The 283748-nt window shown below is 44.1% G+C and overlaps 14 protein-coding genes across 22 annotated transcripts; 7 read left to right on the plus strand and 7 right to left on the minus strand.

Moving 5' to 3' along the window:
- Window positions 1–11235: 11235 nt before the first annotated feature.
- On the minus strand, window positions 11236–41717 carry Thsd1 (thrombospondin type 1 domain containing 1). 3 transcript variants are annotated; one of them, XM_057753191.1, is made up of 5 exons: window positions 41596–41717; window positions 31441–31586; window positions 27303–28259; window positions 18503–18661; window positions 11236–14242 (listed from the first exon to the last, which is right to left on the minus strand). In XM_057753191.1, exons 2-5 carry the CDS (start codon window positions 31496–31498, stop codon window positions 12867–12869), a joined length of 2550 nt encoding a protein of 849 aa, XP_057609174.1. In that variant the 5' UTR covers window positions 31499–31586; window positions 41596–41717; the 3' UTR covers window positions 11236–12866. The 3 variants fall into 3 exon arrangements, with proteins under 3 accessions (XP_057609174.1, XP_057609175.1, XP_057609176.1); XM_057753192.1 differs by lacking the exon at window positions 18503–18661; XM_057753193.1 differs by lacking the exons at window positions 31441–31586; window positions 41596–41717 and adding an exon at window positions 29398–29508.
- Window positions 41718–49261: 7544 nt separating this feature from the next.
- Vps36 (vacuolar protein sorting 36 homolog) lies at window positions 49262–74328 on the minus strand. The gene is made up of 14 exons (XM_057752564.1): window positions 74190–74328; window positions 69148–69216; window positions 65859–65929; window positions 63220–63334; window positions 61382–61471; window positions 59582–59668; window positions 57377–57409; window positions 57182–57259; window positions 56202–56336; window positions 53725–53790; window positions 51629–51693; window positions 50984–51068; window positions 50105–50181; window positions 49262–50018 (listed from the first exon to the last, which is right to left on the minus strand). Exons 1-14 carry the CDS (start codon window positions 74283–74285, stop codon window positions 49925–49927), a joined length of 1161 nt encoding a protein of 386 aa, XP_057608547.1. The 5' UTR covers window positions 74286–74328; the 3' UTR covers window positions 49262–49924.
- Window positions 74329–78926: 4598 nt separating this feature from the next.
- Ckap2 (cytoskeleton associated protein 2) lies at window positions 78927–97290 on the plus strand. 2 transcript variants are annotated; one of them, XM_057752708.1, is made up of 9 exons: window positions 78927–79247; window positions 86458–86539; window positions 87980–88052; window positions 88141–88934; window positions 89885–90092; window positions 90683–90853; window positions 92036–92105; window positions 95830–96079; window positions 96872–97290. In XM_057752708.1, exons 1-9 carry the CDS (start codon window positions 79139–79141, stop codon window positions 97122–97124), a joined length of 2010 nt encoding a protein of 669 aa, XP_057608691.1. In that variant the 5' UTR covers window positions 78927–79138; the 3' UTR covers window positions 97125–97290. The 2 variants fall into 2 exon arrangements, with proteins under 2 accessions (XP_057608691.1, XP_057608692.1); XM_057752709.1 differs by lacking the exon at window positions 78927–79247 and adding an exon at window positions 79435–79516.
- Window positions 97291–99751: 2461 nt separating this feature from the next.
- Window positions 99752–120890, plus strand: Nek3 (NIMA related kinase 3). 4 transcript variants are annotated; one of them, XM_057752662.1, is made up of 14 exons: window positions 99752–99850; window positions 101343–101513; window positions 104317–104410; window positions 104499–104596; window positions 105690–105773; window positions 108047–108114; window positions 108198–108284; window positions 110284–110338; window positions 115783–115983; window positions 116830–116902; window positions 117741–117890; window positions 118552–118686; window positions 119637–119760; window positions 120458–120890. In XM_057752662.1, the coding sequence occupies exons 2-14, from the start codon at window positions 101397–101399 to the stop codon at window positions 120630–120632; spliced, it is 1461 nt and encodes a 486-aa protein (XP_057608645.1). In that variant the 5' UTR covers window positions 99752–99850; window positions 101343–101396; the 3' UTR covers window positions 120633–120890. The 4 variants fall into 4 exon arrangements, with proteins under 4 accessions (XP_057608645.1, XP_057608646.1, XP_057608647.1 ...); XM_057752663.1 differs by lacking the exon at window positions 99752–99850 and having other exon boundaries at window positions 101117–101513; window positions 117747–117890; XM_057752664.1 differs by lacking the exons at window positions 99752–99850; window positions 118552–118686 and having other exon boundaries at window positions 101117–101513.
- Window positions 120891–122520: 1630 nt separating this feature from the next.
- On the minus strand, window positions 122521–132670 carry Alg11 (ALG11 alpha-1,2-mannosyltransferase). Of its 2 annotated transcripts, none has more exons than XM_057753185.1 (4): window positions 132612–132670; window positions 130820–131050; window positions 126708–127639; window positions 122521–124627 (listed from the first exon to the last, which is right to left on the minus strand). In XM_057753185.1, exons 1-4 carry the CDS (start codon window positions 132653–132655, stop codon window positions 124356–124358), a joined length of 1479 nt encoding a protein of 492 aa, XP_057609168.1. In that variant the 5' UTR covers window positions 132656–132670; the 3' UTR covers window positions 122521–124355. The 2 variants fall into 2 exon arrangements, with proteins under 2 accessions (XP_057609168.1, XP_057609169.1); XM_057753186.1 differs by lacking the exon at window positions 122521–124627 and adding an exon at window positions 126174–126236.
- A 617-nt stretch (window positions 132671–133287) lies between these two features.
- Window positions 133288–202455, plus strand: Atp7b (ATPase copper transporting beta). 2 transcript variants are annotated; one of them, XM_057752576.1, is made up of 21 exons: window positions 133288–133371; window positions 167901–169128; window positions 173177–173434; window positions 175078–175241; window positions 178531–178692; window positions 180710–180786; window positions 182235–182409; window positions 183695–183928; window positions 184576–184667; window positions 185603–185730; window positions 185818–185972; window positions 186368–186502; window positions 188882–189076; window positions 190437–190619; window positions 191807–191960; window positions 194861–195004; window positions 197479–197621; window positions 198196–198399; window positions 198480–198597; window positions 199797–199899; window positions 200525–202455. In XM_057752576.1, exons 1-21 carry the CDS (start codon window positions 133288–133290, stop codon window positions 200796–200798), a joined length of 4410 nt encoding a protein of 1469 aa, XP_057608559.1. In that variant the 3' UTR covers window positions 200799–202455. The 2 variants fall into 2 exon arrangements, with proteins under 2 accessions (XP_057608559.1, XP_057608558.1); XM_057752575.1 differs by lacking the exon at window positions 133288–133371 and adding an exon at window positions 149665–149948.
- A 7921-nt stretch (window positions 202456–210376) lies between these two features.
- On the minus strand, window positions 210377–211048 carry Ccdc70 (coiled-coil domain containing 70). The gene has a single exon (XM_057752148.1). The coding sequence runs from the start codon at window positions 211046–211048 to the stop codon at window positions 210377–210379; it is 672 nt and encodes a 223-aa protein (XP_057608131.1).
- Window positions 211049–218730: 7682 nt separating this feature from the next.
- Window positions 218731–227171, minus strand: LOC130863068 (putative protein FAM90A8). The gene is made up of 5 exons (XM_057752979.1): window positions 227090–227171; window positions 222507–222657; window positions 219883–220094; window positions 219608–219689; window positions 218731–218987 (listed from the first exon to the last, which is right to left on the minus strand). The coding sequence occupies exons 2-5, from the start codon at window positions 222507–222509 to the stop codon at window positions 218742–218744; spliced, it is 543 nt and encodes a 180-aa protein (XP_057608962.1). The 5' UTR covers window positions 222510–222657; window positions 227090–227171; the 3' UTR covers window positions 218731–218741.
- Window positions 227172–230154: 2983 nt separating this feature from the next.
- On the plus strand, window positions 230155–231940 carry LOC130862874 (ubiquitin carboxyl-terminal hydrolase 17-like protein E). The gene is made up of 2 exons (XM_057752707.1): window positions 230155–230222; window positions 230312–231940. The coding sequence occupies exons 1-2, from the start codon at window positions 230174–230176 to the stop codon at window positions 231529–231531; spliced, it is 1269 nt and encodes a 422-aa protein (XP_057608690.1). The 5' UTR covers window positions 230155–230173; the 3' UTR covers window positions 231532–231940.
- Window positions 231941–236381: 4441 nt separating this feature from the next.
- Window positions 236382–238410, minus strand: LOC130862525 (beta-defensin 13-like). Its single transcript, XM_057752135.1, has 2 exons — window positions 238353–238410; window positions 236382–236524 (listed from the first exon to the last, which is right to left on the minus strand). The coding sequence occupies exons 1-2, from the start codon at window positions 238408–238410 to the stop codon at window positions 236382–236384; spliced, it is 201 nt and encodes a 66-aa protein (XP_057608118.1).
- A 2158-nt stretch (window positions 238411–240568) lies between these two features.
- LOC130863244 (beta-defensin 12-like) lies at window positions 240569–242929 on the minus strand. Its single transcript, XM_057753165.1, has 3 exons — window positions 242860–242929; window positions 242465–242506; window positions 240569–240693 (listed from the first exon to the last, which is right to left on the minus strand). Exons 1-3 carry the CDS (start codon window positions 242927–242929, stop codon window positions 240569–240571), a joined length of 237 nt encoding a protein of 78 aa, XP_057609148.1.
- Window positions 242930–245356: 2427 nt separating this feature from the next.
- LOC130862639 (beta-defensin 15-like) lies at window positions 245357–248181 on the plus strand. Its single transcript, XM_057752349.1, has 2 exons — window positions 245357–245405; window positions 248018–248181. Exons 1-2 carry the CDS (start codon window positions 245357–245359, stop codon window positions 248179–248181), a joined length of 213 nt encoding a protein of 70 aa, XP_057608332.1.
- Window positions 248182–256249: 8068 nt separating this feature from the next.
- On the plus strand, window positions 256250–257720 carry LOC130862640 (sperm-associated antigen 11A). Its single transcript, XM_057752350.1, has 2 exons — window positions 256250–256304; window positions 257557–257720. Exons 1-2 carry the CDS (start codon window positions 256250–256252, stop codon window positions 257718–257720), a joined length of 219 nt encoding a protein of 72 aa, XP_057608333.1.
- Window positions 257721–280426: 22706 nt separating this feature from the next.
- LOC130862509 (beta-defensin 14-like) lies at window positions 280427–281329 on the plus strand. The gene is made up of 2 exons (XM_057752103.1): window positions 280427–280484; window positions 281184–281329. The coding sequence occupies exons 1-2, from the start codon at window positions 280427–280429 to the stop codon at window positions 281327–281329; spliced, it is 204 nt and encodes a 67-aa protein (XP_057608086.1).
- The last annotated feature ends 2419 nt before the right edge of the window (window positions 281330–283748 follow it).

The following is a 283748-nucleotide window of genomic DNA, read 5'->3' on the forward strand; positions in this document are numbered from 1 at the left end:
AGTTGTTAGTGCTGGCGGGAGCCAGGGAAGGCTATACACGGATCCTCTGCTGGTTTGCAAATTTACTAGAATACAAGGATATTTACAGTTAAAATTTTAATTTTAGCCAGGCAGTGGTGGTGCACGCCTTTAATCCCAGCATTCGAGGGGCAGATCTATGTGAGTTTGAGGCCAGAATGGTCCACACAGTGTGTTCCAGGGAAGCCAGGACTACACAGAGAAACTATCTCAAAAATAGAAAGAAAATTTTTTTTTTCATTTTAAGGCCTTGACTTAAAGTTTAAAACTTAAGCTATTTTTATTTTTAAACTTTTGACTCATTTTTAAACTCGGTGACTTCTCTGGGCCTAATGGATTGGAATAGACAGTCCACCAACTCGACTTGAGAACCACAGAATGGCCTCGTTACTCAGCGTTAGTCCTACTTTATTCCAACAAAGCAAAGAACCATGATGAGCAGTTGCCGGAAGGAGGACTCTTGGCAACCATCATGAAATTATTGTTGAGGTGAATCATCTCTACCGCTTACTTACCCACTGAAGAACTGTTTCCAACCAGGGAAGGGGGAGCCTCTTGGAAAGCTGTCAAGCTTTTCGAGAGGAAAAGTACTAAGCCAAAAAATATTTCCAGAAAAGAGATTTTTGTTTTGAGAAACATTAAAACATTTTTTAAAAAATGAGAACATGAAAATACAATCCTACCAAGAGTAGCAGAGTTCGTTAGGTGGGGACTGATGGAGGCGACAAAAGGAAGCCGGTATCTCCAGACACCGGAAGGTCGCAGCCTCTCCCGGAAGTGAGGCTGTGCAGGTGGTGTGGGCTCTCAGGCTTTTATGAGATGGAAGAGGGGGACCCTTGGGGATGGAAGCGTCCATCTGCTGGTCAGTCCCCCTGCAGTCTGGAAGTGTGTGGGCGCCAGCGGGGTTGGCGGTTGGCTTCCACAGGTGTTAGCAGCCAAGCCAGCTTTCCTGTCTGGAGCTTCTCAGCCCGGTCAAGAACCCTTCGGCATTCATCATTTTGTTTCGATTTTCCCCAAGGGTTATCAAAGTATTCTTATAATTACACAAATAAAATTGCTATTTGCCACCTAAATTTAACTTTGTAATTTAGATTTCATCTGTAATTTAAAATACATCTGCTTGTACTTGTGGTATTGTTGAAACTTAATGCCTCCGGAGGCCTGGCAAGTAGGGAGACTATCCCAGGAATGCTCTTGGCAGCGGTCATTTCCCTAGACTCCCTCCCCCACACCTACACACTCTTCTCCCCTGACTGTGTCTGACATTTCCAGCCTTTCTTCTTCCAACTGTTGTTTTTTTTTCTTCTTTTTTTCTTTTTCCTCCCTCTCCTAGTTTCCCAGTTGTTCCTTTTATCCCTGAGTCTAATTCAAGCAAGACTCCGAGCTGAAGGACACCGCCTCCCAGTTGGAGGGCTCCCTCCTTTTCTCTACTCCACACACTCGTCAAGATGCTCTTTGGAAGGGTTACCCTTTTCTCTCATTCCAGAGTTGAGCTAAGAAAGAGCTGCCTTCAACACAAGAACTAAGTGTATTCAGTTGGAAGTATTTGTGTTGTGTTTTGGTTTGGCTTGGTTTAGTTTGGTGTCAAAGCTCCCTGGACAGTTTCTACAATCATGTCTCTGTAGAGCAGAAGTCATCCAGAAAACTCTCTGGGATACCATTTAGAATGGCATGCTTCCATTTAATGGCTTAAATTTGGGGTGTACTCAGAGCCAGAAGGTCCACAAGAATGTGCGTTCTGCATCCCTTAGTATTCCTCTGGCCGCATTGTTACTGCAGACAGAAAACCGTACCCTGGCAGCGAGAGTGCTCAGCCAGTCCTTGGGACTGCGTGACCTGTTTTAGCTAGAGTTGCCCCTGGTTGTTTGACATTATCTATTTGCTATTTACTAGGTGATTCTTTTAAGTACAGTCCTAGATTCTACCATAGAGTGACTCTAATCCCTATTCGGATTAATGTAAATATCTGAAGGTTTATCCCTTTTGAGCACCAAAACAAAAACATTATTTAAATTGTTTTTTAATGGAATTGTCACTAATATATTCTGCCTTACATTAAAACAGTCTATACTTTAAGATTTCTGGATGAAACCTATTATAAAATGTGACCCCCCGGAGGGAAAGCTACAACAGCCTGATTCTGTCTCTTGTCTCAAGCTCACACTCGTTAGGAATCTCACGTTATGCTTTCCTGTTCCCTTTTCTTTCCTAGTGTCACAATACACACCCGCCACTGCTCATACGTCTGTCTGTCTATGCACTTCCTACCGTCTTCTTCTTTTTTTTTCTTCGGTTTTTCGAGACAGGGTTTCTCTGTAGCTTTGGTGCCTGTCCCGGAACTAGCTCTTGTAGACCAGGCTTGGCCTCGAACTCCCAGAGATCCGCCTGCCTCTGCCTCCCGAGTGCTGGGATTAAAGGCGTGCGCCACCACCGCGCGGCCCTACCGTCTTCTAATCTGATGTATCTTTGGAATGATATGTGGAACCATAGAACTACATACACCTTTAGACCTAGAGTGCAGTGTGTGATAACCATTCACATTAGCACATGGAAGCTTTCAGTGTGATCCAAAAGAAGCAATGGGAGTGAGAGAGAAAACAGTGTGACTCACTAGCCATGACTCTTTCAAGACCCTCTTCTGAGTAACTGCGTTACAATAATACAAGATTATGCCATGTTTTGAGAGGTACTTCTTGTCTGTTTGTCTGTCTGTCAATTGTCTATCTATCTATCTATCTATCTATCTATCTATCTATCTATCTATCTCTCTATCTATCTATCTATCATCATCTGTCTATCTGTGTTTGTCAAGTCGTTACTCAAAGAAAGATACAGAACACTCCCATTACCTATGGAAGTTCTCTTATGCCTTTCAAACCAATGCCCATCTGTCCCCACACACCTGGAAGCAGTACTCCTAATGTCTACCTCTAGCCATGTTTGCTTGTCCTTAGAACTGTTGGCTAATGAACTCATATGATATATAAGTGTAACACAATTTATGGACCCATTCTTCTGCTGGAGTTTGGGTTGCTTTTAGTGTGGGAACGGTTGTTGCCAGTTTCTTTCTTTATGCTATAACAAAACGCCTGACAAAAGCAAGTGAAGGAAGATTTGTTGTTCATTGCTTGAGAATGCAGTTCATGGTGGCGGGGGAAGCACTGGGCACATTGCGTTCACATCCAGGCAGCAGAGGAGATTAGCACCGGCATTCAGCTTGACTCCTCCATTTTAGTCAGTTGCAGCCCCCAGCTTGTGGGAAAGGGGCTGCCCACATTCAGGATGGGTTTCTGCTGCTCAGCTAAACCTTCTGGAAGCATCTTTATACACACCTAGAGGTATGTTTCTATATTAATTAAAAACAGAATATAGTTGATAGTGAAGATTCATCATCACAGGATATTACTAATGAAAACCCTTAGAAATTTTAAAGAACAAATAATTTTGTGAATGTGTGCTCTATTTCTCTTAGTTAAATACGTAAATAGTGTGGATTTTTTTATTGCCAGCTTCTATATGACTCTTACACAAAATTATTTCTTCAATTATATTTAGCGATTTTTAAGTATTAGAATTTGCCTATAATCAAAGCAAGTGAAATGTAGCTACTGCTTTAGAAAAGAACCCAATGGGTAGAGAAGAAAAGGCCCCAGAGGGGCAAAAGTATGATGCATGTAAGGACCCAAAAGAAGGCCGTGTGGTTAGGGTATGTTGTCTGAAGGACGAGCGGTAGATGACAATGTCTGGAGTCAGACTCGGAAGGACCTATTAGCACACACTCAGTGTGCCGGATTTCATCTTAACTACATTCAATGATGGTCCTGCACAACACTGGGTTGGGGAGGATGGACATGTAAACGGGAAGCAGAAAAGGTTCCTAAAGCAGAGCCTTGGAGAAACGGGCAGGTTAGACCTGAGGTGCAGGGATGAGGGCAGATACAAAGTATTTTGGGAATAGAACATGAGTTCCTCTTATCGACTGAAAGAAATTAGTTTCCAGTAAAAAACAAATTTAAAGGCTGGGCGGTGGTGACGCACGCCTTTAATCCCAGCACTCGGGAGGCAGAGGCAGGCGGATCTCTGTGAGTTTGAGGCCAGCCTGGTCTACAGAATGACTTCCAGGACAGGCTCCAAAGCTAGAATTAAAAGTCTGCAGTCAAAAAATTCAAAGAAAACACAATTATATACATAATCCAGATTCTCTGTGTATTTTTCATCTTTATGTGACTTAATATATATATTATTACTCTATTCCTTTTTAAGGGTTAGGATTTTTAAAGCATTATTTTAACCTATGACTGTTTTCTACATTTTCTTCTCTTTTTCCCAAGCCTATGCACATTTATCAAGCACACTGTGACCCATTCAGAGGTCTTTTATGTCCGAATCTGTCCTTATTGTATATCTGTATATTGTATATTCTGGCCAAGAGAATTTTTTAAAATGTTTAGGACCAGTGACCACGGTTTGGACTGCTGGCTCCACCCCATTTAGCTTTCCAATGTGCTGGGGCAGCAATGAACACATCATGTTAACTCCTCCAGTGCAGCCATCAGGTAGCATGCAGCCAGTTCACAAACATGTTTTTGTCTGCATGAGCAAAAGCTAAATGTGACAAGTAACTTGTAGCATGCTGCCCAAAAAACCCCATTCAAATGCCCTGTAGAAGGACTTCCCAAAAGAGCCATCTGTGCCACCAGCACGAACCAGGAAGTAATTTCTTAAAGGAGCTGTGCACCTGCTTGCCACCAGCAAACAGAGCCTACCTGAAAAACGTGGCTAGCAAGAAACTGTTTTTGAGTGCCTAGAATCCTCGTTTTTTTTTTTTGTTTGTTTTTTTTTTGTTGTTTTTTTTTTTAAGTTTTCCTAGGCCTTGTGTGGATGTACACGCCCTGTGTTGCACCATTTGTAAGACTTTTCTCTGTCTTGCATGGTCCCACTAGACCGGTTTCTCTCTGCCCTTCTATTCCCAAATAACCCCTCAGTGGCTTAATATCAGTTACAATTGTTTGGCCAATGGCTCAGGCTCCTTACTGGCTAGCTCTAACTATAAATTAACCCATTTCTACTAGTTTATATTTTACCGTGAGTCCCATGGCTTGTTACCTCACATCTTGCTTCCCCGGCAGCTACATGGTATTTCCTTGACTCCGCCTCCTCTCTCTCTCTCTCTCTCTCTCTCTCTCTCTCTCTCTCTCTCTCTCTCTCTCTCTCTCTCTTCTCTCTCTCTCTCTCTCTCTCTCTCTCTCTCTCTCTCTCTCTCCCCTCTCTCTCTCTCTCTCTCTTTCTTTCTCTCTCTCTCTCTGTTTAGATTTCCTGCTTGGCTTTACTCTGCTAAGCCATTGGCCGAAAGTACTTTATTCATCAACCAAGAAAAGCAACCCATACTTGGAAGATACAGAAGGACATCCCACATCAGGTCACATCTGCAGACAAGAAACCACGCCCTAAGGCCGGTACCTCAAGGCTATTGGCAGAATGAATTCCCACAATACAAAGGTTAATCCCTTTTGTGGTGTCTCAAAGCTCTGCTGTGTTCTTTTTTTTTTTTTTTTTTCCTCATTGACTTTTTTTTTTTTTGTTTTTCGAGACAGGGTTTCTCTGTGGTTTTGGAGCCTGTCCTGGAACTAGCTCTTGTAGACCAGGCTGGTCTCGAACTCACAGAGATCCACCTGCCTCTGCCTCCCGAGTGCTGGGATTAAAGGCGTGCGCCACCACCGCCCGGCTTCCTCATTGACTTTTACTGAGTGATTTAAAGACTCTACTTTATCTTCTGTCTCCAACTCACTGTTTTCCCTATGAGTCATCCTCCTGGTGAGGGTTTCCACTGAGGTTTTTATTTGACTCTTTTGAGTTTTCACTACTAGCACTATTTCAGTTTGGCTTTTCTTCATCGATTCTCTTTATTGGATGCATTTTTCACATCTTGGATTGACTTTCTTATTTCACAAAGCTCTTTCTGTTTCCCTTGAGTTGTTTGATCATAGTTATAACCACTCTCGAATTGTCTAGAAGATATGGATTGTTCTCCTTGGGTTCATTAGTGTTTGTGTGTGTTACTTTTGTCTTCATGCCTGAACTAGCTTGTTAGTTACATTTTTTTTCTCAAATCACCTTTCCTCTTTCAGTACTGTGTGTACAATGTTCAGGAAAAGATTAGGTTCTGTGAGAGATGAGACCTTGTTTTCTTTTGTGAAACTTCAACTGAGGGCTACAGGCTTTATCCTCAGTATTTTTAACTCCACTGACGTTTGCCTGCAGAGTATACCCTTGGCTGGTCCCCTTCTGTGTCTTCTGGTGTAGCTCTCAAAGTATCATGGCTTTATTAGAGTGCACTCAGGTCAACTAAGGCTCAGACAGCAGATCTTGGAGAGCTGAGTGTGAGGTCAGAACATCTGTTGGAAGTACATGGCTCTACATTGTCCTCAGGTAGTCTTGCTGTGGTCTGTGGGGGGTGGGCAGATAGAAAAATCTTTTAAAAAATATAATGGAGAGAGCAATTGATGAAGACATCCCGTATCAACCCCTAGTTTCTCCACGCACACATGCACACACACACACACAGACACACACATACACGCACACGCACACACACAGACACACACATACACGCACACACACAGACACACACATACATACACACACACATACACACACATATACACATACACATGCACACACACACACACACATTTTCAATATTCTCCTGCAAGCCATTTAATAATAAATGGCTCAAAAGAGCCAACATCTAATCTATATAGGACATTATTCTGATTTTACTGAATGAAAAGTTTCACTTGGGAAATGTTCCTTGGGAAAATGAGAGGGGTCAGCAGGGTCAGCCTCAAAGCATGCTGCAGCTTCTTGGAAGAGCTGTGGCTCTCACTCTGAGGGATGCGCTCTCCATGGTCATTTCCTTGTTTTTCTAATACACAAAGCCCATCTCCATCCAGTGGGCCTTAAAAATATTTTATACTTCCAGACCTTCCCCCCAAAACTGTACATTTATGCCATGGAATAGTAGAGTAACAAGATATTGATTGTCAAAATACCAGTAAAGATTAAATCATTGACTTTTAAAAAAGTATATTTATTTTACATCCTGGCTACAGTTTCCCCTCCCTCCTCTCCTCCTAGTTCCTCCCCTATCCACCCCTTCTCCATTTCTATTCAGAAAAGGGAGGCCTCCCATGGATATCAGCACAACATGTCATATCAATTTGCAGTAAGACTAGCACCTCCCCTTGTATTAAGGCTGGGCAAGGATACTCAGTATGAGGAGTAGGGTCCCGAAAGCCAGTAAAAGAGTCACAGACAGTCCCTGATCCCACTGTTAGGAGTCCCACGAGAGGACCAAGCTACACAACTATCACATGTATGCAGAGGGCCTAGGTCAGTCCTATGCAGGCTCCCTGGTAACCATTGGCCTTTTAAACCAGGAATATTTAATACGTTTTGGATGCCTGCTAGTGATTAACTTACTGTTTCCTCGATGAACTAAAAGAAAATAGCTGCAAGATGTTTTACATGTAACTGTGACCTTTGGAGCTAGACAGACTGGGCTTGGTTCCTGACTTTCCCTGATGAGCTGCAGCATTAAACAAACAAGTGACTTTACTTTCTTCATCTAGAAAATGAGCACTATAGCTCAGATTTGATATGAGAATTAAATTAATTGGATACATGTAAGAATTTGTGATAGCGTCAACACACAGTTGCCAGTCTGTCAGTGAAGGCTAATTATTTTAATTTAGTACAATCTTATGGTAGATCAGGATTGCTTAAGATTATGAAATTATTACCCTCTTTTCAGAGCCAGATATGCAAGGGAGTCATGTGTTGCATCATGAACCAATGTCAGAGAGATGGGAGAAGCCATGAGCTCACTCTTGCACGGTGATTGCTGGGTATTCTTGAGAATTCCTCACTCTGCATTTCTCACAGTTGTGCAAATTCCCTGAGGTGACACACCTATGCCTTGAAACTAGTCCATAAAGTCACACTATAAATGCTTCCTAGTTGTTGGGAGAAAAATGCCTAGCTGCATTTCTGGAAAACACTTCATAATAAGCTCTCTTCTCATCTGTCACAGGCTGTAGCAATAAACAAAGCCATTAAGATGCGGGCTGGTGGTGTAGCTCAGCTGGCAGTGTGCTTAACTATGTGCGAAGCCCTGGGCTCCATGTGGGGCACCACATTTACAGTGGGGTGGCACATGCCTGAAATCCCAGCATTCAGAAGGATGGGTAAAAGAATCAGAAATTCAAGATCACTCTTGGTTCCCATCTTAAAACACAGACACACAGACACACACACACACACACACAGACACACACGGACACCATTCTTAATTAAGATGAATTAGTAAAGAAACATTCTGGGTATGGAAAATAACTCAGCCAGTAAAGAACTTGCTGAACAACCATGAAGTCCTGAGTTCATTCCTAAGAACCCATATAAAAACCAGAATCAGAAGGGCTGAAGGGAAGGGGAGAGACAGGGAGAGGAGCAGAGAAAAATGTAGAGCTCAATAAAAATCAATTAAAAAAAAAACAGAATCAGATGTATGGATTTATAACCCCAGGGATAGAGTGGCAGAGACAGGGATTCCTGGGACTTCCTGACCAGCCAATCTAGCCTAGTTAGCAATCCCAGACAAGTGAGAAACCTTGTCTTAAAAATAAGGTGGAGAGTGATTGAGGAGAATCTCTCTCTCTCTCTCTCTCTCTCTCTCTCTCTCTCCCACACACACACACACACCCACTCACACTATACCCATCACTTCAATAATCTCATTGAAGTCAGCTTTCAAGACTAACTCCTACCTCTAAGCTACTGTGGCATCCAAAAATCCCTCCTTTGCTTCCTCTAAGCTTCAGGAGGATGGAAAGTCGTGTTAATGAGCGAAGAAAGAGAATGAAGTCTTACAGGAACTCTGGAAAGTTGGCTTGCATAGCCTCATCCTAAAGAGGATTCCAATCAACAATTTTGTTGTTGCTCAGAATAAATGTGTAGGCTGGAGAACGTTCTCAGGCTGTAAGTCAGCTTTTGTTTTTTCCTAACTGGGCGTGCTAAAGTGAAGCTAACCTTAAATGGTAGCCATTCTTTTTTATTTGTTGTTTTATGCAAGTCTTTGCTGAGCCTTTCTTACTAAATTCTTAGACGTTTATTCAAGATTGACATTTCCACCACTCTACCATCCAGCAACTCTGCTGGCACCGCACATTCCTGGCAGCTGGCCACGGCAGCAACGTTAAGATTACCTCCTCCCAGGAACTCATTAAAGCTGTGTTTGCTGGCGTCAGCTGGAGTCATTCCATGTTCATTTAACAGGTATTTATAGCACGAGCACCTACTCTGAGCACAGTGAAGAATCACAAAGACCCAAGGCATGATTTCCCATTTCTCATCTATTCAAAATCTTTTGAATTATTTATTTTATATGAATGAGTGTTTGCCTGCAGGTACATTAGGGCACTCCCTGCATGCTCGGTGTTTTCAGGGTAAGAAGAGGGTGTCTGGTAACCTGAAACTGGAGTTACAGATGGTTGTGAACTGGCCATGTGGGTACTGGGAACCGAATTCCAGTGTTACGCAGGTGCAGCAAGAACACAATTGCTGAGCCATCTCTCCAGCCCTTCATCCCCTGTTCTTCCAAACGGATTTAAATGTAGCAAGCCTGGGCATCAGTTTCCTTTCTGGTTGTGATGTTAAGAATTGGATCCAGGTTCTTGCACATGTTAGGCAAATGTTCTACCACGGAGTCAAATCTCCAGCTCTTCAGTTTTCTCTCTTGATTCTCTGGATAGACTAGTCCTAACATTTGCCAGAAGTAAAACATTTTTCCTTGTTACTTCTAACTAGAATCACAGCTCGTCTTCTTTCAATATTCTTGCTCTTGCCCATGGGCTTTGCTTTGTCTCATTCTGGTGGTAGTGGTTGTATGGAAAGAATCCAGGACCTCAAGCTACTAAGGAAACCGTCTCCCACTGAATTGTGCCTGTGGGACCTGCTCCGTGACAGAGCTCTGGCAAAGGGCTTTGGATTTGCTCACCAGTTGAAAACAAAACAGAAACTCATGTTAAACATTAGGTAACGATGTACAATTAAATAAAATTGAATGAAAAATGTATTCTAGGTGCTTATTCTAAGTACATAGGAATTAAAAATAATAAAATTGCACTTTATTCCCTCCTTGGGCTCCAAGTCTCCCAGGAAGGCAGACGTGGGCAAAGCAGTTGTCTCTGTTGGACAGTATGAGGGGAGACTTGAACGATCACCAGACGTACAGAGCAGAGAAAGGTTCTGTACATTAAGAACATCAGGTATAAAGCCTACAGAATGAAGAAGTATATTAACGGTGCACGAAGTGTGCAGAGTTGTTGTGCCAAGTGGCTATGCCTGGTCCTGGATGACCTGGGCTGAGAAGTTTACCTGAGCTCTGTAATTGGGAGTCCAAGAAAAGGGACTCCTTAGGGTGAGTGCAGTGATCAGATTTGCATTTTACAAAGAATATTCTGACTGCTGTGAATGGTATGAATTAGATGAGAGAGGTAGAACAAGGACATTTTAGAAATAATAAAAAGGATCATACTTGGTCAAAAACCTATGTAGGCAGGCCCTGGGCACTAGAGAATAACCTACTACCATTAATCTGCTAAGTGGACATAGTATCAGGCCAATTCCTGAAGCATAACTGTCAATGAGTTGGAAATCATGTGTTTGAGAACCATCTGTCTTGCAGATGATAGTTGAAGCTTGCCTGGAAGTGTCCTGAGATAAGAGACAAAAACTATAACAATACGGGTGGGTAACAAGACCTGTGCCGTGGCAACGCTAGCCGACATGCCAACACAATGGGGGAAATGCCACAAGGCCCCGGCCCTAGCTGAAGAGTCGTGGACAATTAATGGCTTCTGAGAGACAGAGAATTTTTCTCCAGGGACAAGGCCCCTAACAGGGCTCAGTTCAATCCCACGTGACTAGTCTCTCTCTCTCTCTCTCTCTCTCTCTCTCTCTCTCTCTCTCTCTCTCTTCTCTCTCACACACACACACACAGACAGACACAGTTATGACTTTGAGAGGGAGTAGTTAGAGAGGGGACAAGGGGGGTGGAAATAATATAAATATAATATTTGTGTAAAATTCTAAAATAAATTAAAAATTTTTAAATTTTAGAATAAAAAACTATATTTAAAAAGAACATTTATTCTCAGGTAAGTGAGCAGACACATCACAGACAGTTAGGACTGCTTGGGACACAGACAATAATATATAAAATGTGTAATGCTTATCAAGATTGCTGGAGTCACAATTGCTGGAGAGAATCTGAGACACAGAACTAGCAAAATGTTGTCTAAGCCTCACTAAGAGTTCAGAGGATGGTTGGAAACACACAAGTCAATAACACCAAAAAATAAAAATTAAAAAAATACTTCCATTTGTGGAGACCTCTATAAATGGAAATCTCATAATCTCTCCTGAACATATTTCCTTTCTATGATTTACAGCGTGACGTATTACAAAGAATCATTCTAATTCAACTACAAATGATTTTTAAGGCATTTCCCTAGCTGGCCATTTACCTTTCTCGAGCCCCTAATCTACAGCAGCCACGGGGGCTAGTACATGGAGACACCGTGGTTAGAAACAGAAAACCTTTCTACTGAAATCTACAACGCTGAAGACTGCATGAAACATCTTTTCTCTCGGAGGCCAGGGTTCACCGCTGGGGAGAGCCCCAGAAAACTAGGCCGATGGTAAACATTGCTGAACAGAAAGCCTTTCAGCCCACAGTGCTCCTCTTGAATCTCCATTTCTCCAAAGCTGTTTTGGTCTCAGTCTGATACCGCTGGACAATCCCCTGGGAGCTCTGGGACAAGCGAGTGAGCATGTGCCCTGTGTGTCAAAGGTTGGCACACAGACCTGCGAGCTTGGATCAAGAACAAAGCTCTGGTACGATAAATAAAGGCACCGGAGAGTACCCGGCCTGCCTCTTCCTTCATCCGTGCACAGCGGTTGTCAGACAGCCTGGACAGTCTACCCCGCCTGTTCCTGCAGAGCAGATAGTCATCACTAAAGCCGTCCCAAAGGAAGCACATTTTAATGTTCAATAAAAACGGCACAAGCGGCAGCTCAACAAAAATTAACGTTTGAAACTACCGTGTTTACATCCGCGACTTCCCCGTCTGAACCCTCACCAGCAGGCCGACATCCTGATACACGGAAAGAAGGAAAACAATCTAAAGGCAGGATGGGCGTGGCAGCACGAGGTCACTAAGAAAAAGAAGAAAAAGTGGCTATTTGAGCGGATCCTGAATAGTCATTAGGCCACTGGGCTGCAAGGATTTATGCCACTGGGTACCTTGGTGACAACCTTCAAAAGAAATAGCCCCATTTTTAGGCTCTTTGTTTAGTCCTTACTGCACAACAAAGCAAGATACAAGGTCGCGCCTATAATAGCTCTGCACACGGAGGCAAGCAGCCGATGGCTCCTCCCCTTTGGGAAAAGCTTCCAGATTCCAAAGTTGGAAACATCCAGTGTAGTATTCAAAATCATCATACATTTGCCTCACTTGAATTTTATTAGTAGTAATAAGCCGACAGAAAAGGGATAACAAAAAGAAACGCCCAGGATAAACATTCAGGATAAATAACTTTTCAGTGAGTGCGCTTTTCTCTCTCTCTCTCTCTCTCTCTCTCTCTCTCTCTCTCTCTCTCTCTCTCTCTCGCTCGCACGCACGCGCACACACGCACCCCTCTGGGTTTTGAACCAATTCCCACAGTTATACAATATAGTTAACAGAAGGTATGTGAGCAGCAGTGGGTGGGTCCTGCAGCTTCTCAGCCTAGATGACCAACTTCTCCACACTAAGTGTGGTTTCATCCTCTTCGTTGGAGCCGAAGTATCCCGGGAGGTCCAGCATTCTCTGCTCAGCCTCAGTGAGGCGGAAAGACGTGTTGTCGTAGAAAGCGAACTCTGGGTGGATGGGAAAGCTCTGACATTTATCTTTTCTGCAGTGAGAAGGGCTGAGCTGGCTGACTTTCTGGTAGCTATCTTTGGGGAAAATGGGTGAAGGCTGCTTCCGTGAAACACTCCTGTGACTGGGGGACGGTCCCCTGTGAGCTCGGTGAGGCTCAATTTTCTCAGCTCCCGCTACCAACCCTGCCTGGCGATCCCCCGAGTCCGGTTTCCTCCTGGGATGCCCCACAGTGTAGCATTTGGAGAGAGGGCCCAAGGGACTACTGGCCCGACCTGCCCCTTGGAAGTGCTCTGATCTCTCTGGAAGCAGGTGGGCACTTCGACTAGGAGGCCTGGACCTATCCTCTATCTGGTCCCAGGTCCGCATCCTGGAACTGTAGGCAGGGACCTGGCGAGGAGTCAGCGCAGACAAGCTCCTCTCCCGGAACGGGCGGGACTGCTTGGTTTCATGAAAACTAGCGGTCCTCCTGAAGAGGGAACTTCTGGAGTGGCACCTCTCAGATGAGCCCTCTCTCCCCACAGTTGACCTCATCTGCGACTTGCGGATCAGGGTCTGGCTGGGACTGACCGCACAGCTGGGCGGAGGCACGACGCCATCCAGCCTGGAGGGGGGCCTGTCCCCGGAGCCTGCCACAGGCTGGTCCAGAAATGGAGACTTGATTCTGAACTTGCTCGCTGCTGCTGCTTCTTCGGGGCATTCCAGGTCTAAGGGAGGACTGGCAGTGGCATCCACAACGGTGTCTGTCAGGGGACTCTGAGACACGTGGTACACTTTGGTGGTCTCTGTCAGCCCTTTCTTCTTCATCTCCTTCAACTGTTGCTGGGCCAGGCGGTAGCTGAACAGGGGCGGGATGATCTTCTGGGCGTTGGACTGGAAGCTCTCACTGCCGGAGGCCTCGTCGTCAGGAGCCGCTGGTGCGCTGCACCTGTAAGTCAAAGGGATGCCTGTGTCCCCAGGGCTTCCCCTGGGTCCATCACCTGCATCTGAGAAGCTTCCCCGAGGCTCGCTCAGCTCGCAGATGTTCTCCTCATCCGAGTTCTTCCGGAAACCAGGGGTATGGATGGAGTTGTGTCGGGCAGGGGTGCTGCATTTGGGGGCTCTGCCGAACCTCCTCCAGAGAGTGATAAGCACGGTGGCAATGATGATGAACAGGCATAGGGATATCCCTGTGACCGTCACGACGTTGTTGGACTTCACCGGACCCTGGGGTGGAACAGACGATGGGCCCGGCGGCCGGAATACTTGAAAAAGAAAAAAATAAGTACAAAGTTAAAACAAATGTATTGTCTTATGTTGATTTCTCTGCGTGATTTGGGGGCCACAGTGGTTGCCCCAGTTATCAGAGCAATTAAAGAGGAAAGGAAAGAACCAAGATTGGGGTTTCTGATGAGAGCTGAAGGTGGCCAGTAAAGAGAGAACCCTGCAAAAATGGGGAACCACAGAAGGGGCCCAGGAAGCCACAACCAGGAGACCTCTGTGCTCAGCATCTCCTGCTAAGACTCTCTCAACACACTTATGAAGATGGGACACGGGCACCTATAGTTAGTTAAACGTACCCGATAAATGCATGTGGGAAAGTCTATGTATAAAACTCGAAACCAAATATAAATAATTTAGATAACTGTACCTAAACGTTTACAATTAGCAAAACTCACTGAGGAAAGTCTGACTAGGAGCCATGTAGTTAATCCAGACCCCATCCCCTGTGTGGGAAGAAGCTGCCCACAATTCTGCTCTCAGCCGTCACTGCCCTTCCCTGACTTGTCTTCATACCCGATCTCTCGCCAATGTGTCTTGTGAAGATGCAGAACCCCCTAGAGTCTCCAACTGTACTGCAGTCGGACGCCTGGAGACCAGCCGCCCACCATTGCCACCTGAGCTCACTGTGCCCACTCCTACCCCTGCTTCAGTCACCACCCACTGTCTAAGTGCTTCCGGGCACCTGCCCCCTTTTCCCTGTGGTATCACTTGGCCTCACCACCTCCACTTGCTCCTGGTGTTTCCCTGTGCTTTCCTACTGTTCTCTAAGCACACCTGATTACAAACACCTCATACTCCTCCGTCTCCCTTCAGAGGGAGGCCCACTTGGGCCTCCTCATCTCACCTGAAGCCTGTCTCTCTCCCACAGAGCAATTTACCTCAACCCTCTCAGCTGGAAGCTGTCACATATATGCCTTGGTATTGTTTTTTAAATATTTATTTGAGTGTGTGAATGCACATGAGAGAGAGAGAGAGAGAGAGAGAGAGAGAGAGAGAGAGCCCCCTCATAGGCCAGAAGAGAGTTCAGATGCCCTGGATCTGGAGTTAGAGGAAACTGAACCTTAGTCCTCTGCAAGATCTGACTTTGAAAAACCCTTAACAGGTACTCGTTAGTACACCTTCCCTTTCCAGTTGTATCCACGTTGCAGTCAAAGATGCATCGACAGCACAGGTTCACACCTTTGAGGCCGTCAGGGAGCTCTATCTGCCCCTTCTCCTCCTAGCACACCAGCCTCTAACCCCAGCAAACGCCTCACGGATCTCAGGTCTCTGAGCTCGTTGCTGCTACACCTTCAGTCATCGCTCCTTCAATCAAGCCCCCTGCCCGCCAAGCTCCTCTGGGTGGTGCGTTCTCCATTCTTAGGCTCCAGCATCACCTGCTTCAAGAACTGAGCTGTCCCCAGCATGGATTTTCACCCCACATGCTTCCAGAGAAATCGTGGGCACTTCTATCATTTCAGGCTTTGTATTATATTCTATTTCTCTCTGAACCTTCCAGGCTTCTATATCATATTTCAAGACAAGGACATATCTTGTAAGTAAATTCAATATAGTCCCAATCCCAGTCCCAGTTCACTGTAACCTGCACATAGTTGGTATCCAATAAATAATTAATTAGTTTAATTAACCGATTCCATCCTTACTAAGAAGAATAATAGCAAGACAATCACTATCACATCAGACGGGATGAACCTACCACAACAATGGCCTCTGCCTGCTCTTTCGTTGAAGTGCTACATGGCTGCACTCAGGGGCACAGTTAGCCAGACAGAACCCTGGATCCCTGACTCAGTGAAAGCAGAGACTCGTTCCGTGATGTGTCACCTCTGTCACTGGCCATGACGGCCGATGAAGGTGTGTGGCTGCATTCCCATCACCAGTCACAAAGTGCTCTCTTTGCTACATGACTCTCTGACTCTGGCTGGCAGCTTCAAAAATAAACAAACAAACAAAAAACACACAGCTGGAAAAGAGTTTTTCTCAGCTGCTGGTCTGGCCCATCCTGCCTCATCTAATGCTTCCCGGATCTCCTGAAGTGAAGCAGATGCCCTGATGTTAAAGCAGATCTTCACATCTCCAAGGAGTGACAACGTACAAAATAGGAGGAAGCAAATACGTGGAAAGACAGTTTTATCCCGGGCGTCGGTGTACAGGAAGGGGTAACTTCATCACTTAGCTGTCTTGTTAGGAATGTGTGCTTTTCCAAACCCCACCCAATATCACAGAAGTTCGATGCCAGAACGTAAAATACAACCATGTTTCCTCAGAAAACAATGGCCAATTTCACTTACTGATGTCTCTTCCAGAAAGCTACACTGGCCTGAATATAAAGGCAAAGTATTTAAGATACGCAGCTTACTATGATTCCTATTCCCCTCGATCCCTCACTGTGTGACCCTGGGCAGGGCACCTCCATGTGCCCAGAGCCTTCCTCCAGAATGTGCAGGATAAAGTATATAGTCATCACTTAGTAACTTAGGATGGTCTCCTGAATGCTTGGGGATATCAGTCTCTGCAGGCGTCTATAAAATGGTGTCATAGTTGCATAGAATTCATATACATCCTCCTGCTTTTGAAGACATTTTTAGGTCCCCTACATTGCCCAGGATTGGACAACAGTTGTATAACTAGTTGTCACACTATAAACATACAGAATGATGACAAGAAAAATGGTTGGGCCTAGCAGGATGGCTCAGCAGGTAAGGGCACTGGCTGCAGACCCCAACAGTCAAGTCTGACTCCCAGAATGCATGGGATAGAAAGAGCACAGAATGCTGCAGATTATTTTATGACTTCTACACTAGCACGTGGCACATGCATGCACTCAAAGGTTCATGTGCTCATGCAAAATTTGCAATGTTAAAAAAGAAAAAAAAGTTTTTACATGTTCAGAACAGATGCAATGTCTTTTATAGCGTTCAGGACTTATTAAAGAAGATGATGTGACTGAGGGCAGAAAGAAAGGCCTAGGCTATGGTTGTAATAAGAAGACAAAATGGAGAAGAACATTCTTTAGATGCTAAAACGAAGGCCACAAGGCCTGGCACTGGCTGGAAAGACAAAGGAACAAAATGACCTTTTAAGGCTACAGATGGGGACACTGGGAGATGCTGCTGGGTGCCTATAGCCTTGGCTAAAATGTTCTCTAAGGTCCAAATAAAGGGAAGCATCTAACACATCTCAATCCCATAAGGCAGAGCTAAGGATGCCTTTGAATCTGGAAATGGAGAGTATAAGTAGGTGGGCCTTGACAGAGGAACTTTATCTAAAAGTCAGGACCTCAGCAAAAGCTGGCCAGCTAACCACGCTGCTTCTCAGGAGGTGACTGAAGTAAGAACATGACCTCTCCACTGCCATAACTGTAAGTGCTATTCCACCCACAGAGGAAGCAAACCTGGCTCAGGCAAGCGACCATCTCCACGAACCACTCACGACAAATATCCTGGAGTACCTATCAGGGTGGACCTCCATGATGCTCATAAAACGCAGACAGGTCCTGTTGCTGGGGATGGTGAGAAGAAATATCCCTGCCTCCTCCTCCCAGACAGAACCGGTAACAGATAAACTTAGACCACTGAGAAGGAAAGAAACAGGGCGCCCTGCTTCATTTTGACAACTGAGGGTCTACATACCCCCTCTGAACAACCTCTGAGATGATAGGCAGAAAATTAAGAAAAGATGTTTTTCTATGGGATTTTTTTGTTATGTTTCGTGTTTAGGTAGGCGAAGGTGGGGGGGGTAACAACTGGTTGGGCACATTGTTGTTATGCCTCTATCCTAGCGTTCCAGCTGCTGAGATGGGATAAAAATTCAAGATCTTTCTGAGCTACAGAGTGAGATCCTACCCAAAAAAAAAAAAAAAAATCTGGTGCCAGGAAGGTGGCTCAGTTAGTGAAGCATCCCTGCCAAGCTTGAGAGCCTGCGTGCCAACCTTGGCATCCACACAGGTAGGAAAGAACAAATTCCCGCATCATTTTCCAACTATTTCTGAATTGTTTAATAAAACCCTTAACACAGCTGAATTTTTAGACATACTCCCGTGTCTCCCAATAGTAAATCTTATCATCTCACTGGCAAGTTACAATGGCAACTACTTCAAGTCTTAGACACCAATAAGCGCAAAGCCAGAACAGTGGCAAGCAGAGAAGTAAGCGTCCACTGAGCACAGACTGGTAGTTCCCAGACAGGCCTAGTTGGCAGGGGCTCTGAGCAGTGACCCGAAAGGAAGCAGGAACACGTACCAGCACACTCCTCCAGGGAGCAGGAAGAGGTCTCCCAGGAGACTCCAGAGCAGCTGGGTCTGGAGGGGAAAGAAGCGAGACACGCGCGGCGCCGTTCTCGGACAGCCTCCCCGCACGTGTTGCTACAATGACTCCACGGCTGCCATGGTCCCCAAGACTCTGCAAGGATATAAGTCATGCTTTTAGTGCCAAGCATTTGAGAATCAGTGTTTTACTGCACCCGAACGAAGCGGCAAAACTCAAAGCTCTGGTCTTAAAAGGCTAGAAGTAAAAACATTCTCATAGATGTAAAAAAATCTGGAGGGTCAGTCTTCGTCTCAAAACAAAGAAGAGCTGTATCATGTATACAGCCTTCGCCGGTCTTAGCATTCCTACACCTCACCAGAGGGCTGAGGTCACAGGGTAACAGACCAGCCCGCAGTGAGAGGAGAGTCAGGCCCCCTCCGAGGAAAGAGGGGCAGCAATACTTGTTTGCCTGGGACAGAGTCCAGAACCCACCCACACCAGCTCATCAGACAAACACATCTAAGATGCAGAAATCGCTGAGGGGGTAGGATGAGAACACAGAGCCCCTGGGGACAAGATAAGAAGGGGAACTTGTGCCCACTTGTACCTCTTCCCACCAGAAGGACTGAGGTAAAGTGCAGGACTAGACACAGTGTGTGTCTGGAGGGACAAGGTCACAGTAAGAAAGACATCAAACCGTATGGATCCTTCCTTCCATCTCGTCTATAGAATATCCTCCACCACTGTGCACAGCAAACCGGTCATTCTGAGAGGATTCACTGAGGCTGGCTGTTGTGACAGACTTGGGGAAGAGCTGAAAATGTCTTGGGCCCCACTATTCGACGGTCTTCCACAACTACATGAGATCATAGAGCCTGCCTCCTCCCTGAGATTCAGACACATAGCACTTGCTTCAGATGAAATGTAACCACCACAAGACAGTAAATTAAGTACCAAGTAGTTTAATATTAGCAATGAGTCATACCTCCAGGCTAGAAAATCGCATACCAAGTCCCAAATACCAACAGTTTGGTGCCCGTGGAAGGCAAGAGCTAGAGGTGGAAGTTAAGATGAAAGCTGGTAAGATGGTTCGTAAGATAATAGTGCTTGGTACCAAGCCTGGAGATCTGAGTTCAATCCCTAGAATCTGCATACAAATCCTGCAGGATGATGGAAAGTGAGGGACGTATAGAAACATGAAGACAATCCCTTTGGCAGCACCATGTTTCCCCTAAACAGAGAGTAACACTGACACATATTGAAATCTTAGATACAGTAAGGGTTGCCAGAGCAACAGGAACAACTCAAACACGGCCCAATTCTTTACCACATTAACCCAAAACCCACAAAAATAGCCTATTGAAAGCAGAAGTATACCTATTTCTGGAAATAAATTACATTTGCCTCAGCATCTATAATTTCAAGCAATTCTGAGATGCATAGAAAAACAAGAAATAATAGTAATCAATAAAATCAGACTCTGAAATGACTTAGATAGTGGGTATATTGGAAATAAAATTCAAAATGCCCATGAGTAGTGTGTTGAATTAGAAATTAATGGAAAAGTCAAACAAGATACACACACATGAAAAGATACACCACTGCTGTAAGCTAAGGAGAATAACTAAAATGCAAGAACCACAAAAATACAGGGGCGAACTCCCAGCATATTCTACACACTTTAAGAAAATAATATGAGGGGCTGGAGAGATGGCTCAGTGGTTAAGAGCACCGCCTGCTCTTCCAAAGGTCATGAGTTCAATTCCCAGTCAACCACATGGTGGCTCACAACCATCTGTAATGAGATCTGTGCTCTCTTCTGACTTGCAGGCAGAGTACTGAGAATACTGTATACATAATAAATAAATAAATAAATAAATAAGAAAAGACTTTAAAAAAAAGAAAATAATATGAATATGGGTAACTAGAAAGAACTCAAATGGAAACATAAATACATCTCTGAGTAGAATGTGTACCCCAAAAAGCACGTGGTAGGAGTCTGACACACCCCAACCCCACCCGGTGCAGCAGTGTTGGGAGGTTCGACCTAATGGAAAATATTTAGGTCCTAAGGGCTCTGCCATCATAAGTGCCAATGCTCCCCACAAAAGCCATAAAGCATCTAACAAAAACCCAGCACCAAGGATAAGAATTGTTGATCAGGGAAGTCCAAGAGACTCTCAAAAGAATATGGGCTGTGGCTGTTGTCCTTGACTGTCTCCCAGAGGTTGAAGGCAGGTCCCTATTGCTGATGACACCATGAACTTCAGGCACAGAACCTGGAAAATTCGATCTGTATCCGAGTTTCTGCCTGCCTGAGGACTTGGTTGCAGAATATCAAAAAGTGCTATGCCAGTTTGTAAAGAGGGAGACAATCAGTCCCGCCCAGCTGTGACACCCATGACCACAACAATGGCCAGCATGTCAAGGGATCCCTAAGAGTGCAACGGTGGCTCTCTAGCTTGGCAGCAACCAACAGCCTGCTCATCAGACTGGAAATCAGACCTGGTACTTGGAGACCTATCCGACTAACCTGGGCTACATGGATCTTCGAGGAAACCTACTTCTGCCACTTTGCTAGACCAGAATAACTCCTAACTGCATTCTAGATACTTGTCTTTATAGCCACAGAGAAGTGTAGATCTCAACCCTCATCAAAAGGCTTGTTTTGTAGCAGTTATGAGACCATCATAGAAAACCACAACTGGTCACAGCGCAGAGAACACCTGACCATGGGGGGGCCTAGCTCCAGTAGATATGTCTACAACACAACTCCTGCAAATATAGTTCGGGAACACACGGAAGACGGGCAGAGAGATTTTAAAAGTCAGAGGACCAGGAGATCTGTGAGATTGTATGTTTTAGAAAAGACAGGGAAGCCGCCACCATGATATCACAGCAGCATGGCTTTCTAAACAAGACCTGAGTGATGGAGATTCTAACAGACATGCTAATAGAATAGAGGGAAATCTTCAGGGCTCCAGCCCTAGAAAAAGAACTACAGGCAACTAACACCTGCCAAGAGAAGAACGAGTCTTCCCCAGAGATAAGCCCCTCCAGTTACGCAACACCAACTGGTCAGCCCTGACATCATATACATATAAGCAATACTAAACAGATTCAACAGGTTGTACTTATATATTTATGTGTGTATATGCAGGTATGTGTGCATATTTAACAATAATAATCAAAGAAAAAGAGGCCATGAGTTTGAGACGGAGTAAAGGGGATGAAGGGGGTGCAGGGAGAGAAGGTAGGAAACGATGTAATTATACTTTAATTAAAATAACATTATTAAGAAAAAACCGTTTCTCAAAGTAGACTAGAGGTAAAGATATATTTACATATCATTATATATTATATAACATGCCTGTTATATTTTATATATTTTATATGAGAGAGAATATAAAATACAGAGATATATTTTTAAAAATATAAAATATAGCCAACCCTTAGGTGGGTGGAGTAAACAGAACAGAATGCTGGGAGAAAGAAGTCGAGTCAGGCAGTCGCCATGATTCTCCCACTCCAGACAGACGCAGGTTAAGATCTTTCCTGGTAAGCCAGCTTGTGGTGCTACACAGAATATTAGAAATGGGTTAGATCAATATGTAAGAGTTAGCCAATAAGAGGCTGGAACTAATGGGCCAGGCAGTGTTCAAAAAATATATATATAAAATATAAATAGAGAAAGATTTCTAGAACAACCACTAAAAATATTTTAAGGTATAAATCATAGACTCATAGGATTGTTAAAGTAAATCATAAAAATCTTCAATTAATCTGCAAAAAAGGAGAAAAACAAAACAAAGGTCTAATGGAAGATTTATAACCCCAGAAAAATAGACTTTAATCCAAACATGTAATAACAAAACTAAACATAAATTGTATAAACATACCAATTAAAAAACAAAGATTGTTAGATTGGATTAAAAATCTGACATGACCCATGTGTGTATGTATGTATGTATATAAATATGTGCACATATATGTGTGTGTGCTGTTTGAAATTAAGAACTTTATATACATACATATATATATATAAACACATAGATACGTATAATATACACATAAAACATGTATGGGTCAAAAGTAAAAGGACAGAAGAAAATATACTTTGTGAATATTGAAAGTACATGGAATGCCTATATTAACAAAAGGTAAAACTAGCTGCAGGCAGAGCTGGAGATGTTACCTGGCTTCAGAGGAACAACGTGGGACAAATGAGTCAATTACTCTTAACAGCCTTAGGGGCAATCCACCTATGCACGGAACCCCACAATACACACCAAACTGCCCCAGACAGCTTTCTTCCCACCTTCCAGTACTGAGATAGAACCCAGAGCCTCTGGCACACTAGACAACTGCTCCACCACTGAGCTGCGCCCTCCAGATAAAAATGCTGTTGATAAATTCAAACATCCTCTTCGAAGCAGATATGAAATCACTGCCACTCATAATAACTTGTTTCTTAGTGACAATCAATCCAAACCCCCTCTCTGTTTATAGGTATCCATCCAACACTGGTATCTATCGTAACTGGCAGCACATGTCACCCTCTGTATAATAATGTCTCTTCATCCCTCATGGGCAAAAACTCCTAACACAGCTACAGGTACACGGAGCACTACAAAAACACAAGGAAAACCGTAGGGCAGAGGTGTTCTCAGGGGAGCCAAGTGCTGCAATCTTTGGAGTGAGTCATGGAAGAAGAGTTTGTTAAGGTAATTAAGCCTCGGCGGGTTTTCACAAGCGTATGAGCATTTTAAATGAGCATCATGGACCAACATCAACCGAGATGTGGTAATGATATTCCATGCAGAGGTCCAACTGAACACAATATTGGTTCTGTGCCTCCTGGATCACACTGTAGTTCGTCCTGGGGAAGAACAATGAGCCGGTTTTGTCTGCAAAGCTCCAGAGCAGCTCAGTCACTGAGTCCCCCTGCGCCTGTGAAGCTCTGGGAATCTCCTAAAAGTCCCTCTGTGTTCACCTAATGCGGTTCATTTTCTCAAATTCTACTGGAAATTCTATTACTACAAGATCTCAATAGAAAGTTAAATCAAAATACAATTGATTTATCTTTTTCTTGTGTTTGTTTGTGTTTAATACCATGAAATGGAGAATTAAAAAAAATAATCCTCTTGTTTCTCTAAGCGTACCAATTAAAAGCCCAAGATAGTTAAAAAACACGACCCATTTATATTCTCTTTAAAAATGATTTTGACTTTCTGTAATACAAGTATAATTTCTTTAAATACATAAAACCATTTGTGAAATAAAACCAACAACTCCCTTAGTGAACCAGAAAAAGAAAATCAGTTTTGATTCAAAACAAAACAAAACAGAAAAACATGAATCTTAATGTAAAAACAAAACAAAAAAATTCATTTTAAAATGTGTTTGGGGGTTAGGAGATGGCTCACGGGGTAAAAACATTTGCTATAAAAGCAAGTGGGTCTGAATCCAAACCCCCAGGAACCTTGCAAACACCAGGCAAGACTATCTATGCCTATAGTTCTAACACAGGCATTGTTGGAAGCAGAAAAATCCCAGGAGCTCACTGGTCAGCCAGCCTACGTGAAACTGAGCTTCAGGGTCACTAAGAGACCCTAGTTCAAAACGGTCAGAAGAAGAAGGTGGAGTACAGTAGAGGAAGATGTTGGGAGGTGGCAGGGCCACTACTGCCCAGCTCCAAGCTGAAAGTTTGTTATTGTCTTAGACTAGAATTGACAGAGCACTGATAAAGTGACCTGCCAGGCTAGTCGGCTTAACCTTTGGTTTCATTTGTTTTGGGGTCCTGGGACCAAGCACTACCTACCACTGAGCGATAGCCCCAGTTCATAACCCACTCCGCTTTGCGCTCTGACTCTTCACTCAAACATCCTGGGCAAATTACTTCGCTTTTCTGCGCCTTCACTTCCTCACCTATGAAACTACAATATAATGAGCCTAAGTTACAGGGTTATAAGGCCTAAAACGGTGAAGAGCCACGAAAAGCACTTAGAACAGTACCAGGGTCACAGTAACCAAAGACCATAAGGAGTCCCTTTTTGCAACATGCAGAATGTACTGGATCCTTGGGTCCTAAGTCATATTTAGAAGAGGGGAGAGTCATAAACACATTATTCCATTTTTAAATAAAAGGACTAATAAGATTCATTAAGTCAGTGACTCAGAAGAGTTGCAGTGAAGAGGTTGGGAAAGGATAAGGGTAATGTAATGTTGTGTCCCTTTAAGAGACAAGCCACGCCCACTCCCTCCCTGTCCACTGAGGCAAGCTGATCTTCAGTTTTCCCTGAAGTCTGCCTCACTCCATTCTCCCCACTTCTCCCCTTCCTCCCCTCTGTCTCTCTCTCTGCTCTTCTCCCCCTCTCCCCTTCCCTTCCATAACCCACTAAATAAATCTCCAACCTCACTCTGCATGGTATGCCTATCCATGTCTCTGTCTCTTGCCGGCGTCATGGCTCCCTGCCTGGGACCAACTGCCTTCGAGACCTGCGGTGTGGTCTCCTGGCATGCCCATCTCTCCTCGTGGGACTGGCTACCCCATTGAGGTCTCTGACCCACCACACAGCTTGTGGCCTGCTGCAGCCACTGGGGGAACTACATCATCCCTGCCTGGGAGTGGCTGCTCTTGGACCCGCTGCCCGCAGCCTGCACTTCGGGGACCTGCAGTGTGGTCTCCTGGCCCGCTGCCTGCTGCGCTCCTCGGGAACCTTCAGCATTTTACTTAATCCATTACAATAGTAACATGAGGACCTCTCCCCAGCATCCATGTGAGGACCTGGGGGTCGTTTCTCAGGAGCCGCAAACATTGTTTTTCGTTTGAGACATGATTTCTCACCAGGTCCTATGGCCTCTCAGTTACGCTAGCCTGACTGGTCAGAAAGCCCCAGGGGTCCCTGTGTTCACGGGGCTGGAAGGTACTCTGCAGGGATACCAAAGGAGAAAGGTAAACAGGAAACAGCTACAAACTCTTTGATGACCCACCTGCTGGGTATGCCAGTGCAATACTGGCACAAAGCTTATGGGGGTAACCAATCAAAATTTTATTGATTTAAGGCTCACTCCACAAGATAAACCCATACCCTGTGTGGGTAACCAAGAACCTGAGACTAGATAGGCCAGGGACCTAGGGGAAACCAAACACTACTGCTCTGCTAAAGGGCTATCATAATAAAATGACTCCTAATGACATTCTGCCACATTCGTAGATCCGTGCCTTGCTCGGCCGTCATCAGAGAAGCTTCCTCCTGCAGTGGATGGGAACAAACACAGAGACCCACAGCCAGACAATATGCCGAGAACATACTGGAACACTTAGTGCTAACTTGGATGTCTCCATCACATTCCTCCCCTCAGGGCTCAGGGAACCATGCAGAACAGGAGGTGGAAAAATTGTTAAGGGCCGGAGGGGATGGAGGACACCAGGGAAACAAGGCCTTCTAAACACAGCGGGACTGGTTTACATATGAACTCACAGAGATTGAGGCAGCATACCCTGGTCTGCACAGATGAATCTGCACCACATAGTCCTAAAGCTGAGAGAAGTGGGCATACGCCCCCATCCCTAACCAGAAGCTATGCACAATTGATAACCACTTGCAATAGAAAAAAATGGTTTTCTTCAAGGGTGGGGAAACAGACCACTCTTAAGAGTGGGCCCCATGCCTAGAAGCAGATGGCCAACACAAAATGAACTCAACGGCATCTTTGGAGGGCCTCTGCCTCGTAATGCTAAGTCATTGCTTCTGGTTTTGTTTTTTATGGGACTCCTGTGTGTGCCACCTCGTGTGTGACTGAGTCTACATGTATTTCTTGTGCTTTTTCTTTGGCTCTTTTCTTTTTCGGTTTGTTTTTTCCTATTCCAATTTGGTTTTGTTTTATATTATCTCATTTTCATTTATTATTATTCCTTACATGCCTGTTTGTTTTCTAATGAGAGGCAGAAAGGGTGTGGATTGGATGGGAAGAAAGGTAGGGAGGAACTGGAGGAGCAGAGGGAGAGGAAACCATAATCAGGATATAGAATATGGAAAAATCTATATTCAATAAAAGAAACCACAGTATCACAGCCAAGGGTCAAGGGCCATCCTGAGAGAAGAGGTAAAAGAATTGTAGGACCCTGAAGTTGGGGAGGACAGGAGTAAAACTGGGTTTGGGGGATAGGACCTGACCTCAGCCCCTCAGCATCTGTGACTGCCTGAACAAGACCACCACGGAGTGGAGAGGAGCACCAGGGCCTCCATCTCTAGCCGAAGAGGTACTGATGCTGAATAGTTTTTGAGGGAAAGAGGAAACCTAAAGAGGTTCTGTGAATTGAACTGCCAGGACAGCCGTATGGTCCCCTGGCCCCCAACAAGTTCTGTCTCCCCAGAATCCACACCCACAGACTCACTTAGCTATGGGAAGAAAGTATTCAGAGAAAAACACTGCACCGCACCGAAATGCTCAGGCTCTCTCTTGCCGTCTCGCAGACAATGCAGACTAACAGCCACTGGCAGATTACATCCTACTGTCGTAGCCTAGAGACGACTTGGGGTTTACAGGAAGTGGAGTGTAGGTTTTATATGAATCCTATGAAATGCTGGTGTCTGGGGATCCCAAAACCAATCTCCCACAGAAACTGAAAGATGAATATGCTCTTAATTTTTCATGGAAAAATACTAATGCTAATTGGTATAGTCTGGAGAATGAATCATGAATACTACAGATCACCTAGACGCTATTAATCTTGATTACACAAATTTAAAATTTTAACTTTAAAATGCTGAAAAATCTTAATACCAACCTATATTTCTCTGAATTAGCATGCACTCCTTTGCAGAAAAATGGCTTTTCCTTGAAATTCCAAAATTAAAGCAGTACTTGTTCTTCCCCACATCAAACAAAGTGCAGTTAAACACTGTGCTCTTCTCTCCCAGGGACAGGCTGTTTTCAGCCAGCTGCGAAGTCCTCTCCCCTGGGTGTCTGGGGGCCTCTTTGTAAACAGCAAGCACTCCTTGGACAAAGACACAAGGAGGAGGCAGGACCGTCACCTCCACCACAGACTCACATGTGACTTCCGGTGCTATTGCCAATGTGTATCCGAATTTCTGGGCCAGGTCAATAGGTCCTACAGATGTGATGACTGAGTCTTGACCCCAAAGCTTCAGCGTCACAGTGACGTAGGCTTCCACCCCTACGGGTGCACAGCCAAATTCAACCCATTGAACTTGAGTGAGTTCTGTCCTTTTGGTGGCTCTGATTTCCAGTGGCTGCCCCGTTGTTCTTGCCTCAGAAAGACTGTCGGTAAAAACCACGTCCACCAGCATGTCAGGCTTGTTCCCTGGAAACAGGCAGAGTGGTTGAGTGGTAAAAAGGCCCACCTGGAAGGTGCCTTCTGCAGACATGGCTGTCCGATTCAAATCAATGTGAAAGATGGGCCATTCCACCTTCAGAAAGACACTTTTCTCCCAGCCGGGAACTTGCGTGCCATTGTCCGTCGCTTCCGGAGTCATTACAAACCAGTAGTCACCGGCCCCCTGGAAGAAGAAGCACTCGAACTGGAGAGTCCCCTGGGACTGGTTGGTCAGGAGGTACTTCGTGGTGAGAGTCTGATTGGTGTTGGCCTCCCACAGCATGACAGACACGTTCCTCAGTGTCCCATTAGCGTCACCGAGGGAGTGGAAATCCACAGATACCGTTCTGTCGCTCAGGGCCACGTGGACCGGCTCTCGCAAGAGGAGGTACTCGGCTTCTCCGAGGACTGGAAGACAATGGTCAGAACTGTATTTTAAAGGGTGCGCTTGAGTTGAACTACGGGTGACGCAATGAAGAGAAAGAGGAAGCAAGCCAAGGACATTACAGAACGACCCACAGGAACTAAGAGGCTAAGCACCCGGCTTTTTCCTAAGAGCTATGTGTTCTTTTATTGCCCTGACGTTGACAATGGTGGACAGTGATAACCATTCTCAATTCACAACATTCAACATCCAACTGCAGTGAATAACTGTGAAGGTAGAAGAATAATTGACAGGTCCCAGGCTCTGAACTCAGCCCCTCACGTTTCTTACTTTAATAATTTTCAGGTGTTCAGAGAAAGTTTGGTTTAAATGGCACAATACGGATTCCTGTAGATTATTTAAAATGTAAGATACTCACTTCTCTTCAAAGTTACTATTCAAGATAAGCATTTAGGAATTTTTACCAGGAAAAAAGAACCAGTGTTCTCCACTTGGGTGAGGAGGAGGGTTTCAGATGGATGAGAGATGTCATTTATTTATACTTTGCTGGTCACCCATAATCGTTTGAGCATTTCTGAAATAACTGGGCACATCCTTGGCAACTTTAATGCCATGACAGCAACTGCACTGCACCTACAGGGCAGACGCCTGCTAATCCCCCAAGCACCATTCAGTTATGACCAACCGCATCTTTGAAAGGGACCCAGCAGAGCAGCTGGAAGGGTACAAAGAATCCAGACACATAAGGATCTTTGTTTCTTTTCTGAACTGGACCCAGAGAAATATCAAAGCAGGCAGAATTTGGCAATGCAACAATCAGCTGGCCCGTGGCTGGGTAAGACATTATACTATAACGAAAGAACTGCTAGGACCCCTTTTTGGTTTGAAAAATGCTACATAATTTAAAAGTGTATTATTCTTACTGTATATATCCCATCCACACATCATATACATATCATGTACATGTCTAAAGGGGCTCACATTTTTGCTTATAATTAAACATCTTTAAACTCCCCTTATCTTGATTTAATCAGTAACTACTAGAATCAGGACATGATTATATCATCATACAGATCAGTCAGCACCTCATCTATTTCCTACCTGAGAGTAAATGAAGATAAAATAACACTTGGATAGATCTGAATACTTGATCATACTTACTGAGAAATCATAACGGGATGAAATTTGCTCTATTCTCTTTTTCCATTTAGGGAAAACGGAAGTTGACGAATATTCCCTTGCATCTGGAGACAATGTGAGCTGAGGAAGGTAGACACGAGTGGCAAAGAGACTCCCATACTGATCATAGGTCAAGGAATTAGGACTGAGACAAAAGTCATTTTAAAAAAGCTTTTGAAAAATTTTAAGTGTGTGTGTGTGTGTGGAGAGAGAGAGAGAGAGAGAGAGAGAGAGAGAGAGAGCGCAGCTGCCTACAGAGGCCACCAAGGTCATCTTAATCTAAATTTGAAAGGGTCAGATTTGCTCTCTACCACGTCTTAAGGACAGAGAGGCGCACACCACTTCACAGTGTCTGTCAGGACTTCTGCTGCTGTCATCAAACACCGTGACCAAAAGTAACTTGGGGAGCAATCAGTTTATTTCAGTTTGCAACTGAATAACTTACTCTGGTGTTTAAGTATTTGGGGAAAATAAGTATACAATAGTAAGGAAAGTTTGATTTAAATGGCATGATAACAAGTTGCTATAGATTATTTAAAGTGTAAGATACTTAGCTTTTCTTCAAAGTTATGATTGTCCAATATTCAAGAAAAGCACTTAAGAATTTTTACCGGTAGAACTAACTAGTGTTCTCCACTTGTGTGAGGAGGGAATTTTCAGGTGGACAAGAGATGCTATTTATCTACTCTTCATTGATCACTCGTAATAGCATGAACCTTTCTGAAATAACTAGGCATGCTACACTCTATCACTGAAGAAGGCAGGGCAGAAACTCAACACAGGAACCTGGAGGCAGGAGCTGGTGCAGAGGCCATGGGGGAGTGCTGCTTACTGGCTTATTCCTCAAGCCTTGCTCAGTCTGATTTCTTATAGAAGCCAGGCTCCTGGGTCCAGGGTTGGTACCACCCACAGTGGTCTGGGCCCTCTCACATCATTCATTAATCAAGAAAATGATCTGTAGACTTACCTGTAGGCCAGCTTTACGGAGGCATTTTCTCTATGGAGAACCTCTCTTTCCAAATGACGCTAGCTGTGTCACGCTGACACAGAACTAACCAACAACAACTAACAAGACTGGGCTTGTTTTGTTTTGCTTTGAGCTAGGATGTCATGTAGCAATCCTCCTGCCGTCTACCTCCCAAATACCAGGATTACAGGCATGCATCATGCCCAACAATCCAGAGCCTATTATAAAAGACAGAGATTGCCAATGAGGCTGACCAGATTCTGATTCAGTGGGAGCCAATCAATGAAAACAATATACATGCGCAGCTGGAACAGGAGAACAGGGTCCCAGAGGAAGGAGGAAACAGAAGGTATGTACGAAACAAAGGAGGAACTCACTACTGTACCCCAGAATTCCTATTCGTGTGGTTGAGAAGAAGCTCTCATTTTAAAAACTACAACCTGGTCTTACTGCATCCTAGTACTACCCTAGTGTTTTTTGTTTTGTTTTGTTTGTTTCTTCTGTTCTTTCATTTTCCCTTCCCCCATTTATTACAGAATTTAAAGTAACTAGAATATTTATGTAAGCGTGTTTACATACACATGTGTATAACCCATAGTAATAGATCTCATCTATATCCAGCAGATATGAAGGGGGAAAAAGAAGTATGAAGATATATTTTTTTGCCAGGCATGGTGGCGTACACTTTTCACCCAGGGATAGAGAAGCCTGTGCGGCACATGACAGGGCAGGCATGGCTGTGTGGTAAGCCCCATCTCTCGGGGAAGAGCAAAGGAGAGAGAGCTAACTATAACGTGCTTGTTTTCATTTAGTCAATAGTAGTGAGGATTTGTTTCATTTTCTTTCTTTTTTTTGAGTTAAAAATACGTTGAAATTGAAATTTGAATCAATCAGGCAAACCCCCGAAGTACAGTATTTCTTGAGAGGCCAGGGTGACAACGCCATGGCTTCAGGAGAATTCTGCTGGCACACTCGACCTCTTCCGCGCAGGGTTGCCAACATCAGTGCACTTGTTTCCCAGTGATGCCAAGGGCTTGGTGGATTCTCACCGTACTCACCATAGTCACACAGCACCACCAGCAAGAGATTTGAAAAGTCTTTCAACATTGGTTTCATTCTGATCGGTAAAATCCCAGGCCTTTAGTCTCCTCATGTCCTTTCTCACAGCAAAATTGTGGTTTGTTTTTTTTTTCCCCAAAAGCACCTGAAATTAGAAATTCAAAATTGGTGACTCCGTTTAATGTGATTCACAAAACCAGAAAAACCACAAATGGCATTTCTTCATAAAACCATGAAGTCGGGGACGGGCAGCTCACGACACCTGGCTAACTTCAGCTCCTCTGGCCTCTCAGGAAAACTGCACACATGTGGCGTACACCCAAGTAGATACACACAAAAAACAATCTTAAAAATAAATAATTATAAATATAATAAAATAATAAAAAGTAAGAATAAAAAATTTTAAATGGCAATGCCATTCTAAGAAGTCAAACTTTCTAGGAATTTTTAAAAGATAGAGAAGTCACTAGTTTTCCCTGGAGCAAAGGCCCATAATTACCTCGCCGTGAACATGCAGTCAGGCATGCTCCATGCCAAGATTACCCTAGAAAACACCCCCATCTTGCACCTTTCCAGCACGTCCTGAAGTGTAGAGAGTTATTTGCTTAATTTTAGGGAAGCTAACAGCTAATCTGAGTAACATACTTTCACACTGCCTGTAAGTCGGCATCTCACCTTGATAAATTTAGTAAAAGCCTCCAAGTTTACACTGAACGCTCTAGTATGGATACCCAAGTCCTCTTTACATGGCTCCTACAAATGGATTAACACTTGCTTGAAGACTGGAGTATTTATCTGTTTGCTTCGTTTCTTGAATCCTAGGAGCTGAGCCCAAATGATGAATCCTTTTAAAAAGATACTCAGTACCCTTGTCTGGCACTCGAGTCGGCTGCCTGGTCTGCTTCTCCCATCCATTTTGGTCTCTCCAGATGACTCTTAGACCTGCCATCTGCCAACCTGGGCCCCACCTCCCAGTCCACTCCATCCCCTTGGGACCCAGCCTCCTGCTGGGTTCTTTCTTTAGAACCTGCAGAACTACTCTCTACCAAGGACCCCACAATTGTCACGCTAGGTGGGGACCAAAATTGGTGCAATAGTAACCAAAGACTGGAACACGCAGCCAAAAAAAAAAGTGAGATTAGATATCTACAACAAGAAACACTTCAACTGTCAACATTCTGGATTCCTGGATTGAAGCACAAAACCAAACATAAACATCCAAGACAATTTGGCAACTCCAGAAGCCAGAAACCCAACTGTAATAGGCCCTGAGAAAAGAAATTCAGATGAGGAAGAAATGACCACAAAATAGTAATTATGGGTATGTTCAAGTGTCATGAAGAAGATCCGAGTAAATGAACACAATGGAGACACAGTCATTTGAGAAAATCAACAAGATTGACAATCCTTTAGCCAAATTAACCAAAAGATGGAGAAGAAGAGCTAAATCAATAAAATTAGAAATGAAAAGGAAGGCATTAAAGCAGAAACTAAAAAATTTAGAATCATAGTGACATATTTAAAATTTTTGTATTCTACCAAATTTAAAAACCTATAAGAAATGGATGAATTTCTTGAGGTATACAACCTATCAAAGTTACATCAAGATGACATAAAAAAATTAAACAGATCCATAATACCTAGACACATAAAAGCAGTAATTAGCCAGGTGGTGGTGGTGTGTGGCTTTAATCCCAGCACTTGGGAGGCACAGGCAGGTGGATCTTTGTGAGTTCAAGGCCAATCTGGTCTACAGAGCGAGTTCCAGGACAGGCTCCAAAAGCTACAGAGAAACCCTGTCTCAACACCAACACCAACACCACCAATACCACCACCACCAACAACAACAAAAAAAGCAGTAATTAAAAATCTCCCAATCAAAAAAAGCCCAAGGTGAGATGGATTTGTCACAGAATTCCATCAGAGCTTTGAAGAAGAATTATTCTGCAAGAAAGAAATTCAAGAAACATTTAAATTCTTTTTATGAAGCCACTATTACCCTGAGACCAAAATTATACAATTACTTCAAAAAATAAAAATTTTAGATCAATATTTTTTATAAAAATAGATGCAAAAGTTTGTAATAAAATATTTGCAAATCAAATTCAAGAACACATCAAAAAGATTATTCACAATGATTGAGTAGGCTTCATTCCAGAGATGCAGGAATGTTTAAACATATGTAAATCAATAGATGTGATCTACCACATAAACAGAAAGACAAAACTACACGACCATCTCATTTGATGTAGAAAAGGCCTCTGACAAACCCTACATCTCCTCACGATAAATGTTTTGGATAATCTAGGGATTCAAGAGACATACTGTACCATAATAAAAACAATATACCACAATCCCATCGCCAGAATCTAACTAAATAGAGAAAAAGACAAGGAACTTCCACAAAATCAGAAAAACAGACAAAAGCTGTCGACTTTCTCCATTCCCATTAAATACTGTACTTGAAATCTTAGCTAGAGCAAAAAGACAAGAGAAGGAGATCAAAAAAAAAAATACAAATAAGAAAGGAAGAACTCAAAAGTGTCCTTATTTGGCATGATGCTATAAGAAAAAAAAAACCTTAAAGATTCCATCCAAAAATTCCTACAGCTGATAAACACATTCAGCAAAATAATGGAACACTAAATTTATAAGCTATAAACACACGCATACATGATATGTATTATGTATTGTCTTAGGGGTTACTATCGCTGTCATGAAACACTTTGATCAAAAGCAAGCGGAGAGAAAAGGGTTTATTCAGCTCACACTTCCACATCATAGCTCATCATCAAAGGAAGTCAGGACAAGATCTGAGACAGGGCAGGAACCTAGAGGCAGGAGCTGATGCAGAGGCCATGGAGGGGTACTTCTTACTGCCTTGTTCCTTGTGGCTTGCTCAGACCCTTTCTTATAGAACCCAGGACCACCAGCCTAGGGATGATGAAACCCACAATGGACTGGGCCCTCTTCCAACAATCACTAAGAAAATGCCTTACAGCTGGACTTATGGAGGCATTTTTCTCATGTCCTTTCCTTCCACATAACTCTAGCTTGTGTATAGTACAAAACTAGCCAGAACACATATAACTATATATAATATATATATATATATATATATATATATATATATATATATATATATATACTGATAAAATATTTATACAAATTACAAACACACTGAGAAAGAAATCCAGGAAACAATACCTTTCACAATTGAACCCCTCCCCAAATAAAATATCTTGGGATAACTCTAACAAAGCAAGTGAAGGGCTTACATAATAAAAGTTCTAAGACACTTAAGAAATACATTGAGGACAATATCAGAAGATGAAAAGACCTCCCATGCTTATGGTCGTATCAATATAGTGAAAATGGCCACCCATCAAAAGCAACATACTGATTCAATGCAATCCTCATCAAAATTACGACATAATTCTTCACAAAAATAACCTTAAACATGGAAACACACACACACAAAACTGAATAAAACTCGAAATGGAGCAAGGACCTTAATATAAGACCAAATACTTGAATCTTACAGAAGCAAAAGTGGCGAACAGGCTTGAACTCATGGGCTATTTGAACTTGACTGCATAGGAATTACAACCAACATTTTTTTCTCTTATTAAGGCTTCTTTCATGTATTTTGATTGTGTTTTTACTCATCCAACTCCTCCATACCTATCTGCCCAACTATCTTTATATTCTTTTTCTTTTTCTCTTTCAAAAACAAACCAAAAGAGCCGGGCGGTGGTGGCGCACGCCTTTAATCCCAGCACTTGGGAGGCAGAGGCAGGCGGATCTCTGTGAGTTCGAGACCAGCCTGGTCTACAAGAGCTAGTTCCAGGACAGGCTCCAAAACCACAGAGAAACCCTGTCTCAAAAAACCAAAAAAAAAAAAACCAAAAAAAAACCAAACAAAAAAAAACAAACCCACAAAAACAAACAAAAAAACCAAATCAAACATACAAGAGACCAATAATATTAAAAATGCCAAAACAAAGCAAAAGTTCACAATAACCACTGAGTTTCTTTTGTGTTGATCAACAACATTTAACCCATTCCTGGCACTTGAGGTTTCATTTGGGAGCATAATATGTCTAGCTGTGGCACTGTCTCCCTTATTACTTGATGACTCCATTTAGATTTCTCTTATACGTGTATGTTTTGGGGGAGCTTCTGTGGTCTCAGGTTTCCATTTGGCTTTTCCCAAGGCCTTTACTCTTAGTTCTCTCTCCACATGTTCCTCCCACCCTCTCCGTATTTGATTCTCCTACTCTTGCTTCACCTTTATCTCTCCAAAAATCTCCTCTGCTTCCCCTTCTGGGGCGACCTTCTCTTCCCCCACTCTCTCTCACTAGGCACCTAAACTCTGTGGTTATTCAGATTGTAGTCCTCACTCCAAAGGCTCACAAGCTATCCTGTCCACATAAAAGAAAACATATGCCAGCCCACTTTTCATGGATGGGTTACCTCATTCAGGATAATTGTTTTCCTGAGGTCCCATCCATTTACCTGTGAATTTCATAATTACATATTTTAATGAATCAATAATATCCCACTGTTTGAATGTACCATATTTCCTTATCCAGTCACCAGTGGATGGAGATCTAGATTATTTCCATGTCTGGCTATTATGAACAGAGCAGCAGTTAAGATGGATGAGCAAGTGTCTCTGTGGTAAGGTATATATGCCCTGGATCTTGAGGGCGATTAATTCCCAGCTTCCTGAGGAGCCTGATGACTAAGGATGTGGAACTAGCTCTTGTAGACCAGGCTTGCCTCGAACTCACAGAGATCCGCCTGTCTCTGCCTCTTGAGTGCTGGGATTAAAGGCATGTGCCACCACCGCCCAGCTGTAGAACAGTTTTTAAAGTATTTCTTGGCCATTGTGTTTCATCTTTAGAGAAATCCGTGGTTGGTTCTGTACATCATTTTTCACTTAGTTGTTTTCTTGTTCAGTGCTGGGTTTTTTTTTTTTTAAAGTTCTTTATATATGCTAGATACTAACCCTGTAGAGATGTGTAATTGGTAAGGATCTTTTCTCATTCTGCAGGACACTGCTTTGCCCGAATGTTGGTGTCCTTTGCCATACTGAAGCCTTTCAGCTTCTGAGGTCCCATTTATTAATTTCTGGTCTTCATGCCTGTGTTATCAGTGTCCTCTTCAGATAATGCTGTTCTGCTCCAGTGAGTTCAAGCCCATTCCCCACTTTTTCTTCTGGTACATGGGCCTTTTGTTGAAGTCTTTGATCCATTTGAAGTTGAGTTGTGTGTAGAGTGATAGATATGGATTTATTTGCATTCTTTAATAAGCAACCATCCAGCTTGTCTAGCACCATTTGTTGAAAATGCTGTCTTTTTTCCAGTGTGTAATTTTGGTTTCTTTGTCAAAAGTCAGAAGACCAACAATTAATAATTGACTAAAACTCTGAACAGCAAAGGGCACTATCATTGGAGCTAAGCAGTGGACTGCAGAAAACCCTTACCAATTACACAAATTACAGATGGTTCATATCTAGACTATTCAAAGAACTCAAAAAACTGAACAGCAAGGAAACAACCCATTAAAAAATGAGTACAGAAACAGAAGGTTCTCTAAAGATGAAACACAAGTGGCTTGGAAATGCTTTTATCGTTAACCATCAAAAAATGCAAAAAAACTACTCTGAGATTTCATCTTATCTCAGTGAGACTGGCCAAGATTAATAAAACAAATGACAGAGCATGCTGGCCAGGATGCAGGGAAAGGGGAACACTCAGTCGCTGCTGATGAGAGTGCAAACTGGTACGTCACTGTGGAAATCAGTGTGGAGGTTCCTCAAAAAGCCGAAACGCTATCAACACAAGATCTAGCTATACTACTCCTGGGCATATACCCAAAGGACTTGTGCTGGCTAGTTTTATGTCAACTTGATACAAGCTAGGGCCTTTTGAAAAATCATATGAAACCTACTACTGTAGATGCTTCCGTATATATGTGGAAGGAATTTAAATATATATTTTTTCACATATATATTTTTTTTCACGCACACACACACATATGAAAGGAATTTAAAGGGAGTCACCATCTACTGGGGGGGGGGTACAATGCCCACCTAGATACCTTATGCCATTAAGTAAAATCCCCAACGTCAAGAATGTGTTGCATTTTACTGAGTTGTTGGCCAAAGGAGTTCCATGGAGTCTCGCAAACATCACAGGGTATTATCAAGGCTGTTAGTTGCTTTCCACAACCTGAAGGTAAGGCCCTATTGCCGGAAGACACAACTTACATATGTTGTTAAACATCTAGGATTCAAGCTGGTACTTAACTAAAAGTTCCACCTCTACTGTCTGGAGTTTATGGTGCTGGAAGGTACTATGAACATCCCTAGAGGAGACTCATCAATCATCAATATCTTCCAGCTATAAATCCTTCAACTTACAACTGTGACCTGCCTGCGAGAAATACTGGTGCAATACTGGCATAAACATGGGAGTAACAAACCTCTTTCTAACTAGACTTCTATGGCATGGAACCCATATGTGACACAGCTAAAGTGGCCAAGAACCTGAGACTAGACAGGTCATGAAACCTACAGAAGGGCCTGTCGCTCTGCTGAGGAACATAGCAATAAAATGACCCTATTGAAATAACATGACTTCCACTGATCCCACAGGTCAGTACCTTGCTCGTCCCTCATCAGAGAATTAACACAGAGACTCACAACTGAACAAAGAGTGAGAGACTTCAGAAGACTCAGTCCTATGTGGGAAGTCCTCATCAAACCCCTCCCCTCAAGGCTCAGGCATCTGTGGGGAAGAGGAGGCGGGAAGATTGTAAGAGCCTGAGGTGATGGATGACGCCAAGGAAACATAGTCTTGCAAACACAGCAGGGCTGACGCACACATGAACTCACAGAGACCGTGAAATCATCTGAAGGCCTGCACAAGTTCAAACCAGACAGAAGTGGGCTTGAAGTCCCACCCCTAACAATACCTGCTGAGAGCAGGGAGATCATTTCCTCCAATGGAATGTCACTGCGTATATCAACCACACTCTAGGGCTAGCCCCATGCTCGGGAGTAGCACAAAATGAACTCCATGGCTTTTGTATGCTTTTTATTTTTTTCTTGTCAATGATTTTTTGCTTGTTTATTTTTATTTTTTGGAGTTTTTGATTTGTTTGTTCAAGAGACAAAACGAGAGAACATGAAGTTGGTTGGAGAGGAAAGTTGGGAGGCTCCGAGAGAAGCTGAGGGAGGAGAAGAAATATGATTAAAATATATTGTATGAGGAAATTATCTTTTATGCACTGAGTAGGGAGAGACCTTGGAACACCTGGCCTTAACTGGGATGTTTCCACCAAATCCCTCCCCTTAGGGTTCAGAGAACTGAGGAAAGGGGGAAGAAAGACTGTAAAAGCCAGAAGGGGGACATCCAGGAATCGAGGCCTTCTGGGTACAACAGGTTGGTACCCATATGAACACAGACTGGAGCAGCATGCACAGGTCCTGCACAGGTCTGCATCAAATGGGGTCCTAGAGCTGAGAGAAACAGATACATACCCTCACCCCTAACCCAGAAATCATATCCAATTTGATAGCCACTTGCAAATGAAAAATTAATTTTCTCCAACGGTGTCTCACTGGGGATACAAACCACTTCTAAGGGCAGGCCCCATGCCCAGCAGTAGATGCCCAACACACATTGAACTCAACGGCATCTTCGGAGGTTCGTTGTTTCATAATGTTGTCAAGGCATTTTTTTTTTAACCTTACAGGTCCTTTGCACACATATTATGGCTTCTGCTTTTGGGTTTTGATGGGATTCCTGTGTGTGCCAACTTTTGTGTGTCTGAATCTAGATGTGTTTCTTGTGCTTTTTCTTTGGCTCTTTTTACATCTGGTTATTTGGTCACACTCTACTCTGATGTTCGTTTTTTATTTATCTTACTGTATTTTACTTTATTATTATTCCTCAGTTGTCTGTTGGTTTTTCAGATGAGAGACAGAAAGGGTGTGGATCTGGATGGAAGGAAAGGCGGAGAGGAACTGGGAGGAGTAGGGAGAGGGGAAACTGTAATCAGAATACATTGTATGAAAAAAATCCATCTTCACTAAAAGAAAATGTTTTTAATTTTTTAAAAAACTGAGAAAAAAACAATAGATATTCAGTATATTACAATTTAATGTGAACTCCGTGTGGCCCTGCTTTTCTTGTTTGGGTAGACGAAGGAGAAAACAGACAAATTAAAACTACCATCGCCTGTCAGTCTTCCAACACTCGTTACTGATACGCACCGGGAGATGGGTGAGTCATACAGCAGTCTTCACAGACCACCTAGGTGGGCAGGGGAGACCTTGCTGGACCGTGGTGCACACCGAATTATAGGAAGCAATACTTAACTTTGAGAGAAATCCTAGACTTTGGGCTGCTTAAAGGTAGTTTTTTTTCACACCAGAATCTAGCAAACTGTTGTATTAAACATAACCAACTATGTGCTTTCTTAATGCTTAGAGTCCTTGTTATTCACGGATCATCTTTTTCTGTGGCACTACAGACTGAAGCCGAGGCCTCATCCATGCTAGGAAAGCACTCTGACATTGAGGTACATCTCTATCTCACGTCATGTATAGATTTCCAACACATGCCGCACACCTTCTGGTAAGGGCAGAAATAAACAGAATTAAGCAGGCCGGCTGAAATAGGCCACCGTTCAGTGGGAAGGAAACTGGTGTGTCTCTATTAGCTTTTGTTCACTAAGAGCTGGTTGAACAAAGGAAACGCTGCACTTCCTGAAAGGGAAGCAGGGGCTCGCAGCTTAATTATGCAGATAATTGGGCTCCCTTCCCTTCTCAACAGACCGAAATGAAAATTCTGCCTTAGTGGGACTAGCTACACATCTGATCTAACCATTTCCTTGAATTTGGATGGGGGACATGGCTGAAGACTATAGATGGTGCAGTGAAAGACTCTAGCATCTATACTTACCTCAAAATCGGAGGCAGGAGGATGGCTTGAGCCTAGGAGTCTGAGACCAGCCTGGGCAACATAATAAGACCCCACCCAGCAGCAACCTCTGGAAAGATGAGGTCAGCTTTCTGGGATGGCTTGCTTCTCCGAGATAATATCCCTTTTCAAACTCCACTCGCAACTGATCCTGTGATCATATCTTCTGGCTTATGAAGATGATCGGTTAAACACAGACTTGGTTAAACACAAATCTGTATTTAGAGATGAACAGAGGTGGAATTATAGAAGAACCCAGTCTACCTGCACATCATATGATGCACTATGATTATAATCATAATATGCCTCTAATTTTGCGCGGGGGGGGGGGGCAGTTACCTGACTATTTACTTTCACCATGTCCCCAATTCTAGAATACTCGGTGTGAGAATCATTTTTAGAAAATAAAAAGTTGTGTACATCTTCAAGACATTTGAAAGACTTGTACATCACCTGGGTTTTTTTTTTTAGCTCAGTTAGGTAGCGTGCTTGTCTAGCATGTGTGAGGCCCTGGATTTGAACCTTCGGGGTTAAGAAGTAACACACAAAAGTTTACAGATAAATTGTAAGCTCTAGCTGAGGAGGTGGAAAAGAAGTAGGTGTGGGTAGTCTCAGCGACTAAGAGCTTCCCTTCCCCTTAAAGCCAAGTTTTTCCAGAAACCAGCTAAGTAAACGCTTCGTAGCCTCCAACAAAGGAAAATTAATTATTCTAACGTTCACGGGACATTATCAAAGAATAAAAGGAGAAGCAAAGTGATTTACAAGCAAGGCTTCTGTGTATTTCTAGGAATAAGGTTTGATAGGAGGAAATACCAAGGCTGCACTTGTGAACAAGCTTTCTCTTCCCGACGGCCGGGTGCTGCTTCCACGCGAAGCTGAGCTCTCCCATCTACTTACTTTCCTAAGGTGGCGGTAAAGTTCATGCGTGGAAACCCGGTCCAGTGGTGGTCAGTCAGCATAAAGCTTGTTACTGACGGCCGTTGCTGATTGTCAGAAAGATTTCTTTTCGGGAAGCTACAAATTTACGTCGCAACGCTGAGTTTCCAAAAGTCCCAAACCTGAACTCCACTTCTGAGCCTATGTGAGTCCCGTCACTCGGCCACGCCCGCTCCAGGTGCCCGCCCGGGTCGTGGGCCACCTGTGCTTCGGGGTCCTTACCTCTGGTCGGGTCTGGCTGGCACGGGGGAAACGAGTGGGGAGCCTCAGCGGGCACGGCGAGGCTGGCCGAGCATCCCGCGTCCCGCCGCTGCTCGCCCGCGTCCTGCTCCCTGCACCCTCCCGGACCCTCCCGGTCCGCCTGGGACCACGCCCCGAGGCGGGCTCTCGGAGGGCGGGGGTCAAGCGCAAGAGGTCCGCCCTGCCCCCACTTCTGGGCAGAGCATCTTCCTTTCCTGCCTGTCCCTAGCTTGCCCTCCAGCCACCAGGCAGGAAACTTGCAGGAAACCCTGGGTCCAGAGGCCCTGTGAGGAGGTGTGGTCGCCGCCCGTGCGCGGTCACCCAGCACAGACTTAACACCCATAGCCTGCCTCTCACTGCCTGCTTTAAGGGCAAGCCAGCAACATATATATTCTCATTCTCTCTCTCTCCTCTTCTCTCTTCTCTCTTCTCTTCTCTCTTCTCTTCTCTCTTCTCTCTTCTCTTCTCTTCTCTTCTCTTCTCTTCTCTTCTCTTCTCTTCTCTTCTCTCTCTCTCTCTCTCTCTCTCTCTCCCCCCCCCCGTGTCTCTCCCTCTGTCTCTGTCTCCCTCTTTGAACATGGGTGATCTGTAAATTTGCTTCCCCAAATATCACCGGAGTTTCAAAAAAAAACAACAAAAAAAAAAACCTTCAGGTAAAGTGCATCCCCTCTTTTCTTCCTCTGGAGCCAAACTTGGTATTAATTAAATTAAAAACAAACATTTAAAAAAGTCTATTCTGAAAATGTTATCTTTCTAAAAGAATTGGATAAGTTTCGCATGGTTTAACAGATATACTTGTCATTCAGTGACAGGCAGTGAGTTTCCTTTTACATAAAATGAACCACTTCCCAGACAGAATTCATGGTAATACAAGTAAGAGCAGAGCCTCATAGGGCCAGCGCCCAGCAAGAGGTATCAGGAAATCCCGGAGGAGTGCAGCATGTTAGGATGGAACTTTCAAAGGCATGCCATGTAGTCTCTGGTACCCTTGGTTTAGAAAAGCAAAAGCAAAGGTCCATGGAGGGCCTGTGATAACTCGGCAGATAGTCTTCCTGCCAAGCCTGCTGATCCCACCTTTTCTCTGCTATAAAAGGTATATAAAAGTTTTGTGGGGCTTGAGAGAAGTAAAAAGGCACCTTGTTATGTATTAACCTTTCCAAATACACTCTCGCAAAAAAAGAAAAAATTATCACCCTTTGGGTGTGACTTAGATCGTCCATGCATTTTACTGAAATGTTTTGCTACTTTTATATTAGTTATAGTTCATGACAAACTGACTGTCCTGCCTAGTTTTATGTCAATTTGATACAAGCTAGAGTCATCTGAGAGGGAACGCCGATTTTAAAAATGCCTTCATAAAATCAGCTGTAGGCAAGCCTGTAGTGCACTTTCTTAATTAATATTTGATGGAGGAGGGTCCAGCCTATGGTGGGCAGTGCCACCCCTGGTCTGGCGGTCCCGGGTTCTTTAAGAAAGCAGGTTGAGCAAGCCATGAGGAGCAAGCCAGTAAGCAGCATCCCTCCATGGCCTCTACATCAGCTCCTGCCTCCCGGTTCCTACCCTGACTTCCCTCAGTGACGGACTGTACTGAAAAAAGCCTTTTCTTCCCCATGTTGCTTTTGGTCACTGTGTTTTATCACAGCAATAGAAACCCCAACTAAGACATTGTATCACTGTCTTTATTAGACAAATAAGATAAAATCTGAAATAAAGGCAATATAAGAGGAAGGAAACTCTTCTTGAAGGACAATGGGATGATCTCTGGACTGAACTCAACCTGGCTTTTAACAAGCACTGACTTCTGGCTGGGAATGCAGCTTGGGGAAAGAGCCCTCAGCCCAGCACATGCAAGGCCCAGGGTGCTAACTCCAGCACACTGAACTCTTTCTGAGTCAGCAGCTCTTCTAGTGACCTTGCAACTGTAAAATGTATACACTTAGTAACCATCTGTATACAATGTTCTTATTTTAATAAGCAATGGTCTGGAAATCATAACTCAGTGATTCCACATCAGGACACAAAGAAGAACATAAATGACCCAATTTTCACACTCTAACAACAGCTTGTGAAAGCAAGATCTTACATGTGTGCAATCTGACTTTTCAGGAGTGCCTCCCACATTCTAAGACCTATGGCTCACAGCTTAGAATTCGAGTAAGACAGGCAGATTTCAGACAGGCTGAGCTGGTTGAGAAGTCTCCTGGAAGGAGGGGACTGTTAAGCCAAAAGGCATTTAGTGAAGCTAGCACTCAATTAGAAACATGCTGTGTATGTTGAACGATGTAGGACAGTAAGGATTTAAAGGAATTACTACATGCTGACTGTAGGCTGTGAGCGAGGGAAGTCCTGAGTGAGTGTGTGTTTTGGCATGGGCACAGCCTGTGGAGGACTCCAAAGCTGACTGGCCTGCCATAAACTGGCAAAGCTGTTGTCCATTATGAGTCAGGCTCAAGAGGAATGGCAAAGTTTTCCTTGGGAGCCTGAATGTGAGTATTTATGAATGGCCGGTTAGTGTGTGCAAAGACTACCAACTGCACTTTCCTCCTGACGTTTAAGGCCCGAGACTTCACCTGCAGAGATAAAACTAGAAACTGGCAAATCCTCCCCGTGTTAGTAAACATGCTGAGGTTCGTGGTATGGCCCATACAGGGGACTGTTATCCAGCAACAAAAAGAATATGGAATTGACTTGAGTTCTCCATGGACTGAGTGCAGGATGGTGATGTTGAGTAACAAGAACAAGACAAAAATCAAATCAAACTTATGATTCTGTTTATAGAAAACTTTACAAAATGCAGACTCTTGTAATAGTGACAGAAAGAGTCAATGGTTGGGGAGAAAATGGGATGAGGAGGGGAAGGGTGGCCACAAGGCAGAGAATAAAGTGGCACAAGAAAAATCTTTGGGAGCAACTACAATATGGCTTCCTAGTTGTATGCATGACTAGTTCAAAACAACAGATTTCATACTCTACACTGGGCAGCTTATTGAGTATCAGTTATGTCTCAAACTGTTAGGAAATCCAGTGACAATGGTACAAGCAGAACCAGACAATTCTTTGAGGAGTTACGCCAACAGGCACAACATGTCTAACCTCAGTCTATGCCACATGTGCCCTGGGAGAGCCATGAATTAGTCCTGCTACTCAACACTGTTGTTCTGAGACCAGTTGATGGAGATCTTGGGTCAGTGGCATGTTCTTTTTTCGTTGCTAGGTAATTGTATTTGTCAAACCACAGTTTGACTATTTGCCTGTAAATCAACAGATTAAAACCATAAACCTAATGAAAAAACAAACATGCTGAGGTTGAGGTTCTGGTAGTGGTTAGAGTGCCCCACCCGATCCAGCTTCACTCCACATGCTGTCTGTGTAGGTGTGCCCCTTCATTGTACACGTTATCTGTGTGTGTATGTCTGTCCTTTCTTCATTCCCTCCCTACCTGACCCTGGAGTCTTATACAAGCCACATAGGATGTGGCAACTGACGAACTCTGAACTTAAAGAAAGTCAGCATTTTCTTGTGGCCTCAAAGCAACAGTTAAAATTACAAGACAAAATATAATTAAATACATGAGGCAGACAGTAACTTTCACAGGTTTTAAAACAGAGCAATCTCAAAAACAAAAACAAACAAAAAAAAAACAGAGCAATCTCTACAGCAAACAGGTTTTTCTAGGGCAGGTGGGAGGGGGCAGGTGTGGGATGACTTAGGTTATTGTGGACGAGCAGAAGTCAGTAAGGAAAGGAAGTCTAGGCAGACCAAGGCACAGGCCAGCAACAAGGACCTCTTTGCGCTCAGCCCTGCCTCTTCCACTTACTGACAGTTTCTGTCTTTGGAGATTGGGTTGTCTTTATCCAAGTCTTGTACAAAGCCTCCGGAGCCTCCATCAAAACAGAGAACTTCAGAGACTAACCAAGAGCACTAACAACAGTGCATAATGTTTGGGGGTCAAAGCTACCTCACTGCCCAACAGCTTCAAAAAAGGAAACCCATTCTTGGCACCAGGGTTTTCATTTGTTGTTCTGTGGTGGTTGCCACATACCTGAATCATAGGACATAGAAATCAAGCTGGAACTCGGAAGCTCCATCTCTATTTCTGAAACACAGGAAGGGTGTATGCATGCTACCTGAGGAGAAAAGGAATCGCCAATCTTTCCCTCCTGTGAACCTTAAGAACTGTAACAATTATTGTCCTGGAAAGACATGTCCACTCTTACAATAGTGGCACAAATGTCACGGGAGTAACCAATCACTTTCTGATTAATTTTAAGGCCTGCTGTGTAAATTGAAATCCATATGTGGCCCTCTGATCAGGGCTGAGAACCTACCACTATTCCTGTACTGGAGGACATAGTATACTCCTAATGATTAGCACAGCTCTCAACCCTCATCAGAGAAGCTTCTTTTCAAAGTAGACAATTAAGAGACCCACAACTGTCAAGGCGCAGAGACTAAGAGAGCGTGGACTTCTCAGCCTAAACATGACATCTGGATCACACCTCCTCCCAAGACTGTGTGTGATCACAGCAGAAGGGCGGCTGGAAGACTGTAAGAGTCGGAGGCAGTGGATGACCAGAAGGACAGTGATCTCTGGACACAGCAGGGCAGTTAGTTGCACACAGGAGTCCATGTCAGTTGAGTCAGTATGCACCAGACCTCACAAGCTCAAGCCAACCCTCAGCAGGGAGGTGGGAGATGGATGTGAAATCCCGCCCCTGCTAGGAAGCTGTTGGCAACTTACAGCTGCTGGGAGGAGTCAGTTTTCCTTAAGGGCGAGGACCCTTACGGTCCATACACATCCAGGAGTATATGGGGAGCAGAAACTACTTCATGGGTTTTAAGAGAGAAGTATGAGTGGGCAGTGAAGGAGAGGAGCAGATGGATCTGGGAGTACAAATGGGTGATGAGGATCAAAATACATGGTATGGAGTTCTCATAAGGCTAAGAAAATTAGAACTACAGAAAGTTTAGACGGTTCCTTCAATCAGGAGTGATGGTTCACTCCTGCGATCCCTGCCTTCAGTGAGAGTTGTTTCCACTGCTGTTTTCCTAAGATGTTACTTTCTTCTCAGAGTTTCTTATGTAAAATCCCTATGTATTCTAGAAGTCTTTTTAACTAAACGGAATGAGAGTTTAAGTAAGGTGAAGTGAAGCCTAGTTATCAATAAGTGTGTGTGTGTTACATAGATGGATGGATGGATGGATGGATGGATGGATAGACAGATAGTTAGATATATAGTAGACACAATTTATTCAGTAAATACTTACTGAATGCTTACTGTGTGCCAAACCTTGTTCCAGACTCTGGGAAATAGATCCATGAACAAGCCAGAAAAATCTGTCTTTGTTAAGCTTGCACTCTAGGTCTATCCTAAAAGGAAGGATTTGTAACAAATTTACATAAATCCAACTATATCTCCTGGCAAGTACGGCAAAGCACACGTTCCAACAGTGTAAGTATTGTTAAAAGTCCCCGGTTGGCATGTGTATCATTGCAGACTGTGTTTACTGTACGCAGAATAGACCTATACCTCCATACATTCCCCCAGGGACTCACGATGCAGGACCACAGGAGGAACCTCCATCCGCCATTTAGAGACTTTTCAAGGGTTGTTTTGAGCATGCTTTATTTTTACCTCAGACAAAGTTTTAAAAAAAACCTAGCCTCCTGACAAGATGTGACTCCACTGTACCAAGATGGAGACGCAGAGGTTGTTGGGCAAAAGATAACCTTCTCAAACATGGGGTGTGTGAAACCGGTCAGCTTAGTCTAGTGACCAGGCACACATGGAAACCACCCACGTGAATGTACACAGCTGTCCTCAGTGAGATCTGAATCATAGCTCATGACTTGTTTCCCACTTTTTAAGATAACAAAATTACAAAACTTCAAAGACAACTCATAAGCAATGTTTTATAAGCTAGAAAAATTCTCATACTGGCTTAGTGTGACTAAAAATTTATCATTTTCATGTATTTTACAGAGAATTTTAAAAAGAACACCAAGTTAAGAAAATTAGTTTAAAGTTTCACAATAATTTGACTCTATCTACATCAACACCGATCATCTAAGCCTGGAAACAGCCTTTGATTACATAATGTAAATTATTTTTCTTTACAGTAACTAAACTATTCCAATATAAATTTACAAAGAGACTCATTCTCCCAAGAGCGACGTGAGAACAAAAATTACAGTGATGAGCACCAAAGCAGAGCATTTTTGCACCTAAGTTTGATTGGTTTGTATTTAAACATAGCCTGTAACAAAAGGACCAGAACAACACATTTGGCAAGAAAAACAGTCAAACAGATAAACCAAGGTCTGGAAACAGTGATTTAAAAAAAAAAAAAAATCAAATCTTTTTTTTTTAGTTAATGTGACTTTTTCAAAGTATATTTATGTCATTTTTCATCTTTTATTCACATTCTACAAATCAGATTGCTCCATTTTTGTTAACTGGGTGTCACACTGAATAAACAAATGTATTATGTGTTTGTTGTGATGAATCCAAACCATTAGAGCTGGATTTAGCAGCTCCTATAACCTAATAACCTTACAACCAACCCAAGTGGTAGGCCTGATGATCAGTAACCTGCTGACTTAAAGACCCTCAGTCAGATAAGGAGTGTGTGTGTGTGTGTGTGTGTGTGTAAGTAAGTCTGCCAGAGTCATGTGACAGACTATGTGAAGTGAGACATACTAACAGACACATGGTCTAAACAATCCCTAGACGATTTGGTAGCCAACACTGAATTAACCATAAAGTAAACCTGAGATAAACAATGAGGTGATTAGGGGAGATGTCACCATACTTAAAAACAAGTGACAGATTTGAAAAACAACACTAAAGGAGGCTGCCTTGGCCGCAGCGTTCTCATTAATACTGCAGGACAGAAGCAATGGGCAGTCACTTCCCAGGAAGGGATCAGGAGTGGGGTTCCCTGGTTTGCAGCTGAAGACACTGGCACTTCTCCACAGCCATGCAGTGGCCTCCACCGCATCCACAAGGTCCCTCAAGCGACTGTGTGTCTGGGCACCCTCCCTGTAGCTCCCGGGCGACACTGTCACTCCCCTTCCTCTTCCAGCTAAGCTCAAAAAGGACTGACTCCCTGAGTCTGAGGTAATGCCAACGTGCAATCCATATGAAGTCAGGCAACCTACTTAACTCCAGCAATCTAGAGATGATAACACCAGTTTTTGCTATCAAAAACTTTCCTTTCTCTCTGATGTTTCCTCCATACAACTTAAAATATGTAGGGCATGAAGAAGGGCAAATGGCTGGACTACGATAGATGTCTCTAGTCAAGTGTTGAGACTCCTTGTGAGGGGAAAGGAGATCTGCCAACCTTCCCATTTCCTGTTTCACATATGAAGAGCATTCAAGATCCTATGCAGTTAATGCCCTTCCAGAACTGTCCAACTCTCAGACTTGTAATTACAGCTCTGGGTGTGTCTATACAGCTCTTTAATTCAATTTCCAAATCCACATTTCTTAAACAAAATCATACTGCTGGAGTCTTTAAAAATGCCAGTCATGAAATTATCACTTAAAAACTACAAAGAATCTAACTGAGGAGTAAGTGCATAACAGTTTCTCTCTCTCTCTCTCTCTCTCTCTCCCTCCCTCCCTCCCTCCCTCCCTCCCTCTCTCTCTCTCCCCCCTCATTATTGGGGTGGTCGGTCTGAAATCAAAGGTCTCTGCATTCTACGCAAATGCTTGCCAGGTAAGCTAGACCCTAGCCCTCTCCTTTTTTAAAGGTGTTTTATCTGACCCGGGAGAGATACACCTAGGTCTGCTTCCCAAGCCCCGAGGAAGAGCCTGGTAGGCACTCTGCAATCTGACCTTTATTCCAGTGTTATTATTGGTTCTTGAACTACAGTGTAGCTATTGCTTCCTTCATGAATGCCCAAGATGGGCATGTCAGATGCAAAGAAAAACATTCACAATTTGGTGAAGTTTAGTCACAGAAAAATGATTACCTGATGGATCCAAACATGCAACTTTACTTCTCCCCCTGAGGATCTAAATTCAAGGATCAAATTAAAATCCACCATATTTCAAGTTAAATCCCAAGAGTTCTACACAAGTACAGCATGACTTTAAATGCATATCCATTCATTGTTCTGTCTTTTCCTATATGTAAATACACTTCTGAGACCATGATTTTAGGGAAAGAGTAAGAGTTTTATATTATACTGTGAAGTTCTAACAAATTCTTGGTTTATTTGTGTTCATCACTTAACTCAATGTAATATGACCTTGGCACGATGCCAAGTGTATTGACAAAAGGTCTATCAGATACAAAATTCTTAGTTCTGTGTCATAAATAAGTTTGGGTAAAACCGCAAGCCTTCCACGGAGTCATCTCGGCAAAGATGGCCCATCTTCTCGGCAAGAAGCAGCCTGGGAACAAAGAACAGAAATCCTACAATGATCTGCTCATCCAGAAACATACCACACACCACAGTGAGGGGCGAGGGCTTACATACCTTTCTTTAGCTAGGAGGACAGACATCCCCACAAGTTTGGCAAACTCTTCTGATGTTAAAGATCCTCTTTCTGAAACCTAGTGATAACACACAGCAGAAAACAAACAAGACAAAACAAAACACCAACAACCATAATTATTTCAATACACTTAAAGGAATACATACCAGTATAAGAAGGAAATGCTTTACTGGGTTTTCTCCTAAAATCTAAACAGTCACTATAAAACTAGACCTTCCTGTTTCTAAATTTATCTTTATGTGCGTGAGTGCTTTGCCTGTAGAGATGCCTGGTGCCCACAGGGATCAAGAGGGGTGGGATCTCCCAGAACTGGAGCTACAGATGATTGTGAATTACCACGAAGGTTCTAGGAACTGCTCCTAGGTTCTCTGCGAAAGCAAGTGTTCTGAACGGCTAGTCAGCCCTCTAGTCCAGCAGACCTGAATCTAGAGAGCTCAAGTCTAGGAAAGTTGATGGGCTCAGAACAGGCAGAGCACAGGCTACATACCAACATGAAGCTGTTCATGTAAGAAGGCAGTGTATGAAAGCCCAGAGCACAGCAAACCCTGTGTGTCACAGGCTCTGGTAAGGGGCCCACAGAGTTCTAATCAGGTCCAGTAAGGATGTGACTTGAAAACCTGTTCCTAACGCTGAGCTGTAGCGGGAAAGCAAGCACCTCATTAAGATGTCAAGGGAGACAAATACTTCAAAAACCTTTACTATGGATGTTGGTTGAATGAAAACATCATTGTCTACTACAAGCATTGATTTTGTGAATGACTTTCTAGTTAAATCCAACAGTGAATCCTGCTTCTTAAGTCGCTATGTATTTGGGTCTTTGTGGCAAGCTCTAAGGACTGACGGAAACGGGATTCACATACTGTCTCCAGGGCTGAGGCCACCATCTCCTCTTCCTTGTGGGTTTGAAGCTCAATTACCATGACACCACTGTCAAAAACCCGAAGCCTGGAAAGCACAGATGTGAGAACAGTGTGGGTATTTCTAAGATGTCCAACCACAAAGGAGAAGCAAGCCACAGTCTACTTTACTTAATGCCCAGGCCTGAGGACAATCACACAGTGTTTACGCCATAATAACTACATGTAATTATAACAGAATTAACTCAAGAATTAATAGACAATAAAACTATGGGCCACAATCTACATGATTAAGTTTTTTTTCCGGTTCAGGGTGCTTTTAGCCTAAGGATAAGGAGAATGCAGTTCCGAGTTGAACATGTGCACCGTGGGAGGTTCAGAGGTGAATTCTTCTGAGGTTTCCTCTGGGAAATCACAATTCTGAATATGATCTGTACCGGGACACACCCATTCCTGATAGGATGAAGGCCGGAGGGCAGAAGATGCTTGGGGGAGGGGGGAATGAGGAATTCAGGTCACACATGGCATAGCCTCAAGAGGGCATCATCTGGCTTGCCATGCACAGTAGCAGGCTTGGGTTGGCTTTCGGGTCTCCTCTAGGCAGAATCATAGCTCCAGTCAGCAAACTTCTTGTTGAGATTCCTTTACCTGACAGGCAATTTCAGCGCCTCCAGCATCTTGCATGCATTCACTAAATCTTCTGGTGAGAGCAACTAATGAGGAAAAAAAAAACCCAATTAACACTGCAAAACAATAGAATGGGTCTACAGAACTGTAATAACCATTAAAACAGAATAAGAAGTCAATGACATATGACCCAGAGAGCTCCGGACCCTACAGAGATCTGCATCCCTCTGTTTATTGCTGCTTTATTCACTAGAGCAAAGAACCGGACTCGACCTAGCTGTCCATCAACAGATGAATGTATAATGAAAATTTATATATATTGTATACACACATATATGAAATATTACTCAGCTCTAAAGAAAAATAAAGTCAAAAATTACAGAGAATGGATAATCTTAAAATGTATAATATTAATTGAAGTCATATATTCTCAAGAAAAAAAACTTCATGTTCTCTCTGACATGTGGAGGCTAGCCAATAATGTGTGAGTGAGTGTGTGTGTGTAAAGAAATGTACGCGTGGGCACAGAATGTGACAGAAAGAGAACAAAAAGGCTAAATACAAGAGGCTGAAGAACTGAATGTCGGGATGGACACAAGGTATGAAAGAGGATTTTCAAAAAAGCTATTTTCTTTTTCTTTTTTTCTTTTTTTGGTTTTTTGAGACAGGGTTTCTCTGCAGCTTTGTTGCCCATCCCAAAACTAGCTCTTGTAGACCAGGCTGGCCACGAACTCCCAGACTATTTTATTTTTCTAGCTATTATTCTGTCATAAAATTTTTGGTTTTGATGGTAGATAAGTATATAAAACATGATTCAGAAAGTGTAAATTTAATGTGACGCCTCATAGCTTCCATGCCATTTCTAACTATAAAGGCGTCTGTTGAGTTGTACAGACTTTGGGTCTGGTTAGTTTTGGTATGTGGCATTTTTATTTCCAAGTTGTTTTTTTTTTTTTTTTTTTGGTTTTTCGAGATAGGGTTTCCAAGTTTTTTTTAATAATAAAGTTTAAAAACTTTTATAAAGTAGAAGAAAATGCTATTCATCAAGTACTATCGGTCACTCAATTTCAAGGACAAAAGAATAAACAAAGAAGCCAAAGACAGCATTCGGCAGTTCTGCCCAATAGAAACGCAGTGCAGGTCACATGCATGACCTCACAACCTCCAGTACCCACAGAGAAAGAGAAAAGGGAAGGGGCTCGGAATGGGGCTGAGGAGTGGAGTTCTCGCCCATGTAGAAGGCCCTGGGCTCAAGCTCCAGCATTGTAATAAATAATAACAACAAAAACATTTTCTGAGATATTGACACGGATACTGACCTTTGTTTATCTTATACTTGTTTTATAAACTCAGACTGCTACATGTAGCTACTAGTGGCTTCCGTTCTGGATAGTGCAGCCTGAATAAATCTGCGCCGGTAGACACAAGCATAGCTCTGAGTCACGTGGGATGGCTCCAGAGCCAGCTGAGCCTAAGTACACTTGTCAATCCACCATCTCTAGGTGACCTCAGTCATCTAATCCACCCCTCAATTTCCTCATTCCCAAGTTACCTGAAGGTGAGGGCGGTAAAAGCAGGAGTGAGAGGCTAAGTGAGCTAACAGCTGGTGCTCGCCTCATCGATGACAGGCCGGGGCTGCACTCCGGGACTTGGTGAGCCATATGGAAGTGGCAGCTTACCCAAGCTGCACTGGACTGCGGGGGCACTAAGAGCACCAGGAAAGAGTCTCAGAGGCCACGCACCGGGTGTGACTGGGCATAGGGCCTAAAGAACAGCTCCTACTGATACGCAGCCAAAGGAGTGAGGAGAAGTTGTCTCTGCGCTATCTACCAAGAAATCTGAGTTCAGCTGAGCCTGCACGAGTTAAATACTGCAGAGGAAAACCTTCCACTCATGGCAGTACACAGACCTCAGCGCTGGCAGGCATCGCTCACTGCAAACCTTTACTTTTAAGATGACAAAACTGAGTTCCAAGGCAGTGAAGTGCGCCACTCAGTCACTCAGCAGCCGCTGGCAAAGCCAGCCCAGGCCCATCCCGTTCCTCTCATCACGCTGCGTCTGAAAACAGCTTTGAGGTTCACAGTCAATGTGAGGGGGCCATGGAAATGCGTTCTTACCTCCATCCCTCGAGCTCGGTTCACTAAACAGTACACCTCTGTGAGCGACATTATTCCCCCACGTTCCTGTTAAAATGGGAGAGAGAAAAAAACACAAGTATTTATCATTTCTTAACAGAAATCATAATCTGAGTGAAATCACAAATTACATTGCTTTTTCCTTAAAAGTTGTATTTACACACAAGAGAGCCTATTCACATCCTCCGCAATGCCTCGAATTCTACAAATGGACTTCAGCATCGTTTAGATGGAAAGAGGGCAGCTGCACCAAGCTTCCAAACTGTCCTTAGTCTCCTGACTGATTCAGACTGAGAAAGACTGAAGAACTCAGGGGCCATGTGTGACACAGCCACATCCGCAAGCCCCGGAAGCAAGAGGCCAGAGTACCGCTGGCCGCCTGCGTCACCACAGGGCAAGCTTCAACAGGTATCACCTTGGTTAATTCAGGAAGGTGGGATGAGGCAAAACCATGTAAGAGGGACCAGAGCCTTGATAAACTGTGGACATCGGTCCGGGATCAGACTCAGGAAACTGCTGCCACAAATAAGCCTGGAGCCGCTCCCCTTACCGGCAAGTGCACGGGAGCCACGGCAGAGCTCTGGAGACCTGCTCCGACTCTTCAGCAGCAGAGCTGAGGAGAAGGCTGAGGGCACTGGGGCCACGCGCCCTGGTGGCTTGAAGCCTCTTAGAGGAAGGCTCATTAAACCTTAACAAATTTTATGTTTATTTAATGTTTTAACTAATTTCTGTTAGTAAAGGAAGAAAGTATAGAAACAAGTGATACCATAATTTTGCAAGCCCTAATGAAATAACATAATAACATTATGAAGTAATGACCGTCAAGGGCTGCTAACTATGTATCTAGCTACGTATATGTGTGTGTAAACAGAGAGACAGACAGACAGATACTACATACCTACTGACAGAAATGTACAACATCCCCTATAAAATATTCTTGTTATAAAAAGTTGCTTTTTATAACAGTTGACAGAGAACGTGTAAAGTGAGAAACACGTTAATACCGCAGAGTCAGTCAAACTATACCCTGTAGGGTAAGCTACCAGTTTCTCCCCGGAGAAGTTGGAATTAAATAAAAACAAAACAAAACACAACTTGAGGTTGGGGCTGGAGTTGCAGCTTAGGCGGATATGCAAATTCCTATGTTTGCCCATCAGCACAAAAAACTAAAAACTAAACATATGAACACAGACCAGACATTTTTTTTTTTTTTTTTTTTGGTTTTTCGAGACAGGGTTTCTCTGTGGCTTTGGAGCCTGTCCTGGAACTAGCTCTTGTAGACCAGGTTGGTCTCGAACTCACAGAGAGTCACCTGCCTCTGCCTCCCAAGTGCTGGGATTAAAGGCGTGCACCACCACCGCCCGGCCACAGACCAGACATTTGACATTAAAGGTTTCTAGTGTTTTAGGTGAGACAGTGATACTGATACTGTAGCTGTGTTTAAATTAGTCTAGTATCATTATAGGTATTAGAATGTTCACATACAAGATGATCAGCTTTAAGATAATTTACTGATGAAGATAGGTGATGGACACACAATGATTTGCACTTAGTTTAGCATATATTTAAAACACAGCATTAAAAGTGCTCTATGAAAGTATACTACAAAACTATTGGCAGAACTATAAAGACTAGATATGGGGCCTTTAAAGCCAGCACTCAGGAAGCGGAGGCAGGTGGATCTCTCAAGGCCAACCTGGTCTGCACAGTGAGCTCTGTGACACTCAGGGCTGTGTAGAAAGATTCTATATAGAAACAAACAAACAAAACCCAAAACCCAAAGAAACAACAAAAAAACAAAACAATAAAACCTAAACAAGGCCGGTGGTGGTGGTGCATGCCTTTAATCCCAGCACTCGGGAGGCAGAGGCAGGCGGATCTCTGTGAGTTCGAGGCAACCTGGTCTACCTACAAGAGCTAGTTTCAGGACAGGAACCAAAAAAGCTACGGAGAAACCCTGTCTTGAAAATCAAAAAAAAAAAAAAAAAAAAAAAAAAAAAAAAAAAAAAAAAAACCCAAAACCAAAGACAAAAAACCTAAACATAGTCAGATATGGTGGTTCATGTCTATAATCCCAGCCCTTAGAGAGGCAGAGGTAGGAGAATGGTGAGTTCAAGGCCAGTCTGGGCTACAAAATGAGATCGTGTTTTAAAAACAAACAAAAATACAGACTAGAGAGAAATATGTTTATAGAAAGAAAGATCCTTTGAAATCAGGAAAAAGTCTCATCAAACAGACTTAATGAAGTACAAACATCTGAAATGGAAGTTAGCGTGGTTTTGAAGATTACAATTAAAGATAATTAATAAGTGTACTAAGCCAATTTAATATTCCTGGAAGAAAAAAAACCATGTCATTTAACGTCAACCACATGATGAAAACAGTTAGGCTCTTGAGACTTCTGATGACATGGAAATAATTTAGCAGTGTTTGGAAAGCAGGGGTTTGGATTTACCTACCTCTAACGGTGCCTGCAATATTCCAGCCAGCTGTTTGGCCAGCTGCATGTGGTACTGCGTGCCTGAGCCATAGGTCTCCCGGGTAACTGGGTTGGCTATTCCCATACTCAGCAAGTAGGACTTAAACCTGATGGTCTGTAAGAGGGTGGGAAAAGCATCAGCAGACTAGAAAACAGTTTCTCCGCACGACACTTGAAACTCGTCATCATAAACTCAAGGGCACAGTTATTTCTCTAGATAGCCACGCCTTCTACTGTGTTTCTATGCTGTGGACTTGAGGGCGGTGAGTGTCTTAGTTGTTCCTTAAACAAATCTAGTTATTCTCATCCTTCTACCCCGGGGCATGCTGCTCACTCTCAACGTTTTATGTGAAAGAAAGGCAGTACCTAAGCTATTTTTAATACCAACCAAAGACTACAACTAAGAACTCTCAAAGGATAAACGGATCTGACCAGATTGGCCAAACTTAACACGGCAGACAGCACAGATTTGTATGCAACAGCTACTCTGCGACTCTAGACATTTCAATAGCTTTATTTCCTACACCGTAAGAAAGAACACAGAATAATCTTGACCCTTGTAGAACTAGCGAAAAAGAATATGATCCAATTTCTCCTTAGCACTTCACACGCAAGCAATAAAAACGTCACACTAAGAAAGCAGGGCCAGTGAGATGGCTCAGTGCGCAACTACACTTGCCACCTGAACATCTGAACTCAGTGCCCAGGATCTGAATTCAACACATGTTAGAAGGGGAGAATCAATTCTTCTGAGTGATCCTCCATCCACCACCTGAATGCTGGAGCACAGCTCACCCCAATAAGAAAGTAAGTGTAATTAACAAAAAGTTTGGAAGGCAGCAAATGTGAGAAGCTACAGGCATAGCTCAGTAGGAGGAAGAGAGAACTGGTCAACCACAAGAACATCTCTGCTTTCTATCTGGCATCTGCCACTTCAAAGATAAAAGAAAGCATCCTTACCTCATCTTCTGTGACGTCACCTTGTTTCTCTTTAATCTTATTAGCGATTGATTTTGATAACTCCACCATTTCCTTAGCCTGAAACAGAAAGGACAAAGAAGCTACAGAGAAACCTTGTCTCGGATTAAAAAACAAAAAGGAAATATACTTTCAAGGCCATCATGGCTGAATCTGAGTGGAACACATGACACCTACCTTGATCATTAGCTTGCTAAGGTCTTCAAAGGCCTGAAATGAGAAATGAAGTTTGTATTGCAATCTTTTTAAAGAACTAAAATGTTTTAAAGCAACGATAAACAAAAAATTTTTTTTACAAATATCGATTTACTATTAATTGTATAAGCAACACGTCTACCTCATTTTAAAAGTCTACTTTAAGAAACTGCAAACTTCCTCAAACAAATTACAACCAAACTTTCCATAGATGATTATCTAGTGTTTTTGTTTAGTGTTTTTGAACACATACAAGAAAATCTCAGCCTGGGGCATGGCTCAGTAATAGAATGCTTTTCTGGCATTGGTGAGGTTCTAGGTTATATCATGGTTAATACACACACACACACACACACAGAGAAATCACTAATTTTTTTCTGATAGATCAACAAACAAAGATTGTAAAATGCCTTCCAGGTTAAAAATGACAATACCCAGCTGCAGGAATACCGTTTTTGGACATAATTAGAACTGGGCCATAGATCTGGAATATTAAGCCATGACACAGTTTTGTGTGCAGTACTGCACACAAAGCATCCAGTGCCTCTCAAACACACCGAGTAAAACCACTGCAACAAATGTCTACTTCGAGGGCTTCTTCAAACTCAATCAGATATATTTTTAATAAATTATTTCTCAACTAAGTGATGTGCATGGATATTTCCTTTCTTCCTTTTTTCTCTTTCTTTCTTTTTTTCTTTTCCTTTTTTGAGAGTCAGTTAAGCAAGAACTCCACGCACACAGCGGTCTGACATACACAACCGCGGGACAGTCTGAGGGAAGTGCCCCCACCTGAAAATCCTTTTTTTTTTTTTTTTAGCTCAAAGAATAGTGTAAGAATAACTGTGTAAGATCCTCATAGCCAGCTCACTAAGCTAACACTGAAAACAAAAGGAACGTGCACACACCTCACAGGAATTTCCTCAGATAAACAAAGGCTTAGACACTGGGTTCTTATCGGCAAGAGCCAGCAGATGCAGGAAGCCTTTGTGGGAGGCCCCGGGCACCGGCTATGAAACTGAGTCAATTCTAACATTTAAAGCACACACCAAAGCTAGAACAAAGGCACATCGTGTAAACTTAGATTTTTACACTTACTACACAAGCTGTTAATAAATTTATTTCACTTGTTGAAGTAAAAACGCTATGAGAAATCACTTTATTTTCATAGCAAAAAAAACCCCAAAAAACCCTGAAACATTGCGTTTACACAGAATATATCCTTTATCACGTGTAATCAGTAGAACAATAGAAATTCCACAGCGCTTTAAAAGAACTGGCTAAAAAATGTTTTAAGTAATTAAAACATTAATTACAAAACACAAGTAACAGTTTCTTAAAGTATGGGAAGGTATATAAAACAAAAATTATAGCAAGAAAGATGCACACGCCCATTCTATTATTAAGTCCTTGGCTTACAGAGCGTTCTATTGTTATCCATACCACAGCCAAACTTCATTGTAGTTCTGTTTTAAACCCAGACGCCGTGTGCTCGTCTGCAGGGACTGGTTATTCATCTCATTCACGATTCCCACACGTCTGAATTTTCTGTTCACTACTAGTGCTTCTTGCCTTTGCATATCCCACTCCTCTTGCTAACCTTTCCTTCCTGCTGACACTGCTAACACCACACATCCTTCTGGCCTTCCAGCCCATCTCCCCACTGCTAACAGGTCTTCCTAATCCCAACAAACATCAAGGGCCCTGTCATGAGTCCCTTCTAGAGACCGAGTTTTCTCGTCACCAGGCATGTCTCACATGCCAACAGTGCCAGTTTGCCTGCCTACCTAGGGGACCATGACAGTAGCCACAGCTTCTTACGCAGGTCCACATGTGGAGAACAAGAACTATTTCCTAAACAAGTCAGCCTCTGTAACACAACATAATGCCTGTGGAGAACTCTCTGAGGGTGAGAATCCATGGGAATAATTTATTTCCTGAAACAGCATAGTTTATTTCATAAATTAAAGAACTTTATTTTGAACATCACAGCCCCCTTCAGAAACAGGAATAGTAATAACAGAGAACAGGCCACTATTCCCGGCCCTCTCTGTACATGTGAGCATAAGAAAAAACTGGATAAAATGTGCCACGGTGAGGGAGGTCTGTCGTAGCAAACAGGAGACTATGGATTTCCAAATTCCAGAATGGAACTAGTCACAGTGTAGGAAGATGTTTAGGGATTACCTCAGAAATGTTTTTGTCGGTTTCTTTTCTTTTTTCTTCGAGTTTCCTTTCAATACCCACAATCCCTACAGCTCTTACTCTTCCTGGCTGGAAAAGAAAAAAGAAAAAACAAAAACCAAAAAACAATTAGATCATAAGATACACAAAACGGAAGGAAACAAAGCCCTTTGTAAGCCACACTGACTTTTCAAAGGTGGGAAAGATCCCACACAGAAAACAGCAAACAATCACATCCAGCTTCCTTTCCAAAGCATTTGTCTCCTTCTGTTCGTACATAATGACCTTCAACAGCAAAGGAAAAATAAATATATAACCAGCGGCATGCATGCGCTTCTCTGTATTTTAGGTATAATTAAACTTCTTATTCTTTTTTTATTCTTTGGCGATCTATCATATATTAGATATTAATAATCTATCAAATGTATAAAACTGTAGCTAAAATTCTTGTACTTGACAAGTTATTAACAAGCTATTTCCTCACATGTGAGTGCCTATCCACAGCTGGATGACTGATTCAGACTAATTCCCAGGAAAATTCAATTTTTTTTTTAAAAAAGCAGAACTCTATTGTTTTGTTTTTGACAAGTGATCACAGAGAGTTTGTTGTCATTGTCTTCTTCTTCCTCCTCCTCTCCTCCTCCCCCTTCTGTGTTTTGTTTTTTTTGAGACAGGATCTATCTTTCTTTCAACTGATAACTAATAGTGGTTTATTTTTACTAAAAGATACTATGTCTTTTAATAAGTTACTTAAAAAAAAACTTTCTTTGTATTTACTCAGTGTCTTTCACATCCTGCATCTTGATCCCATTCATTTCCTGTCCCTCTGCACCTGTCCTCTGCCCCTGCAACCTCCCCCAATAAAACAAAATTTAAAAAGGAAAAAAAAATCTCGTCATGGAAGCTGCAGTGTGACACAGTGAGCCACACAGTAAAGCCCTTTGTCCATATATCTTTACTTGCAAGTGGTCACTGGTCTGGTTCAAGGCCTCTGGTTTCTACTACACCATCAAAACTGGGCCCTCACTGAGATGCTTCTTGGATATCTTGTTGCCCTGTGTTGTGGAGATCCTGCAGCTTTGGGTCTGTAGGACAAGGCCCTTTACATGCTCCAGTAGATCACAGATGGGGTAGATGTTGGGGCAGGCCAAGCCATAAGCCTGGACCTGGGCAGCTGCAGGGTTGGTCAGTCCACCAGTTCTCCCCTGTCCCACCACCAGGGTGAGCTCTCCAGCACTGCCCCAGCTAATTCCCGCTGGCAGCAATGAGAGAGGAACCAGTTCTCCTGTTTTCACACCCTCAGGGTCTGCTCTCCCACACCTACACCATCAAGGTCAGCTCTACTGTGTTACCCCTGTGAGCCTCAGGTACAGGGGTCACTCTCCCCAGTGCTGCAGCTGATGAGGAGCAGGGACAGCTCTCCTGCTCTTATGACCCCAGGACCAGCTCCACTACTGAGTGAGACAGGGTCTTCCTAATGTAGCCCTGGCTATCCCAGAAACCACTATGTAGACCAAATTGGCCTTAAACTCACAGAGATCTTGCTGCTTCTACCTCCTAAATACTGAGATTAAAGGTGTGTACGACCGCATGCCCAGAGTCTTCCTAAAGAGTATGTAAGTACAGAAATGAAAACAGTGTATTGGCTGGGCCTTGTGCCTCACACCCAGTACTTGGGAGGCTCAGGCAGGAGGACCACTTCAAGAATGGGACCAGCAAGGCTACACAAAATTCTAGGTCACCCTGTCTTAAGAAGACAAACAGAAAAGAAGATATTGCACTTACAAATAGCTTTAACAATACCTGGGGTCCTTTATTTGTTTGCAATGACTGGGAAACTGGCACATTCTCCCACCTTCTCTGTGTCATTTCCTCTGATAAACGCCTATAAAACTGTAACATATATGCAAAGACTTGAGTCACTCAAATGGCAGCCATCACACACACTACTAAAACATCTGTTTAGTATAACATTCTGCTCAGTTGTCAGTAACAGGACTAGACCCCTCAGACAGCAAAGGAAGGCAACAGCTGTCTTATAGGATCAGCTTCAGAAAGCACAAAGAAATCAAAACATACACATAAGCGCACATGCGCGCGCGCGCGCACACACACACACACACACACACACGAGCTGGCCTTTACATACAATGGGGTGCTCTCCCCACAGACGAATGTCACTTCAGCAAACGCCCGCACTTTAGGCAATCCTACAGATGTGGAGCGCTGTCAGCCTATACTGAAACAAACAGTCCAGAAAAATTACATAACCATTTCTCCACAAAAAGAGCAGAGAATAATTTGTCTAGTTAAAATACAAGTTAAAAATTAGGGACAAGTCAAACGCAATAGTATACATCTATAATCCCAACAGAAGGATCAGTGCTAGGCCACCTGCAGCTATAGAACAAATTCAAGGTCACTGTGTCACATAATACTCTATCTCAAAAAAACAAAATAAAACAAAAGCTAAAACAAAATTAGAGACAAAATGTGGCTAGGCTCACAAATAATCCAACGTATTCCAACTCCAGTGAAAAAACCTTTGGCAAGTGTGGTGGTTTGAAAGAAAACGGACCCCAAAGGGAGTGACTCCAACAGGAGGTGTGGCCTTGTTGGAGTGGGTGTGGCCTTGTTGGAGGAAGCGTGTCACTGTGGGAGTGGGCTTTGAGATCTCCTAAGCTCAAGCTACTCCCAGGGTCTAAGACCATTTCCTGCTGCCTGCAAGATGTAGGATTCTCAGCTACTCCTCCAGCACCACGTCTGTCTGCACGTCACCATGCTCCCCGCCATGATGTATAATGCACTGAACCTCGGAAACTGTAAGCGAGCCCAGTCAAATGTCTTCCTTTATTAGAGTTGCCGTGGTCATGGTGTCTCTTCCCAGCGGTAGACACCCTAACTAGGACAGCAATTCACTTCGGTTGGCTTTGAAACAACTGTGTGAGAAGCACTCAGGGAGTGCCGCACAAGATAGCACAGGTGTCTTAAGAACAAGTGTCCAAGCCGGGCGGTGGTGGCACACGCCTTTAATCCCAGCACTCGGGAGGCAGAGGCAGGCGGATCTCTGTGAGTTCGAGGCCAGCCTGGTCTAGTTCCAGCTAGTTCCAGGACAGGAACCAAAAAGCTATGGAGAAACCCTGTCTCAAAAATGCAAAAAAAAAAAAAAAAAAAAAAAAAAAAGCCAAAAAACAAACCAAGTGTCCAGCGGCTTCCTCAGTCCTCTAACCATGACACTGGGCCATTGGACTCTAGTCAGAAAATTCTATGGAGCTAATGGGGATCAGCTGCCTGGTGCCGAGCTTTCAGAGAGCAGCTGAATCCCTTCCCACGCTGCGGTCTGTTGCCCCATTAACTACCCCCTAGCAGCTTCTCTAGCGGCTTCCAGCTTCAGATGCCATGCAACCACACCCCTGCTTTTCACTCGATAAGGCTCGGAACATAAAAAGGTTTTGCTTTGTTTTTTGTTTTTGTAAAACTGTGGTTTATAACCTTCAAGATACTGTCTTCTACTGCATTAACACAACACATACCTTTGATCATAATAACACACAGCACACTCCTTCAATCACAATACTGTCTTCTATCATACTAACACACAGCACACGTTCGAATCCAGCTGTACTCATAAGGGAGCTTACCTCGATCTGGCCATGCTCTTTGAAGGAGAGTTTGATGTAGGAGTTTTTACTGCTCTGGAATGGACCGGGCTCTTTGTTAGAAGGAGCCGGGTGCAGATGAACCACGATTTTGGCACTAATGAAACAGCAAATATGTTGATGAGTTTTTAAAATCACTAATTCTGTTTCTATAGCTTTTCATTTTCTTATTTACTTACTACTTATGTATTGTTTTGAGGCAGGATCTCACTGTGTAGCTCTGGCAAGCCTGGAATTTGCCATGTAATCCAGGCTGGCCTCCAACACAGAGAGATCCCCCAGCCTCTGCCTCCCACATGCTGAGACTGAAAGTGTGTGCCACTGCAACGAGCACTAGTTTTTAACATGTCGTGCATTTCCAATCACTCTGAAATTCATAGAGAAATAAGGAATTTCAAAAACACATTCTTTTCTAATTTATATTCAGAATCATTAAAACCTGCAAAAATAAAACTTGTAAGATATAAACTAAATGCCATTGGCTATATAGATAAAATAAATGCATGGCTTTAGAAATGAATTCAGAATAGTTTTGTAATGTTTTGAGTGGTTTATGCCTAGGCTTCCCACCCACAGAATCACCACCTGAGGTCACATGGGGCTATCACTTCTGCCAAAGCAGTCTACCTTACCTACCTAAAAACACGTGAAAAGTTACCTGTAAAATGGGCTGGCTGATATTTTAATAAAAACTCAGCCAAAACTAACGTCCTACAGTGTCGTTTGCTGGAAATGCCGCTCATGCAGCAGCATGATCTAGAAGACCTGACGATAAGGACAACTCTCAAACCCCGCTGACCTGGGGAGATCCGTGTGTGTCAGCAGCAGTATCTCGGTACCATTAAATGCATACAGACCTGCATCACCAGGGTCTAGCCTGGGGACTCCTCCTGATCCTCCTCCCACACACCCTGCCCAAACCCCATATCTAGACACTAGAGAATAGAAAGACAGGCAGTGCTCATGGATTGGTAGAATTAGCACTGTGAAAATGACTATCTTATTAAAAACTATTTATTGATTCAATGCAATCAAAATCCAAAACAGTATCTCATTCTGAACTGAAACAGAAAAAGGAAAAAAAAAACCTATCCTAAAAATCATATGGAACCACAAGGATCTCAGAGAGTCAAAAATACTGAGCAAAAACTATGGTTCTAGAGAGGTTACCATTTCAGAGTCATAGTAATAAAACACAGACGGACACGCAAACCAGCGCGACACAGCTGAAGACCCCAGGTATGAGCACATAAACTTCAGCAATTAATATATGACAAAAATGTAAAAACATCCACAAAAACATCGTCAATAAATGGTGCTGTGAAATATGGGTGCTGACATGCACGAGAATGAAATTAGACCCTTATCTATCACCTTGCATGAAAACTAACCCCAAATGGATCAAAGACCTAAACGTGAAACACTGATACATGGGCAGTGTCTTCTGTGATACAGGTGTTGGGAAGGACTTTCTGAAAAAACTCCATTTGCTCAGGAATCAAGGTCAAAAACTGACGACTAAAAAGTTTCTGCACAGTTAAAGAATCAACCAATCATGTGAAGGAGAAGTCGCAGACAGGGAGAGAATCTTCGTCAGCCATACACCTGATAGAGGATTACCGTCCACGATATAGAGAATCCAAACAACAAAGAATCAATGAAACGAAAACCAAATGACCCATTTAAAAAATATACTTGGGATCTGAACACAAAGAAGAAATATCTCAAAAAAATGTTCATTCTCCCTAGCAGTTAGGGAAGTACAATCAAAACAATTTCGAGATTCCATCTTACTCCAGTCAGAATGGCAAAGATGGCCATGTTCATTGCTGCTCTATTCACAACAGCAGGAATGGAAACAACCTACATGTCCTTCAACCAGCAAACAGATAATGAAAATGTGGCACACATGGGCTGGAGAGATGGTTCAGAGGTTAAGAGCACTGGCTGCTCTTCCAGAGGTCCTGAGTTCAATTGCCAGCAACCACATGGTGGCTCATAACCATTTATAGTGAGATCTGGCGCCCTCTTCTGGCCTGCATGGATAAGTGCAGACAGACACTGTATACAAGGAGAAAATGTGGTGCACATATACTATGGCATACTATTTAGCTATAAAGGTAAATGAAAACATGAACCTTGCAGGTAAGCGGACAGAACTAGAAAATATTGTACTGGTTGAGGTAACGCAAACTCAAAGACAAATGTTTCATGTTAGCTCTCATGTGAGGTCCTTAACTTCTTTAGGTTCTTCAGTGTGAGTAACCTCAGAAACAAAGAGAGTGAAAAAGACCGAAGTGGGGGAAGGAGCAATAGAGAAGATGCTTGAATAGCAGAGTACAGCAGATATGAAGGGGAAAATGAGATAAATGGGCACAGGGGCTTTAATTAGGGCGGTAGAAGGAGATAAGAACTTTTTTGTGAATAAAGGTTTTAGAGCTCACTCAGGGTAGTGGTGGTGCATGCCTTTAATTCTAAGCCCTTGGAGGCAGAGGCAGGGGATCTCTGTTGAGTTCGAGGCCAGAGCGGGTTCCAGAACAGCCGGGGCTACAGAGAGAAATCCTGTCTGGAAAACACAAAACAACAAACCAAAAAACAACAGAAAGATTGTTAGGCCTCACCTCTTCCCAATTCCGGCCGCCTGTTCCTCGATGAACACAACCTGGGACAGAGGAATGGCCATGCAGCACTCCTGGGAGGAAAGCAACAGGAGAGAGCTCTGTACGCGGTCAGAGGATCAGTCCAGCGGCACGGGAGCGCTGTTCCCCTGTATTCCTTAACCAAACTGCTCACTTTAGCCAGACCAGGAAGGCACATGCCTGGCAGGGGCTCTACCATAGCTACACTTCCAATCTCCTTAATAAACTTAAGGAAAATTGAAATAAAACTCTGTGCTGCCATTTGGTGCATGGGCAAGCATAAGGAGAGGTTTAAAGGCAAGCACAGGACTGGCAAGATGGCTCAGAGGGAAAAGGCGCCTTCCCAAAACCTAAACCTGAATTCCATCCCTGGGATCCCACCGGGTAAGGGAGAAGTCTGCAAGCTATCCGCTGCCCTCTGCATATGCACAGTGGTGTTCCCACACTCATGGACACACAGGATGGGATAATAAATCAAATTAAACCAGGAGGTGATACCTCTCTAATCTTGGTACTAGTGAATCCGAGACAGAAGGATAAGGAGTTCAAGACCAGCCTGAGCTATACAGTGAGACCCTGTCTCAAAAAATAAAAGTAAAATGGGGTTGCAGGGTTGGCTCAGCAGTTAAGAGCGTTTGCTGTTCTTGCAGAGGGGCAGAGTTCAGTTCCCAGCACCTATGTTGGTCACTCTAGTTCCAGGGACTATCCTCTGCCCCCACAGGCACCTGCATGCACACTCACATACATATGAGCGACACACGTGAGTAAGTAAACTAGTGATTATCTTTTTTCAAGCAAAATCAAACAGTTGTAACTACCGTTGTTTTTATAGTTGGTATGTTTTTTTCAAGTAAAATTTATGAAAAATTTTAAATATCTCTTTTTGTAAGCTATGAATGGCAGGATCCATATCCAATGACTACTAATTCACCATTTGTATTGTTCAAGTTTCAAATTAAAATGAATTTACATGAAAAAATTTTTGATGCAAAATTTTTATAAGAAATAAAAATAAAACAAATCAAAACAGTTCTAAAGAATGCATTTTATGTGGATGATTTTTATGCTTCTTTATAACTTCCCCAATTTACCTATGTAGATATGCACACATTAAAGAGGAAATACCAATGCAGCTTTGTTATTATTAAAAAAAAATATGGAAGGGTAAAAATGACCACTTGAGTCTAAAGTTCAATATTAGGCAAGGCAACACAGTAAAAGCTTGTGAAAAACATTAGCTAAATTTAATTTAAGTCATTATACATGAGTGGTATATAATATAATAGGTCAAAGGGTTTCAAAACAGGCTTCCTTTTTTATTAATGTGAAGTAATTGAACAATTTAACAGGCTTCACTCTCTTTTTTTTACAATTTATTTATCTTGCATGCATGTGTTGCATGTCCACAAGCAGGCATACACATGCATGCTGCAGCCCCAGGGTACACGTGTAGAAATCAAAAGTGCAAACATCGGTTCTCTTGGTCTACCATGCGCTGTCTAGGGCAAGCATCTTTACTGGCTGAGCCATCTCAATGGCCTCAGCAGGACACTTCTACATGTGCACATATCACCCACCAGTCACGCCCAGCTTCCCTGCAACGCTCTCTTCCCTTCCCTGTCTAAATGGCCTCTTTACATGCTGACCAAAGGGGGACACTAAAATTAGCTTTTCAACATTCAGGGCACCTCATCATCTTGTAAAGATTTCTCTTCCGCACATAATTTTAAAATAATTACACAATACTAACAGAATAATGAATGCAGCATCAAAGGAGGCAATACCAACCCTAAGAGGGGGATGGTTCTTAAAGAATTGCGATGGTTAGCACTCTTCCAAAGGATACAATTCAGTTTACAGTTCATCTTGGCATTAAAAGTTCATGGTGAGGGGTTGGAGAGATGGCTTAGAGGTTAAGAGCACTGGCTGCTCTTCCAGGAAACCCAGGGTCAATTCCTGGCACCCAGATGGCAGTTCGCAACCATCTGGAACTCCACTTCCAGGAGACAGGAGCCCCTTTCTGATCTCTGTGGGTACTGCACACATATAGTGCACAGACACATGCAGTCAAAACACACATGGCACATAAAATAAAAAATAAATCATTAAAAAAAAGTTCTTGGTAACTGGGAGTGTAGTGGAGAGGTGAAAACACAGGTGCAGTGCTCCTAGCTGGAAGTTTATCTGCAGCACCAACTTTAGTCACTACAGCTTCCCGGGGGATGCTGAGTATTAGGAAAATAAGGACATATAAATGTATAGGGGTGTGGGTGTGTATATATATATATACACAAAAACACAAATATATTTATAAACTATATTTACATATTTACACACATATATATTCTTATTTTCCTAATCAATCAACATCTAGCTGGGAAGTATATATGAATGTGAATATATATATTCTTTTATATAGAAAGGATAAGAATATCTATTATATATATATATAACTATATATATATAGAGAGAGAAAGAGACAGACAGACAGAGACAGAGAGACACTAGACAGTTTTTCCTGTTGACAACTGTACCTTTAAGATTAAAATTCTTGCTGGGCGATGGTGGCGCACGCCTTTAATCCCAGCACTCAGGAGGCAGAGGCAGGCGGATCTCTGTGAGTTCGAGACCAGCCTGGTCTACAGAGCTAGTTCCAGGACAGGCTCCAAAGCCACAGAGAAACCCTGTCTCGAAAAACCAAAAAAAAAAAGATTAAAATTCTTTGGAATAGAGATATCAGCTCACACATACACCTCACTCCATCTAGAAACTATAAAATCAGAGTGAGGAGTCTCTTCTTGAGCGATATAGGGCAAGGCCTTTCTCGAATTCCTACGGCAGAGCGCCCCTGCTTCCCCCATGTGGCACACCACTCCTGCTTCTGTCTTTTTAAGGATCCCTCAGAACGGATGAGAGAATGACTCCTCCCTTACACTGAGGCAGGCTGTAGGAGCAACTGACTGGTATTTGAAAGCCTAAGAACTAAGCGTCTCACCACTGGGGAAGCAGAGGCAGGTAGATCTCTTTGAGTCTGAGGCCAGGCGGGTCTACACAGCAAGTTCAAAGTCAGACGAGGTTAGAGAGTAAAACCTTGTCATCTTAAAACAAAACAAGAACAATCAAGAGAACACAAACAAAATCTAGAATGGGGGTAGCTGAGGGTGTAATTCAGTGATAACGCACACACTCGGCATAGTCAAAGCCCTCTGTTCCAATTCACACACTAATTAAACAAAGCCCAGAATTAGATGTAAAAGCTGACGTCTCTTACATTGTTTTTCTGGTCTCTCCAAATCAGCCGGTGTGTACTAAGAAGAAGTGTCCCAGCATCGAATTTTATCTAAAACGGTAAGATTGTTACAAATAATCAATATCACTACATGTTATACAGATTTTCTTACCTAGTTTGCATATAATATGAAATTATTAAACCTTTTAGAGCAAGGTTTATCATAAATTAAAAAGAAATGCTATATACCTTATAAATAGTCTATATATCACACACACATACATAATATGTATATGTATCCATTATAGAACTATAAAAAATTCTAAATAATCTACATGTGGTATCAGAGGTAGTTAAATACAATGTATCTATAGTACAGCACACATGGAATGCTAAGACAGAGCTAATGGGAAAAAAAGGGAATTTGCAATGTATTACACAGAATGAAATTCTCCAACAGAAGGTGCTTTATATGAGTGGGTATACACATCTCATGTAAGTACCAAAAAGAAGGTCTAAATGAGTGTACAGTAAACACTCACTGGTCTCAGGAAAGGGTGAGGAAATGGGAGGGAGAGAAAGAAGCAAGGGATCTGTGAGCCCATTTCTAGATGTAGAAGCAGGAGGTTTGGGGCCAGCTAAGGCTACAGAAGACCCTGTTTTCTCCACTTCCCCTCAAAAATAAAAATACATTGTATAATAGCATGAAAAAGATGGCGTCTATGTCTGCATGACTGAAGTTTTAATTTCGTAGATTATTATTCCTGAAAATTAGACAATAAACCAATTTAGAGTTATTATTCAAGAGATTAATAAATCAAATCCTTCCAGTGCTGTTAAAAATGTATATATGAGGTTTCTATTTCTCTAAACACTAGAGAGCAGAATTTGCCATACAATAAGATTTGGTTGAATCATTTCTAGTGATCTCTAAAGATACAAGGATGGACCTATGTTCAAGGCTATCTCATACCACACACCTACGAAGATTTTAGTTAGAATTCAGTTTATTACAAATGATGCCAGAATTCTTCTGAGCTTAAAATTATGTGGTTAAGAGTGTTTGTTTGAAGCCAGACAAACTCATAGCATGGATGGGGGCAGGGACCATGTCCTCGCTTAAGCGAGAGGAGTTGGTTTCTCAGGGCTCAGGCCCCGGGAGAGGTCACCTATGCTCCAGTAGACAAATGGTGCACTTAAGTGGACTCAATGGTTTAGAAAACAGAGTCCATAAAGTTAGGGGGAAAAAGTGACAGTGGGGTTAGGGAAGGGAATGGGGTTGTGAATTTGATCAAAATACATTATATGCATAAGAAATTCTCCAACAGGAAAAAATACTAATTAAATAAGTAATCAATAGCATTATTAAATATCAATCTATAAAACCTGGACATTTATTTATTGTGCATATCTATGTGACTATGTCAGTACCAGGACACACATGCACAGGCCAGGATAGCTTTTAGGAGTTGATTTTCCCAGCATCTGAGACCTGGGTCAAACTCAGATCCCTGCTGGCAGGTGCCTATCCCTAATGAGACACTTTGCATCCTTGCATCATTCTTTTTTTTTTTTTTTTCTTTTTTGGTTTTTCGAGACAGGGTTTCTCTGTGGTTTTGGAGCCTGTCCTGGAACTAGCTCTTGTAGACCAGGCTGGTCTCGAACTCACAGAGATCCGCCTGCCTCTGCCTCCCAAGTGCTGGGATTAAAGGTGTGCGCCACCACCGCCCGGCTTTTACTTTTTTTTTTTTTTGGTCCTTGCATCATTCTTAAACAGAAGTTAAAATCGTGTATCCCGTTAACAACAGTATAAAGTACCCATGATATTTTATTACAGTAAAAAATAAAATTTTCACATATCATGTTTATATCAAACGTATACCAATATGCCAAAAATAATTACTTCTGGGTAGTGGTGTACTGATTATTTCAAGTTTTTTCTTTTTCTTTTTTTTTCTTTCTTTGCTTACTTGTACTTAACCAACAAGTTTGAAAAAAATCAAACTTGACACTGGCATATGTAACTTCATATAACTCTGAAATATATGGACTTTTTCATGTTAAATCAAGCATACATAGGAACATGACTTTTATGAATTTATCTAGTTAGTTAGTTTTAGTTTTTAAGATGGGGTTTCTCTGTGTAGCCCCGGCTATCCTATAACTGGATCTGTAGACCAGGCTGGCCTTGGACTCGGAGAGATCTCCCTGCCTCTGCCTCCAGCACTGGGATTAAAGGCATGCATTATCACCACCACTCGGGTGGTGCACTTTTAAAGGCCCACATGTAACAGATAACCTAAGTGTTTTGACACACATTTTAAACATTTTTTTCCCCTCAGAATAAGATCCACCAGTATTGCTAATGAGATGTTAGCAATGAATAATGGTGTCACCGCTAGGAAGTGTGCTGAACCATCAGAGTGCAAACACACTCTGTGAAGAACAGCCGTCCAACTTAGGTTTCTTTTTTTAATTCATTTTTTATTGATATTTATTGAGCATTACATTTTTCTCTGCTCCACTTCGTTCCTCTCCCCTTCCCCCTCCAACCCTCCCCCAAGGTCCCCATGCTCCCAATTTACTCAGAAGATCTTGTCTTTTTCTACTTCCCATGTAGAGTAGATCTATGTAAGTCTCTCTTTGGGTCCATATTGTAGTCTAAGTTCTCTGGGATTGTGGTTTGTAGGCTGGCTTTCTTTGCTTTATGTTTTAAAACCACCTATGAGTGAGTACATGTGATAATTCTCTTCGTGTGTCTGGGTTACCTCACTCAAAATAATGTTTTCTAGCTCCATCCATTTGCCTGCAAAATTCAAGCTGTCATTATTTTTTTCTGCTATGTAGTACTCCATTGTGTAAATGTACCACATTTTCCTTATCCATCATTTAGGTTGTTTCCAGGTTCTGGCTATGACAAACAAAGCTGGTATGAACATAGTTGAGCACATGTCCTTGTGGCACGATTGAGCATCCTTTGGATATATACCCAAAAGTGGTATTACTGGGTCTTGAGGAAGGTTGTTTCCTAATTTTCTGAGAAATGACCACACTGACATCCAAAGGGATTGTACCAGCTTACATTCCTACCAGCAATGCAGGAGTGTTCCCTTTTCCCCACAACCTCTCCAGCATAAGTTGTCATCAGTGTTTTTGATCTTGGCCATTATTTCAGGTGTAAGATGGAATCTCAGAGTTGTTTTGATTTGCATTTCTCTGATGACTAAGGATATTGAATCTTTCAGCCATTTTAGATTCCTCTGTTGAGAGTTCTCTGTTTAGGTCTGTACTCCATTTTTTTTTATTGGATTATGTGTTCTTTTAGTGTCCAATTTCTTGAGTTCTTTGTATATTTTGGAGATCAGACCTCTGTCTGATGTGGTAAGGTTAGTGAAGATCTTTTCCCATTCTGTAGGCTGTCGTTTTGTCTTGTTGACCGTGTCCTTTGCTTTACAGAAGCTTTTCAGTTTCAGGAGGTTCCATTTATTAATTGTTTCTCTCGGTGCCAACTTAGATTTCTATTGCTGTGATATAGACACCACTGTAGTGGCATTTCATTTGTATTTTAGTAAATAAAGCTTGCCTGAAGATCAAAGAGTAAAACAGTCCCACTGGTCAGCCTTACAGACCGAATGGTGGTAACACACACCTTTAATCTCAGTAGCCACTCTAGTTGCTATAGAAACACATGACCAAAAGTAACTGGGAGGGGGGTATTTCAGTTTACAGTTTACAATCCATCACGAAAGGAAGTCAGGGCAGGAACTGAACTGGAGACCATGGAGGAGTGCTTCCTAGTGACTTACTCCCCATGGGTCTCTGAACTCCGGCCTAGGCTGACACCTGCCCTTCTGTGCACACACCCGCATGTAGACACGCACACTTATACACAATTAAAAATAAGAAAAACGTCACAATAAAAAGCAGAGTTCAAGTACCCTCTAGAATGCAATTCAGCCTAACTTTAAGCGTCTTGGCTGGTCTGATTTACACAAAACTGGGTGTATGATATTTTAAGAATCTCTTTGTTGCTAAGTGAAAACTCCCGTTTTCAAAGCAAATGTTTTGTTAACTTGGAAGTGCAGTTAGATCAGAGCAGTTTTTGTTTCATCTTGTTGAAATCAAAGTTCAGGATATACAATGTCAGAATTGTCAGATATATACTGTCAGAATTGTCCCACTTGCCCTGTCAATCAATAGGCGTGAAGAAATGAGAAAGGTGTTGCTCCAGGGAGGAAACTGTGCCACCGTTCCCTTCAGTTCTCCTCTGGGTTATTGGGCTATTCTCTCAACCCGACAGACAGGTTTGTCTAGCCTGCATTTACTACTCAAAACCAGAATAATCGGAGCTACTTTAAATCAAACTTTGTTTAAGAACGGTTGCGGTGAAGATCCTGCCTCAAAAACACCACCCTAAGAAACTCGGGGGGGCTGGGTCAAACGTCGCGTGCACCTCCAACAGCTGTAAGCACGGACCAGGAAAAAGTGTATCAAAGCACAGAGGGAGGCTTCGTTTCCCCCACAGCGAGGAAGGAGGAACGCGACAAATAAAAACTGGAAATCAAAAGTGCTTGCGGGAACGCGAGCTCTATTTCCCCCGTTCTCAGGTCGCGCATTTCATTCAGAACAGGAGGGCTCGGGGAGTTTCCAGTGTGTACAAAATACTTCCTTGCATCAGGGATTTCTCTTATCGTTTGCAAGCCCATCCCTTAAGACTTCTGTTTGCGCCACAAGGCAGAGCTTACTGCATGAGTCCCTAACGCAAGCAGGGGCTGGACCCGGCCGCCTCCTTCGGAAATCCTGTTGGGCGAGGGACCGGCCGCCGCTCAGCCCAGTACAAATCCATCACCCACCCATCCCGCAGGAGAGTGGGGGAAGGCGTTCCGGGGACGCGCCCCAGATCAGGCGGAACTGGGCCGTCCCGGGCTCCGATCCCCCCACCCCACCTCCGGTCCCCGCGCCCCGGCTCCACGGTACACCGTGCACCGCGGGCCGCGAGGTCGAGGCCGGGAGCCCAGGGCCGAGGACCAGGCCGTGCCGAGCCCAGCACGACGGTCCGCGGGACGGGGCGGCCTCCGCCCTACCTTCTCCTCGCCGTCGTAGACGCGCACCCCGCGCTGCTGGATCACCAGCGTCTCGTTGATCTCCAGGAGGCCGCTGGTCCACACGAAGCGGTCCATGGCCGCCGCCGGGCCGGCCTCTGCCGCTCGCCCGTGCTCCGGGGCTGCGAGCGGCGCCCCCTGGTGGCCGGCGGGGGTGGGGCGGCCGGGAGGGAATCGCCCCCCCCCCCGACCTCCGACAGGCGGAGTGAGGGAGCGCCCCCTGGCGGCGGCCGCTCGTGCGCTCGTTTGTTTCCCTGGCCCTGCCCAGCCTGTTGATAGGCTTGTTAAAGGTTGTAAATAATGATAATTTTGTTATTATTGGTTTTCAAATAACTGTTGACAGCAGGGATTGGTTTTAATACGCCTGTAATCAGTATATCGGGTGGTACCCTCTGCTCCTCGCTCAGGGTTTTGTTTTAGACTAATTTTTATAACATTGTATTTATTTTATGAGTGTCTATGTGGGCGGGGCACATGCAAGGAGACAGAAGACACCCAATGAGAGCTGTTTCTCTCCTTCCACCTTGCGGATCTTGGGGATCAGACTTCAAGTTATGAGGCTTGGCAGCAGGCACCTTTACCTGTTTAACCACCCCCACCCCCTTTTTTTTTAAAAAAAAATGGGCATTAGATCTATATTAATGAAGGTGACATTGAAAATAAAACATAAACCAAACCCAAGCAGATTGTCATTTAATAAGGACAATGAAGGACACCAGTCCCTCCTAGAGACTGGACACATAGTGCGAGGTGAGGTTGGGGTTTGGACGTTTTATGGGGCTGGAAAGGGGAACTTCCGGGATGCAAGAGTCCATCTGCAAGTCAGTTCCCCTGCAGTCTCAGTGATTGCTGATCTTATCCTAGGCTTCCTGCATCCTGACAGTCCACTGGTGCTTCAGGTCAACTTTCCTGCCTGGAGTTTCTCCGCCCACCTGAGACTTTTAGGTCTTTAACCTTCAGTGTGTCCGAGCATTTTGCCTACCTGGAGGTCTGTGCTGAGATCCATGCCTGTTACCCAGGTAGAGCAAAAGGTTTTAATTATTCTGACCAATGTAAACTAACTCTCTCTCTCTCTCTCTCTCTCTCTCTCTCTCTCTCTCTCTCTCTCTCTCCTCCTTCCTTCCTTTTTTTTTTTTCATAGTTTTTTCTTCAAACCAGGCTCGGCAGTACACACCTGTAATCCTAACACTTGGGGAACAGGAAAGAGGAGTGCTCCAGGTAAGCCTGGGCTCCATAGTAAGACCCTAAACACAAGCAGCAACAACAACAAAATACCACACAGGAACAAGGAAGGAAGGAAGGAGGAAAGGAAGGGAAGAGAAGAGAGGAGAGGGGAAAGGAGGGGAGGGGAGGGGAAGAGAGGGAAGGGAAGGGAAAGTTGGGGGGAAGGGAGAGAAGGGAAGGGAAGGAAGGATCTCTCCTTTTTTAACCCTTCTATGGTTGTTAAGTTTCTACTTAAGTATTTTGAGTTGGACAGCAACTAAAATCGCTGACTGCTCTTCCAAAGAACCCAGATTCAACCCACAAGGCAATCACAACTGCCTGTAACCCCATTTCCAGGGGATTCAAGCCTCCTTCTGGCTTTTTTTTTTTTTTTTTTTTATTTTCGAGACAGGGTTTCTCCGTAGCTTTTGGTTCCTGTCCTCACAGAGATCCGCCTGCCTCTGCTTCCCGAGTGCTGGGATTAAAGGCGTGTGCCACCACTGCCCAGCTTCCTTCTGGCCTTTGAGGGCACCAAACATGTATTTGATGCAACAGATATACTTGCAGGTAAAGTACCCATGCAAATAAAAAAAATATTTTTTAAAAAAGAAATTTTTGCCAAACAGCACTTTTCTGTATTTTCTTCTGTTTTATAGTTTTCTTTCTTATACTAGGTGTATGTTTCATCTTGAGGCTGTCAGTTCTTGTTTAATGTAAAGTTGAGGTAAAGATCAAAGTTTGCAGTTTGCATGTTGAAATTCAGTTACCATGACTGTTTATTGAACGGTTGTTTTTGGAAACTGTAAACATCAATCGGCCAGCTAGCCTGGTTATAGCTCTGAAATTGTTGTGCTCCCTTGTTTGTCTTTGTGTCACGTCTCAATCATCGTGGTCTTTTAACTCTTTTTTTTTTTGGTTTTTCGAGACAGGGTTTCTCTGTAGCTTTGGAGCCTGTCCTGGAACTCCCTTTGTAGACCAGGCTGGCCTCGAACTCACAGAGATCTGCCTGCCTCTGCTTCCCAAGTGCTGGGATTAAAGGCGTGCGCCACCACCGCCCGGCCTCTTATAACTCTTGACAGCATCCTGTCCCTGCTCCGCTTGGTACTATTTCACAGTTGTCTGGCCTTCTCTAGGCCCTTTACGTCTCGTGTTAATCTTTAGAACAACAACACAGTTGTTGTTCTGAGCATATACTGTAGCTGTTCACTTAGTTTCTGTCGTTTCTCTCCACTGAACATTTGTGCCAGAGCCGCCTCCTTTCTGAATTTAGTGAGATCCCTTTGAGTACCAACCTTGCCAGGTCTCCGCCACGTCATCTCTGTGGCTCTCTCTGGCCTTTCTTTCCCAGCTGTCCTCCTTCTGTCTTTAGGATCGACCCACCCTGCTCTCCCACAAGCACGATACTTGTTTCATGCACCCATAGGTGCATGCTCAACCACATCATATGTGTACAGTTTATAGCCAGCTGTGTTGATGGTGACCTGTTCTGAAAGAAGTCTTCTTTGACCTTTTAGAAAAGAATCTGTCTTGCCTCCCAACACTGTGGAATGGCTCTGTGTGTGTGTGTGTGTGTGTGTGTTTGAAAACAAGCTGCTCTTTGTGTAGCGTTGAGCCCTCGTGGGCTTTCCCCCATCCACTTTGGCATGTCGGAATGAGAGCAAGGAGGTGGACGGGAGAGTTTGGAAGGAGTAAAGGGAAGGGAGAATGATGTGGTCTTGTTAAAATCTCAAAAAAGAAAAGAAAAAAGAAGCGCTGTTCTTGGAGTGGGCATATCTGAAAATTAGGGAGAAACTGCCATGTTGGGAATCAGTAGTCTCAAGGTTTTCTTACTATCTTGGTGTATTGAAATCTCCATGGTTTTTCTTTTATTCTGGGTTTGTTTTAACCACAGACACTTTTTTAAAAAGTTATTAAGGCAAGTTTCACAGTGCTGTGGAGTAATCCTTCTTACATGCCCAGCTGCTTAGGGTTTAGCTGATTCCAGACATAGTCAAGTTGACAACCAAAACTAGCTATCGGACCAATGGAACTTTAGCAATTAGCCATATTGTGGTAAGTGTGTAAATAAATAGCAGCCATATTGTGGTGAGCGTGTAAATAGCAGTGGTGTCTTTAAAGCTGCTCAGCTCTTGCTTCTCCCAAAGTTGGTAAAGCTGCACTCAAACAGGGTATTTCCAAAGGAAAGGAAAGCTACAGAAGCGCCAGGGCTGTCGCTCAATGGCAGAGCACTTGAAAAAGTCTCTGAGTTCCATCCCTAGCACTGAATAAATAAATAAATAGCCGGGCAGTGGTGATGCATGCCTTTAATCCCAGCACTTGGAGGGGGGCAGAGGCAGGTGGATCTCTGTGAGGCCAGCCTGGTCTACACGAGCTAGTTCCAGGACAGGCTTCAAAGCTACAGAGAAACCCTGTCTCAAAGAAACAACAACAAAAACAAACAAATAAAAAAATAAACGCACTAACAAAATACCTGAGGGGGGAAAATGGAGAAAACAGGAGAAAAGCTGACCACAGCTGAGAGCTAGCTGGGGAGACCCTCGGGCCCGAGTAATAAGAAGATAGAGTTCTGGGGCTGGAGAGATGGCTCAGCAGTTAAGAGCACTGCCTGCTCTTCCAAAGGTCCTGAGTTCAATTCCCAGCAACCACATGGTGGCTCACAACCATCTGTAATGGGGTCTGGTGCCCTCTTCTGGCCTGCAGGCACACAAGCAGACAGAATACTGTATAAATAATAAATAAATATTTTAAAAAAAAAAAGAAGATAGAGTTCTCCCTCAAATAAAACAAGGCTTCTAACATGGCGTCAGTTGTCCTAACGTCTGGGGGGAGCTGTTACAAGGTTTACAAGAGATAGCTATTTAGTAAGCTAAAGATAGCCCAAGATCGATTGTACTGGGCCCTGGGCCCGCAACATTCCAACCTCTCCACAATAAAAAGTTCCAGTTTTGAAGATGTAGCCTCTTTCTGGGAAGATATCTCACACATGGCATCTTCCTGAGGGCTGGGATTACAGATGTGAACCGCCATTGCTCGACTGTCTGGGTTTTATATAGGTGACATATTTACATGACGAGAGTGAAAGATTATAGCAAGACATCTAAATAAACAAACATAAAGAAAACTGTCCAACAAGCGTTAGTTTATCTTCACAGGAGATTATACACTGCCTCGGAGGAACAGAGAGTTACAGCCTTTTTTTTTCTTTCTCCTTGTTCACACTCACTCAGGAGGCCAAGGAAGACTGAAAGTTCTAGGCCAGTACATTGCAAGAATTTCAATTAAATAGTAACGGCTCAAAGGTAGATCTCAATTTAAGATTTTTGTCTGCAAGCTGTGCAAACACGGACACCTAACATCTGAGCTCATCCCGCCTGAGAGATGTAGTCACAACCCACTTGAGTTATGCAGTTCGAGAGAGCGTTTGTAATATGTACTCCTCAGGGAAGTTTCCAGCTGCGTCCTCGGTGAGAGCACCAGCAGCCATCTGGCTGTGTCTGAAGACTTGTCCTGACTTGTCCACCCTAGTCCTGTTAGATACTGAGGATTCAACGAGCCCGCTCCGCCTCGTCCATCCAGCTGGAAGAGCATCGTTTGATTTTTTGAAAACTCTCGCCAGGCTGCCAACCATACAGACTCCGGGACGGCCCCGCCCCTCGGTCAGGCCCCGCCCCCTCCTCGCTCATTGGTCCGTTCAATCCACGCCGGCGCCGAGGCGCGCACATTAAGAGATGGCAGAGTCCAGGAAACGCTTCCCAGGCCGGTCTGGGAGGAACACCTTGCCGGTGCCCCGGGACCTGCAGCTGCCCCCGACCAAGAGAGACCAACCGGCCTTCAGAGGTGAGCGGCTGCGCCTCACGTCCTCCGGAGAGCCTACCCCGCGTCTCGGTGCAAGCCGCCCGGGGCAGAGGTTTTAGCGCGGTGGTCCGGGTGGGGTGGGGAGGGCGGGGCCGCAGGGACCCCGACTGCGCCTGCGCACCGGTTCTCTTGCTCTAAGCGCCGAGGCGAGGCTGGGGCAGTTGTCAGACGTCCTGGACCTTTTGGAAAACTGGAGTTGAATGGGTCTGCGGCAGTAACACGGAAAGCGTTTCCTCACCCAACTTAGCTCTGTAAGTTGGTCAGAAACTCGGAGACTGGTATCTCATCTCTGCAGTTGTTTCTTGTAGACTGGCTTTCTGGAACCGTGTGTCGAAGTGGTGTTCCCTGGGAAACGTGGTTATCTGTCCGTCCGTCCGTCCGTCCGTCTGGTACTGCTGAGGATGGACCTCGGTTGCTCTATCGTTGAGCTACTTAGTCCAGACTTTGAACTGCAGAGAATGTGTTCTTAGGGTAGTTGTGAACGTCAGGCTGGCTAGGTTTCTGTCTGCTAGACACAAGCTAGAATCCTCAGAGAGGAGAGAACCTACATTGAGAAATGCGTCCATAAAATCAGGCTGTAGGCAGGTCTGTATTGCATCTTCTCTCTCTCTCTCTTTCTTCATTGATTGATTAGATTTTGGCCTGCATGTATGTTTGTGTGAGGGTGTCGGATCCCCTGGAACCGGAATTACAGTGTGATAGTGTGAGCTGGCACGTGGGTGCTGGGAATTGAACCCGGGTCCTCTGGAAGAGCAGGTTAACTGCTAAACCATCTCTCCAGTCCCGCCCCCCCTCCCCCCCTTAAATCTATCTATCCGTCTCTTGGAGGGGAGGGCGGAGTCCGAGATAGGGTTTCCCTGTGTAGCCTGTTCTTTGGAGCCTGCCCTGGAACTGCTCCCTAGGTAGAGCAGGCCGGTCTCTAACTTTCGCAGATTAAAAGCGTGCGCAACCACCGCCCCCGGGTATCTTCTTAATTGCTTCTTTCTTAAGTGATTGGTGGGGTTGGTGGGGGAGGGCCCAGCCCATTGTGGGCGGACCTACCCCTGGGTTGTTGGTCTTGGGCTCTGTAAAAATGCTGGCAAAGCAAGCCTGTAAGCAACTTTACTCCCTGGCCTCCAAATTCCTGCCCGTAACTGCTGTTGAGGATGAATTGTTCTATGGAACTGTTAATAAAACGAATTCTTTCTTCCCCAAGTTGCTTTTCAGTGTTTATCACAGCAATAGTAACCCTGTGACAGCACCTTTTATGGTAATTTCTGATGAATGGGATCATTTTTCTAAGTTGAGAAGTTTCCTATTATATAAAAATAATTTATTTTCCCAGGGAGGAGTCGCTTATGACTAGTAAGGTGCTCTATGGTAGCATTTGTCTTGCTCTGGCTAGTGCCCAAGGAAGAGCCAGCCTTGAGTAGAAGATGTAATAGTATATCGAACTTACTTTAGACTAGCGCACTTTACACACGCTGTCATCCTTCCATGACTTTTGCGTCCCAACGCCAGGTTACTTGAACAGTGTAACCAGAGCCAGGAGACTGTGCATCTGTACACTTGGGTAGGCGGGAGATTGACACAGTAGAGATAACTGCCAGAATTATTTAAGTATACCAATGTTATTCTTTTCTGAATAAATTGGGTCATCATTCCCCCAATGGAACTATTAAAATTCTTTTATAAAGCTCCAGTTTAAATTCTGTGTCGTAGGGTCGTTGTTTTCACCACCTGAGAAAGTAGCCGTCTGTAATGGAGGCGGTTCCATCACAGTCTCCACGAGAGGCAGGAAACTGACGCCAGGAGTTCAGAGTTCCGGGTCCAAAGGCCTAAACCAGCGACTCCCAACTGTGGATCGTGACCCCTTTGGGGTGACGTATCAGATATCCTACATATCAGATATTTACATTACGATTCATAAGAGTGGCAAGGTTAGTTATGAAGCAGCAATGAGATAATTTTATGGCTGGTGGTCACCACGACCTGAGCCTGCCGTGCAAGTGTATTGTAAACCTGACCCATTTCACTTGGGCATTTAATTCTCCATAATCAGTTGGTTTTTTAAATGTACCTGATTTTGAGGAGTACTTTATATTAAACAAATTTTAAGTTCACTTTTAAACTTGTTTTGAGTGACCTGCTTTAGGGATTTGCCTTTGACAGCACACACAGAAGATTGTACTGGGAGTTGTAAATTGGTCTCTTCAGCTCATCTTAGTTCTGTAAATGAATTAACATTTGTACTTAGTGTGACTACAAACACAATTCTGTGCGCATGAAGAACATTTGTTACTTTTTTACCTTTTATTTTATTTTATTTTGAGATAGGGTGTCCCTACATAGCCCTGGCTGTCCTTGAACTCACTCTGCAGACCACGCTGGCCTGGAACCACAGAGCTGTACCTGTCTCTGCCTCTGCAGTGCTGGGACCAAAGGTGTGCACCTCCCACCCAGCCATTTAACCACTTGTAAGGTGACTGGTCACTAATTTTTGGCTTTTCAAGACAGGGTTTCTCTGTAGCTTTTGGAACCTGTCCTGGAACTAGCTCTTGTAGACCAGGCTGAACTCGAACTCACAGAGATCCACCTGTCTCTGCCTCCCGAGTGCTGGGATTAAAAGCGTGTGCCACCTCCGCCTGGCTTGATCACTAATTTTTATGCCCCAAATTACCTTTGTTTTAACAGTTTACAATGAATTAGCAACTCTCAACAACATTAGGATTTTATAAACTAAGGTAGTTTATCCCTGGTAAAATTTCTGAGGCTTAAAAATGACATTTTTTTAAATTGAAAAGCGATTTTCATTCCAAAATATACTTTATACACTAAATACAGTTCATGGAGAAAGTGGGAACCTCTTTATTCTGGATAGTGTAGATTTAAATAAATCTAGGTCAATTTAACAGATCTTTTATATTCAGATCTTTTATATTCAGTAGCTCATTTAGTCACAAAAGTACAATTATAGCCTAAGTCAATTTTACCGAGCTTTTATATTCAGTCGCTCATTTTATCATAAGAGTGTAACTATAGCAGAGACCAGGAAGATTGGTCGCCGTCAGGAGACAAAGAATAAAAGGTGTACAGTTAATTCTTACCACAGCTCTGCATGACTGTTTCTCCAGACAGTTAAAGCTTAAAAAAGTTAAGACACAAGGTGACAAGTGACGAGACACCTTTAAGTCAGCTGTTGTCAACATGCATAGACGATTGTGTGCATAGGAACATTAGATCCTTTTAGCTGTTAAGTCCATAAGTCCTGTTTGACATGTTCAGACTCTCTAGCTTGACTCCAAGCTTTTATGGTTGTGTTCCTGTCTTTATTTATCTATTTAGCCTATCTAAAAGAATTTAACCCTTGTTAGAGATATAACTTCAAATTTATATCTTAACTTTTTTGTTTTACAACCTCACTGATCCTGAGAAAATTCAATTTCATCCAGCACTAGAGATAGCAATAACCATGAATGAGAGAACATTCTGTGTAAACAAGAACAAACAAGTTGTGGATAGAGTTTTAGCAACCCTTTTTTTTTTAAGCGTTATTTTTAAATCACCTTGACTGGACAGTTTTAAAATTTGAATACTAAGCTGAGCGTGGTGGCTCACACTTTTAATTCCAGTACTTGTGGAGGCAGAGGCGGGCTGATCTCTGAGTTCAGAAAGTTCCAGGACAGCCAGGACTACACAGAAGAAACCCATCTCAAAAACCAAAAAGCAAAAAATTAAATACGGTGAGATGTAACCGTAGCAAATTTGTCATTTGCTGTAAGAAGTTTTCCCTAAAAGGGGTGTTGTGCCCCTCCTCCCCTTAGTTTTTCCCAGTCTCCATACCCTATCTCCAGAAACCTTGAGGCCTCATGACATCAGGGCCTGATTGTGTACAGCTAGCTGGGAGGAATGCCTCATCCAGGTTAGGGTGCAGTGGCTTTTCTCCTGGAGCAGATATTAGCTAACATCTAACGAATCCAGCTGTGTGATTATAAGCGAGCACAGCTGTAGTTCTGTCTGAAGATGGCAGTTGTTTAGCTACAACACTTGCAACATCTTTTTTTTTTTTTTTTTTTTTTTTGGCTTTTCAAGACGGTTTCTCTGTAGCTTTGGAGCCTGTCCTGGAACTAGCTCTGTAGACCAGGATGGCCTCGAACTCCCAGAGATCTGCCTGCCTCTGCTTCCCAAGTGCTGGGATTAAAGGCGTGCGCCACCACTGCCTGGCAACACCATCTTAATAAAGAAGTTGAATCCAAATTACACACATAGGGTAATGCACTAAATTAATACATCTGTGAACAACCTGTTGCACCATTAGGCCCTGTAAGTGTCCAGGCAAACTGAATGAAAAAAGAAATAAAAAGGAAAGGAAAGGACTCGCTGACTGCTCCTAGGTGAGGCGGAGGAGGAAGCTGATTGTAGGCACGTGGGAAAGAGCATACATAGTCAGAAGCCGGGATGTGGGGAGAGAGCGGAGTGGATATGGACAGGCTGAGCTGGGGAGAGGAGGGAGAAGGGAGAGAAGGGAGCCAGGGACAACAGCCAGGAGGCCAGAGGTACTAGAGAGAAAGGGTAACCATAATATCTGGATTATATAGGGAAGAGCAGCCCAGCCCCTGACCTGGAGAGGTCAGGGTATGCCAGCCATACCCTGTAATAGGTAGAGACTGAAGGATGCTGGGAGAACTTGACTTATTAGCATGTGGATCTTTAAATTCATGTTTATATCATCTAACAATTAGCTGTGGGAGCCCTGTTAAATCTGTGCTGCTGGAGTTACTACTGAAGATTTTAGACAGTGGGTCTCTATCCTTTCCTTGAATATTTTTCCATTCGCTGTTTTTATTATGGGCATCTTTATACCGTGAGATAACAGTAGGAGCCCCTGTTGGAAATAGTTTACCTCTTACCTATTCTCAAGCGCACAGTGGCTCCTTCCACAGTGTAAGGCAAGGGAACCCCAGAACAGAAAGACTGCGGGAAGAGCAAGCGTGTGGACTCAGCACACCTTGTCTCCAGGCTCCCTCAGAGAGGCACAGAGAAACTAGCTGTGCACCCTCGCGACCACTCTGAAGTGGGCCCTGGTCTCCCTGGTGGCAGGAAGGTGAGGGGCCCATTCAGGGAGCCCACTCAGTGGAGACTATATGGCCCACTCATGACCTGCTAGAGAAGCCAGAACCATTTGCTTGTTCTGAACAGGATTCCAAACTCCTTCTGCATATGGAAGGAGCCCAAGTCTTTTTTTTTTTCAAGTCAAAGCAGGATCTCAGTTTATTACTTTGAGTGTCAGCTTATATAGGTCAAGTGACGTGCTATGATGTGGGGGTACCTCCAGCCAATGAGAGGCAGCCAAACCCTCCCTCTGGCTGGAGGGAGCCTCAAGTCTTAACTGGACCTTTTGGGGAGAGAGAGGGAGAGAGATATCTTGGGCCAGTAGCTCTGATCTGGGGCCACAGATAATGCAGGCTTCAGGAGTGAAAGTGGGTTTGCAATCTATTTTATCAGGCTCAATCCAGCTGAACAGACGCTAATTTTCTCAAAGAAAGTTCTTCCTGCCCAGCCCCCACCCAGGGTAGGGATCTCTGCAACCTACCAGAGAGTTCTCCTGAGAGACAAAAAATGAACGTGAGGCTCCCGAGTTCATCCCAGGTTACGACAGTCCCTCTTTGTTTTGTTTTTTTTTTCCAGACAGGGTTTCTCCAGGTAGCTTTGGAGCCTGTCCTGGAATTATAGACTAGGCTGGCCTTGAATTTAGAGACCCTCCTGCTTCTGCCTCCTAGCCATGGGATTAAAGACCCTAGCTCCCTCCTAGCCATGGGATTAAAGACCCTAGCTCCCTCCTAGCCATGGTATTAAAGACCCTAGCTCCCGCCACTGTTTTTTCTTAATGGAAAACCTGTCTGTCAGCTTTACTAGAAAATTTGTTCTGTGCCCTCCTTACCCCACAGTGTGGGGCCTGGTTGAGACCGGAGGCCAGTGGTGGCCACCATCCTTGTCCTGCAGGAGTCTTGTTGACTGAGTGTGGACCAGTGAGCAGCAGACTGGAGAGTCTGGAGCACCCTTCAGAGGAAGTGCTAGACACGTGTTGGGGAGCACTCCTCCTCTTCCTGGACTCCCCCAGCCATTTGAGCAGTCTTTCCAGCAGCACGAGGGGCTGGTGAAGGAGGCCATGTCCCTGGGGACCTCCATATTTGTTGGAGAGATAACAAGCCTTCCCTGTGAGGAATCTCTGCACACTAGGGAGCAATGGAGGAAAAGCTCTTTGATAGCACTTGTCTGACTTTTGGCTAACACCCAAAGAAGAACCAGCCTTGAAGAGAAAATTTCAGTCGCTTCTATCAGTGATTGTCAATCTTCCTAATGCTGTGACCCTTTAATACAGTTATTCATATTATGGTGACCCCCAGCCATAAAATTATTTTCATTCCTGCTTCATAACTCATTTTGCTACTGTTATTAATCATAATATAAATGTCTGTATTTTCTGACAGTCTTAGGTGACCTCTGTGAAAGGGTCGTTGGACTCCCCGAAGGGGTCATGACCCACAGGTTGAGAACCACTGGCTTATCTGCACTTTAGGCTCGTGCATTTTACATATGTCGTCATCCTTCAGTCTGCTTCGGGTCCTGGCTCCAGGTTGCACTCTGAACAGTTTAAACAGAGACCAGAGCCTGCAGGTCTGGTCACTCAGGCAGATGGGAATATCTCTGGCACAGCAAAGATATTGCCAGAAGTATTTCTTAACTTCATCAGTGTTGTTCCTTTCAAATAGCTGTTAGCTAGGGTCATCCTGCCCACCTGGCAGAACTATGTTTTTACTGATAAGAGCACAGGGGACTTAATGGTTGTGACCCTACTGTGCCCACCTTGAACAGCTGTTAGAGGACTGTCCTTTGTTATGGGACTAGAGCCAAAAGGCTGGTCAGTCCATCCTGGCAGCTTAAATCTTACCTCTAACTTGCCTTGTTAGCCTCACTTACCTGTGGGGTGTTTGTTGGGGCAGTGCTGGCTTCACTAAATTCTACTTTGTGTGATTTAATGTCTCCTAAACAAATGCATTAGGGCCTCCTTTATAACATCTGTTCTGTTCATCTGAATTACTTTCCCATCAGTACAAACAATACTGTCTCCATTTTCCAAGTAAAATAACCTTTTACTCAACCATATTTGATGTTTTAACTAAAGTTGACTTTGTTACTCCTTCCTCTTTAGAGCAAAGAAAACAAAAACTCAAGGAATATCTGTTAATACGAAAAACAATGCTTCCATACAAACAAGAAAATCAGATATCCAGGTGAGATCAAGTTTAATTCAGTTCTGGAGAATTACATTAGAGTTGTCCACTAAGAACCTAAAATGTACCACGTTTCTGATTTTTACTTTCCTACTAACCATATTTAACTTTAAAAAAACAAAATGAATTTTAATAGCACCTAATACAGTTAAGATTCCGAATACTTTTTCAACATGTGGTGTTTAAAAGCATTAAGAGGAATGGAAGGATATTTCAGTAGTAGAATGCTTGCCACCAAAAGCACCACAAAAGGAAAAGCACTATGGCATTTAACTTTCTCCTTAGGTAACAAGACTTCAGGAGATGTGGTGCATATTTCCACTTCAGGCATCCCAGTCTTTGCCTGTGGCTACTTTATGTGGGCGGTGCACTGCACCATCATTTTCTGTGTGTGTTCAAACTCTTAAAGGGGAACAATTAAGTTCCTTTTTTATTTTTTTGTTTTTATTGGGCTATATACTCCCACTCCCTTTCATTCCTCCCTTCTCCCCTTCCACCCTTAATTTTTTTTCTGTGTGTATATTCACTTGCTCATCCACTTGTGCAGGTGCATGCAAGATACAGTACACATGCAGGTCACAGTAATCTTCAGGCGTGTGTGCCTCTAAATCAAATTGAGGTAGTTGGGCTTGGAGACAAACAGCTGCATCTGCTGGGCCATCTCACTGGTCCAAGAGAAAACTAAGTGTATGTATATGCACAGAGATACTGACGTAGGAGCTATGCTGTGCTGTAAAAGTCAGTGTTTGGGTTTGAAGGTCTGCATTCTAAACACCTTAGCAAAAGGCAGGCATAGTGGCACACGCCTGTAATCCCAGCACTGAGAGGCACAGCTAGCTCTGTGTGAGTTGTGTGTGAGTTCCAGGACAGTCAGGGCTACACAGAGAAACCCTATCTTTTAGGTGTGACTAATATTTGAATCCATGACTTGGAGGACAGCAGGTGACTCTCTGCTTAGGTGGACCTCATCCAATAAAAAAGCAGAGTTTGGGGATGATAATCTTATTCTGATGTTGTTAGGAATTAAGTTTCATTTGTTTTAAAATATCATATTTTGTCAGTTCTACCAAATAATATGTACATATTAGCATACTCTAAATTTGTGAGTCTGTTTTAGAATTACTGGAATGTCTAGTTGGCAGTATTTTATTTCCTATCTTGATTTTATGCACAGTTGGTATCATTTTGCTAAAGGATCGTCAGATGCTATGCTAGTCTATAGCTAAAAAAAAGTTGGGCTAAAACTTTAAACCCGTCTTGTTTACTCCATTAACTACACAAATATTAATTTACTTCTCACCTCTGTTTAATATTTAAAAAATGGGGCCTTGAATGTAGCTCAGTGGTAGAGCATTTGCTTAGCTTGTACATAATCTCCCCTCCCTTCCCTAAGAGTAAATCTCCTTTGTACAGAACTGATTAATTTTTTTTAACTAATAGAGATCAGCAAGTGATGACATCGGAAGATCCGGTCCAAGAAGGGAAGAAAGTTCTGAAACTCAAAACCGAAATGGTAAGATATGTGTCCAGCACACAGACATGTCCTACGCTCTTTATGAAGAAATGAGTTCTGGAGTATTAACTTCTCTTAACCTTTGTAGGCTGATAAAGAAAATATTGACAACACAGTTGAAAAGAACTGCATTCCCTTAAAAGCTGATGAAGTCACCAGTTCAGAAATACACAACTTGAAGGATAATATTCAAGCTGTCCAAGCTCAGACTATGTCATCAGACCAGGCATGTCACCTTAAAGACAATAAAAAGGTGCAAGCAATTGCAGAGAAGCCCAAACAGGACGCTAACATGCCGAAAAAGCGAGTGCTTGGCTATTACCACGGTCAGGTTGTGCAGTCTAAGATTAACTCGTTTAGAAAGCTCACGAATGTCAAAGGAGAGACTCCAGCAGCCACCAAAAAACTTCCCGCTACCGTGTCGAAAGCCTCAAAGGCTCAGTCTGCGCCTGGAAACGCCGTCAGTATAAGAGCCTCAAGTGTGACTGCTGCTGCCACGTTTGTAAACACCCAGTCTGTGAGCGCTGCGTCGAGGAACACACTTGTGCGACCACCTGTTAGAAGCCTCCACAGTAACGCCCAGGGCCCTGGGAAACAGGGCCCCGCCAGGACCCTTGCCAATGTTACAGTCAGAAAGGGGCCTCTTGAAAAAGACTCACTGCGATCAGAACGGGTTGTATCTGTTGTCGATACCCGTCCTCAGGACACAAAAAGAGAGAAGGCACCGTCAAGAAGCATAGTATCTGAAGGTATAGCCAGGACTAATTTGTCTAATACCAGACTGATGGAAAAGTCCAAAGCTATTGACCAGCGCAGGTACTCAGTAGCAGGAGCAGCTGTCCATAGGTCAGTTCAGCCCAGAGAAACCACAGAAGACAGAAAGTAAGTAGGTGAAATTCACTTCGTCTTCTTAGTTTTCAATAGAATACCACTTGTGAATTTGGCTTGTAATTAATTTCCTTGAATGTACGGGAATTTCTTTAATTGATTATTTTCTGCCACACAGGTAGCTTTATGTATGGAGTAATAAGTCCAAAAAGTTGTGTGTTTAAGTGTAGTTTGCTGGTTGCTTTTTGATCTCAGCTCAATGCTAGTAACAGCTGAGAGATACCAGTACATTCTTCAGTTCTTTACTTTAGAATGTTGATTTATTTATTATTATTATTCTCTCACACATTACATCCGACAGCAGCTTTCCCTCCCTCCACTCCTCCCAGTTCCTCTCCCCACCTCCACGCTCCTCCAGACCCATTCTTCCTCCATTTCCCTCCAGAAAAGAAAGGCCTCCTAGGGATGTGTATGGGAGGGCATTGAATCCCCTGGAACTGGAGTTACAGGTGGTTGTGAGCCTCCTGCTGTTGGTGTGAGGAACCAAACCTGGGTCCCCTGCAAGAGCAGTAAGCACTCTTAACCTCTCAGCCATCTCCCAGCTCGCATTCTTGGATTCTGTGAACGTATATTTGATCTTGTTATGTTCAGGCGTTCACCTGTGCAAACACATTGTATGTCCCACCAGTTTAGAACTATGTGTAGACTTAAAAGTTTTCTTGATTTGTATATGGGTGTTTTGTTTACATGTGTGTCTGTGCACCATGTGTGTTCCTGGTGCCCACAGAGACCAGAAGAATGTGTCAGAGCCCTTGGAACTAGAGTTAAAAGTGGTGTGAACCGCCATGTGGGTGCTGGGAATCACACCAGGGCTCTCTGGAAGAGCAGCAGGTGCTGTTGAGCCTTCTCTCCAGCCCCAGATTTGAAATATATTTACCTACTCCATTTAGCAGGATGCCATCATTAAAATCAAAGTAACATTTATTTCCTGCTTCTGCTTGTAGAGCTCAGATGACTGAGTGGAGAACTGGCAAAGGGAAAGGGCTAAAAAGGCCTCCTAACTTAATAGCTAATCAGTCTGAGCCACAAGGACAGAACAAAAACCCAACCGGTTCCTTTTGGACTACCATGGCAGAAGAAGATGAACAGAGATTATTTACTGAGAAAGTAAACAAAACAATTTCGGAATGCCTGAACCTGATTAATAAGAAGGTAGAGTCCATTTTTTTTTAAAAGTATGAATGACTGTTTTACCTGTGTGAATGAATGTCCGTGTGTGCATGGTGCCTGCAGAGGCTAGAAGAGGGTGTCAGATGCCCTGGAACCGGAGTTACAGATAATTGTGAGCCACCATGTGGGTACTGGGAACTGAACCCAGGTCCCCTGGCAGAGCAGCCAGTGCTCTTAACCTCAGCACCGTCTCTCCAGTCTTCTAAGGTAGGGTCTTCATTTTTGTGCATTTTATAATTTAGAATTTTTTAAAAGATTTATTATTATTAATGTTTATGTACTTAAATGAGTTTATGTGTATCACATGTAAGCAGGTGCCAGCGGAGGCTAGAAAGTGCTGGATCCCTTGAATCTGGAGGCTCTAGTCAGTTGTGAGCTGCCCAACGTGGGTGCTAGGGCGCGAGGAACCAGCTCAGGTTCTCGGGTGGAGCATCATCAAGTGCTCTTGGCTGCTGTGCTGTGTGTCCAGCTCCCACTGTCAACCTTTTATATTGCTCACTGCTCTTGATTATAGTCAGATTATCAGTGGTTTATAGTTTGTAGCTCACATATTTTATTTCTTGGTATTTTAGGGATGCCCCAAAGAAGAAATTTTAGACACATTGAATGACCTGATTAGTAATATTCCAGATGCCAAAAAACTTGTTAAATATTGGATATGTCTTGTACGTTTGGAGCCAATCACAAGTCCTATTGAAAATATTATCTCAATCTATGAGAAGGCCATTCTGGCAGGGGCTCAGGTAAGGTCAGATTTTACCTGCTCTTCGGTTTTACAGTGTAACAATTCAAAGTTATTTTGGGGTACATCATAGTGTAACTTGATAAGATTGTGATTTTGTATGTAGTAGTAATGAATATTTAAAGACCAAAAAAGGACCTGGAAATATGGGTCAGTGGTAGAGGACGGAGGCACAGGGTTCAGCATGCAGCAGCAGGCGTGGGCCGGCTGCAAGGATTACTTTATGCATGATTTCAACCTTGTAAGGCTTCATTTGTGTACCAGGGCTTATAAGACTTTAGAAAATGGGGCCGGGCGGTGGTGGCGCACGCCTTTAATCCCAGCACTCGGGAGGCAGAGGCAGGCGGGTCTCTGGGAGTTCGAGGCCAGCCTGGTCTACAAGAGCTAGTTCCGGGACGGCCACCAAAACTACAGAGAAACCCTGTCTCGAAAAACCAAAAAAAAAAAAAAAAAGACTTTAGAAAATGGATATAAGCTGAACTATAAGCTTAATGAAACAGAGTATTTTAGCACTAAATATCCTCCTGTGCATTTCCCATGATGAACCGGAAAGGGACATTCCATAGTCATGGCGCTGGCAACAGTGATGTGCTACAGGCAGAAACTGTAGAGGTCAGCGCGGGCGCTGGTGCAGAACTGGGAAACCAGGGTCAAAACTGGGTGCCAAATTGAAAACAGAACTGATTATTGTAGAGCTGAGCTCTGAAACTAGGACCAGGGCCTGGGCTTCCTTTACAAACAGTCCTGGGAAGAGCTGCTGCCGCCTGGCAGAGAGTTAGATTTGAACAGGTGAAATACGCTGGGTTGACCAACTAAGGCACTCAGAGATGAAGTTAATAGTGTGAGATGAAGTCCAGGCAGGACCCCACTGGCTTTGAGGGTTTTAGACGGTACTGAGTAGACGGTAACTAGCCATTGCTCATCGACTCTGTTCTGTCAAACATGCATTATTAGTTAGCAAAGGCCTACAAATTAGGGATTTTTTTTTTAATGATTAAATTCTGTCCTTTAAGTTCATTTTTCTTACTCTATTAAGTTGAAAAAAAAACCATTTTCAATCTTAACAACAAATGTTTATTTTAAAATTGGGAAAATTTTCACTGTGTCTAATATTTTTTGTTTATATAACCTTATTTTTGACCACGTAAACTTACTTCTTTTTAAAAACATTTTTAAATTTAAGCCTATTGAAGAGATGCGCCAAACAATCATAGATATTCTAACAATAAAGAGTCAAGAAAAAGTTAATTTGGGTAAGTTTTCCTTCACGTGAATTGTAACTTTGCTAAAATCTACTGATTTGGTTTTCCTTTTAATTAGCTTTTCTAAAGTGAGGTCTTCTCCATGTTCTCCCACAGACCTACATTTGAAATTCAGTAGATCTCTTTAGGGCTGGCGACACTGCGACCTAATCATCAATACAACTGCCTTTTTTTTTTTTTTCCTGTTTTTAAACTGAGGCTGTTTGATGAGACAATCTCTAAAAACCTGTTACCCTATTAAGTTCTATGATCTGTTCTGTATACTAGAAAGTTTGTATATTTATAAAGTTTCAAAGTTGTAAAAGAAATTAATACACATATTCGGAAAGGAAAGCAAACTCATTCAGAACAGTGTTCCTAGGCACAGTAGTCAGTGACTGTATTCCCAGTGCGAGCGGAGGCTGAGACTGGAGGATTACATATTTGAAGCTTGATTTTATAGAAAAGACTCAAACAGTAACAGCATTAATTTAACGTTCAGAACTCTTAAGTCAAGAGCAAAGCTTGAAATAAAGGCAGTGATCTTACTGAAGTCTGTTAGATTTGGTTGAGTCATAATGTCTGTTAGTTCCGCTATTTCTCTGTAGTTTCTATTTGGTTGACCTGTCCATTGGTGAGAGTGGGGTGTTGAAGTCTCCCATTATTATTAATGTGTGGGATCAATGTATGGTTTAAGCTTTATTGCTATTTCTTTTACAAATGTGAGTGCCTTTGTGTTTGGGACGTAGATGTTCAAAATTGAGACATCATCTTGGTGGATTTTTCCTTTGATAAGTATGAAATGTCCTTCTCCATCTGTTTTGATTAATTTTGGTTTGAAGTCTATTTTGTTAGATATTAGCATAGCTACACCGACTTGCTTCTTAGGTCTGTTTGATTGGAAAATCTTTTTCCAACCCTTTACTCTGAGGTAATGCCTGTCTTTGTTGTTGAGGTGTGTTTCTTGTGTGTAGCAGGATGGATCCTGTTTCTGTATCCATTCTGTTAGCTTGTGTCTTTTTATTGATCACTTGAGTCCATTGATATTGAGAGATATTAATGGCCACTGATTGTTCCTGTTATTATGTTGTTGTTGATGGTGGTGGTTTTGTGTGTGTGTGTGTGAATGTCCCTTATTTGGATTTTGTTGGTGTGAGATTATTGCCTGTGTTTTCCTGGGTGTAGTTAACTTCCTTGGTTTGGAGTTTTCCTTCTAGTACCTTCTGTAGGGCTAGATTTGTAGATAGATATATTTAAATTTGACTTTGCCATGAAATATCTTATTTTCTCCATCTATGGTGATTGAAAGTTTTGGGACTAGCAGTCTGGGCTGGCGTCTGTAGTCTGCCTAAACTACCTGGCCAGTGACCCCCTGACCCAGCTTCTGGGCATTAACAAATCACTTTAGCTTTTATCTTTTCTTCCTTCCTTCCTTCCTTCCTTCCTTCCTTCCTTCCTTCCTTCCTTCCTTCCTTCCTTCCTTCCTTCTTCTTTAATTTACTTTCTTTATTAAATGTGTATTTGGTTATAAACATGGGAACGAACCAACCCACTTTTTGCCACTCCCAGTGCATTCAGGCCTGCGTTTATGGCTGTAGTGCTGATATTAAGCACATAGAGATTAAAAGTACAAATGTGGTCTCAGCCAAGGGAAGCCTTGCTGCTCATCAGTTGTTTTCAGTCTTATAATTTAAAGTCCTCAAGGACCAGAAATAGGAAAACAGCAATTGAAACCAGAGGCCAGATAAGCTCTGAAGGACTTGGTTTTGTTTTCGTGTAGGTTTTTTGGAGTCAGGAAGTGATGGTGGGAACTTGGGCCTTGCTTGTAGCCCGGGGCTGGCCTGGAACTTGCTGTGTAGACAGGTTGATCTCCTGGGTATGATTGACCAACTTCTGCCTCCCGAGTGTCATAGGCTTGTGACTTGTGCCTGAGTGTGTTCAACTACTTCACTTCTGGAAACAGTGCATGGATTTGGTTACATGGAGGATTTACTGCTATAGTCTTCTGGTAAGAGTCTGCAGCACATCTGTCCAAGCCTTTCTGGCTTTTAGAGTCCTTATTGAGAAGTCAGGTGTAATTCTAATAGGTGTGCCTTTATATGTTACTTGACTTTTTTTCCTTGCAGTTTTTAATATTCGTTCTGTATGTTTAGTGTTTTGACTGTCATGTGTTGCAGGGATTTTCTTTTCTGCTCTGATCTATCTCATGTTCTGTAAGCTTCTTGAACCTTTAGAGGCATGCTCTTTAAGTTGGGGAAACTTTCTTCTGCTTATGAGCTGGGATTCTTCTTCTATTCCTATTATTCTTAAGTTCGGTCTTTCATAGTGGCCCAGGATTTCTTGGATGTTTTGTGTTAGGAGTTTTTTAGGTTTAACATTTTCTTGGCCGATGAATCTATTTCTTCTATCATATCTTCAGTGCCTGAGATTCTCTGTTCTGTCTTCTCTTGTATCTATTGTATTCTTTTGGTAGTTCCTGTTTTCTTACCTAGATTTTCCATTTCTAGAATTAATTCTAGTTTGTGATATTTATTGCTTCTATTTTGATTTTCAGATCTTGAATAGTTTCCTTCCCGGCTTTTTTTTTTTTTTTTTTTTTTTGTATTCTTTAAGGGATTTATTGATTTCCTCCTATTCTTTGGTTGTCTTTTCCTCAATTTTTTTAAAGGGAGTTTTCCATTTCCTCTTCAAAGACCTCTATTATCAAGTTGTTTTTAAGGTCATTTTTTTGTGTTTTAAGAATATTCAGGTCTTATCTGGGTGGTGGTGTCATGCTCCTTTAATCCCAGCACTCGGGAGGCAGAGGCAGGCAGATCTCCGCGAGTTCAAGGCCAGCCAGGGCTGTCATAGGGTAGGTGGGCTCTGGCTCTGGTAGTGGCACACACTGCCAAGGCTGTTGCTGATTGTTTTCTTACACTGGAGTCGAGGAATCTGGTTTTGAGATGATTATGAGCCTAGATCCTGATTTCTGAGTTTGTCTTTGTTGGACGGGTGTTTCACTCCTTGCTTTCTGTTTCCTCTTTGGTCTTCTAGTCTTTGTGGCCTGGATTTCTGGTGGCTGGCATGACCTCTGATCTGGTAGGGAGCCTCTGTCCTTTGGTGCAGCAGTGGGTCTTTGTTCTTCTGACTAGTAGTATGGCTTCTTTTTCTGACTGCTGTGGTCTCCACCTGAGCTGCTGAAGCCTTCTCCTCAGGTTGGTGTGGTCTGTTCTTCCAGCTGGAGTGGGCTATACCTGGACAGATGAAGTGTGCTAGAGTTGGGAGGGTTAACCTGCTTTCTTGTATTTTCCAGGACCACTCATGGGTGGCACCGTTCCCTATGGGATGGGTCCAACCACATCAATCATTAATAAGAAAATTCCCCACAGGCTTTTCCACAGACCGGTCTTGGGTGGGCATTTTCTCAATTCAAATTCCCTCTTCCCAAAGGAGTCTAGCCTGTGTTAAGTAGACATAAAAGTAGCTAGTCCATTCCTTTTTATAGGTGACAACCTTTTGTTCTTACTTCACTTATAATGATTATCTAATTTATTAATTAATTCTTCAACTGTGCCGGGTATGACCCATAATCTTAAGAAATGGGATGATTTCATTCTTGAATTTGTATTGCACAAAGGATATTAAATACTTGTTAAGCCCTTGGCAGCAATCTACATAGGAAAAGTAATGACTAGGAGATGCAGTTTGGTTCTGTTATTGTGAGATTTCAAGTTTAAATCTTCAAATTTTTCTATAGGAGAAAATACTGAGGAGGCACATGAAACCAAGGGACATAGCCAGGAAGTGAAAACTGAAGACACAAGTGTCACTCTAGAGCCAGGAGATCCAGGAGCGGAAAATGAGTGTCAGAGGAACGTTCAAGTTTGTGAAAACAGCCAAGACCAAGAAGCAAAGGATCCAACTAACGATTTTACGACCCCTGATTCAAAAACTGAAGCAGGCTGCCTAATTAAATATAATGTATCTTCTACACCAAGCTTGCAGAGGTAAATGTTTAAAATGTAGTGTGATTTGTTTTCATAAAGAATGTTAATGCTAAGGGTCAGATCCAGAGCCCTGATTGTGGTGGCTCACGTGTGCAGTCACAGCACTGGAACTGAGGCAGTTAGATCGCTGTGGATTGAAGTCCAGCCTAGACTACCCTGTTTCAGACAAAACACAACAAGAAAGGAAATTATCAAAGAAGTAGAAGGTCATTGGGACAGTTCACCTTTTGGTTACTGTACTGGCTTTGCTGTTTTCCTACATGATGCTACTTTGCAAAAGCTTGAGCTGGTTTTCCACCACAGGCCATCTGTCCCACCCTCAGCTTTCCCCAGACATTTGTTTTAAGGATTTATTTTTATGAGTATGGGTGTTTGGCCTGTATATATATCTTGCACCACATGTGTGTAATACCCACAGAAGCCAGAAGAGGGTGGTGGATTCCCCTGGGACTAGAGTCACTAGACAGTTGTAAGCTGCCTGTCTTGTGGTGCTGGGATTTGAACCTGGGCCCTTCCCACCAAGCATTTTCAAAAGGAAGACTTTTTTGGGTTTATATTTATCACTGTATTATTAATGACTGTTGTGCTTGGAGCTGAGAAGTCGGGCTCTTTTGCAGCTACTCAAGTGTCCAAATGATGCAGATTGCTTACTTCTGGGAACCTGTATCACCTCTCCCTTTCTATAAGACAGTCTGTCACATGGCTGCCACATAGGAGTACACTATGAGAAAAAGTGTAAGATAAACACTTGAACATGTTTTTGAATTTGTGAAATAATTTTGTGTTTTTCAGTATGAAGAAGATGCAACATGGTAAAAATTCCACATTTAAAGAGCTAAAGTTTCTCACACCGGTGAGACGTTCACGCCGCATTCAGGAGAAGACTTCACAATTGCCGGACATGTTAAAAGACCACGACCCTTCTGTGTCCTCCCTGGAACAGCTGTCTGATTTGGGGGAGGATGCTTTCGTTTGCCGCCCTAATGCAGCGCTGTACCCTCTGTTCTCTGAGACTGACCTAGTGGGGCAGAAACAGTGCTCCTGAGCCAGGAGGGTTGTGTTATTCCTGTGGTGGTTCTCGTATGCAGGTCTGAAGCTATCCATATGCCCACGTACAATACAGTGAACTTCCTAAGCTTGTTTATTGTTTTTAAAATAGGTTAGCTTCTTCACTTCACTAATTACTTACAGTAATGAAACATAATCAGAAAATGGACTTTATTTAAATTTATATTTTACATTGACTTTTTATCTAATATGTTTATAATAAATATCTGTATAATGTTCTAATGACATTTTATTTATTGATTGACTTAGTTAATGCTGGAACTGACTTTAGGATCCTACTATGGGGCTACAGTCTGCTGCAATATGCATTTATTTCAACACAACTACATTATGTAGGTTCAGAGTGTGGTCCCAATTGAGCACTGCCCTAACAAGGCAAGGTCGTGGATTCAATCCCTAGCACTGCAGGAACAAATTCTTTGGCCACAGTAACTGGATTTAAACTTTGCCTTTGAAATACACTGCTAAATTTGCATTTGCATTACTTACTCTGTGTGTGTGTGTGTGATGAAATGCCTGACAGAAACAAAGGAGAGTTTATTCTGACTGTTTCAGAGTGCAGTCCATGGCGCACGCCTTTAATCCCAGCACTCGGGAGGCAGAGGCAGGAGGATCTCTGTGAGTTCGAGACCAGCCTGGTCTACAAGAGCTAGTTCCAGGACAGGCTCCAAAAAACCACAGAGAAACCTTGTCTCGAAAAAAAAAAAAAAAAAAAAAAAAAAACAAAAAAAAACCAAAAAAAAAACAGAGTGCAGTCCACCAGGCCGAGGAAGGCACGGTAGAGGAACGAGCCTGTCCGCTGCAGAGGGTAGTGGGTACTGCTTACACCGTGGTGGGTAAACCGAGGGCAGGTGTGACCTTCACAGGCTCTCTAGTTACCTGCTAACCAGCCTTCCAGACAGCGCCTGAGGCTGGAGATCAGGCATTCTAAACGAGCTTACTGGGGATAATTCAGATTCAAAAGTGGGTGATGCCTGGGGACCAAAGCTTCATGCGTGCTAAGCAGGTACTGTGTGGATGAGCCACGTGCTCAGCCCCTGTTCTTGACCTCTGATGTTAACTTCTGCATCTAGACTTGGGTCTCCCCCACAGCCAGTTCACACCACTCCCACCTTTCACAGGGCAGGTTTTTTTTTTGTTGTTGTTTTTTGTTTTATTTTGAGATTTATTTTTATGTGCATGAATGTTTTGCCTGCTATATATCTATGTACCAGAGGAGTGCAGAAGCCAGAAGAAGGTGTGGGCCCTCCTGGGACGGGAGTAACAGATAGGTTGTGAGCTGCCATGTGGGACCTGGGAATTGAATCTGGGTCTGTCCTTCTCTTCGGGCATTTTCAAAATCAAGACATTTTGGTTGTTAGGGTAGTGGTTCACACATTTAACCTCAGCTCAGGTGCCAGATCTGTGGTCTCCAGGCCAGTCTGGTCTTCACAGTGAAACCCTATTTCAGAGAGTAAAAAGATGGGGAGATGGGGTTGTGCATACTGCTGTCAGCTTGGGTACAGGGGCCAGAGATACTGACCACAACTGACCACAGCCTCAGTGAAGAATAGAGTCCCGGATGTCAACAGTGCTGAAGCTCAGGAGCCGTGATCTGGATTCTGCTCCTCTCTCCTCGGTGCTGTTTAATGACTTGCCCGATAAAGTGGTGGATTCCGAGGTCATCAGAGGTCATCGTTCCTCTCAACTCCTGCTGTCACCGCTTGTTCTTTGGCTTCACTTAACAGTTCTTTGGGCGTTCTCCCCATTGCGACCTTCCAGAGCAGCATTAGAAACAACAGGTTGCCAGCATCCTAGTAGCTATGAATTTGAAGAGTAAAAGAAGTAATTTGTGCCAGGCAGTGGTGGCTCATGCCACCTAGCACTTGGGAGGTAGAGGCAGGCGGATCTCTTGAGTTCTAGGCCAGCCTGGTCTATAGAGCGAGTTCCAGGATAGGCTCTGAAAGCTACACAGAGAAACCCTGTCTCAGGGGGAAAAATGTAATTTGTATAATATACTTATAATATCCAAATTATGGTAGCATGTAATCACTGTTAGAATTATTAGAAATAGTTTGACATATTGTGTGTTGTTGCTGTCTTTGAAGTCTTAACATGTACTCATATCAGCCACTTTTCAAAGTACCCACACTGAGTAAACAAGATGGTTTAATGGGTAAATGTGCTTGCCCATTTTAGCAGCTTCACATGGTGCCTCCACGTCCCGGGACAACCAGAATCGTAATGATTTTTTACTATGTAAGGGAAGAAGTACACAGATTTCAGAGTGGAACCTGATTTTCTTATTCTATTTTCACTTTTTCCAAGGTCATACAATAAATGCTAGAAGCGTTGTTCCTGTGAAATTTGTGTTTGTGGGCCGTCCGCCTAATCTGGAGCAATAACTCAAATTACTGTTGGTACCACCCCAAAATGTTAGCACGACTCTACTGCAAGGTGGCGCAACAGCTTTAAAACTGCTCTTGCAGGGCCGGGCTACTGCCTGGGGCCGGAACTAAATCCCTATCCTCCGCTCCTTAACTGGAAACACGCCCCGCCCCCGCCACATCAAGCCCCGCCCTTGGTACCGCCCCACAGCCCCGCCCAATACCGGTACCGGGGGAGGAGCGACGCGCGCCGCTGGGAAGTGGGTGAGGAGCGCGATTCGGTCCAGCAGCAGAGAGAGGAGTGGCTGGGGCCTCTCGGCGGGGTCCTAAGCCACCGGTAGGCGCACGCCCGCTGCGGGGTGACGGGGAAACGTGCACACAGCGCTCCGCCGCGGTAGATTGCGCGCCGGGGTCACGGGTCTCGGAGCGCGCATGCGCGCCGGCCATCTGTTCGGGCATCTGCCGCAGCGAGTGGTTCTTTTCCGAGGAAAGAATGGGTCTCCAGGATGTGTGCCTTGGGACTGCTGCCTAAACCGCCTGGCCAGTGACCCCCTGACCCTGCTTCTGGATATTAACAAATCACTTTAGCTTTCTCTTTTCTTTTTTAAAAAATTTACTTTCTTTATTAAACGCTTATTTGGTTATTAACATGGGAAGGAACCAACCCACTTTTCGCCACACCCAGTGCATTCAGGCCTGCGTTTATGGCTGTAGTGTAGATATCAAGCACATAGAGATTAAAATACAAATGTGGTCTCAGCCAAGGAAAGTCGTTTCAGTCTTACAGGTTAAAGTCCTCAAGCACCAGAAATAGGAAAACAGCAATTGAAACCAGAGGCCAGTTAAGCTCAGAAGGACTTGGTTGTTTTTGTGTAGGTTTTTGGGCTCGGGTCGTGGTGTGAAGCGACAGCGTCCTCTTTTGTAGCCCGTGCTGGCCTGGAACTCGCTGTGTAGACAGGTTGAACTCTGACTTATCAGTGGCTCCTGTGTATGACTGACCAACTTCTGCCTCCCTAGTGTCGTAGGCTTGTGACTTGTGCCTGAGTGTGTTCAACTACCTCACTTCTGGAATCAGAAGTTGTATGGAGGGAGGATTTATTGCTATAATCTTCTGGTAAGTCTGTGATAGACTGCACAGCAACCTGGAAGACTTAGTATATTTGTTGGGTTGCTTTTGAGATAGTGTCTCACCGTGTACCCCTGGCTGGCCTGGAACCCATGGTGAATATCTTCTACCCCAGCTACAGACCGGAAGTCCCAGCACCCCCCTCCCCCCCCCCGCCCCCGCGGAGTTTGATCTGTGGTGTACTACTTATTTGTGGTTTAAACAAATACAACAGTAAAACACCGTTTATCTTTGTGGAGCATCAAGTAAATTCATTCCAGTATTTTTCCTGTGATGAAAAAAAAATATCACCTCTAAGTATAGTCCTCTCCCGTACCCCATCACCATCTAGTCCAGGGCATTTAACAGGTTAGGCTGTCACCAGTCTTCCCTAAGACTGTGCTTACAATCTTCATTGCTTGTGTAGTTTATGTGCAGCAAATGTGTATTAAAAATCCTGTTGCTTTGTATAGAGACTTTGAAGTCAGACTGTTTAACTATCCCTTTGGAGTCCTAAGCACCTCCAGCTTAGTAGGTCCAAAATGGCATAGGTCTTCCTCCTCTCTTCTGTTTCATTTTACCCCAGCCATACTCCTGTGCTTTAAAAAAAAAAAAATCAAAAAGGCTGTCCACGTGACTCCCAGGCCTTCCCTTTCCCTCTGAGAATTAGGATTACATTAGTTTTTCGAGACAGGGTTTCTAACATTCCATCTTTTATATATAGTTCGGGAGCACCAGAGGTGAAGGCGGGAGTGGGACCCTACAGCGGACGCCCAGCATGGACAATTACACGGTCCTGAGCGTGATTGGCCAAGGCTCCTTCGGCCGGGCTCTTCTGGTTCAGCAGGAGAGCAGCAATCAGAAGTTTGCCATGAAGGAAGTAAGACTTCCCAAGGTAACTGCTAACAGAATCAGCTCATGGTGAAAGTGAGCATACTACCTATATAGAGAACATTCTTGGGGTTTAACGAGTCATTTACCCTTCCCGCAAACATGTAATCGGCTTATTCGTGAGCTTTACAGAGGCTTGATGTATTTATTCTATGTGGTTGTTTGGCTAGGAAGATTAACAAAGAAGCAGTCAGAATGTTCCGATTGATCTCAGTGATCACAGTTTCCAATTGTATGCCAGCAATGTGGAAAATCCGCCAAACTAGTCAGGTGCTGTGTGAACGGCCAAAGAACATAGAGGGCCATGAGGACCAGGTTAAAATGCATAGCTTCTGTTGGTTACTAGGAAACCTACTCAGGGGATGTATTTGCTCTTTTTCCCCCCATGGATTGCTTGTTAATGTGTATCATAATTGTCCTGTGTAAAAATTCATACCATGAGCATTAGTAATTTTTTGATCATTTTTTATAGAAATATATTTTAATAACATTCTCAGAGTGCTAGCCATTTTTCCCAGTGCATCACTTTAAAAACGTATTTGTATTAATTCTTTTAGAATTTAATACAGTGTATTTTGATCATATCACTCCTTATTCCTCCCGTCCTAACTCCTCCCAGATCCATCCCCTCTTCCCCCACACCCCCATAACTTTGTGTCTTTTATTTATTGTTTTTGAGATCACCTATCACTTCCAGTTGTGTTACGCATATACTCTATAAGAGCATGGTCCACCTACTGGAGGCAACCCCCTTAAAGAAAGCCGACTTTCCCTCCCCAGATGCCATCAGGTGTCCATAGCTCCTGGGTAGGGGTTGGTGCTCAGGAACTCCTGTCCTCTCCGTGCAGGAGTGTTGACTGGATTGGTCTTGCACAGGTCTTGTGCAGTCAATCACAGCTGCTGTGAGCTCAACAATGCAGGATCTTGCCGTGTCCAGGAGACATTGTTCTGGTCCTGTTGTCTCTGACTTCTGGCTCTTACAATCTTTGTGACCCCCTCTTCTGTGACAGCCGCTGAGGCTTGTGGGGAGTAGGAAGTGATGCAGTGGTCCCGCTGATGGCTGACATTCCACCGAGTCTCACTTTCTGCACATGGACCAGTTTGAGTTCCTGCATTAATCGCTATGTGGTGCACAAAGCAACGTCTCTGCTGAGGTCCGAGGGCAGCACTAATCTAGAGGGCATTTTGACTCAATGTTCATTTAGTGAACTCATATTGTAGGTTCATCCCTTGGGGCCTGTGATGGGTTCTTGGTCCGATTTATAGCACCGGATTCGTGGCTGTGGATCAGGCCTTCAGTCCAGTCGGAAAGCAGTCGGTACCTGTAGCATTCATGCCGCTGCCAACCCTTACCACACTGGTCTTACTGCAGCTCACAGAAAAGCGTGGTTGACTTTGCGTCATGGAATTGAACCCGTGTCCCTTCATGTTAGCCAGGGATACTCATTACACTAGTATACTAATGAGGACAACTTTGTTTTGTTTTTGAAGCAGGGTCTCACTGTGTGAGCCAGGCTAGCCTTGAACTTGCCATCTTCCTGCCTTAGCTTCCCAAGTGACGGGATGACTGACAGGCGTGTACGTACCACCACACCTGCTCCCACTGAAGTTTGATTTTAAACTAAATGAGTATTACAGTCCTGTGAGAGGCTTGCTGAGACAGAGCTCTTTGCTCTACTTCCACGTAGGTCTGGCCCGGCTGTCAGTCCTTTTCAGCGTGTTCACACTTGATACTGATGCTGCCTTCCCGTCTGAAAATCCTCCAGTCTCCCTCCCTCTCTCCTCCTCTTTCCTCTCTCTCTTCCGTTTCCCTTCTTCCTTCTTCCCTTTGTTTCTCCTTCCCTCCCCCTCCTCCCCTCTTCCTTCTCCCCTCTTCCTCCTCCCTCTCCTCCTCTCCCTCCACCCCAGTCCTCTTATTTGTAACTGAGGATCTAAACCAGGACCTCAGCCAGTTCTCTGCCTCTGGGCTCTACACCCAGATCTCACAGCAATTTCTTGATTATAAGCCAGTTAGCATTTTGTCCTTGAATAAGTTTTTTTGTTTTGTTTTTCGAGACAGGGTTTCTCTGTAGCTTTGGAGCCTGTCCTGGAACTCCCTTTGTAGACCAGGCTGGTCTCGAACTCACAGAGATCCGCCTGCCTCTGCCTCCGAGTGCTGGGATTAAAGGCGTGCGCCACCACCACCCGGCTTGTCCTTGAATAAGTTTTTAGTAAGTTTTAAGTTTGGGAAACTTAATTTTCATTCGTCTTTGTTCATCTTTGCATATTTTTCATCTGGGCCGAGGGGCTACTGAAAGGCTGCTCAGAGTCTACTGCAGCGACAGCTTTGGTTTTCTCTGAGTGTTTTTATATAGTGGTTTGGTTGTTTTTTTTTTTTTTTTTTTTGTCAGCAGAATACTGGCTATCCAGTCAGCTGATGCCTAGGCATCTTTGTTCTTGGTTTTGGTGGTGGTGGTGGTGGCGATAATCAATCCCTGGGCCTTGAGCACTGCTGGGGTGGGGGGGGCGGGGCTCTACCACTAAGCCACATCACCAGTTCAAGTATATATGAAACTTAGTTTGCATTATGTATGTGGAGAAAAAAAATATATGTTCCAATAGACCCCAAGCTTGGTCAGCACAAACATACAAAATAGCCATAATCAAAAAGTCACTGCATAGTTTTGTTTCAGACTTTGAAAGCTTGAGCCAAAGTAGATATACAAATGGAGCATTGAAGTCTCATATAAAACAATACAAAATATTAGTTTGAGGCTATTTTAAAATTGAGCATTGACTTTATAGTTTAAAGTTTTTTTTTTTCCCAGTCTTTCTCTGATACACAGAAGTCTAGGAAAGAGGCTGTTCTGCTAGCTAAAATGAAGCACCCCAATATTGTTGCCTTTCAAGAGTCATTTGAAGGTAAATATGAATTCTCCCAGATATGCTCGTACCTGGATTGAATTCTTAACAACTGTGACTTTCCTAAGGAGTCTCCTGTGTGTTTTAGCTGAAGGGCATCTGTATATTGTGATGGAGTATTGTGATGGAGGGGACCTAATGCAGAAGATTAAACAGCAGAAAGGAAAGTTGCTTCCTGAAGATACGGTAAGAAACTGACTTACCTAGAACTCAAGCAGGGCAGGAACCTGGAGGCAGGAGCTGATGCAGAGGCCATGGAGGGTGCTGCTTACATGGCTTGCTCCCCATGGCTTGCTCAGCCTGCTTTTTATAGAACCCAGGACCACCAGTCCACAATGGGATGAGCTCTCCCCTGTCAATCAGTAATTAAGAAAATGCTCTACAGGCCTGCCTTCAGCCCAGTCTTATGGAAGCATTTCCTCAATTGGAGTTCCAAAGTTACACAGTGAGAATCTAATAAATAAATAAATAAATAAATAAATAAAATTGAATAAGTAATACTTAGAGATGGACGTGTAGCTCAGTGGTGGAGCATTTGCCCGGTATTTGCAAAGTCCTGGGTTCCATCCGCAGTGCTGTATAAACCGGGCTTGGTGATGCATGTCTGTAATCCCAGTATTTGGGAGGCAGAGGCAAAAGGCTTAGAAGTTCAAAGTCATCCTTGGAAATGTAGCAAGTTTGAGGCCAGTCTGGGATACAGGCTATCTCTTCCTTACCTCCCACCCAGACACACAAAAAAGAAACTTATAATCGGTTGAAAAGGAGAAGAAAAATGTGGTGGACATTTCATTAAAATACACATCTGGATCACACATAAGATGGCAAAACCAGGCTTCTGAATTTCCTCAGATAATACTGACTTGTAGTTAAATTGTATAGTTTTTATGAGTGCAGAATTCACTTTTGATATCTTAGTAAAATAAGGCCTAGAAGTGATTCCTCAGAATTTGAGTTGACATCAGCTAGTTATTACATTTTTACAGGTGTTGCATACTATTTTCTTTTAAAATATTTTTATTAGCCGGGCGGTGGTGGCGCACGCCTTTAATCCCAGCACTCGGGAGGCAGAGGCAAGCGGATCTATGTGAGTTCGAGGCCAGCCTGGTCTACAAGAGCCAGTTCCAGGACAGGAACCAAAAAGCTACGGAGAAACCCTGTCTCAAAAATCAAAAAAAAAAAAAAATTTTTATTCATTCTTTTAGACTTTTATACAGTATATTTTGATCATATTTACCTCCAATTCTTCACCCCAGATACTATGTATACTTTTTTCTTCCAGATACTTAACTGGTTCGTACAAATTTGTCTTGGAGTAAATCACATTCACAAGAAACGTGTGTTACACCGAGATATTAAGTCCAAAGTGAGTATAAGGTGTTGATGATGGAAGTTACAAATAATCCCACACTAGTTCAGAATTATATATAATTCTGTGATCTCTGTCCTAGATCACAGTCCTCTGCATGAATGGGGAACAGGAACCGAGTCTAGCAGCCAGAAGCAAGTGCATGCTTTATAGCTGCATTTGTAGTATAAGAGACCATGTCCAAGTGGGCTGGTGTCTTAAAGGCTATTGGCCAAAGGAGCTCCAAAAGCAAGGTGTTTTGGGGTCTGGGGAATGAAGAAAACGATTTTGTTGTCCTTTTTTCCTATTACTATTTCTTTTTGGGACATTCTATTTAGTTTAGAAAATTTTGCCAATATAATACTTTTTAATATTTACTCTTTTAATGAAAAAAAATTTAGCTGGGTGTGGTGGTACATGCCTTTAATCCCAGCACTTGGGAGACAGAGGCAGGCAGATCTCTGAGTTTGAAGCCAGTCTGGTCTACAGAGTGAGTTCCAAGACAATAAGGGCTACATAGAGAAACCCTGTCTCAAAAGACAAAAGGAAACGAAGAATACCCTCACCTTATTGAGGTAAAATTGACAAAATTTTATATATTTATAGTATACAATATGGTATTTTAATATACATACAAGTATGCAATTGTAACATGATTAAGTCATGCTAATTGATGTGTCTGTGAGCTTATTTAATGTTTTAGATTTACTTTTATTAAGTGTGTGGGTGGGTGTGGGTGGGTGGGTATGGGTGTGTGTGGGGGGTATGTGCATATGCACATACTTGTGTACTGTGCATGAGAGAGTATAAATTGCCAAGAAAACCTGGGCTTCAGCTTTCCTGGAGCTGTAGTTACAGATAGTTGTGGACCACCTGTTGTTTCCTGGGAACCAAATCTAGGTCCTCTGGAAGAGCAACAAGTGCTCTTAACCGCTAAGCCATCCCTCCAGACCCTCCCCTTCTGAACATTTAAAACCTACACTTCAGCCAGCCATGGTAATAACTGCCTGTGATCCCAGCCCCTGGGAGGTTGAGGCAGGAGGATTTCTAGTTTGAGGTCAGCACAGACCACTTGAGTCAAATCCCTATCACAGAAAAATAAAATAAAATCTACTCTTTTAGTAATTCTCAAGAATGTTATATATTGTCAGGCAGTTGTGGCAAAGCCTTTAATCCCAGCACTCAGGAGGCAAAGGTAGGCAGATTTCTGTGAGTTTGAGGCCAGTCTGATCTACAGAGTGAGTTCCAGAGCAGCCAAGGCTACACAGAGAAACCCTGTCTCAAAAAACAAACAAAATAGTATATTAACCACGGTCATTCACCATGATGTACAATATAGGTCTTTTGTTTGTTTGCTTTAATACAGGGTCTCACTATGTAGTACTTGCTATCCTAGATAGATGAGACTGGCCTCTAACTCCAAGAGATCTACCTGCCTCTCTCTCCCATTGAAGACATGTGCTACCGTGTGAACCATGCAGTAGATCTTTTCTTCTTCTTCTTCTTCTTCTTCTTCTTCTTCTTCTTCTTCTTCTTCTTCTTCTTCTTCTTCTTCTTCTTCTTCTTCTTCTTCTTTCTTCTTTCTTCTTCTTTCTTCCTCCTCCTTCCTCCTCTCCTCCTCCTTCTTCTTCCTCTCCCTCCTCCTCTTCCTCCTCTCCCTCCTCCTCCTCCTCCTTCTTTCTTTTGGTTTCTTGAGACAGGGTTTCTCTGTGTAATTGCTCTAGCTGTTCTAGAACTTGCTTTGTAGACCAGATTGGTCTTGAACTCACAGAGATCCACTTGCTTCTGCCTCCTGAGTGCTGGGATTAAAGGTGTGTGCCTCCACATCTGGCTCTATGCAGTAGATTTTAGGACTTACTTGCCCTACGTAAAACTTTACGCTCTTTGACCTAGAATTTATACCAACCAAATAGTTGAAACCTCTTTTGACATCTAGGTGAATATGAGCCTTTTAATGCCCACCGAATAAATGCATGTGTTCTCAGATAGGAAGTGGTCAGCACCTGTCCCAGCCACTGAGTCACCAACAAAGGCTCCCACCGATTGGATCTGATGCTACCTGACGTTTGCTTGTTAGATTTCAAAGCATGCATCCTGAATCCCCAGGCAGAGGAGTGTGCAACTGTTTTAAGGGGGGGGGGAGTCTTGTTATTTCTTTTGTTTTCTCTGGGACCCAGCTGTCAGTATTTCTACCCTTATCCCCACCATCAGTGGGCTTTGAAAGCTGCCCTGGAGACTGCGGCCTTATGCTGGGATGATCAGGACATCTATATTCTTCTTTTCCAATGCAGAATGTCTTCCTCACCCAAAGTGGAAAAGTGAAATTGGGAGATTTTGGCTCCGCCCGTCTTCTCTCCAGGTATGTACCTGTCCACGTGACAGAGATCTGAACAGCCATTTTCAGAAGAGCTTTGGAGTCACTTTGCCTTTCTGTGGTTTCAGTCCCATGGCCTTTGCATGCACGTACGTGGGAACGCCTTATTATGTGCCTCCAGAAATTTGGGAAAACCTGCCCTATAACAATAAAAGGTGGGTAGTGTCCTTATTTGGATAGTGTTGGGCATTTGGCAGAAAGGTCTCTAGCCTGCAAACAGATGCTGGAATCTGGTGCAGATGCGTAGAGCTTATTTGCTTAGAGATTTTATTTGAGTTATCTCGTGTGAGTGTCTATATGAGTGTGTACACATGTGCCACGGCCTGTGTAGAGAGGTCAGAGGACACTCTTTTGGAAATTGGTTCTCCTGCCTTGTTGAAGTAGGGGGGCTAACTCTTTGGTCGTTTCTGCTGCTGCACTGCACACCCTGGGCCAGCTGACCCACGAGCTCCTAGCCGGTGCTACCGTCTCTCTTTCCGTCTTGAGGTGGGAGTGCCGAGATCACAGATGTGCACACCTGACTTTCTTACGTGCATTCTGAAGGTCAAAATCAGATGGCCAGTCTTGTGGGGCAAGTGTTTTGACCTGCCGAGCCACCTTCCCCACTCTGCTTTCTAAAGATCTGCTTGGGGCCTTGGTGTATGCAGTTCATGAGTAGAATAATTTTGCCTAGCAAGTGTCTTGGATTTGATTACCAACACCACAGAAGTAAAATGGCATAAAAAATAGATCTTAAAGTCACATGGAATCTGTATTCTCAGGAATCCAGAGGAAAATCCTGGTTTTTCAACAATTGTCATCACAGCTGTGAGGGTCTAGTTGATAAAAGAAGGTTCAGCAGTCGGTAAGAGTGGTCTGAGTTAGGTGCCTGGTTCCAGACTTGTTTATGCTTTTAAGAATCCTTGTATCTGTCCATCAAATGAGAGCACAGGGATGGGAAGCAGACAGTCAAATCCCCTGCATCCATCCATCCATCCATCCATCCATCCATCCATCCATCCATCCATCCATCCATCCATCAGATAAGAGTACCGGGGATGGGAAGCAGACAGTCAAATCCCCTGCATCTGTCTATCAAATGAGAGCACCGGGAAGCAGATGGCAACAATTTTTAAGATCCATGGGAAGTTCCGATACAGCCACACTTGGAAACCACTGGGTTGTAGCAAATCATCGTAAGTGCTACATCAGCACTGGGTTGATGATGTATGAAGAGCTTATGTTTTGCAGTGTGATTTTTAAAAATATATAAACGGTATATATCCATTGTTCCCATGATGGGTGAGCAGGCATGAGTAGAAATAGAGGCAGCGGAGAGATGTGGAGGGCTGAGGATTGAACTCAGAAGTAGACAAGTTGCCTAGTATGCATTGCCCTGGGTTCTATCCCCAGCACTGGAAACTAAAAGAAAATAGTAACAGTAAAGAAAGAAGGAACGAGAATGAGAGAAATCACTTTTTAATTATTCTTTGTATTTATTTAAAATTTTTATTTAAAAATATTTTTAAAATTTTTTATTTGATATGTATGGATGTTTTGCCTGCATGTCTGTATAGCACATGTGAGCCTGGTACACACAGAGACCAGAAGAGAAGATCTCGTGGAACTGGAGTTAGAGGCCATTGTGATGCACTTGAACCTGGTCATCTATAATATGAGCAACAAGTGCTCTTAGCCACCGAGACATTTTTCAGACTGTTAGATTGGGATTTACCAGTTGATAGATTCCATATACAGTTTGGTATTCTGCCTTTTCCTTTGCTCCATATTTATTTTCCCATAGGAATGCATATTTCCTTGTATGTGTATGTATGCATGTGTGTGTCTGTGCAGGTACATGTGCGCGTGTACATGTCTCTGTGTAGGACAAGCTTGGGCATCATGCCTCAGGCACTGCTCACTTCTTTTTGAGGCAGGGTTTCTCATTGGAACTCTCCAACCTTGATGACCCGAGTTCAATCTCCAGGACACAGATGGTAGTAGAATAGACTCCTACAAGTTGTCCTCTGACCTCCACATATACCCTGTGGCCCACGTGTGTGCTCATACATATATAAAAATAAATTAAGTGCAATAAAATAAGATAAAAATGCATGTATTACTATGATAATATAGCATACCAGTTCTGGCAATGCTGTCTCTTTATGCTTCTAGTGACATCTGGTCCTTGGGATGCATTCTGTACGAACTCTGCGCCCTGAAGCATCCAGTAAGTATGATGCCAGACCAAAGGGCCACTTGTCAGTCCTGCTAAGGCCCTAGAGATGTGCCAGGTTTCTACTGGGATTCACTTCCCCAGGAAGAATTTGTTATAAAAGTTTCTGTTTGTCTCCTATTTGTCTTTGCGTGGAGCCATTCTGTAGTTCTGTGCCAACAGGAAAAGCTTATTAGAGGCTGTAATTCTATATGTAGCTCTCCTCCTCTTTCTTTTAAATATAACATAATATTTGCCATTGTAGCTATTTTTAAGTTTACAATTCAGTGGCATGAATTATATTCAAGATATTAATTACACTCATTGTATTCATTAATTATACTCATGATATTCATTAATTACATTTGTGATATTCATTAATTATATTTATTATATTCATGATATTATATCCTGATACTGCTGTCCATTTGTGGGGCTTTTCCGTCACACCAAACAGAAACTTTGTTCTTTGGAAATCATGGCTCTATATTCCTTTCTTCCCCAGCTTGAGATAACTTCTAATTTTTTTTATAATTTATTTAACTTTTATTTTATGTACATTGGTGTGAAGGTGTCAGATCCCCTGGAACTGGAGTTACAAACAGCTATGAATCGCCATATGGGTGCCAGGAATTGAACCCGGGTCCTCTGGAAGAGCAGCCAGTGCTCTTAACCCCTGAGCCATCTCTCCAGCCTCTAATCTCTCTGTCTCTATGAATTTGTATATTCTATATATCTCATGTAATACAATTCTATGGTATTCATCCTTTTTAAGGATTCATTCATTTTATTTCTTGTATATGAGTGTTTGCCCTGCATGTATTTGCACCACATGTGTGCCTGGTGCCCAGGGAAGGTAGAAGAGGGTGTTAGATAGTCCAGAACTGGAGTTATAGATGGTTGTAAGCCATTATACAGGTACTGGGAATTGAACCGGGGTCCTCTGCTGATGAGGAACCTCAGCTGAGGTTCTCTCCTACCCACTGGGTCTTGTTTCTAGCTGACAAAAACTAACCAATACACTTAACTTTTTTTTAAAATGAAAACATCTTTTGAGAATTTTATATATGAGTGCTGTATTTACCTTTCTGCCCCTCCTTATATCCAGCCTTCAGTTCCTCCTGTGCCTCCCCAACTCCATCTAAAGTTCATGTCCTTATTCTACTATTAGTTTTTATTCTATTATTATTATCATATCACACACACACACCCCAACTACTACATTTCCTGTTGCTCTTACACACTGCCCTTGGCAGTGGGTAGCTTAGCAGGGAGCTTGCTCATGGAGAAGACTAATTCTTCCTCTCTGAGCAGCCATCGATTGCCTGGAGTTCTTTATATATGGGTGGCCTTGTGCAGTTTCCCCTACTGAGGAGTTTAGAAGAGGGTGTTGGATCCCTTGGAACTGAAGTTACGGATGGTTGTGAGCTACCATGTGAGTGATGGGAATTGAACTTGGGTTCTCTGTAACTAGTCTTTTTCAGTCCCACCAGCCAACTCCCAAATAATGGCATGGAGATGTCTCATCAGTTATGAAAGCTGGTCCGATAGCTTAGGCTTGTCCCACCAGCTCTTATAACTTCGATCAACCCATTTCTATTAATCTACATTCTATCTTGTGCTATTATCTCTCTTCTGTCTTGCATCTCCCATTTCCTCTCTATATCTTCTGAATCCTCCTGAATTCCTAGATTCCTCCTCCACTTCCTTTCTCTCCCTGGAAATCCCGCCTATACCTCCTGCCTAGGTATTGGCCGTTCAGCTTTTTATTGCACCAATCACAGCAGTCCTCTGCAAGAACAAGCGTCTTAAATTAAATTTCCCTCTTATGACTACTCTTAATGGGTTCCAGAGGGTTTGTTATATTGTGTTTTCATTTTCATTTAATTCCTGGAATATTTTTCTTTCTTTCTTTTTTGACCCAGTAGTATGTTGTTCAATCTCCATGAGTTCGTGTAACTACTAAACAATTTTTACTGTTTACTTTGAATAGTAATGAGATAAGATATATGGAGTTATTTAAGCTTTTCAGTATTTGTCTTGTTTTATGTCTCATATATATATGGTCTATTTTAGAGAAGGTAGTAGAATTTTTTTCTTTGTCTTTGGTTTTTTGAGACAAGGTTTCTCTGTGTAATGGTCCTGACTGTCCTGGAATTCACTCTGTAGACCAGGCTGGCCTCGAACTCACTGAGATCCCCCTGCCTCTGCCTCCCAAGTGCTAGGATTAAAGGTATGCATCACCACCACCCAGCCCTAACCTTTATCTTTTGATGAGGGTGTTGAGTCTATAATTTAAAGTTATCGTTGAAAGGTGTGTGTTGATTGCTGTTTGTTTATTTTTATTTTTTAACGTTTGTATTCTTGGTCCTGTTTTGTATTTCAGGATTGTAGCTTCGTTTGTTTCCTTCAGATAGTCCCTTAGCTGTATTTACTCACTTCAGTTTGAAGTAATTGCTTCCAGTCTTCTCTGTAGGGCTGGATTGCTGAACATGAATTCTTTCAGTCTGCTTATATCACATATAGATTTTTCTTCTCCTTAAACTATGGCAGATAGTTTTCCCGGGTCAGCATCTGTGGTCTTTTAGAACTCGGGGTGCATTGCTCCAGGCACTTGTGACCTTCACAGTTTCCATTGAGATGGCAGACGTTGTTGTGCCGTGTTTTCCTGTAGAAGTGACTTGTGGTCTTTCTCTTGCAGTGTTCACTACTCTTTCTCTCTGTTTTCTATTTTGTGGGTTTTTTTTTTTTTTTTTTTTTTTTTTGGTTTTTCGAGACAGGGTTTCTCTGTGGTTTTGGAGTCTGTCCTGGAACTAGCTCTTGTAGACCAGGCTGGTCTCGAACTCACAGAGATCCGCCTGCCTCTGCCTCCCGAGTGCTGGGATTAAAGGCGTGCGCCACCACTGCCCGGCTTCTATTTTGTGTTTTTGTTGTTGATTTTGAGACAGGGTTTCTCTATGAAGCACTGGCTTTCCTGGAACTCCCTCAGTCTGGTCTCAGAGATCTGCCTGCCTCTGCCTCCTGAGTCCTGGTAGGCATGTGCCACCATTGCCGAGCTTACATGTTGCGTTTTATTTTTATTTATTTATTTTTTTTTTTGGTTTTTCGAGACAGGGTTTCTCTGTGGCTTTGGAGCCTGTCCTGGAACTAGCTCTTATAGACCAGGCTGGTCTCAAACTCACAGAGATCCGCCTGCCTCTGCCTCCCAAGCATGTTGCGTTTTAATGTCTTTTCTGGTCATTTCTATGTGGTATTCTGTGTGTTTCTTATATCGGTATGGGTGTGTCTTCCCTTAGTTTGGGACTTTTTTTCTGTGCTCTTGTTGAAGATCTCATCTATACTGTTGACGTGGAGTTCTTCTATGGCAGTGTTTCACACTGCTGATCTTTTTGTAGTGTCCCAAAGTCACTGCACATTTGTGGCACTTTAAATGAGAGTGTATCTCGCATAGGTGTAGATATTTGAATAACTGGTGTTGGCAGTGCCCTTCTTCCCAGCATCTCCTAGTCTGGCTCTCCCTCCCAATCTCTTCCTGCCAAGCTATAGGCCAGCAGCTCTTTATTAACCAATGAGAGTAATACTTATTCACAGTGTACAAAGATTGTTCCACAGCAGTGTGGGAGGAAGGAACTGAGCCAGGCTTATCCAGAGAGCCTGCCTGAGTCTGGAGGCGTGGGGTGGATGGGCGAGAGAGAGTAAGGGTCCTGGGTCAGACTAGGCAAGGATGTGAGGAGAGGGTTCCTGCCTGGTTCTGGGCCTGGAGAGCTGGAGTGTGGGGGCAGCTGTGGGTCCGCAATGTATGATTAGCTTTGTAGCACCTCCCAAACTGCTTTCTAGAGCGTCTATGCCATTTTTATGATTGTTAGCTTCTGAACTGAAATGTGAGAAAACAGAATTTGCCCTAGTAGATATTTTTTTTCTAGATACTTTCAGATAATTTGACTTACTTGGTGGTAGTTGGTCATTTGGTGAAGTTGTTCATTTGGTGGTAGTTGACTGGTGGAGGTTGCTTGTTTGTTTTTTGGTGGTAGCTGTTTGGTGATAGTTGCCTGTTTGGTGGTAGCTGCCCATTTGGTGATAATTGCTCATTTGGTGGTAATTGCTTCTTTGGCAGTAGCTGATTGCATAAAGCAACCATCAAAACTGATCCCAAGGGGCTGGAGAGATGGCTCAGAGGTTAAGAGCATCATCTGTTCTTCCAAAGGTCCTCAGTTCAATTCCCAGCGACCACATGGTGGCTCACAACCATCTGTAATGGGGTTTGGTGCCCTCTTCTGGCGTGCAGGCATACACACAGACAGAATATTGTAAACACAATAAATAAATAAATATTTAAAAAAAAAACTGATCCCAAGGTCTTCACTTTGCATGGAAATAAATCGTTCGTCTGTGGATCAAGCCTGTCTTTGCTTGAGAGCACACAGTTCAGGAGGTGGTTGAGGCAGAAAATGTCCGCTCAGCACCTGATGTGAGAGTAATTCAGACCAAAGCATGTGTTGTTCATGTTAGGACATCTCCCTTGAATAGAAGTGACTTCTGGTGTCAGCTTCACAGCTTAAGGAGGTAAGCTAGGCCTACGGGTGCTTGTGGGAGGACAAGGCCCAGAACGCAAGGCTAACCTGACAGAGAACACCCAAAAAATAAAGTCTGAGCGTGCCAGTGACATAAACATTGGGGGTGGGGTGCAGAGACAACTCAGTGATCAAGAACACTTGATGCTTTTGCAGAGGACTCGAGTTCAGCTCTCAGCACCTGTACGGAGGCTCACTAATGTCTCTGACTCCAGTTCTTGGTGATTTAACACCTGATCCCTTTGGGCACCTGAACATTCTCTGTCTCTCGCATATACACACATAATAAAAATAAACCTTAAAAAATAAATACACTTTCAAAAAGAGAACGGCTCAAAAAACTTTTTAAAATGCCAAGGCCTCAGCCCACTCCACACACCTGAATCAGAATCTCCAAAGAGGTCTTGAATTTGTGTTTTTAAACCAGGAGATTCTGAAGTGTGTCCCAAGTTGGGAACCGCTGTTGCTCTGAAGCCACCCTGAGTTTACGCGTGCCAGGCCAGCACTGACAGACACCGGTCTCCACGTGGAGGCTGTGATGTTCATGTTCACCTTCCTCCAAAGCACCTGAGGCTGTGAACCGTCCTTAAGGGCATCTGTGGAAGGAAGGGACCCAACAGCAGCTGCCTTTGCAAAATAAACGTAGCTCATGAAAATATGAATTTACTTCAGCTGATATTTCTTATTTCTATATTTTCTTTCCATATACCTGTTTTTTTTTTTTTTTTTGGTTTTTCGAGACAGGGTTTCTCTGTGGTTTTGGAGCCTGTCCTGGAACTAGCTCTTGTAGACCAGGCTGGTCTCGAACTCACAGAGATCCGCCTGCCTCTGCCTCCCAAGTGCTGGGATCATATACCTGATTTTTAAAGCATGACTTTTACCTTTCAGTTTCAGGCAAATAGTTGGAAAAACCTTATCCTGAAAATATGTCAGGGGCCCATCCCACCACTGCCAGCTCTGTATTCTGATAAACTTCACCGTCTTGTCAAGCAGATGTTGAAAAGGAGCCCTTCACAGCGCCCCTCTGCTACCACCCTGCTTTGCAGAGGCAGTTTAGTGCCGCTTGTCCCGAAGTGCTTACCCCGGGAGGTATGACAGGAGTGTCTCTCATTGGCTCTAGCGTGGTAGCATGTGTTTTTAACTTATCTGGCGGTGGGCATGGGCGTACAGTGGTGTTCATGGAGATGTCGCAGGACATCTCGGCTCTCTCCTTTCATCTTTAACGGGTCCAGTGACAAAATGGGGTTATCAGGCTTGGCAGGAGGTGCTTTTAACCGTTGCGCCATCTCACTGGCCCTAAACTTGTATCTCTTAAGCTTAATTTATTCAAACATGCCTGTAAAGACTCACGTAATTCAGAGGTGTATTTAAAATGTAAACCTCTTTTCTGTCTTCCCCTTCCACAGCTCCCTCCAGTAGCTGCAACACTCTCCTGCACTGGGGTTGAGCCTGGGGCTTCACTTACGGTGGTTAGAGTCTAGTGATCATCACAGCTATCTGTGTTTGTCTCACTGTTATATTATATTATATTGTATTATATACTATATTATATATATCATATATTAATATATTATATCATAACATTATTTGACACCCCACCTTTCTTTCCATGCTAAGGATCAAGTTTGGACTGTGGTTTTGGGGCAACACTGGCCTCACGTTGGCAGGCCTGCCTTAGCCCCCCAAGTATCCAGGATGATACTCCTCTCCTTACGTTTGCTTTTATGTGGCATCTTTGTTTTCCAACTTTAAGTGCTCTTGTGTTGAAGAGCACTATAATTATATGACCTTATGGTGGTGTCCAAAGCAAAGTGTCTTTTTTTAATTAAGCCTGAGTTTGCTGGTGAGTAATCCCTGCTGTGTGGGCTAAGACAGGAGTCTTGGGGTATAGAAAAGTGTTTTTAACATCTTTAAATGCTCATCTTTAAATTTCAGATCATCAGAAAATATGGAGAGCAGATACTGAATGAAACCAAACTATCTGAGCCCAAGAAACCAAAAAAAGAAGGTAAGAATTTTTCAAGTGTGTTTTTAAAAGTATCTTAAAAAAAAAGAAAATATAATTTCCACCGGGCGGTGGTGGTGCACACCTTTAATCCCAGCACTCAGGAGGCAGAGACAGGCAGTTTGAGGCCAGCTTGGTCTACAGAGGGTGTTCCAGGACAGCCACAGTTGTTATGTAGAGAAACCCTGTCTCCAAAAAAAAAAAAAAAAAAAAAAAAGAAATAGGCTGTTTTCCCGGTGAGAAATCACCACACACTTAGATTAATTAAATTAATTAATAATGGTCCGTGGCTGGTTTGGGTGATGCATGAAAAGGAACCAGCCTCAAAGAGAAATGGTACCAGCTTTGATCAATATGTTCCACATATGCTGTCATCCATAACTCTCTTTGGGGTCCCAGCCTCAGGTCACACTCTGAACAGTTTAAACAGACAGTGTCTGGCCACTTGGGCAGATGGGAGATTGACACAGCAAAGATATTGCCAGAAGAATTTAAATACACCACTATTGTTCTTTCTGAATTGTTGTTACCCAGGGTCATCCTGCCCACCTGGCAGAATTCTGCTTTTTCTGCTAAGAGCACAGAGGACTTAATGGCAGACCAGAACTTGATTATGTCACCCTGTGCTGCCCCCTTAGAAGTCTAACGGAGGTTCTAAGTCTGGGTTGTCTCCTTTTGTTAGGGGAATGGAGCCTAATTGGAGGTCAGTCCTAGTGAACAGACAGTAGCAGACTTTCTGAGCTGGAAAGAGACGAGAAATACTTCTGCCTTGTTAGGGTACAGTTTAGATGCGGGTGAATGAACAGAACGAAACTGTTGACCCTCCTCTTCCCCATTTGAGCATCAGGTAGCCCATCAGCGCCGCAGCAGAACGCCACTCCAGGAAGCCCTCGCAGGCAGCAGTGGGAGAGCCATGTTCCTGGTCCAGCTCTAGCAGCTTTGGGAAAGGCACCCATCCTTACCTCCAGTTTCACGGCCGAGGATGACAGAGGTTGGCACCATCATCGTCCCTTGGGGTCTGGTTCCAGATACCAAAGTTCATGCGTGCTCAGGTGCCTCATGGAAAAGGCATCCAATGCCCACGTTCTCCTGTATATGTTAACCTCTAGACCCTGTGTTCATAAATACTGTGTAAATAGTTGCCACACTGTGCTGATTATGTGCATATGTGAATATGTTCAACACAGACTTAGCTTTTATTTTTTAATTTTAATTGATATTGTGTGTGTGTGCACGTGTGTGTGACTATATGTGCATATATGTATGAAGCCAGAAGAGGGTGTCAGATCCCTTGGAGCTGGAGTGACGGGCATTTGCGTGCTTTCCACTGTGGATCTGAACTCTGGTCCTCATAATTGAGCAACGTGTGCTCTTAACAACTGAACCATCTCTCCAGCTCCAGACTTAACTTTTAAAAAATATTGGAGCCCATGGATATACAGGGAAAGTCAGACCTAACACTCTCTAGTAGGATTTACCATGCTAGGGTTTTAGTTTATATCTCTCTGCAGCTGACATTTGGGGCTCCTCATGTAGTGAGTGAACTGGATTTTCAGTGAGCGTCAAATATAGTCATAACTTTGCTTGAAATATGATAGACACTGGAAATTCTTTTTTTTTAAACCTGGTCATATGTCCCTCCTTACAACCAGGTGGCTCTGTAATAAAGTACAGGGAAAATTGTGCCCGTCAGCAGTGGCTCAAAGAGCCCCCCGAGACCTTGCTGTCAATGCTGAAGGGTACTGATCTCAGCCTGGCATTCGAAACGTACACAATCTACAGACCAGGTAATGTTCGCCTATTATATGAGGACACTTGGGCTTTTATAAATATACAGTAAAATATAAATAAATTGACCATGTTAATAATTCTTTAAAGATTTCTTTTTATTTGTGTTGTCCGTGTCTGTGTGAATGTACACTGTATGTGTGTAGGTGCCCAGGGAGCCCAGAAGTTGGGGGGGATTAGATCCCTGGAGCTGGGAGTAATAGGCAGTTGTGAGGCACCATGTAGGTGCTGGGAAGCAAACTCAAGTCCTCTGGAAGAGCAGCAAGTGTCCTTAACTGCCCCTCATCTTCGCTCTCCCTGCGTGTCCAGCTGAGTAGTTTTACACTGATCCATGTTCTTATGTAGCCAGCTCCAGATTCTGTTTCTTTGCAAAGCTGGAGTTGCACACATTAAATAAGAGCCCCATTCTTTCTTCCTCAACTCCCTGTGGTTTGTGAAACTGGTGCAGGAAAGATGATGTTGCAAGATTTAGCTGATGAATGTTTATTGAGTGGTGAATATATTATAGATGATGATTAAAACGAAAAAGAGGACCGATGTCTAGCCCCGCGGTGGTGTGCTCTGTGTACATGCACAAGGCCCTGAACTAACTCTTTAGACCTTTTTATTATTTGAGACAGGATCTCCTCAAATTGCTCAGACTGTACTATAGATTTCTTATTTTACAAGTTTTTAGAGTATTTTTCTCCGCTCTCTTCGAGAAAGTATTGCTTTAAAATTTAATCCACATTCTGCTACTTCCTGAATCTATTGTTACCCAAATCCTGGCGAGGAAATACTGTTTGAGTTGGCTGGCTTCCGCGGGCACTAGGGCTCCGCTCTGTAGTCCTAACATATGGGAGACTGAGGAAGAGCAGCCTAGGTCAAGTCCAGCCTGGGCAACATGGTGAGACCCCATTTAAAAATAAACAGGAAAACTGTCATACTTTCTGTTGCTATTCCCATGAAGGCACAGAAGGATTCTTGAAAGGCCCCCTTTCTGAAGAAACAGCATCAGACAGTGTTGATGGTGACCATGAGTCTGTCATTTTGGATCCTGAGAGATTTGAACCTCGGCTGGATGAGGAAGACACGTACGTTGTAACAGACCTAGAATGCTGTAGCTGGGGAATGGAGCCCGTACTCACACACACGCCGTATCGTACCACAGTAATTTCAGATGTGGTAATAGCTGTACTGCTTTCCATCCTGAAGGAGCACTTCTCTTTGCTCCTGTGTGATGGGCAACACTGACATTTTACTATGACTTCCTGGCTGCACGTAGTATGTTTTCAGTCCGGACTTGTTTTTGTTTCTGAATTTTGAGGCACTTAGGCTCCTCCTGCACCTGCTTTCAGGTGTTGGGATTATATGATGTGTACATATATATGTATGTATATATTCATTTTATAATACATTATTTATTTATTTATTATACAATATTCTGTCTGTGTGTATGCCTGCAGGCCAGAATAGGGCACCAGACCTCATTACAGATGGTTGTGAGCCACCATGTGGTTGCTGGGAATTGAACTCAGGACTTTTGGAAGAGCAGACAATGCTCTTAACCTCTGAGCCATCTCTCCACCCCTATAATACATTTTTTAATGTTAAAAATACCCACAGTGATACATTTTGGGGAGAACTAGCATTTTTCCCTCTACTCAATTACCTTATGGGATTGAGCTTTCAGTGGTTTAGATACACATGGTAGAATTCTGCATTGAACCCATCAAGAAGTAAACACCACGAGTCTAATACAGTGGCTTATCATCCAAACCGTTTCCACAGGGACTTTGAGGAAGACGATGAGAACCCTGACTGGGTGTCAGAACTAAAGAAGCACGTGGGATGGAAGGACACGTCTGACAGAGACCCCTCGGAGCGTGTACCTGAGCCATGTGGGCGAGACACTGATGCCTGGAGACGGGGTGACGACTGGGAAATGTACCACAAGCGTAAATAACAACCCAGAACCCTTGTGAGCTTTTTTTTTTTAAACACAAGGGAGGTCTAGAGATGCTGTGTCCTTGCATTCCGGTAGAGCAGAGGTGAAATGCTAGCCTGCCGGCTAACGCTGTGTGCGATAATAGGAAGTCACTTCACTTCTGTGCTCCCTCGTTTTCTCAACTATCCAGGGAGAATAACAATGCCTACCTCATAAGAACGCTGACCAAGACTGTTATAGCAACCCATGTGTTTGTATCCACAGTTACTATGTGACATTTGGACGTTTCCTAAAGCGATCTAAATATATTAAATTGTGACATAAAAATGTGTGTTCTTTGTCAATAATACCCGACTTGGAGATGCTTCAAAATGATTTCCAGTGATGTTACCAGCTGCCAGCTGTCCTTAAATGTTCCTTGTAGGCTTTACAAAAAACCAGGGGATCAGCCATAAGATGAGTGGAATGGGCTCCCATAAGATTGCAGTCCTGGACCCGAGGCAGGAATACAGCCAAAGAGATATGATGGATGTCAGAAACTAGAAAGTCTAACTCACTTAAGGCTCCTATAAAGGGCTGGAGAGATGGTTTGGTTTCTAAGAGGACTCAGGACAATGTTCTCTCCTCCCGCAAGAACCATAGACTAGCTAACAAAACCCCCAGTACCCGATATCAGAAACGTCCTTTTGAGTTGTTGGTCATGGGACCATGATCAAGAGACCCCTGAGACAATATAGGCTATTGCTATTGCCTTTGTTGCCTAACAGAATTGAGGGGAAGTCCCCATTGCTGAAGACATCACACACTTTGGACACAAGACTTGCAGGATTCAAGGTGATCTGACTGGAAAGCTTCCTCTTTTGACTGGAAACTAGATTTCATAATACAGGAAGGTGCTTTGCCAGCTGCCAAGGGAGGATAGCAATTAGTCTTGCTCAGCTGTGATGCTTATAAGCCTCAACAATGACCAGCATGAGCTGTCTCTAAATGTGCAACAGTGGTACTTATATATTAGTTGTAACCAATAGCTGCCAAATTGGATGGAAGGATCATTCAAGAGAAGGGATGTCATGCCTGGTTAGTGAGGTCACAGATTTCGGAGAATATATTGCTGCCACTTTCATAAACTGCTGTTTATGAAACTGCATTTTAAATGTCTATCTTTATACCATGGGTAAGTGTAGTTTTCATTCTGCAGCAGATGGAGACCATCATAGGAAGCTACATCTGGTCCAGTGTAGAGAAGAGCTGCTGTGGGGTGCCCAGTCCCAACTGATCCATCTACAACACAACCCTTACATCTAAGGTACAGCGAACATTACACAAGAGAGGGGTAGAAAGATTTTAAGAGCCAGAGGACCACGTAGTCTGTTGTAATATTCTTATTTTCTAGATATGACAGAGGAATCTACACCCACAAAATCTCAACAATATGCCTAAACAAGACCCGAAGAGTGACCACTCCAGTTGATAGTCAAAGTGGATAAGGAAATCTTACATGGCTCAATCCCTAGATGAAGTTTCTCAACCTTCCTAATGCTGTGACCTTTTAATACAGTTCCTCAAGTTGTGGTGACCCCAACCATAAAATTATTTCATTGCTACGTCATAACTGTAATTTTGCTAATGTTATGAACTGTAATGTAAATATCTGCTATGCAGGATCTTATATGCGACCCCCAAAGGGGTCTTGACCCACAGGTTGAGAGCCTCTTTCATAGATTAAGAGCTACAGGGAATTAAGACTGGTGAGAAAGAATTAGTTTTCCCTAGGGATGAGCCCCCTAATTGGTCATCTAATACCAGTGGTCATCCCTAAAACAATACAGACAAGCAACACCAAAGGGACCCAGAAGCTGCATTTACATATTTATTTGCATGCACATGTAGCAATAATTAAGACCATGAACTTCAGAGGTAGGAGAGTCTGAGGGGTAAGGAGAAGTGGAAAAATATAAATATTTTAATTGAAGTAGAGAAATCAACCGTCAGATCTAGCTACAAGTGGATTTTGTATCACTAGCTCTACATTACATTAGTTATAAATATATTGTACAGACAATGGAACATATACTCACAGTTGTGACTTCACGTACTGTAATAGGAATGTGAATCTCCACTGCTGTGGACCGCTGAAAAGTCACAACTGTGGAGGACTTAACAGCTGCTCACAGGTTTCCTAGAGACAGTTAAAGACGAGCCTTGACATTGTGCACAATACCTGACATCTAGTAAAAAAATAAATAAATCTGTAGAACCTTCTTAGGAACACTGGAAAAGAATATACATGTAAACCGTATTTTATGCTTTTGATACATGAAAATAATTTTGGAGTTAAAGTGTTAAGAAGATGAGAATTCTTTCTTCTTTCATCCCATCTTGCTTTTTAAATTCCAATTTCTATAATCTTTAGTCCTAATATTTTGTGTAGATGGGTAGGCTGTGTGAGCTATAGCCAAGTTTTACCTCAAAGACTAGCCATAAAATTACAGAGTTACATGTATTACAGGTTTTTTTATTTTTATTTTTTTTGGTGGTATTGCTTAATAATATGACTCTTGGTGGCTTTTTCTGACATCCTTATTTTTATTTTACTGGCCTCTCTCCATTACTCCATTATTTACCTCCTCCCCCCTTCCCTAAAAACCACCCTGGATACACACCCCACACACCATTTCCCCTACCAGGTCACTGTATCTTTGGTTCTTACTTTTACCAAGGCAATGCTTAATCTGCAGAGTAGCTGCATACACTTCACATCTTATATCACAATTCTGAAGGTATTATCAACTTGATTTCAGACGAAATACCCAAGAATCAAAAAACTTAAGGCATAGCTTCAGTGTTAGCAGGTCGGATATTTGTGAAGGGTGAAGCCAGGTCCAGCCCAGCATACTAACTACCACTTGGCACCCCCACTGTGTGGGCACCATGATATGATATGCTTCAGAAAAGCAACTTAGCTTCCTATTCTGTTGAATGAACTGAGGCTGACTTTTAGCCTTCAGTGGGTGGGGCTGTTAATGGATGTGAAACTCACAGAAATGATCTGTGGTGAGCACTAAACAAAACCCAGCTTCCACACAAACCTAGTTATGGGGAAGATTGTTGCCTGTGTTTTGAGTTCAACATATCTGTACACATCCATGAAGAGATCAGTCTACCCCATCTCTTGATTGATGTTTTAGACCAGGATTAAGATGTCTGTCTGAAGCTTCTTTTCCCTTTTAAGAAAATTATTAGGTATACTTAAAAGGGTTACCCATGCTGTTGTTTGCCAGGACTCCTGGGGTTGGGGTAAAGCACTCACTGGTTAAAGCACTTGTGCACCATGAGCGTGGTTTAATTAAAGGAGTGCGCCACCACTGCCTGGCTTGATTGGTAATTTTTTCTTTAAGAATTGTACTGTTCAGATATCGAGACCAAATATTAATGTAAAATCTGTAAATTAAGCTATATGAGATTACTTTTTCCATAAAGATAATTTTGCCACTTTGTTTAATACTACCATGTGTATAAACACATTGCTGAGAATATTGCTCAGGTTGCCTTTATTACAACAGAGAATAAACGTAGAAAGTATTTCCATGTGAAAGCATTTTCAAATGAAGCATTTCCTTTTACTTTCTGATGCTGGAGATGGAACACAGGATCTTGCACACATCAAGCACAGGCTCTACCACTGACCCACACCCCAGCTCCACTTTGTACGAAGTAGCTAGAATGTGCACAGATCTGGCATTACGTGAGTAACTTCTCCACAGAAGACAGGAATGCGACTTCAAACTCCTGGTCAGAAAACCTGCTCACAGACGCTCGAGCAGTCCTTCTGATCTGAAGTCTCTTTTCTGCAGACAGAGAGAGAATATGAGCCATGGTTTCAGCATAGCCTTCTTCATTCTCAGCCAGAAATCCAGTTATTTGTCCTTCATGAGGAATGACAATGTCAAGCTTTGGGCCTCCTGAATTGTGTGCAAGGATAATTGTGCCAGCTGCCATACACTCCACAACTCCTGAGAAAGAAACAACAATAAAACACATAAAATTTTAAGTTTTTGATGAACACAAATCTTAAAAAATTCTGAAATCTAGAAACATTTGATTAAATATTTGTGAGTCTAGAATCTGCTTATTTAATATGATACAAAATAAAACAATTTTAAGGATTTTTTTGTGTGTGCTTGCCTGTGAAGGTACCCCCACGCAAGACAGAGGTTAACTTCAGCTTGCTCTATCGCTCTCCACTGACTGCCAGACACTCGCTGATTTTGGAGCTCACTGTTTTATTTAGATTGTCTGGCCAGTGAGTTAAACATCAACTAGAGCCGTGGTTCTCAACCTCTGGGCTGAACCCCTTTTGGGGGGTGGGGGTCGAACAACCCTTTCACAGGGGTCTCCTAAGACCACTGGAAAACACAGATATTTACCACTTATAACAGTAGCAAAATTACAGTTATGAAGTAGCAATGAAAATCATTTTATGGTTGGGGGACACCATAACACTCCACCATCAGTGGTGGAGCCATAGGCATGCTGCTACACCTGCCTTTTACATGGGTGCTGGGGACTTAACCTAGGTACTAATGCTTGCACTGTGAGCAGGATACCCATTCCTTTAAGCCTTTTAGTCTTCAAAGTGTCATAATAATGTTGCTTCACTATTGATTAAAACAGACATGTAGATGGAGGTCTACAGAAATATTCTATGAAGTCAATACACTGGGACTGAGGATATAGTTCAGAAGGTTGAGTGCTTGCCTCATATGCATGAAATCCTGGGTTTGAACCCTAGTACCACATTAAACACTACAAATGATGGTGCACACCTATATTTCTAGCCACTGGGAGGTAGATGAAGGAAGATCAATAGTTCAAGGCCATCCCTAGTTATGCAGCAAGTTCCAGGCGTGGCTAGGCTATGTGGAACCCTCCCTATCTTGTCTCAAAGTGGGAAGTGGGTGGGGGGGGGGGGGGAGAATATACTACACAAAGTAGAAGACTAGACAATATTACCAAGATGATAAAAGATGAACAAGCATCAGAAGATAGAAAACATAAAGTATAAAGTTTTAAGAGGTTCAATAACATCAGCAGATGAAAATGTGAACAACCTTAGAGAACTAAAGTGTGCTGCTGCTCACAAAACACACAGCTGCCTGTGTTCAACAGCAAGGTGGAGTTGGGTAAGTTTTGGTTATTGCTTGCCACAAGACGTATGTGAAGGTGTAAGTTACTCTCTCCGGCCTTCCCTAGTTGCACTCCTGTTTCATTCCCTCTCCTAAACAGACCTAGCCATGATGCTTTCTGTACTCAGACTCCAGGTGCTCACTGGTTACCTTGGCTTCCTGTTCTCTTACCAGTCATCTTTTCCTGCGTCACTGGTGGCCTCTTCCCTTCCCCACTGTGCAGTCTGGAGCCCAGCTCCTTTTCTTTTTGTCACTAAACCCCAGTTTCATGTTTGCAAGCACAGTCCATAACCATTTCTGTAGCCTCCCCCTCTTCTGCCTGCTCACCTGCTCCTGCTCAGCTCTTTACTGAGGCTCCTCTTGCTCTCACACTTTCCCCCAGCGATCTTCACCACATCTGCAGCTGCCTGTGCCACACTGTATTAGTCAGGGCTCTCTAAGGGAACAGAACTGGCAGACTAAGTACATATATTATAGGATTCATTAGAGTGACTTATAGCCTTAGTAGAGGCTTCTAGAACAATCGAAACAACTGTGATGATTTGAAGGAGAATGTTCTCTATAAGCTTATGTATTTGAATTTGTGGTTTCCAGTGGGTGGACTTGTTTGGGAAGATTAGGAGCTGTGACCTTATTGAAAGTGTCACTGGGGGCAGGCCTTGGCATTTCAAAAGACTTGCACATTCTCTGACTCCAAGTTGTGGAACAATATATAACCTTTGAGTTGTTTTCTGTCAGCATGGCTTTGTGCTGCTAATATGGATTCTAATCCTGAAACCATGAGCTCCCTAATTTTTCTTTTATAAATTGTGTTGGTAATAGTGTTTGTCATAGCAGTATGAAAATAATTAAGGACCTAAATGCATATCTTGCAGTATCAAACAACTTGCTGAAAAGAAAAACTCACCAATCCCAAAATGCTCATTCCACATGGTATGCAGCCCAATTGTTGCTTCAGACAGGTAATTCTTCAATTCATCGAATGAAATGTTTACTTTAAATTCCACATCTTCTTGAACGCCCAAATTCTCAGACAGTTTTCTCAGTTGGTTTACACGAAGCTCGTCATCTTTGTTTCGACACCCTCCAATAAGGACAAGTTTAAGTGAAGGGTGTGACTCAGGTGCCTTCTCATTTAGCAATTTAGCAAAGGCTTTGATCTGCAAAGCGTGATTCTTTTCAGGCCTGAACTGGCCAATGGAAACCAACAAATGTCCTGGGGTCACTTTTTTCTCATGTAAGGGGATGTCCAGAAACGTCTGCACATCACAAGGTGGATAAACAATGTTAGTGCAATGGCCAACTTTCCACAGTGAGAGAATGTGATTCAGTGTCCAAGTGGAATTCACCATGACTACATCACTGCAAGAACCAACAAGGCCATAAACAAAAGCAAATAAGTAGTAGTAGATGAGCTTTGCTTTGCTGAGAAGAGCATTCCTGCTAATGAAAGCTGCATTATTAAATCCAGTGTTTTGATTCTTCACCACAGAGAGCATGTCAGTGCTGATAGTGGGGTAATGAACATAGCTCCCAACTCGGCAGCCCCCCACATATTTAAACAGAGGGAGTGTGAAAGCATATCCCATAGAGTCAATGTAAACATCAGGAACACGCTGCATCAGAGCTTCCCAGCCAAGCAGAATGGATCCAAGACTCTGTCCCAGCAATGTGAAGTGGGGATACCGGCGATCTTCCACAAGGTAGCGCTTCCTTAAGAAAACAAACTGTACTGGGTGAACTAGCTTGATGTTAAATCTTCTGAAAGCACCTTCTAGTATCTGTTGACCACTGACGTTACTGTCACCAGTATACACTACATAAACCGCTTCAGGATACCTGAAACAAAATATTATTAATTTCAGTTAAAATTCAGGCAAATGTTACAATTTCCTCATAATCACAAGCAAGCTTATTTTTATACTAAAATGTTTTCTACCCCTTTTCATTTATTGCATTTAAACCACTGACTCCACCCTTCCTTGAGGTTTTAACTTAATATTTCAAACGAGACCATGTGCTGTAGTTTGGTTGTGACCTGCACATTCTGCAGCTGAAGCTTCGGAGTGGCATGAAAAGGAAAGAACTCATAATGGGAATAGCAGGAATTGTGCTGAAGACTGAACCCAGGCCCCTGTGCATATATAACATACACTTCACCCCTGCACTACACTCATCCTTTGTGGGACTTTACAAGAGGACTAAAGGAGAACATTCACTCCATCACAGCACGAACATGCAGCAGGCAGAGGTTACCTATGAGTGAATCACATCCTTTGGCTCTGGACTGTAGACTTCCCAACCTCTGGAATTAGGAGCAGTACAGTTCTCTTGTTTATAAACTATCCAGTTTAAGATATTATGTTATAGTCATCTGATGAAACTAAGATATCATGTCTTCTAATTATTTGACATTCCTTCTACTATGGGTTTTAAATGGAGCAAATTCCAAAAGAAATTCCTGACATATCAAGAAGAGGTTTTCACTCTTAAGGAAATAATAAACATTTTACTTTAAGTAGTTTAGCTGCAGAGCACTTGCCCATCATGCACAAGGTCCTGAGTTCAACCTTTAGTATCAGAAAATAAACAAAAAAGACAAAGTGTGTGTGTGGGGGAGTATACACCCTTATTTTACATGGTTCCTTGTATAAAGCAGTAATGAGATACTAAGAAAACAAACCTAAGATTCACCAAAGCTGTCTTAAGAAATAAATGATCATAATTCTTTAAGAGTTATTTTTGTTTATGTGTATTGTATGTTACCAAGAGTGTACGCTACATGTATGTAGGTACCCTGGAGGCCAGAAGAAGTTGTTAGACTCCTCAGGGCTAGAGTTATAGGAAGTTATGAAGCACCCGGTTTGGATGCTGGGAACTAACCTAAAGTCTTCCGGAAGAGCAGCAGGCACTCTTAACTTCTATGCCATCCTTTCAGCCCTGATAGATAGAATCATAATTCTAAGGCATTACTTAGTATTTTCCCCCCTCATTTGTAATACTGCTCCCACATATGTAAATCTACATAAAGAAGTGTAACTGACTGGGGACAGTTAACCACATTCCTTTAAGAAATTAATTCCTGGCTCTGGAGACATGTCTCAGAGGTTAAGAGTACTTGTTGCTCTTACAGAGATGACCTGGGTTCGGTTCCCAGTGCCCACACGGTGGCTCATAAGGATCCAATGCCCTCTTCTGGCCTCTGTGGGCACTGCATGCATATCTTGCACTTTCATACACGCAGGTAATAATACACATAAAATAAAAATAACTAAATAAAATCTTTAAAAAATTAATTCCCTTGTTTTAAAGTAGTTATAAACATATTGTTCCCTTTTATGGTACCCCAATTTTCAGAAAGATTTCCTCAGCTATTTAATTAATTCTAACGTAACAAATTCTCTTAATCATATTCTAAGTAATATACATATATACATACATAATTATATACTGATTACAATATAATATCAAAACTATAGACTTGGGCCAAGGAGATGGCTCAGTGGATAAAGCACATGCCACACAAGTGTAAGGACCAGTGTTTGCAGCCCCTAAACCCACATAAAAGTGGCAGCCATTGGGTCAGGCGGTGGTGGTGCATGCTTTTAATCCCAGCACTCAGTAGGCAGAGGCAGGTAGTTCTCTGTGAGTTTGAGGTCAGCCTGGTCTAATAAGCGAGTTTCAGAACAGCCAGGGTTGTTACACAGAGAAGCCTTGTCTTGAAAAACTAAAACAAACAAACAAACAAACAAACAAAAAAACAAAAAAACTTCGAGGCGGGAGAGATGGCTTGGTAGTCACACCACCTGATCTTCAGAGTTCCTGAGTTCAATTCCCAGCAACCACATGGTGCCTCACAACCATCTGTAATGAGATCTGGTGCCCTCTTCTAGCCTATAGGTATACATGTAGAAAGAACACTATGCACATATAATAAATAAATCTTTCTTTAAAAAAAGCAGAGTAACTGAATATGACACCCAACATTAGCTCTGGGACTCTACATGCATGAGCACACATGCATACACAAATGCTCACCCAAAGTATATGTTTAATTATTTTGTTTTTTGTAAAGACTGTAAATCTTTCTCAGTAAAAAGCATTCCAACAAAGGAAAAAGTTAAGACATTTAAGATAATTTGGGGTTGTTTTCCTAAGGGAATCTGGGAATATGTTCTTACCTGGATAAGTTTCATACAAACCCCATACAAAGTCTTATACAAAAATATTTATATATTTTTAGACACTTTATAAAAATTATTTTCAGCCAGACATATTGGTGCATGCATGCCCTTAAATCCCTGAACTTGGGAGGCAAAGGTAGGCTGGTCTCTGAGGGTTTGAAGTCAGCCTGGTCTACATAGTGCAATACAGGACAGCCTGAGATACACAGTGAGACCCTGCCTTGATAAAACCAAATATAAGCATATATAATTATTTTCTACAAAGTTATTATATATACACACTAAGATCATATCCCTTGCCCCCATATCTTACCATCTTCCCCATCCCAACCAATTTCTTCCTACCTTCACGTCCTTTTCTGGTATGTGGGCATTTAATTAGGGGCACCCGTGTGAGCACAGGTGGAGAGTTAGTTAAACAAGGGCAACGTACTAGCGGCTGCAGCACAAAGGACTGTAACTCCCCCACCTCCAGCAAACACTAACTACCTTTAGCTTCTCATGAATGGCCGGGGCCTTAGAAGCCCCTCTCCATCTATGACGGGATGTTGACGGGTCTAGTCGCATAGGTTTTGTTCACATAGCTTAGTGTTTTTATCTGAAAAATAAGAGCATGTTTTAAACGCTAGCTTTTTTTTTTTTTCCTTTTGAGAGGTGGTTCTCTTGATGTTGCCCAGGCTGGCTTATAACTTCAGGGCTCAGCTGATCCTCCCAGGTTAGCCACTGGAGGAGGTGGGATGACAGCTGTGGAACACTGGGCGGAATCTAAAATTCAGTATGACCTTAGGAGGCAAGCAGCAACGTAGTGTATGAGCTAAGAAAGATGCATACCTACTTTTTCTGCAGGGCTTTCAAAGCGCACCATAGAACTCTCTCTCCGCCACCGCCCGCATTGCAGTAAGGATGGAAAAAGGCAACCACCGTTTGATCTTTTCCGTTTTTGCTGGTTGAGACTGACTTTTTTCTCCTCTGTAGATGTCGCCTGATTATCCAAAGGACAATGACCAAATATACACACAGAACTCCACATATTATTAGTCCAGGAAAGAACAGTGAATAAAAAAATCTGAAATAGTAAAAGGTGAAAATCAATTTGTTGTCAATTTAAAAATAAGGCTACAAATTAAAGTTTACTTTTATATATTTGCTTAATATCTTAGTATCAGAGAGAATTTCTGTAGCTTATAAGTTTGATAATAAAATATTCAATTACTTTTAATACTCCCCCCCCACCTCACTGGTGGTGATTAAATTCAGGGCCTCATACATGCCAAGCAAACATTTAATTCCTAGCCAATATTTACCCGTATTTAAGCAAATGGCTTTAAAGAAAGGTAACTATAATGCAAAGTTATGGACTAGTCATCAAATCACCACTATAATGCAGAAAGTTAACCACTACAATGTACAGGACAGAGCTGGAGGCATTCCATACAGCAGGATGAAACAAGAATGTGCTAGAACTAGCCTAGTCATATATATATATATATATATATATATATTTTTATTTCTTTTTTTTTCTTTTTTTAAAGATTTATTTATTTATTTATTTATTTATTATGTATACAACTTTCTGCCTCCATGTATACCCACATGCCAGAGGAGGGCGCCAGATCTCATTACAGATGGTTTGGAGCCATCATGTGGTTGCTGGGAATTGAACTCAGGACCTCTGGAAGAACAAACAGTGCTCTTAACCACTGAGCCATCTCTCCAGCCCTATATTTTTATTTCTTGAGACAAGGTTTCTCCGTAGCTTTTGGTTCCTGTCCTGGAACTAGCTCTTGTAGACCAGGCTGGCCTCGAACTCACAGAGATCCTCCTGCCTCTGCCTCCCGAGTGCTGGGATTAAAGGCGTGCGCCACCACCGCCCGGCTGCCTAGTCATATTTTTAATAATCACTTTAGAACTAGAAGCAGAAAGTACAAAAACGAAGATGTAACACAAACTTTGGCAAGAACGCATGCACCCACTGCTCTTCAAACCGCCGTTATACTAACTCTAAATTCTCTCTCTCTCTCTCTCTTTTTTTTTTTTTTTTTACTTTTTTTGGTTTTTCGAGCCAGGGTTTCTCTGTGTAACAGTTCAGGATGTAGACCAGGCTGGCCGCGAACTCAGAGATCCGCCTGCCTCTGCTTCCTGAGTGCTGGGATTATGGGTGTGTGCCACCCTCCCGGCTGCTAGCTCTAAAATTTCAACCTGCACAAAAGTACAGATGTTGAAAGAACTCAGGCCTTCATAGGTTAGGAAGATCTTGAAATATACAACTATCAAGACAGTGGTAATTACTATTTATTATTATTATTATTTCTATTTCCTAATATTTACAAAGGAAACGATATTTAGCCTAAAAACAAAACCAACATATTTATAATTTAAACATCAGGCAGGAAAAAAAATAAACCAACAGAGGGTCAAGAAGCAGAGACTTAATCGGTTTGCGGAGCTGAGAGAAGCGGCAATGACAGGTAAGCAAACAGCTGCTCGGCCAGCAGCGAGGCACGCTTAACGGCTGCGGTAAACTGAGGCACGACGAAGAAAGCCCTTCGGCGGAGCTCGGCTGGGTGGCCTCAGGGATCTCCACCAAGGAGGGGACACTCGCGAGCTCAGGCCACCACGCTCCTCACCTCAGCAGCGCGTACAGCCGCCAGCTCCCGACGTCCGCCGCCATCTTGCCCACCCCCAGCCTCGCCGCCCGGAAGTGCTTGACTGTGCTTCTCCTCTATTGGCTCCTGAGGAAGCGTGCGCTCTAGCCACGCCCCTCCGGCCTACACGCCTTCCTACTGGTTGCCGAGGAGCCGCTTCCCACGGGCGGGGCGCACATGGGCCCGCCCACTTGGGCCGCACCACGGCGGTGTTGGGCGTGGGGGGTCGGGGGGGCGTGGCCTGTGATGGACAGCGGCTTCTCTGACCTCGCCCCCCCCTCCAGTCTGGAAGCCCCCCTCGCGGGCGCCCCGCCCCGCCCCCACCGCGGAACGGGCACCAGGTCGGGACCCAATGGGAGGTGCGGGCGGGCGGCGCGGTGATCTTCCCGTCCAGAGTCCATTCTCTCAGAGGTGGTGGCGGGTCCCCGGCGGTCGCGGGAACGGGACGCGGGCTGGAGAGGGGGCTGCGCGGGAGCGGGCATCCTGCGGCTGTGGCCCCGGGCTGCAGCTCCTCCCCGGCGCATCGCCGACCTCGCTGCCCCGAGTCCGCAGAGCCGGGTGTTCCCCAGGCACCGCGGATGCGCGTCTTCGCGCCTCCTCTCCCTGGCTTGTAATGTCGCTCTTCCGTCCCCTGACCAGGTGACCTTTGGGCTCCGGGATGGATCCCAGGAAGAAGTTGGCGTTTGTGGGGACGGTGCCTGAGCAAGAGAGACAGGTCACGGCCAAAGAGACCGGTCGGAAAGTAAGTTAACTTCCTCAGACCGCGCGCTGTGCGCACCTGCCCGAAGCGCTTTCCTCCTCGGTTCCTCCAGGACTCGTGACTGAGGACACGTTCCCCTCCGCACCCCAACTCAAGGGGTGGTCTGGGGGAAAAGCACTCGAGATCGAGTGTGCCCTGAACTTTTGGTGTTCAACCATTTAGATCCCGGCACTTTGCTGGGCTCTGAGCGTGGGGTTACTGTGCTCTAGTTGCTCAAAACTTCTTACCTGGGGGTGGATTAGTCGCGATCTGGAGCCTGGCTTCTCATATAGTCTACATCCAAGTCTTGTAGCTTCAGGGCACTCGTTTAAATAATACAAGTAGTCAATTAATGCAATCTCTTAAAAATACAAACAGTACAGAAATATTTAACAAGAAAAGCAGATCTGTTTTCCAGTTATTTTCTTCACGTATGTCTCCTGTCAGCAAATATTACTGAAACTTGTAGGTTTCAGGCATATGAATAATTCTTGAAGATTTGTGTGTTGGTGTGTTGTTTTTTAAAATATTTCGTCTTGCCTAATAGAAATCACTTTTTATATTCTCCGACTTTTTTCAGGTAACTATGTTTTGCAGAATGTTTCACAAGTGACATAGGTGTCCCCTATAGTCTGTTGATGATTCCCTTGTGGGTGGGTGGTCCTGCTGGTTGCTTTCTTTCCTTCCCTATTTCAAAGTTGACATGATCTTTGCACTTGAATCATTTAAATGTGTGTGTGTGTGCGCGCGCGCGCCTGTGTGCACCCGTTTGTAATGGACGTCGGGGCAGCTTGCTGGAGTTATTTCTCTTTTTCCACTGTGTGTGGAGTCCTGCAGACTGAACTCATGTCATCAGGCTTAAAGGCAGGTGTTGTTACCCAGTGACTCATCTTGCCTTATTTGTACTTGAATTAAAAAAATACATTTATTTATTTACCTATTTATTATTGTATGGGAGAGGGAAGGAAGGAGATCAGGCTTGGTGCCTTCACCCACCGAGCCATTCAGCTGGTCCTATACTTGATTTTTTTTTCTATACTTGATTTTTATATTCTTTTTTTGTTATTGTTTTGTTTTTGTTATTTTGTTTTTCGAGACAGGGTTTCTCCGTAGCTTTGGAGCCTCTCCTGGAAACCAGGTCTTGTAGACCAGGCTGGCCTTGAACTCACAGAGATCCGCCTGCCTCTGCCTTCTGAGTGCTGGAATTAAAGGCGTGTGCCACCACCACCCAGCTTTAGTATATATTCTTGAGTATTTCTTTAGGTCTGGAAGTCTGGATTGGGGAGTAGCTTGCTCCTTTTGTACAGGTCTCTGAAATGAGTTAATCCAGCATTGTTATTGAGTGTGCCTTTAGTGAAATTCATTTAGACTCGGGTGTGGAGAAATGAGAGAAGAGTGGGCTGATGGATGGGTGGGCGGAGAGACGGTGGTGAATGGGTAATTCTTACAGTGTGAAAACTGCATTTGATCCGTGGTGTGAAGACAGCACACACTGGGTAGTGGTCGCCAGAGCAGAGGAGGAGACGTGGCCTATCTTTTGCACTGTCCCTGTGAGAGAGCAATGTCTCTATCTGACCAGATGAAATTCAAGACCTGTGCCTCTCCTTGGAGCGATTGGTTAACTGCCCTCGCAGGTGTTGACCCGCCCTCCTGTGAATTACACTGATAATGACTTTAGCCAAAGTCACAGGGCTTCCTATGTGCTAGATGTATTATTTTTATATTTCTCTGTGTTCACTCTCATTTAATTCTCACAACCCATGTCCCTGTCTGTCTTTATTCTGTTTTTACCGTGCTGAAAATCAAATCCACGGTCTTGTGCTCATGAGTCCTTTGAGGGAGGTTTTTGTTTTAATTTTGTGCTGAAGATCGATGCCCTAGCATCCCACCAGTGACTGCGTCCCGTGCGCCAGCCCTGACAGTAGCTGTGATCGTTCTATTACCTTTTTGGTGCTGTTGTTCAACAAATGCTTTCTTGAGGATTGTGTCAGAAATACTGAGTCTGAGGTTCCAGCTGTGACTTAGGGAAGTTACACTCTTGAAGAATAGGAGTAGGAGGGCCATGGTAACTACAGGGTAGGTGCTGGGAACACAGAGGTCCTTGTACTTACTGAGAAGCACTAAGGAAACCAGGAATGTTAATGAAGCAGGGGTGTCTCTCCAGGGGAGATGAAATAGAATATCTGGACAAGAATACATCTACCTTCCGTCAAGAAAGCTGAGAGTGGATACTGCTAAGGACCTGGTGACCATTTGCTATCTGTGGAGGCAGACCTCACCCACTTTTTGCCTTAGAGGCAGATCTCTCCCAAATTCCTCACAATCATTATCCTAGACTCTCAGTAGAGCCAACCCACCCTTGGGGGAAGTGAGGGACTGAAGATAAGTTAGTCGCAAATAACTCCGAAATGATGAGTTTGGGGAACTTCCAGGAAGTAAACCTTGTGAAGATGCTGGGTGTGTGGGTGGCCTGTGGGCAGAAGGCGTGGGACCTCTGGGAACCAATCCCCTCCCCCTGGCTCTGTGCATTGACGGTCCTTTTACTGCGCCCTCTGTTACGTTGTCCTGAACTGCTGTAGTGAACTGGCCATCCTAAAGTTGGGCAGGACCCCCACTAATAGCCGCTCACTCAGATGCCCAGGCACCCCACGTACAGTAACATTTCCTAGAATTAGAGACCCAGATGTTCAGGTGCCCCATATACAGTAACACTTCCTAGAATTAGAGACTCAGATGTAAGCAGCCCTTCTCCCATGGGATCCGTGCTAACTTCAGGCACTATTAGAACTTCAAACAGCACCCAGGCCTTGTTGGTGGGGAAACTGAGGCAGCAGTTAAAGAACTTGCTCCAGGAAGCTTACTAATAAGAGCAAATTTAGTATTTGGTCCTAGGTCAGCCTGACCAGCTTTCTCAAAAGCACACCTTTGTTGGAACTTCATGATACTTGGTTATGCCATCTGGTATTATTGAACTAATAATTTGGCTTAACTTTGCAACTCAGAGATGCTTGAACATGGGGGTCAGACTTAAACATTTCAGGCATATCCTCAGCTGGGTGGTGGTGGTGCACACCTTTAATCCTAGCACTGGGGAGGCAGAGGCAGGCAAATCTCTGTGAGTTCAAGGCCAGCCTGGTTTACAGAGCAAATTCCAAGACAAAATCAGGGCAGTTACACAGAGAAACCCTGTCTCAACTTCCCCCATAGATAGATAGATAGATAGATAGATAGATAGATAGATAGATAGATAGATAGATAGATAGATATCAAGCATATCCTCCACAGTATGCTTCCCAGTACAGAGTAGGCCATTCAGCCGCTACTCCAGAGCCCAGGGAAGTACTAACAGCAATATAGGTTGGAGTTAGCTCTTAAGGTGTATGGGTAGCATTGAAGGGAATGAGAACATTTCATAATATAGTTTTCTTCCTGAGGTGGGGATCTCGCTAGGTAGTGCAGGCTGGTCTAAGACTTACACCCTCCTACCCAGTCCTGGAATTACAGGCGTGAGTCACCACAGTGGGCTTCCTTTTTTCCCCATAGTTTGTAAAGGTTTCCTTCAGTTGTTCAAGAGTGAATGAATCATTACTTCGCCCATTGTGTTTTTCTTCAGGGGCCTCTCTGTGGGGCAGCAGTTACCAGGCCTTTTAGGGCCTTCAATGCCTGATTTACAGGTATGCACTGTACCAAGCCTGACTTTTAATTTGTGTTTATTGTTTCCTTTATAATTTCAGTTTCTTTTTCTTTTCTTTTTTTTTTTTACAGCTTTCTTTTCTCTTATTTTTAGGTGTATGAGTGTTTTTAACCTGCATATTTATCTGTGCACCACGTTAGTGCCTGGTGTCCAGAAGAGAGAGGTAGATCCCCTGGAATTGGAGTTACAGACAGTTGTGAGCTGCTGGGTATCAAGTCTGGGTCCTCTGGAAGAGCAGCCGAAGCACCTAACCGCAGAGCCCACTCCACAGCCCCGTAGCTGGGTTTTAAATGCTTTACTGGCAGTCATTTCAGTTTGAATCAGAGGGTGGCCCATGGTTGTTGCTGGTAACCACAGCCCAGGTATCAAGGAAGTGTCATTGGTCAAGTGGCTGTATATTGTTCCCAACTATATGAGAAAAAAAACCCCACAAAAAAATAAAACCATTACCAGGTGAAATTCTGAAAATGCCTGTTAATGTTTAGTTTGGTCTTTCTCGTGACGTTGGGGACTTGCCACACCTTATACGTGCTAGCTGCACCCTAACCCTTTGTTTTTTAAACTAAGTTACAGAAGAAAATAGCAGTTCAAAGGTGGACGCAACAGAGCAGAGCAGAATAGCTTTATTTTCCTTTGTGTGGCTAGGGCTGTGTCTAATGTTGTGATAAACACCGGGACCAAAAGCAGCTGGGGGAGGAAGGGTTTGTTTGTTGGTCACAGTCCCACATCACTGTCCATCACTGAGGGGAGTCAGGACGGGGACTGACACAGACCAGGCGCATGGAGGCGGGAACTGATGCAGAAGCCACGGAGGGGTGCTGCTTACCGACTCGCTCATCGTGGCTTGCTTGCTTATATCATCCAGGGTGGCACCCACTCCGTATGGGATGGGCCCAACCGTATCAATCATTAATTCAGAAAATTACCCGCCGGCTTGCCATAATTGAGATTTCCTTCCAGAATGACTCTAGCCTGTGTCAAGTTGACATGAAAACTAGCCAGAGGAAGCTGGAACCCAGAGCTTTGTGCCTGTACACAGAGCTAACCCCCTGGCCAAATAATGGCCAGAAATTGTGAAATCCGCCCTCTTAGAATGTAAGTGTTGCTGGTGCCAAAAAAGCCAGGCAACTGTGTAGCTGGCTCTGCTAGCAGTTTGTTCCTTATCTCGGTTGTGCCTTTGACTTGGCCTTTATCTATCTGGTTATGAACTTAAACACTGTTACCATTTGTAGGAGGGACAGTGACTCAGTCTTGTTCCTTACTCTCAACAAGTATCCTCCCTTCTTACTTTAAGGAGCATGGTACCCCTGGGTGTCCTTTTTTTTTTTTTTAACTTCCTTGCTTGACAAGCCCCCTTACCCCAATTTTTATTGAGATTTACAACGTTCCCCTTCCTCCTCCTTTTCCTTTTTCTTTGTTTTTTGAGGCCAGGACATGTAGCCTAGACTGACCCTAAACCTCTGCCTTATTCTCCTGCATGTCACCATGCTGTACAAACTGTGTTTTCTCTTCTGTAGAATCAGAGGGCAGTTCAGTCTTCTTTTCAAGGTCGTGCTCGACCTTTGACCTTCCCCCCTGCCTGCGTGGACTCTGGGGGACTGATCCTCCCTTCACTCCCACCTCACTGCCCGTGAAGCCGGCTACTGGCTTTTATTCTGAAGTCTCTCCGGGACTCTGTGCCCTCTCCTAGTTGGACTTGCTTCTCTCCAGAGAAAGAGTCCTGCATGTCCCCGTTTTCATTCTTTGATCACTTAGCATTTTTCTCATTATTTCGTCAGTTTATTGGCTATGGAAGAATTACATGCAAACATCTATATCCAGTTCTAAAATGTAATACTATAGGTTATGCCTCTATACCTCACCCAACCTAAGAATAAGAATATTGGGACTGAGGAGATGGCTTAGTGACCCTCGTTCAAGCATGAGAACCTGAATTTGAGTTTCAGCACCCATGCAGGAGCTGCCTATGGCGGAGGTTTCCTGTTAACCCAGCATTGTGGGAAGTACGGACAGAAACAGGCTGATAGGAACTGTCTGGCCAGCCAGTCTAGCTAAAATGGCTAGCTTCCATTTCAGTGAGAGAGCCTGTCTTCACAGCGGAGGTGCAGAGTGACAGTGGAAAACGTCCCGTGTCCTCTTCTACATGATGTACACATTCGTGACACATGCATGCTTACCCCATGTGTTAATGAGGCTTCTCTAGAGATGGAGAACTGATAGACCAGCCCCCCCCCACCGTTTATTAGAGTGGGTTACTATTCCAGCAGTGGCTGCCTCCCTATGGAAAGTCCAGAACCCAATAGTTGTCCGGTCCACAAGGCTGGATGTCTTAGGTCTTCAGTATGCACCAAATCCTGAAGAAGTAGGCCCTAATAGTAGCGAAGGAACGAACTTGCCATCAAAAGTGAGGGCAAGCAGGCAAAGAACAGGTACTTCCTTTTTCCATGTCCTTTATATAGGCCACCACCAGAAGGTCTGGCCCAGATTTAAGATGGGTCTACCCACCTCAAATGATCAATCAAGAAAATCCATCACAGGTGTGCCCATCAGTGTGGGTTTTCATTAATTCTGGCTGCAGTTGATGACCTAGGATACCCAACCCACTCCAAAAAAAGAGCAAGAATATTATCTCGTAGTCTCATGTCTATCCAACTTTCCTCTTCTCCCACTTTTTTTTTTGTTGTTTCTTCCACTGACTTGTATCCTTAGCCCGCTGCCCTCATTTCCCCGCCCCCCACCATCTACAGAAGTATCCACTGTAGCGGTCAACTGCCTTTCTTTGTTCTGTGTTTGCTATAGCCCAGGTTGTATTGCTTTGGATTTGAACACAGAGCCGTGGGTGTACCAAGCACAGACTCCACCACTGAGCTATATCTGCAGCCTCTGTAATTCAGCCTTTTGTGTTTTAAAATGCTTCACGTGTGTCTGGATAGATGAACAATATGCTATCTGGTTTTGCTAATGTCTAAGATTTATATAAAAAATACCAGTGTGTTCAGTGTTTTCTCTAGACATGGCAACTCTAAGATTTATGCCCTTGAGGGGAATTGGCAGGTAGACGTGGTCTGTGGGTTTTTGCAGGCATGAGACGTTTGTCATGGCGGTTTGCTGTGCCTCCTGACACGCACAGGCCACCGTCCTAGCCCTGCTTTTCTGAGTACTTTCTGATTTTGCCTTCGTCATGGTCCCGAAACCTCTCCTCTATCTTCCATGAATGCCAAGGCCTATCTGTCCCGATGTTTATTTTAATGTCCTTTCTCTGACTTAAATGTGTTTGTCCTTAAATTATAATAATAATAATTATAACATAATCCTGGTGCAACAATATGAAGGGCTATGCCCTTTCGGAGGTGACTGAGCAGGAGGGTTGAGCCCTCGTGAAATTGGGAAAAGTCTTCATGGAAAGTGTTTGCTTCCTACCTCCTGCCCCTTTCTGTCTCGTCTACCAGTGAGGACACTGGTCCTTCTCTCAGGACAGTGCAGCAACAAGACACCATCCTGAATAAAACGTAACCCCGGCTAGACACTGACCTAGTGTCTTTGATCTTTGATTTCTTGCCTTTTCCAACGGTGAGACACACAATTCTGTTCTTTATAAATTACTGTGTTGTTACAGTGGCCCAGATAGACTAAGAGACGGATGTTGAGAAGGAGCACTGTAGCAGGCACCTGGAATTGGGAAGTAGGTTGAAGCTGGAAGAGTTTGGCTTAGGCTAGAAAAACTGTGGCTTGTTGTAAACAAAGTGTTGAGGGCGATTCTGGTGAGGGCTCAGAAGGGAGCGGTTGTAGATAAAGCTCAGATCCCCACCTCAGTTCAGTGGTTGATTGGAGTGGTGGTGCAGATAGAGCAGTAAAAGCCATTGTCATGAGACCTCAGATAGAAATGATAGGAGTCTTACTGGGAGCTGGAGGGAAGGCCGTCTCTATTACAGTGTGGCAAAGAACTTGGATAAACCGTGGCCACAGCCTGATACTTGTGGAAAGTAGATCCAGAGAGTGATGAGCTAAGATATTTGATGGAAACAAAACACAAAGCCTAACAAACGAAGACACTAAGCAAGGTGTATGGAGTGCTGCGGGGTTTCTCTCGGTCTCTAGAGTAGAACACAGGAGGATGGATCCAGAATGGAAACTGTCATAACAAGGGAAGGAGACTGAGATGGAAAAGTCTCAGCCAAATCGCTCTGTAAAGAATAATGGGGTACTGGGCAAAGACACTGGGGGTGCAGCTGAGCAAACACTTGATGGAGAGATTAACATAGACAGACATTGTTTCACACAATGGAAGAATAATCTTGAAGGCATTCCAGAGATCTTCTTAAATTTGATCCTAAAAATGGCTGTATATGGAACCAAAACCCAATTCCCTGCCCTTTTTAAATGTCTTCACTGGTTCTAAGTCATCAGGACTTTTTCCAGAGACCTGTTGATTATTATTATTATTTTTGATTTTCTTTTTTGGTTTTTCGAGACAGGGTTTCTCTGGTTTTGGAGCCTGTCCTGGAACTTTTTTTTGATTTTCGAGACAGGGTTTCTCCGTAGCTTTTTGGTTCCTGTCCTGGAACTAGCTCTTATAGACCAGGCTGACCTCGAACTCACAGAGATCCGCCTGCCTCTGCCTCCCGAGTGCTGGGATTAAAGGCGTGCGCCACCACCGCCTGGCCTGTCGGTTATTTTTTAAAATTATTTTTTACCACTTGAGGCAAAACTCAGCTATCACTTCAAAGGATTACAGGATGGTTTATTCTGGAGCCAAGTGTGAATGACAATGGCCTAGAAACACAGATACCCTAAATACCGTGCTCTAATGTGGTAATGGTTTTATAATGCTTGTATAGAGACAGAACAATGAAAATTACAAATACATCATGGGAACATCAGGGAGGTGGGATACAGCAAAGGAAGGAAAACATTTGCTCTATGCCCCAGGTGCTGTCTGATGAAATTCTTAGCCTTTGGTTGGGAGAATTTAGAGGGTTGTACATACCAAAAGGATTTACCTAGTAGGCACAAGGATGGATGTTAGATCAAGCAATTGTTATTAAGAAGGCTTAAGATAACCCAAGATAATAAAGTTGGCTCAAGACCAGCAACATTTCAATTCTCTACAGTCACAGGAGTTCATTCATATATTCAACAAATGTTGAGAAACTAAGTCCAGCAGTGTTTCAGCACTGGGAGTACAACTGGCATGAGCACCAACTGACAAAGGATTCCTGCCCCGTGGAATTTAATTCCTGCCTATCTGCATTTGCCGACAGCCCACATGTCAGTAATTACTGTAGCATGTGCTGGCTGACTGCTCTGGGGAGGGAAATAAGGTGGAGAAGGTTGCTAGGGAGTTGGGAATATTTGTAATTTAAATGAAATAGTTTTGGGGGAACTGATTTATGAGGTTTTTAAGTGAGTGAGGATCCCTAAGAGCTGATGGATGGGAGGAGGATCTGTCTATGGGATTCTGGTGGGAGGAGCCTCCACACTGAGGGAACCGGCGGTTCTAAGTCCCTTTATTTAAGGAACAGGAAGATGAGAATGGTCATCAGAATATGAGATCCCAGGACCAGGGAGAGTGCGCGTGCTCTCTGACAGTATTGTAAGGATTTTAGGTTCTGCTCTTGAGTGTAGGGGACACCCTGAAATCCTCTCTGGGGAGTAACAATTCCCTATTTTATTTATTATTCAATTTTCCAGTTTATTCTGTGTTGAGAAGTCAGTGGTCACTAAGGAATTTTTCTTTTTTCTGCCTTTTAAGACAGGGACCTGTTAGTTGCCTTTGCTGGTCCAGTAGTTGCTAGGCAACCCAGGCTGACCTTGAACTTGGGCAGTCTTCCTGCTGCAGTCTCCTGAGTGCTGGGATGCAGGCACACTCTTCCAAGACCACTTTAAGAGTTTTTAAAAGATGCCAGATTTGAGAGGAGACACTTATTAGTAGTGAGCCCTGGGCCATAGCTGGGAGGAACGTCATGAATTAGCGAAGACTAACGAACGGACAGGGAAGGGGAGAGTATTGGGAGCTGCTCAGTTGTAGAAAAGCTTATTTTGTGGCGCATATTGACATCCAAGGGAGATAGTGACAGAGCATTTGGGTCCCTAAATGTGGTGCCAGGGAATGAAAGCCTGTCTTCTCCAGATTCCCGTGTCTGGGGTCAGGTCTTTAGAAGCAGTTAACTCAGGAGGGCAGACCTAATGGGATTGGTGATTTATAGAAGAGGCTTGAAAAGGGGAGGAGGGAATGATGGAATTAGGTCTAAACTCCAAAAATAAAGGGAGTTGTTCATTTAGAAAAGAGGCTTGAAGGCCTGACTCCCTTAGCTCTTCTGCCATGTGAGGATGCTACTGGGATCTGCCTCATCGTGTGGGGAGCGGTGCCCAACACACACTAAATCTGCTCGCCTTGATCTTAGGCTCCTGACCTAAGTTATGAGAAGTCCATTGTTGTCATTTACAAAAGACCCAGCCTGAGGAACGTTGTTACCCAGCCTGATCAGACTAAGAAAGGTGTATTTCCATAGGACCGAATAAGATGACCAGAGAATGTATGCATTTGAAGAGACCTATAGGATCAGCTGGGGGAGTGGGAGGGAACTTGGACTCCAGCACTTCGCACTTTGGTGCCTACAAGGCTCTAGTGTAGGACTCAGAGTAGAGTGGAATAGAATAGGAGTATGGGCTTACCTGGAGACTGATCATGGCAGCCAAAATGGGTTGCTCCAAGCTATTAGAAGAAAGGGATCTGGTAGGTGGTGGAGTCCAAGAAAGGTCATGTTTGTTTGTTTATTGTTTCCATGTTTTAGTATTTCAGGGAGAGGAGCAGTAGGCTGGAAATGGGACAAGGAATCTTAACAAAGAAGAGCTAAAACATGGGTGTGCCGTGGTTACTGGGAGGCGTTGGGCCTCCAGGTGGCGCCAGAGCCCTCTCAAGGCGTTAGGCAGCACCTGAAGGGGGAGTTTATCTCACCATTTTTCAGCAGCCTTGTGTGCATCCTGTGGAATTTACAGCAGAGCCGGAGTTATTTAGGCGGGTCCAGGGAGGAGAGTAGCCAGGGAGGGGACTGTTCACACAATGACCTGTGAAACCGAAGCTTGCCTTTTGATATTCCAGGTTTTTCTCATTCTGGCCCCATCTGGTCTTCCTATGATTTAACTGTTAGTTTCCCACTCCAGGCTGTGTGGCCCAATAGAACTTTAAGTACACTCTCCAGTGAGCTTGTCTGTGGTTGGTTGGCTTGTTTCCATTTCCTATTCATGCCCCAGAGTTAAAGTCCTCCTGAGCTAGCTGTTTCATCTTGGGAAGCTTTAGCTTCCATAATGCATTAGTGTGGGACCATGGGGAACTTTAACCAGCAGCTGCCTTGCTCCACCCGGGTGCCTGAAGATTAAAAGAATCTTTTCACACCCGAATGCTGCCCTCTACTGTTCTAAGGGCAAATGCCTCTTGTGCTCCTGTGGAGGTTATTTTTAGAAAGTGCTATTTCTTTATTTTCTTTTTTTTTAGATTTTAATGTAATTACATCACTTCCCCCTTGCTGTCTCAGTTAGGGTTTCTATTGCTGCGATAAACACCACGACCAAAAGCAACTGGGGGAGGAAAGGGTTATTTGGCTTACATTTTCATGTCATTGTTTATGATCAAGGAAAGTCAGGGCAGGAACTCAGTCAGGCCAGGAATCTGGAGGCAGGAGCTAATGGAGAGGCCATGGAGAAGTGCTGCTGCTGACGGGCTTGCTCTGCCTACTTTTTTATGTGACTCAAGATCGCTAGCCCAGCGGTAGTCCCACCCACGAGGGGTTTGGCCTTCCCACATCAATCACAATCTAAAATATGTCCTACAGGCTTGCCTTAGGCCTGCCTTCAGCATAATCTGATGGAGGCTTCTTTTTTTCTTTTCCCAACTGGGATTTCTCCATCTATATGACTATAGATTAAGCCAAGATGTCATAAAAACCATCCAGCATACGTCTGTGTCTCCAGACACTCCCATGTCCCCTTCCTTGAGCTCTTTCAAATTTGTAAGCTTCTTTTTTCATTAATTATCATGACACACATACATGTTTATACATATATTCCTAAATATATAAATGTACTCTGCTCAGTCTGTATAATATTGCTTGTATATGTGTTTTTCTCTTTCTTTTTTTCTTTCTTTTTTTTTACAAGTTCTCAGCCCTGGCTGTCCTGAAACTTACTTTGTAGACCAGGTTAGCCTTGAATTCAAAGAGACCTGTCCACCTCTGCCTCTGAGTGCTGGGAGGTGCACCTCCATGCCTGGCTGTTGTCCGTTTGTTGATCATCATTCAGGAGTTTATTCTTTTTTTGTTTTTGTTTGCTTTCTTTATTCTTAAGCTCTTTTTTCCTTAATTCCACTGAGCTGTTTCTTTGTGTCTTCTTTAAACTCCTTGAATTCTTCGATGAAGTCTATGATTGTTCTTTTAAATTCTGTGCCTTGGGGTTCATGTGGTTAATTCTCATCAGCAACATTTCTACAAGACAGGTGGATTTAGAATGGGAGATACTATACTGACTTGATCTTTCATATTTTTTGCATTTTGCCATGAGATCTGGGCCTCTTTTTCTGTGTCTGATATGGACAGAGCAGCTGGGGACAGAAGAGAGCACACATACAAGCGTGTTGGCCGAGAGGTTGGAAATGGCTCAGGTGGAATGAAGCCGGGTGGACAGATGGGACTGGGTTAGTGATACGCATGTCCCAGTTCCAGCCTGGAGTGTGGGGTCAGACATGGCTGGTGCAGAGGTTTTGTGTGGTATGGGGTGAACTTGTGAGTTGTGGGGTAGGCAGAGCGAGTCATGACAGAAACCTGGAAATTGGTGGTGATTCAGGCAGAGGTGGCCAGACTAGGCTGGGACACTGGATGTGGGACCCCGGCTAGATCTGGCAAGTTTGAGAGGGTACGTGGATGGAGGGTCAGGCATGACTTACAGGGCTAGACCAAGGTTTTGGGGTCTTATGCTGTGAGCACACTTAACATTTGGCTTTCAGTCTGACCGGTCTGTGTTCTGGCTTGAAGGATGGATGAACAGTGGACCCTTAGCTGTGGGGAACGTGGTGTTTGAGAACCATATTCCCAGTGTGGGAAACTTCCAGGCCTCTGTGTCCAGCATACAGCTTAGTGTCAGATTCTGCCGTCCTGTCCTGTCACAGAATCTGAGACTCTTCTTGTGCCTCAGAGGGCTGGCCCGGCCCGCCCCAGGGTCTTTCTTGAAGGCCCTTCTAGTGAAAGCTCCTGGGTCAAACTAGTAATCTTTTTGAGTGGTGAAATGTTTGCTGTGCCAGATGTCCCTCCCCCGAACAGGGCGCTTTTGTCCTAGGGGCTCATGGAAACATGAGCTGCCCATCTGCCTTTGGGGCCCAGGCTTCTCAGCTTGCAAAATGGTTGTTTGGGACAGCAAAGGGAGTGTGTGGCGTATATATGTATATATAAATGTGTGTGTGTGTGTGTGTGTGTGTGAATTTTGTTTTAGGACACAGCAAAATTTTCACATGTGGGAGTCAAAATACATGAGTGCAAGGTGACACTTTGGAGACCTGCTGTTCTAGAAGGAATGAATGAGAGCATAATGGAGTTTGCACTTGGATTTGTATAAAGGAGACAGAAAAGCAATTTCTAGGTAGAACTTCTAGGCATGGTTGAACATGCCTATAATACTGGCACTCAGAAAGCAGAGGCAGAAGGATTGCCAGAATGGTCTATGTGGTAAGTTTAAGATCAATCAGGGCTATAGTAAGACCCATCTAAAAGAAAAACAGGACCAAAACCTCTAAAGAATTCTGGTTAAAAAGCATTCCCTGCTGTGTGCATACAGCTCAACTCAGTTATTTAAATGTATTTAAACAGACTTACCTAGCACCTGACTTTGTTCATTACCATTGATGGAAGATCCTCGTTCCAGAGCTCAGCCATTTCTCAGAACTGAGCACCTACGAGGCAGCCGAAGCAAGAGTGGATAATCAGCTCGCAGAGTCGGTGGACAAAGGACGGTTGACTTCTAGGAAAGATAATGAACAAGAGATGATGAGAATACCTTTATAATTATGTTATTACTCTATGATATAATAGCTTCATCGAAATCGTTGCCTAGTAACCAGAGGGTTATGTAGAAGTAAAATGAGTTGGCTTTACTGAAGTATACTGATTTCTGCCTGCTGATTGAGACCTCTACTCCTTTTGCTGGGAAAAATAAACACTGCCTGGAAGAGTAAGTACAACAGCTATCTCAGTAAAGGTCACATTGCAGATCCTATTTGCTAAAAAGATATCCTTTTACCTGCCAAAGTCTGTATGCTTTAATTACTACTAATGTTATTGAACTCAGGGTGGGGGATGCGTGGCAGGGGTTGGGGTCCCAGCCTATGCCCCAAGTCAGGTCTGGCTATCTGCTCTCAAGAGGTCAATTAAAAGAGCCAAATTAAAAGTGAAAATCAGAAAAAGGAGTTTTATTTAATGTAGCCACATTAGGAAGATGCATTGGCCCATTCCCTTTGTCCTTCTCCCATTTGGCCACATTGAAGGTCCATAACTCTAGCAAATATTTACTTTCTTTTATTGCTGCCTGCAAAACATCTCTGTACAAAAATGTCTGCTCCTGTAATCGTGCCTGTTGAAAATTCCTTTTGGTGGACACGGGACTAAGACCGCCCCTCTTATCAGACCTACAAAAGTTGAAGGACCTTTTCATAGTGTGAGCTTGGGTTGCAGCCTCCTGTAATGAAAGAGTTTCTTCTGTCTCTCCAAGTGTTCTTGACAGTTGAATTTCCCTAACAGGAATTATATGCACAGATAGTGTTGACCTCGGTGCTGCTGGAATTTCAATAGGGGACAGGGGCAATTTGTTTTTTTTTTTTGTTTGTTTGTTTGTTTGTTTTTTCGAGACAGGGTTTCTCTGTGGTTTTGGAACTAGCTCTTGTAGACCAGGCTGGTCTCGAACTCACAGAGATCCCGCCTGCCTCTGCCTCCCAAGTGCTGGGATTAAAGGCGTGCGCCACCACCGCCCGGCGACAGGGGCAATTTGAAAGAGAGGAAGGCTAATCAGAATAGCTGGGGAGATGGGATTGAGAGAGAGGACTGGGGTCAGATGTGAGGGAAAGATGAAAGAGCAGTTTGGACTAGATCTTCTGGCTCAAGAAAGTGGCCTGTGCCTGTAAGTTCTGTAATGCCCCCTTCTGTCTTCATGTTCTAACAACTGTATTTCCATATCACAAATGTATTGCAATTTTGTAAGTCTTATGCTTAGAAATTCTTCTAGGTGTGTTTGCCCATCCCGCAGGAGGTCCTGGGGTTCTATCTCAGTGCCACTGAAACAAAAAGTAAAACAAAACCCCAAATATTTAGGCACACGTAAATGGTTGTTGGGCTGATTGTTGGTTTGGCTGGTTGTTGGTTTGGCTGGTTGTTGGGTTGGTTGGTTGTTGGGCTGATTGTTGGTTTGGCTGGTTGTTGGGTTGGTTGGTTGTTGGGTTGGTTGGTTGTTGGGTTAATTAGTTGGTTGTAGTACTGGAACTGGAACCCAGGGTGGAACATGCTAGGTGGCTCCACTTGAGCTCTATCCCCGACACCACTCACTCAAGGACAGATCTCTTGGTCCAGAGTTCTTGAGCTCATTTTCAGGTAGAGAGAGATGTTGTTGTGTGGCTACAGAAGGACACGGATTCTACATATATGTTTCAGTGAGCTGAACGTGGTGTGCTCAGCTGTGGGGAGTAATGCAGAAATGATTACTCCCAGAGTGAATGCTTTACACACCGATTCCGTTCACTCTGCCTTGTGTACCTTCCACACACCAACAGTAGACGTGGCCAGTGTCTGTCTGAATTTTCTTCCCATAGGGCATGAAGTCACCTTCCTTAGTGGGTCAGGTGGGGGACGGGAAAGGAGACTGCCCTGCCTGACCGAGGGCAACTGCCTGGATTTCCACACTGTCTGGTGATCCTCAGGTGGAGCAGCAGGTAGCCTGAGAAGGCTGAGTTATGGATTAGTTCCTGCCAATTGTGCCCATATAAAGGCCGAGTGAGCCTTGCTAGCTGTGTGTTTGCGCAGTCAGTTCTTACTGAAGTCGAGGGAACGCAAAGCTGCAGGAAGCATGGAGCTTCCTAGTGCTTGTTTGGGAATGCAAGTCCTGTTGTCTGGGAAATACTTGGCTTACCCAGTAGACCGCCCTCCAGTGCTGGAGCTGGACGAAGCCACTGAAACTATTCCAGGAAAACCCTTGCAGCTTGGCACTATGAGGAAGTGCCTCATCACCTTTGTCTCTCGCCAGATTTCTAGGAGTACAGGTGGCCAAAAGGAAGCCGTGCCTGGATTTGGGAGATTAGGTGCTGGGCTCCTTGGGTATGGTGTACGTGAATTTTGTTCCCCGGGGCCCACAGTACCCCACACCTGTGCTGAATGAGAGACTGCCAATTGGGTTGGGTGGAGATAAACAAAGCAAACAGGCACCCGGCGACGGTGTGTAATGTGTGCAAGTTCCTGAGCTGGCTGCAGACTGAAGACTGCCTCTCCCTGCCTGCAATTTGCCCTGCTGGGAAGGCCGCCTGTCCCAGTGATTGAGCAAGACCTTTTGAAAGCATTTTCCTCGCACCACCAGAGAAGTGCGCTGAAGCCGAACTGCGCTAGTGGGAAGGGAAGGAGTGACGATGGACCTGGCTATGGAGAAGGCTAAGGGCAAGGCCCACCTGAACCCGGAGCAATCCTTCCTGGCTACTCTGAGTAACCCGCAGGTGACATTGCTGTCCATGCACAAGAGGTGCTCTTTCAGGAGGAGCTCTGGGGCTGGGGGCTTGGCCAGACTGGCGTCTTCAGAGGAGAAAGACTCTTCCCAGCCAGAGGAAGAAGGCGGCGTTTTAACTAGAACCCTGGAAAGGAGTTCCCAGGTCGGTGCACGGGAAGATAGGTTGAGAGGCTCCCCAGACTGGGGCTAAGTTTGCAACGGGAGGTAGCTCCAGGTCTCCTAAGGGGAGAGGCTTGGCCCTGTGAGTGTGTGTGCGTGTATACAAGTGTCATACTGACAGGAGTCAAGTCTGCGGGGTTGGGGTCAAGATGGTAGTGTGAAATTTGGGTCTTGTTGCTTTATATTTTCAGAAAATTTGGTGAAGTACAAGCTTCCCAAACTACCAGCTAGACAAACGGGCCTTCCTTTACTCCTGTTTGTCATTTGTGATGAGCCTGCCACACAAATGCTCTGTCCCATACTTCGTTCTTATTTTGCTGTTCTCAACTCAGATAAAATACTTTAAAAATGTGGCTTCAGAGGGAAGCTGCTTTTCTTAAGCAAATACATGTAAGTAAGTTTTGTTAGGCCAAAAGTCATTTTTTACTGGGGGCAGGGAGTGTGTAACAGGGTTATTTAAGAGTGACGGTCTTAGTGGCGTCTCCTAATGGTCTGTGTGGGATTTTTTTCTTGAATAGTCAGGTAGGCGAAAAGTCATTTTGTGTCATGCCCAGATCATGGAGTCACCCCAAAACTAACTAGGAGATTGAATCCTGTATGTAAAAACAAAGAGCCTTTATTCTTACACAAATTTGCAAACTCGGACTCTCTGCTTGTTCAGTGTCTTGAAATGAGCTCAGTTAGGATTGGGATTTTATAGTGGCAAGGTGGGGGTGAGGAATTTCTAAGGTTCAAGACCCCTGATTGGCAGTCTTTTGTCTAGGGGTTATCTAGGTGAAAAACGATGGGTGTGTGCTGGCAGGTTATCCTATCTGCAATGGTTGGAACGTTAGGAATTTCCTTTGGATGGTCTGTTCCAGGGTGGTGCCTGGATGGTCTCAGTTTGTGATCTTTCTTGGAATCAGGTATTGCCTTAGGGTAAACTTCTGAGACTCGGGCCTCTATTAAGCTTGTCATGGCTGGGGCCTGCATTTTGAAGGCATCCTACTAGTTAGAGACAAAGAGAAGTCTTTATTAAATACTTTCCCTCTTTTAGGAATTTTTCTGCTGTTCATTTTGTTGTTTTATTGTTGTTGTTTGTATAGATTTTATACAGAATCTTACTCTGTAGCCCAGATTGGCCAAAACCTTACTATATAACCCCAGAACTTACAGCAATCCTTCTGCCTCAGTGTCCCAAGTGCTAGGATTACAAGTGCTTGCTACCACCAAGCCTGTGCTGGTGCTCATGTGAAAATCACCAAACCAAATTGTGTGGCTTAATGTGGTGTGTGTGTGTGTGTGTGTGTGTGTATGTGTGAGAGAGAGAGAGAGATTGTTGAATGCTAAGGACCTACTTGAGTATTGATAACAGAAACAGTTTTATTTAGGATTCTTTATTTGCTTTCATCTCTTTAGCCAGGATGCTCTGAGATATTTATTTTTAAAAATTTAAAATCTTTTTTTTTTTTAAGACTAGAGATGAAGCTTAGTAGGTGTAGATCATGGTTGAATCCCCAGGATGACCCCCTCCCCCCCTAATTTTTAATTGCCTTTTATTTTTGATGAATCTGTAGACAGTTCCAAGAGACTCTTTCCAAGTTTCTTCCTGGCCAGGGATGTGTAAAATCGGCTAGTTTGAGTAGGTCTCAGGCAGGCCAGACGTGAACGCCGTTCTCAGTGGATTCCAGGCACTTTGCTTCCAGAGAGTCACTGTTCCGTTCTCATTTTGTAGCTCTTTAAACGACATTAACCAGGCAGGCAAACTGTTCAAGCTTTTAGAAGCCTAGAGAATAACAAAGCGTTTATTAAGACACATCCTGTGTTGCTGGTGTACGTGACTCATAGCCGATATCTGTATCTTTAGCTAAGTGTTTAGGGTAGAAGAATAGTAAACATTTTCTTGGGAAAAATGCTTCAGACTCCCCAGACTTTGTAAACTCAGCCTCTGAGGTTTGGACTGTGTGCATTTTAATGGTCAATGCTAATCTCTTAGGCTGAGGGATTCCCCTGAACCTGACTAGGGTAGCAGCCCCCTCTGAAGAGAAGCTGGTGAAAAAAACCTTAGTAGGTACTCCTCATTTCATTCTAGGCCGTTGGACCCGGAGTCTCGGAGGCTCAGTATCAGATTTCTCATTTCAAAGCTGGGTGAGGGATCCTGCCTCGTACGACTGTGATCCAGTCTGCATCCACTTTCTGGAGGACGACAAGCAGAAAACTAGGCTTTTATATGGAACTTGCGGTTCTTGAGCTGTGTGGTTTTTGCCGATTGAATAAGACTGAGTTAGCACCATAGATGTCTGAGCAGTTACAACTCCATTTTGTGTGTGTGAGTGTGTTTGAGTGTGTGTGCGCATGTGCACGCATATGTGTGACCGTGTGAAATGCATTTGCATGTGTACGTATGAGGGTGTGTGAGTTTGTCAGCGTCGGGTGTCTCTCTCAGGTACTCTCCACTTTATGTTTGGAGACAAGGTCTCACTGAACCTGGAGCTCACCAATTCAGTCAGACTTCTAGCTCTACCTCACTGGTGCTGGGATTACAGCTGTGTGTGGTGCCATGCTTTTTAAAAAATGTGTGTGCTGAGTCAAATTCAGATCCTCATGCTTAGATGGCAAGCGGTTTTACCAGCTGAAGCAAAGCACTGATTATGATACTCTGTTAGATCTGTTATAAACAGGAGCTCACGGGAAACTCCCTTCCCAAACAAATTTATGATGGAATGAGAGAATATAGAAAGATAGAGAGAAAAAGTGGAAGTACTTGTTCCCCCCACATGTATGCGTAAGTGTATGTATATGAATGTGTTTGTGTGCACTTGTGTGCACATTTTAAAATGTGGAATCAGATCTTCCTGCCTCAGCCTCTCAAGTGCTGGGATTATATGGGTGAACCCAGATATATGCCTGACCGTCTTTTAACTTTATTGTTTGTGTAACATATTCTTTGTTAATATATAGGTGCAGCTACTTTATTCTTTTTTTATTCAAGTACCATTTTTAAAAGTGGGGATTAATTTTTAATTAATTAATTATTAATTAATTTAATTATTTAAAAGAATTTAAATATTCATCAGACAGGGGACATTTGTAGTTACTGTTTTATGACCCCAAGAACCAAACTACAGGCCCATTATAGTTGAACTATATACCTGGTGAACAGTGTATTTACATCCGAGCCTATTATGTTCGAAGTTTGGAAGTTCATGTAGCAATTGGTATGTGGCGTAATGCCTTGTATGTATTGTCACTTACTTTAATCATTACCTGAAGAGGTAGCCTTGTCTGTAACAGCCATGGAAGCTCAGATTGATTGACTAGGTAATAAGTTCCCGAAGGAGTTAATCCCAGGTCTGATGACAAGCCCTTGCTTTTCCAAAAACATGCTGTTTAGCATATCTGGTGAGACAGGCGTGAAAGTATGGAGCATTAGAGAGCTTCTGATTTCTGGTCAATGGGAAGGGTAAGTCTTAGGTGGCACTTGGTTCACAAGACACCAGAAGCTGCCATGAGGGAAGCATTTCAGATTTGTTTTTGGGCCGGTGAGATGGCTCAGCAGGGAAAGGCTCCTGCTGTCAAGACCGGCAACCCAAGTGCAATCTCCATGTCCCGTATAGTGAAAGACGAGGACCAACTCCCGAAAGTTGTCTTTTGATCTCCACACGTGTGTCGTAACATGCTCATGCCCTTCACACGTCATAGCATGCTCATGCCCTTCAAACACACACGCACTACACTCACACACACACACACAACATACACACATACACAATGTAATTAAGAAGATTTAAAATTGCTTTTTAGATTAATGAATTTTCTTGTTTGGATCTTGTGTGTCTTATACAACATAGCATACATTTCTATTCAATTTAGAATTAAATCATTACTCTGATTTATTTGTGCTTTGAACAAGAAGGGGAAATTTCCCTTTACCTAAAACATTGGAATAAGCAGCTTTTTTGCTGAGTACATTTTCCCCACCACCTTAGGAACTTGTCTTCTGTGAGCAGAGGTCTAAGCTTAGGAGAGGGCCGGAAGAAGGAGTATCCATCTGTCTATTGTCTTGGGAGTGGTTGGAGTTCACTGGGGATTTAAGTATGGAGAGAAGTCTCCTTTTTCCTAGACACAACACGGATGACCCCATTGATCTCCCAGGTCATGATGAGCTGCCAGAGTTTTTGTTGTGTTGGGGGGATTGAACCCAGGCCCTCACATGTCTCATGCACACATCTTGTCAGTGAGTTAACACCCCCCGCCCCGCCCCATTCCGTGGTAGGCTAATGATTTTGTTTTTGTATCCTGTATTTGATCGCCTCGGTCTCAGTACCAATCTTCTAATGGATGAAGAGATGAGTGGCTTGTGCCTGACTTTATATTATAGCATTTGGACTGACAGAGGAGTGAACAGATGAAGCCTATAAGGTGTTAGGTTATGGATTTGCCATCAGTTGATTAATATTTGCTGTGTTGATGATGGAACCCAGATCCTCAAGCATAGTAGGCATGCATGCATAGTAGGCTTGCACCCCTGAGCTACACTCCCGGTATTGCCTACCACTGAGCTGAACTCACATTCCTTATACTTTTGGAAAATAGGATTCAGAATTTTGTTCTTGGTGAGAGGTAGTTAGATTGGGGTTTCTTTCCATAGTCCAGGCTAGCTAGCATGGAGCCCAGAGTCTCCCTGCTTTTCTGTGGGAAGTGCTGGGGTTGAGGGCTAACACCACACCTGGCGCTCTTCTGTGGCTCCTCACTTTTACCAACTGTAGATGTCTTTTTATATATATTTGCCTGTTTTACAGTCACAACACAGCTTTCTGTGGGTGGGCTGTATGTAGCTAATTGTCTACAGAGTTTTTAGTTGGCATCTAAATGTTTACCATTTAAATATGACAGTGATCATTCTCATCTAATTTTATATACATATAATGAAATCCTCCGAGTTTCAGAGGAAATGTTCTGGGATCTAGGACAAAAGCATTTAACATTTTGATGAGTTTTGACTATTTGATAACTGCTTTCTGTAAGCATTGGTTGTGCATTGTTTCTCTATGCACTTGCTTATGGTATCACTGAACTTTTAAAACGCCAGCCTGTTGGTGGGAAGTGGTTTATCTTAATACCTTCATACTTACTACTTTCAAAATGGCTTTGTAAACCATGTGCATTTCTTTTTCTGAAGACTGTTGTAGTGGTGAGTTCTCTTCATGCATTTATTCAGTAATGTTGCTATAAACATTATACTAGATTCACAGTGAAGGGTTTTTTTTGTTGTTGTTGGTTTTTTTGTTTTTGTTTTTTTTTTTTTTTTTTTGGTTTTTTGAGACAGGGTTTCTCTGTAGCTTTGGTGCCCGTCCCGGAACTAGCTCTTGTAGACCAGGCTGGCCTCAAACTCCCAGAGATCCGCCTGCCTCTGCCTCCCGAGTGCTGGGATTAAAGGGGTGTGCCACCACCGCCTGGCAAGGGTTTTTTTTTTTGTTTGTTTGTTTGTTTTTGGTTTTGTTTTCAAGACAGGGTTTCTCTGTGTAACAGCCCTGGCTGTCCTGGAACTCACTCTGTAGACCACTGGCCTCAAACTCAGAGATCCACTTGTGTTTGCCTCCCTAGTCCTGGGATTAAAGGTGTGAGCCACCACCGCCCAGCTCATGGTGAAGGTTTTAAAGATGTATGTCTGTTTTATACGAAGCTGGTCCTACCTATGATTCGGTGTAGAAAAAACTACATTTCTTTTTTTCTTTTTTTTTTTTTTTTTTGGTTTTTCGAGACAGGGTTTCTCTGTGGTTTTGGAGCCTGTCCTGGAACTAGCTCTTATAGACCAGGCTGGTCTCGAACTCACAGAGATCCACCTGCCTCTGCCTCCCGAGTGCTGGGATTAAAGGCGTGCACCACCACCGCCCGGCAAAAACTACATTTCTTTGCCACTATAGCACCGGTTATCAACCTATGGTTCACGACCTTCAAAGACCACAGAAAACACAGATATTACATTATGATTCATAACAGTAGCAAAATTACGGTTTTGAAGTAACAACAAAAATAATTTTATGGTTGGGGTCACCACAACCTGAAGAACTGTATTAAAGGGTTTCAGCATTGGGAAGGTTGGGAACTAGTGCATTATGTAGTATAGTTTTTATAATAATAAAATACATTATTTCATCAAATAGGATGATCATTTAGCAGTCTAGCAACAAAAAATAACCCCGAGTCTATTGATTTCTATCATGTGGTGTAAATACGTCAGTTAATGTCAATGTTGGCATTCTCTCCAGTGAGCTGGTAATGTGTTTTACATCTTCCATGTAGCCCTTTTACATAATCATATTGCTTGGTTTTATTTTTAATAAAATGTGTATCTGTGTAGGTATGTGCAATGTATGCAGGTACTGGTCAAGGACAGAAGAGGGCATCAGATGCTCTGGAGCTGGATTATAGGCAATTGTGAAATCCAGCTCCTGGGCATGGGTGCTGGGAATCGAACTCCAGCCTTCTGGAAGAGCACTACACACTCTTAACCACCAAACCGTCTCTCCAGCCCCATCTTGTGGTTTTCAATGATATTACTTTATTCAACTTTTTTTTTTTTATATAAGACTTTTACAGTTACTTGATAGTGACTAACCTGTCAATTAAGCCTTCGTTGTTTAGCAGGGAAAACCACTCTTCCTTAAGAGGGGTGTTACTGGAGAAAATACACATTCCAAAGCAGAAAAGTGGTGTGTCCGTTGGAGCAGTTGTTACAGTAGAAACAGCGAGAAGCAGTGGGATTCCGTGAAATGGCTGACGTGAGCTGGTTAGGGGAAGCGGTGAGGCAGGATAGGAAGGGAAGATAATGTCGTGTGGGAAGAGTCGCAGCCCTTCATCAGGGTCTGGTTCAAAGCCTCTGATTCCAGCACGATTGACGTTTGCTTAAGGCCTTTCTCCCTTCTCAGCTGAAAACCTTCAGTTTTCTAGAAGTTTCATCAGAAAGCCCTTATAGTAAGAACTTGTCTCATCCTTTGTACAGTCCTATTTTTTAAAAAATCAGATTGTAATCCATCTGGTGCACCTCTAAAATCACTCTATAATTTCATTTATTAGAAAGAAAAGGATGGGGCTGGGAAATTGTCTTGGCTGATAAAGTGCTTGTCACGCCAGTGTGAAGACCTCAGTTAGACCTCAGCATCCACATAAAAACTGGGCGCATGGCCTGCGTCTGGAATTCCAGTGCTGGGGAGTCAGAGACTGGAGGATCTGGGGTCTTCTGACCCAACCAGTTTGTCCAAATCAGTGACCCCCAGATTCTGGCCTACACACGAATGGTTTTGTTTTGACTTGTTTTAATTTTCAAAAGAGAAAAAGAAGAGGAAAGGCTACTGGTAGCCCTTTGCGATGTGACTTGAGAGAAGTCGTGCGTACGGTTAATGCTGAGACACGTCACTGGTCTGCTCTGAGGAGCCCGCACCCCGGGCCTTATTCTTTCCACGAGAGAGAGTCTCTGTGCTTTACACCCTGACTCTGCTCTGTTGGCTTGCATGGGACTTCTCTTTTGCACGATGGCCAAGGATCTGGCTTTGCCTGCCTCTAGGTACCTAGAGGTTAAGTGGATTTCTCAGGCTGCTGCATGGAGCCCTGTGTCCACCCCCGACCCCAACGAGCCACTTAGAGAGGCTACCTCTGGGTTAGAATTTTTATTTTGTGAATAGATAGTATTATTATCAACATTATAATATACATTATAATCAACATATAACATAACATTATATATATATATGTTCATTAATTTTATTTATCCGTTTTACTTACTTTGGCTAGGGAGGTGGCTTAGTGGCTAACGTACTTACTGTGCTTGCAGAAGGACCTAAGCTTGGATTCTGGGTGCCCATGTAAAGCTGGGTATAGATATGCACTATAACCCCAGCACTGGGGACTGGGCAGCCAGCTGGAAGGCAAGCTCCAGGTTCAGTGAAAGAATAAGGTAGAGGAAGACCCTTGAAGTTCAGTGACCTCTTCTTGCCTAGGGATGCATGCTGTATATATACATGTATGCATGTACGCTCTCTCTATACATGTATACATAAAATAGCACACGCACACACACAAAGTAACACTTGTTTTTTAAATTAAAGCTGTAAAAGTTTCAAAATATAAACTTAAAACATTATTTTCTAATACTTGAAGATAACCTCAAAGAGTATGTACTGAAGAATAGGTGTGTGTGTATTTCCGTTTGCTTGTGGTGTTTAACGTAGAGACATCCATTCTTCCACATTAGAGATTGACAGCTATTCGTCTGTATGCCTGGGGTGATCTGGATGAGATCAATCTCTCCTCCTCTTCTCTCCTCCCTTTCCATCCTCCATGCTGAGTCCTCGCTTTGCTGCTGAGCCACACCCCTAGCCCTGTGTTAGCTGCTGTGAGTCTAGCCATCGTTTCCATCTCCCGTCCTTTTGAATCTGATAGCCAGAGAGCTCTGAGGAGAGGCTGAGCAGAGTACCAACCACGTCTATAACCTGCCCGGGGTAACCATGCTTCTGAGCTACAGTGACACCCTGTTTCAGACAACAGAAAAACAAACCATAAAAGATTCTATCAGGAGCTAGCAGACATTCTTCCTCAAACTGATGTCAGGTCTGCAGCTCAAGTTCCCAATGTTCTCAAGGAGATGTTCTCATTGGGTGGAATGAGATGAAACAGTGGCTCCCACAAGCCTGACCCCGGACACTGCATTTCAACCCTGGACTCTGTCTAAACCTAGGATTGTTTGACAGACCTTTCAACCTAAACCTGCCTTGATTTTAAATATAAAACTCAGTCTCTCCAAACACTGCATCAAAGAATGGACTTAAGAGCATGTACACACTATGTATCTGCACTAAAAGCCATCCAAACACTGCAAAACTGTCAACAGATTGTTCAAGCCTCGGTGTGGCTTGGTGGTAGGACACTCACTCACAGGGGAGGCCTCAGGTCCATTCAGTACCGCAACAGAAGAATGTAGGTGGTGGCTCTCAATGGTCAAGTGTTTCATAACTCTTGTTTGAAAAGCTTTGTCTCCTAAATCCTGTTGTGGAAAACCCACCTGTCTAGGAGCGGCTGAGTACTGTGTATTGTCTGTCACTGATAAAACACCCCTCTTCGTTTCCTGGTTTCTGTGGTTACTCCAGGCTATGGACTCACATTTGAAGATGTGGAACTGATGAGAGATGTGATGTGGAGCCTCTGATGAGAGAGAACACGTGATGTTTGTCTTTCTGGGTCTGGGTTACCTCTGTCAATATGATTTTCTAGTTCCATTCATATGCGTGCCAAGTTCACGATTTCTGTCTTCTCTTCAGCATTCCACTGTGTGTATGTATCACATCTCAACTTTTCATCAAACAGTTGGAGAACATTTAAGTAGTTTCCATCTCCTAGGTCCTGTGGACAGACAGAGAGGCAGTGAACATGACTGAGCGAGTATTTGTGGAGTAAGAGTTCCAGCCTCTGGACATTTGCCAGGGAGTGGTAGAACTGGGTCACATGGTAGATTTATCTTCAGCTTCTGAGAGTTTTCCGCGGTGATTTTGAAAGTGACCGTACCGATTTTCAGTCCCATCAACAGTGCACGAGGGTTCCCTTTCTCCACATCCTCTCCCACATTTGCTGTGGGTTGTTTAGTTGATCTTTGCCATTCTGACTAGGGTAAGATGAAATCTCAAATTTTCTGCCAATACCATATTATTTTTATGATTATGGCTCTGTAATATATTTTGAAGTCTGGAATTGTAATCCCTCTGGCATTGCTGTTTTTGTTCAGGGCTGTTTTGGCTATGGGGGTCTTTTGTGGTTCCATACGAGTTTTAGGATAGTTTTTTTCTGTTTCTGTTTGGAATGAAGTGGGGATTTTGTTTGCGGTTGCGCCATTTTCATGATGTTGATTGTAATCCATGGCCAGGGAGTGTCTTCCCATTTTCTAGCATTTTCCATCTTCTAAGATTTAAAGTTTTTATTGTAGATGTCTTTCTCTCCTTTGTTAAGCTTATTTAAAGATACTTTATCATCGTTGACACTATTGTAAATGGGAGTGTTTCTATGATCTTTCTTGGTGTGGATGTGGTTTATAGAAAGACTACTGGTTTTTGTAAGATGATTTTGTATCCTGCTATTTCACTGAAATTCTTATCTTTTCTAGAAGGTTTTTGGTGGGATTCTTGTATGTGCCATATCATCTACACTGAAGGATATTTTGACTTATACTTTTGGTATTTTAATTTTCTTTTCATGCCTTAATTGCTCCAACTAGTGCTTTGAGCACAGTATGGACAAGGAGTTGAGACAGTGGACAGTCCTGTCTTCTTCCTGATTTCCAGGCAGGGATCCCTTGGAGTTCAGCCACTGTGGAACTAGTGAGTATGTATGACTGAGTTATCCATTCCATTTTTGTCATAGGGTGTTTGGGGTGTGTGGAGTTCTCAGATAAACTATTATCTAGCCTCAAGATGTAGGTTTAGGTTAAGTAGCAGATGTGGGAATGTTTGGTCCATGTTGGTTCAAAGGCTTTGTCTGAGTTGTTGGAGGAGAGGAAGGTGGAGCAGGGAAGGTAAGCATTGTTTGGAGAGAGATGACAATTCTGGGTTTACACGGGACCTGCCTTCTAAAAGTTGAAAGGCACTTGGGTTCCTTTTTTTTTTTTTTTTTTTTGGTTTTTCGAGACAGGGTTTCTCTGTGGTTTTGGAGCCTGTCCTGGAACTAGCTCTTGTAGACCAGGCTGGTCTCGGCACTTGGGTTTCTGGGCTTATATTGGAGGGAACAGACCTTTGAGGACCAGAGGGAGAAGTATGGTCCACTCTAAATGCAAGTGTATGGATAGTTTGGTTAGAGACTCTGTATACAGTTCATGTGTTCCACTTTGCCAGAGGATTGGGAATAGTATGGAATGTGTAGGTCCCATTTGCCATTAAAGAATGAGGTTAGACATCATTGGGAGGTAAATTTGAAGCCACTGTCTGTGATGGAGTACAAGAGAGGCTAAAGCTGGGTGTTATTATGTTTGTGGTGGTGACTTCTGGAGCCGTAGTGTCGTTTTTGTTGGCGGTGGGAAAGGTTTCAACTCATCCCATAAGGTGTCCAGTAGGACTAGAAGATAATCTGTACCTTCTAGACAGAGGCATTTGAGTTAAGTCTTCTACCTGTCAGCCAGAAGCTGGGCGAGACCAGCCTGCCTGATGGTTGGAAAAGGCAGAGTTGGGGTAGTGGTTTGACTGGTTTTTGCAAACAGAGGAGACCTATTGTCACAGTTGTTTGTCCTGTGGAGACAGATAATCCCATGTTCGCAGGAACTGAGTAAGGGCTGGAGGTCTTGGGTCGAAGAGATTATGCAGAGTTGAAAAGCTTTTTTGTTTGAAAACTTCAGGTAAGATTAACAGTTGACTCTGATTGCACCATGACTCATCCCAGTAGCCATCTTGAGAAGTAATTTTGTTTTGCTCTACTGTAGTAATAGGGGAAAGAGTGTTAGTTTTGGAAGGGTGGTCATGTGGGGGCTTGTTTAGCATATTTCTCAGCCTAACTATTAGTGGTGCAGAGTCATTGAGAATTTGACTGATGTCGCCTGAAGTAAATGATAAGTGTCCAGTTGTGGCTTCCAGGCTGCTTGTAAGAATTTGTGTATAAAAAGTGCCATTTTGAGTTAGAGTGTTATATTGGGTGAGGAAGCCTTGTTCCCACCAGATGGCTGCATCAGAGTATATCATATTATATGTGTATTTGGAGTCTGTGTACAGGTTGATTATGGTATCTTTCGTCAGCAGGAGAGCTGTAGTGAAGGCTGTGCATGGTGTGTGAGTTATATGCTATAGCATATGACTTTGTGTGTTTGGAGCTATAGACTGCTTGTTTGTTTGTGTGTGTGTGTGTGTGTGTGTGTGTGTGTGTGTGTATGTGTGTGTATGTATGACAGGTTTTCTCTTTGTAGCCCTGACTGTCTTGGAACTTACTCTCTAGACCCAACTAGCCTTGAACTCACAGAGATCAGCCTGCCTCTGCCTTCCAAGTATTGGGAATAAAGGCATGCTCCAGCACTACCTGGCTTCGAGTTATAGGTTTTATAATAGCATAACCAGCTCTTTTGTGCTCCTGAAGGAACACCCATCAGGGGCATTAGGTACTGTTTATCTAATTGCCTTAGTCAGTGTTCTTTTGTTGTGAAGAGACACTATGACTAGGCCAACTCTTATAAGAAAACTAATTTATCTGGGTCTTGCTTACAGTTTCAGAGGTTTATTTAGTTCATTATCATCATGGTGGGGAGCATGGCAGCATGCAGGCAGACACAGTGTTGGAAAAGTAGCTGAGGGTTCTATATCTGGGTCCACAGGTAGCAGGAATAAAGAGACACTGGACTGCGACTGGCTTGGACTTTTGAAGTCCCAAATTCTACCTCCAGTAATAACGTTCCTCCTAAAAGGCCACACCTACTCCAACAAGGCCACACCTCCTAATCCCTCTCAAGTAGTGCCACTCCCTAATGATCAAGTATTCAAATATATGAACCTATGGGGGCCATACTTATTCAAACCAACACATACTCCTAGGCCTCTATAGGCTTGTAGACATATTATATTGCAAAAATGAATTCACTCCAACTTCAAAAGTTCTTATAATTTATCACAATTTCAATACTGTTTGAAAGAGCCGGGCCAGTGGTGGCGCACATCTTTGATCCCAGCACTTGGGAGGCAGAGGCAGGCAGATCTCTGTGAGTTCGAGACCAGCCTGGTCTACAAGAGCTAGTTCCAGGACAGGCTCCAAAACCACAGAGAAACCCTGTCTTGAAGAAGCAAAAAAAAAAAAAAAAAAAAAAAAAAAAAAATTCTTCTGAGACTCATGGTAATCTCTTAACTGTACCCCCCCTGTAAAATCAAAATTAAAAAGCAGATCATATACTTCTAGTGTACAGTTAGACAGAATATACGTTACTATTCCAAAAGGGAGAAAAGGGATTATATGAAGAAATACTGGACAAAGCAAGTCTGAAAACCAGCTGGGCAAAGTCCAAACTCTTCATCTCCCTGTCTCATGTCAAATGCTCTTCACATCTCCAACTCTGCTTTGTTGACTGCAGCACACTAATCTCTCTTGGGCCGGTTCCACACCTAGTCTGCAGCTTTCCTTGGCAGGTATCCCATAACTGCCATCTCCAGCATCTTGGAGTTTCTAAGGCAATCCAGGCTCCACCTTCACAGCTCCTCACAGTGGGCTCTCTGGGCCTCCATGCAGGGACCCCCCCCACACACCTGGTCTAAGTAGCTTTCCTTAGCTGTGGAGGAAGATTCCATGACCCCTTTCTCATATCCATGACTCTACAAGAGCCACACGACCAAAGTTGACAAGTCCTGCTTCTTGCTAGGGCTGGGACATAGCCTCCTTGTTCAATTACATTTGCCCCAGATTTCTGTTTTTGACACCTTCCTTGAGTACTGAAGCTTTTCTTTAATTCCTTCCCATAAGTTGGAAGCTTATAGGGTGTGGTCTTGCTCTAGGGTCAGCACTTCCTTTTATTTCATTTATCATTGGGCTTTTCTGGAAACTTTTTTCTATCTCCTTGAGCAAGGGACTTAATTCCATTATACTCCCTGATGTGCCTTTTCTCTTCAAACTTATGTTTTTTCTTGCTCAGCTTGTTCCTTTTTGTTACAGATTTGCATAAGAGTAGACACTAATAGCCATGAGACAGTCAATACTAGGCAGTCTTGAAATCTCCTCTGTCAAAGCCATTAACCTAAAAACTCTTCAATTTAGCTTCAGGCAAATTTTTTTTGGACAAGGACACAAAGCAGTCACATTTTTTTGCCAATATATCACAAGGGTGGTCTCTAGGCCACTTATTAATATTCTTTTCTCTGAAACCTCTTGAACTGGATATTCATAATCTGCATTGCGCTCAGGGCCACTAGTCCTGCTAGTGGTCACATCCCTTCTAGTATGGCCTGTTAAGCACCACTTAAACTTTCATCCTAATCCAAAGTTCTAAAGTCCACATTCTGCCAACAAACAGCATGGTCAGTCTGTCACAGCAATAACCCAGTCTTGGTAAAATTTCTATCATAGTCTGTTCTATTGCTGCAAAGAGACACCATGACCAAACCAACTCTTATAAGAGAAAGAATTTAATTGGGGCTAGCTTACAGTTTCAGAGGTTTTAGTCCATTTTCATCATGGTGGGGAATATGGAGGCATGCAGGCAGACATGGTGCTGGAGAAGCAGTTGGAGAGTTCTACATCTGGACCCACAGGCATCAGGGAGAGACAGACACTGGGACTGTCTTGGACTTCTGAAACCCCAAAGCCCACCCTCAGTGACAGGCTTCCTCCAACAAGGCCACACCTCCTAATCCCTCACAAGTACTATCACTCCCTGGGAGCCAGGCATTCAAATATATGAGCCTATGGGGGCTATTCTTATTCAAACTAGCACATATATGCTGAAGGGAGCATAGGGTAAGCTCTACGATCAAAGTACAGGAAGTTAGTGAAGATGGGGAGTTGCTAGGGAATAAAGTTGTAGGGTTGAGGGTTGAACGTGGATGCAAGGAGACATCAGGGTCTACGAGGTGGGATTGGATTTTGTGAACATGAGAAGGGGAGAATGTCATGAGCCTTGTCACACTGGGCTGCCATATGTCGTAAGCCACCTTTCTGGGGTGACTTCTATTGTTATCCTAGCTGGGGCTGATTCTTATGTTCCAGGGTAGGAGCGTGAAGACACCTTTGGGCTGCTCCTAGACTGGGAGAAGCCAAAGTGTGGTTCCACCTTTGCATGATTAAGTCATTTATTTGTGCTTCTTCTGATTTTTTTAAAAAAGATTTATTTATTAGGTATATAGTGTTCTGCCTGCATGACAGAAGAGGGTACCAGACCTCATATAAACCTCATTATAGATGGTTGTGAGCCACCATGGGGTTGCCAGGAATTCTGAGCCATCTCTCCGGCCCATCTTCCTCTGACTTTTAATGTAGGCACTGAGGGCTATAAAGGGTTGTAAATGTCCCTCACAGGGCTGCTTTCAGTTGTTGCAGAGTTGTGTTGTGCTGTGTCCACTTTCATTTAGTTTCAGGAAATTTGTTTTTCATGATTTCTTCTCTGGACATAGTCGTCACTAAGTAGTAAGTTATCTAACCTCCATGAGTTTGTGGATTAAGTAGTAAGTTATCTAACCTCCATGAGTTTGTGGATTAAGTAGTAAGTTATCTAACCTCCATGAGTTTGTGGATTTGCTAGAAATTTGTTTGCTGTCAATTTCTAAATTTTATTGCATTATGGAATTGTGGGCAGATAGGCTATAAGGGATGATTTTAGTCTTTCTGAATTTGTAAAGATTTGTTTTGTGTCTCAGGATGTGGTCTATTTTAGGGAAGCTTTCTTGTACTGCGGAGTAGAATGTGCATTCTTTGGTGTTTGGGTGAAATATTCTATGGATATCTATAAAGTCTATTTAATGTATGGTATGAATTAATTCTGATGTTTCTGTGTTTATTTTTTGACTATTGAAGTAGGGTATTGGAATTATCTATTATTAATGGATTGCATTTAATCTGTGTCTTTACATCCAGTGGTACAGCTCTTATGAAATTGAGTTCATCAGTCTGTTGTGTCTATTGTTTAGAGTTGTAATGTCTTCTTGGTTAATTGTTCCCTTGATTAGAATGAAGTTTTCTCTTATTTTCATTTCTTCTGATTAGTTTTAATTTGGTGTTCATTTTGTCAGATAATAGGATTGCTGCCTGCTTGCTTCCTGGTCCCATTGCTTGGAACATTTTTTCTAGCCTCTCACTTTAAGGTTTGTACCTGTCTTTAAAGCTGAATTTCTTGTAGAAAACAAAAAGGTGGATTTTTTTTCCTTGGTCCTTTTTGTCAGCTTGTTTCTTTGGTTTGGAGAGTTGAGAGTATTAATATTTACAGTATTGGAACCTGTGTGTTTATTGAAGTCATGTTGTTTGTGTTCTCAGTTGAACTTTGTGTTTCAGTAATTACAGCTTCGTTTGTTTTCTTCCTACACTCTCTGGGCTGTGATTATTCTCCTCTCCTGTCTTAAGTAGCTGTTTCCTTATTTTGTGTAGGGTTGGTCTGCTGGATGTGAATTCTTTTAGTCTGTTTGTAGCATGGTAAGCTTTTCTTTGTTCTTCAGCTGTGGCAGAAAGTTTGGCTGTACAGTAGTTTAGGTTGGCAGCTGTGGGCTTTTAGACCTTGTAATATATTGCTCCAGGCAGTTCTTGGCTTTCAAAGATTGCATTGAGAAATCAGCTCTTATTCTGATGGGTTTTCCTTAATATATGACATGTGGTTTTCCCTTGTCCTTTCTTTGTTTTGCAAACTTGGAGTTACACTGTGATGACTTCCTGGGCTTGTCTCTTTAGTGTTCTATGTGCTTCTTGTATCTGTATGAGTGGGTGTGTCTTTCCTTAGTTTGGGGAAGTTTTCTTCGATGGTCTTTGTGAAAATCTGGGCTGTACCATTGACCCGAGATTCTTCTCCCTCATTTGTGACTATCCTGAAGGTTTGGTCTTTTCATAGTTGTCTCGCATGTTCCTTCCCCCATGCTTTAATTTTTCTTTAATATTCTTTGCTTGTGTGGTAGGTCTTGACCTCTGCTTTATCTTCAAATCCTGATTCTATCTTCTACTTGATCCATTCTACTTGTAAGGCTTTCCCTTGAGTTTTCTGGTTGGGATATTGAGTTTTTCAATTCCATCTTTGTGGTGACTTGAAATGAGAATGACCCATCGCCCCCATAGGCTTATATATTTGAATGCGTGTTCTGGAGTTGGTGGAACTGTTTGGGAAGGTTAGGGGGTGTGGCCTTGTTGGAAGAGGTGTGTCACTTGGGCGAACTTCACATTCTTTGATGAAGTTTATGCTTATTCTTTTAAATTCTATGCCTTAGAGTTGATCTAGACGATTCTCATTGGAGATCATTTCTGGAGGATTGGTGGGCTTGGGGATGGCTGGAATACTGTATTGGTTTTTCATATTTGTATTTTTGTCATGAGACCTGTGCAGGTGGACTTCTTTTGTTAGTTCTAGGTCTGATATGGACGTAACACAGCGCAGAATGGTTGGGTTGGGTTCGACTAGAGGTGTAAATATGATGTGGGTGGGATGAAGTCAGGTGGCCCCAGAGGGGTGGACTGGTGCACAGGATGTGTGTTCTGGTCCAAGCCTGGAGGTTAGGGGTGGCTTGGGACCAGACCAGGAGGGAGAACTAGATTTGGGCCTGGGCTAGATCTGGGGACTGAGGAAGGCATGTGGAAGATAGCAGCTGGTACAATCACCAGGGCAAATTCCAGTGCAAGATATTTGGGTCCAGACTGGGCCTGGAAGTTGGATATAGCACAGGAGGGATGAAGTCAGGTGGTAGGAGGAAGGTTCTGGGCGGCTGCACAGGTATATGCCCTGGCCAAAGCCTGGAGGTTGGTGGCAGTACAGACAGGGCTGACCAGATGAGGCTGGGTCGTTGGATGTGGGACCGAGGCTGGATCTAGGGGTTGGTCTATGGTGCCTACTGGAGAAGACCTGGTGGACTTGCCCTGCTGTTCCCTGGTGCGAGATGTGGAGTACTGGGCTGCTTGGTATGAAAATCTTGTCTCTCTTTTGTCAAGTGGCCGTTTCTAGCTTTGTTTCCCATTACCACAACTTGTCAGGTGGTTGATCAGCTGTGTGGCTTAGCTTTCAGTCTTTGGGCAATTTACTGTTGATGTTCTGGCACGGTTTTCAGGGATAGTTCCAGTCCAACACAGGTGAAGCAGGATTCCTAAACCCAGGAACAGACCTTCTGCAGAGTTATAGATTCTTGTAGTCAGTCGTCAGGAGTCTGGGGGAGGCACTCACGACATCTCCTCAGGCAGTGGATCCTTAGGGAACTAGCAATGCAGGTGTGGTATCCCTACCCAAAATACTTGGTTTTAAGGATAAAATTGTTACTTCCTTTTCTTTTAGATCTTATCTAAACTTACCATGCCTGCACGTCCCAGGGAGCAAGCAACGAAGCAGAGCTTCGCCTTTGATAATATTGGCTATGAAGGAGGTCTGGACAGCCTCTCCTCATCCCCAGCCACCACCAGCGTGGTTAGCATCCTGGGCATGACTTGCCATTCTTGTGTCAAGTCCATTGAGGACAGGATCTCTAGTCTGAAAGGCATTGTGAGCATCAAGGTTTCCCTGGAACAAGGCAGCGCCACTGTCAAACATGTGCCATCGGTCATGAGCCTGCAGCAGATTTGCCTTCAGATCGAGGATATGGGCTTTGAGGCCAGTGCTGCAGAAGGAAAGGCTGCCTCTTGGCCATCCAGGTCCTCCGCAGCCGAGGAGGCTGTGGTTAAGCTCCGGGTCGAGGGCATGACCTGTCAGTCTTGTGTCAACTCCATCGAAGGCAAGATCCGGAAGCTACAAGGGGTCGTGAGAATCAAAGTCTCCCTCAGCAACCAGGAGGCCGTCGTCACATATCAACCTTACCTCATTCAACCTGAAGACCTCAGGGACCACATCTGTGATATGGGATTTGAAGCTGCCATCAAGAACAGAACGGCTCCCCTAAGGCTGGGACCAATTGATATAGACAAGTTGGAAAGCACTAACCTAAAGAGACCAACAGTTTCTCCTAACCAGAATTCCAATAACTCTGAGACCCCAGGGCACCAAGGGAGCCACGTGGCCACCCTCCACCTGAGAGTAGACGGGATGCACTGTAAGTCCTGCGTTCTGAATATCGAAGGAAACATAGGCCAACTCCCAGGGGTTCAAAATATTCAAGTGTCCTTGGAGAACAAAGCTGCCCAGATTCAGTACGACCCTTCTTGTATCACCCCCTTGCTCCTACAGAAGGCCATTGAGGCACTGCCACCTGGGCGCTTTAAAGTTTCTCTCCCTGATGGAGTAGAGGGGAGTGAGCCCGAGAGCGGGTCTTTGAGCTCTCCCTCCCCTGCTTCCTCCCAGAGACTCCAAGAGCAGGGCCCGTGCAGTACTGCGGTGCTCAGCATCACTGGCATTTCTGGCACATCTTCTGTTCAGCCCATCGAAGGCATGCTGTCCCAGCGGGAAGGCGTGCAGCGAGTCTCCATCTCTGCCGAAGGGACTGGGACAGTTCTTTTCGATCCCTCAATAGTTAGCGCAGATGAACTCCGAGCGGCTGTAGAAGACATGGGATTAGAGGTGTCAGTGAATTCCGGTATGTCATCGTTACGTGTTTAAAGTGTGTCTGGGGTCCTCTCTCGGTGTCTCATGGCAGTACTTGGGTAGTTGAATAGGTGGGCCCTGTCACTGCCTCACGCGTTGGCAGTTATAGCCGGGTTTGCTAACCTTTGTTAGTAGCAGGACAGTGAAAATACAATTTCTAGTTGCTGCCTGTCACAGAGCTGACACTCAAATGATAGACTCATGATTCGGGCTTCTTTTCTAGAGAGAATTCTGAGTGTGCATTCTATAAATGAGCATTGTAGGACTGTTAGACTCTCCTCTTACAGAAGGAACAGCTGCTCCTCTCTCTGAAGTTTCCTCTCCTACACAAAACAAAATAAAATCAATAGAACTTTAGTCTTATGGGGCATGATGGCACAGGCTGAGAGACCACCAAAACAAACAGAAAACAAATGCAGGCTTGTGTGTGTTCAAGGACCCTCTGCGCTAAGGAGCAAGACTCTGTCTGAAAAACAAAATGCCATGCATCGTGGCACATTGTATGCCTGTAATTTCAGGCCTTGTGGGGATGCTGGGGGCAGGACGATGAGGGACAAGGCCTCCCTCAACTACAGGGCAAGTGCAAGCCTAGTCTCGGCTACATTAGTCCCCATCTCAGAAAACCAAACAAAGCCTCAGAACTTGCAGCAACTAAAGGGTTGTCAGTTCAAAGTAGAAATTAAGGGGAGGATTTTTACAACGGCCATTCCTGTGGATGGCTCCTTAGATAGAGCCTTTCTGGAAGGGTGTGTGACAGGGGTCACAAAGAAGGGTTCCCATTCTGAGATGGCTCATTATCAAGTCGAGCTTCCTGAGTAGCAGCCAGCCCTGTTCCTCCTCCCCACCCAGCGCTGCGGCATCAGTGCCGTCAGCGCCTGTGCATGCTGTGCGTGCTGCAGGAGAAAGCTCATCTGAGAGCTTCCTTGTGCTAGGAGGCAACGGAAGAGTTAGACTACTGCTAACGTCCAGGCTGTGCTGTTTTTCCAGGATGGTGTATGGTGGGAAGTAGGAGATAGTGAAGGAAGGCCTGAGAGTGTTGGAGGTGCTATGGGCAGTGGAGTCAGTGCCTTGGAGGAGCTTTAGGGGAATGTAGAGTGACCTGAGCAGGACCAGGGGCTGGCTCTTGACCCAGCACATCAGGAAGTCAGAGGTCAGTGCTACCAGGCTGGGGTCAGAAGGAGGGCTGTGTATGACTGGAAACAGCCCTGGAGGAGAAGCAGGGTACAGGATGAACCCTTCCCTGATGCTGAAGGACAGGCAGTGTGCAGCTGGGGGTGTGAATGGACATGAAGGAGTGCTGGAGCAAAAGCGAGCGAGCTGAGCTAAGTGGGGTTGAGAGCACAGGTAACATTTTCCAGATGGCCACCGGAGAGAGCAGCCTCTTACATTAGCTCAAGAGGCCACAGAAGCCAAGTTGAGCAGCTTCTACCAGTTAACTAGGGAGAGGATCCCAGGCCACTACACACAAGGAAAGTGGGAGCCCAGCCTTTGTTGGGAGGTTGGGGGGACTTTCAGTAGACGGGGCATGCATGGGGGGGGCATTTGTAGCATGTACCAGAGAGGCCCAAGATGAGGAAGCGCAGGGTACTTACTCTCTTCTCTCCCTCCACCCCTTCTACCCCCCACTTCCATCCCTTTTCATTATCCAGGCTAGCGTCAACTGCCTTGGGCTTAAGCCATCCTGACCACAGTCTGCCGAGAGGGGGGCTATAGCTGGTAGGCATAGTTGCTGCGGGGACAGCTCTGTGAGTGGTGGTGTGCTGTAAAACTCCTTAGTTCCCTGGCCACCGAGCCTTTTGCCTGGAACCTGCTGCTGCTGTTGGTGTGTCTGTGCTGGCCCCTGGGACTACTTCCAGAGCGCCAGGCAAAGCCCCAGCAGCACCCAGGGCCTCTGGGCTTGTTTCCCATACCCCGTATCCTCTGACCACTGAGCTGAGCTGTGTCCTTGGAGAGGCTGCTCTACTGGGATCCTTTACCAACTCCCCTCCGCACCCTGCCACAGTCCCCACCCCAGCAGGTGTTCTTTGTACCAAGGGTTGTTTTGTTTTCTCACCACGGTCTGTTCTCCACACCCTGGAAAGAATGTGGTGTGTGTGTGTGTGTGTGCTTAAAACAAAGTCAATAGAGACAATAACAGAACAGTAAATCTTGTACCCCACAGAAGTATTGAAGAGCCTCCATATAAACTGTTTTGTGTAAGGCTTATCTTCTAATGGTACAGTCGGGTTATTGGCAGCAAAAGAGAAATGACCATGGAACTACATATTAAAAGTAATTGAACTTGATTGAGCAAACATAGGAAGAAAAGAACTAATTTCTATTAGGTAGAACTATGAGGATTATAGTCACTAAGCCCAAGAGGTGCTTAGAGTATGGGATCTAGTGAATAGAACTCTAAACTCTCAGCTGAATTTCAGGTAAGTACCCACTGGTTTCTTTTGTATAAATATATCCGCACTGAAGATATATTTATACCAGAGAAGATTGACAGTGATCTGAAGGTGAAATTTAGCTGGACATCCTGTATGGGAAGCCTTCGTTTAGGGTAACATGTCAGTGAGCTTGTGAATGTATCCTGTGCATGCTGAATTGCTGCCACACCCTAAGGTCAGTGGAGGTTGTTTACCAGATCACAGAAAATAGCAGCGCATCACGACAAACATGGGAGGTTCATTCAGAAGAATAATTTGGAAGCCATAGATGTTGTCAGCTCAGGTGGTCACTGGTCATCTTGTTTCCTGCACTTGTGGTTTCGAGTAAATGGCAGTCTGCCATCCAGTCGCACCGTTTCCATTCTGCATACATTTAAGGGTGTTTCACATTATCGGATGGAATGGTGAATATGTTTCAATGTTAGTCTTGATGCTATTTGTCTTGGTCACTGCTCTATTGCTGTGAAGAGACAACATGACCAAGGCAACTCTCACAATAAAAGAAAGTATTTAATTGGGGGCTTGCTTACAGTTTCAGGGGGTCAGTCCATTTTCATCATGGCGGGGAGCATAGTGGCAGGCAGACAGGCATGGTACTGGAGAGGTAGCTGAGAGCTGCATCCTTCAATACCGTAACAGACATTACACATGTGATGAAAAGAGTGGATCTGCAGTGGAAGGTGCTGGATTACCCAGGTGGACCCAACTGTGTACCATCGTGCAGTAAAAGTGGAGACCTTTTCCTGGCTGGGCTAGACTGAGGTGACAACTGAAGAGACAGTTGGAACTGCTAATTTTGAGTATGGGGAAGTGGGGCTGAGAACCTGGGAATGAACAGATTCCCCAGAGGCAGCCCTATACATATATTATCTCCTCAGTCATATCACTGGAACTCTGAGGAGAAGATGCTCATCTTTCCAGGCCGTGGAAGAAGATCAGTTTCTTCCCAGCTAGCCCTGGGTTTAGTGAGAGATGCTGCTTCAGTAAATAAGGTGAAAAGTAATCAAAGAAGACACGTGATGTCAACCTCTGTCCTCCATGTGCGTGTCTACCCACATGTGTCTCCACACATGCATGTGTAGATATGTGATACCATGTATTTATGCCCACATGTACACCTCCCACATATGTAGATACGTGATGTCAACCTCTGTCTTCCACATGCATGGATAGCCACACACACACACTTAAATGTGCACCCACACACATACTCGTGTGTGCACACGTCACATGTATGCACAGAGAAATGTTTCTAGGGATTTTAGAGAAAAGTTGCATGGAAATTTTTGCCAAGTTGAGATAGAATCTACTAAAAGAACCAAACATTTACAGAGGTTGATTTTTATTAACATAGGAACTTTTTTTTTCTTTACTAAAAGGCGTCATCAGAAGGATGACAACACAGAGCATAGGCTTGGAGGACACATTTGCTTTACTTGTCACAGACAAAGATATCTGAAAGATACAGGAGGGAGAGACAGTGTGGGAAATACCAGTCCCCAGCCACTTCTTCGGGAGCTTTAATATGAATATTGTCACGCTTGACCTCCAGCTGTAACAAGCAAAGTTGCTTCTTGTCTTCTAATTACCTCTCACATTTCATTGTAGAAAACTTTCCTATCAACCGTGTCGGAAACTTCAGCTCTGGGAATTCTGTGCCGCATACCATGGGTGGTACACCAGAGTCTACACAGAACCTGGCTTCCAGTGCTAGAGGGGTCCCCGCAAACCATGATCCTGGCCACTCGTCAGATACCCCACCACCCCCGGGAACAACAGCACCGCAGAAGTGCTTTGTAGAGATCAGAGGCATGACCTGTGCGTCCTGTGTGTCTAACATAGAGAGGGGTCTTCAGAGACATGCTGGTAAGAGGCCTGAAGCCATGCTGAACTTGGACGTTCTTGGTGTCCCTTCTCCATGCACTGTGTTTATCAGTAACCCAGACAATCTGGCAACAAGCCCATCAGATGATAATGTCTATGTTTGTCTAACATCCCTGTATGATTGGCATTCTGACCCTTAAGAAACACTTATTTTGTCACAAAGTCTGTCTCTGAGTACATTAGCCATACAAGTCAAGGCTGAAAGTCGTGGTGTGTTCTGTGGAAAGATTCCTTCTCTGTTAGCTTTTCCCAGTATTTTCCAGTCTCCTACCACATCCCATCCGCCCTTCTTTAGCAAATAAAAAACCATCCTGGGCTTAAAATTTCTGGTTTTGGATCCTCTTTCCTGTTGATGCTGGAGGCTATAAATTCTGCATCTGCTGGGTTTGTCCTCCAGATGATGTTTATAATATTGCTCCTTAATCCTGAAAGTGCAACAACAATCTTGTTCTTGTTTTTGTTTGGGAATATTTTGGTCAAGACTCTACCTGTTCCTCTGGAGCAGAGCTGACCCAGTGCTGTGTGAGACTTTCTGTTCTGACTCTTGGCCCTTCTTCAGGCTTAATTTAGGATGTCCTGTTTCCCTGGCCTTCTGCTCACTTTTTAAAACTACTGCCGGACAGTGGTGGCGCACGCCTTTAATCCCAGTACTCGGGAGTTAGAGGCAGGCAGATCTCTGTGAGTTCCGGGCCAGCCTAGTCTTTAAGAGCTAGTTCCAGGACAGGCTTCAAAAACTACAAAGAAACACTGTTTCGAAAAACAACAAAACAACACAGAAACACAGCAACAATAACAAACTACTGAAGCTCTTGGGTCATTGTGCTAAATCAGAGTGTGTTGCAGGAGAACCTTTGTCAACTTTGGTCTGGTTGCAGACAAATTAAAATATAATTTCATAGTACCTACATTTCTGTGCTTGATTTTAGCTCCCTTGTTCTATCTTTTATGGTATATTTTTCTAAAGCATATCGTGCCTTTCATTTGAATGTGACTCTTTCTTCGCCTTAAACTAACACAATAGTATTAGCCAGATGGTTTATAGTATTTTCACTTTTGGAAATCCTTAAAAAATTGAGAAGAGTAAGTAAACCAATATTTGAAAATTTCTAATTTCCCCCGTGTATGCCAGGAAGGGAAGAAAAATGTGCCCTCTCTGTGACAGTGGTTGTGACCACCGCATCTACACCCCTTCTTTGATGTGCATGCAACATTGGAACTTCTAAAGGCTTGGCATCCCCAGGGGCTGGTGGGCATTTGGAATCCCACACCCACCAAATCAGAGCCTGATTTAACAAGGTCCTCATATGGCTCATATGCCCTTTAGTGTTTGAGGCGTGTTTTTGGGAACAGTAGCTCTCTATCCTGACTATAATTTAGAACCACCTGAAAAACCTTCTTAAAACGACATTTGACACTTACCCGGGGAGATACTGAGTTGCCTGGGCTGTGCTAGGAGGCATCAGAGTTGTTCGTGGCTCCCCAGCTGATGCTCATGCCCAGCCAATTTTGAGAACCACTGCTCCAGTGGATGCTTAGGGAGGTATTTTTCTTGGTTAAGCCGTGCTGACAACAGTATCAGCCCCGTTGCCATGCCCAGAGTCTCAGCTGTGACCCAATGGTTCCAGGTATTCTCTCTGTGTTGGTTGCCTTGATGTCGGGAAAGGCGGAGGTCAAGTATAATCCAGAGGTCATCCAGCCGCCCAGAATAGCTCAGCTTATCCAGGACCTGGGCTTTGGAGCAACAGTCATGGAGGACAACACAGTCTCTGAAGGTGACATCGAACTGATTGTAAGTCCAGTGGCTATCACCTTGAGGTGAAGGCTGTGGAGGTTGGAGGGTGAGTTTTTGACAGGTGTTGTCCTTATACTTGGCTGGCTGCTGTGCTGGGCTGTGTGCTTTGTTTAGTTTGGGAAGGAAGATTGGTTGTGTCAGAGAGGGAGAGGAGTCCATTCTGGTGGGTATACCCAAGGTCAAGAGGGAGAGATGGTGAAGTGTAAGAGTTTAGAGATGAGAAGCGCAGATGGCAGGCTGTGGTAAGCATGGTAAACTAGAGGCTTATTGTGGCACAGCCCTTCAAGTCTAAAGCTCAACCTCCCGCAGGTATTTCTAGATAGAAGACCTAAGTCCTTGGAGTAGTGCGCTCCATTCAATGATGTATCAAGGGAGATCTTGGCCTCGGATTCCAGCCTGTTCACCCCAAAATGAAAGAACACAAAGATCGAGAGTACCTGTAGGTATAGCAATGTCTACGAGATGAGTGACGAAGAGTCCTAAAAGAGCAGGAGGCGAATTCCTAAGGGAGGGACTGTTCACACAGTGTTTTTCTGTCCATCTGCTATGCTAACTGCATGTCAACAAGTTATTGAAGAGTATAGTGCTGAGTCCTCTATTCAGAGCATGTTTTTTTTTTTTTAATTTATTATGTATATAATATTCTGTGTGTATGTCTGCAGGCCAGAAGAGGGCACCAGACCCCATTACAGATGGTTGTGAGCCACCATGTGGTTGCTGGGAATTGAACTCAGGACCTTTGGAAGAGCAGGCAATGCTCTTAACCTCTGAGCCATCTCTCCAGCCCCTCAGAACATGTTTGTAGAAAGTGCTTTTGCATAAACAAAGGGAGATGTGAAGAACTACCCGCCCCCCAAAATTGAATAATATTGTTTTAGTGAAGTAAGTGGAGCCTTGGCTTCCTTGTGTTTTTTCTACCATTAATGGCAAGTAAATGTTTGAAGAAAAGATGGAGGACGCGAGGTGCATTTAGCTCCTGATAAGTGATATTCCCTAAAGAGCCCACACTTTGTGCCAGTTCCAGGGGCTACGTGCTGAAGGACAGGGTTCATATTTCCTCGCTACAGCAGGCATCGCACGCAGGGGAGGAACCCTGATGCAGTCCTGTAGGGTTCCTCACCCGTAGTCGACACCTGGGCCCCGCTGAGACACTGTGTAGAAAACCTAAATCTAGACTCAGGAAATGATAGTGCGCTTAGCATGCAGTCCCCAGGACCGGGGTTCGGATCCAGACAGGCATCGAGGACTTCCTGTAACACTGATGCTAAGGAGGCAGACTGTCACTGTGGCCAGAGTAGCTGAGCTGGCACGCTCTGGGTTCAGGGTCATACCGGTTTTGACAAAGTGGGCTACAACCCAGGAAGACAGCTGCCATCAGCCCATGCCTTGCGCTTGGACGTGCATATGAATACATACATATGCATACAGAAAATAAATAAATACGGTGGCAAGAGGAGCTGCTGGCTAAGCATGCTCGCCACCAAGCCTGGCACGGGTGTTTGATCCTCAAAACCTACACAGTGAGAGCAGAGAACCGACTCCCACACATTATTCTCTGACCTCCACATGTGGGCCTTGGAAAGTGCATTCCCAAATCATAGACACCACAAGGAAATAAATAAATAGGAATAGGAAAGAGGGAAAACTCGTTTAAACAACGTGCTTCACTCTGGTCTTTCCTTAAGCTAGTCCTCGTGCCCATTAAACAGGGCCTCACTATGCAGCCATGGCTTCTTTGGATTTTTGTTTACTTTTTAAAACAGGGCCTCATTATTTAATTCTGGCTGGGCTGGAACTTGCTACGTAGACCAGGCTGGCCTCAAGCTCATGGAGATCTGCCTGCTTCTGCCTCCCAAGTGCTGGAATTAAAGGTCTGTTCCACTGCATCCATTTGAATGTTTTATATCTACTTATTTGTTTGCACAGGCTAGGCATGTGCTCTGCCTCTGAATTATACCCTAACCTAGAAGTTTTTTGCACTTACTTTGTAGTCTGGGCTATCTAGTATGCCTCATTTATATCTGGCAGTGGCATGTCACACTTTAAACAACTTGCCTCACTTTATGCAGACCACAGCTGCTCAGAGTAGACACTGGAGCCAGGTTCTCAAGGGGCAGATGCACAAGTTAGTAAGCTTCTCAGCCCTTCAGCTTAGGGAGGGTTCCCTCCTTGGCCTGATGAGACCAATCTAGTGCCTAAGATGGCACCTACCATGTTGCAAGTGTGTAATAAAATTACTACTGCAAAGATAAAAGCGAGCTTAGGTGTTCCATTGAAGTATCTATCGATTTGTTAAGTGTCTCTTAGTGCAGCACGAAGAGCAGGTGAGCTGGTGCCTGATGGTCCCCCCTTTCTTGTTCTTGGGTACCATGCCGAGCTGGATGTTGAACGTGTCATCAACAGGTGACTTCCCCTCTTGCTCCCTAATTCCGAATGGATCTCATGGCTCCTTGGGCATTCATTCTGGAGTTCTGCTGCACACTGTGAAGTGCAGTTCTGATCACATTGCATTGATGTCCATGCCCCTCCCAGTAGCTTTGCAGCAGCTGCCAGCTTAGCCACACTTTCAGTTGAGAGCACACAAGTCTTCACGCATCCAATGCATCCAAGGGTGCTTCAGGTTTTCCTCCTCGCCCTTGTGTGGCCGCTGCCCTGCCAGGCCCGGCTGCTTGTGGCTGCCTGAACGCCTCGTGCTGTGCTGCCCTTGGATTTTCCCCCGTGTTGTTATCCTTACCATTCCCTGTCAACACCTTCTGTGTTCTAGGATCAGCTCATCTTCTACCCCCTCCGAGAGTAATTTAAAAAATTCTGTTCTCTTGATCACGTGGCACTGACATTATCTCCATGGGAGCCAGTAGGGCCCTGGAGCAGAGGGGCCAGATAAAGGCTGCAGATCAGATACTGATAACACTTGAAGGGTTCCAAAGATTTTGCAAAGATGCTCTTCCGTATACTTGATACGCAGTGATTCCTGCAGTGTTGCTGGCGAGAAAACACAATGAGGAATGTTTGCCAAAAGCTCATTCATTCTTAGAGAGCCAAAAGTCAAACCTCGGTCTTCAGCCACTGGCTGAATGATTGCCATTGCATATTCTGGAACAGGAAGAAAGCGGCAGAAGTCATTGGGGCATTGATAGGGACGGAATCTTGCACATGGATTTAGGAGTAGGAGTCCAGTGTCTGTGGAAGAAACTGGAGGAAGAAGTAAATGCTTGTCACTCAAGTCCCTGAGGTACACTGGAAAGGCTGCTCTCAGTCCTGGGATTTCTGTCCTCTTGTCTTGCAGATCTTAGGGATGACCTGCGCTTCCTGTGTCCACAACATAGAGTCCAAGCTCACGAGGACAAATGGCATCACTTACGCCTCTGTGGCCCTCGCCACCAACAAAGCCCACGTGAAGTTTGATCCTGAAATCATTGGTCCACGGGATATCATCAAGATTATTGAGGTAGTCCGTTCCTGAAAACTGTGTGACCACTTTTACAAAGGAGTGGTGTATAATGACTGGAGAAAGGTAGCTAAGCGGAATTAAAAAGTCTGCTAAAAGCTATCGACTTTTCCAGAGAGTAGTACGGTTGCTTAATTAATTGAAGAAGGTTAGTTAATAGCAGGTTGTGTGAGTCAGTGGTAAGAGATGAGGCTGGCAAGGGGCTCACAGCTGGAAGTGCTCACTGTGCAAGCCTGACGGACAACTCAAGTTCCATCCTGGAACCCGTGCCGGTTGGCAAGAACTGACTCCCCAGGGCTGTTAGCCCTAGCTTCCACACGTGTGCGCATTCATACGCTCATACTTTTTTTTTTTTAAAGAAAGAGATGAGAGGAAAGAGACATTACTTTAGTTTTAAATATTTCCTGAAGATCATCAATCTGGACCTGGTGTGGAGAGTTAAGCTGCCTAACCTCTATTTACAAATACTATTTCTATGTGTGCCAGGTGTGTGCAGACTCGGGGAACGATGGCACCACACAGATAATTCCATGCTCACCTCCCTGCTAGGCTTGTAGGGGAACATGGTCATCTTTGCATTAGGAACAGAGGGTTCATGACTGTCCTTCCTCCTGCTCCCTGTGTCTGTCCACAGACCTCCCATTTCCTCCTTCTGGTCGGTATTATACCAGACTTGAGAGAATGGCCATCCATGGTGACTGGAGTGGGTTAAGACAGTCCAAACTAGTAAGAGTAACTGTAGCAGTCGGGGTAAGGGTTAATTACTTAGCGAAACTGACTGCTTATGAAATGTTATCATTAATTGTTTCTTCCTTGTGTATAGCGAGGGATGCTTGTTGTGTGGCCCAGCAGAGCTTTTGGATATGGAAATGCTGCTGATGTTTGTATACAAGTAGACTAACTAGCCTCACAGCTAAGTGAGGATAGAGCCCCAGAGGAGTTAGGTTCTTGCTCACCAATGCCCAGCTCACAGGAGGCAAGATGGCACTGCCAGCTCAGATCCCCATTCTACGGTACCCCAGATCTGAGAGAATAGTGTCCACATGTCACTCATGGGGCTAAGGAGTCGCCATGATGCGATAAACAGGAAGGAGAGTTCTCAGTGGTAGTCTTCAAACACATCCCACTTTCTCTTTACTTCTAATCCCCATAGCTGGCTCCGCCCTGCTCAGTGACTTAGTGTAGCCTCCTGGACCTTGGTCCACAGTGGAGAAACATTGGAAGATTGCCTGCCTTCCAGGCTCGTGACTCTGGGGCATCTTGTCCTGATACAGCTAGGCTGGGGTTAGTTATGAGAGTATTTGTCTTGTGTTGCCTCGACTGCCCTTCCACCCTGACTTTTCATTTTGGAGCTGCTCAGCGCCAGCGTGCTGGACCCTCTCTGTTTGCTGAGAAGGCGTCTTGTGGCAACTTTCCCGTGTGTATTCACAAGGAGCAGCAGAGACGTAGAGCTCAGGTGAAGGTGGTGACAGCAGAGCTTGGAGAAAGCTCAGGGTTGAAGTACAGTCTGTCAGGACATCGAAAAAGCCACTCTTCAAGTAGAGAGGTCCTGAACGCAGTAGGAAGTTGCTCAGAAGCCTAGAGCCCCACACTCTGCACCCAGTATTTTAGTATACTTGTTCTCTCTGGCCCTCATTTCCTCTTGCATAGGCGAAGTGCCAGGTCACAAGACACCTGGAATTCTAACTTGAGAGTCTTTTGAAGTCAACCCTTGTCAGCTTTGGGACCCATTGAAGTTAGTGTGACAGTACCAACTGCCTTCACTCACAGTAGGGAGAGGCATGGCCATTCAGCACCATGTCCGCGGGGTGGTACCGTCTCAGCATGGAGAGTACCGAACCTCTCTCTGAAACAGGTTTGGCAGCCATTTGGGACAAAGAGGTCATGAGAGGAAAACCTTAGGTCACCAGGGGAACTCTGAGATTTTTAACTTCCGGGGCTGGAAATGCTTCCCACTTGTGCCTGTTTTAACCGCCATCTTTCTCCTTGCTCCCCACCCGTCTCTTTCAATCACAAGGAAACCGGCTTTCATGCTTCCTTGGCCCAGAAACATCCCAGCGCTCATCACTTGGACCACAAGGTGGAAATAAAACAGTAGGTAGAAAGCAGAAGGTGAAGGGTAGCCCTGACTAAGCCTCCACCCTCTGTCCACTGACTCTGGCTGATGCAGATGCCGTCATGCTCGACTGTGGCCCAGCCACCCCAGCTACCTGGGTTCATTGCCTTTACCCTTGGGGTGGCATCAGCTGGGAGCATGGTGTCTGTAGAAGTGTCTGGCTGTTGGCAGCCTCTGTGTCTGTACCGCCTACCTTGATAGTGTTCTTTAAATGTGCTAGTACGAGTGTAGAACTGAGGTTTTCTTTCTTTTTAAGTTTCACTAATTTTAATTTTAAGATAACTCTAAATAGTCACCTGTAGCTGGTGACTGACATGCTAGATGTGCTTTAGCTGGGATAGAGGGAGGGGAAGGTTGGCTTTTTCTTTTACAATCTATTTAGGCTTGATTTGTGTAAGTTCTAGAAGTAGAATCTGAAGACAGTCCTCAAAGCTAAGTGGAAAGGAAAGAGCTGGTGCAGGGAAGGGCACCTAGCCCAGTGACGGAGTGTATGCTTAGCATGCACTAGGCCCCAGAATCTCCAGCCCAAAGTGGGGGTGGGGTGGGGTGGCCTAGGATGCAGATATAGGTTCATTCATAGTTTCAGACGGTCGCTTAGTCTTTTGACACACTTGAAGGCTGCTGAGTGACTCCTTACCTTGTGAACTATGACATCAGTGACTTAGGCAGATTCTGGAAGGTCCAGGAACCAGGAGACCCAGGATTTGCAACTCGGAGGAGTGTGTTAAGCTAAAGGAGTCATCAGGGAGTGAGGTTCCTTCTGGGGCTTTTGGAGTGCCTGCAGCGTGGTCCAGTTGGCTTACCCAGGGTGCAGGGGGTTGGCAGGTGAGAGTTTGGGGAGCTAGTGGGTCTGCCTCTTGGATGGCCTCAGGCAGCAGCCTGAGCGTACAGGATTGCAGGAGCTACATTAGGATACAGAACTTAAAAGAACCTTCAGTGAAGGATCCGTATGGCCTGTTTGGGATATGACGCATGATGTAGCTCACATGAGGCCACAGATCTCATCTGTGATCCTCGCTTCTAAACTTTTGTGTTTATTGACAGCCTCATTAATCTTATACTCTTATTTTAAGTAGTTATTAAAAACTTAATGTGTAACTAAGCTTATACTAATAAAATACTGTTTTCATCCATTTCTTGCTTTGAGGGGAATCTGCATAAGATAACAACGAGAACACTAGGCTGCTGTAGACTGGGAGTGGTAACCTCTTTGGAGATAGTTCTCGTCTTCTAGTCCTCAGTTGCTGCGCCTATAAATTGGTGGTCACATACCAGCTTATGCAAAGGAAGAGCTAAGCCCAAAGATCTTTGTAGTCATGTCTGATTGACGATAGTGTTGGGGTGAGCCTCACTTTTGGTTTAGTCCATCTTAGATCTAACCTGATCTCAGTTCTGATTTGTCCGTGTTGCTGATTTTGCCTTCCAGGTGGAAGAAATCTTTCCTGTGTAGCCTGGTGTTTGGCATCCCTGTTATGGGCTTGATGATCTACATGTTAATCCCCAGCAATAAGCCCCATGAGACGATGGTCCTGGACCACAACATCATTCCAGGACTGTCCATTCTAAATCTCATCTTCTTCATCTTGTGTACCTTTGTCCAAGTATGTATTGGAAGCTGGGCAAACCTCTGCCCCTTGTGCCTAGGCACGGCGAGGGGATCTCTGCCCTTCAACTGTGTCAGCAGCCCTTTAGCTTGGTTCCAGTGGTACTTCACTGCAACTTTGCTGCTCTTATTTCTGTCTTAACGACCAGCAGGGAGGGCTGCAAATCTGGGAACTAAGAAAGGCCTTGCTTCACTGACAGCCTCACAGTCACTTCTTTGCAAGTGATTGAAACTTGTTAGAACAACCACGCTCTCCTTGTAAGCTTGGTGAGCCTGTGTCTGTTCCTGGTGTGTGTGTGTGTGTGTTACCAGTAGCAAGACTCAGGATCTCATACATGCTAGGCAAGCGTGCCATCGTTCAGTCACCCCTCAAGTCCCCAACGCCCTGATTTGCTTATTATTTAATCTAGTTTACCTTTCTTGTTAGAATTATTAGATAAATGTCCCTGGAGCTCATGCTTCTCTTGAATGTTCTATCCTGAAAGGCAAAGCCATGGTCTTCAGCTTTGGGTAAAATCACCTTTTAACACAGGCAGGCTCTGTGGAGCATCTGTGTATGCAGGCATGTATATGCACAGAGAATGTCTGCATGTGAACATTTTGGCATATGAAACTAGGACTATTTAGGGGTAACCATCTGTAGGCTGAATCCACTTTGACTTATCCTAAGTAATTTCAGCAGTACGGAAGCAAAGGGAAAGGTGTTCTGACTAGATACGCACTCCTCTGGCCCAGTCCTGTTCTCTAGTATTGCTGCTGTATCTTCAGGAGTTAGGCATGCATTGCTCCGCTATCTCACAAATAGAGCAAATGTGTGTGTGTGTGCGGGCATGTGTGTTCATGCTTAGATGTATGTATGCATGTTCAGCCTACACAGACACAGATGTTTGTTAATGGAAGTGGGGTTATGTTGGACACTAACGGATGCTGTCTCTTATTTGAGTCAGGGACATATGCCATTGATTTACTTTCTCTCTAGAGACCATTTTCAGTAGAAGTGAGCCATCATCGTCGTCGTTACCATTCTCTTATTACGGACATTTGCACGGCAGGCCTGCATTTTAAAAGCCTCATGTCCTTAAAGGCTCATCCACCTCTGTGGCCAGTAGCGCTCTGACCAGAAAATATGCTTCATCAGAGGCTTAGGCAGAGTGTGTGTCATCAGTAACAACCACTGAGAACAGAGTAATGCCAGATATGTACATGCACCTAGAGTCCTCATCATCCCGCGGGCTCCTGGACCTCTTCCTCTTTGTCTGACCCTTACCCTCCCTGTCTTTCAGTTCTTTGGTGGGTGGTACTTCTATGTTCAAGCCTACAAATCCTTGAGACACAAGTCAGCCAACATGGATGTGCTCATTGTACTGGCCACGACCATTGCCTATGCCTACTCCCTGGTCATCCTGGTGGTTGCCATCGCTGAGAAGGCTGAGAAGAGCCCTGTGACATTCTTTGACACCCCACCCATGCTCTTCGTGTTCATCGCCCTTGGGCGGTGGCTGGAGCACGTGGCAAAGGTAGCTACCACTAGCTACAGGTTAAGAAAAGGCACCATTCCTTCCAGTAATCTGAATCTCCGTCCATTGGCCGCATGTGCTGAGACCTACCAATTATACGGGCTATAGAGAGTGACAGAGGAATCTGAGCCCCTATATAATTAGCGGCTGCAGTCACTAATCTCCCAGCTGGTTGTTCCTTCTGGAATCCCTGCTAATCTGGCTAATTAGTAAAACCTTTGTTCGGGTGATTGCACAGTGGAACAAACTTTGAACTTTATGCCTGAGCTCACATGGTCTCTTAGTGCCTAATGGATTGTAGTCTGTGTAGAAATGCACACCTCCACCTCAGGCTTGGGTGATGTCTAACATTTTACACCGAGCCCAGCATTGGAATGGAGCCTGTAAAAGAAGGGAAAGAAAATTATTTTGAGGGTGAAAGAAAACGGCCATCGGGGAGACTAGAATTGTTTTAATCTGAAGTGGATTTCTAAGGTCTTCTTAGGCAGCACCGGCCTGGGCTTTCCTTGTGGCACTGGCATGCGTGGATGCCTTGGTGGTTAGTGGTGGCTGTGTGTTTTGCACCAGCCACCTTTGACACCATGCTTGTGAGTGTCAGCCTGGGTTTGGACAGTCAGCTCTCAATTTGCATTCCCGTTATTTCCTAGAGCAAAACCTCAGAAGCCCTGGCAAAACTCATGTCACTCCAAGCCACAGAAGCCACAGTTGTGACCCTTGGTGAGGACAATTTAATCCTCAGGTGGGTTGTGTCCATCAATAGAGTTTGTGATCTTTTCATGTCATCTTTGTAGTTCACAGCAAGTGTCCATCTTGTAGTTAATGATGTTGTGCAGGCTCCGTAGTCATTCCCTTGAGGTGCTGTCCTAAGCTTGCATTGGCTGCTGGAGCTTCTCCACATTCTGATCGGTGACCTTTCTAAAGACCTCGTTGCACCAGTCTGTCTGTACTGCTGTGTGCTGGAATCCTTCAGCGACTTCCTGCTTTCTTAGGGTAAAGTCTCTACCCCTTAGCATGGCAGTGGAAGTCTGCTTTCAACTGTGCACTCTCCTGTCAAGCTCAGCCCCTTTCCATCGCTCAGTGCCAAGCAGGTATAGCCATTCCCCCAGCATAAATGAAATTTGGTTCTAGGACCCTCAGATGCCAAGTCGCCACATGCTTAAGCCCCTCCTCTGAAATGGAATAGTATTTGTATAGAATTTCACATCTCTCCACATACTTTAAATCATCTCTAGAATAATTATGATACATTTACAATGCGATTACTATGTAAATAGGTATTGTACTGTATTGTTTAGAGAACAATATTGCAAAAATATGTGAACGTTGAGTATAGACAGGTTCCCCCCCCCCCGTGTGTGTGTGTGTGTGTGTGTGAGAGAGAGAGAGAGAAAGAGAGAGAGAGAGAGAGAGAGAGAGAGAGAGAGAGAGAGAGAGAGAGAGAGATTTTGTTGGAGATGGGACCCAGGGCCCCTTACATGCTAAGCAAATAAATGTTGAACCACCAAGCTACATCCCAATCCTTTTCCTGAATATTTTTGATGCAAGATTGATTGTGTCTGCTAATTTAGAACTCTCAGATACATAGGGTTTAGCTATAAAAAAGTCCAGTAGTCAGTCTAGGACCCGGTCTGATTACAGACCAGGAGGATGTTATCTGGATGTCTTCTGTTGCAGAGAGGAGCAAGTGCCCATGGAGCTGGTGCAGCGAGGTGATATCATCAAGGTTGTCCCTGGGGGCAAGTTCCCAGTGGATGGGAAAGTCTTGGAAGGCAATACCATGGCCGATGAGTCCCTCATCACAGGTTAGGCCGTTTGTTTTATGTTCCCTTCAGTGGGGTCCCGATCGTCACTGGTGCACGTGACACAGAGTGGGCTGTCTTCTCTTCTAGGAGAGGCCATGCCTGTCACTAAGAAGCCCGGCAGCGTAGTGATCGCTGGCTCTATAAATGCTCACGGCTCTGTGCTCATTAAAGCCACCCACGTGGGCAACGACACTACGTTGGCTCAGATTGTGAAGCTGGTGGAAGAGGCTCAGATGTCAAAGGTAGTGATGAAACTTAAAACATGCGATGAAACCCCTGCTTTGAGAAACGGTCACAGCCTAGCACACCAGAGGCCCTGGGGTCCGTCTCCAGCACTGACTAATGGAGTGGTGGGGCCACACGGACCGTACATCCCTAGCTAGTCCAGAGATGGAAGCTGGAAGATCAGGACCTCACGCTCATTCTTGGCCTGGGCCAGCTCCCAACCGCGGGCTACATTATATCCTGCCTCCAGACAAAGAAACGTGAGGAATAATCTCAAGGTTCACAGGACTACCCATCAGTTACCGAGTAGATGACTCCTAAGCGGGAGTGGAGGGAGCTTGGACCCAAACCCTACTCTTGTCTGTCTTGGTGGGTTGTAACTTTCTGTGGTCTTCATGCTTTATTTTTGTAGGCACCCATTCAGCAGCTGGCTGACCGGTTTAGTGGATATTTTGTCCCATTTATCATCATCATTTCAACCTTAACATTGGTGGTGTGGATTGTCATCGGTTTTGTCGATTTTGGTGTTGTTCAGAAATACTTCCCTGTAAGTCGGGTGCCTTGGACAGGATGGTTGCCATGCTTTAAGTAACTGACTGCCATTGACCCTATTCTCTTGTGTCTCGGAATCACTGGGCTTTATTATCCATTATGTCTTATTTGCTTCTTTCACCTATTGGCAGCAAAGTCTATGTCATGGTAGGATAATCAGTCTACTTGTGAAGGTCTTTATTGGGGGTGCTCACTGAAGGTCAGGGATCTTACTCAGCGGCAGAACACTTACTCAGTTTGTTCGAGGCCCTGGTTTCCATCGTTGGCACGGATACACACACACAAATGCACTTTGCTTTCTACTCAGAGATAATATTCATCATTTGGCTCCCAGTTGGAATGCTTCAGGAATTTATTGGCCATTATAAGACATACGTTATAGAAAATAGACCACAATTTTGATGACATAATGCTATGCTAGATCTTAGGGAAAAATATGTTTTTTGATCCCTCTATCTACTAACACCAGCTTTAATATCCTGCTTTCCCAAACAGTGGCGCTTCTCAGTGTTACTATACTACTTAAAGTCACTATAGACAAGGCTTTCTCATAATTAAATAGTTATTTAACAGCAGAGTAAGGAAAGATACATTTCCTAATTTTAATAAGTAGGTGAAGAACACTATCTTAGGAAATACTGTTTTATCAAACTTCAAAAACAAATGGAAAATGCAATGTATTCTCAGAAAAATGTATGTACTTAAGAAACAAGAGCGGACATCAGTGGTGTCTAAAGACATCGTGGTTTTTATGACTGTGGTTTCATGAACTGACACCTGGAGGCCTCAGTTGAGAGGCCAGCAGTGCCAGGCCTGAACAGCTAATGACCCATCAATGCCACCAGTGAGTGGAGCATCGTCTCGTCTTATCCCGTGCCTGGGCTTATTTTAGCTTAGAGTAACAGAGTAAAGAACTAAAGACGGAACCTGTTTCTTCTTTTAAAACAGTTTCTGCCCACAGGTAAAGGTATATCAGACACAGTGCACGCCGTTACTGAGATGCCATTTTCCCCCTCGGTGTTTGTATGTTAAGTTGAGAAAGTCTTAGTTGAGTCCTTTGTGGCATCTAAGCAGCCGCCTGGTGCTCGAAAGAGTGGCCCGTGAATAAGCGTGTTCCTAGGATCGTCAGCAGCAGCGCCCAGCCTGACGGTCAGGGGTTCCGCTTTTCGGGAAGTTGCAAGCATGTGGCTCTCTGCTGCTCCACGCTTTGCCCTCTTCTGATTCTTTTGTTTCCATTTCTAAATCAGGGTGTTTGTAAAAGCATGCCCTTTTACATGAATACAGTGGCTTCTATGAATATTAAATAACTCTTACAGTATACCTTATTTTAAAATCGTGCCTTTTAAAACGGAAGGATAAAGGATGTGAAGAAGTTGTGATTCCTAATCTCATTTCAGAAAACACACTCTTTATTGTGATTAGTGAGGGTAGTGGTTCTTAGAATAATGTTCGACAACCATAACCATTATGAAAACGCAGCAAGATGAATGGAGATCCCAGACAGCCAGTGCTAATTCACCGTGTGTCACCACACCGTAAAGCAGACCTCTGTGTTGTTTTCTTTGGGTGATGAGGCATGCATAGAAGAACAAAAGCTGTTACTACAAGTGGCCCCAGTGCTACCCTTTGCGCCTTTTGTGGTTGATGCGTTAGGCAGAAGTTTTAATAGCGTGAATAAAGCCATAGCACGTTTCCTTATGCTGCCTTTTAAATCTCACTGTCTCACTGCTTCCTTTCCACCTTAGTGTGTGTAGCTTCATCTTCCAGTCAGTTGCCTAGTGCTCCACTATGTCTGTAGCTTAGTTGACCAGTTCCCCTTTGGTTGTCCCCAGGTTTTGCTATAATGGGAAGAAAACAGTGATAGATATCCTTGCATCATCTGAATGTAGATTCTTTGGAGAGCTATTGAAGCTTTCATACTAATGAAACCCAAAACAATGATGGTTGTAATTTCTAACATGCCGTGCCAGTGCTGTTCTGTGCAGATGTCTGTTTGTGTGCATTTGCCTCATTTACAAGCACAAAGCACTTCTGAGATTCTTTAATCACCATTTTATACCCGGGGAAGCTGAGGCAGAGAGGGGTGAAGTTAACAGTAGCCCCGGGCGTATGACCTCCGTGGTCTGACTTCTGAGCTTGTGCTCCATCAGGGTCTACACGACTCTACTCCTGTCCCACCTTGCCTCTTTGAGGGAAGCTATAGGAAGAAGTTGGGGAAGTGGGGCAGGGAAGTCAGCTCTGATACTGAAGCTGCACAGAATACAGGCACGTTCCCTAAACTAGCTCACTGCATTCTCAGTTCCTACTGCCCCACTGTGACGGTCTTGTTGTGTGACTCCTCCCTGAATGCCCCACCTGATGTTTCCCCCTGCAGAACCCGAGCAAGCATATCTCGCAGACAGAGGTGATCATCCGTTTCGCCTTCCAGACGTCCATCACTGTGCTGTGCATCGCCTGCCCCTGCTCCTTGGGGCTGGCCACACCCACAGCAGTTATGGTGGGCACCGGGGTGGCTGCCCAGAATGGTGTCCTGATCAAAGGAGGCAAGCCTCTGGAGATGGCACACAAGGTGGGCCCTGTCAGGTTCTCTGTGGGAGCTTGGATAACAGTTTTTACTTATAAAATAGTAACTCTTTACTCTTCTTAAGAGGAAAGCCTGAGGGTAAGTGTTGGTGGCTGGAGCAGGAAGCCATGACTGCCTGGGCGTAGCAGCAAAACCAGCAGCAGTTAATGGCTGTACAATTCGCTGCTTCGTGGACAGTCATGGACTCCATCTCATGTGGTACATGGGATTCGTAAGAGACTGCGTCAGGGGGAGGTTAGGTAACCTGCAGCTGTTAACAAAGTTGCCAGCTCACAGGTTCCTGTGACTTGGAAGAGTGACAATGTCTATTACGACTCTTCACTTAGGTCGGGTGGTGATATGTACCTGCAGTCTCAGCTCTCAGGAGGCCGAGGCAGAAGGATCATGAGTTCCCGTTTTACCTGAGCTGCTTAGTGAGACTATATCTAAGAACCCAAAGTCTTTTTGCCCAGCACACCGGCCTACACTCCTATTTGTTCTCTGCACTGTTTGCTGCACACTTCCTGCAGGCAGACCCTGCACCAGGCTCTGGCGCCAGTCATGGCTCCTAGTTTCCAAGGAGCTTACAGCATAGGGGAAGGACAGGTGGCCCAAATACTGAGTTTTAGGACTACAACTCCATAAGGACACTGTACTGGGGCTTGGCCTGTTCAGGGTCCTTAGGTAGTACTGGTGCTCGGGGAAGTTGAGTAAGAGCCAGCCTGCTGACGTGGTAGCGGGGTTGCAGAAGTGAAGTAGTGGGTAGGTGAAGATCACCCGAGGGGACCATGCAGCTGTGTGGATCATACATGAAGTCTGCTGTGTTTCCCTTCACTGTTCTGACCCTAGCACTCAGCCCCAAAGCACCTGGAGACATCATGCTGAATAAACTAATAATGAACAACTAGAAGAAAGTCTGAGACAGAGAATGTATTGAGGGAGGGCCTAGTTACGAAAGCTTTGAAAGTAGGTTGCTCCTTCAAGCCACTAGGCTGCATGCTGGGAAAGTCAGACTGGCTGCGCGGTAAGGGTGGGCAGGGAAGGCAGGGATCTTTGGAGGGAGACAATCAATTAACAGTGTTGAAGGCAGGGGCTACCACTGAGCTTGGGAATCCAACAGTGTATGCATCTGCTGCTCTTGGATCATGGTCTGAACAGAGCAACCTGCTGCCCTCTACGGGGTCAAAGGAAAAGTAGAGTTAGCTGTAGAGTTAGCTGTACAGACTGGCAATTGTTGCCTGCAGAGTTAGAAAGGTACCAATAGTTCCCCGCCCAAGGCAGGTTGGAAGAAGCTCTGCCTTAAGACACGGGAACTCTGAAAGCTGCTTCCATGTTAAGCCCTGACATGGAATTATTATTCTTGCAGATAAAGACTGTTATGTTCGACAAAACTGGCACCATCACCCACGGGGTCCCCAGAGTCATGCGATTCCTGTTGCTTGTGGACACAGCTACACTGTCCCTCAGGAAGGTTCTGGCTGTGGTGGGTACTGCAGAGGCCAGCAGCGAGCACCCCTTGGGCGTGGCAGTCACCAAATACTGCAAAGAGGTATGCGGGGCCTTGGCATTGCACTGCAGGGCCTTGGCGTTGTGCTGTAGGGCCTTGGCGTTGTGCTGCAGGGCCTTGGCATTGTGCTGCAGGGCCTTAGCGTTGTGCTGCAGGGCCTTGGTGTTGTGCTGCAGGGCCTTGGCATTGCACTGCAGGGCCTTAGCGTTGTGCTGCAGGGCCTTGGCGTTGTGCTGCAGGGCCTTGGCGTTGCGCTGCAGGGCCTTAGCGTTGTGTTGCAGGGCCTTGGTGTTGAGTTGCCTTCTCTCTCATCAACTTCATCTTCCACACACTTCCCTGCTGAGCTGCCTCGGAGGAGGTCTTCACTTGGGGTAGACAGGGCTTGTAGTGGCTCCTTCATGGCTATTTGTGGAACGAGATGATAACACTGGACGTAGGACAGAATAAGTGAGACACGACTCCTCTGCCTTCTGAGAACCTAAGTCTGAGACAGGGGAAGACAGGTACTTTAGTAACTTCTTTATTCGGTGAGGGTGAGGGATCACAAGTGGAATTACCTGGGAGGAGCTAGTACACGTCAGCTGAGAAGCCTGATTTTGGGGAGTTCAGAGAAGCACTGTACCTCTCCTTCTGCCCTTAAACAATGGAGTGCATTAGGGGACTATACTGATAGTGTCTAAATGGCTTGAGCAAAATTTTATCATTGATATATGAGGTGATGTAGGTACCTCAGAAAAACATCAACAAGGGAGAGGGTGTTTGAGAAATTTTATACTGTGCTTGTCCCTCAGAGGGGTCAACACACTGCTGTTTGACCTCTCCCTGTATGGGTCAGGGGGAAGACTTCCTCTTGCTGGCTGTTCTGATGACTTCCATCATTTCTGACCCCTTCCCTGGGTATCACACATGGGGAATGATATGTCTGGCAGCTTCAGAGTGGCTTTGTCCCACGCCACTTCCCGAGCCCATTGTTGTAGTGTAATCACTTTCAACATGGAAACATCTGTGCCACGTGAGGTGATTTGACTTTTCTCTTGGATCTGCAGCCTGCCCATGTCATTATTCACCTAGGGAGGGTTTAGCTCTTTAACCTGGTTCAGGCTGACAGCCAACCCTGAGTCTGATGAGAGAACGCTTGCTGAGCTCATAGTGCCTTTCCTTCGCTTTTATTTACCTGCTCCTGTCCATTTTTCTCCTCACTGGCCTCACTCCAGTCTCTGCCTCCACAGGAACTTGGGACAGAGACCCTTGGATACTGCACAGACTTCCAGGCAGTGCCAGGCTGTGGGATTGGCTGTAAGGTTAGCAACGTGGAAAGCATCCTGGCTCACGGTGAACCGACTGGTCCCCTGAATGGGGTCGGCAGCTCTCCCACAGGAAAAGGTATTCCTTGCTTTTGTCCCTCCTGGATCTGGGGGTGGTTGTACCCATCCTGGGTGAAAGCAAAGTCAAGCCAGTCTGTACCAGACCCTCCTGTGCGATTCCCTTCCTGTAGAGATGAAAGACTCAGCGCTGGGCACTCCACGCCTTGCCTACCCCAGGAAGCCTTGCCTACCCCAGGAATGCCTGCTTTTTCTCTTGCCTGCTTTGGTACATCTAAAGTTTTTTATGTATTTTGTTTTTGCAATGGGTTTTGCTGTGTTAGCTTCCAACCTGTGGACTCGAGTGACCGTCCCACCTCAGCCTTCCAGGTAGCCGAGATTGTAGGTGTGCACCACCGTCCCGGCTGATGCCTCCAGATTCTGCTGCCTATGGAAGGCTGAAGTAGCGTAGGACTTAGAGTCATAGTGACTCCTTCCCTGGAATGTCGTCTTTCTCACTCCAAACTGATTTTCCTTCCTGTAGCTACCGGGTGACATTGGCACAGCATCTGTTTTTCCTGTCGCTTTCCCAGCTGGGCGCTCTCTGGTGTGATGTGGAGTGCTTTCAGAGCTGACAGAAAGCCAGGGAAGCGGAAATGGTCTGCTCACACCAGGGAAAGACACTGCTCAGTGGCAGATGCTGATTTCAGTTTTACTGTTTTTTGTTTGTTTGATTTTTTAAAAAAAGTTTTTTAGATTTATTTATTATTTATATATACAGTACTCTATCTGCATGTATGCTGCAGGCCAGAAGAGGGCACCAGATCTCATTACAGATCTGGTATGGGAGCTACCACGTGCTTGCTGAACTTAAGACCTCTGGAAGAACAGTCAGTGTTCTTAACCTCACTGTGCCATCCCTCCTTGATTTTGTTTAACGCAAGGTCAAACTGTGTAACCCAGGCTGGTCTTGAACTTCTGGGGTTCTCCTGTCTCACCTTCTGAGTGCTGGGATTGCAGGCATGCAGCACTGCCTGCACCCTACCTTGTCTGTCTGTCTGCCTTCCTAACTTCCTTCTTTTATTCCTGTGTGTATATGGTGTATGCACAAGTGTGTACATCTGTGTGTGGTGATAGTAGGACTTGCTTATGTATACGCACACAGAGGAAGGGGGCTAGGTGTCCTGCTCGACCGCTCTCTACTTTTAGCTCTTGAAGGGTCTCTTGCTGAACCTAGAGCTCCCTGTTGTGAGCTCAGCTGGCAGGAGCTCACTGTTGTGGGCTAGGCTGGCAGGCCAGTGTTCTTCCTGTGTGATCCCTCCCCTGGTGCTGGGGTTACACGAGGCCAGGCTTTAATGTGAGTGCTGGGGAATCAAAACTCCGGTTCCCAAGCTTGCATAGCAAGCACAATTTAAGCACTGAGCCATCTCCCTTGCCAGATTACATTAAACTGGTAGCGAGTGCTAGAATGCCCCCCAAAATAAATCCTTATTTAGGCGATGTTACTAGATGCCATCCATGTGCTGCCTTTTAATAGTTTCAATTCCTAAGGCGACTTTTCCATTAGAGCATCCAGAAGCTGGGTAGTGTCTCATCAGGGCCATATACTGCCAGAAGGTGGCAGATAAAAAGTCACTTGTGCTTTCTGGAGCCGTGGTTTTAGAGCCTGTCATAGAGGCTGGGTGTGCTGCATGCCTTCAGTCACAGGACTTGGGAGATGGGGCAGGAGTACCAGGAGTATAAAACCAACCTGGACTACATTGTTATGGAAGATCTCAGCCAGCAAGAGTCAAGCATGCACTTAAAGAGACAGAAGAAACTATTTATTTGTGGCCAGAAAACCCAAGGTAATGCTTTGGAAAGGTCCAGCCCTGCTTGTGCACATTCTCACGGCTTTGATGAGTTGGGTAATTAGTGGGTGGTCTTTGAGCTCCATGCCACCACAGGGATTTCTGTCACCAGCATGTTTGTAGAAACAGAACTTGCAGGAATGAAAGTCTCTGCAGATCGGTGTTTTGCAGGCAGTGATAGAAGTATGTAAACATTTGCAAATAGCAACAGAACAGTTTCTTTCTTAGCACGTAGGACCTACAGTGAGTCACTTCTTTATGTGGTCTCTGTATATTTCTGTCTTTCAAAGACGAGGGGAAGGGGCCTGATGGTGCAGGAAGAAATCAGGGGACTCTAGGTGAGACTTTATTCCATTCTGCTTCTTTCTACACAATCATGGTTTCGAGGCCAGCATTTCCATTAGCTTGTCATGACATAGAGCAGTAATTTGATCTTGTTAGATTCATATATGAGTGGTGTGTGTATATGTGTGTGTGTGTGTGTGTGTGTGTGTAATACACCCACACATTCATATACCCTTATCAGTGTAAGACTCTATCTCAAACAATAGTATGTATATGTACCATAGAAATAGACTTACCTGATTTTGTTGATTCACTTTGGTATTATTTTGTCAGAAAAAATAATCTAGTCAACACATTCTTTGGTCTGACCTAAAACGCCATCCTCTGACCCCTATAAAAATAGCATCAGGCCCTGGAGAGATGTCTCAGCTGTTTAGAACACTTGCTTTTCTCACAGACAACCCAGGTCCTGTTCCAGTACTCACATGGGGGCTCACAATCATCTGTAACTCCAACTCCGGGGGATCTGACACCCTCTGACATCTGTGAGCATCAGACATGCACGTGGTGTGCATACATACATGCAGGCAAAATACTCTTTCTCATACATTAGATAAGTACCTCTAGTGGCATGCAAGTACATCACATGATGTTTAACATGCCGACAGCATTTTTATACATATAGAAGGCATGAAACACTGCATTTAATTCACATTGGTGTTCTTTATGTTGTGTGTCTTTCTGGTCATTCAAGGGGAGTGTCACAGGAGTTATAGTCTATGTCTGGGTTTTACTTCATTCACTGTGAAGCTGGCCTTTCCAGGAGTAACCATTCTCTTTTGAATAGGTTCAAGCCCACAGACCTTCTCGGTGCTGATTGGAAACCGGGAATGGATGAAGCGCAACGGTTTGACCATCTCCAGTGAGATCAGTGATACCATGACAGACCATGAGATGAAAGGACAGACAGCCATCCTGGTGGCTATTGATGGTAATCTCTGCCTGAGATTAGAGCACAGTTCACCCTTCCCCGCTCTGTAAGAGGCTCCTCTGTCTGCCCCTTCCCCTCCCTTCCGTTCTTTTCCTTCTTGCCCCCCTTCTCTCCTCTTCCTTTTGCTTGCCATGGTTTTTCTCTCTTTTTTCTTATCTTGAAAGTCTCCCTTCTGTTGCTCTGCTGTGTTTTCCAGGCTCTCTTGCTCTTTTCACTTTCTTTTGAGGCCCCTTCATTTTAAAGAATGATTTCTTTTAGTTTTGAGATTATAATGTAATTACGTCATCTTCCCTTTCCTCCCTCTAAACTCTCCAGTATACGCCCCCTTGCGCTCTGTCAAAATCATGGCCTCATTTTTATTCATTGTTAACGTGTGTGTGTGTGTGTACTGGCTGGTTTTTGTGTCAGCTTGGCACAAGCTAGTGTCACCACAGAGGAAGGAGCCTCGGGTGAGGAAATGCCTCCATGAGATGCAGCCGTAAGGCATTTTCTTAATTAATGATCAGTTGGGGAGGGTGTGAGGGGAGGTGGTACCATCCCTGGGGTGTTGGTTCTGGTTTCTATAAGAAATCAGGCTGAGCAAGCCATGGGAAGCAAGCCAGCAAGCAGCACCCTCCATGGCCTCTGCATCAGTGCCTCCCTCGAGTTTCCAGTCCTGCGTGAGTTCCTGTTCTGACTCCTGCAGTGATGGACTGTGATCTGTATGTAAGTCAAATAGTCTCTTTCCTCCCAACTTGTGTTTTTGGTCATGGTGTTTCATCGCAGCAATAGAAAGCCTGACTAAGACAGTGTAAATGTATATATGTGTATATTTCCAAGTACGTAAGTACAGCCAGCTCAGTCTGTACGATGTTTCTTTTATGTATGTTTCCAGGGCTGTTTGGTGTCTCTTCCTTGGGAAGACTGTTTCTCCCACTCTCCAGTCTCACTCTAGAGTCGAGGCTTTCCTTTGTCATATCTCCATCTTGATTCAGTGCCTAGAATTCTCAGTGCCTTGATTCTGCTCCTAGAAATCTAAATTGCTTCTTGTCATCTTTGCTTCTGTCTAAGGTGACAATTCAATCACCCGTCTCGCTCATCACTACAGACAAAACAGAAATCAGAGGCCTCCCTGCAGAAGCCTTAGTGGATGGAGGTCCCTGCAGCTTCCCCCTGTTTGATTCACGGGTGGGCACGGTTTTTCACAGCTGTAAGTGTCTTAGCACTCAGGGTACACCAGGCTGCATGACGGAGAGGGGCACAGTGTCTCACGACTGTAGGTGTCTTAGCACTCGGTATGCCAGGCTGTGTGCCAGAGAGATTGGAGCCTATGATTTGGTCACTCTGGTGTTCTTTATTAGAACTAAAACTGGGTTTGAACAAAAAATAGTTTACAACCCTGTATTTTGAATGCTCCAGTCAAATGTGCCTTTCTGCCTCGTTCCTACCCCCATAATCCTTGGGCTCTGCAAGCCCTTCTAACAGAACCGGGACGAGAGAGGCTCTGTGCCCCGGTGTGTCACTCTTACTGTTACATCGCAGTCAGGAGCTCTAGGAGAAAGCATACTGTACAAAACATGTTTTCTGTAGGAAGAGGCAACAACGGACAGCTTTCCGAGGTCAGCTGTCCATCACTGTAAGCAGCGTTTGTATATTTCTCATATTTCAATAAGCAAACATACACTAGGATCTTTTTTTTAGTTTTAATTTGCATTTATTTTCATGATGCCTGAGGATGTCAACATTTAAATGAATATTTCAGCCATTTGTATTTCATATTTTGAGAATTTTCTATTTAACTCCCTCTTCTCATTGAGCTATATGTTTTACTCTTCTCTCTTTCCTTCCTCTCTCCTCCCCTTCAACTCTCTCCCATGGTCCCTATGCTCCCAATTTACTCAGGAGATCTTGTCTTTTTCTACTCCCATGTGGATTAGATCCATGTATGTCTGTCTTAGGGTTCTCTTTGTTGTCTAGGTTCTCTGGGATTGTGAATTGTAGGCTGCTTTTTTTTTTTTTTTCTTTATGCCTAAAGCTATACATATGACATTTGTGTTTCTAGTCTGGGTTACTTCACTCGATACGATGTTTTCTAGATCTATCCATTTTCCTGCAGATTACAAGATGTCATTTTTTTTTCTGCTCTGTAGTACTCCATTGATGCACTAGGTTCTTATTATGTAAAAGGTTCTTGGCAAAGTAATATATGTTCCCAGTGGAAACTATGGACAATCCACAGGGCTTTGGAGGAGGATGTGAGGTTGTCCTTGTTCCCACCCCTTCAGGCACCACTGTGTACATTTTGCCATCATTTTCAGGACCAAAAAAAAAAAAAACCAAAACAAATCAACAGAACCTAGACACATGTGAGGTACTTTGGGGGGGATCATTTCCTGTGCACGCGTTGTTTGAAGAGAGCCATCATTGCAGTCCCGGCAGCACGTTGCACAGAGCTGCCTGGTCTGCTGTTGCTGATTGCGGATGCTTTGTTTCAGGTGTGCTCTGCGGGATGATTGCCATCGCAGACGCCGTTAAACCAGAGGCTGCCCTGGCTATCTACACACTGAAAAGCATGGGCGTGGATGTGGCTCTAATCACCGGGGACAACCGCAAGACAGCCAGAGCCATTGCCACTCAGGTATGACAGTGACCAGACATTCTTTGTCCTTGAAAATTATAAACATGCCCACTCATGCAAAATAGATAAGTAAGTAAAATAAAATATGAAAGTAATTTAAGCATCTGGTGTGAAAGCACTCTGAGGCAGAGGCAGGTGGACCTCTGCGAGTTTGAGTCCTCCCTGATCTATGGGGCAAGTTTTAGGCAGTCACAGCTACATAGAGACCGTGTCTCCAGTCCAAACCAAAATAAACAATAAGAACAAAACCTATCATTTAAGCATCCTATTATGGGAGTGTTTTTTTTGTTTGTTTGTTTTGTTTTGTTTTTTGTTTTGGTTCAACCTACTTATGAACTGAGGCGAATGATTTGAAGACCCATTTAGTTCTGAGCTTGGGGCACAAGGATTTGTCGCCGGATGGCTCCCCATAAGCCATGGCTCTAGTGTGAATGCCTGAACATTGTACTTCCACCCCCACAGCCTACTCCAGCCAGCCTGACATATACAAAGCCATGAGAATGTCATTGCTGCTAAGGCTCTCCGCTTCTGGTCACCTCTCACCTACAGTAGGCCTTGATTTCCTTCCTTTCAGGTTGGCATCAACAAAGTCTTTGCTGAGGTACTGCCTTCTCACAAGGTGGCCAAGGTCCAGGAACTCCAGAACGAAGGGCAGAAAGTAGCCATGGTGGGAGATGGCGTGAACGACTCCCCAGCCTTGGCCCAGGCCGACGTGGGGATTGCTATTGGGACCGGCACAGATGTCGCCATCGAAGCAGCAGACGTGGTTCTTATCAGAGTGAGCTCGGCTGTGTCCAGGTCCTAGGAGGGGCTGGGGTTGGCATGAGTTCATTGTTCAAGCGTTCTCCTCTCCTCTAGAATGACTTACTGGATGTGGTGGCCAGTATTCATCTTTCCAAGAGGACTGTCCGGCGGATCCGGGTCAATCTGGTGCTGGCATTGATTTATAACATGGTTGGAATACCTATTGCCGCAGGTAGGTAGGGGCGGCTCTCACCTCTTACATCACCTTTGGTCTTTCTGCTAAGTCCATGATGAACTCTGGAGTCATCTTTCCCTTGGGCTGGCTGGCCAGACACGGCATGGAAAGTCCTGAGGGGCCTCACAGCTTCCTTCACTCTGGCCCTCTATAGACCGCTGATTAGAGGCTTGGCCGTTCCTTTAAGGTGACCCTAATCTCTGAAGCTTTATTAAGACACGTGGACTGAGGAATGAGCATCGTGGAGTGTTTTGAGGTGCCTGCGATGCCAGTCACACAGCCTATCTTAAAAATGAATCCTGCCCAGACTTTCTCTCCCACAAATGACCTGGAGAGAAAAAATGTTTTTGCTTTGAAACTGCCCTTCCTCCCCTCTTACCCTCCGCACAAAAAACAAGGAACCAGGCAAGGGACCATTCCAGACACTTCTGCAAGGCTCCGTAGGCTGAAAGGACCTGAAGGTTAATTTTTTTGTTACATTTTATTTGTGTGTGTATGTGTGTGCGTTTGTGCATGCATGTGTGTGCGAGCATGCGTGTGTGTGTACATGTGTGTGCACATGGGTATTGATTGAGGTGAGAGGATTCCCTGCCAAAATCAGTTCTCACATTCCATTTTGTGGTCCTCGGAACAATCTCAGGCCATTAGGCTTGGCAGGACGTTCCTTCACCCACTAAGCCGTCTTGTTAGCCCCTGGCCAGAAGTTCTTAAGCACAGCTTTTCTTCTGCCTGTTTCTCTTTTGTGTACAAGTGGCTACTGGTGACTTCCATAATAGAAATTATCCAGTCTGCCTCAGCCTCCTGGACCTTGAAGTCAGGCAAGGAAGGGTCTTTCTATCTCCAGAGCCAGCTCAGAAACTTCATTTCAGTCCCTTCTTAGACTCCTGCAGGGGGATGTCTGGGACCTGGCTTTCGGCCCTCCCAAGAGACCAGGTTGTTATCTTTGTAGACAGGGACTATGACCATCCATAGTGCTTGTCCTTTGTGGTTCCCAACCCCTGAGCTGGGTGGTGCTACCAATTCATAGCTCTAATCAGATAGGCAAGAGAGACCCACCTTCCCTTCACAGCACCTCTGCTAGCTTTGGAAGATGGTCTGACCTCAGAAGCTGGTGGGCGTAGTTATCTCCTCAGTTCCCCGAGGAGGGCTCTCAGTGTTCCCTGGCACTCAGGTGATGCTTGCCCTTTTTCTGGCAGGTGTCTTCATGCCCATTGGCATCGTCCTACAGCCATGGATGGGCTCAGCGGCCATGGCAGCCTCCTCTGTGTCTGTGGTGCTCTCCTCTCTTCAGCTCAAGTGGTGAGTCCTGGGCCTGGAGCGCTGCTGGAGTCCCGGCAGGCTCCACTGTATGTGCTCACAGCGGGCGGGGGCACACAGCCTGCTTCCTTGTCCTCGTTCCGTGTTATTTACCCGGGAAAACCACAAAGGACCTGAGTGGGTTTCTGCAGTGGCTTCTCAGCATCCTGGACAAGAAACTGACCACTTACCATTGTCATAGGCTGGGTCTTTCTCGTATGCTCAGGAGCTGTTTGTATGAACACATGTCAGCACATGATCCCCGTGTATCACCAGTTTTCCTCCTTAACAAAAATGTTCACGGACTAGGGATACCACTCACTAGCAGGGCACCCGTCTAGTATGTGCAAGACCCTGGGTTCAGTCCCTAACACTGCCAGAAAAGTAAGACATTGATTTCCTGGTTCATGCATTCATTGAACGAAAGTGAATGACAGCCTACTATGCAGGGTTTACTATCCAGAAAGTTTCTGGATCAGGTGAACTTGGACCATGGGAATTCAGGGTCTTTTTCCTTCAAGACCCATGAAATTTTGTTACATGTGTTACTGAAAAATGTTGATTTCACCTGTGAGAAAGAGCCTTATGTCCAGAGCGATTCAAGTACTCTCGGATTCTTGTCTTCCAGCTACAGAAAGCCTGACGTGGAGAGATACGAGGCGCAGGCCCATGGCCGCATGAAGCCTCTGAGTGCATCCCAGGTCAGTGTGCACGTTGGCATGGATGACCGACGGCGGGATTCTCCTAAGGCCACGCCGTGGGACCAGGTCAGCTATGTGAGCCAAGTGTCTCTGTCCTCCTTGACATCAGACAGACTGTCTCGTCATGGTGGCACAGCAGATGACACTGGGGACAAATGGTCCCTGCTTCTGAGTGACAGGGATGAAGAGCAGTGCATCTGAGAGCTCCAGGTGGCGCCCTGGGCAGGCCAAGGTGCTCCTTCTAGGTGAGCCTGCATCTGCTCAATCTGGTTGAGCCGGCAGGGGTAGCCCCAACAAGCCGCAGTTGGGTAAAGCTCATCTCGAGCCCCGACCATCCTGCTAGTCTTCCCTCAGTGTGTGGGAACTTAACCTGGTGTATCTGCAGACACCGGGTAGGACTGCTCTCTCCAAACCCTGCTTGGATTCTAGTATAGGAGAGAAAGCCAGCACTCCTCAGAGCGCTGCCTCCTGGATTTGCATGACTGGCAGTGAAATGGGGAACCCTCAGTACCAAAAGCCTAGCCAAGCGCCCTGGAGAGCGCCCGTCCAGAGCTTTTCCATACTGAGAGCTCCCAGAAAGCTTGGCGTTACATAGCGCACATGGGCATGCAAGCTGAAGGCTCCCTCAGATGTGCCTGCTGCCTTCTGCCTTGTGTAGCTGGCATCTTGATACCAGGATGTGCTTGCCCTCTGTCTTGGGTTAGATGCTCTGGCTCCTTGCATTTTCTGCCTAAATGTGACTCCCTGATTTACACCCCAACCCAAAAGCTTCCCTGCATCCCTCTTTACTCTGAGGAGAGAGTTCTGTCCCACTTAGAGCCAGTTCTGCCGATTCGTACATGCTGCTCCCAAACAGCTGGAGGGAAGCCAGAGTTCATTTTCCCAGGGGGTCCAGGTCCTCATCACCCATGGCCCTGCCATGACCTGTGGTGCTTAAAGCAGTGTCTCTTGGTGGGCGTAAGCATACGGGAACCTTCCTGTCACCTAGTGGGGTCCCATGGAGTTTGTCACAAATGCCTACTGTGTGTGCCTAGAGGGAACTGTTCTGTCAGAAGAGAGTGTCCTGAGGGAGCTGTCTGCTGCTGAGGGACATCTAATAGAGGGACATGCACAGCTCCCCAGTAAAATGGCTTTGTCATCAGTGACTGATTGTAATCAGGTGGCATCAGAAGGCCCTGCTTAACTGAGCTCCTGTACTACCTGGAACAGACTGGCAGAATCAGATTCCTCTCATTTGTGACACACACAAAAAATACTGCCTTTATTGAATGTCACTTATTGCCAGGGGCAGTTTTTGCATATTTAATTGTCTCTTTCCCTGCAAAAGTAGCTCAGTAGCTATTGTCTACATTTTAAAAACAAGGAAACGGATTCAGAGGAGCTCAGTGTCTCCCTAGGAACTCACAGCCAGTGTGCGGTTCTGTTGGTCCTGAAGGTTGCTGCCGTCTTAAATATCAGTGTGCTTGGTGAGAGTAAACTGGACAAAGGTCCTTGTCTCTGGAGGAGCAAATGTGCCAGGACATGTGTTAGTTGTATCAACTTAGAGTGCAGCTGGTCACGAGGTTATCAACCTTCACTTTGGATGGTTAGTTTCAGTTTTGTATATGTGTTTTTTCCTCTAAAGTCCCAAGTTCCGGGATTTGTTGTGCTCTTTGTTTTGAACCCCTCCACGCCGTCCGCCAGAACTCTTCGCACTGTTTCCAGCCGTTCAATCTACAGCTTTGTTTCAGAATTTTTCTTGCTTTGGAATAAGGTAATCATTTTCTAAAGACTCTAATTGTGTTGATTTCTTTTTTACACCTGAGAACAGAAGCATCATGTTCACATGTAGACATGAAAATATTTATGTAATTGTACAAATAAATAGCTTTTTAGATGTTCAAAGAGTCTGGAATCTTTTCTGACTGGAGAACCGTTTGCTCTTCAAAGCTTCCCTTGCAGCATGAGGGTAACGCTGATGCTCTCTTCCAGGAGTCGCCGTGGCTCGCTCTGTCTGCGTGGGGACCGGTGAGGACTCCTTTGGAGGACAGAGACAGAGAATAGGACTCTAGAAGTGGAGGCACGAGGTGGTGGGGCCCCAATATTGCCTTGCCCTGGTCAGAACCCCTCTCCTGAAGTCTGCTGGCAGCTGCCTGAGTGCCATGCACGACTGCTGAGAGACCTTTGTTGAAGTCACTGCCCCAGTGGGTTGACTCATGAACTTTGGCTCCCTCCTGAAACACATGAAGTGATCAGCGAGGATGTACTTCGGGATCCTTGCTTTGAGAGAGTGGGATAGAAGACAGTGGGAAAAAAAAAAAACCCAAGACCGGGGGGCTTCTGTTGGGGAAGCGAACTTCTGCTTGGGGTACCCTAATGATACAATTTGTCACCCAACCCAGACACTATGGAGAGTGGAAAGAGTGTCAGCAGAGATATGCCTGTGACATAATCCTTTACGAAAGGTCCAGGCCTTCCTTTCATCATGTTGTGCTGCATCAGGACCAGTAACTAGATAGAGGCTGGTCCTTGGGTGTCCTGGATGCCCTGCACTGCTTGACTGCTTGATCTCTAGCGCACTCTAGAGGACTTCTCAGTCTAAGCATGAGGCTTCCCTGTGCAATCCTGAAAGAACATTGTTGCTGGTTGTATGAAGAATTTAGCAAGCCCCCTCCCCAAGGCTTCCTCAGTCATCAGACTGAATCCCAGTATCTTCCCATTCCTGGTATTCCTGATAAAGTGAAAAATCTTAATGGATTACCTTTATAATAAATTAAGGATAATTTCAATTTTAATGGCATCTGAAAACTGGCATGTCATAAAATAGATCTCTAAACTGTGTTCTAATTCAGTATGGAACTGGGACTAATAAAGGTGACTTTTACTTTAAGGAAATTCAGGACAGACTAAATTCAACCAATCCTATTATTTAAGTAGAAAAAGATTACCTGACTAAAAGATTTGGGGAGATTGGGGACTTTAAATGTCAGGAGGCTAGCATGGCAGATCCCTTACCCACACACAGGGTCCTCGGTTCAATCTCCGGTACAATTAAAATAAAAAAGGATTTCCAAAAACAAATTCCCTACTGTACTTAAAGTTTCTGCGTTCTAAAAGGTCTGTTTGCATGCAACCGGAATTCCACATTTCCCTGGAGCGCATACGCAGAGTAATACAGGGACGGCCTGCTGGATCTCTTTGCCTGTGCAGGTGTGCGTGCAAGCTGGTGTGGGCCTGGTGGAGTAGGAGCTGCTCTGCTTCATTTTCACACTGGGCTGGAGCCCACTGCCTGGGGTCATTCCATGGTGGGATGTCTGTTGTCTGCCCTGTCCTTTGTGTGAACAAAGGACAACTGAGATTACAGGATAGAATGTGAGACACTTAAGTAACCCTGAGAAATCCCAGGGTCGCCTTTCTTCCCTTCGAAAAGATGAATAAACAAATGTGAAGGCATCTATCCAAGGAGTAAACCAAAGATAGGATCGATGGAAATTTAAAGTTTTTCTCTGAAGTAGAAATGGCTATTATATCTTCTCAGCATAAATAAAATGGGCCGAGGGTGTAACCTGGGTAGAGCTCTTGTCTAATGTGTATAAGACCCCCGGTTTGAGCCCAGTGCCAGCCAAACCCTCTAACTCTACAATTACAATTATTTAATTGTAATTTAATATTTAATAAAAATGTAGCAATAGAGAAAGTTGGTGGGGAAAGCTGCCCCATAACCCACCCTGCTGCGTAGGAGAAAAGCTCAGGAGCAGGATTTTGTAGAGGGATGTCCTTTGTAGGTGCCTCAGGATACAGAAGTGGCGGTTTGTTTTCTGTGGTCCAGCCTTGACCAACTATAACCCCTGAACACATTCAGTGACTGGGAGGGACTGGCTGTGACATGCTACAGGTCCCTTCTTTCTCTGGTTCTCACAATGCTCATAAAAACGATGTGAAGAGGCTCCAAAACCACAGAGAAACCCTGTCTCGAAAAAACAAACAAACAAAAAAAACCCAAAAAACAAACAAACAAAAAAATGATGTGCACACGTTCCATTTTCACTGTCAGAGAGCCAAGTGTCAGCATTGTTGAACTAGCCACCCGGGAGATAGCTGGGTTCACCAACCCCATCGCTCTGGCCTCAGAGCTTACAATCCACTCTTCTCCAGGAGAAAGCTCTCTCCTGCAAAGGCAGTGGTGGGCCTTCCTATTCGTAATGGTGTCTGTCTCTTGGCAAGATGGTGCAATTGAGACTCACTGGATGTCTCTCTGACCAAACAACATCCCAGTCCAAAGCCAGAACTCAAGTTCTCTTCATTATTATTTTAAAGCATCTGGAAATTGATTAATAATGATAATGGTGGTGATGAAGAAGGAAGAAGAAAGGACCAGAAGAAGGAGGAGGAGGAAGAGGAAGATGAAGGAATGAGGAAGAAGATGAAGGAAGGAGGAGGGAGGAAGAAGAGGAAGGGGGAGGAGGAGGAAGAAGGAAGAGGAGAAGAAAGGAGGAGGAGAAGAAAAAATGGAGGAAGAAAAACTGTCAGAGAAGGGGAAGACTATGAAGCTCGAGTTCCGCCCTGGCACCCAAGCGCCGCTAAGCTTCAACGTATTTAACATGTTTCTGACATCTGGGGTTCCCAGCCTCCCTGTACCTGTAGACTTTGAGTGCATGTTAGGATGATGCCATGGGCATCATAGCTGCATCTGAGTTTTGTATTGTGCAGGGTGATAAATATGGGTCTACTTGCATTCCTCTGTGGACAGCCTTCTAGTTGGAAGCGCACTATTTATTTGTTGAAGATGCTGGGTTTCCCCCTTTCCTGTGTACTTCTGGCTTCTTTGTCAAAAATCAAGTGTCCATAGGTGAGAGGACTTATGTCTGGTTCCTCAATTCTATCCCATTGATCAACCTCTCTGCTTTTAAGCCTATACTACGCTTTTTTTTGTTACTATAGTGTTGTAGCACAACTTCAGATCAGCGGTGTTCTTTTATTATTAAGGTTGTTTCAGCTATCCAGGATATATTTTGGGTTTTCATTATGAAGTTGAGAACTATTTTTTTCAATTTTTGTGAAGAATTGTTTTGGAATTTTGATGGTGATTGTGTGAAATCTGTAAATTGCTTTTGGTAGAGTAATCATTTTCACTATATTAATTTACTGATCATTGAGCATCTTTCCATCCTCTGGTGTCTTATTTCATTTCTTCTTCAGTATCTTAAAAGTTTCATTATGCAAATCTTTCACTTAGTTGTTTATAGTATCACAAGATACTTTTTCCTGGGGGTGGGAGAGTGTTGTGAAAGGCATTATTCCCTGATTTCTTTCTCAGTCTCTTTTGTACGTAGGAAGGCTACTGGGTTTTGTGTGTTAGTTTTGTATTCTGTACTTTGTTGGAGGTGTTTATCAGAACTTTCTAGGTGGAGTTTTTAGGGATTTATGTATTATACATAAGTATACAAATATATAAAAATATACCATCTGCAGATTAAAAAAAGATACTTTGACTTCTTCCTTTCCTATTTGTAGCCTCTTGATCTCCTTCAATTGTCTCTGTTAAGACTTCAAGTACTGTATTGAATAGGTATGGAAAGAGTGGACAACCTTGTCTTGTTCTTGATTTTAGTGAAATTGCTTTGAGTTTTTTTTTTTTGTTGTTGTTGTTTAGTGGGTAGGCTTGTTGTATAGTGCCCTTATTATGTTGAGATATATCCCTGTATTCCTAGTCTCTCCAGGACTTTTATCATGAAGTGATGTTGGATTTTGTCAAAGGCCTTTCTGCATCTTATGAGATTTACAAGAGGGATTATGTCTATAAATTTGCCTTTGTGGAACCATCTCTGCATCTCTGGGATGAGACATACTTGATCGTGGTAGATGGTCTTTGATGTGTTGTTGGATTTAGTTTGCTATTATTCTATCGAGAACTTTTGCTTCTATGTTCATAAAGATCTGTAATTTCATTGTTGTGTCTTTGTGTGGTTTGCATATCATGGAAAATTGACCTTGTAAAAAAATTCAGCAATGTTCTTTTAGTTTTGTGGAATAATTCTTTTAGTTTTGTGGAATAATTTCAGGAGTATTGGCATAGTTCTTCTTTGAAGATCCTATAGAATTCTGTGCTGAATCCATTTGGTCCTGGGTTTTTTTTTTTTTTTTCTGGTTGGGAGACTCTTAATCACTGCTTGTATTTTATTAGGGGTTATAGGTCGGCTCAAATTGCTTCCCTGATCTTGATTTAACTTTGGTAGGTCATATGTATCAAGAAAATTGTCGATTTCTTCTGAGTTTTCCAGTTGGGTGGAGTACAAAGGATGCCCTTATGATTCTCTTGATTTCATTGGTATCTGTTGTGATGTCCACCTTTTCGCCTTTAATTTTATTAATTTCCATCTTTTCTGTCTTTTGGTTAAGTTGGCTAAGGGTTTATCAGTCTTACTGATTTTTCTCAACCAGCTATGTTTCATTGATCTATGTATTTTGTTGTTTCTAATTTCAGTCCTGAGTTTATTTCTTGCCATCTACTCCTTTTGGATGTTAATTATTCTTCTTGTTCTAGAGCTTTCAGGTATACCATTAGGTTACTAATATGAGAGCTCTTCAGTTTTTTTATGTAAGCATTTAGTGCTATGGACTTGCCTCTCAGTACCATCTTTATTGTTTATAGCTTTGGGGATGTTGTATTTTTGTTTTCACTCAGTTCTAAGAAGTTTTTAAAGTTCTTTCTTAATTTTTGTGCTACCCTCTTTTTCATTCAGTAATGTTTCCATGAGCTAGTTTGTCTATTTTTGTTGTTTCTATTATTGTTGATATCCGGCTTTATTCTATGGTAGTCAGATGGGTTTCATGGTGTTGTTTCAATTTTTTAAAATTATGTATACATAGTCTTCTACCTGCATGTCTGCCTGCAGGCCAGAAGAGGATACCAGGTCTCATTATAGATGGTTGGGAGCCACCATGTGGTTGCTGGGAATTGAACTCAGGACCTCTGGAAGAACAGCTAGTGCTCTTTTTTTATTATAAAAAATTTTTAATTTAATTAATTTTTTATTTTGCATACCTGCCACACTTTCCCCTCCCTTCTTTCCTCCCATGCATCTCCTCCCTGCCCCACCTCCCATCTACCCCTTTCCCGTCCACTCCTCTTTCGTCCCTGTTCAGAAAGGGACAGGCTCCCATGGGTGTGTCCAAAGCATGGCACATCAAGTTGAGGCAGGACCAAGCTCCTTCCCCTGCATCAAGGCTGGGCAAGGCATCTCTGCATGGTGAATAGGTTCCAAAAAGCCAGCTCTCGTGTTGGGGACAGGTTCTGATCTCACTGCTAGGAGCCCCACAAACAGACCAAGCTACACAACTGTCACACACATGCAGAGGGCCTAGGCTGGTCCCATGCAGGCTCCCTTACTGTTGTTGGTCCAGCATCCATGAGCTTCCCATGAGCTCAGGGTAGCTGTCTCTGTGGGTTCCCCTGTCAGGACCTTGACCCTCCTGATCTCACAGTCCCTTTCTCTTTCTTCAAGAGCACTCTCAGAGCTCAGCCCAGTGCTTGACTGTGGGATTTGCTTCCATCAGTTAATGAATAAAGGTTATCTAATGACAATTAGGGTAGTCACCAATTTGGTTACAGTAGATGGCCAGTTCAGGTACCCTCTCCACTATTGCCAGGAGTCTTAGTTGGGGGCCATCCTTGTGGATTCTTGGGAGTTCCTAACCCTGAAATGCCCTCCCCATCACGTTGTCTCTTTACTCTCCCCCTCCATCCCGCCCCCAACCTGCCTCCTGTTCCCAAGTCTCTCAGCCCCATCCCTCATGTTCCCATCCCCCATCTCTGCCCTGCCCCCCATCCTCCCACCCCATTTTACCTGGGGGTCTCTTCTATTTCCCCTTCCCAGGGAAATCCATGCATCCCTCTTTGTACCCTCATTACGTATTATTCTCTGGGGCTGAGGATGCAGGTTGGCTATCCTATACTTTACTCCTAATATCCACTTATGAGTACATACCATGTTTGTTTTTCTAGGTCAAGATTACCTCAGTCAGAATTGCTGCCTGCGAATTTTGTGAAGTCATTGTTTTTACCACTGAGTAGTACTCCATTATGTAAATGTACCACATTTTCTTTATCCATTCTTCAGTTGAGGGGCATCTAGGTTGTTTCCAGGTTCTGGCTATTACAAATAATGCTGCTGTGAACATAGTTGGACAATGCTGGGGGATTGCAACTCCACATCTTAAGATACATTACAGAGCCCTAACAAACCACCACAACAACAACATGTTACTGGCACAAAAACAGACATGTAGGCCAATGGGACAAAATCAGAGACTTAGACATGAATACATGTAACTTTAGTCATTTGACATTTGACAAAGATACCAAATACAAAAGCTGGAGAAGAGCAAGCATCTTTAACAAATGGTAGAGAAAGCCGGATGTCCACATACAGAAAAATGAAATTCGACCTGTATCTCTCATCATGTACAAACAGAACTGCAAATTTATCAAAGACTTCAATATGAAACCTGGAACACGAAACTTCTGGAAAACATAGGCAGTGCTGTCCATCATGTAGGTGTGGGAAAGGGCTTCCCGAGTAGAACTCTGCTCAATAGTTAAGGTTAACAACGGACAAGTGGAACATCACAAAACTTTAACACAGCTAAAGAAACAGCTGGATGAAGAGGAAGCCCACAGAGTGGGAAAGAATCTTTGCAAGCTATACGTCTAACAGAGGAATAATATTCAGAATATATAAAGAACTCAGAAACAAAGAATCAAAAAAATTTAAAAAAGGAGCCATTCCAAAAATGGTCCTGGAACCTGAACAGAGAGTTCTCAAAAGAAGACGACAATGGTTGAGAAATACTCAAAAGTGTTCATTGTCCCGAACAATTAGGGAAGTGCAATTCAAAACAACTTGGACATTCTTTCTTACCCTAGTAAGATTAAAAAAAAAAACATGAACAACAAATCAAACATCAATAAAATGGAACAACAAATGCTGGAGGCCGTGTGGGAAAGGAACCTAAATTCACTGTCAGAGATTGCAGTCGGGTGCAGCCGCTGTGGAAATCCGTGTGGACAATTCTCAAAAAGCTAAAAACTACTCTACCTATATGCTCTTTGGCATATGCCCAAAGGACTCAACATCTTGCTCCACAGATACTTGCTCAGCCATGTTCATCGCTGCTTTATTCAAAGTAGCTGTAAAATGGAAACAACTTAAATGTCCTTCACCTTGTCCAATACATAATGAAAAGGTTGCTCATATATACTGTAGGGTATTATTCATCTGTAAGGAAAAATGAAATCATTAATCTTATAGGTTAATGGGTGGAACTGGAAAAATAACCTATGGAGTGAATTAACCCTGACCCAGAAAGACAAAGGGCTCATGTTCTGTCATTGAGGGCTCCTTGCTCCAAATCTTCAGATGTGAGTACCTGTCTTGGAGTAACTGCAGAAACCAGGAAAGCAAAAAACCAAAACAAAACAGAGACCTCTGTCAGGGCGGGGTGTGACGGAGCATGGGGGGGGATAGCAGGTACCAGTGATCTGGCTGGTGAAATGGGGAAAGTGGGGAGGACTCCAGGGAGGGGGAGGGAGGTAAGTAAGAGAACGGAAGATAAAATAACAGTAACGATGTCTGGAAGTTATAAGGAATCATACCATTAAGCACTCCTCAGGCCTTTATTATCTCTCTCATGGCAAAGAGACAAATTAGTGTCTATTTACTCTAGCACATGGGGCCACCCTGGTCTTGGGTCCCTACCAGTGATGGCTGTTCCCCGTGGTCCTGCGTTTCTAATGTTCACTATGCACGCCCTCGGGGGAAGACTGTTGACTGTGGCTCTTCATTGGCATGGTGAGGACCGTTCTGGGGTCTCTGCTCCCCAAGGATTTGAAAGCCACGGCCTTCCACCCAGAGAGCTTTCTCTTCCTCCCAAAGGGCATGCTCTTCCTCCCAGAGAGACTTTTTATCCTCCCACAGAGCCTTCTTTTCTGCAAGCAGGGCTCTTTCCTCTACCCACAAGGCCTTTTCCTCTTCCCATAGAGCCTTGTCTTCCTGAAGAAGATTCCGGTCTCTTTCCCGTAAAGCATTGTCCTCTCTCCAGAAGGCTTTGTCCTCTTTCCAGAAGGTTCCGTATTTTTTCCAGAAAGCCTTTTCTTCTTCCAGGAAAGATTTTTCCATTTCCCAGAAGGTTTTTTCTTCTCTCCAGAAGGTCTTCTCTTCTTCCCAGAATGATCTTTCTTCCCCCTGGAAACCCAGGATCTGGCTCCGGAAAGCCCGGATCTTGCCTCGGAAATTCCATATCTCTTCCCGGAAGTCTTTTATTTTCTCATGGAAAATTTTCACCTCCTCTCGAAAAGCCTTTTCCTCTTGCACCTTGTGTATTAGTTTCTTCTGACGAATACTGGGTGGGGACAGCACCAGGGACCGGAGGCAAGCCAGCCCCATCCATTTGCTCACCTTGAAGGGAAACATCTTCCAGTCAGCCGGAATGGTGGGTGGCTGTGTTGGCGATCAGTCTGTTGGCCACGTCCAGGTCAGTTGGTCAAACCCTGTGAGTACCCAGAGAGAACACGTCCATGAGTATGGGAGGCACCCTGTCTGATAGCAGAAAATTTAATAACCACTCTCTTCGTGAGAGACAAGACTTAGTACAGAAGAATGCTGGGTGGCCATGGCTCTGAGCTTCTTAATACATACAGGGATACAAGGTCTAGTGTTCCACAAATAATCTCGCCCAACAAAGACAGCAGTGCTAAACTAGGAACCAAAGTACACAAGGATGATGTGATAATTTGAGGTGGTTCGTGGCAGAAAAACTGGGGAGCGACAAAGAGATGATTGGTGAGCGCCCGAGAAGGGCCTCAGAGGGGTTGGCAGTGTTCTGTTCCTTTGCTTGGGAAGTGGCTGCAAACACATCATATAAAAAAAAGGTTTATAAAAATATTTCACACCAGAAAGGGGAATTGGAGAAAAAAGAGGAAGATGAGAAGGAATGGGAAGAGAAGAGAAAGGGAAGTAAGGGGAAAGAGAAGAGGAAAGGAAGGGAAGGAAAGGGAACGAGGAAGGAGGGGAGGGAAGAGGGGAAAGGAAGGGGGAAGGGCAGGAAAGGAAAGAAGAGGGAAACAGAGAGGATGAGGATTTTCATCACTTATATATCCAAGGTAGCGTATATCAGGACAATCCACAATTCAGATAACTACCAAGGCCATTGCAGGGTGAGAAAGAGGAAGGCTTAGAGTACAGGGAAAGCTGAATGCAGACAGTGTGTACACTCAGGTGCAGAGATCGCATTGTGTGCTTCTGGGAAGCAGGGGTTTGTCCTCAGTGACCCTCACCAAAGCACCACAGTGTAGAGCAGCTTGAGACATTTGCAGGGGGTTTTCCAGACCTTCCCTGCATTTTTCTTTCTCTTTTGGATTGGGATGAGAAGATAAAGAACCTCTATCCCTCCTTCCCCTCTTTTCCTTTCTCCCTCTTCTCTTCCTCTCTTCCTCCTACCCTCTCTCTTCCCTCTTCCCTCCACTGTGTGTGTCTTCATGCTCACTCACACTGGGTGGCTCACATGTTAAAGTTGTTGTAAGATACCTGGGAATTGGATGGTGAACCCCAACAATGGAAGGAGGTGTGTGTGTGTGTGTGTGTGTGTGTGTGTGTGTGTGTGTGTACACGATGCATATGCATACACGAAGAGATAGTGGCTATGGTGTGTATGGCTGTTGACTTCCCTTCTCTCCAGTAACACAAAACAGAAACCTGAGGCTCACCTCTGATCTTCTCCTATACCAGGCTTCTCCTCAACCACCAAGCCCTATCAGTTCTAATTCTTTACATCTCTTGGAGGCAGGCACACATTTGCTGTTCCATCTTCTGGGTAGGATGTCTTTTCCCCACCTGCCTGGTGTCTGCTGTTGATCTTGCAGTCCAGATTCTCTGCCTACACAGTATAGCCTTCCTCCGTCCTGCATGGATTTCTAAAAATTTGTCCTGGTGCATCACACTTGCTTACAAGCAGTCAAAGACTCCATAGGCTGCAAATCGAAGCCAACCGACTGGCGCTTGTCTGTCTCTTTGCTTCCTTCTGTCTCCCCACTCTGTTCCATGTGGCATATAGCAAGTTCTCTAGATACAACTTGAGCAGTTTTACCTCTACACCAAAGCACCAATTGTGTCCCCTCGAAGGCTTCCTTCACCTTCTGGGGTGGGCTCCAGTTCTTGTTTCTCCTTCCTCTCTGTGTCTGTCTGCCAGTGTCCTACCGTTACCTGACATACTTGACATTATGTATGGATGTGTCTTCCTGCCGTCTCTGTAACCTGGGAGCTAGTAAAACAAAACTGGATGAATATAACTGAATTTAGAACTTTGATTTTGTTTATGTCATCATATGGTTCTTGATCTAGAATCCCTGGAATATGCCAAGTTCTCCATTAGTCCCTTTTCCCTGGATAGCTTGAACTAATTGACCTGATTCTTTCAGATTTAGGCAAGGAGACCCCCTCTCCTCACAGCTGCTGAGACTCAGGGCCGCCCTCCTGTCCTCACAGCTGCTGAGACTCAGGGCCACCCTCCAGGGCCGCCCTCCTGTCCTCACAGCTGCTGAGACTCAGGGCCACCCTCCAGGGCCGCCCTCCTGTCTAGTTAGTAGCCCCGTCTTCCGTCCCTAGGCACAGTGCCTAGCGTAGTTTCTGCTTCAGAGTAGATGGTCAAGAAACAGCAGCTGAACTGATGGCAGTTTCCTGAATTAGAATATGAGAGGGAAAATCGCCCCCCAGTTTTTTTCCTGTTACCACTGCATTATCTTTGGGGGCTGGGCAGGGTCTGGCGAGGTGGCTGGTGAGGGTAAAAGCACTTGGTACCAAGGCAAAACACCTGCGTTTGGTTCCTGGAAGCCACATAATGGAAGGAGCAAGCCAACTCCTACAGGTTGTTCTCTGTCCTCCACACGTGCACAGTGGTCACACCCCCATACCTATACACACAAACGAATGTAAAACAGATGCTCTTAACAGAAATAAATCGGTAAAATCAAGTATAAATGCATCAAGAACAGTAGAAAACTGCCTATATGTGTCTATGTAGATACTTTTAAATTCAATAAAAACATGCCTGGCCTTTATAACCATACGAGACTAGGACTTATTTTGAGGTTACTTACTGCTTAGCTGTTTCCCAACTGGGAAAGCTCCGTAGCCCTCAGAGGGCAGGCAGTCTTTGACACATCGGAATCCCAGCGATGCCTCTCTTGGGCCCACCCCTCCCCTCCTCACAGTGACCCCTTTGTACTCAGTTCTGAGTCACAGGGTGGGGGCAAAGATGGGGCCCTCAGTGAGAGACCTATGAAAGGAGAGAGCACCCAGAAGGTTGGAAAGATGGTGACATCTTTCATCTTGGGCTTCACCATTTGTAACTGTTACCTTGGATTCCGTCCAGGTTGTTTCTGGAAGGGCCTCTGGGACCATGCTTCATGGGGGCAAATGCGTGTGGTGAAGGGCTCTTGTCGCTTGCTCTGTTTGTCTTTGTCATTTGGTAGTTTGACCAGGACGTGTCTCGGTCTGTGTTTCTTTTAGTTTATGCTAGTTGCTTTTGTTGGGATCCTTGGATAGTTGACGACTTTATCTGTATTTTCATCCAATTTCAGACAGGTTTTGTCATTTTATCCCCTGTTCTCTCTTTCTGGGATTTATCTTCTTCACATGCTTGGAGCAGATGGTGGCCTATGAGTTTCTGAAGTTTTGTTTCTTTTGCTTCTTTATTTCTGTCATTTGGACTGGATAATCTCAGTGGATCTGCTTTTATGCTTTTGACTTCATGTGTTCTTTTCCCATCGGCTCAAATCTACTATTAAGCTCCTCGATTTAGTTTTTCATTTTCAGCACTAGAGCTAATTTTTTTTTTTTTACCACAGTAAAATTTTTGCTATAGCACAGAAAATTAGCAAATCTGTTATTTCACAGAGGTATTTATCCTTTGGGGAATAATTTGTTAAGAGCACCCAAAATTTACTTATCCAAAATCTTCAAGGCAACACAGTTATATCAAGAAACATGTATCCCAGATATCTGCTTTATCAAGTTTCACCCATTTCTACCCCACCATTGTTTTATTCTGTTTCTATATATTCTGTATATTCAGATTTTTTTCTTCTGAGATTCCACATATGAGTGAGACCAGGCAGTAGTTTTCTTCTGTGTCTGACTTCATTTAGTAGTCATGTCTTCCAGGCTGACCCAGGAGGCAAATGATAAGATCTTAAGGCTTAATTTATTTCTTTGCTTAAGACAGTTTCCTTTTTTACTTCCCTGCATTTTAAGATTTTAAGTATCATTCAATTAAACTGTGTTCTGAGGTAGACATGCCATTGATCCCAACCCTTGGGAGGCTAAGCAGGGGGATCAGAAGTTGAAGGCCCATTTGAACCACCACGTAAGCTCAAAGGTAGTTCTGGCTACAAAGAGAGGGTGTATCTTTCCTGATATTTATTGTAATTACATTTTTTCCCTACTTTTATATTTGCTATTTACAAGTCTTTAGCTCAATTTTCAATTATGTGAAATATTTGTTAATTACGTTGGTGAAGTTAGAGTCCTTATTATATGATAATCCAGCCTTTAATATGTGGGCTTTGGGGGTACTTTTTTTTAGATACAAATGACAACAAGGATGTACTCTTTCATCCTGAGGAGAGTCCATAGCTAACTTCCAAATTTGTGGGCATTGAAGACCTGATTGGGCCTAGTCACCCCTACCGCCTGAGCGCGCACACACAGGCGCACACATACACACACACAGGTGTGTGCCGCTCCCGCTTGAAGGTGTCCAGGGCTGCTGATGGGGAGCCTGTGAGGAACCATGGATACCAAGATGCCATGCAGGTGCCCAATGGGAGCTGGAGCTCTGGGTTCATCAGCAGCTGTTCTTGGATTCTGGGGAGTCATAGAGAGGCCTGTATGTCTCTGGAATGTTGCAGCCATCTTTACCTTAATGTACCTGATGACTTACCAAATATTGGCAGAAGGAGCGCCCATCCTCCTCCCTTCCTTCTCTAAATCTTGTTCTGTAACGAGCTCAGAATCTTTAATTATATATATATATATATATATATATATATATATATATATAATTAAAGGAAAAATATCAGGAAATGATGTCAGTAGGAAAACCCCAGGAAGCCATTAGAGTGCAGATGTTGCAACCTTTTTCTTTGTGTATATCAACACACTTGCTTCTGTCCCAGGGTGGAGTGCTGGGAAGGGTGTGTGCTTCCTCCCTCTTCAGCGGAGACTAGCTGTCACAGCCCCTAGTAGTTCTACAGCCTGGTTACAGTTTGGCTTTGAGTTTCCTTGCCACTAAACTAAAATAATAAGATGAACCCTAAAATAAAATTTATTTCCCCTCTGGAGAAATATGGGTTAGGTGTGAAACATAATGTTATATAGGTCAGTGCCTGAAGGGGGTGCTGAGTGATTTGGGGGTCACCTTCAGCACACTTTGTGGACTCCCTAGCAGACTGTGGTCACTGACAGGGGTGAGTGGTTTTGGTGAGGCCCAGACAAAGATTCTACAGCTTTCCTTGCTTAACCAGAGCTGACATCCAGGCTGTCTGTCCTTCAAGTGAGCCCTTGACTGGGAGGCAATATATTGATAGGAATCCTAAGAAAATGTAAATGTTGAAGTCCTCAACTTTGCATGTTCTGTAAACAAATTTATTGTTTCTCATTGTTTCTCTCTCTCTCTCTCTCTCTCTCTCTCTCTCTCTCTCTCTCTCTCACACACACACACACACACACACACACAAACACACACACACACACACACACACACACACACCCAAAACACTGCAGCAAAGAAAAACCACATTTTAAAGCCATTTTAACTTATTCATCACTTTGGATATTATCTTAATTAGGTTTCTGTTGCTGTGATAAACAGAGTGACTGTCCTGTAGTGGTATTTTGTTTGTGATCTAACAAATAAAGCTTGCCTGAAGATCAGAATGCAGAGCTAAGCCACTAGTTAACCATAGAGGCCAGGCAGTGGTGGCATACACCTTTAATCCCAGCACTTGGAAGACAGAGGTAGATGGATCTCTGTGAGTTCAAAGCCACCCTGGGCTACACGAGAGTGAATCTGTCTAAAAGAGAACTCACACAGAGGTGATTCCAGCATTTGGGATCACATGCCTTTAATCCCAACACTAGGGAGGTGGAGACAGGAGTGGTAAAACTGTACAGAGAAAAGAATATAAGGAGACGAGCTCAGATTCATTCTGAGGTTTTGTAGAGACAGCATTAAGTCTGTGGATTAAATGGGACAGATAGGATCACCCCTTTGGTCTGAGGAATCAGTAGAGGTAAGAACTAGCGGCTGGCGCTCTGCTTCTCTGATCGTTCAACTTTCACCCCTTAATAGCTGACTCTGGGTTTTTATTATTAATACCAATTAGAACTCGTGCAACCCTGTCCCAATTGGTGGTTCTATTGCTCTGAAGAGACACCATGCCCCGGGCCATGAACAATATTTAATCTGGCTCTTGCATATGCAACTATACACAGGTTTCCTTGCAATGCAGAATCACAGCCCCAGAGATTCTGATTCCTTGGGCCAGAGAAGCAGATGCTGCTGCACAGGAGATTAACTGACCTGGCTGGTTCATCTTGATTGTGACCAGGAGAATAGTATGGTATTTATTAGTATCCAGGCATCTGTACTGGCCTACCCTTAGGGTCCTGACAGGATGCATCCTCAGCTGCAGCCACTAAGAGCACCTCCTGTGCACATTTGCTACATTCCCTTTTAAAAGGTGGGCCTTGTACACCTCCTCTCTCTTTGCTTCTGTCTAACTCTGTCTCTCTCCTCTTCCGCCTTTTCGGTTACCAGAGGCTTGTCCTCCCTTTTCCCATTCCCTTCCCCCAATAAAAAAAAAAACCCTCCACGTGAGCCCTGTTGCATGGCTTCTTTCTCTTGCGTGACGAGTTTATAACAGTATTAACCACAAATATTCTGTGTTATTTCCATCTGTTCTAGGGTGAGGAGAGGCATAGTGACTAGTGGCTTTACTCTTGTTTGACAGCATCATGCTTTTCATTTCTTTGCGGCATTTTCCATTGTCAGAGTACTATATGGGGTGGTCTGCTCCTCTGTGCCCTCTGGGAAACCCCGGGGGAAGCGAACGACAACGCAGTCTTCACTGTTACTCTTTCCTTTGGCATCCAGGAGGGTGTGTGTGGTGTGTGCACAGACACTGACTCCATCAGGGCCTGAACTGGGAAATCTGTGCCAAAAGCCAGGGTGGAAATTGTGTGTGTGCATACAAGTGTGTGTGTGTTTGTGTTTGTGTGTGTAGGTTTATGTTTGTGTGTGTTTGCATTTTAGAGATATATGGGGGAGACAGAGACAAAGACAGAGAACATCTCATTTCGTGAGTTAGTCAATTCTAGTGTAACTGAATACACAACCCTCCGGAAACTCTGAGCTTCAGTGCCCAGAGTTCCATACCTTATGGTAGTTGTCCCTATATATCAAGATGACAATCAGGCCAAACACTTCAGCAACACAGGGATAGCTAAGATGGCAAGGCCTACAGATTGATTGTCTTACCCCTCAATGGTCTTGTGATCATAAGGTGACGGTGTGTGTGCACAGTGTCTGTGTGGCACACCTGATGTGGTAGGTTTGAATGCCACTTGCATTTGTGGATTATTTTTTTTATTGAACAATAGGTATTTGGGAAAACCCCATGTCCTGGGCACAGGAAAACCTCTGAATATCCATAATTTCTATGGCAATTTTAATGATAAAACTTGATAATATCAAAACATGACACTTAGAAGATAGGTAGGGACATTGAGGTTATGGGAAGTATCTACTAGATGCCACTGATTGACAAGGAGAAGAGAGGTGACCTCCTTAGAGTATTTCTCAAGGGCACACTTCATAGTTCAGAGTCCATACTGAGCTGAGGCTATGGGCATGGAGATGTGAGTCAAGGCATGGGAGGGAGGAGTTCTCAGTTTTGTTGCTACTTCTGAAGTGAACATGAGTGATTACAGTCATCTCCATAGTTCATTCTGGAGAGGAACATCCATTTCTACTCAGATTCTTTTCCCTTCCAAAGAGGCCATCGTGTGACAACCCAGAGACATCTGGACAGTCTCTCCAGGTGACGACTCAGTCCCCATCACTGTCCTCTGAAGACGAGGAGACCTGAAGGTCCTCATAAAGGACAGTCCATGGGACCTGGGAGCGTGTTCTTTCGCCATTCTCCTGAGAGGCAGGACACGCAGAAGGAGGTGTTTCCCTTTCAATGCCACATCCTGGGGCCGCTGTGATGAACCTGGAAATCCAGCAGTCACCAAAGATTCTGGTGAATTGCATCCTCAGGGGTTGGCCTGAAACATGGGCAGCTGAAGGTGTCTGGAAAAAACCAAAAAGATCTGGATGAGAACAGAGAAGCTCTTGTTTGTAGGTATTTTTAGATGCCCTGCCTTGACCCCGACTCTAGCATGGTCTTTTGGGTCAACTCTGTAGCCAACAGATTGGGAAGGAAGAGGTTGGGACATGTAGGTTCCAGTAAGAGTTCTCCAATCAAAGTCTGGGTTCTAGAAGCAGCAGCAAGAAGCCGAGCCCTAATGGCAAGAGCAGAATCAGTGGACAGAGGGGAAGGGGGCCAGAAAGCTAACGGGGCAGGCTACATTTGTAATACAGAGCTCTGAAAGAAGGAGGATCTGGAGGCTGAGCTCCAAAGTCATGCTCAAGGACAAGTGAGGAAGACAAGGACAAGCTGCCTGTCCTCTAGGACAGCTGGTCTACAAGGAGGAGAACCACACAACAGAGGCTCCCATGTCAAAACCCAAGTCAGTCTGAATTCCGGAAGTGACCCAGGAAAACAATGCTGCCACACCAGAGAGGTTTATGATATCTGACGGGCACAGTGGATATGAGCCGAGCAAAGACCCGCCATAGCAGGCAAAGGGATGATGTTTCAGGGCCTGGGAAGACAGAATTTCCTCGACAGGATCAGGTCTTTTACTCACCGCCAAGTTGAAGTCTTGTTCCATTCTTGGACTATTCATGGGAAATTCCGTAAAGGGTGCCTTCCCCTGCTGCTCATCAGAACTGTGTGGGGCACACAATGGTGTGGGAACACGTCAGCTTTTGTCTCAGAAGGAGAGATTATTTTCTAGATCTCTGGCCCCCTTTCAGATATTTGGGGACAGAAGATGAGGTGTGGCTTCCCCATGAGCTCCACTGTCACCTTCTCTCCTGCCAGCCCCTTCCATATGTACCCTGGCCCTTGGCCATCACTCACCTCTGTCTGGTGACTTGTTTCGGTTTCTCGTCTCTCTCAGCCTGGTTTATGGTTCCTGGTGTTGGGAGACCCAAGAGCCTGTGAGGATCCTGGTTCTCTTTCTCCTTCCTGGTTTTCAGAGGCTGTGGCACTAGGAGGCTATAGCCGCACTTGTTGGGGCACCTGCTGCTCCTCGAGTCATGACCAATGGCCCCACAGTCCTTGCATTTCACCTATGCATGGCAAAGGAGATACCAGAGAGTCACAAAAAGGGATCTGGGAACCTCTCCACCCTCGGTCCTTGTCAAGGTCTGAATGTGCTTCAATGTTCTCTCTCTAGAGAGAACACACAATGCACAATGGGTTTCAACATCAAACGGTTGTTCTTTTGAACATGGAAGAAACAAGCATACTTGAGAGGTGCCCAGGTGATGATAGTGAGCCCTTTATCAGACAACGATCCTATCCTGCTGAAGAGTAGCTGTGATGGAGGTGGGTCTTGTATCTATCTATTGCTTTCATTGGTTAACTAATAAAGAAACTGCCTTGGCCCCTTTAATAGGACAGAAAATTAGGTAGGCGGAGTAGACAAAACAGAATGCTGGGAGAGGGAAGCCGAGTCAGGCAGTCGCCATGATTCCCCCACTCCAGACAGACGCAGGTTAAGATCTTCCCTGGTAAGCCAACTCGTGGTGCTACATAGAATATTAGAAATGGGTTAGATCAATATGTAAGAGCTAGCCAATAAGAGGCTGAAACTAATGGGTCAAGCAGTGTTTAAAAGAATACAGTTTCTGTGTAATTATTTTGGGTAAAGCTAGCTGAGCGGCGGGAAGCAGCCCCACTGCTACCTCTACAACATAGCTGCACCTACCTCCCAGTCTCTCTTTAGGTCTATAGGCAGGAGTAGTAATTCCCTTGCCTTGCTGTCTGATATGATTAGAATCGTGGATCAGTGGGACAAGTGTAATATGCCTGAGACCATAGTAGACACCCAGATATTGGCACCACTGACCGCAGGATGGACATACCATTCAGGCCATAGAACTCATTCCATTAACGCTACTGGGTGCCAAAATGAAAACAGAGTCCTAATCCATCCAAGTCCATAGTTTTGGCCAATGTATTGCCCTTGCCCCTTGGCTTTTGTTTTCTTCTTGGGGCCCACTCTTCTTGTTAACTGAAACATGTCAACTGAGAATTTGGTGCTTAATTAAAAGTTCACCTTGAAAAGGGCTCAGTGATCCGCTGAGATAGGGACCACCCGGCACATACTCTGCCTGCCCGCTAATAAAGACTTTCTATTGGCTAATCCCATGTCTGAGCAGTCTTCTCTGGTGGATACCCCATAGTACAAAGATTCTGTCATAAACCCAATCCATGTGTCTCCTAGACCCAGTGTCTTCTGACACATATAGGCCTCCACTTACTCTAGGGATCTCCTCTTCCAGTAGAGCCTATGGTCCCTCTTGGTTTACTTTGGGCTCTCTGGGTTGGAACGGCTCTGTAACCCTGAATCTCCATATATGTCTCCTGACTCATTGCTAAATGTGAATCAGTCATCCAGAGCCGTTGCCTTGGATTTGCTGAATCAAAGGAAATTGGAGAGCAGAGCCAATGAAATCAAACTCCACGAGAAGAACACGTGCCTGCTAATGGCCATCCAACAATGATTCCTGTTTTGTGTTTCCACATCCCCAGCATATTCAACTAAATGGGAATTTAGAAAGTTGAAATTTGAATATTCTTGGCAAGTTTCACTTTAAGAAAGCTGTCGCTGGGCAGTGATTTCACATGACTTTTATCCCAGTCCTCAGTGAGGAACAGGCGGTGCATACTTGTGAGTCTGAGGCCTGCCTGGTGTACAGAGTGAGTTCCAGGACAGTCAGAGCTACACAGAGAAACACTGTCTTGAAAAACAACAACAACAACAACAACCCGCTGTCAAACTATCTTCATGGAAATATGGATTGAGCCCAAGTGAGCAGCCAGAAAACTCTCATCTTGCTTATTCTTTTTCATAGACCTTGTCTGAACATGATTAGTTAAAAACTCAGAGGCAGAAATTGGGGTTCAACCTGAAGGTCAGAAAAGTAAAACAGCCAGCCACTGGCTCTTACCTCTCCCATAGTCCAAAATGGCAATCCTGCCTCCAAGAATCTCAGAATGAGACTGAGTCTGAGATCTGTCTGCTCCTGTTTTATAGCCCTCTCTGTTTCTGAGATTAAAGGCATACACTGCCTGGTTTCCCTAGTGTGGCTACTGGGATTAAAGGTGTGTGTTACCACTGACTGGTCTGTAAGGGTGACCAGTGGGGCTGCTTTACCCTTTGACCTTCAGGCAAGTTTTATTAATTAAAATACAAACGAAATGCCACTACTGTTGTCTGCCTTCCTGACTACAGAGCTGCCTGCTGTTCATGGGTTCCTTATCATCAGGAGCCTGAAAAACTGCTGATGGGAGCAATTCTCCTTGTAAGGATGTTTTGCCCCACTGTCCGCTCATGTGTGGACTGGTGGATCACCACTGCCGTTTGCTGACAGAGTGGGTTCGATTTCTCTGAGGTTCCATGCAGGCTTTGGGTGCTTGTATCCCTCAAGCATTTTCCACTGCTCTAAGGAGATTTCTTTGGTTGCTCTACTCACCATGTGTTCCCACGGCTCTGCAGCTTTTCTGTCAATCAACAGATGCTCTCTTGACCATACTCTGGCATGTTTTCCCTTCCTGGTATTTGGTGCCAAGAAGCCTGTTTACTATCCTGGCTGTGGCATAGATACTATCCTTTTTGGGGTCAGTCTGTTGAACATAAAGCACATAGGCAGGCCATTGAGGACAGAGTCACATCATACCCTGGGACCCCAAAATCATCCTGTTTTTACCAGTGGCCATTGCTAGTGTTGACATAACAGAAGTAATGTCCACTGTGACAAGTCACACTGTCATGAACCAGCCCAGCATAGAAGGCATATACCAATGATTCCCTATAGGGTTGAGACATGTATGGCTGGAAGGGACACAGGTTAACACACTTCCCTCACTTCCCTGTCCTTGTTGTCACCTGTGAACTCTGAGAAGAGATTTAACACCATCAGGAGGACCTCTGAGGAAGCTTGCCCAGTCATGGTTTTGGAAGTTTTCATCTACTGACAATGGCCATAGTGGTAGACCTTTGCCCTACATAGCTCTTCCTCCTTCACTAAATCCTCCAAGGCTTGTTTCACACCCTGAGATGCTGGCAAGTTCATTTCTTCACTGGCTTTAGAACATCTTCCTTTGGAATACCAGCATCTAGTGAAGACCAGCTGAGCCATCTAGCCTGGTGAAGGGAGAAGTGGACATTTACAGAGGGAAAGGATCCTTCTGCCTGCTCACAGGACTCCAGTACCATATGTGGAAGCTCCCTGGCATGGAGGCTGCTAAGCTTCTCTCAGAAGTTGAGTCTCACAGTAGGTCAATATAGCTTACATGTCCTCAACCAAGGCTGTTAGTTCTGGAGTCTATCTGTGATCTTGTCCTCCCACAGATCCTGCCCTGACCAACCAGCCCAGCATCAGGATGAAGCTCAGGTGTCAGCAGAGCTGGCTGCCAGGGGAAGCACAGTCTGAGGTGGGAGAAATCCCATGGTGTGGGAGATTGGCTCCAGAACATGGATACCAGCTGCTACCGGAGCACACCCCACCTCCTGTCAACTACATGCTGTCCCAGGCTCACTCTTGTAGGAGGAAGCCACTTGTTCTTCCCAGCTGTCTGGCTAGCTTAGACCCAAAATAATCCTACAGAAACCATATTATTTAAATCACTGCTTGGCCCATTAGCTCTAGCTTCTTATTCACGAACTCTTACATATTAATTTAACCCATTTCTATTGATCTGTGTATTGCCAGGTGGCAGTGGTTTACCAGAAAAGTTTGGCATGTCTGACTCTGGCAGCAGCTCCATAGCATCTCTCTAACTCCTCCCTCCTTCTCCTATGCTATAGGTTATTCATTAACCAATAATAGCAACACATAGAAGGACCTCCCACACCACACTCTGAGCTACTATCACCAGGAAGGCTACATGATGTGTGCTATGGAAACTTATGTGACCCAGAGTCTCCTTCACTCCAGGGATGCCATCCAGTCCTCAGAGGAGTTGACTGCTGCCTTCCATAATCATAGGCAGGAAGATGCCCTTGAGTTTCTGATGCTCACCTTGAATGCCATGCATACATCCTATCTGCAATGAAGCAAGCACTTGGGATATACATCTGAGAAGAGTTCCCTGACCTAGCATTCAGTCTGCTCTGCTATGCCCAGAATAGTAATAAAGGAGTTACCCATAGGCAGAAAAACAAAAAGCAACAAAGTCTGTATGAACATAGTGGATAAACAAATAACATAGTGAATTGATCTATCCAAGAGCAAGGATAATACAATGGTGTAAAAAAGAAACAGGTCATACTATGGGAAGAAGGTTGTTTACTATGCTTAGGAAGGGAAAAAGAGGAACTAGGCTTCAATGCTTCACAAGGAGATGAAATCCATATGATTGTGTCAACTTGGTGAGTTTAGCTGGCCATCACCTGAAGAAATAACTCAGGCATGGGCTGATGGCATTACATAAATGCCACCATATCTAACTAGATATTTTTTAAATAATTAAATGTATTTATTTTTACATACTAATCTCAGTTTCCCCTCCCTCCTCTACACCCACTCTCCCCTTTCCCCCAACACATCCCCAATCTGCTCATCAGAGAGGGTCAAGCCTTCTCTGGGATGTCAACTAAATTTGTTCCATCAGCCCATTGAGGCAGGACCAACCCTCCCCTCCTGCCCCCGCCCTGCCTCCTGTGCCAAGACTGAGCAAGGTGTTTCTCAATAGAGAATGGGCTCCACAAAATCAGTTCATGCATTAGAGTTAGATCCTGGTCCCACTGCCAGTGGCCACAATTTCTGAAGAAATGAGGAGACATCAAAATCCCAAATGTTTTAATTGTGGTAGAATAGGACATCTGAGAAGGGATTGTAGACAAGGGATTCCTAGGAATAATATCTCCTCTGGGAATGGCAAGAATAGGAGGACTCAGCCTTCAGGTATATGTAGGAAGTGTGGCAAAGGCTGACATTGGACCAATAAATGTAGTTCAACAAAAGACAGACAAGACAATCCAATACCATCAGGAAACTCCTTGGGGGGCCTCTTGTAGGCCCCCATGACAAATGCAGTACAATCATTTCCAGTTACTGTAGAAAACAAGTCTCACCAGGAAAATTTAAAAATCCAGTGCCTACTGTAAAAAACCATACTGGTCTGAATGGTAGAATAGATGTGGAGGATGAATCAAAAACTCCAGTAGGACATAGGAAGCATATATTCTGGCAGACTTCTATAAATGATCAAAGACCAAAGCTAAGAGTGTGTATAGATGTCATTGTTATTGAAGGCTGGATAGACACAGATGCAAATGTAAGTATCATTACTCCAGAATCTTGGCATCCAAATTGACCTCTTCAAGAAGCAGGTGTTCAGTTCCTAGGAATTGAAACTTTATCTCAAGTGAAACAAAGAATGAGATAGGTTGAATATATAGGGCCAGAAGGACATAGAGGAAGGCTCAGGCCATATGTAGCTAATCTTGCAGTAAATTTGTGAGGTCATGACCTATTGCAGCAATGGAATGCTCAGATTAACATTCCTGCAGCCCCCCCCAAAACTTTTGTTTCTGGGGAAGATATTAGAAGATATTATAGACAAAGGTCACCAGCCATTCAGACTTACAAGAACACAAAGCAATTGACAAACCTTCAGAGATACTAATGGCCCTACCTTTAAAATGGTTAACTGAGAAAACAGTATGAGTTAAACAGTGGCCTTTAACAAAAGAAAAGCTGCAGGCTTTAGAATAGCTGGTACAAGAGCAACTAGGTGTTCACCATTGAAAAAGTCAGGACAAGAACTCAAACAGGGCAGGATCCTGGAGGCAGGAGCTGACACAGAAGCTTTGGAGAGGAGCTGCTTTCTGGCTTGTTTTCCCTAGCTTATTCAACCTGCTTTTTTATAGAACCCAGGGCCAACAACTCAAGGCTGATACCACCCACTTGGGCTGGACCTTCCCCCATTGAGTCACTAATTGAGAAAATGCCCTACAGGGTTAGTATGTTGTTAATCACAGCTGATTCTTCAGCCTCTGCTAACCAGAACCACAGAATCTTTATTCAAAATAACAAAAGGCTTTGAGAGAATCTTTAAACTTTCCTCTGAAACTTCACAAGCCAGGCCTTAGTCTTCTGAGTTGCTCTTAACATTCTTGAGTTTCAAGGTCCTAAAGAATACCCCCACTGGGCTCTTAACACTCAGTTCTTCTAGCCCAAAGTTCCAAAGTCATTCCACAATTATCCCCAAGTCATGACCAGGGTTGTCCCAGCAACACCCTAGTATACTGGTACCAGGTTTTCTTAGGGTTTCTTCTATTCCATAACCAAAAAGCAAGTTTGGGAGGGAAGGGTCCAAGAATAAAAATATAAAAATGTAGATTCCAGAAATAGGAATGTAAAAATAAAGAAATATGAAGTTATAAGCCTAGGAGAATGAGAGCAGACTGTCACAGCTTTCTTAGCAGCTTGAGGATTAATTATTCACAGTGAGTTACTCCGCTTTACAACCCATAGCTCTATTTACAAAGCCAAAGCATCTCTCCACAAACTGAGAGCTAGCCTATGGATATGAGTCAACTTTTAGAAAATAGTTATATGACCTCTGGGTTAGGCATTATCCCTGCTACGTTAAACTGGCAGCATCAAGCAGACAGAAAGGGCTTCAGTAAACACCACCTGGAAGTACCAAGGAAGATAAACACACACTAGTTTAACTAAAAAGTGTTAATGGAGATTGTAAAGTAAGGCAATCTGTATCTGAGTTTTACCTTAAAATTGTAAAAATTTCTTTATTCAGACCTAATCCTTGGTGCCTACTATAAAAGAGTGGGTTCAGAAACCAACCTCTGCCACAGCCTTACCTCCCCACCCCCAAAAAATCTCTGTCTGTGGTCTCAGCTGATAACTTTTTGTGCCCCATGGAGATTTTTTTATTTAATGTTTTAAAAATTTTTCCTGGATTCTGGTTTCTGGAATAAAGTTTGCATCTGGTTTATTAGACTTTGGTGGTCTGTCCCCATCTTTGCGCAAACCCCCTGAATCCAACAGGAGGAGTGGATTTACTCAGCTTACTCTATGTTGCTGTTTACCTCTGAAGGACATCAGGACAGGAACTTAAAAGGAGCAGGTTCCTAGAGGCAGGAGCTGAAGCAGAAGCCTTGGAGAAGTGCTGCTTCCTGGCTTGCTGTCCCTGGCTTGCTCAGAGGGCTTTCTTATAGAACCCAGGGCCACCAGCCCAGGGATAGCACCACCCACCATGGCCAGGACCCTCCCCCATTGATCAGGAATTGAGAAAATGCCTTACAGCTGGATCTCAGGGAGGCATTTTGTCAACTAAGCTCCTTCCTCTCTGGTGACTCTAGCTTGGGTCAAGGTAACACACAAAATCCACCAGCACTGTCAGGATGGTTCAAAGGATCTTGCCTCAGAAACAAACACAACAGTAGCATTTGCTACCTAAACATTCATCTTATCTTTTTAAAGTGGGAGTCAGCAAGATTTTTGAAGGGAATCAGTACAGTTTATACTACAAAGTAAACTCCAGGGAACCCTAGCCTAGGACTTAGACCTATTTCATGACAAACACTAATTATCTTAGAATTTTGTTTAAATATTCATTATTCTAATTTTAATCATTTTGTGAAACTTACATTATTACCAGACTTCTTCCTTCTTATTTATTACTATTATTATTATCACTATTATTGTTGTTGTTGTTGTTTGAGACAGGGTTTCTCTATGTGTAATTCTGGCTGTCCTGAAACTATCTCTGTAGTCCAAATTGGCCTCTAACTCACAGAGATCCATCAGCCTCTGCCTCACCGAAGCTGAGATTAAAGGTATATGCCACCACCACCTGCCTAATTTTGGCCCTTTCTTAGGGAGTAAAACAAAGCAGACAAACAAACAAAAAAACAAACAAAACAACAACAATAACAAAAAAGGAAAAAACAAAAAAAGAAAAGAAACCACACAAGGAAAGTGCCAAGTGCTGGCAAAGGTGGAAGCTGGAGACCTGGATGCGGGATTCCTCACTAGCTGGATGGCATAAAGGCACCAGTATGCTGGTTTGTAGGCAGGGCCCAAAGGCCACGTTGAGTTATGGGTTGGCACCTTAAACCCTTCAGTAAGGCACCAAGACCCTTCTCCTGCCTGAGATCTCCTCGCCTGAGATGGCCAGGAGCTCCTGCGGTTCAGAGGCTGCCTTAATTACAAATTATGTCCCCCCCTTCAGGGTCCTGCAGGTGAGGTCCCCTAGAGGTCAAAGTTCAGCAGCTCTGTTGAGTGGGGGAGGAGGGGTCTCTCTGAAATACTGCAGGGAGGAGGAGGCGTCAAAAGGAAATGTGGATTTGGGGGAATCTAACCAAACACCTATCTTTCAAGGCAGACCAAAGAAAGGTCAGTGATTGTCCTAGCCTACCAGCCATGGGGGAGACATTAACATTTGTTTGTGTTTCTTCACAGATGTTGTTTATCTTATCGTTGATTATACCTCCTTTTTGTTTTAAGAAAATTGAAATCCCCTACCCAGGGAATAAGACCAAAAGAAAAAACAAAACAAAACAAGATTTCCCTAGGCCTGAGTGTGGAAAGGATGAACTTCTTCCGACTCTCTTGATATATTCTTGCCTCACCAAATTCCAAAGACCTAACAGCAACCCTGCACGCATGAATGCCTCTTGTCCACTGCAAAATACTTCCCACCTGGCCAGCACCCTAACTAATCTACTGGCTGCACCTCTCCTGATTAATAACTCTCTGGCACAGCCATCTCTGTAAGTCTGTACATAATTCAAACTAGTCAACCGGCACCTTCCACAAGGACACAGGTTCACCACGCACCCTTTCTCCTCAAAAGCATGACTCTCATAGCCTAGCTGGTTCACTGTGGTGTGCTGAGTTAGCTGTGTGCTTCTGCCTTGTGGTGCGAAGATATTTTACTGTTTGATCTCATACCTCTCTGGTGTGGGGATGTCCCACTGTATAAGACAGGGATCTCTTACTCAGTAGTGGGGTTGCTAGGGAGTGGTCAGGATAGAGGGATGCTTGAACCATGAAGCCTCTGAGAAGCCTTCTTAGAGCAAGTTGTGTGTAGTTCGACAGCAATAGAGGCCAGCAGCCTTGCCTGTTCCCCGGGAAGCACAGCTGTACTTCTGGGCGATAAGTTTGACCTTGAAGGAACAAAGGGCATAGTCTGGAGGTCAAAGGGAGAAGAAATATTTGAGAAACACCCTCCTCCTGTTTCACTCCTGCTCCCAAGAGCAAAATGTCTCCAGAGTGTCAAACATAAGGTTAGTTCTGTGAAATTAGGCTTTCTCTTTTCTGACCTGAGATGTGGACTAGAGGCATGTCTTCCTACCTTAAAGATCCTGGGTAGAGGTGGATCTTCCTGCCTCAAATTAAGGAAAAAATATCTTACAGGTGGCCGCCATGTTTGGATTTTAGATAGTTCCAGATGTAGTTACCTCGACAATCAAGGATAGGTATGAGGGAAAACAGTAATCTAGGGAACAAGCAAACAAGCTGCAGAAAGGAATGTTGCCACAGGGGCATTGCCTCTGCCATCTTGGAAGCTAGTTCAAAACCAGGATCGTGTCTTATTTGTTGCCCCGCCCATCACTGAAGTGAAAGTCTTGGAGCGCACGTCTACAAACCTTTCTGCATTGGCTGTTGTGTAGATTTGTGTTAAAAGGAACACCAGACTTTGAGGTGGGAAGACGGAAGGCTTTAACTTTCATCATGATTGCGAAAGACATACACCTGATGGGATTTTTTTTTTTTTAATTTGCTTTTTTGAGACAGGGTTCCAGCCCTGGCTGTCCTGGAACTCACAGAGATACCCTGCCTCTGCCTTCTGAGTGCTCGGATTAAAGGTGCGAGCCACCAACTCCAGGCTTTGATTGGGGTCGTAAGGAGAAAAGACACACCTTTACTCTGGGCCACACCTTCTGTTGGAAGCCTACTTAAGAACCTGGAAGAAGTAAGCTTTTGACTTTTCCTGCTTGCTCCTACCCTGCTAGCAAGTCCATTTGTCCTCTGGCATCAGAGACTCTTCCTTTGGGATGTCAGCATCTGATGAAGACCAGCGGAGCTGGCTAGCCTGGTTAAATGAAGAAGTGAGCTTTTACGAGAGGGAAGGCATCCTGCCTGCTGAAAGGACACCAGCTCCATATATGGAGGAGGACCCTGGGGACATAGAGTCTGCTAAGCTGTTCTTAGAAGGTGAGTCTCACAGTAAGTCAATATAGCTTACATGTCCTCAACCAAGGCTGTTAGCTCTGGAGTCTATCTGTGATCTTGTCCTCCCACAGATCCTGCCCTGTCATCTCCTGACCAACCAGCCCAGCATCAGGATGAAGCTCAGGTGTCAGCAGAGTTGGCTGCCAGGGGGAAGTACAATCTGAGGTGGGAGAAACTCTATGACGTGGGAGCTGGGCTCAAGAACACGGGGAACAGCTGCTATCTGAATGCTGCCCTGCAGTGTCTGACACACACACCACCGCTTGTCAACTGCCTGCTGTCCTGGGAGCACTCTCAGAAACGCTGTCACCAAGGAAGCTGCATGATGTGTGCTATGAAATATCATGTGTCCCGCAGTCTCCTCCGCGCGAGGGGTGCCATGCAGCCTTCAAAGATGCTGACTGCTGCCTTCCATAAGGACAAGCAGGAAGATGCCCATGAGTTTCTGATGTTCATCTTGGATGCCATGCACACATCCTGTCTCCAAGAAAGCAAGGACTTGGGGTCCACATCTGAGCACAGCACCCTCATCCGTGAGATATTTGGAGGCTCCTGGAGATCTCAGATCAAGTGTCTCCGCTGCCAGGAAACCACAAACATTTTAGAGCCCTTCCTTGACATCACCCTGGATATCAAAGCAGCTCAGAGTGTGGAGCAAGCCTTGGAGGCTTTAGTAAAGGAGGAAAGGCTGTGTGGGGAAAATGCCTACCACTGCGGCCACTGTCAGGAGAAGACGGCAGCTTCCAAGACTCTGACTGTACAGGATGCCCCAAAGGTTCTCCTGCTGGTGTTGAATCGCTTCTCAGAGTTCACAGGTGACAACAAGGACAGGGAAGTGAGCTACCCTGAGTCCCTTTATTTCCAGCCATACGTATCTCAGTTCAGTGGAGGCCCATTGGTGTATGCCCTGTATGCTGTGCTGGTCCATAATGGTCTGACTTGTCATAGTGGCCATTACTTCTGTTATGTCAAAGCTGGCAATGGCCAATGGTATAAGATGGATGACTGTAGTGTCAACAGATGTGATGTGACTTTGGTCCTGAGTGAGCCCGCCTATGTGCTCTTCTACGTCCAGCAGACTGCTCTCACAAGGAATAGTGTGGATGCTCCCACGGGCAGAGTAACCAGGGATCTATGCCCAAAATCCCAGGTAGGAACATTCGGGCAGAGAATGACCAACAGAGGATCCACCATAGAAACGACAGAGCCACTAGATCTCACAAACAAAAGAGATACCAACGATTTCTTAGACCAGTACAATATGTTTTCTGACTACCCAAGCCTGTGGTGAATCTTGGCAAAAATGAATTCACTCTGTCAGCCAATGAAGTTGTGATTCTCCAGTCTACATACAGAGTGAACTGGGGGAGGCACCATCCCCATCACGACAGGAAGAATCACCCTGGTCAACATTCTGCCAGGCTTCTGTCTCATCTGGGGATCACGGACACACTGGGCAGCTCTGTAGTGAGGGTGGGAGACCAAGATCTAAGAAGGAGATGAACTAAGGTAGGAGGCTTCTGGCTGTTTTCTAGGTCTCACTCCACTCCCTGACCCTGGGATCTGTGATCTTGAAGGTAACTTTGGAGAGAGAGAGATGGGAACCTGTGCTCTAGGCAGGACGGAATTTCTCACCCTGAAGGTTCTCTCCACCTTCCCCTGTGTCCTCCACTGTTGTTCCTGCGACCCTAGGAAAGTCAGTTTGGACATGAAAGAGACTGCTCACAGATCTGGTCTAGTTAACCCTCAGTAGTCTTTTGTATTTGGGAGGTGATGTCTGCAGCGCCCCCTACTGGAGCTCATGGACCCAAAGTAGGGTAGACGCTGCCACCCACAAGTTTTATATTTAGGATTTCCTCTCAGCCAAGGAGGTGCTGGCCAGACCCGCTTTTAAAGCTAATTCCTTTTTAAAAACCTTTCTCTTGGTTTTACTGAATAGAACACATTGAGGGGATAGTTTTATTCATTGTGCTTGAACTACAGTTCTTTTTACCAAATAAAATCTGTTACTTGACACTCTCTGTCCTTTCTTATTTATTTATTTATTTATTTATTTATTTATTTATTTATTTATTTATTTATTTATTTATTTTCGAGACAGGGTTTCTCTGTAGCTTTGGAGCCTATCCTGGAACTAGCTCTTGTAGACCAGGCTGGTCTCGAACTCACAGAAATCCGCCTGCCTCTGCCTCCCAAGTGCTAGGATTAAAGGCCTGCGCTACCACTGCCCGGCTTCTCTGTCCTTTCTTTTGTCTTGAAGGATAATTGATATTGAATATTATTCAAGTTGAAGTATTTCCTTAAAATTTACCTCATGTATATTGAAACTAGTTCACCTGCCAGAATTAGTTATTAATTCTGGATTTCTACTCAGCTGCGGAGTTGCTTACCCAAACTGACTTACACTAAACTTTGCAGCTGGTGAAACGGTGGATGGTTTCCTTGAGTCTTTTTTTTTTTTTACCTGAATTGCAATTGTCCCCTCCTCCCACTAAGAAGCAGTTGATTCTTTTGTCCACCTTGTATGGAAATAGCTTTTCTCTTAGCCCTTACCAAACAGCTCATCTTGGCAGGAATCAGAGATTTAGAGAAAACCACAAGCGTCATAAAACATGTCTTCTGTCTCAAGACACATGGCTCCAATGCTCACAGCAACAGCTGTAGGGAGCGAAAAGAATCTGCATGGATTCGGATGTTCCTCTCCAGAATGGATAAGGAGATGACTGTAATCTCTCACGTTCCCGTCCAAATGGCAGCAATACTGAGAACTCCTCCGATGGCTTGACTCACATATCCATGCCGTCGGCATCACCTCAGCGTGGACTCTGGACTCTGAAGTGTGCTGCTGAGAAGCACTCTCGAAAGGTTCACCTGTCCTTTCCATTGCCACCATTGGGAACCTCTTTAAGATCCTTTAGATGCAGGGCGGTGGTGGCGCATGCCTTTAATCCCAGCACTTGGGAGGTAGAGGCAGGTGGATCTCTGTGAGTTCGAGGCCAGCCTGGTCTACAAGAGCTAGTTCCAGGACAGGCTCCAAAGCTACAGAGAAGCCTTGTCTCAAAAAACAAAACAAAACAACAAAAACAAAAACAAAAAAACAAAAAATCCTTTAGATGACCTCAATGTTCATAACTATCTTGTTGTCAAATGGTGTGACATTATTAACTTATAGCATTAAAATTATCCTAGTAATTATGTATATACAGGGCTTTTCTTGTGGATCACATGGGGTTATTCATACTACCAATGCATGGTTCAATAACATACTATAAACCCTAGTGGCTCAACCTACCTCATCAGGTGCCACATGGACACTGCACACCTACACCCATCTTGTGGTCATAAGACCCCTGAGAGGTAGGACAATCTGTACAGCTCCCTGTCCAAACAAGTGCTGTGTTGCTGAACCTTTGGCCTGATTGACATCCTGAAATCTAGGTACAACTATCACAAAGTATGCAACTCTGGGCACTCAAGCTCAGTTACCCTAATTGACAGAAACAAAATAAAAGCAGTTAGTCAAATCATAACAAGCAGAGAGTCATGGCTGTACATTTTCAGATGGGGTTTACTGAGTCGGGTGTCCTGTGAACTTATCTTCCAGGGCCTGGAGTCAGAGTCAAATGGCTGGTGGGTACCAAGATGGATGCCTGGCATAAAATGGAGCTTCTCTAGCCATACCACCCCCAACTTTCAACCCTGGATGGAGACGATGCCCATGAGACCTCGTCTCTTCCTGAGGCGCTAATGGCTGTTGGCGGTTATTAGAGGCAGTGATATCATTTCTTCTAATGGTGTAAACACTGGAGGACTAGTGTGTGTGAGAATGGGTTCTGAAGGGAAAGCAGGAGGATGCTAGGATGGGGAAAATATGACAATAATAATAATTAGTAATAATACATTGTATATAAGTATGAAACTATAAAAATTAAAAAAATAGCATTGTGACACACACACATTTGTCTTCATAGCTTCATCAAGTGGGGATTAGAGATAGGAGCTTGTGCAACATGGGCTGAAATCATGCTGCAGATGAGAGGCGTTGTCCTAAGAAGATCAAAGAGGAAGGCATCTTCACTAACAAAACACACCTGTTGGCATTTTTATATGATTAAACTCTCAGATACATTAAATTCCAGGGAAAAATTAGCTTGGAAATTTTAAGATTATTTCTACCAAGCTTTCACAGCTGTTTTAAAATTTTCGTAAAGGTAAAATTATAGACTTTCTTCCCAATGATAACTCATCAGGATTTGCACACAGACACATAAACTCTCGTGTGTGTGTGGTGTGGTGTGGTGTGTATTTGTGGTATGTATGTGTGCACATGCATGCACACACAAGAGCTTGCATATGTTTGTCAGAGCACGTGTGACATTCATGTGGTGGCCAGAAGAGATCTCAGCTGTTATTTCTTCAGGTCTTACCCTCTCTTTTTGAGACAGGGTTTCTCAGTGGTGTGTCGCTGGCACATCTAATAGCCTGACCTGTCACTGAGCCCCACCTCCCCAGACCTGGGATTACAGCTATGGGCCTGCAAATACCTGGCTTTTAAATGTGTGCACTGAGGACTGAACTCATGTCCTCGTGTTTGCAGAGAGTCAGTCACATTACTCCTATCTCCTGTGCCACCATAATACTCTCAAATATAATCTCTTGACAGAGAAAAGTTTGTTTTAAAAACTAATTTTAGCTTTTTACTTATTCTCTATTGGAGTTATGTGTGGATTTAGCTCCTGTTTTAAGATACTAGTGTATTATTTAAGAGATAAACTTAGTTAAGGGCATCACTCTAAACATTTCTGTTGTTCACGTTTGGCTCCAGTGGACTTTTACTATGGCGGATTGCGGTACTCTATTCTTTCCCCATGTGTGTTACTTGCTCATTAGGATATATCTGTCCAGACAGGATCAAGACACGGGACAGTCAGCAATGCCTTCAAAGAAAGAGTTTATAGAGAAAAGGGGGTGGAGCTGGGGTGCCATACCAAAAAGAGCAGGATGCAAAGGAGTGCTCACTGGATGACATTTCCACTAGATGGCGCCATTGACTATCTTCTGATTCTTTGAAATGTAAACTGTCCTAGAGAATTCTAAAATCAAAACGGAGCCATCAAAATGTGAAGAAAAAATTCAAATGGTATTATCAGGTTGAATTTTGTAAACCACACTTGCTTCTTGAAATTGGGCCTATGCTCATTAACTCGATGTCTGACACCACCAAATTTAAAGTTTTGCAAAGCCATTGTTTTAAATATAGACCAAACAATCCCTGGCCTTCCAATTTTGTCAAATTAGGGCAAAGGGCAGGCCGGAGTGTGCTATTTTTTTTTTTTTTTGATGGGAGATGAAGCGTGGGCTCACCAGCGGCGTGAGCTTTCTTTCTCAGCAGATTGTTTTAACCTGTTCTTCCACTCAGCTGACCACATTTTCTCCTGACATGTTGCACCTTTATGAACGGCCTTCCTTGTCCCATCCTCACACAGAACACTATTTACTGAGACACAAAAGTCACACTTCTGTGTTATGAATGTAGCAAGTCAAAAACTGAAGGCAGGCTCATCCGTAGTGAGGCACTGTGCTCATGACTTCTGAGAACTGGGCTGTCTACATGGGCTGTGATGTAAGTTCTCTGTACGTGGCCTGGGTGAAACATATCTACTCTACAGCCAACCTGAATTTTGATGTGAGCTCCACTCTCTATGGAACTCCGTGTTCTAGGCCACACAGCATACGGAAGGCAGCCTAAACAATGCCTCGCAACACGTGACAGGGCTACAGCTGAAGCCATTGGTGTCTTGCAAATAGCCATTTACTGCGAGGGTCAAGTTCCCTCTAATCACATCTATCAGCACTGAGGGAGAAGAAAGACCCATTGTCAAAGATCTGCTTAAAGCTAGGGAGAGAACTAGAGAAATTAGTTGGTCTCCCATCTTTACTGCTTTTACATGTTTTCTTACTTTGATCAGCCAATAAAACAGCCCATAGGCTTTTTTTCTTTTTTTCTTTTTTCTTTTTCTTTTCTTTTTTTTTTTTTTTTTTTTTTTTTTTTGCAAGAAACAGATTGTATAGGGTTTACGAGACATAGTATCGAGAAAGTCCTTTGTTGGGAGATTCTGCCTGGGAGCTGGTGTTGAGAATTCAGTGTTTCTTTCTTTTTCTGCAGCACAGCGGTGTTAAGTCAGCCCGACAGCCCCCGATCTTTTCTTCAAAGGTAAGGCAGTCAATCGCACAGTGACCATCCAGCTTTGAACAGAGATGCTGTCTGTAGAATGAGGCACTGCCTAGGGGAAGAGAGTGGCTGTTAGTTATCTACTAATCTACCAGGCCAAAAAGTAAATTCTTAATTACTAAATCTGGGGGGTGGGGAGGCCAGACTCCTGGTAAATCATATGCAATGCCCTCAGGCATCATTTCCAAAAGACACAGGTCATTCCTCTGTTCAAATCAGCCGGCTTACACCGAAAGAGAATGTCTCTCTCTTCCTAGGAAGGTGGCAAGCCGCTTTCCAACTCCAACAAACAAACCTTTCCAACAAGATGATGTTTCTTCTTTGTATTTCTAGTAGTGTCTGACAGAGATCAAAATTTACAAAGCAGTACAATTTAGTTCAAAATTTAAAAGGAGTGCAAAATATTATAGGCAGATCAACAGTAAACCGTGCCCATTATTGTAAGATCTTTAAGTTTCAGATGTAAAGTTAACCAACAACGCTCTCAATATTGCCACTGGCAGAAAAGAAAAGTAAGCACAGAGTTCAACTCATTTCATGGGTGCTGCCTTCTGCTGATCAGTGAATTCACCCCCACCTCATTGCCTTGGCAATGGTCGTCACAGTTTTTACCACTACCTCCCCTGCCCCCTGCTAGCCGGAATTCCAATATAAATAGATTGAGTCTGGGGCGGGTGAGCTTCTAAGTCTGTGTGCTGATCTGGCTACAGAGAACTCCCGAGGTAGGAGGAGACAGAGAGGATTGAATCACTCTACCATTCTGCACCCATTGTCTGACCTCTATGCAAAGAGGAAAGACAACCTAGCTAGGGACCTGGTTTATAAGGGAGAGCTCGGCACAGGCCCTGTTCTCCAGATGCTCCTTGCTTGGTTCTAGGGCAGCCTCTTCCCAAAGGTTCATCCCTACTACCCAGGAGGCCTTTCTGCACCTCCTAGTGAGAACATAGCTTGCTCTGTTTCTAACATGGTTTCTCCATATTTTGCATTCTGGCTTTTAGGGGAATTGCTTTGTGCTAAATTCCATGTATGTATTTATTTCTCACTCATTTACTTATTTATACATCATAAGTTTTGAATGATTATCAGGGAATCTATATTTTTATTAACAGAAATAATAGACCAATACGTTTCTAGAAAATTAAGAACAAAGATTCAGCTTCAATTAAAATTTTCTGTTTGTTTTGTGTAAGTGAATGAATGCAGGTGGGGACAATGTCTCCCAAGTCGTAAGGACACTTTGTCAGGATCTCTTGTCTAACTAGAGCTTCTGAGGATGACACACACACTCAGGAGGATTAGGCACTTGGGAGTTTATGAAGGAAGGACGGGAGACCTCAGAATACAGGTAGCATGTTTCCAGGGTATTTGGGGAGGACTAGCCAGAAGATCCATTTGGTTGCAGGTTATACTGAGCAAACAGATCTATTTAAAGCACCGAGTCTCAAGTGCAAACAGTCAGGATGGTAGGGGTTTCAATGAGATCATTTTCTATTTATTATCTATGAGATCCCAAAGAAAGTTTGAAATACTCTCAGGGTAAAGTATTTGAACCAACTACTGAGACACTGAAAATGTTGATGTTTTCCATTTTAAAGCAGTTGCTTTGTCATATGCTGAGGTGTGTTGAAGATTTGAAAACCAGGGAAGGGATCTAAAGGAACGAAGAAGCCTGACTAGAAAAGTGGACCAGGTGCTCTAGTTGCTAAGGCTCTAAGACAGTGGATTGGATTCATCTGTTTCTCAGCTCAGTGACTGACTTAGCCTGAGATTATTGCTATCATAGAGTTGAACAGTGAGGTTTCCCTGAAGTCAGCTTGCTTTTCCAAAGACAGATCCCGATTAAAGTGCCAACACTACCTCTCCAAGGATTTTTTTCTTACCTGGGTGAAGTTGAACAAGAAGAATGAGCCCAGCAACAACTAAGGAAAGGATTCTCATGTCTGTAAGCATCAGTGGAGAGGAGATGAAGGAGGTACGGCATAGAGCCTGGCTCCTTTATTGAGAGAGCAGAGTCAGACCCATTCTGCTGCTCAGAAATGGCCTTAAGAAAGAACTATTTTCCATGCTCCATTGAGTATCATGTGGGCCAGCAGATCAGGTTTTTGTCTAAGTCTTTTATCGGAGACAAAGCAGAGAAAGAACCCGGTCTTCTTGCCTGGAGTATTCTATTCCATTTCTTCTTAGGCTTTCCCCATTTCCCTTCGTGTTCCATCTCAAGTGTCCCCATTTCCAAAAAACCTACAATCATGCTCTTTTTTCTTCCTGTGCCTTAAAATTTTATGTATAATGTACGCTTACAAGTTTTAACCACCGGTTGTTAATTAATTGATTGATACCCGCTAGAGTGGCTTTTAAAATTTGAGGTTTAGAATAAATTTTAGCTATCCCAATAGATATTAAATTTCATAGAAGAATCCAGTTCAAATTTGATTGCTTTTCTCCATTAGATTCTTAAATCAGTGTTGTTTAATTTTCTAGTGGGAAACTATCTGCTTAGGGAAATTCACAAATAAACAAGCAATTATATACAAATTGTTGTTAAATCTTTCAAGCTTATGCATATGTAAGGCTTTGAAGATGGTATAATTCTTAAAATTTCTTCCATAACCGTCAGTGGTGGAAAAGCAACGTATATTTGTACTACATAGCTATGTGCTACCAACAGCCCCTAATTTTGTCCTAAAGGCAATGGAGCCAGTGTAGTTTCGTGTACTACAGTTATCTGGAAGAATAAAAGCCAACATCCACAACAGAGCGAGCGCTTGACAGATCAATCAATGAAAATTAATTTCTGGGAAATGCGGAGCTGCCGGAAGGATGAGAAAGACGCAGAGAAGCCATCTTGGAGAAAAGAAAATGTCCAGTCAAGGAATGAAAGAACAGGGAGCCACCTGTGACGATTGAAGTGTTAACCCTGGCCCTCGTATGAGATATGATGGGACCTTTACAATTAGGGCTTCGAATCCCGCTGTGGTGGCACATACGTGCCCTAGTGCTCAGGAAGTGGACACAGGGAGTTTCCGGCCAGTTTGGGTTACGGAGTGAATACCAGCCCAACTGGACCGCATACTGAGTTTCTGTTTCAACAAAAGTAAAACCAAAAAACTATGTGTAAGGTAGTGTAAGGTTTTTTTTTTTTTTTTTTTGGTTTTTCGAGACAGGGTTTCTCTGTAGCTTTGGTGCCGGTCCTGGAACTAGCTCTTGTAGACCAGGCTGGTCTCGAACTCACAGAGATCCGCCTGCCTCTGCCTCCCAAGTTCTGGGATTAAAGGCGTGCGCCACCACCGCCCGGCTTGGTAGTGTAAGTTTATTAGGTTGCTGGGGACACTGTATTTAGAAGGAGTTAGCATGGTTCTTATGGGGACACTGGCTGTTCCCAGAGAGTTTATTATGAAATAATAAAAATGTCCCCCACTCCCCTCCCTGCCCTCTGGCTCCTGGTTTTCATGCAGCACAGGATTTTGCTCTCATCCATGCTCTTCTTCCGGGATGCCCTCACCATGATCTGACACAGCGTGGGGGACCTTCTCTACAGTCAAATGCGTGAGGTCACCTGATCTTGGACTTTAGCCTGGGAGTGAAATAAACTTTTCTTTATAAAGTAACTGAACTCAGTTGGTGTGCGACAGCAAAAGAAAAGGAGACTGACCTATGGGCTCTCCGCTCTGCACTCCGCCGCACCTACTCTCAGGCGGTGACCCTGTTCCGTGCTTTATGAGAGATTGAGTAGAAGGTATTTGTTGCTGTTTTTATTTATTTTATTTTTAATTAATTAATTTATTTATTAAAGATTTCTGCCTCCTCCCCGCCACCGCCTCCCATTTCCCTCCCCCTCCCCAATCAAGTCCCCCTCACTCGTCAGCCCTAAGAGCAATCAGGGTTCCCTGCCCTGTGGGAAGTCCAAGGACCACGCACCTCCATCCAGGTTGCTGTTTTGATTTTTATCATCTTAAAATGAAAAGGAAGTGCAGAAGCAAAAGTGAGGTGAGACAGACACTGAACCGCATTCACTGAGACCCAGTTAAGCCACAGAACTTCTGGCTTTGGACATTCATTCAATACGAGTAGAAGGTCCGAGGAGCGATGGTTGGTGCGTTCAGATCCTCTCCCGACAGCAGAAGAAGTTCAGCTTGCACCTTCCTGCGATCTTCTCACTTTCCAAGCACACCGTCCTGCATTTCCCCCGACCGAGCCAGCAGGTCTCACACACAGCAAATTCACCTGTGCCAGCAAAGAGCTGCTGAGATATTCGCTGGAACTTGTTGAGAATGGGAAGAATGTCTTAGGCCACCTAAACACGTGTATGGTTCGCACATATGGTTACGGAGAGCATTTTCTACAATTAGCCCAGAGGCTTTGGGGAATGGCTCAATTGGTTAAGTGTTTATTGGATAAGCATGAGGACCCGAGTCTCATCCTGGGCTGGATCCGAGCTGGGGAGGCAGAAACAGTTGAATCTTGGAAACTCAGTAGTCAGCTTGAGTTTCAAAACACAAGGTAGGATGGCTCCTACAGAATGACACATAAGTTCCACCTTTGGTCTCCACATGTATATGAACACCACACACAGACACACACACACAAACACAAACACACAGACACACACACACACACACACACACCATATAAGAAAAGCACTACCCCATAGCTTCTGTTTACCATAGTATGGAGCTGAGAAGAGTTAAAAACAAGAGAAAAACATCATCCATGTTCCCCAGGTGTTTATTGTCTTTCATTGTTCCAATATAAGTGATAAAATACTATCTATTTTTCAGAACTATTAAATGTGCATCTGATACTACTAAAAAATTACTCATGAAAAGGCAAGGAATAGATTAGAGTTTCAAATCATTGAAGCTGGAATGAAGATTTTTAGTCTCAATTCTCATGTGGGCCTAGTAATGGCCATATATTTTCAATAAATTTCTTAATTTACCTAGCTTTATTCAGCTTAGGGACATATCAGAAATACCTGTGCACATTTTAAATTTGCTTTGTGGCCAAACAAGTTAACTATGTGATGTTTGTGCTGTAGAGTATTTACTTGTAAGGGTGCTTTAATGATTAAATGGCATAATTGATGCGTGTTTATTGAGACCTGGAGAAGTTGGTAGTCTATGACTTCCGTATTTCTCACTCTGGAATATTGTCTGAATCTATTCAATAAATTACTATTATTATTCTTGTGTGTGTGTGTAGAGAGAGGGGGGTTATGTGTTTGGTACACATGCACATGTATGTACAGGTACATGCATCCATGTGTGTGCACATATAGAAGCAAGAAGAAGGCATTGAGTATCCCCTCCCTTCTATCACTCTCAGCCTTGAAGCAGGGTCTCTCTTTGAATCTTAGTCATTTTTTTTCTAGCTGGACTGGCAGATAAAAATGTTCCATTGACTCCTAGCTCTGTTTCCACAGTGCTGGGGTTACAGGTTCAAGCAAGGCTGCATGGGGGCTTGAGTCCAATTTGGGTCCTTATGGTTGCACAGCAAGCACTCTTAACCAGTGAGCTATTCCTCTCGCCTTACAAGAATATTTCAATATTTATTTAGTGTTTACATTTTGCTGTCTTCCCATGTAAGAGACTCTCCTGTGCACACCCAGTGCTCGTGACTAACCATTATAAGCAGCTTTTTCTATAACAAAGATGACTTATTACAAAACCATTCTACTTAATCCTCCTTACTCCAGTAGCACACAACTGTGCAGACCTCATTAAATTTAGGTTATAAGATAAGGGAAACCATGATCTCTAGGTAGTGCCAATTGGTGTGGATGAGATTGAACCTAAGCACTGTAAATTAATGGGAGAGTCAATGGGAAAGTACGAATAGGATCATGGGTACAAGAAGAAGAGAAGATGGAGCCAAGGATCCAGAACTCAGTCCATACTTAACTACTTCCATCCTTGGCTTCATCAGTCAAAGATAGCTAACTAGGCCTGCATCCCCAAGAGAGAATGAGAAAGTATGGGTAAGAAATATAATTTACCTCCTGGAAATGACTGGGAATACTCAAGTCCTGCCCAGGACCCTAAATTTAAAACAAAATACATATTAGGAAAGAATATTAAGGCAAGAAATGACACTCTATAAGACTTCTCCTGCATGTGACAGGGCCCATGAGGGACTACCGATGCTATGGCTGCCATCTTGACTTGATTCTCAAGACCAGCACTCCTGAGTCAGGAAGATCAATGTACAAAACAAGAACAAAATGAAAATTAAAACTCTATTCAGGTGGCTCTTAGGATACATTAGTACAGCGCCAAGAAATCTTTGGAGGGGGGAGATTTACTGTCAATTTCAGAGTGATACATGGAAGAGCCACCTGGTTTCATGATTTGCCCCCATCACCCCATCAAGGTCCCATCAGCTTTTCTTTACCTGACGGCAGTAGGGCTACACTGAAGAAAAAAGCACACACAAAAGAAAACATCTCTCTGCTCAGGGCCATGTTTGAGGGAAGATTCTTCAGAACACAGGATCAGGATTTCTTTGAGGGGACAAGAAGGCATTTATATTTGAAAGTAATGGGTTCTGTTCTTGGTCAGTGATGTGGATCAATAAAGAAAGCGCAGCTGCATGCTCCATTTGCCAAGATCAAGAACTGGAGCAGTGTGTTAGAACCTTGGAGCCTGCAAAGTCTTATTCCCCAACACCTGACCAGCCTGTAGAGCGGAGTGGGTATTTGTGCAGGTCTGGTAGAACGCAGGGTAGAATGCAGACTTCTACTGTGGGAATCTAGGGGAGAGGATCTCGAGGGTTCTTTGTGTCTTCCTAAGATCCAAAGCACATGTATTGCCTTTGCAGCATGTCCCAGGGATCTGGTATGGTCTCAACGCAGAAGTACTTTGAATGCTCATGCCTCTTACAGAGCTCTGGTGGGGACTGGGAGGCAATCCACAGATGTGCACACTTGTCCGCTTCTTTCTCATTGCCGTATCTGGAAATGTTTCAGGAGAATGTGAGGGGTAACAGCCCTTTTGCTGAGTTTGCTTTGAATCCTGTGCCTGTCAGACATCACATCACCGACCAGTCATAACCATAGTGATCTTTAACAATTAAAACCATGGGTATCAAAAAGAATAATCATGTCATTCATGTCAGTCCCCTGAACTGTGTCCTGTTTACTGCCACCCTGATGCTTCTGATCTTCAGTCTTGGAGGCCGAGGTAGGCCTGGAGCCATAGGTTTATCAACAAGTTACTCCAGAGACCGAGGCAGGAGCATCATGAGCTAACACCCTGCCTGGGATATTCAGTGAATTCAGTGAGTTCAGGACCATAAAATACTTAAAAAGAGGACTGTAGTGTTTGTCCAGCACACACAAAACCTTATACTCAATTCTCAGGGCTCCTCTCTCTCCCCTTACACACACACACACACACACACACACACACACACACACACAGAGAGAGAGAGAGAGAGAGAGAGAGAGAGAGGCACATACATGAAAAATGCAGACTATAGAGTTAGAAAGATATCTACCAAGAAGACCACTTTTTATAGGTCATAATTTTTCAAACCTCAGTCTCCTTATCCTTAAAATTGGGTTAGAATTATGATATCTATCTCATGGGACATTTGAAAACATTGTATATAACATAGAAGTGTTTAGTGTAATGTCTGATTATTATTATTACTATTACATTCATATTTCTATATAACTTTGAACAACTACTCTGCTAAATGAGCATAGTAATAAGACACTTAAAGACATCTCCTATACTCAGATCAGGGCATCACTTAACCCTTTCCAGAGAATCTTGCATTATAAGGTAATTAACATAGACCTTCACTACTGGACAATGTGTGGAGAGCAAAAGACTGGCTGGAATGTCAGCCATTAGTGGGATTCTTATCACACTCCTCCACTCAATGCTCAGCGATCTATGTGGAAGAGGAGGTGGGACGATTGTAAGCCCTTGCAGTAGTGGACAACTTCAAGGGAATTCCTTCGACACTGATGCACATATGAACTCATGGAGACTGTGAAAGTGTGCACAAGACCAGCGCTAGTTTAACAGATAAAGCTCCAGCACACTGCAGGGGAAGCGGGCACCAGGCTCAGTCCTAGACAAGAAGCTATTTGTGTGTAATTGATAGCCCTGGAAGAGGGAGAATCAGTTTTTGTCACTGGAGTGATGCTGGGTGTATCATCCACACTCCAGGACATGCTTAGCGTAGTTGGCCAACACGAATCAGACAACACGGAGTTGGATGGGTAGTGGGGAAGATCCGGGAAGAGTTATGGGAGAGGAAAGAAGAATATGGTCAAAATATATTGTGCGAAATTTGAAAAAAAAAAAAGGACAAACACAAACAAAATAAAAACCCTCAGCTAAAGTAAGATGAGTAACACTTGAAATGGGCTGCATATAGCAAAGTCCAGAATTTAAAACAAACAATGGTGTGCATGCTTAGGTCATGTTCTTAGCCCAGCGTGCGCAGTTCGCAAAGGCTGAATCTGGAGTTCAGAGTCCACCTGACCACAGCGCACCCGTTCTTAACTGTCATATGCTTACCCTCCCACTACACCTGAGAGCTGACGCTATTAAGGAACACAGTCAGGACTAGCAATAAAATGGCTGGGCTCCAGATTCGTCTCCCATGACCCCTGTCCCCACTCATCCATCTGCGCCCACCTCTGTTCTCTTCTCATGCCTATTTTCCTTCTTGGGAACTTTCCAGAACCAGAAAAGCAACAGCTGTAGGTTGAGAGACACCCACTGCGGCAGGTAGGCTCCGTGTAGCACTGCATGGGTTCACTCATTCTGTAAGCTTCACTGATCAAGAATCTTAGTCTGGAGAAATGTATAAAGGTGGGTGTTGCTGTCCTTTCCCACGGACACTGCGCTGACCCCTCACCATCCTCCAGGTCATGAAGACATCCGTCTTTCTCTTTGTTCTTCTCTTCTTTCTGGACCCAGGTAAAGAAAACAAACTTCTTTATATGGAGGGTGATCTAAGGTGCTGGCCCAGACACAAGGAATCCTGCAAATGCCCAGGTCTGATCAATCCTAAGATGGATTTGATCTGTTGCCTTGAAAGAGAACAGTTGCTAAAGAAGGTAACTTTCCTACAATGTATCATCTATTCATCAATAACCACATACTCATACATTGCATTTTCCATTAGCATCTATGAGAAGTTGTCATAGGTTTGAATAAGTTGCAGAACATGAAGAAAGATACTTTTTTTAAAAAAAAATTTATTTATTATGTATATAGGGTTCTGGGCACCAGATCTCATTATAGATGGGTGTGAGCCATCATGTGGTTGCTGGGAATTGAACTCAGGACCTCTGGAACAGCAGTCAGTTCTCTTAACCTCTGAGCCATCTCTCCAGCCCTTGAGCCATCTCTCCAGCCCAGAAAGATACTTTTTGATGCCTGGGTTTATTCTTATTAACAAAAATAATGGACAAAAATTAAAGGTGTAATTAAAATGAAAAAAAAACCCCAAGATTTTTCAAATGTGTTTTAAATGAAGAGTAAATAGGTCATAAATAGATAGAAAAAGAAAGGTGTGGAGGAGGAAAGCCACGGAGCTACATATTCATGTCCTTGTCCATCATGGCATCAGGCAAAAGACCACACTGGAGACGACCATTTGTTTACTGCTTATCTAAAGATGGATGCTCTGTTGCAGACTCCTGATAAAGAAATGCATTTTCTCTAAAACCAGTGCCTTTAAGAAAATTTCTGTTCTACTTTTAACTTAATGATACTCAGGTTTTTCTCGTTTAGTTTGAAATATTTACCCTAAACACACACGCACACACACACACACACACACACACACACACACACACACACACACGTTCATGCAGACAGAGACTCAGATGGGTGAAGGTTCATTTCAGGGACATACAGGTAAGGCAGAATTGGTACTCTGTGTTACACAGTGAGAGATTTGGGATATCCTTCCCACATTAGAACTCTCTATGCGCTCTCACACTTCTGGCAACTTTGAAAAGATGTAGCTGTATCCTCTCCAAAATTAAGGCACAGGTCCTAATTCCAGGGAGCTGAGTGAAGGGACATTTGGGAGCCAACGTGAATTTAACTTTACTTCAGGTTCTAGTGATGTATCAGCCCGTGTGTATTGCTTACCATTTTGTGTGTGCCCCTGGTCTGTGTTGTGACAAGTCTATATGATGGGTTTTGCATCAGGATCTGGAGATCTAGCCCTTCAGTGAATGAATGGTTTATCCTGCATCCTCCTGGCACTGATGTGAACACTGGGGTTGATGAGAGGTATTCCAACCATTCATATGTACTACAGAGTTAGTTAACACAATGCAAAATTATCCACTATAAAATTATCTATCATACCAAATGCATCACACGTGTAGAGACTCCATTTGAACCCATTAGAAAGCTATCGGCAAAGATGTTCTTTTGTTCCAAAAACTGCTGGTTCATCACTGTAAATTGGATGTCCTACAAAGACTCTTGGAAGAAGAAGGTCCTGAACTTGTAGTCTGACATAGCCTTACTATATTAGGAGAGCAGAGAAAGTGTTAAATATTGCAGTGAAAGCCAGAGTTCAAGGGGCTTTGAAATATGGGCCGCTTATACCTGCGAACCGATGGTCTCATAGTAGTTCATGGCTAGTACAGTTGAGGGTCATCACCCCTGGATTATATGTTTTGCCTAAATTTAAATTAGCAACTTAATGCATTCATATCAAATGGAATCTCTATACACTGGATACCTCCACTGCATGTACTGCAAGTCAGCAACTGTTGAGATTTTGATCGTGGTAAGACAGATTGTCTATCCTTAACATGCAGTGGTCTGCTCTTGTGAATGCTGCGGACAAGGTGCTAATGCAAGAACTACAATTTCATGGAAAATAATGAGTAAGATAATGAGTAAGAGTCACAGAGACCTTGTCTCAACTACCCCCACTCCCCTAGAGTGTCTGACTTTCACAGTGACATCCTGGAATGTGATAGAGAAATCAGATGTCTTTCCCTACTTGGGTATTGTGATGGCCCATTAGAAACCCATGAACAAAGATGTTCTTTGGCTTCAATCTGCCTGGGCCACCATTGTGAATTGGATAGTCTACAGGCCTCTTTATTTTCTGACTACTCCATTAAACCTTTGTTTTATGTATACAGCTACCACTTTTAATACAGTCTTGAGTCATCTCCCCCTTCTCGGGCCTTGCTCTCAACCCTTACAGAGTAGCAGTCTTCGAAAGTATCTTAGGGAAGTTCCTAGCTGTGAAAGTATTTATGAGCTGAGTTGATATTCTTTTTCCTTTCAGATTTGTATAAAGGGATGTCAGCTTCTGTCTTCCAAAGTCCTAATCAAAACTCTCCAAGTATTACCTAGTTCTTTCTGATCTTTTACCTTGTGTGACAAAAGACAGAGATGCCCCCCAAAAATGCTCGTGTTAGTAACTCATCTACTAGAGAACTCGCACTTGTAAAGAGACTGTTGCTGACGTCACACACCAATCACAAGTAATAATTAGCCACATTTGAAAAAAGAATTAACCTGAGTGGGGGTATTTCTTCTTTTTGTAGCCAAGAATGCTTTCTTCGATGAGAAATGCAGCAAGCTTAACGGAAGATGCACGGGTTACTGTCTGAAAAATGAAGAACTTACTTCTCTCTGTCGGAAGTCTCTGAAGTGCTGTGTGACAGTCCAGCCATGCGAAAGGAGCAAAGGCAACGATTCGGCTACATAGAGATTCAGAGATGACCTAGCTGTGTCTTTTGCTGTGGCATCTGCTGGAAGCAGATGTGCCAATGACAATAAATGGCTGCTTTTCTTCAGCTTGTTAATTCCTTCTTTCAGAAGGCCAAGAATGGCTATCTAAACTTTACAGTCCCTCTATTCTTGTTTATTTTTCTATGCTTTTGGGGTGAGGCAATTGTTCCAGAGAGGTAATACAACAGCCAAGAACCATGTAAGAAACAGAGATGGCACACAGAAAAAAGTAAGAAGCAGCCCACTTCTATGATGCCAGCTATTTCTTTTTAATAGTTATCAGTAGTATGATGGTTGGCTTTAGTTCACTCTGATTGTGTTTTTATATCTAGTTGGTTTTGATGTTGTTGCTGTTACGGTGGTTTGTTTTCACCTGGGTGATACTAGGGATTAAGCCCTCAAGAGAAGACCATTTACTAACATGACCATCAGCAAACTTGATTCCCCTTCCAACAATACACAAATCACCCAGGAGATGCTCTGCCTGGGATTCTCTTGGTCACACCCTCCAGCTGAGAGCTTTGATGCCTGGGATGTTCCCAGACAGTTTCCATGCCAATGCTCTATTGTCTTTCTGTTGCTTACTTTTTGTTCATTTTTTCTGCTTGCTCTATACTTAATAACTTCACCCATTTAAAACAGAAAACACCACTTCCATGCAAAATACATTGGGCATTTATTTATAAAATAACTCTTGACCTATGGTACTTGGGTTTAGTCTGGATCCTGTTTCCTGGGCTATGCATGCTTGAGGGAAGGCAGCGAGATGAAGGCGCCTGCCTGGTGAGAGGATGAACGAGAAAAGGGAGAAGAGCCTCTTGTGTGGTTATCCCGGCAAGAGAAAACCTGGGCTCAACTGTAAGACTTTTTTTTTTCTGCAAAACTGAGTTGGATCTAACAGTATCACCAGGAGGTGCCAAGGAGTAAAATGAATGAAGGAGAAAGGGGAAATGAAGATGATTCAGATAACTTAAAATGAAAAGTGAGATAGTAAAGGAGATGAAGGGCAAGAGAGGAGTAAAGAACAGAGAAAGAGACTGAGCAAGAGAAGAAAGAGCAGCCATGAAAATCTTCACAGCTGTGACTGCCCGGAGCCCTTCCTAGCTGGGATGTTTTAAGTTTTTATGTACAATATTTTTCCATTAAAACCACATGTTCTACAGACAACATAGAATCAGCATGGTAGCCTTCTGTTAATCACCGTTTTGATGCCTTGGGGAGGGGCACTGAAAAGTAACCAGGGAAACTGGTGATGTCCTAATAACATTTATTTTTCCTCTCCATGCCTTCCATCTTAATTTAATCCTGGATTTTTATTCATCAAGTTCACCCAAAGCATTCAGGCTTATTATTTACTTCCTGAAAAAAAAAAACCCATATAACTCAAAAGTTTGTTCTGGGAACAGTGTGGGAACTAACACGTCTTCTGGTGACCTTTGTGGCTGTGCGCTCTGTCTGGAGGCTCCCAGCCCACTTTCTAAGCACAGCTATAAGAGATCCTGCAGCTGCTACCCACCCACCTAGGGTCCTCCTCTGCCGGCAGTCCCCTCTGGCCATGAAACAGAGAGCCCTTCCTTTTTTTTTTTTTTTTGTTGGCCTTCTCCTTGTGGTCCTGCTGTTTCCAGGTAAAGCAGAAAGGTGGCTTAGTCCTGGGGGTCAGGCTCTTTCGGCAATTGCCACTTTGGGTGTGGAAGTGTGGGGTGGATCAGAAGGCATCAAAGTCCTAGAGCACAGAGCCCATTTTCTCAAGAGGCTTTTGGGGAGAAGTCAATGTGGTGGGGTCTCAGATGCGCTGGTGGTGTTAGCTATCCAAGAGAAAGAATTCCTCCTCCCTGTCTTATGTTACACAGAGGACACCGAGTTTTAGATTTAGGGACTCGCGGCAGGTGCATTTAGGATGTCCAAGACAAACATGGAGCATTTTGTAGCTGAGGTACTCAGACCCACTGTTCTTGGCACAGCTTCCCCATGCCACTCTTTTTCCTTTTTGCCCCACACATGTGAATAACAAATACATACATAAAGAATACATGTAACCGTTTGAGAAAGAATGAAACCTGCTGCACACATACAAACTGATGTCGCCAATAACTGAGGCCGAAGGTCTGCACACCTGCCAGCTCACCTGAACTGCGGTGTCCTTCCAGGTGTGGGAGCCCTGAAGAGGCAGCTAAACAGAGAAAGGCGGAGGCATCTCTACCCATGTCAGGCAATCTAAACATTTTATTATGACAAAAGTAAATAACAAGAGCTGTCTACAAACTAGCTTACAAAAGGCCCGCTAACTTCAGAGACATCTTCAAAGTCACATCATTCATGCCGGAAGAGGTGGCTGTAATAAACCTTCATAGGAAAGCATTCAAACAATGTGTTCTCTCACTTCAGGAATAATTTTGGTCGCTTTCTTTTGTCATGCATCCTAAGAAGTATGAATTAAAAACATGGATAAGATACACACAGAAATAAATATCTGAATGGACAGAAAAGTACGTCTGTATTTATGCTTTAACATGGATGTATCTCAGACAGTACTGGTAGATCATTGAGAAGTAGCTCCTGGGGAAACCTGAGAAGGTTTTGTAAGATGCCTAGTAGTAGCCTCTTATGAGTGACTTTATAAATTCTATTTCCTGGATGGACCTGGTATCACTCATTAGCTTATAGGATGCTACTATCTTTTGATATTAAAGAAAATTGCATGATAAGCATTTCAGTTATCTCTAATAAGTGATCCAAATAATAAAGTTAACATTAGTAGGTCAGAGTATGTGCTTATTGTTACAATATGTACCCAAATTTCCCTTTAGAGAGAGAATTATTATTCTTTCTATCAGCAGTGTATTAAACAGGAAATTCTCCACATTCTTTCTAACTCCTAATATGATTAAAAATTCATTCTTTCTGTTTGGATGGAAACAGTAGCTGACCTACTCCTTAACAGCATACCAACTTTTCCCTTCTTCTTAGTGTACAGAGTTAAGGGTGGGGTGTTTTGATATACGTACCCATACTGAAGGTATACAAGTCAAGCAGACTAACATATTCCTATCTTATACAGTTGACTTTCGTGAATGTAAGAATGTTGTGCTCTCCCGAGTCAGCAGGTATTGGATATATGCTATAGCCGCTCTTCCTGGAATCCTGCACCCCACGATCTAGACTCTGGTCCTGTGTAACTGTGCCTTTGCACCAGCTGAATTTCCTCTTCCTGCCCCTCCTTCCAAACTGCTTTTCTTCTTCTTTCTGTATAGTTGATATTTTTCAAACCTATTCTTTTAAGTTTTTCTTTCTTACAAAATTTAGTGTTTTTATTTTTTAAAGGAATTTATCCTAAGTATTAGATTCCATTATGGCGTTTTCAGACAAGGTGTGTTTTTGTGGCTTTCATTCTCCTGGTCTTCCACGCCCCTTGCTACCCCTCTTCTCCCTTTCTACCCCTTGCCCTAGATTTCCTTTTTTTTCAATCTAGAGACTGAGGAAGTAGGTAAGAGATGAGAACCAGAGAGAAGTACAGACATCACAAGTCTCAGAAAGGTGACTCATCACCTGACCTGTAGGACATTACATTCTTGAGCTCAAGAATGACCGACAGTGCTGGGTTGGCTTCTTTCCAACATCCTCCAACCCGCTCTGAAGCTGGATGGCTGGGGAAGGTATGTAGGGAAGTCTGATTCAGCTGTTAGCGCTTGGTCTTCTCAGACCTCAAGCTTTCAATAAAACACAACCTGAAGATTCAATTCCTGTCTCTGTTCACTGACATTTACAGCTGCAGACAGCACGAATTAAGAACACACACACACACACACACACACACACACACACACTCCTTCATGAGTATACATGCTAAAAGAAAATAAGAAAAAAGTAAAACCTGCTCTTATTTCCCTCTAGTCTCAGAAGACTTCAAAATACAAAGCCTCATCCATTCCTCATCCAAGCCAATCACTCAGGTGGTAGCTGTAAACTTTGAGCTTCTTTTTGTTTGTAAAGTGTCTTTACTTTTAGATAGGAATGCATGTAGCCTACACTATCCCCAAACTCAATATGTAGCCAAGGATGACCTTGAACTCCTGACCTTACCCTGCCAGTGCTAAGAAAACACCACACTGAGCCTACAAGCTGAGTTCTTAACATAGGGACTAACTTCTTGCAAGACAACTGTATGTAGGCAAACCTCTCTCTCCCTCCATGACCCGGATGCTAGACCTTGTGCTCTTTGTCCTTGTGTGGTACCCAAGAGGAGAGCTGCTCTAAGCTGTTGTAGCCCCATTAAAGCTCCTCTCTGGTTTCTGTGCTCGCGGGACACCTGTGAGTAATCATTAACTCCCCAAGCCAGCTGAACTAGGAGCCAAACTCCATACAGTAGAAGCACAGAAAACCTACAAAAGACTTTGTGAAGTGATCTATCTGTATGAACACAAGACTCAAAATACATGTTCCTGTCATCTCAGCTGCTCTGCATCTCAGAAATTATCCCCCAGGTGATCACAAAAACATTTTGAAGAAGAGAGCCGTATCTAACTAAGCAAGCTACGGTATGTCTACTTAAAGGGATATTAAAACAAAGACGCAACAAAGACAAAAGCAGTGAGAAACCAAAGAAAAGATAAAAAAATCCTCAAAGATAGCTTTCTGTCCTCATAGGAAGCAAATGTTCATATAATTTTGCACGAGATTCATTGTTAAAACTATTTGAAATCAATACAGAGTCCAATGTAAATATCACTGGTGGTTTTAATTATTTTATCTTTATCGATTCCCCATGAAATCATTGCATTATTCTTAAATTTGAAATATACATGCGAAGGAGGGAAAACCCTATGCCTCAGGATATGCATGACTGTACAGCACCATCTCCTGAGCGTAGAGCTGTATTTTGTAGAATACTTAAATGCTACAGAATTATAAATTTAATGTAAGACAGAACTTTCTAAACATTAAAATGATAAAGACTTTAAAATGATATGACTACAACCCAGGAAGGTTGTAGAGCCTCACTAGATTCACAAGGGATAAAAAATATCTTTGTCACCCATCTGAGGTAAATTTTGCATTTCTGATTTTGGACAAGGAAGTGAACACAATGGCCTCTTGGGGTCAATTTTGAACCATCAGATCTATTAGTCATCTTGTTCATGTTCCTTTTGCAGAAGCTACTTATTACAGAATCCCAAACAATGACAGGATCTTCAGGACACCAGCTGTACCCTGGTGGGAGGATGCTCTAGCCAGCAATACCTCAGGCTATTCAAGAGCCACCTGAGGCACAGCTGACTGCCCGGTCTTCCTCGTTTCCACCTTGCACACACAATGTCCTCCCTCCCACTGAACCATGGAAGTCTTCCAGAGCTTTGATCCCTCTGCTTTGTTCATTGCTTGAGACTTCCCCATCATTGGGAAACCTGTTTCTTCCTCAGTACCCGAAGTCAGTCAGGCAGCTGATGGATGGCAAGTTCAGTCAATCCTGTTCCCAAGTTGGCTTTTTATGACCTATGACAACCATGTCTAACCTTTTCTCCCTGTCTATATGTGTGGTCGGCATTACAACCCTATGACCTGGGCTTTTCTGGCCTGGCTTGTTTTTGCTACTTAGGCCACGGGAACTGATACCATGGCTCCCAGGAAATCTTATAGAGTAAGAAGGGAAACTACTGTGAGATTGATTTCATAAACACGGGTTCTTTTGCTTTCTTGATGAAACAGACTAGGTTCCTGGAGCAATCCCAAATAACATCAGCTTTTCTAGGCAGATGAGGAAGGCAGAGAATCAAGGCACAGTCTCCTGATGAGCAGAGATCTTCTCAGAGGGTCTCAGACATGGCTCTGTTGGGTTGAAGTGCTTGTTGGTGACAGGACGGTATATGAGGCCACTGTATTTAAGCATTGAGGGAAGTAGGAGAGCATTCTGGGGACTCCCTGCTTGGACACCAACGCCATCATCCTCTAACTCCTAAGAACTCTCAGCACAGAGAATTCTGGTCATTGCCTGCTATGTTCTTATCCGAGGCACCTGTAGTGGGCAGTCAGCACTTCCGTTTCTCTGTACGACAGCTCATTAAGAGGATGCATTTTTTTTTTTTTGTTCCTGTCCTGGAACTAGCTCTTGTAGACCAGGCTGGCCTCGAACTCACAGAGATCCGCCTGCCTCTGCCTCCCGAGTGCTGGGATTAAAGGCGTGTGACACCACCGCCCGGCAAGAGGATGCATCTTTAAGTAGTGCTTGCCTAAAGATCCAGGGATCTGAGAAGCCAGAAGCTCAACACTTCTGAAACAAGCTGGCTTCTCTCCCACCTGCAGCCAGCAGGCTTCACAGGTAAGGGAAGGACAAAGGCAGTCAGGAGTTCAGGTTTGCCCCTGAGGCCATTTCATCAGCCACGTTTATGAGACTTGTGACATGCATTGCCTCTCTTACCTCGCTCTGCACTTTTCCTCATTCCCCGCACATCTGGGTTCAGCCACTTCTTGGCAGACTGAGTCACGGCAGTGTCTGCATTGCCCAGCTGCAGTGTAACTCAGAGGAAGCAAGAGTAACAATGTGTGCTCGCTAAGAACTAATTCGGTGTACATGTAGATCCTTTCTACAATAGAGACAAAAGTGCCCCGGGCTATTCCTTGTTCCCTGTCACTTGGTCTGATTAATTATAAGTATAAGGTTAATTAAAGGAACGAAGAGAGGGTCAAATTCATACAGACTTAGCACTGACTGAGGGACATAGTCCTCATTATGTTCTTTTATTTGTATGTGCGTTCTGTCTGCATGGATGTATGTACACCATGAATATGCTTGGTGCTCATGAAGGACAGTAGAGGGCGTCAGATCCCCTGAAACCGCAGCTTCAGATGGTTGGAAGCCACCACGTGGTGCTGGGAACAGAACATGAGAGGTAAGAGCAGCAAGAACTCTTGAACGCTGAGTCATCTTTCCAGTCCCCACAATCACGATTTTTGTCCTTAGGATGATGTGTAAATCTGATAATAAGGATATAAGAAAATGGGTTTTAATATGGATATATTTAGAGGATGAATTTGGCAACCAGCATTCCATTTTTAGAAAGGCAATGAATTATTTTTAAAAGTAAAAGTTATTTGGTAACCTATAGCTTCTGGGAGGGGCTTGATCCCCTCTGTAGGGTAATTCCAATTAAACTCTTTATATATATATAAAGCTTTTATTATTAATTAATTAGTTAATTAATTAATTTTTTTACGTGCTAATCCAAGTTCCCCCTCCCTCCTCTCCTCCCGCTCCCCCTCACCTCCCAACTCACCTCCCACCTGCTCCTCCGAGAGGTTAAGACCTCCCCTGGGAACTCAGCTATGACTACTGGACAATATTCCAGTTCGATTCTGCAACTTTGTGAATTTGGTGTGTTATATCTAGTCTTTTTTTTTTTTTTAAACTTTTTACTCAGCATCCCTATGTCGTTGCTATTGTCATTGTGTTCTGCTGTTTCCTTGCTGGGTGGGAGGTGACTAGTTGTTTCATTATGTTGCAATCTGCCGCTTAAATTTTGTCTACAGATTGATGAGTCACACTACCCTGAATGTTCTTGTATGTACATCTTGTTCTCTTGGATGTACATGGGCCTTGTTTCTGTTGAGCAAATATCTGGGAGTGGCTTCTGGTCAGACTGTGTGGTGTTCTCAGCTGAGGTGCATCCTGCCCCGGTTGAATACCCTGAAGGCCCAGGACACATCTTCACACAGTTACATCTCTCTCACCTACCACTGTGGCGCTTGGTGCGAAGTAGCCAGGGCTCCCTGTTGGTTGTCTTTCTTCAAGTTTCCCAGCCTAACTGGCCAATCTCTGCCTCTAGGGAATGTCACAATGCCTGTCTATTTTTAGGCCAAAAAAAGTAAAGATTACCGGGTTCTTCTGCCCACAGTCCAACGCAGTAGAGCAGATAAATACACTCATTTCCAAGTCGCATTCTTCAAAACTATAAAGGCCCCATTTCCTCCCTCACCACCTGGCCTCACTCAATCTTTAGTCACACCTGCGTTCCTGCTCAGACAAGCAAAGTGGACCGAGGGAGCCAGGAAACATGAAGGTCTTGTTATTCTTTGCTGTTTTCTTCTGCTTGGTCCAAGGAAACTCAGGTAAATGGTTTTGGATATCTCTGAAGCAGGCAGGACTCCCATTTTTGCGTGGGGACAGCGCTGGGGTGTGTCTGAGTACAGACAGTGGACACAGGTGGTGGGCCACTCTGGGGCTCAGGGCTGGACCACTAGTATAGTGAAGAGGTTTGGGGGTTTTATATTTGTTTTTGTTTGTTCTGAGAACCGTGAGGTTTACAGCACAAGACAGAAGCCTGTTTTCTCCAATACAAATAGAAAGGTCTAATCACATTCTGAGACAGTTTGTGCAGGCCAGAAGTACAGTCACACATGTGTCAGAACTGGGAGAGAACTAAAGATCTTCTAAGGCAGCCCAGAGTCTGTGGGCAGGGAAACCAGACTGTAGAGAAAGATTACTGCCCTGCAGAGAACAGAGAAGGTATTCTTACCAACAGCATCCCCTAGCTCTTGTAGATAGCCTATTATGTTCATGACGAAACAGATGTATCCATCTAAATGAACTTCCAAATGAGAGAAAATGAGTTACTTTAAGAAAACCAGAGTCCAGATCCCGAAGTCATTGGATTAGTGGTTCGTTGGTCGTTAGTCAAGGTGAACTACACCTGCACCTCCTTGTCCCCTCCAAACTGGTAGACTCGATGGGCACACTATCATAGATCAGTCCCTATTTGAAGTCTGGCTATCGCAGGAGACTATTTTTCTAAACACATAAGACCTATGCTATGTTACTGTTGCTTTTAAACTCATGATATGTAACATTCTTAAAAAGGTCTCTTTCCCACAGAGCTTTCTTTATGGCAATTCTAGTTGCTTTTTTTATATATATTCTTAGAAGGCCACACACAAGTCATATTTTTATTTTGTTTCTATAAAGAATATAAATTGTGTATATATGTATAATTATAAAATTATAAAATATAAATTGTAGTAATATGAGTTACAGTCCAGCCACAAGCTGAAAGGCAGACCCATTTCTAATTTTTCTACAGCCTGATACCTACCTCCCATTACTCTGTTCTCTAAAATGCCACCCTGCCAAGGCCACTGAAAGATCCAGAAGTTTCTCAAGGCCTGCAGTGAGCCAAGTGATTTGCATGACACACACAGCCTGTCTCATGCCATCCTGGGACCACCAGGAGATAGAAAGTATTGTTTTATAAGCTAGGGAGTCAAAACTCACTGAAATCAGGCCTTGGTTTTGTAAGAAAACGGTGAACTCTTAGCACTGGGCTGTGGACTGGACTTGCTAATTCTTTGTCTATTGGATCCACAGGGGACATTCCACCCGGAATCAGAAATACTATCTGCCTCATGCAGTATGGACACTGCAGACTTTTTTTGTGCCGTTCTGGTGAGAGAAGGGGGGACATCTGCTCTGACCCCTGGAACAGATGCTGCATTCCCAGTTCCCTTGAACACAGAAGACAGATGACATAGGACGGAAGAGCTAGGATCTGGGGTGCAAGCCTCTGGAAGGTGGAGTCCTGGAAACACCCCAAAGTCTTTGAGGGTGGGCATATGATGGCGTGTGCTCAATAAACACTTGCTGAATGACTGTAGTCCCAAAGCGAAGCTTTGATGACAGGATTTTATTGGAAATGTGTTAATTCACCGTTGGTTCTAAAGAACTTGGGGGACCTCCAACATTCACTTCATTTCTCTACCTCACCCTTCCTTGGTTTCAGGAGCTGTCTCCTACACATTCGGGGATAGCAGAGAGCAGAAACAAGCACAGCCCCACACAGTTTTCAAAGGGACAGAAATGGCTGGCTTCCTTCCTGGCCTTATGTCCTCCATGGCACCGGTGTTATCAAGCCCAGCGCTAGCTTCTTCCCTCTTGCTCAAGTCACCAGGGTGTCAGCTGCAGTCCTGGAGCCTCCTCACGTTGTGGTTTTGTTGCCCTTTCAGCATTTACTCTTTGGTTATCTTACCCGAATAACGGTGATTATTATAATATAATAAATGGTGACCTTGCCATCTTTATAGAGAATGTAATAAGGTTTACACATAGCCATTTGTGGGATTTAAGAAAAATAAAAAAAATAATTCTCAAGGCCAATCAAATCGCCCAAATCAGAAATTCATAAACAGGATTTTGATAAGCCTGTAAGAGTCGCTCCTTTTATTACTTTTATTTTTAGGTGTTTATTTGTTTTATTGTGTGTGTGGTGTGTGTGTGTGTTTGTGTGTGGGATGTTTGTCTGTGTGGGTGTGTTGGTATGTATGCATATATACAGTGTGTTTGTGTGTGTACAGTGTGTTTGTGTGTGTGCATGTGTATGCTGTCTTTGTGTGTGTACAGTGTGTGCATGTGTGTGATGTGTATGATGTCTTTGTGTACAGTTTGTGTATGTGTGTGCTGTGTCTGTGTGTGTACAGCGTGTTTGTGTGTGTGCATATGTCTGCTGTCTTTTGTGCATATAGTGTGTGTGTATATGTGTGTATGTGTTTGCTGTCTTTGTCTGTGTCCAGTGTGTGTATGTGTATGTATGTGTATGCTGTCTTTGTCTGTGTACAGTGTGTGTATGTGTATGTATGTGTATGCTGTCTTTGTGTACAGTGTTGTATGTGTGTGTTGTGTTTGTGTATGTGCATGTGTCTGCATCTTTTGTGGGTACAGTGTGTGTGTATGTAATATGTGTGTATGTGTCTGCTGTGTTTGTGTACGGTGTGTGTGTGTGCTGTGTTTGTGTACCTTCTCATACCATGTGCACACATGGCGGTAAGAGAATAGCTTTTGGGAATGAGTTCTCTTCTTCCTCCATAGGTTCTGGGGGTGGAACTCCGGTGATTAGGGTCAGATAAAACTTGCAGGTTTTACCTGCTGAATCCACCTCCCAATTCTGTTCACCTCCTAGTCGGCCACATCCCCTCTCATCTCTGCTGTGCTCCCCCACACCCCATGAAAGAAAACAAAACAAGGTAAGGAAGCAAGCAAACAAAAATAAGAACAAAAACCAGAACAGAACAAAAAACACATCGGGAACAGAAAAATCTCTGCATTCTGCTATTTTCAAAGAACATTGTTTCTGGAGACTTGGAGCTCCGCAGGGTCTTGTGGGTGAAATTTCCTAACAAGGAGCAGTTTGCTGTTCTCTGTGGGGCAGCTGCCTAGGAGTAGTGAATTCATTACAGGTGTTGAATGTAGAGGCCCTTTAAGGGAAATATGCTTAGAGACCACATGCCGAGCTCCCTTTAATTTAACAGATAAAATTCGTGTTTCCACATTTCTCTTTACTGGTTGAATCCAGTTTGCTTCTGAAGCAGCTGAAACTACTTTGGTTCCTGCCTCAATTCTCCTCCCAAGTTACAATGAACACTTGATATCCTGGATTCGGCCTTTCTCCGACCTTTTTCCAAGATACATTTTCATTTTTTCCCCCTAAATATAATCCCTGGACTGCACAGAGAGGAGCTTCCCTCAGATACCATCTTCCTTCAGAGCGTCCTCCACGCCTGCCCCTGGAACGCCTGTCTGGGGAGGGCGCTTGCCCCCGGGGGGTTCAGCCTCTGCTCTAAGGCGGTGAAACTCCTGCCCACAAGTAGCAGAGTTACCTCTCTGAGCGCAACAGATCTGTCTCAACAATAAACGGCCCGAAGTGGCAACCGGTGCTGAGACGAGGGCCCGGTTCACCTTCCCACGAGCATGACACAGGAGGCCGGTAGCACAGGCTGGGTCCTGGCTATACCACACACCTGGACTAGACGGCTGAGGCCCCAGCCAGGACGCCACCAGCTTTTGAGAGCAGAATGAGACTTCTTTAGTGGCCCTGGGTGGGATTCTCCACAAGCAGAGTGTTGAGAGATCCCACCCCTTCACCTCCTTTCCACCACAGTCAGCGGACACGCCTAAACGAGGAGCAAGGTCAGATGAGGACCAGGCTGGACAGATTCCAGACATTTCATTATATACTCACGTTGTAGAATATATTGCTCACAGTATGCTTTTACGTGTGTTTGGTTGTTGTTTATTTCATTTTTAAGAATACCTTTTCAGGTAGTTCACGCTGGCCTTGAACTTCCGCTCCTCCTGTGTCCACCAACCAAGAGCTAGAGTTACAAGTGTACAACCCCACACTGTGCGTATTCAGTAGTGGACCTTGAGCTCAGTCCTCATGCACGCCAGGCAAACATTCTGAGCCCACTCTAAGACCCCGTATAAAAAAATCTGGAGCTGGAAATTGGGCCGACATTGTAGGGATATCTTCGGCTACAATGCAAAGCTTCTTTGAAAGAATGTTCGGGCACCGCAGACAGAAGAAAAGAGGCTTCTGTGGCCTCTCGTAACTGCTCGAAACTGAGACCGCTGCGAAGTGACAGTCGGTAGGGAAGAACAAGATGGCCAGAGCTTCCCCAGGAGGTCTTCAGTGGCAGTTTAGCGACAATCTGATACCCTGTGAAAGATGTCTCCCACGTCTGAAGGGATCGGTTTAGAAGTCCTAATGATCGCCAAGAAGAGCATTCATTCTTCATCCCCATGCTATACGTTTCCTCATATTATTAAGTGAAGGTACTTTTGGTACTAAACAGTCCTGGTGTATTATTAATGATTGTTTTTCCGAGGCTACCGAAAGCCGGGGCCTGGTGGGCCAGGCGTCGATACCAATACTGGCCACAAGAGGGCGAGCCGCCACTGCTAGTGCCTGAAGGTGTTTTTGTTTTTGTTTTTGTTTTCGTTTTCATTTTTATTTTATTTACTTTCCCCCACCGAGATTGGTCCCATGATTAAGAAAAATCCCCCAGGACTGCCTCAGGATTTGGAATTAGTTGGACTTCTAGCCTGGATCTCTTGGTACTAACTAACCGTAATGTCTTTGTCTTTGCCCTGCCCAGGGTAGCCGTTTCCTCTGGGGAGTGGAAAAGAATTCAGTTCAGACTGATCCATCAGGATATTTATTCAAACATCCCCACGAATCTCCTGTTTGAGAGCAGAGTCCAGTCAAAGCTTCATGTAACAAATTAAAAGCCCATCCGCTTCCTGTTGCGGATCTTCAGTGGTTGCGACCCCCGCGGAGTCCTTCGCTTACTGCACAACAGCCCAGAGGCAGGTCCGTGGCCGCTGGAGAGCTAGAGCTCCGAGCTGACTCAGCGCGGGGTTGGTGGGCTCTTTCCAGCCCTGTCCAGAGCAGACCTGTGCCGCACCATTGCCGCCTTGGAGGGATTATACCAGAGCCTGGGAACTTCGTAGCTGTGCAGGCAAGTAGAGGCCAGTTAAGGCTTTGACTGCAGCTGCCCTCAAAGCGCAACGCATTTACCTACAGCGCTTGCGCTGTGACCCTTGCAGTAGAGCCCAGAGCAGCTGATCCACTTTAGGGATGCGCTCAGTCCTCTCTTGATGAGCCTGGCAGAGGCCCTCTATTGACCCCAGAAGCAGTCGAGGTGTCCCTGGTTGGGAGTCTGCTCCGTGTAGCCAGCGGTGCCAAAGAGCTTCCATGGCTCTTCACCTGCGAGTTCAGTTACGTTCCGTTACCTCTAGGGCGCTGGCTTACTCTGCAGGGGACCTAGGAAGCTGTAAGGACAGCCGCTCCCCTCTTGCTCTTCCACACGTGCTCAAGTGTGGCCTCCACAGCTACCCCTTTCTGTCCCCCCCCCCACATCATCGCTTTGCAGGGTCAGTCGCTTTTTCTCTTTGTTCCTTGTGCCCTTCGCGGCATCCCTGCTATAGGACCCAGGCCTTTCGGCCCCATAATCTGCTTTCATTACTGTTTTCCTCATTACACTTAGAACTTAAAGGCAGACTAGTTATAAAGCGGTGGTTCTCAAACTGTGGGTCGTGACCCCCCGTGGGGGAGTTGTATATCAGATATTTACATTATGATTCATAACAGTAGTAAAATTACAGTTATAAAGTAGCAATGAAATCATTTTATGGCTGGAAGTCACCACAACATGACTGGAGCTGTGTTAAAGGATCACACTGTTAGCAAGGTTGAGAACCTCTGTCATAAAAGGTCTGGTAGTTATAAACACTAACTTTTATACTTTTACTGACCATTCGAGAAAAATAAATGTGAATTCACCAATTAACTAAGCCAGACGTCAACACAGATTTCCTTCTGTGCTCCCGTTCTTTCTCACCCAGGGGCTGGTGTGTGTCAGGCGGCATCCTTGTGACAACCTGAAGCCCCTCCCGTGTCCTCTGTCTTAGCCCCTCCAGGTTTTGCTGAGTCCTTCTCTTCTCTTTCAACTCCAGTCAGAGTGTGGGTTGGGGTTTGTCTTTTCTCTCCTCTCAGTGCGGCTCAGTAACCAATTCAGTTCCAAGGGGCGCTTAGGATTCACTGAGAACGGCGGCGTTAACTGCTCATGCCCACAGGGGGCAGTGTGACAGGAGTGGGGGAGGCTCCATAAGGGCATGCAGGGGACACTTGAATCCCGAGCCTCTTGGGGGAATGACTGCCTCTGGCAGAGCCACATTCTACTTCCTCTGTCCCTCTGTCCCTCTTGCTTCACAGACAAAAAAGGGACCTAGGAGGTCACTGAGTAAACCTGTCTGTCCTCAATGACGGCAACAGATTCCTGAACTTGTAACCCTGGTTGGCTGCACAGAGGTTTGGGTCCCCCACCATTGTGAGTTTGCAGTTATTAATTATGAATGATAGTGTGTGTGCACAACTTGGTGAATGATGGCTTTGCTGTATTTTGTTTCAGGGAAATGTGATAGCATTTTTTTTATGTAGCTCAGGCTAGTCCAGTACTTACTGACAGCACAGGATGACTTTGAACTCACTCATGATCTTACTGATGAATTACTTCAGTCTCTGGCTTGCTGTAGCTACAAAGCCGAGCCACCACGTTCAGACCAAGGCTAGAGTACTGGATGGAACAAATGGGTGATCCATTTTGCTGCCTACTGGTTCGTTCTTACTTCAGATAAGACACGATATGTACTTGAGATTGTTTTAAACGTGGAGATATTTGAGTATCACATGTTTACAGTAACGCAGTGCTGAAAACACACGTGTGTGTATACATTCACATTTACACAGGCTCATTCCCTGCAGTGCAGCCTTGATGGATTTGTTAGCCACATGCAAGCTCAGTATCTGTGACATCAGAGTCAGCCGACTGCTCTAGACTCCCTTCTCCCTCTTGGCTCCTAGAACCCTTAGTTCATTGGTTCTCAGCCTTACTAATGCTGTGACCCTTTAACACAGTTCCTTGTGTTGTGGTGACCTCCAACCATAAAATTATTTTTGCTGCTACTTCATAACTGTAACTTTGCTGCTGTTATTAACATAATTCAAATGTCTGCATTTTCTGAGGGTTTTGGGGGGATCACAATCCAGAGGCTCATAACCCCTGCCTTAGATGAACATAAAGACAGAAGGGGCCGTCCTGTCGCCTGTCCCCAGAGGTGACTTACTAGCATTTGATCCCACCTATTACCAGTGCTATACTGGGAGACATTATTATATCAGCCCCACCAGACATCTTTGAGCCAAACCCTACCTTTTAAAACTAAGACATAGTAATGGAACACAGCTCTCTTAGGACATACAGGTGATATACATATGAAATATATATTTATAAAATTAAGGAACACTCCAAACACTCCTTCTGGGAACCAGAAGCTAGACTCTATCAGCAATGTCACAGCAGCTCAAAACACCAAGAACACTTTCATGGAACTACCTTCAGAGTCCCTGCACATAACATGCCTGCAAAAGCCACCCTCTGCATAGATCTGCTTCCGCTGGACCACACGCTTCTCTCCTAAAGGGGTTCAGGGGCTCCTTCAGAAGTTAGGAACTCTACCCACAGTCCTCTGCTACTCCCCTCACTCCAGGGAGAAGCAAATCTTCAGCACACACAGTCCACAGACAAGAATGGCTCTCTAAATCCTGAGTCATCGGGGTGGCTGGATGCCAGGTGAACATGCCAGGTCCCGAAGCTTTCTCAATGTGAGATGTCCAGAGTGTTAGTTCACACTAGACTGTAGGGAGATGCCTAGTGTGTATCAGTTCACCTGACTTTAGGTTGCTCCACAGGTGACTTCATTGGAGGCTGCCATGTGTCTCGTGCTTCCTCCAGCTGGGTCTGAGAATTCACAGAGAGTGCTCTTCCCACTGACGGGGCAGCCAGGGGCTGGTAGTTTCTGTGTGAGCCACAGGGAGGCATCTTGGGGGACAAAGAGCATTAGTGTAGCCTGGCTCAGGACAATGCAAAACTCAGATGAAGTCTTCCCGGCATCCAGATGGAGATGAATTCTGGGAGGAATGGCCCAAAGGCCAGGCAGTACTCCAAGACACACCCAGCTACATCCCCGTGTGTGCTCTCTGTCACTATGAACAAAACACTGCAGATAATTAACTTTTGTGCATTTGTTCTTTAATCAGCATAGGAGGTATCATTATGACATTGTCACATAATGTGCATTTAGTGATTCTCTTCCCTCTCCTCTCCCCACCCCTGCCTACCCGATTTCCCCCATGACCTCCTTCCTAGTGTCTTCTCTTCCATGCCCAGGAACATGGGAAATTTTCTCTTAGTATAGCCTGGTAGTAGCAGCAGTCGGCAAATGATTTTTCCCCCTAAATTCTCCATGTCATGCTCACAGCCTTCTCACCTTGATGTGTGAGTTTCCTAAGAGGGCTTGGGTCCATTGTTTGTAAGACTCTTTGGAAACACAAGGACCCTAGCTTTCGCACAGCCCTTCAGGCGTATGCCTGTTACCGGTCTGAGCCAATGGGAAACAGGTGAGAAGGACACTATCCCTTTGCTTCTCTCCTGTCTTGGGATTGCCTAAGCATCCACCTTGACAGTTTTACCTAAATTTCCCAGCATGACCTCTGGGACCACTTGTGTCAAACTCTGATAAACTCAACTGCAGCTATTCCCATGGTCAGCTTTAATCAGTTCAAAGTATTTTAGATTTTTTAACTACCATGCCATTTATTTCCCTATTTTGTACCTCTGTTTTCCATGCCCAGTGCGTTTCTAAACTTTATAATGCATTGGCCAGGCACCCGCCTTAACCTTCTTCCTCATCAGCTGGCACACACCTCATCTGTCACCTGGCCCCGATGCCACTCACTGAGAACACCCAGAGTTGCGCCGTTCTTTCTTGCACCCTAAGCTGGGCATCTGTTTTATATTTTTGGACAGAAGAAAGAAAGGGAAAGGGAGAAGGAGAAGATGGAAAGAAAAGAAAGAGAGAGGGAGAGAGAGAGAGAGAGAGAGAGAGAGGAGGAAGGAAGGAAGGAAGGAAGGAAGGAAGGAAAGAAGGAAGGAAGGGTAAGAGTTTAAAGCAAAGAACCACAATCCAGGCTGGCACCCAGAATGGTGACTTCGACAAGATCGTCCGGAATGTAGGGAGGGTCAACAGAGCCCCAGTGCCCCTGCTGTGCTCTTCTTGGTTCATGCCCAGTCTTAGGATGAGGGAACCTAAGGAAGAAGGCATCGGTGCCAGATCAGGTGGCAGGGCAGCAAATGAAAGCCAAGGAGGAAGTTTGCAGGTTCTCTGAGGTGCACCAGGAAATTCTGCAGGTACACCGGTGGATGTTAGCAATCCAGATGCAGAGAGACACCGTGAGACAGAGTGGTGATGATCTGGGCCTTTCCCGGTGGATGGAAGGCATTGATGAGTCAGCCCAGGGTTTCCTGGAACCCACGTTTGCCAAACCAGTCGGCAGCAGAGAGTCACGATGACTCTCTTAGTCGGCTGCACTGCAATGCTTGATGCTAGGCGTGGTGCACACCACAGGGGAGCATAAACATGGGAGCCAGAAAGAGTCTCATTTCACTGTGGCCCTCATTGTGTAGTCATGGGGAGGAGGCTGGAGGGACACTGATCCTTCCTGCCAGTTACTAGGCAGGGCTTGTGTCTCAGCCAGACATCTGTCCTCACCCTTCAGGAATCAGCTTCCTCCAATGCTGTGACGCTCAGTCCCAACCTCAGAGCTCTGAAAACTACTGTTATCCCTGGGCCCCTTCCCAGGGATCTGACCTGTGCAACTGGCGTAGCTCCTTCAATATACTTATCGAGGTTCTAAAAGAGCAATTATTTTATATCATGAGGTGAAAGCCATCCCCTACACTATGGAATCCTGATGCTTCCTGAAGAACCCGTGAGCCACTGTCACATATATGCGGTAGATGGTGTTTCCCCCCAGCAGCTCACAGAGGACTAAAATAATGATGATAATCCCTCATTGCCTCATGTCCTCCAGCTCCCTGGATGTGTCAGATACAAATACAAATGTCTTCAGTGTTTCCTTAGAGAAGGTAAATAATAAAGTCAAGCAAATTTACGATTTCTTTGAATTCTAAAAAAATAATAAAAATAAAATAAAATAAAAAAATGCACCTTCCCTAACCCCCTAAAAAGCTGGTTTTCTAAGTGCTGTCTTATATGTTCCAGTTTCCCCAAAGCTATCTGTCTACTCAATTCATTTTCTTTCCACTCTCTTTCTCCTCTATTCATTTCCCACCTACTCCTGGAAATTCCATCCCTGGCTCAATTCAGGAATGCCTGTCTGGGGACCCTTTCAAATGACCAGACTGGATCACCCACTGTGAGGAGCTGCAGAATAACTGTGGGTATGTAGTGATGCCCAGGTTGAGGAGGAGAAGTGTGAGTGGTATCTGTGGGATTTCAATGGCGTTCTGTCTAGAATGGCATTGTTCCAACACCCGAGGCTTTCTTCTTTGTTCTCACTGGCATGAGTGCAGAGAAGCTTATCCCTTATATCATAAACTTGCTGGGCAGAGTATTTGTACCACTCCTTAGGATGGGTGTTTGCCTTTCAAAATAGTACACTTGTAACGACGGTGGTGAAGGAAATAGTTCCCTAATTGCTCAGAGTTCCTCACTTCCCAAAGCCTTCGGAATCCATTTGGTATCTTCCCCGTCTCACCTACGTCTGCCTGGACACTCAAGACATACTGTTATTCTCTCCTCGTGTTAGAGGCGGTGATGTCGGACTCCCCAGTTAGGATGCAATGCAATGGTAGCATCTTCCTAAGGAAGGTGGACAGAGGAAGTTCAGGTCTTCAGAAAAACGGTAAATAAAGTGTAGGGTGTGAAAATCATCTGTTACTTTACTTACATAACCAAATTTGAAATCAGATATATAGAGAGATGATACACAGAGATAAAAAAGACTGTGTCTTTGTGATAAGGAAACTCTAGTGCTCTCATGCCACTGTGGGTGTGAGAGGTGGGTCGAGCTCCAGAGGGCACCAGGCTAACGGTTCCCACCCCGACAGCCTTCTTCTCCAGTATGTTTTGGAGAAAAGCTGAAGCAGGATACGGGTTGTTGGTAAGCCTGGTGCTATGAGCAACTCATCATTTGACATAGAAAAGACAGCTAGCATTGAGACTGCACAGAAGACATGTGCCACTGTCCTGGCTTGCATTTGGGTGCTGGGGACCGAACTTAGGCTCTCAAGGTTGAAAAGATAGCCTGGCCAGGAGATAGCTAGCGCCCGAGAGACCAGCTCCTGCTCCAAAGGAGCAGAGCACACAGCACGGCTGTCAGGTTGTGGGGCTGCGCACCAGACTCCTATGCTCTGGAATGCATCCCAGAGTTCAGCAAGCTACAGCTCCCCAGCTCATTCCAGATGCCACCTGCTTATGGAGGTGGTGTTCTATTGGACAAAGTCATAGGCATTTGGTTATTTTTCTGATACATTTTGCGCTACACTGCAAAGCTGAATAGCTGCAGTAGAAATTGTGTGGCCATCAAAACCTAAAAGTTCTCATCATCTAGACTCTATAGAGGAGACTCACTGGTTCCTGACCAAGGGCATCATGAAACCGAAGAGTACCGAAGAGGAAACTGAGCTGCTGGGACTAGATTTCTCTCTGACACCCTGCAGCTTCATAAAGTGGCTAGCTGGAAACTCTCAAAACCAGAATTGTTCTGTGGTCTGTATTGAGTATGGGAGGCATGTCTTCAGTTCCCTAAATCTCTTTCATTCATATTCCTTCACTTACAGTGACTGGTCTTTACACTGAGAAAGTGAACTTTTGAACCTTTGGCAACAAGGTGAGCAGAAAAATATTTACACTGAGCGCAAGTAGTAGAGAGGGATTGCAATGTAACAGTCTGTGAGTCAGACGACTTAGGTTTCAAATGTGAATTCAAAAATTATGTTTTCCTTCTTCTTACAATACAGATTATAATAGTAACTTCACATCATTTGGGTCAAAAAACATGCATTAAAATTCAAACTGAAAACATAGCTCTAACCACAGGGCCAGGTGTGAAATCACAGCTCCATGATCACAAGCGATCACAGACAGTGAGTGCTTCACCGGTGCCCATTGCACCATTAGCCAATAAGTTCATTTCAATAACCAGTTCTGATTGCATGATTGCATCAGACATCACATTATAAACAACCCCTGGGGATACACATAGAGAAACAAGAAGTCAGGTTATCTCTATTTGCAGATGATATGATATATATTATACATAAGACATTCTAAAAATTATACCAGAAAACTTCTAGAAACAATCAACAATTTTAGCAAGATAACAGGGTGCAAAAATCAGCTTACAAAAATCAGGAGCCTTTGTGTGTGCCACCAACAAACACACTGAGAAAGAGCTCATGGCAACACTCCCGTTTACAGTAGCATAAAGGATGCTCCAGTTGTGCTATTGATTATCTGTGGTAATTCTGCAGTAGCACTGAAGACAATAAAATATCTTGGAATAAACCTAACCAAGGAAGTGAAAAACCCCTACATTGAAAATGTCAACTCTCTGAAGAAAGATTGATACCAACACTAGAAAGTGGAAAGACATCTTAAGTGGATTGGTAGAATTTATTTTGTGAAAATTACTACCCTACCAAAAGGAATTTTAGAGATTTAATGCAATCCCAATTAAAATATTTACAACATTCTTCACAACGCAGAAATAGAAATAGAAAAAAAGGCATCCTAAAATTCATGTGGAAACCAGAAAAGACCCTGGATAACCAAATCAATGTTGAGAAAAATAGAACTCTGGAGAAATTGCTACTCCAGACTTCAAGATATATTATAGAGTTATAGTAATTAAAACAGTATGGTATTGGCACAAAACAAACATGTATGCTAAGGGAATTAAATTAAGACTCAAACAATGAATAACTACAGTCATGAGATATTTGACAAAGAGGCAAGGAAATATGCTAGAAGAAGAGATAGCATATTCAACTAATGGTGCTTGGAAGACTGGATGTCTACATGCAGAAGAATGAAATTGTACCCATATCTAGAACAAATTAGACCCAATTACGTCAAAGACCTCAATTTGAAACCTGAAACACTAAAACTGATAGAAGAAAACATAAGCAGTTCCCCACAAGATAAGGGCTCAGGAAAAGACTTTCTGAACAAGACTCCATTAACTAAGGATCAAGGTAAATGATTAGCAACCCAGACCTCATAAAACTAAAAAGCTTCTGTACAACTAAGGAAACAGTAAAGTATGGGAAAGAACCTCTGACAGCTATATATCTGACAGAGGATTGATATGCAGATTACACAAAGAACTCAAAAAAGAAACAAAAACAAAAAACAAAGAGTCAGGGAAACAAATGATCCAATTAAAAATCAGCTAGGGATCCAAACAGAGAGTTCTCAATCGGAGAAATAAAAATTGCTAAGAAATACCTCAAAAAGTATTCATCATCCTAGTGTGATAGTTTGAATGAGAATGCCCTGAAAGACTTATATGTTTGGATGTTTGGTCCCCAGTTGGTGGCACTATTTGGGAAGGATTAGAAGGTGTGGCCTTGTTGGTGTGTTACTGGGGGTGACTTTGGAGTTTCCCATCCACCCTAAAGAGTTCTCTCCTCTCTCTCTGCCTCGTGCCTGGGGATCCCATGTGAGATCACGTGTGAGATCCCATGTGAGATCACAGATGCTTTTCCAGTGCCATGCTTGCTTGCCATGTTCCCCACCATGATGGTCATGAATACACTCTCTGAGACTGCAAGCAAAATGAACTTTTTTTTCTACAAGGTACCTTGGTCATAGTGTCTCTTCACAGCAATAGAAAAGTAGCTAAGATACTTAGTAACTAGGGAAACTCAAAGCAACTTTGAGACTTCATCTCAGCCCAGTCATAATGGCCAAGGTAAACAAAACAATGAGCAAGGGATGCTGGAGGTGATGTGGGGGAAAGTGAGCCCTCATTCACTATTAGTGGGAATGTAAATTGGTATAGCCACTGATGTGTGTTTCTCCTCTGTATGCTGTAAATACATTTTATTACCATTGGTTAATAAAGAAGCTGCTTTGGCCTATGGCAGGGCAGAATGTAGCTAGGCAGGAAAACTAAATTGAATGCAGGAAGAAAGAATCAGGGAGACTCCATGTAGTCACCCAAGATGCAAGATGTGAGGCAACAGGCCATGAGCCTTGTGGTAAAATAGAAAATAATAGAATGAGTTGATTTAAGATGTAAGAGCTAGCTAGGAACACACTTGAGCCACTGGCCAAGCAGTGTTGTGATTAATATAGTTTTGTGCGATTATTCGGGTCTGGGTGGCCAGGAAACAAACATACAGTTTCTGTTTACAAATGGCATCACTTTGGAAATTAGTGTGGACAATCTCAAAGCAAAAAAAGAAAAAACAAAGAACAAAGAAATCTACCATATGACATATGACCGAGGTATACTGCTCCTTGACATGCCAAAATGATGTGCCATCCTACTCTACAAATATTTGTTCAGACATATCTGTTCCTGCTCTATTCACAATAGCTAGGGGATGTAAACAGCCTGCAGACCCTTTAACAGATGAATGGATAATGAAAATGTGCATAGTGGAATACTATTCATCTGCAAAGAAAAATGAAATCAGAGAATTTTCAGGTAAATGCATGGACCTAAAAAAGAAAAATATTAAGTAAGGCAACCCAGATCCAGGATGACAAACACTACATGTTTTCTCTCATCACTAGTTTCTAGCTCTAAATTCTCAGATGTAAACATCTTAGTTGGGGTTACTATTGCTGTGATGAAACACCATGACCAACCAAAGCAAGTTGGGGAGGAAAGGATTTATTTGCTTACACATCCATAGCAGGTTCATCATCAAAGGAAATCAGACAGGAACCTGGACCCAGGAGCTGATACAGAGACCCTGGAGGAGTGCTGCTTACTGATTTGCTCCTCATGGCTGGTTTAGCCTGATTTCTCATAGAACCCAGGACCACCAGCCCAGGGATGGCACCACCCTCAATGGGTTGGACCCTCCTTCATAAATCACTAATGAAGAAAAAGCCCTACAGGCTTGCCTACAGCTGAATCTTATAGAGGAATTTAATCTATTAAAGAACCCTCCTCTCTGATGACTCTAGTGTGTGTCAAGTTGACAGAAAACTAGCCTGAACAGTGTATACACAACAATGGTATAACCATGGAGATGAGAAAAAGTGTAAACGGACCACAGGTGGAGGGGATTTTGGAGGGAAAAGCAGGATGCAGATGATATGGGAAAGGAAATAACATGAATGGGACTCCAATTTGGGAGAAGGGAAGGAGATCAATACATAAGAAGAAGGAGACATGAGGGACTAACAAAACCAGCTTATTTGGTAAATCCTCAAGGAATCATATTATTTTATGTTTACCTAAAATTATAATTCAGTCACTTGGCCTGACAATGTTTCCCACAAGAATCATAGACTTAGTGAGGGTAGTCCAAGTGAGTCCCCATGAAAATGGGTTATAGATGTAGGCCTTGGTTTCCTCTCAGGGGTTGAGGATGGGCCCCTGTTGCTGAAGACACCACACATTAACAACACAGGCGGTCTTGGATGAGTTGAACTGGATATGACCTGTAGGCCTCTTTCCTGCATTCTTTTCTCCCGTGGTTCCAGAAAATACTATGCAAGCTGCCAAGGGAAGGGAGTAATGACCCAGCTGCAACACCTGTGAACCGCGGCAATGACCAGCGTAGCGAGATATGCAGAAATGTGCAATAAGTGTGCTCACATGTAAGCAGCAGCCAAGGGCTATCTAAGTGGACTTCAAGGCTGGCTTAACAGGAAGGAGTGATGCCTGGTACCAGAAATCTATCCGGTTTCCTGGAGCTAGTAAGGTCATGCATCTTAGAAAAGAATCTGCTACTGCCACTTTGCTAGACCTGCATAACCTCTTACTACATTCTAAATCTTATTCTTACGCCCACAGGTAGGTGTGGCTACCACGCCTCACCAAAGAAGCCTCTCTTTACAATACAACAAATGGAGACTCGAACCACAGCTGAACACAGTGCAGAGAGTGTATGGAGTCCACTGGCAATGGATACATCTACATCCCAGTTCCTGCATCAGTGATCAAGGAACACCTCAGAAGAAAAGTCCCTACGTTAATAAGACTCAGAACACCAGGAAGTCTGCTGTGAAACTGTCTCTTCTAGAGACGGCTGCATAAACAAGACCAGAACATTGACAATATCAAGGGACATGTCAACATGGGAAAAATTTTCTTGGGGTCCCTCCACTGGAAAGAATTAAAGACAACTAATGATTGCTGGGAGAAGGAGAACTGGCCTCTCAGGGATGAGCACTCTTATTAGTTATTATAAAGCAGAGTGGTCAGCCTAGAAACTACATGCACACACACCAAAAACAGATTCAGAAAGTTGTGTTTATATATGTTTGTGCATACCAATGCATACACACATTTGTATGTAATATATTATGATACCAATAATCAAAGCGAAAGAGGCAATCAACCTGAAAATGGGGTTTGAAGGAAGGTAGCCAGGGCAGGTTGTAGGGAAGAAAGTTAAGGGGAAAGTTATATAATTCTATTTCAATTAAAACCTATTCAAATAAATAAGTTATACAAAAAATAATGCCTGGGGTCCCACGTTTTGCCTTTGGATACTTTATTTCCTTGATCCCAGTCCCCACCCCATTAATGAGCTGACTTCAAGATCATCTTATAAGAAACATTTATGCCTTTAAATCCCCTGCCCAAGAAACCTTCTTTCAGAGGATGTGTGGGCTGTTGGCAAGAATTGCTTCATGGTGAGGTCTCTCTGGGGCTGGGCTGTAAAATGCAGTTGGGGGATCTGATGAGGGAGTAGCAATGTAAACATAGGGGCATCACTGTGCATTCATCCCACTGGGCACGAGCCAATCGCTGCTAAACGTATAGAAGAACGTCCTTGGGGCAACCTTCTGTAGAATTTGCTGTGCTGTCTCTTACTTTATTTCAGCCCAAAGAGTCAGGAGACAGCCCCTGATGTGACTCTGGAGACTGAACAAAAGCGCTCACATCACTGCTAAGCATCACATTCTTAAACTAGTTTGAGCATGTCAAAAGCGGCTGTGACTGCGTAGGCAAGGACCGTGCAGATCAAGCCAGGCAAAATCCCAGAATGCATAGGGGAGGCAGTCACTAAGCTCCATCTCGAACTCTGACCTTGCTCTTGGCAGCTGGTGGCTCCTGGAGGAGGGAGTGTCCATCATCTCCAGGGTGGATGTTACCCATGCTGCAGTAGGTGGCTGTTTATGCATGCGCATCCTGGCAACGCTAGGTGGATTCAGCGATTTTAAAACAGGACCAAATGAAATTAGGAGGGAATTGTAATGAGGGATAGCGTGGAAACTGAAGGAGGGATAGTGATGGCTTTGACCAAAGTACATTGTATGCATGTAGGAAATTATCAAACATCCAAAAAGTAGGGTGTGTTCATCCTGACTATCTCTCCAGATCTTATCTCCCTGCCAAGTGTTACCCCTGATTGCTCCTCCAGGAGGGTACCTTCATCTGCAGGTATCACTGCTGGCAAGGAAGCAAAATATGAAGAGGTGAGGATGAAAACTAGATACATCTGGACTTGACCAGTCAGACTGGATCAAAACTTGTAGAGAGTCTGATCCCGTAGTTTAATTCTCTTACACATTTAAACATGGTCAAACTTTGGAGAGAAAAAAAAAATCTCCATGTGATAATTCTCATAACAAAGCTTTAGGTACAACTACATAGAAACTCCCTGTGCAAAGCACCGCAACACCTGTGACCTTTACAATAAGAAGGAGTTCTTTGGGCTGAAAACACAGATCTCAGGGCCAGGGCCTAGACAGGAAGAGTTTGCAGTAAGTGTAAGGTTAAATTCTGTTGGTGGAGAATGCAGAGTACACGGCGCCTCTTTCATAAGGATGGGTTCTAGTCACCCAGAGACAAAGCTCATGATTAAGGTTGAAACAATGCTAAGGATTTTGGGGGATTCCAATGCTCAGGATTTGGGGGATTCCAATGCTCAGGATTTTGGGGGGATTCCAAAAGGCTGGCTCCATGGATGAAAAAAATGATCACCAAGTTGTCAGACAACATTCACTAAAGGCTTCTGGGTGACCAGGCATCACTCACTTCCTTTGAAGAGAATAGACCTGCATGATTGATTGACAGTCCTGGTTTCCCCAATGCTGACTCTAAGCCATGCTCCCTACATTCTTCCACCCTGTGTTCTTCACAGCCTGCTTCTTTCCATTGCTCCCTTAACTCAAGCTTAACTATGATATTAATTTTATTTCATCTTCCTAAATGACCATGACTCTCAAGTCCATCTGTTTGTGCCATTGTCCTTGAAATATGACAACTTCTCAGTGAGCTTAGTCTTCTGGTGTTCATGTCCACAACCATCTAACCCACTTTCTAGGTTATATTTATCATAAACTTACTTCTAGCTATTGTATTGTTGCAATACATTTTAATTATCTGATAAAGGTCCTTTTATTTACACCCCCACTGGAATTAGTTGTTCTTAATAGTATTTGCCTTGAAGTGTCTAAGTTTTGAAAAGTTCCTATATTTCAAAGAGTAAGGGAACTATAGGACTCATGGCTTTACTTTCTCATGAATCCAAGGAGCCAAAAAAAGACAATAAATATACAGATCACCAGAGATGATTACAAATAACATATTATATCCTCTATAGAATTGTTAAAAGGTCCATCTGTCTTACAAAGCAATGTCTGAGTCAGTGCAGAGTACCAAGGGGTTCCTGTTAACCATGCTGATGGTGTCATTTGGGCCAGGCTCTGAACACTGTGCAAACCACCGTGTGGATATAGTAAGTCATGCATTCGAACAATTAGGAAACAAGAAGACTCAAGATGGTTTGAAGCCCCAGATCCCATAACAAAGAAAACTGGAAGATGCAGGTCTCATTCACAAAAAAGACCGAAGGATTTATTAGAAACTGAGATGAGAGAGGCCTCAGAAGTCATGCTAATCAAATAGGTGTGGAAGTCAGCCATAAAATCTGGAAAACACTCTCTACCACATCCCAGGATTGTGTGTCGTGGTAAGAGGGTAAGGAGTACAAATGTCACCCTAACTAAGAGCACGGGGTATTTTATTATCTTCTCTAAGCCTCTATTTACTTCTCTGTAAAATAAATATAACTTGATTGAACTATTGAACGACTCAAATGAAATAAGTGTGTTTATATTGCTTAGCATTGTGCATAGGTGCATAGTGTGTGCTTGATAAAGATGAATGAAGATGACAAGACCAGGGGGAGGAGGAAGAAAAGGATTGTCAAATTCTTGAAGAGGTTTACTTTTAGCCGGATTGGGGATAGGAAGGGGAGACAGCCCATGAAGAATGAAAAGCATCAATCGGTACTGGAGGAAATAGAAAGCGTATTGTCTTCCCGTGTCAGTCTCTGTGGTGTTCCCCTATCAAACTTGGAAACAGTGATAGAGCCCAAATACCGAATACTATTTATGTTTGGCCTTTGTACAGTCTCAGTTCCTAAGGTCCCAAGAGAGGGTATGTTTAATGATTTCTGGGTATTGAAGTAGAGGGGTGGCTACAGGCATAAATATGCCCCATAGGTTCACATGATTCAAAGAGACCAAGTAAGATGATTAGACAAAAAGGACAAAATTCATTGTTGAAACTAAAAAGAAAAACTTCGATGGGTTATTGAGACAGATGCCAGGAAATAATAGGTTTATGGGCAATTAGATAAGTGTAAGATAGGTATATGCATATATACATAGGTGTAGCCCACTATAGATGCTAAGAGAGAGGGAGAGAGAGAGTTGAGCAAACTAGCAATGGGGCAATGGTTCAGAGTTGGGTTCCAAGGCTATAGAAATACATCTCCAAAAGAAGATTAATCGATTATTTTCTGAGACAAAAACACTACGAATGGTGGAAACAAAACTTTGAGCAAGAGTCCATAATATGGAGATCAACCTGGTAACAGTGGTGAGTTCTGGTCCTGCTAACCTAAACCACAGAGTAGGGAACTGTGCTAGGAAAAGCCAACAGGCTGTGGATGCCTTCAGGACCAACTGCTTACTCCAAGAATGAGGAATTTGAAGTGCCTAGGCAGGGCTTCTCTGCAAATGTTCCTTGTACATGCATCAGTGGCCTCTGACATCCACCAAGGCGTCTGTATTTCAAAATCCATCAGCAGGCCTGGCTTCTCCCACTGCTGCAAGAAACACAGTGTATAACCAGCTGGCTGAAGAGTGGATCGGGCGCTTGGTGCCACTTTATCAGCTCCCGGAAGTTTGAATTGTGTGTGCCCTATCTTTTTTCTATGTGGCAGACCTTGCCTTTCTGTTTTGATCATCAGTCCTGGCCCCCTAGTGAGTAAACAGGAAGAACCAATTTTTAGAACTTATATATGTCCTTTTCATCTTTTCTTGAAATCGCGCCCCATGAACCAACTGTTTTCTTACAGCACACGGATATCAAGTTATCTAAATAAACAAAAACCTGCATCTATTCAGGTTGATTTTCACTTTGAGTGTGCATGCAAGCCATAGTTTGCCCTTGGGAGATCTTGGAAGAATGTTCACCCCCAGGCTTTCTCTACAGCAATCTGGTTTCTCCTTTCATCTCTGTACATAGTGTTCACTACCTTAAGGCTTGACCTCTGGACAACACGGTCTTCAGACTCCATCCCCTGTAGTCCTTGGAGGCCCTATTCGTCCAAACAATTGTGGTTTTCCTTGTTCTTCCTGTAGTGCTTGTTCAGGCAATATCAGCTAAGCATGATGATTTCAGGAAAGACAGCCATGGGGAGCAGCTGGAGGGATTTGGGCCCATGTTCTGTTAAGAGATTGAGGGGAGCACTCTCTGGTGTTGGTGACCAATGTGAATGTGGGTTCATTGTGCTAAACGATATCCTCTCTTCCCAAAGCCAAGCAGCATGGGTGTCTGCTAGTGTCTGAGTAGGAAGTGGTGGATGTGCAGAAATTTGAAAGGAGATCTTTACCATAAACATAATCTCTGTCCTAGAAATATCAAGGAAGCTCTATGGTGAAGTATCAAAAACATGGCTGCCGAACAAGATCTGAAGAAGGACAATGGCAACACACATGCTAACGTAGAAGGGAGAAGCCTCATGGGACCCCAACCCTGGGCCAAGAACTACAAGCAACTAAGGAATTCTGGGAGTGGAAGAAATTAGCTTTCCTTGGAAAAAGCAAACCCAGTTGGTTATCCAATAGCAGTGGTCAGTCCTGGAAACATAACTCCACAAATAAAGTACATGTGCTCTTACAAAAAGACGATCAGAGTGGTAGTGGAAGGTAACTAGTGTTTTACCAAAATGGAGCCCCATTGTCTCTCTGGGAGACCATTGCATCACATGAATAGGCTTAGATCACATTCTTAACAAGAGCGAGGGGGCCCACACTGCCTGTGTAGGAATATTCTCCCAAGCAGAAATTCCTAAGCTATCAGACTATGTGCTCTGGACCATGTCTTTGCTAGGAGAACCAGAGGGCAGAATGGTAAAGACCCAGAGATTGCTTCCAGGTTGGTTAGAACGCGCCCCAGTGGTCAAGCTCCAACAGTCATTGGATACCATTATTTGCAGGTAGATTATGTAAGTACAGGGATTTTTTTTTTAAAGACTCAGTTAAATTGTACATACTTTTCCAGGCTCTCTCCTCTGTCTTCATGCAAGGAATTATTGGTAGGGTTATAATTTCAGATAACTTGAATCTTGGTGTTCCCACACCACACTTCGTTAACTAAATCAAGTGCAGACATGAATCAAATCTTGATCACCACTCTTTGTTTCCCCAGATGCTTCCCATCTCTGTGATCTTGCTTCTGGGGAAAATTCACTTCTGTGCGCCTGCCTGGATTATTGACTCTGCCATACCTCAAGTTACATGACTCAGGATGAACCAGGGATCCTTGGTGCTAATTTTTTATTCATGCTTTGAACACTCTGCCCTCACCTTCTCTCTGCCTCTTTCCTCCTCTTGATATAGTGTATGGATTATAGTGGATAGAGAACAATATCAATGTTTAAAATTCAGTGGTGTTTAAGCCATAGAGTGTTCATTCCTACATGCAAGATGCAAAAACCCTGGGAAGCCTTTGGTCTGAAGATGACAGAGACATTGGTACATACCCAGTGGCCTGGGTAGAATCTCCTAAAGCTGCAGTCACAGCTGAGATGCCCTTTAGGGGGACATGGCCACAAGAATACCTAAAGTAGAACAAACAGAATCTGCAAGGTAGTTAGCGAGGAAAAGTGACCATTATTCCTAATGTATCTCTTCTGAGACAATGATGGTGTGATAGAAATGCCTCTCTGTCTGTGCAGGCACATGTCAGAGCTAAAGGTTCCCCTGTGGAATCTGTTCTCCACATGGAAAAGCGAGTCACCCCCAGTGATAGGATGGCCCAGTGACACAAGGCTGCGATCTGGTCATTCTCTGACACCCATACCAGTCCTTTTATGTCTTGTAATATATAAGATATAGTAAGACTGCCAAGCCAATCCCTAACCTGCTCCACACTCATCAACTTTGTCCATTTCAAAATATTTTCCACTGTCTTTAACTCCAGATATAAGAGGAAACTAGATTTTAAAACGTCAGTGTCTATAACTTCAAAGTATTCTTAAACCTACAGATCCGAACCCACTCTTTAACACAACACACTATATTTTACATTCGCATAGCCTCTTGCTTGAGTAAGTGCCCTTCTCACTTGTCAGCACCTGTGCTATATTTGTCTGCTCTTAGGCCTGAGCCCACTTTGAGCTCCTTGAGAGAAGAAATGAAGCTTTATCCTTCTTGCTATTTTGTGTGTTTGCTCTGTCTCCCCCACCATGGGGCACATGGGCTAGTCTGAATCTATAGGATTTTGTTTACTAGTTCTGCTAGGTATCCCAGTATTTTGGATTCTTCCATCCCAGAACTAACACACCCAAACCTTGGATCCACCATAGTTGCCTTGACATCTTGCAACAGTTGAGGTCTATGGGTGACTCGATCTCCTGACTGAAGAGACAATTAATGCCTATAACACAGTAATCAAATTCCCCAACATTTAAATGTATTGGTCAAAAAAAATCTGTTGATTCTTCCGCTACTGAATTTATATATAGAAGAATTAACTGAGTCTTGACTTTCTTTAAAAGTTCATGGGTCAAGAACACCTAGAAGTCTTCACCATTGTCTTTGTAAGCCTCTCTGGTACAGAGAGAAGATGAATATGCATCACTAAGGCACTCTCTCTGATAAAATGAAACACCCTCACTCATGAATCTAGATGAATATGTATCACTAAGGCACTCTCTCTGATAAAATGAAACACCCTCACTCATGAATCTAGATAGGTTTTAGACAAAGATAAAGTATGGGACAAAAGAGTCATTTAAGCTAGAGTATTCCTGTAGCAAAAGCTTTTCAATATAGCCCAAGTTTCTTTTATCTTTACTATCTAAATTCTAGTTCTGTCCCTCAATTCTGAACTTGTTCAAAGCCTAACTTTCTTGGTTCTTAGGAGACTGTCTGGTCTCTTCTAGGCTTTTAGGTAGCTACAGAAAGCAGATTACATTCAAAGGCAATTAAGCCCCAGGCTACATGTCCTGGGGCCACCCCCCCAAAAGAAATGCCTTGTCCATACCAGTTCTATCTGTACCCACAGCCAGAACCTGATCTGGAAATGTGCCCAGGGCCCAGAGAACCTCAAAAGAGTCTCATCAAGCTTGACAACTCCCATCAGGTGTGTGAGCTCCTGGCTGAGTGGGTGTGTTCTTTGTGGTGAGAGACACTGGAAAGACACGTCAGGAAGTATGTCATATTGTCATCACTACGACATTACAAGAATGACAATCATAGCTTACCTCGTTATATAGGCGGACAAGCACACCTTTTGGCCCAGTCTCGGCTTGTTGGGAAGCAGTCAGCTATGAGGCTCCATTATCTGCTATTTGCATTCCTCATCTTGTTCTTGGTGCCTGCTCCAGGTAAGATGGGTTGGGAAATTAAGGGTGGGAGAGGGTTGAGAACTTGTCATTTAGTCGGCCTTTCTGTGTTCCTGGTGAGCCAGAGATCAGATGGATCTGTTGGGTGGAAACCAAACATCGCCAGTGTTTCCTTCTATAACAATCATTAGAGAAACCCTGTCTTGAAAACAACAGCAACAAAAGAGCATTAAAATTAAAGCAGGCTTCCGAGTTCGTCCTGTTCCACTCTTCAAAGACTAAATAATGCCCCGAAGCCAACTCTCCACCCACTTACCCACTTCATCACTGGGATACAATTAAAGAGGCAAGAGAAAGTTGATGTGAAATTTTAATTCTGATGGAAGTGAACGATTTAGTCTGATACCCAAGCCCACAGATGTCTATTATAAATGGGCTTAGTGGTTGGAGGTAGAGTGGCACCCTAGGCTGCTTGAAGGTGCTAGGGACAATGGTGTCCCCAACTCCAAGTTCTTACATTAAGGCTTAGAGGCCAGGCTACTGTGTGGTCACAGCTGATTTGCAGCCCATAGAGGCATTGTTTCCTGCTTAGGCATCCCTTAACTTTTCTTTTGATTTATTAGGACAAGAGAAAAGAGACAGATGTGAAAAGGAACTAATTCAGCAATGCATGGTTTGCTGGATCCAATGTCTTCCTAACACTCTTTCTAAAATGTGCTTTGATTTTTTTCCCCCTTGCAGGTGATGCATTCATCCCGAAAACCCTCCGAAAAATATACTGCAAAATAAGAGGCGGCCGGTGTGCTCTGTTTAGCTGTCTTAGAACGGAAGAACAAATAGGTCAATGTTCTAAAAGAGGTCGGAAATGCTGCCGAAAGAAGAAGTAGAAGATCCAGATTCAGGATGAGAGTGTCGCCGTTTTGGGGGAATCCTCTTGGGAGTGTATAAGAGTAAAATCAAATTAATATATATTTTTCTAAAAAATTAGTAGCTTAATCTTTTTCAATATTCTGGTCATCACAGTCATAAACAAACAGGAGACTAAGAAAGTCGTCAGACTCAGTTTGATTTGAATGAAGCAGCACCTCTGGAGTGGTCTACAAGATACCTAGCTTATTTTCCAAGGGCTAAGGACTGGAAGAGGTGTGTGTGTGTTGTGTATAGCATATATAGAAATATGTGTGGATATGGAAGGTATGTGCTCACGTGTATAGACAGACATTTTATATTTTCTATGCCCTATATTTCATTGGAAGTGGAGTCGTTATCTCTTGCAATACCCCTTTGGATCTTACTGTAGATATTTTGATCTTTCCAGTCTTCTCCCCAGAATTGCACTTTCCTGAACCAAAAACGTCAGTTCAACCCAGAACTCACTCGTTATCCCTTCTGAAAACTTTGCTCAGAGAAACGGGAACCTGGCCCTTCCTCTGCTCTCTCTGCTTTCCCACTGCTAGGGCCTTTACTCAGCCACTTCCTGCCTGGTCCTCATCTACCCACTCACTTCTCACCCCTAAAGTGCCTCTGGGGGGCGCTGCCTGTGCTCTCTTCTTCCTTGAAACAGCAAACTTCCCAAATAGTAGCACCTTTCCTTGATGGGCCACAGGTTCTGACTCGAGTCCTCTATCTACAGCTCTTGCATGGCTTTTGATCTGAAGAATACACACATTGCCACTCTCTACCTTCAGTTGCAGGATTCATAACCACATGGCCCTTGCCTCCATCTCGGGACACTTAGTAAGCTGACTGTGGAACTGGTTAACAAGTGTCGTTTGAGGTGAAGGACATCTGTACAGCTTAGAGGTTTCTTTATTCTATTTGGTGTTCTCTAGATGTTGATATAGAGTGATTCCAGTACACCCTGACGTGCATCCAGTTTGGGGTCTTCCCTAACAGCAGCACCCAGTCAGAGGGGTACACAGACAAGATAACTAGGCTCTCAGTTAGGGCGAAAGAACCATCCTGCCACACAGTTTATGGAACTCATCTCTCATCAAAAGGATGGTGTGAAAGGCTGTTTCTAGATACTAAACAACAACCAGTACAGACCTGTGACAGAAGAGAAAGGAGAGAGAGAGAGAGAGAGAGAGAGAGAGAGAGAGAGAGAGAGAGGAGGGAAGGAGGGAGACAGGGAGAGAGGGAGGGAGGCAGGCAGAGAGAGAGGAGGAAAGGAGGGAAGGAAGAAGGGAGAGAGGGAGGAAGGGGGAAGGATGGCAAGTTCATGAACACAACACTTACTGCATGAGGAGTTTCTAAGCCAAGGCACAGAGAGGCCGAATCACAAGAGCAGCCAGCAATGTTTCTGCTTTAAACCACTGAGACAGCTATTCCAACAGTACAACACACCCCCAGTTCCTTCAGAGGTGAGAAAGGGAGGATAGGGCCTCAGTTGAAGACAGTACTTGAGAGCTGTACTAGAGGGGTGGGGGAACTTCAGTCCTGGGGTGACTAATGACACAAGGACACTTGGGACAAACATCACATGGCCAGAGAAAAATGAAAACATCAGAAAGTACCTGTGTGGATGTTTCTGGAGTACATGGACTTGGAAAATGCATCACCAACAGCAAAGTAGGAAGCGTTCTGCCTTTATAAAGTAACATGGGGCTTCTGGTGAGCTCTTTACAAAGGTTTATGCAGCTCTCTGGGAAGGTTGTGGAGCCATTTTCGAAAGAACCATCTGAGGAAAAAAAACCCTAAATCCAAGCTAGAAATAAAGCCCAGCTTTCCTTTAAAGGAGATGGTCAAATCCACCCTCGACATTCAAGAGTTTCAAGTGTGTTAGACGCCATAGAAATGGCCAGATAGGCAGAGAAACAGAAGGATACAATCTGCTATCAGAAGAAAGGTGGTGCAGATGAACCCAGTGAAGCTGAGGATAGTAGAGTTAGCCAGTGGCATAAAAAGAGTAAGCATGCCTAAGGCCCAGGGTAAAACAGTTCACAATGAAAGAGATGAAGTCCATAAAAGATTGAATGGAACTTCCAGAGATGAACAGTAAACATTTGAATAAAATATGCTGAATTTTGGAAGGAGATGTGGTTCACTTGGTAGAGTATTTATCTAGCATGCATGAAGCCCGGGATTCGACTCCCTGGCACTGCATGAAACTTGGCTCATGCTTGTAATCCTAGCACTTGGGAGGTGAGGGCATGAGGAGCCAAGGATGAATGTCATCCTTGGCTTCATACCAAGCTTGAAGTCAGCATGGTTTATGAGATGTCTCAGGTTTGTACATGTTTCTTTGGGCAAGCAGGAAAGTGATAAAGCTTGTGGATCTTAAAGGGACCTGGACGAAGGCTCCCC

Source organism: Chionomys nivalis, chromosome 20 (assembly GCF_950005125.1).
Source record: "Chionomys nivalis chromosome 20, mChiNiv1.1, whole genome shotgun sequence".
NCBI classification, from domain to species: domain Eukaryota; kingdom Metazoa; phylum Chordata; class Mammalia; order Rodentia; family Cricetidae; genus Chionomys; species Chionomys nivalis.

Excerpts from the sequence above, each read along its gene's own strand:
- LOC130862874 (XM_057752707.1), top strand. The coding sequence starts at position 230,174 with ATGGAGGAGGACCCTGGGGACATAGAGTCTGCTAAGCTGTTCTTAGAA. Across the intron at positions 230,223-230,311 it reads TGCTAAGCTGTTCTTAGAAG|ATCCTGCCCTGTCATCTCCT; the intron begins GTGAGTCTCACA and ends GTCCTCCCACAG.
- Nek3 (XM_057752662.1), top strand. The coding sequence starts at position 101,397 with ATGGACAATTACACGGTCCTGAGCGTGATTGGCCAAGGCTCCTTCGGC. Across the intron at positions 101,514-104,316 it reads AGGAAGTAAGACTTCCCAAG|TCTTTCTCTGATACACAGAA; the intron begins GTAACTGCTAAC and ends TTTTTTTCCCAG. Across the intron at positions 108,115-108,197 it reads TCCGCCCGTCTTCTCTCCAG|TCCCATGGCCTTTGCATGCA; the intron begins GTATGTACCTGT and ends CTGTGGTTTCAG.
- LOC130862639 (XM_057752349.1), top strand. The coding sequence starts at position 245,357 with ATGAAGACATCCGTCTTTCTCTTTGTTCTTCTCTTCTTTCTGGACCCA. Across the intron at positions 245,406-248,017 it reads TCTCTTCTTTCTGGACCCAG|CCAAGAATGCTTTCTTCGAT; the intron begins GTAAAGAAAACA and ends TTCTTTTTGTAG.
- LOC130862509 (XM_057752103.1), top strand. The coding sequence starts at position 280,427 with ATGAGGCTCCATTATCTGCTATTTGCATTCCTCATCTTGTTCTTGGTG. Across the intron at positions 280,485-281,183 it reads GTTCTTGGTGCCTGCTCCAG|GTGATGCATTCATCCCGAAA; the intron begins GTAAGATGGGTT and ends TCCCCCTTGCAG.
- LOC130863244 (XM_057753165.1), bottom strand. The coding sequence starts at position 242,929 with ATGGCCCTGAGCAGAGAGATGTTTTCTTTTGTGTGTGCTTTTTTCTTC. Across the intron at positions 242,507-242,859 it reads TGTAGCCCTACTGCCGTCAG|GGTCCTGGGCAGGACTTGAG; the intron begins GTAAAGAAAAGC and ends TTTTAAATTTAG. Across the intron at positions 240,694-242,464 it reads TTCCCAGTCATTTCCAGGAG|GTGAATTTGCTGTGTGTGAG; the intron begins GTAAATTATATT and ends TTGCTGGCACAG.
- Ckap2 (XM_057752708.1), top strand. The coding sequence starts at position 79,139 with ATGGCAGAGTCCAGGAAACGCTTCCCAGGCCGGTCTGGGAGGAACACC. Across the intron at positions 79,248-86,457 it reads AGACCAACCGGCCTTCAGAG|AGCAAAGAAAACAAAAACTC; the intron begins GTGAGCGGCTGC and ends CTTCCTCTTTAG. Across the intron at positions 88,935-89,884 it reads GAAACCACAGAAGACAGAAA|AGCTCAGATGACTGAGTGGA; the intron begins GTAAGTAGGTGA and ends TTCTGCTTGTAG.
- Atp7b (XM_057752575.1), top strand. The coding sequence starts at position 149,712 with ATGGACCTGGCTATGGAGAAGGCTAAGGGCAAGGCCCACCTGAACCCG. Across the intron at positions 173,435-175,077 it reads GGGTCTTCAGAGACATGCTG|GTATTCTCTCTGTGTTGGTT; the intron begins GTAAGAGGCCTG and ends CAATGGTTCCAG. Across the intron at positions 189,077-190,436 it reads CTCTGGAGATGGCACACAAG|ATAAAGACTGTTATGTTCGA; the intron begins GTGGGCCCTGTC and ends TTATTCTTGCAG.
- Thsd1 (XM_057753191.1), bottom strand. The coding sequence starts at position 31,498 with ATGAAACCAATGTTGAAAGACTTTTCAAATCTCTTGCTGGTGGTGCTG. Across the intron at positions 28,260-31,440 it reads GGTGGTGCTGTGTGACTATG|TCCTCGGAGAAGCCGAGTAC; the intron begins GTGAGTACGGTG and ends ATTGTCTTCCAG. Across the intron at positions 18,662-27,302 it reads GCTAATTCAGAGAAATATAG|AGTCTTGGGGACCATGGCAG; the intron begins GTTGGTATTAAG and ends ATATCCTTGCAG.
- Ccdc70 (XM_057752148.1), bottom strand. The coding sequence starts at position 211,048 with ATGTTTCCCTTCAAGGTGAGCAAATGGATGGGGCTGGCTTGCCTCCGG.
- LOC130862640 (XM_057752350.1), top strand. The coding sequence starts at position 256,250 with ATGAAGGTCTTGTTATTCTTTGCTGTTTTCTTCTGCTTGGTCCAAGGA. Across the intron at positions 256,305-257,556 it reads CTTGGTCCAAGGAAACTCAG|GGGACATTCCACCCGGAATC; the intron begins GTAAATGGTTTT and ends TTGGATCCACAG.
- LOC130863068 (XM_057752979.1), bottom strand. Across the intron at positions 219,690-219,882 it reads AAACAAGTCACCAGACAGAG|TTCTGATGAGCAGCAGGGGA; the intron begins GTGAGTGATGGC and ends TGCCCCACACAG. Across the intron at positions 218,988-219,607 it reads AACAAGACTTCAACTTGGCG|ACACCTTCAGCTGCCCATGT; the intron begins GTGAGTAAAAGA and ends GGTTTTTTCCAG.
- LOC130862525 (XM_057752135.1), bottom strand. The coding sequence starts at position 238,410 with ATGAGAATCCTTTCCTTAGTTGTTGCTGGGCTCATTCTTCTTGTTCAA. Across the intron at positions 236,525-238,352 it reads TCTTGTTCAACTTCACCCAG|GCAGTGCCTCATTCTACAGA; the intron begins GTAAGAAAAAAA and ends CTCTTCCCCTAG.
- Vps36 (XM_057752564.1), bottom strand. The coding sequence starts at position 74,285 with ATGGACCGCTTCGTGTGGACCAGCGGCCTCCTGGAGATCAACGAGACG. Across the intron at positions 63,335-65,858 it reads GCGGCCGGAATTGGGAAGAG|TGCCAAAATCGTGGTTCATC; the intron begins GTGAGGCCTAAC and ends CTGTTTCATTAG. Across the intron at positions 53,791-56,201 it reads TATTGCAGGCACCGTTAGAG|GAACGTGGGGGAATAATGTC; the intron begins GTAGGTAAATCC and ends CCATTTTAACAG.
- Alg11 (XM_057753185.1), bottom strand. The coding sequence starts at position 132,655 with ATGGCGGCGGACGTCGGGAGCTGGCGGCTGTACGCGCTGCTGAG. Across the intron at positions 127,640-130,819 it reads TTGAAAGCCCTGCAGAAAAA|GTATCCTGAAGCGGTTTATG; the intron begins GTAGGTATGCAT and ends ATTTTGTTTCAG. Across the intron at positions 124,628-126,707 it reads GAATGAGCATTTTGGGATTG|GAGTTGTGGAGTGTATGGCA; the intron begins GTGAGTTTTTCT and ends TTTCTTTCTCAG.